Source organism: Lynx canadensis, chromosome E3 (assembly GCF_007474595.2).
Source record: "Lynx canadensis isolate LIC74 chromosome E3, mLynCan4.pri.v2, whole genome shotgun sequence".
Classification (NCBI taxonomy): Eukaryota; Metazoa; Chordata; class Mammalia; order Carnivora; family Felidae; genus Lynx; species Lynx canadensis.
Genome location: NC_044318.1, coordinates 33844551 through 34068110, shown reverse-complemented (window position 1 = coordinate 34068110; position 223560 = coordinate 33844551). Strand labels below are relative to the sequence as shown.

Genomic DNA, 223560 nt, shown 5'->3' with positions numbered 1-223560 from the left:
TAAAATTATTATTTTTTTTAATTTTTGAGAGCAGGAGCAGGGAGAGTGGGAGACAATTTGAAGCATGCTCCATGCTGTCAGAACAAAGCCCAGTGTGGGGCCTGAACCCACAAACCGTGAAATCATGACCTGAATCAAAGTCAGATGCCCAACTGACAGCCACTCAGGTGTCCATATTTTTTAAGTATCTTTTTTTTTTTTTTTTTAATGTTCATTTTTGAGAGAGAGAGAGACAGAACGTGAGCAGGGAAGGGGCACGGAGAGAGGGAGACAATCTGAAGCAGGCTCCAGGCTCTGAGCTGTCAGCACAGAGCCTGATGTGGGGCTGGAACTCACGAATCATGAGACCATAACCTGAGCTGAAGTCGGATGCTTAAAACCAACTGAGCCACCCAGATGCCCCTTTTTAAATATCTTTGAAGTTGCCATAACATTTTAGTCATCTGATTCTCCTGATTATCCCTATTTCCCATAATGATTCCTCTTTTCTCACTCCCTGAGTACTCAAAGGAATGTTTGGTCATCATGCCATTTTGTCTCTTCACCATTACCCTTGGAACCCACTTACTCCTGTGGTCTCAACTATTCCCTCTATGTGAATAAGTTTTAAGTTTGCACCTGTGATTCTAGTCCCTCCCAAGTTCCAGTCTTGGGTCTCCAGCAGACTGCAGGGCATTTATATTTGGACCTCTAAAAGTTTCACGTTGCAAGTTTCAAACCAGATACATCTTTCCCATAAACTGCCCCCTCTTAAGATTTCTGTAAACTCAGGGTTAGATCAGAGGTTTCTTTGGTTCTTCTCATCTTCCTACATCTGAATTGTATCAAGTCCTGGGCAGGTTCAGTAAGCATGGACTGGGGAAGGCTTCAGAATTGAGGTCGTGGGAGAGGTGGGATTTCCAAGTGATGGTAGTAATAGTAGCTGGCATATGGCATATACTCCGCCTGGCCCTTTTCCAGTGGTTTTCAGATGATTAAGCCAGGTCATCGTCACAGCCTGTGTGTGAAGCAGATGTTCATAGTAACCCCATTGTACAGATGAGGAAACCAGTGAACTTGCCGGGTGAGGTAGGACAAGGAGACCCAAGAATGGAAGACCCTGGGTTGCTCTACTTAGTGAGAAGCTGGACCACGTGTCCCGGACAGCTGTGTGGTGAGTGGGGGGGCGTGTGAAGAGGAAGCCTCCCTCACCCAAGTGATGGCCTTGTCTTGTCCCTTACAGTTCTACATCTCTTTCATAGTCGTCTTTGTTTCCATTGCTGCTAAGCTCAGGGTTCAGGTCCTTATTACTCCTCCCCTGGAGTATATGGTCTCCTAAAGGGATTATTATCTTTATTTGCTCTCAGTTTCCCTAAAACACTACACCTATCTTGTCACTCCTTTATCAAAAAGTTTCAGTATCTTCTCCCTTCTTAGTAAAATGTGAAATCCTTAGCCGCGTAGCCCAGGCTTTCCTTGAGCTGGTCTCTGCATGTCTTCTCTTCACACATCTAAAAACCAGATTTGTGAAAAAGTGCTGGTCAGTAGGGCAATAAAAATATTTTTTATTATTCAGTACTCTTGCAATAGGGGAACCAGAGGCCTCTCCATAGAACTGGGCTAATGTCTGAATACTGCTGGTCAGGTGGGAATTCATAACCAACCAAAGGATGGTGGGGAAGGAGGGTAGTCAGTGAATAGAAAATTCCTAAGAGAAAAAAATATACATAAGGGGGAGCAAGAGGGGTTTTGGATAAACTGACCCCTAACTGGATTCTTGCTGAAGATGGGTCCGGGTGAGTAGGTCCCCCACCCTGGGGTGACGGTGGAGGATGAGGGACTCATCCTGACTTCACAGGGTTCTTGCTAGAACTAGATTTTACAAGGAAATGCGCAGATGGGCCCAGGAGAAGGTTCAGGACCCTGAGTTTGCTTTGGTGAAGCAAAGAATTTTTGTCACATCAAATAGTGGTAATATAACAGGGCCCCCTCCACACCTTACATTTATGCCCATGGGTTTGCTCACACAGTGTTCCCCCTGTTCTGCTCTGGCTTCTCATAATCAATAAAAATCAGTCCAAGAGGGCCTTAGAAACCATCTTCAGGGGGGCCTGGGTGGCTTAGTCAGTTAAGCGGCCGACTGTTGATTCCGGCTCTGGTCATGATCTCGTGGTTGGTGGGATGGAGACCCACACAGGGCTCTGCACTGACAGTACGGAGCTTGGGACTCTCCCTTTCCCTCTGCCTTTTCCCTGCTCACTCTGTCTGCCTCTCAAAATAAATAAACTTTAAAAAGAAGCAACCATTTTCAACCTCCTGCCTTAGTGCCTGACTGACGACCATCCATTCTCTACTGTCTTCAGGATGAGGACTCACTGTAATACCCAGCAAAAGCAGGCAAGTTCTCCTGTTGAGCATTCTACTTGCTGGAAGTTAATTTGAGCTGAATTCTGCCTCCTTGTACGTTTCTGCCTTCCATGGTTAGCTTCTGGTTTTGCCTCTCATCTGTGAAATGAGAGGGATGGGCAAGATTTCCAAGGACATTATCTGCCATAGCAAAAGCATTTTCATTCCTAATGCCTCTCACCCATCCCAAGTCATATCTGTTCTTGAGATCCAACTCAAATAGTTCCGAGAAAGGGTATTACGTGGTAAGTTTCCAAGTAAGGGAAAACCCTGGTTTTACCTGAACATGCCGGCTGACAGAAGTATGAATCACAAAGCAGTGGTGGAGAAGAAAAATGTTTTGTACTTCAGAAAAAGAAAAATAGAGCCCAGTCAGCTGCATTGTTTTAAATATGCCAGTAATGAAGAACTGAAGATTTTCAAATGAATAAAAAATTATACAGACTAGGGGCAGTGTTAGAGCCAGCTCAGTAGTTAGAGCATGTGACTCTTGATCTCAGGTCATAGGTTCGACCCCACCTTGGGTGTAGCGCTTACTTACGAAAACTACATGGACGATTTTTTTACATACAAAGATAAAGCTGGTCACCAGAGTGGTTTCTCTCCACAAGCAAATTTTTCTTTGTGTGTTTCCTACTTTGGTTGCTGCCATCATCCACTTCCCAGTCAGCTAAGCCAGAAACCTAGGAATTGTTCTGGATGCAGTGTTTCTCTGCAACTCCTCACCCCTACAGTTGTCAGGCAATATCTAGCCCATCCTGTGTTGCTCACCCTTGACTCCTGTGTTGGCCTGGGCTGTCCTTAACTCGTTCTGGGACTCTGACCCTAGCATTACAGAAGTGTCTTTGCTTCCAAAGCCTTGCTCTCCGATCCATTCTTGGCACCTCTACATGAGCTCTCTAAAATGCTAAGTGTGTATATGACGCCCCCTCTGAACCTTTCAGCGGCCCCTTCTCATTCCTTAGGTCGACGTCCAAACTCTATTGAGGGGCAGGACTTTTCATTTCCTAGCCCTGCCTACTTCCCCACCCTGCCTCGTAGCACACCTCTTACTCTCCCAACCCCCACATACTGTACACTGGAGCCATGCAAAACCACAGTTACAGGAGCACACATGCTGTTTCATGCCTCCGTGCCTTTGCACATGCTGTTCCTTCCTCCTGAACGCCCTCCCCTCCTTGTCCACCTAACAAACTCTTGTTCATCTTTGAAAGCCTCCTCGTAAGCTTACCTTTTCTGTGGAGCTTTTCCAGAAATTATGCTTGTCCCCTTCTGCCCCCACCGAGTTCATTCCCTCTGAGCTGCCTCTGCATCATCTCGCGCTCACTTTCCTTATTGCACTTATTCCTCGTCTCTTATTATTTGCTCATATATCTGACTCCCTCACTGTGGTGAGTTTTTCCCTACCTTTTCACACTTTACCACAAATAAGCATTGCTTTCTTAATCAGAAAAAAATAAGTATGAAGAAAAAGAAAGTAGTAAGGAACGTCACTGAGCACTTACGCTGCGTCAGGCATATTGTTCTAAACGCTTTCTATGTTGCCTAATCTAACCCTCATCACAGTTCCATGAGGTAGGTACTATTATTGCCCCCATTTCTGTTCCCTTTCTTCAGGAAAGAAGGAAGGAAGGAGGAAGGGAGGGGAGCCCCTCAGGCACAGCGAGGTACAAAGGCGTCTGGAGCCCACAGCCGGGGCTTCATCTCCTCATCACTCCCCCCAGACCGCCGGAGGGAACCCCCAGCCCTCTTGCAAGGCCCCTCTCCTCCCACCAGTCCCTGGAGCTCTTCAGCAGCAGTTCTGTCATTACTGAAGGGGACACGATGGTGAAAGAAGCGTGGTTCCCACACTGAACGGGACTCGGGTCGCCTGGGAGACAGGAAGCCTGCATGGATAAAACAAAACAGAATCAGACGCCAGGAGAGGTACAGTGACCGTGTACCTCATCTTTACTGACCTCTGACCTCCATGCCCGTGTGTGTGGTCTTCGCAGCAATCATAGACGCTGCTAGGCTATTACTACCCCTATTTTGCAGATGACAAAACCAAGGTCCAGAGCGGTTAAGTAATTTGCCCGATGCTACAGAGCTAATAAGTAGTGGAGCAGGGATTTGGACCCCAGCAGTCTGGCTCCAGAGCTTGGGCTCTTAATTACACTGCTGTACTATCTCTACAAATGAAATGGAGGCATTCAAAGAACGATGGCTTGTGTTCTGCTTGGGGAGATGCGAGGCACAGAGCCGTCACAAAAGGCTTCATCAAGGAAATGGCATTAAAGCTAAATTAGGAACGTGGATAGGTGAAACAGAGAACCATTTCTCTTTCCCTCAAGACTCCATCATATTCCTTTAGAGTTCCTCTGCGTGGTGCAAGACTTAACACTGTGGGCAGGTAGGAATCGTTAGGACAGAACTATTTAGCCAGAAACAGGAAATACCATCGTCACCCCTCCCTGCACTCCTGTCTGCTTCATCACAGGGCAGACGCCGGGATGAAAAGTGCCAGTGAAAAGAAAGTTTAGGTTGTCTCTTCTGTGGGAAGAAGCTGATGTACCATCAGAATCAAAACAGATAAATAGTAACAAATGACCCAAACCGAACCAAAACAAAACACTTTTCAAGCTAGTTACATCACCTGTCTTGAAAATATAATTTAAAAAAGTTTTTTAAATTTATTTTTGAGGTGGGGGGAGGGGCAGAGAGAGAGGGAGACCCAGAATTCAAAGCAGGCTCCAGGCTCTGAGGTGTCAGCACAGAGCCTGACGCAGGGCTTGAAACTCACCAACTGTGAGATCACGACCTGAGCCGAAGTTGGACTGTTAACCGACTAAGCTACCCCCACGTGCCCCTGAAAATATAATTTCTTAATAATACTTATCTGCTCTAATTACACCACAGAGAGACCTTACCACGGCAGCTGCACGTGATTCTTCATGTCTCACGCCTGTTCAGGAACTGTCCTGGTGTCCCGTCATGGATTTCCATCACCTACTCCATGACCTGGCATTCAAAGCCAGTGACCTTCCCATCCTTCCATTCTTCCCAGGACCCACACAGCATCTTCTCTCTCAAGTGTGCCACTTACTCTCCAGCATCCTGCCTTTGCTGGTGCTGTTCCCTCTGTTTGCAATGTCCTTCCTTCCTTCCCTGACTGCTAAAATCCTAGTATGTTAATATGGAGCGAAAGCATTCTCAGTGGGAGGAACAGCTATTGCACTGGCTCCTTGGAGAGGAATGTTCTTGTCCCATTCCAGGAACAGCAAGGGCATTGCAATCTAGGAAGGGTTGCATTCTAAAAGCCAGATCATCAGGTGTGAAGGGGTTTTTTTTCGTACAGAATCCTTAATCCCTAGTCCAATTGAAATTCTGATAGAAAATTTCGCTACCCTTAATTATAGTTACAAGGATAACTGTTGGTGTGGATCTTTTCACGTCAAGCCACATCTGACCCCCACGTGCAGCCTCTACTAAGAAGCGGCTCATGTAGACACTCAGGGTGTTCCTTAGCGTGAGTCCTCGCCTGCTCCACCAACTCTGGCCTTTTGGCAAAGGCTCTGCATGCCTTACGTTCCCGAGGTAACTGCTTGCTTGGGTTTCTTTGTGTGTGTGTTTTTAAAATAACAACTGTATTATCATTCATACACCATACAGTTCACCCATGTGAAATACGCAATTCAGTGACTTTTAGTATTCAGAGCTGTGCAGCATTACCATAATCCATTTGAGAACACTTTCATCATCCCAAAAAGAGACCCCATACCCTTTGGCAGTCACCCCCATACCCCTCAGTCCCTCAGTCCCTGGCAACTTCCAGTCTGTGTGTCTCTCTGGATTTGCCTCTTTTGGACACATCACGTAAATGGAACTGTCATCACACAATGTATGGCCTTTTGTGTCTGGCTTCTTTCGCTGAGCATGGCGATGTCAGGTTTCATTCACGTATGTTGCAGCGCGAATCTGTACTTCATCCTTTTTAATAGCTGGGCAGCCTTCCACTGTACGCATGGACCACAGTGTGTTTATTCTTTCCTCCACTGGTGGCCATTTGGGTTGTTTCTACTTTGGGGCTATTAGGAATAACATTGCTGTGAACATCGTGTGCACATTTTTGTGTGGACATATGTTTTTGTTTCTCTTGGGTATATACTTAGGATGGGAATTTCTGGGTCAAATGCTTTATTTAATCTTTTGAGGGAATGCCAGACTGTCTTCCCAAGTGGTTGCCCCACTTTGCATTCTCACCAGCTGTGTATAGGCTTCTGATTTCTCTATCCCCAACACACTTGTTACTATCCTTTTTATTATGGCTGTTCTACTGGGTGTGAAGCGGCCTCACTGTGGTTGTGATTTGCATTTCTCTGACAGCCAGTGATGGCAAGCATCTTTCCATGTCCTTGTGGTCCATGTTTAGATCTTTTTTGGAGAAATGTTTGTTCAGACCCTTTGTCCATCTTTTAATTTGTTGTCTTTTTATTATTGAGTTGTATGATATATTCTAGATGTAAAACTGATCATCTATGCCTGATTTATAAAAATTTTCTACCATTATGTAGGCTCTCCTTTCACTTTATTTTTAATGTTTATTTATTTTTAAGAGCAAGAGAGAGAGAGCACAAGTGGGTGAGGGGAAGAGAGAGAGAGGGAGACACAGAATCCAAAGTAGGCTCCAGGCTCCAGGCTCCAAGCTGTCAGCACAGAGCCTGATGCAGAGCTGGATGTGGGGCCTGAACCCACCAACCGTGAGATCATGACCTAAGCTGAAGTTGGATGCTCACCCACTGAGCCTCCCAGGCTCCCCTCTCCTTTCACTTTCTTGATGGTGGCCTTTGAAGCACAAACGTTTTTAATTTTGGTGATGTCTCATTTATCCATCTTTCTTTTGGTTCCTTATGCTTTTGGTGTCTGTAGTAGTCAGGGCTCTCCAGAAAGACAGAAATAATAGGATATATAGAGAGAGACAGAAGAGGATATTTATGATGGAGATTGGCTCATGTGATCGTGGAGGCCCAGCTGTGCCATGATATTCTCCCCTAGAAGCTGGAGAACCAGGAAAGCTGGTGGCATAATTCAGTCTCAAAGGGCTGAGAACCCTGGTTGGCCTCCGGTGTAATCCCCAGAGTCTGAAGGCCTAAGAAGCAAAGACAGCCCCAATGTTGGAGGGCAGAGGATGGATGAGAAGAAGGGAGGAAGGGCGGGAGGGAGCGAGAATTTACCCATTCTCTGCATATTTTGCAGTCTCAAAAATAAAACGTTAAACAAATTTTTTTTAATTTTTTTAATGTTTTATTTATTTTTGACAGAGACAGAGCATGAGTGGGGAGGTGGCGGGGGGGCGGGGGGAAAGGGAGACACAGAATCCAAAGCAGGCTCCAGGCTCTGAGCTGTCAGCACAGAGCCCGACGCGGGGCTCGAACTCACAGACTGTGAGATCATGACCTAAGCCGAAGTCGGACGCTCAACCAACTGAGCCACCCAGGCGCCCCTAAAAAAATTTTTTTTAAGTTAAACACACACATACAATATGACCCACAGTCCCAATCCTAGGGATCTACCATAGAGAAATGAGTTATATTCACACAAAAATTTGTACACTGATGTTATAACAGCCTTATTCATCAACTCCAAAACTGGACCCAAATGTGGGAATAAAGAATGGATCACTGAGTTATTACCAAGTCGCAGTACATCGCACAGTGGAATACTGTAAAATGGAATATAGTCAATTGGAATGAGCTATGGACACTCACCAACGGCTTGGATGAATCTAAAAAACATTATGCTGAGTGAAAGAAGTCAATCTCAAAAAGTTGCATGCTGCGTTACCCCATTTATATGACATTCTTGAAAAGACAAAACTGTAATGATAGAGAACAGGTCAGTGGTTGCCAGGGGTTAGGAGTGTAGGGAGGTTGTGTCCTAAAGGGCTAGCAAGAGGGAGTCTTTTTTTTTTTTTTTAAGTTGATTTCATTATTTATTTTGAGACAAAGAGTGTGAGTGGGGAGGGACAGAGAGAGAGGAAGAGAAAGAGAATCCCAAGCAGGATCCCCACTGTCAGTGCAGAGCTGAGGCAGGGCTCCAACCCACAAACTATGAGATCATGACCTGAGCCAGTCAGATGCTAAAACTGACTGAGCCACCCAGGCACCCCAGGGAGTCTTTGATGGGACCTTTCCATAGGGGTTCCACGAATCTATATATGGGCTAAAATTCACAGAACTGGAAAAGAGGAGAAAAACTCACTTTGCCCTCTCATTTTAAACCATTAGAAAATTAAAAATAACTACCTCACGGATTGTGGAGTAAACAAAATAATCTATGTCCAGTGCGGGGAAACGGGCACTTGATGTGCACCTGATGTTCGCTGGCAGGTTGATTCGGTGAGACAGGAAGCACGTTGTATGTGAAAAGCTGGGCAGGCAGTCTGGACACCAGGAGAGAATCCACAGGAAAGATGGTTTGGGAAGCCCTGGGAGGGGCTGATCGCAAGGGCAAGCGCGTCCCGCCTGTCCCCAAGAGGGCCATCTGAGCCCTGCGCAGAGATGGTCAGTCTGGGAGGGCCCACAGCCCCCAGAAGGGAACATCCCTCCCCACACCCTCACCTACCCCAGGCCCTGTCTGCCCTAGGGCCCCTTCCCCCCCACTCCGCCCCCGCCACTTTCGACTCCGAGGTGCTGGGTGCTGCCGACTGTGGTGTGAAGCGGGGCTGGGCGGAGGACACCCCACCCTCGACACTGCCCAGGAAGGATTATGCGATTGAGGGCGGGGCCTGCACTGCTCAGGTTCCTTACACACCCCATCCCCACCCCCCACCAGAGGGTGATCTCCATGCAAAACCAAGTTTGGGAACCCTGACTTAAATCCTCTTTCAGCCACTAGGCAATCCACAAGGTGGGTGCTCTGATGGAAGTGGGAAAGAAACAGTGTGCCCTTTCCTGGTCTGTAAATCCACTCCTTTCCCTGACACTTGCACGTAAGAACATGCACCCCCTTTACAGACATTTCCAGACCCCCTGAATCCCAGTGGCCAGCAACTGGGAGCTCCCTCTCTAAACCGTCACCTCATGGCCAGACAAGCTGGTCTAAATGCTGGCACTGGGCCAGGTGAGGGGTCGTAGCCCCAGAGAAGAGAGGCCAGCCTAGGTTGAGAAGAGCAGTGTCCGGAACAGCAGGACTTCTGGGACCTCTAACCACCGAATTCACCAAAGCAGAAAGGATGGCTCTGTTGGCCAACTTGGAGTCCTCTCGGAGGAGATGAGCCTGCAGGGTGGAGAGAGGGGAATCTTCCATTGTGGAGAAGCCCAGGGGTGCACTGATCCCTGTTTGGAGAAGTTCTCCAGACCAGCTGTGTAGGGGGAAGGAGGGCAGGTGGCCTGGGAGGGGGTTCCCCCAGGAGAATGGAGGTTTACAAGCAAGGTGATTCTGGGAGAAACATGAGGTTGCTCAGCTGTAACTGAGTCCCACAATACGATGGGCCTGACAATAGGCCACTGGGGTCTGAGTCTGTGTGGATAGAATGTGGGAGGTGAGAGCCCTTTTCTTTACCTGAGGGATGTGTGGGGAGAACACGCTTGCTTTGGCCACCATGCAGAGGACATGGAGGCTGGGAGACAGCAGAGGCGTGCAGGTGCTTGTGGAAAGTTGGGAAGGGCTCTGCCAGGGAGAGGAGACGGAGGCTGGACAGGGTCTGGGGCCAGAGGGGAAGCTGCCAAGAGAGAGGTTTGGTCCAGTGTATGGAGGTAAAGGCATGAGCAGAGAGGAGGGTGCCAGTCACGGGGGCAGGAATGTTTGGAAAGGGGCTGGGTGTTACAGCAGAGGGTCAAGCATCACATGAAAGGTCGCACACGCGTTATTCAATTAATGTTTATTAAGCAGCTTCCCAGGCACTGTGGCAAGCCTGCGGGTGCAGGAGGGAACAAGGCAGTCCCTGGAGCCTCTGTTCAAGTGGCAACAGAAATAATAGGAAGCAAAGGGAGGGCAGGGGGTTAAGCAGCAGAAAGTAAGGTCAGAGAGGCAAGGAGATGGGATGCTTTCCTGTGTCAGCCTGCCCAGGCGCCAGTCCCCAGACTTTCAATCAAACAGTAATGTAGGTGTAGCCATGATGTGATCTGTCCATGTAATTGGTGTGATCATCCATAATAATCTGGGTGGGATGGATTCAGTTGAAAGGCCCAGAGCAGAGCTCCTTTCCCAGAAGAAAATTCGCCTGTGGGCAGCAGTTTCAGCTTGAGCTGGAGTTCAGCCTGCTGTTCCGATGGCCTGCCCTGTGGATTTCAGACCTGCCTAGCCAGCCCCACAATCAGCTAATCCACTCCATTGCAGGAAAGCTCTCAGTCTGTCTGTATCTTTCCTCTGACTGATGGAGGGGGCGTGTCATGTATGGCAATGGTAGCCGTGATTGGGGGTTTGACCTGATTCCTGAGCCATCTGGAACCACAGGAGGGCTTCAGCAGAGTGACCACGGTCTGACTCCCATTGACAAGGGCTCACTCTGGGCCAAGGAGTCCTGTTGGAGAGCAGCAAAGAAAAGTCAGATTAGGAATGAAATTGATGTGTCCTAACGATGGGGTGTTACCTTGTTACTTAGCTGTAATTGGAAAGGCAATGGGGACTCACTGTATTTATTTAGTTATTTATTTTGAATCCGTGACTAGCATAATGAAGTCAAAATGTGGTCAAGTCCTGGTGGAACTGAGACAAACTTTTTCTTTAAGTAAGCTCAACACCCAACCTGGGGCTCAAACCCACAACCTTGAGATCAAGAGTTGTATGCTCTACTGACTAAGCCAGCCAGGTGCCCTGGAACTGAGACAGACTTTAATCCCATCAGATCTTTGAGGTCATGGGCATTACCTATCAAGCCATTTTGTACTTGTTTTGAATTCAGTCTGTTTTCAGTATGTGATCTTGCCACAAACCTAAACAGATGTTGTGATGGTCTGCTTAACTGCCCCTGAGACTTGCTCATTCGGTCCGTATCTGTATGGAGCCAACACAGTGGGTTCTACAGTCAGATGTTCTTAGTTTTGTCCCTTGACTTGCTGTGAGTGACCCTTTGGCAAATGATGCACCTTCTCTAAGCCTCAGTGTTCACTTCTGTGAACAGCAGGTACTTGATAAGTAACTAGCTTAAATGCCAGCATGCTGGTGAAGCATTTGCCTAGAGGCTGCTTGGAGTATGTGCTCAGAACCCATTACTAATCATTCATATCAGGAGGAGTATCTGCCAGGAGCAATTCATGGCTTAGGGAGACGTCAGACAGTCCTGCAGTGTCTCTTTCCAGACAGAACGGATATACCTCAAACAATTTTTAAAAAGCATTTACAAACTCAGATTGATCTCATCTGTTGTGAGACGAATTTTGAGTTTGTTTCTTTTTAAGTAATTTTATTTTTATTTTTTAATGTTTATTTTTGAGAGGGAGACGAGCGCAAGAGATGGAGGGGCAGAAAGAGAAGGAGACACAGAATCTGAAGCAGGCTCCAGGCTCTGAGCTGTCAGCACAGAGCCCGATGTGGGACTCAAACTCAGGAACCGTGAGATCATGACCTGAGCCGAAGTCAGACGCTTCACAACTGAGCCACCTAGGTGCCCCAGGAATTTTGAGTTTTGATATACTTTTGAGCTACCATAAAACATCTACTGTCTCTAACATACTCTAAATTTCCTCAAAAGGTAGACTCCACAGTTGTAGAATATGAGTCAAAAGTCTGGTAGCCTTTTTTTTTTTTTTTTCAAGTAGTCTCCATGTCCAATGTAGGGCTTGAACTCACGATCCTGAGATCAAAAGTTGCATACTCTACTGACTGAGCCAGCCAGGCACCCCATTAGTCTTTTTTTTTTTTTTTTTTGGTAAAAAATGGGAGATATTGCATACACCAAGCACACTAAACTTCTTTGGCAATTTTTTTCTTTTTTGTTAAAATTTTTAAATATTTATTTCTTTTTGAGGGAGACAGAGAGTGAGAACAGGGGAAGGACAGAGAGAGGGAGACACAGAATCCAAAGCAGGGTCCAGGCTCTGAGCTGTCAGCACAGAGCCCAATGCGGGGCTCAAACTCACGAACTGTGAGATCGTGACCTGAGCTGAGGTCAGACACTTAACCGACTGAGCCACCCAGGTGCCCCACTTTTTTTGGCAATTTAAAAAAATTGTGGTAGGGGCGCGTGGGTGGCTCAGTCGGTTAAGCGTCCGACTTAGGCTCAGGTCACGATCTCACGTTTCATGGGTTCGAGCCCCGCGTTGGGCTCTGTGCGGACAGCTCAGAACCTGGAGCCTGTTTCAGATTCTGTGTCTCCCTCTCTCTGACCCTCCCCCGTTCATGCTCTGTCTCTCTCTGTCTCAAAAATAAACATTAAAAAAATTTTTTTTTTAATTGTGGTAAAATATATTTAACATAGGGGCACCTGGGTGGTTCAGTTGGTTAAGCCTCTGACTCTTTCTGACTCTTGATTTCAGCTCAGGTCATGATCTCACAGTTTGTGGGTTCAAGCCCCTCATTAGGCCCTGCACTGACAGTGTGGAGCCTGCTTGGGATTCTCTTTCTCTCTCTCTCTGCCCCTCCCCTGACTGTGCTAGCTCCCTCTGTCAAAAGTAAATAAATAAACCTAAATATATATATATATTTAACATAAATTTTACCATTTTTGTGTGTACAATTAAATGCCATTAAGTACATTCATGATGTTAGAGTCTTTTCAATACGGCAAATTCACAAGGTTTTCCTGAAGTATGAGTTTGGGCATTTCATGACAATTGCAGGGCCCCCCACTAGTGTGGAGGTCCTACATGATCATAACCTCGTACAACAGATTTACTGTATGTGAGATGAAATCCTAACTCTGCTTGTGAAGACCACCTCAGGCATTCCCTTTAGGTGAGCTCTCAGGTGCTTGGTAAGGTCCCTCTTAAGACAGAAGTTTCTCTGGCACTGACTCCCTGTGTAAAGGGCCTCTCTCTCGTGTGGATACTGATGATAAGACTCAAGCTCTGGCTGATAGCTGTCTCACATGTATGGCATATGTGAGGTTTCTCCTCAGCATGGTCCCCCTGGTCTGCTGAGACCCCCCTGTCAAGGCATAATGCTTTGTCACACCTGTCACAATTATAAGGTCCCTCTCCTGTGTGGACACACTGATGGGTGGGAAGATTGGACTTTTGACAGAAGCTTGTCTCACTGCTTTTATAAGGCTTCTCTGCAGTGTGAGCACCCTGATGTTTGGTGGGATCCCTACTCAAACAGAAGGTTTTCTCACACCAATCAGACACATAGGGCCTCTCTCTGCTGTGAATGGTTTGGTGTGTGATAAGGTTTGAACTCCACAACCACTGCATTTATAAGGTTTCTCTCCAGTGTGGATTCTGTGTTGTATGAGAAGGTTTGATTGCTGACAGTAAGTTTCCCCACAACGAAGGCACGTATGAGCTTTCTGCGCAGCGTGCGCCCCCTGTGTGTGATCAGACTTGGTTTTCTGATAGGTTTCCCCACAGTTGTTGCATTGATGAGGTTTCTCTCCAGTGTGGAATATCTGACTTGATAAAGCCATGAGCAATTCCTAAAGGCTCTTCCACACTCGCATTTATTTCTCTCTAGAACGAATTTTCTGATGGCCAATGAGGCGCGTTCTGCCTCAAGGGTTTTCTATGGTCACTGCACTTAAACGGCTTCTCCCCATGATGGATTTTCCAACGCTGAGTAAGGGTGGAGCGCCCAGTGAGCGCTTTCCCACATTCATCACACGCTGAAGGGCTGCTCTCTCCAGCATGTTTTCTCAGATGCTAGAAGGTGGGGCTTCTGACCTAGGTTTTCCTACAATCACTACATAATAGGATTTCTTTAGTTGGGGGATTTTCTGATGCTTACTGGTGGTTGAACAACCCAATACATTTCTTTAAAAAAATTTTTTTTAATGTTTATTTGAGAGAGAGACAGAGCATGAGCAGGGGAGAGGCAAAGAGAGAGGGAAACACGGAATCTGAAGTGGGCTCCAGGTGGTCAGCAACATGGAGCCCAACACAGGGCTTGAACTCACGAACCGTGAGATCATGACCTGAGCTGAAGTTGGATGCTTAACTGACTGTGCCATCCAGGCATCCCCCCGCCCAATACATTTCTTACAATATTTTAATATTATTTAATATTTAATATTTAGTATTAAAATTTTTTTTTTAATTTAAGTAGGCTCTGTGCCCAACCTGAGGCTTGAACTCACAACTTCGTGATCGAGAGCTGCATGCTCTACTGACTGAGTCAACCAGATGCCCCAGAAGATCTTTCTTCTTATGGGATGTTGACATCTCTATCAGCTTTCTTATGACTGAAGGCTTTTTCTCCAATGGGGGTTTTCTGGGGATAACTGCTGTTCTGCTAGAACACGACCTGGGGGAAGGAGATTCTTTTCTTTCTTTCGTGGAATTTTGCTGCTATTTCTAAATAGCTCATAGATTTAGAATACTCATCAAATCTTCCATTTATATCTGCTGCTTTACGACCACCCCCTCCTGGAGTACTCAGGTTATTTTTGGTTGTCAATTTTTGGTCTAAGATAATAAATAGAAAAAAAGGAAAATGACATTAATTTCTGTGGTAAAGAAAAGAAACATTCTATTAAAAGTCTGGAGTGATTTACATCACTCTGAGATAAATGCGCAGGCAGCCTAGGCATTAGAGGCAGACAGAGCCTCAGTGAGAATTCTAGCTGCACCACTGAATTGGTTGGAGTGCTGAGTCTGTTTCCTCATGTGAAACAAGCAATATAAACTACCTCCTAAGTCACAGATTCTTCTGAGTATAGAATGTATGTAAAAGCCTTAAGCACTGTACATGACATACTAAGTTACCATGTTTATTCAGTAAACAGTAGCTACTGTAATCAAAAAGCACAATGCTAGGGGCACCTGGGTGGCTCATTCAGTTAAGTGTCTTACTCTTAGTTTTGGCTCAGGTCATGATCTTACAGTTCATGAGATCGAGCCCCGCATCGGGTTCAGAGCTGACAGCTCAGAGGCTGCTTGGGATTCTCTCTCTCTCTCTCTCTCTCTCTCTGCCTCTTCCCCCTGCATGCTCTCTCTCGCTCTCGCTCTCAAAATAAATAGATAAAAACCAAAAAAACGAAAGCACATGCTAAATATATTCCCCTGACATTGGTCGGTGTGGGTCTCTGGCAGCGCCAAGAGGAGGCAGAGGAGAGCGTCGAATGCCCCTGCGTCAGAAACTCATCAATTTCACGTCTGTGTTCTGAATGCTTCAATCCTCTGCTAACTGCATCTCCCTTCTGAAGATACTTCACTTCCAGTCACTGTCTGCCTTACCCCTGCTGCCACATTCCTGCCCCAGCAACCAGCCTGGAACCCATGTTTTGTCACTACCTGTGGTCTCTGGGTGACAGAGGGATGCTGTCAACACATCGGAAGCAGTAACACATTTGGATTAGTGGAGATGGGCCCAATTTGATAGATGAAGGAAAAGACTTGCAGAATAAACTTCGTCTCCTACTTCCAATGAAATGTGATCGTGCCATTGGGGCGCCTGGGTGGCTCAGTAGGTTGAGAGTCTGACTCTTGATCTTAGCTCAGGTCTTGATCTCAAGGTCGTGAGTTCAGGACCCATGTTGGGCTCCATGCTGGGCATGAGGCCTACTTTGAATAAGTGAATGAATGAATGAATGAATGATCTTGCCATTATTCAAGACATACTACTGTAGTAGGTTGCATAATGGCCACCCAAAGGCTTTGTCAAGTCCTAATCCCTGGAACTTGTAAATGTTATTTTATTTGGGAAAAGGGTCTAATTAAGTTAAGGAATTTGAGATGAGATCAGCCTTTTATTTCTAACTATGGGGAAACAGAACCCAAAGCTCTTCTGCTTAATCTGACTGAGGTGTCACTGCTATATCACATTAACCAGGAAGATATTCACAGAAGAAAATGGCTCAGGAGGAAAATCCCCGTAATTAAGGTAAGATAAGGGGAATGGAGGGAGATCAGCTGGGACAAAGGTCTGGGGCAACCAGATCTCCCTCACATGTCTATACTTTCACCCTAATAGCAGAAATCAAAGACTTAAAAAGAACTCCCCCCCCCCCCTTTCAGAATAGGTATTATAAATTCTTTACTGGGAAAGGAGTCCAGTAAAGATGGATGATATGCCTGCGGTTAACATTCTGGTTGGCAGGCAGACAGTGCTGCTGGGACGTGAGGGAGAAAAGTTTACATCACAGGCAACCCTTTGCTGTGCAAAATGAGGCTCTGGAGTCGGCATTTTATACTTTAATGTCTTTTGCTGGATTCTTATACTTGACGACATTTGTAAATGCTTCTTCAAACAAATCAAGTTAATCCACTAACTTTTGCAGAAAATTTGGTTAATTTCCGGTGAATTGTTTTCTGGAGAACAAGGCCTGAGTTCTGTTCTTAGAGGCCCCATTCTCAGATGAGGCTCTTTTTGCACATGCCGGCCTGGCCACGACACAAACTGTGGTGCCATGGGCCACTCAACCACCACTGAAACGGACTCCAAATAAAAGATGAGAGGGGCGCCTGGGTGGCTCAGTCAGTTAAGCATCTGACTTCAGCTCAGGTCATGATCTCACAGCTCATGGGTTCGAGCCCCACATGGGGCTCTGTGCTGACAGCTCAGAGCCTGGAGCCTGCTTCAGATTCTGTGTCTCCCTCTCTCTCTGCCCCTCCCTCCCTGGCTTGCACTCTGCCCTCTCTCTCTCAAAAAAAAAAAAAAAAAAAAAAAAAAAGAGAGAAAGAAAAAGAAAAAAGTAAATAAATAAACACTAAAAAATTTTAATTAAAAAAAAAAAAAAGATGAGACCTGTCCTTGGATCAAGCCATGTGTGATATATTGTCATATAATACTGATTGACATTCCTCAAAAAACTTTAAAGGAAATATTGTTTGACTCAATTCTCCTATTTTTAAATTGGGAAAAGTCATTATTTAATCTAAAAACCGTACTTTGGTTTCTGCAGTTTTCCCCAATTTATTAGAAGTGTGTTCAATCAGTTGCATGTTGCTGCATTTCACCCTGCGGTCCATCCCACCTGGGCCTCCCCTGTGCCCAGCACCCCATCCTCATCGCCAGCCACTCTGGGCTGTATCAGGAACCAGGTAGTGCAGCTGGGTGGTGAGCCCAGCCCAGACGACACTCAGGCCACTGGCTCTCTGCAGCACTGGCCAAAGGCGACTGTCCAGATGCCCCTGCCTGCCTTGCACAGGGAGCCATGTCTCTCACAGAGCCACTCATGACTGCCCCCTCTGGGCCCATATTATTGAAAACAAGTGGCCTTGTTACCAGGCTGGGTTGGACAGGCCTCCTGAGTCAGTCACTTTCAGCAGTGCTCCATGTCGGCTGCAGGTCACAAAATCCCTGTCTCAGGAGCTGGCCTCCAGCCCATTCCTGTAACCCGCAGCCAGCTGGTCATCTGTGGGCAATTCCACATCGTGTAGGCACTTTCTCCACCCAAACCATCACAACCACGATCACACATGTACACACACGCACACGCACACATACGTCCCAATATCACACACACACACACACACACACACACACACAGCTCAGCTTGTCCGGGAGGATGGACTGAGAGAGGATAAGGTGTTCACTCTTCATTTAGTCCTGGAAGTGGCCAGAAGAGTGTAATCTGTAAAGAAAGCATCGTTAACTTTCTAATTGATTAAGGTTCCATGGAGTTACAAAGAGAAATTGGTCCATGAGCCTCCACCCTAGGAGTTACAGTCTGGAAAACAAAAGTGAGCAGTTCGGGAGTTGCAGGAACTAGTAGACTGAGCCCATCCCGTGCACTGAGAGGCAACTTATTCTCTCTTCTGATCCTCCGTGGCCCTCGTCCTGGGCATTTAATCGCTTGCCAGGTGCTCTTGCTTCTACCGCCATGAGATCTCCATAGCAACCTCCTCCTCCCATTGCTGCCTCCTCTCCCCTACAACCATGACGCCACTAGGCCCTCGGGTGCCAAGAGCGGCTCTGCTCACCACACCCCGTGCCAGGAGCCCAGGCCGGGCCCCTAATGGGAAGCCTGTCCTCTGCAACCCTGACCTTCACCGTCGTCGGGCCTCCTGCTTCACCGAAAATCAAGGCTCTCTGGTCTGACTTATCTCAACTTCCTGACCTCTCACCTAACTCAAAAGGTCTGCACATCCCCACCATCTCCTTACCTGCAGTTGTGGAGGAAGAAGCTTACCCCTAGTCCCTGAGAAGCGGCCTGCAGGAACCAGCCAAGACTGGACGGCACGCCTGGGGGGTAAGCAGCAGCAGCAGCAGCAGCGGAGACGTGGAAGGGCCACAGCCAGGGGCGGCCACTGGGAGGTGACCTGTGGGAGTAGGTGGGCCTCTCCGTCCACCGAAAAGCAGCAGCGAGGCTCTGGGCTCCAGCCTGGCCGCATCCGTACGCACAGACGCTCACGGGGCATGCCGGCACAGGGGCTGTGGCTGTTTCTCCAAAAGTGAATAACTTCATTTGCACAAAACCCACATGAATTTTTGCCACAGCTGAAAATACTATCTGTCAAGTGAGGTGACCTCACCTGCCAGCCGCCCCCACCCAGCCCCCCGTATCCCAGCTGAGGCCCCCCTGGCCTGTGGCCATCACCGAGAACTGCTCTTGGATATGAGTCTATCTCCTCTGTCCCTCCAGCCTTAGTGAAGCCCCCTTACAGACAAGATGTGGCTGAGCCCCTGACGGTGCCTCCAGAGGATCCTGGGTCCTGTGTGGGTGCTCATGAGTGAGCAGAGGGGGCTCGTGTTTGGACACACAGGAGAAAGTGGGGCCAGTTTCCACAGACAGCAGCCGTGTCTCTTGCAGTCCCATGAGCCCCGATGCTGACTTGGATCCTGCCTTTGGATTCTGCGATCTCTCTGTGCCCCGTATCACCCTCCCTTCCCCACTTTTCACTGGACTTAGTCTGGAGAGGCTAAGTGATAAGCACTTATGAAAGTTTGGATTATAGCACTAACCACTCTCCTGGACCAGGAACCTCTGACTACCGGCAGGAAGCACTTAACACCGTGACTCCCCAGAGCAGCTGTTGCCATGGGCATGTACATGGTAGAGCGATGATCCAAATGAATCAGCACAGCAGTTCCGACCAGAAGGTAAGGATTTAAGAGGCCTCCATCTGGGGTGCCTGGGTGGCTCAGTCAGTTAAGCATCCAACTTCAGATCAGGTCATGATTTCATGGTTCATGAGTTGGCTTGTGCTGTCTCTCTCCCTCCCCCACCCCCCACCAAATCAAAAATAAATAAAGATTAAAAAATTAAAAAAAAAAAAAAGATGCCTCCCTCTTATTCCACGACTTGCAGAGACCATCCCTGTGTAGTCTCAGGGCACTTGGTTTAAAGGTGACAGAGAACTATGGAATCATGTATCCATTTCCAATAACAACTACAAACTAGCTCGAGTATCACCCTCATTCAGTTCGGGATCCAGGTCCCCAGTCACAATGCTCACATCCATAGAGCCGTAGCAGAGAGATGTCCAGATGGCCCATCTGTCCCTCCCCATAGCTTCAGCCTGCTCCCTCTCTACGTGTCCAGGCTTCCCGAGTGTTTAGAGGCATCTCTTGGGTCCTGCACTGGGATGTTGGACAGGAGGGGCCGGGTGCTGGGAGGAGACTGGCCTCGTGGTGAGGGTTCCTGAGCACAAGGCTGGAGCAGAGGTCCCTTGCTCCCGGCCTGGCCTTGGGACAAGCACAGCGCCTTGCCCTCAGGACCCAGCTCTTACAGGCCAGCTACCCTCCCCACAGGGTGTCGCTCAGCGAAGGCAGCATCCAGCCAGATGGGTTAAAGCTCTGTTTTACCCTCTACACCCAGGGTGTAGATGGCCCTGAAGCCTAGAGATGGGACAGTTTCCGGGCCAGGTGTCCTGTAGGGCTGGGGCTGCAGGAACATGGTCGAATCTCTCCCAAAGGAAACACCAACTGCAGGAGAGATATTGTCCCCATAAGCCATGCTTGGAGTGTGGGTGTGCAGGCTGGTAACCGGCTCCAGCAGCTACTTCGAGAGCCAAGGTGCTTCCCAATCCTCCGCAGGTCTCTGAGGGAAGGCAGCTCTCCTAAACTAAGCTCAGGGACAGAGCTTTTCACAGAAAGCCAGGAGGTACCACCCCTCCCCAGGACGGTGGAGGCAGTACTGAATAGTGGCTGCTGACCTTGGAGTCTGATGCCGGGGGAAAAAAAGAAGGCTGAGGGTTCTGTTTCACCTGTTCTGCCTCCACCAGACCCTGCCCTCTCAGTCTGAAGGATTGGTGTGGTCTCCTGCTGATTGTCACTGGTTGGCTGGTTGTCGTTGTAGCCACTGAGAACGTGTTAGATTCCTCGGTCCTTGTTTCTGTAGGGGAAGACGAGCCTGAATTCAGCAGATGGGGTCTGGACAAGGTTTGCAATTGGAGAAATGTAGCTGCAGTGATCTTGTGTGGGGCCTGATGTCTTTGCTGCTTCTACACCTAAACATGTAAGTAGGAAGCGGTGGGTCATATGCTCGCAATTTTCCAGTCCCTTAAGTGTTAGAGGGGATTTTCCCATTCAGGGACTGCCGTAGGTAGACGTAGGTAGACGTAGGTAGACGGTGACAGTGGCACGTGCAGATCGCCAAGCGAAGGAGAAAGGGAAATCCCAGCTTTACTCAAAAAACGGGGCCAGTGTTCCCAGGGAAGCCATTTCTCAGGGTGACAGTGCCACCTGTGGGACACAGCCATCAGGCGCACCTGCTCCCGAAGAACTCCAGACTCCGGAGGCTTTGTAACTCTCCAGCCTCATACCCCCATTTTGGGGTGAATCAAGTCAAAGCTGATGATTAACAAGATGGGAGTAGCCTAAAATGTCTCCCTAGTAAGACAGAGATGGTATATTTAAGAGTCCGAGAGGTTTTACATGAAGAAATGGCACCACTGCTTTGGAAGCAAACACCTGAAAAAAAGACATGGGGCAGTGGGAACTTCAGGTCTCAGAGTTCCCCTAAACGCCTGGGTTTCGTTCACTGATGGCCCAGCCTAGATGAAACCTGATAGGGTCCACTGGGTGGCTGACGCTGCCCACCTTCAGGGCTGGCGACGCAAAACTGAAAGCCAATGTCACGGCTCTGCTCAGCAGGGAGAACTCGAAGCTGTTCTCATCATTAATCTGGCCAGCATTCCACTGAGCTTTTACTGACTTGGGCTGTTAGTCAATGGCCTGGCTGCTTGGTTTGCCACTTGAAGATGACAGAGACAATTAAAGGCATGCCCTTTGGGGCAATACACTTTGGAAACACACCTTGGCTCTGACAGCTGAGTCACTCATGTGCGTGCCCAAGGTTGGGACCTGGTCTCAAAGGCTGGCACTTTTAAGATGCTGATCAAGGGGCATCTGCATGGCTGTCAGTTGAGTATCTGATTCTTGGTTTCGGCTCAGGTCATGATCCCAGGGTCGTGGGATTGAGCCCTGCGTCCGGCTCCGTGCTGAGTGTGGAGCTTGCTTGGGATTCTCTCTCTCTCCCTCTTCCCCTCTCCCCTCCTTGTGTACTCTCTCTCTCTAAAAAAATAATAATAATAATAAAGAATACAAAAAGGAAGAAAGAAAGAAAGAAAGAAACAAAGAAAGAAAGATATATAAAATGCTGATCAAGCCTACACTGCCTAGAAGCTCCCTCCCACTCCTCCTAAATCGATTCCACCAAACTTTCAACACTTCTTAGGGGCTTTCTTGGTGCCAGTGTCCCTGGTCCATTCTGATGGAACTTAGACCACATCGTTATGGCCCTTGAAACTAAGCTGTGTCATGTTTTAGGCTTTGTAGACCATCTACAGTCTGACATTTGGTGCACCTTTTGTCCCCAGATCTAACCAACAATGGGCCAACAGTCAAGGTGTTGGATGGACATTCCACACTCCCTACCATCCACAGCATCTGAGTGCCAAGGGCTGGAATGGCCTCCTCCAAATTATCCCTACCTCCCTCACCTCCTCCCGATCCACAGACCCTAGTAAGGTGTCATGGTCGGTAAATGTGTCTGCCCCCTGAAAGTGTTCATCTCCTCTTGGTTGGCCACCATCTCTTGGGTAATGATCAGGATGAAAGGGAGCTTTGTAGACTTGTTTTAAAAATTAAAGATTCTGCCCTGACCATTCCTGAGTATGACAGTTCTTCCCCCGGCCTCCCATGGCTACCCCAGGCCATCCTGGTTGGTAGACCCTTTGGATACAGCCCAGCCAAAAGGGAGCCTAGGGAATTCCAACTTAATTCTGGTTCAGCCACCAGGATTCTCTTCATGGACTGACATAATTCTAGATCACAAAGACAATGACCATTCAACTGAGGGCATTGCTCTCCAGTTCCCCTACAGTGGCCCACATGTGCTGTGGCAGGCTGAACAATAGTCCCCAAAGACAGCCAGGTCCTAATGCTTGGAACCTGTGAATGTTACTTTACAGGGAAAAAGAGATTTTGAAGATCTGATTAAGTTAAGGATCTTCAGCAGAGAGATTATCATGGCTTTAGGATTAAGTTAAGGATCTTCAGATGGGGAGATTATCCTGGGTTATCCCAGTGGGCACTACGTGTAATCCCAGGTGTCTTTATAAGAGGGAAGCAGGGAGGGATTTGACTACAGAAGGCAATGTGACAGTGGAAACACAGAGACAAAGAAGGATTTAAGATGCTGCTAAAACCCTGGACTTGAAGATGAGGAAGGTGATAAACCAGAACACATTTCCTGGTACCACTGGTCATGGGCACTGGAGTGGGCTCTGCAGGGTCAAGGCAGTGGTCTCCACCTGCTTTCTGAGAGCTTGCACTTCGGGTGTGATACAGACACTTACCCCAGAGAGCCAGCCAGCCAGATTGTGGGGCAGCAAGAGGGGTAAATGCAGTGTACACACCTTGCTTGAGTGGAGGAGTGGGGACAGGCCTGGAAACGGCTAGGTTTGCCAGAGGTGAGTTTTGAAAGGCTGTTGGGAAGTGTTAGAAAATGCCGGGAATGGGGGCACCTGGTTGCCTCATTCCGAAGAGCGCAGGACTCTTGATCTCAGGGTCTTGTGAGTTCGAGCCCCATGTTGGGTGTAGAGATTACTTAAACACATAAAACTTTTAAAAAATGCTGGGAATGTTCCTAGCATGGTAGGTAATATGGTATGTGGAAAGAGAAAAGATTGGACATACAGATGAAGCCACTCGCAAACAGGCTCCACCTCAAATTATTCATTCACTGGAAAAACTGTTTAGGTGCCTGTGTCAGGCACTATGTTGGTCACAGAGGTTACAGTGAGGAATGCGACAGAGGTCCTTATGTAGGAATGTGTGGGCGAGTGAAGGGAACTGACGTGACAGCCAATGTGGCTGAAGCACGGGGCCCAAGTGGCAAAGTAGAGGACAGTGCCGTCTGGAAGGCAGGGACCGGATCATGCAGGGCCTTGCATGCAGTGGTTAGGGGCTTGGATTTTACTCTGAGGGCAGTAACATGATTTTTCATTCATTCTGCAACAGCCTTAGGAACTAGGACGTTTTATCCCAATTTTACTGACGAGGAAGGTAAGGTTGGAAGGGGACAGGTTTAGGTAATTTGCTCAAAACTCTGCCGCAGCTGCACGGGAGAGGCCAGACCAGGGTCATTGAAAGTCCCGTGGGCTCGGGTTTTTCCGGTCCCGAGGGCCGCCAGTCCCGCCCCGCCCCGCCCGTCGAGGCCCTGCGCCCACTGAGCATGCGCCGCTGGCCTACGGAAGCCGGGAGGGAGGGGGCGGGGCCGAGGCGGGCGGGCGCGGGGAAAATGGCGGCGGCGGCGAACGGGACTGGAGGGAGCAGCGGGATGGAGGTGGATGCAGCAGGTAACGGGCCTCGCTGGGGCGGCCTCTGGTGACGCCTCTCGGGGAGCGACAAGCCCCCCGCCCCCCGTACTCCATGGAGGAGTCAGGGGGCGGGACGGCGATACCTATCCCTGGGCTGCTAACCTGCGGGAGGGATGTATGGCTCCGGCTCTGCCGTCTCCCGCTCCCAGCTCTGAGGCAGAACGTGCGGCCCGGACTCTCATTTGCTCTCCTTTTCCAGTAGTCCCCAGCGTGATGGCCTCCGGCGTGACGGGGAGCGTCTCAGTCGCTCTTCATCCCCTCGTCATTCTCAACATTTCAGACCATTGGATTCGTATGCGCTCCCAGGAGGGGCGGCCTATGCAGGGTGCGTCTTGGACGTAATTCTCCAACCTCCTTTCCTTGGTCACCTCCCCCCAAATAGGGGTCTTTGCCCCTTCCTTTGCTGGGGCCGGTTCCCCCTCCCCCAAGTCACCGTGTCCCCAGCATCTGGCTTACACTGACCTCGACCCTTGGGCTGTAATGATTAGGGACGGATTCCTAACCCTCACCTCTTACGTGTCGTTCCCTCCCCCAGTGATTGGGGCTCTGATCGGGAAACAGGAGGGCCGAAATATCGAGGTGATGAACTCCTTTGAGCTGCTGTCCCACACCGTGGAAGAGAAGATTATCATTGACAAGGAGTATTACTACACCAAGGAGGAGCAGTGTGAGAGGGGAATAGACCTGGGGGAGAGCAGTGGGAGTAAGAGACGCAGGCGAGTGGGGAAGATAGAATGCGTTGGGAAGAAGTGGGGGGGGGGGGGGGGAAGGAGAGTAGCTGAAAAGATCTCAGAAGAACACATTTAGGTATTCCCCCAAAGTAAAGGATGAGAGAAGATAGAAGGGGTTAATTATTGTGAATTTTCTTGTGAATTGAGCCAGGATTTGAGCAGGGAGGGGAGAAGCTGATGAAGAATATACCAGGAGCTTCCAATTAGAAGGGTGGTTTAAAGAAATACACTGTGCCCTGGCTCTTCCCAGTCAAACAGGTGTTCAAGGAGCTGGAGTTTCTGGGTTGGTATACCACCGGGGGGCCGCCTGACCCCTCTGACATCCACGTCCATAAGCAGGTAACGTGCTCACGCGCGCGTGCTGGGGCAGAGCATGAGGGTGAGGGGAAGAAAGATGGGCGTTTAACACGTGTGTCCACTGCCCCCTCTTCCAGGTGTGCGAGATAATCGAGAGCCCTCTCTTTCTTAAGTTGAACCCTATGACCAAACACACAGATGTGAGTAATACTGATCCCGAGCTCCCGGTGTCGTGCGTGTCGATCACTGTGCCTATTTTTTTTTATCCTCCTCCCCTGTTCTCTGTACATCTGTTGGGTTAAGTCTTCACTTGGGGTGAACTCTCCCGCTTACCAGCTGTGTGACTTTGGGTTAGTCTTTTAACCGCAACTGTTTTTTTGCCTCACGTGGAAGATGAGGATAATCCCTACATCAGTGGGTCCTCGGGAAGATTAGATGAGAACATCTGTGGAAGAGCTCGGCCTGGCTTTTGGCATATAGTGGAAGCTCGGGTGTGCTTGATGTCGATAAGAGCTGTTCTCCATTGCTTCCTTACAGCTTCCCGTCAGTGTTTTTGAGTCTGTCATCGATATAATCAATGGAGAGGTAATGCCCGACCCTTTAACCCTCAAGACATTGCTCCTGGCCTTTTTCTGCTTCTCACTGTCCCTTGGCACTCCACAGGCCACAATGCTGTTTGCTGAGCTGACCTACACTCTGGCCACAGAGGAAGCTGAACGCATCGGTGTTGACCACGTAGCCCGAATGACAGCCACAGGCAGCGGGGAGAACTCCACTGGTAATGAAGGCTGGAGGAGCTCCTTCAGCAGTTGGGGTGGAAACTGCTGCCATGTGCTTTTTCAACCTTGGCCTCTCCCCGTCTCCCTGCAGTGGCTGAACACCTGATAGCGCAACACAGTGCCATCAAGATGCTGCACAGCCGGGTCAAGCTCATCTTGGAATACGTCAAGGCCTCTGAAGCAGGTAGGACAGGTGAACCGCTTTTCCTCTCCCTCTCGGGGAAGTGACCGCATCCACATTAATGCAGTCTTTCTGTGCTTTTAGGGGAGGTCCCCTTTAATCATGAGATCCTGCGGGAGGCCTATGCTCTGTGTCACTGCCTTCCAGTGCTCAGCACAGACAAGTTCAAGACAGACTTCTACGATGTGAGTATAAAACCGAGGGTGGGTGGGGAGGTGGGGCTGATGGATGTAACTTCTGCACGTGGGAAGTGAGCTCAGCCGTTCCCTGGGCAACCAGTTTTCTGTTCCTCCCAGCAATGTAACGACGTGGGGCTCATGGCCTACCTTGGCACCATCACCAAAACGTGCAACACCATGAACCAGTTTGTGAACAAGTTCAACGTCCTCTATGATCGACAAGGCATCGGCAGGCGGATGCGGGGGCTCTTCTTCTGAGGGTGCTTGAAGGGACGATGCACAGGTTGGACAGTGGTCCCACAGGGGAGGGGTGTTACACTCCCTTTAGAGAAACCTCTGTCAATAATAAAAGGGGAGCAGCCCCTCAGCACCCCTTCCGATGGCTCTGTCCTCTCTGTTGGGCCCCACGCTGGTTTCTCAACTTGGATCTTAAAAGGAGGCCCTTAGTTCCAGCCTTGCTCGGGCAGGACATCCTGCGGGGATTGGGAGCTCACTGCCACTTGAGGTGACCCCTCGTCCAGTCGGGTGGATCACATCTATACTGAGCCAAAGGCTGCCTGCTCCCACTTCAGCCATCTGTGTTCTCTTTAAGGTTTCTCTGGGACAGCAATGCATATAGACCAACCTCTAAACTTGACCAATGACTGCTCCCCAAAGCTAAGTGAATTTAAGTCTTTTTCACAAAGGAGCAGGGATATTGAGCAGGTTCTAGGAGGGACAACCTGAAAGCTTTGACCCCATGGACACAGTTTACTGCTGAGAGGGAGAGGTTTCTCACTGCCGTTTACTGAATGCTGATCACACAGATGTCTACACCTGACCTGTAGTACCTCAACCCTAAGAGGCAGAGGTTCCAGTGCCCATACTTCACACACTTTCTCAACCTTGGCACGTCCCTGTCTATAACCCCCAGAATTTACAGTCTGGGAAGCAGCAAGGAACATCAGTGTGGGCAGGTGTAATGGGTGCTTTACACAGTAAATTCAGAGTGAACAAGATAGGAATCTAGGAAACTCACGATACCTCGTATGAACAGAATACAGCAACCTACACATGCTTTATTAGCAAAAAGAATAAAACAAGTGCAGCTCAGGAGAAAAGAGCAGGTCCCTCCTCTCCCTGCAAAGGCATCATCAGACCGTTCCAGGAAGGGGTGGGTCGGCACACGGGACGCAGAGTGGACCCCAGGGTCTCAAGCTGGTTGGAATCAAACAAAAGTGATCCGTGTCCGGGCAGTATTAACCTGCCAGACGTTTAACTCCTCATACTCATCTAGAGCCGCCTGGAACTGGGCAGGTGTGAAGCCACGGGAGATGCAGCGCTGCTCCGCTTCTGAAAACCGGACACTTCGGCCCTCTGAGACCAACTCCCGGACCGTGGCAAATATCACATCTGCCGGTCTCTGGGTCCTGAAGGGAACAGCATGGCTGTGTAAGGTCAGAGTACAAACAACAGGCAGCACGTCGGGAACACAGGCCAGTGGTACAACTCCAAAGCCAACGTCACGTACGTGTGGATGCAGAAGCCATAAGGATGAGACGGTCAAGGTGACTCCTGATTTCGTTGTTTAAACCACTCACCTCGCCGTTTGCCCCTTGTCACCCAGAAGCGAGTCCTTGGACATCTCCATTAGCCGTATGGCTTCGTTCACATCTTCCTTCTCTACCATGTCCACCATCCGCAGCCGTGCCTGCGGGAAAGGGGGGGAGAGATGGAAACGGGAGGGGATGGAACTCGGGTCAGGGGACCCCCTCGCCCTAGCTTTCAGCAGGCAGCCCACAGGGCGCGAGCAGAGGCCCCCCACCACCACCCCCCCCCAGCGTCCGCAGCACGGGGCCGGCACTGTCAGACCGAGACAAGTGCAATGCGCGGGCAGCGTCCAGCAATTGCCCAAGTCTCCGCCTCTCAACGCTGGCCAGTCCCGGGTTCAGCTGTCCTGTGCGGGAGACCAGACCCCGCTGAGCGCCCCCGGGCTCCCTACCACGACAGTGCTGACAGAGCACGGGGAGCTCGGCCAAGAAGGCAATGGCAGAGAGGTTGCGTCCCCGGGGCTCGGGAAGTGCTAGCTCAGCAGTAGGTCGGGTAATCACGCTACCTGCACGAACAGCACTTTGGAGCCCCCAGGACTAAGGTCCAAGGTGTACGGACAGAAGTGCGGGTTTCTAGCAAGGATCCAGGACACAGGCAGTGAAGTGAACCCTGCCCGCCCTGCAGGGGGGCCGGAAGAGCGGGGAGAAGGCCTTTCCCTCCAGGGACGCCGTGCGTGCCCTGCTGGAGCAGCAAGTACCCACAGTGCGGTAGCACGCAGGACCGCTATCTGCACTGTCAGCACTTTAGCACCAGCAGGGCCTGAGTGGGAGGGAGGCGGCCGCGGGAGGAGCGTGCTGCACGGGGTGCCCGGGCAGCCCGAGCGGACCACCCGCTGGCGGAGTGGGACCGCGCACTCACCAGAGCAGTGGACAGCCGCAGGATCGCCAGTAGCGTCCGGGCGGAGGTGTAGGTGGCGTCCTTGCTGGCCCAAGCTTCCCGCCTCATCTCCACGTATGCGGCTGTGATGTAGTCCGCCAGAGACTCCGGCACTGTGGGCTGCTTCTCCCGGCACATGGCTATGTAGCGCCTACGGGAGAGAAGGTTCGCGGGAGAGGAGAGTTTGGCATTTAAGAAAATACTCTGGGGTGGGGAGCAGTTTTAAGCAGGAAGAACAAATTAACTTGAACGTCACGGATGGGTTTCTGTCAATGGCACGTTCCAAGTTATTTCTAATTTTCCGGGAAAAGGATCTTTATACCATAAGACAGATCCGCTTATAAAAGATGGTAAAGTACTTCCCCTGAACCTAAGACGTGACTAAAGGGAGCAGAGACACATTTCATTTGCTTCAAGAGAAAAAAAGTGACAGCGAAGGAGAGGTCGGGGGAGCACCAGGAGATCCACCCTGTGCAGAAAATGACAACATCAAGTCCACGGAGCAGCATCCAGCTCCGATCTGAACCTGCCTCAACCCCGAGACGGGCAGGTGGTGGGTGTGAAAGGTTCTGATGCTGGTTCTTCTTGTGAAGCCAGACCTGGGGTGCCTGGACCCCCTGCTCGCAGACCCCACAGAGCAGAGCGAGGGGCAGTGAAAAATGAGCCAGAATGGAAAGCTCTCCGGGAGCCACAGATCAGCCCAAGATGCTGCCACACATGGCTATGGGTCAAGCACACTGGCCTTTCCGCAGCTCTCCTACCTCATCAGCTTCATGTCCAGAGGTTCAAATTGGGCTGGCGGCTGGCGGCTGTGCTGGTGCACATACGTGATGTGCTGGGCCAACCTGGGAAGAGTGGAGGCAGCTAGAAACGTTCCTCTCGGGGCCACACATCCCACGCCCTGTCTCTTGACCTGTGTGCCTTAGCTCCGCCATCTTCACGGTGCAGGAGGGAGGCTCTCCCAGGAAATCACCAGTGTTTCAGTCCCACCCCTCCATTTTCCTAAAGAACTGTGGACTAGTTCCTGCAGTAAGAGAGGAAGGCTCTGGAGTTTCCACAAGCAGGGAACCGGAGGGGGTTTCCGATGTCTTCTCTCTCCCTTCAGCTCATTAGGGCATACGTGTCCTTGAATGTTGGATTCACTCACCGTAGGTCATTGTCTCGGTCAGGCCGGTCCTGGATCAGCCAGAGAAGGTCGAAGCGGGAGAGCAGTGCAGCAGGAAGCTGTATGTTCTGCTCCAGGCTGCGGCGAGGGTTGTAGCGCCCATAGGCAGGATTGGCGGCAGCCAGGATGGAACAGCGGGCATTGAGCGTGGTGAGAATGCCGGCTTTGGCAATGGAGATGGTCTGCTGCTCCATGACCTCGTGGATGGCCGTGCGGTCGGCCTCAGCCATTTTGTCAAACTCGTCGATACAGCACACCCCCTGGTCAGCCAGCACGAGGGCCCCCCCCTCCAAGGTCAGCTCTCCAGTCACGGAGTCCCTCAGCACGGCCGCCGTGAGCCCCACTCCTGAGGAGCCCCGGCCCGTTGTGTACTGGCCTAAGTGGCAGAAACAGGAAAAAAACAGACACAACGAAGCAGAGAAAAAGAACAACGAAAGCAGCAAGAACAGGGCAGAAACGAGGCCTGCGCCGGGACCGCTCCACCTACCTGCCGGGTCCAGACCTTCCCAAGGCGGCTGAAGATCCGTGCAGCACCAGCTCCACACCCACCCGCCTCCACCCCCCCTGCCCCCCCACCAAGGAGAAGCAGTGGGGTGGTCCCCCCTCCACCCCAGCTGGTACGGGTACTTCTCCTAGGGCCCAATACTCACTACGGGGCGCCAGGCGATCGATGTAAGACAGAAGCTGAGACTTGGCCACACCTGGATCCCCCATCAGGCAGATGTTGATGTTGCCTGGCAGGGAGGAAAGCCCCGGGTGAGGCTTGAGTGCAAGCTGCCCAACGACAGAGACCCGTACCTTTGAAATCTGCCCCGACACCCAGCATCCCTTCCCCTCCCTCCTCCCTCCCTGCGCCCAGGAGACCAAGCTACAGACTCTTACTCTGTGACACAGAGGTCACAGATCTGATCTGTGTCATGGGACAGCGGCTGACATCCTTCCTCCCTCCTGGCCGCCCCCCCCGTTTCCCCGCTTACCCCTGATCTTCATGCCCCGAGGAGACTGGTCCACCCCTCCCACCAGCAGGAGCAGCAGGGCCTTCTTCACGTCTTCATGCCCATAGATCTCCGGGGCGATGGAGGCGGCCAGCTTCTCGTAGAAATCTTCCTCTGCACAGAAGTTTATACAGAACGTTGGGAGCGGGATGGGGGTGCTGGGAAGGAACCTCTGTTCCCAGGCTTCGTCAGGCCCCTCACCTGCAATTCGCCTCAGCTCCTCCCTGCTCAGCTCTCCGGCCGCAGACTCGTCATCCTCACTCTTGCTCATCTTCACGACCCGATGAGCTTCCAGGTAAGTTTCTGAGAGGAGACCCTTGGGGAGGAGAATGCCAGGGTATGGATGAAGGCCCTTGAACTTGCCCGTCCACGTGACTCCCTCAGGAGTTCCTGACAAAACCCTGTGCTACTTTGCTGTTGACTGTTCTCCCTGCGGAGCAGTGAGGAGGGAGGGGACGAGAAGGAAAGAGGAAGTTTCCTCCTCCTTTCAAACCCCTCACTTACCTGCACCACCTGTCGGAACCCAGAGCGCAGGATCGGCAAGAAGATGCCAGTGACACTGACATGGTCCCCAGGCTGGGCGATCCTCGTGTTCTCTCCTTCTACCAGCACTGTGATGCTACGGGGAATGTTCCCCACAGGCACTTGGTCACTCTACAAGGGAGAAGGCGCACAGGCGGGAGAAAGGGACACAGTTGATGAGGACCTCACCTTCCCTGCCCAGGCCTCCCACCTCCTGCTTCTCAGCCTCAGATGCGCCAACAGGAAAGGAGAGCCAGAGATCGTCTTTACCCCTTCTTTACTCCACCAGAAAGTTCCAGTTAAACCTCCCTCCTGCCCTAAGGAACTTCTCGGTTTCAGCCTCTTTTGTTTTTCTTGCTTTCTTTCACTCTGTACGTGACTGCAGAATTCGAGTGGACACCCAGTCTCCACCTTCCCTGGGCCACATACCCCAAACTCACATGTTCCTGCATCTTTATCTCCTGGAATTTGATGAATTTGGAGCCACGTGTCTGCAGATACAGCCGTCCTCCTGAGCGGTTGGTCTGGCACTCCTGGCTGGGACACATGATCAGGGGCATGAAAGTAGGGGACTGGATCTGGGATATGAGAAAGGAAACACCAAAGGAAACCAGTCACATGAATCACACTTCCTCTTCGTGGCACGTACCACAAACTGCTCAGAGTGCCTTGACCTATCCCAAGCCAGTAACCATAGGCACCAAGAACACAAAACGGATGGAAAGACCACTGGGTACCAAAAAGAGAATGAAAGATGAATATGCAGTCGTGTCTCACAACCGACGCGATGACAGGTTAACACCGATAGACAAAATGAGTTCTTAGGGAAACCGCTAACAATAAGTGTGTTCCTATTCTTTTCTCCACACATACCGGCTGGTAGGTCTCTGCCCCACACTGGTCACAAGTATAAGTGGCCACCACCATTCTGGGTTTGACTTCGGAGACACGAGTGACGATTCCACGCACAGTTACCAATTTCCCCACAGAGTCAGCCCGTACTTCCCGTATCACGCGAGGCTTGTTACTGCTTGGCCCTTGAAAGTACAGCTCACTAGGAGAAGAAAACAGTAGTTATTCAAGTCCCAGAGAACAAATTCCCACACCCTTCCCCACCGAGACCACTCACAATCTGCGCATGAGCTCAGGAGGGTACTGGTTCTGCGGGCTTCGGGCTGCCCCAGGGTCCCGGCTCCGCTGCTCCATCATCAACCGATGTTCAATGTAAACATCCAGGACGTCTTTATTAGTCACCTAAGGACAGAAAAAAATGAATGGCAGAACGAGGAAAAGGAAAGATCGCGAAGGGCACCAGGCAGAAATTAATTGCCCTATTTCTGCCAGCTCAAAAAACACCAGTATCTGAGAAGCTTCCCAAAAGCAACCCCTGTTTCTCGCTTTGCATTTTCCTGCAACCACTCACCTCTCTCTCCTTGTACTGAGGAAGCAGCTCTTGCACAGCATCGGCAAAGAGCCTTGCGTAGCGCCTGGCATTCTCACAAATGGAGTCCACCAACTCAGGGTCGTCCTCTGCTACATCATCTAGGTCTATGTACATTGCCACTTGTTCCCGATGAGCCAGTCGAACCTGGGGTAAGGAAGAGACAACAGAGCCATGTTTACCATGCTCAGCAGTGCCCACCACCCACAGGAGAGAAGAACAAAGCAACACTTACTTCTTAGCCTCCAAACTTCTAAAACATCTTAATCATCGTGCACGTAGACTTAAATTCACTTACCAGACATTAGATAGAGTGCTAAATGTGTCACTCACATCTATGCTTGCTGAAACAAACCAGGCCCCCCTCTTAAAAGCTCCTTGAGCCACCACCCATTTCCTCCACTTCATCTTAGACTCACCAATTGGTTGCCGTACTTGAATTGCTTCTTGCCAAATTCATCATCCTGGTAAAACTCTTGCAGGAACTTTTTAACCTTTTCTGTAAGGAAAATGTAAAATCATGATAATCTGTCTCAGATACCTTACCCAAGCTCCCTTGATGTGGATCTAAAGAACTCACTCTCTTTACAAAATATATGAATTTGTCAGTTTACCTAAAAATCTAAGTAAGCCTACTTAATTCTTCCGGAGTAGGGCAGAACTCCTTTTAACAAGTCTGTTTTCACCTAGGGAAGAAGGGGCCCCTGGCAGTTAAGAACATTACCCAAAAACCTCCCCCGAGGGGAATTCCAGTTTCTGCCTTAAAAAAATCTCAGTACCCTTTTCCAAAAGCTTCCCACACACTCAGATCTCAAGTTTCCCCACTTCTCTTCCATGCGCACGATTCTCCCTTTCCTTTCGGCCTCCTAAATATCTCCACCAAGCCCGTCCTCCACCCCACCCCCTCTCCCGCCACTGCTTCCGCTCTTAGTAAACAAAGAAGCACATGGGCCCAGATGCAGCCGCCTCACAGCCCGGGATTCTTCCGCCAAGGCGGGATCCCGTCCGGCAATTGGCCTGCCTGTTCCGGGCCACTCCGTCCCACCCCACCACCTCCTCTCTTGGCCTCCCGCTAAACCCCCCGATTCCAGGCACGCCCCCACCCTGAGCAGCTCTCTCCAAGGCCGCCGCGCGGAAGGACACTGTTTACACACGACACTCCCTCCAGCAACGTCGCGCAACTTCCGCCCGCCTTCACTTCCGCTTGGAGGTTGGCCTGAAATGGCCAATAGCGGCGCTTAGCGGCTCGGGCCTGCCCGCCCTCGGGGCTTCGGCGCGTCTCCCGAGAACGCGGGCACTCCGAATGCCTGAGGACGCCGACGGAAGCGGACCCGGGTGTCCGTCCCTGCGGCGAAAGGCCCCTGCACAGAGTCTCCTGAGGTCCCGGTCTCTCCTGGGCGCGACTCTCCCCCTATGGAGCCCCGAGTCGGGCTGTCTGTCGCCCCCGGCCCCACGACCCCCACTCCTTCCCCAGACACGATAACCGGCTCTTCGAACTAGGAGGCTCGCGCGCCTCCCAGGCACCTTCTGCCTTGGCCCCGCCGCCTCCCGAACCTGCCTTTGGCCTCGCGCGCCAAGCCCAGCCCCCCAGGACTCCAGCCCACACAAACAGGTGTTGGCCAGGAGGCTCTCCGCGTAGGACGCTCCTCCCAGACTGGCATACCCTCACCTTTCTCGAGCACATAGTCCTTAACTGCCATCGCCCGTGCGGCAGCAGTTGGCAGGTTCAAAGATCTCACTCCCGGGACAGCAGAAAACGTACGCGCGGCGGGCTGCTGCGGACCAACCGAAATTGGCGCGAAACGTCGCCCCTCACGTGACCGGCGCCGCCGCGTGCGGGCCTATCAAAGAGGAGGCTCTTTGCCCCTCCCACTCACCGCCGGCCCCAGCCTCGGCCAATCACCCGGCGAGCCTGGGCTGAGTGACAGGGAAGAGGCTCCTGCACCGGGACGGAAAGGCGGGGCGGACGCCGGTTTCCCGCGGTCTGAGGTGGCGCGGGAGGAGAATTGCTCTTAAAGGGCCAGCGTACGCTCGTCCTTTTGTTCCGGGGCCGCAGGGCGGGGCAGGCCCAACTTTCGTTGTCTCCCTGCCTACTCTCCAGAGCCGCCATGATCTCTCAGTTCTTCATTCTTTCCTCCAAAGGGGACCCGCTCATCTACAAGGATTGTATCCTTGACCTACGGGGCAGGAGTGGGGGCCCTGGGTGGGAGTGGTGCCCCAGGGCCAGACTGTATCGCTGGCTCCTTAGCTGTTCTTCCACCCGGTCAGTCCGCGGGGACAGTGGTGGTCGGGATGTGGCCGAGCTCTTCTACCGGAAGCTGACGGGACTGCCCGGAGATGAGTCCCCGGTTGTCATGGTAACCAGTGGCGGGGAGTGGGGGATGCGCCTGGCGGGCAGGGGGCGGGTGGGGAGGGCGCCTCCTTCCTCCCAGGGCTGTTTCCCTGAGAGCTTCCGCTTGGGGGGTACGTTTCGCCAAATAATGTGAATTCAAGTTTATCAAGAGCTAACAATGCACCAGGCACAGGCTCCTCTCACGTCCCAATCCCCCCGCAACTCCGGGGTGGGTACTATTGGTTACCTCCCCAGACATGTCTGGAAGCTGGACCCCAGGGGGGATGCCCAGGGTTCTCAAGGCACACTGCTAGGAAGTCTCACGGGCCCTTAATCACAGCTCTCTTCCTAATGCTTCTTCCCCACCTCTGCCTCAGCACCACGATGACCGTCATTTTATTCACATCAGACACAGCGGCCTCTATTTGGTGGCCACGACTTCAGAGAACATTTCTCCCTTCAGCCTCCTAGAGCTGCTCTCCCGGTGAGGAGGGCAGGGCTGGGCACCTGGGCGCGGGGATCTGACAGGAGGGGCATATGCACACTCCGACTCGTTTTCTCAGGTTGGCCACTCTCCTGGGCGATTACTGTGGCTCCTTGGGCGAGGGGACCATCTCCCGCAACGTGGCTCTTGTCTATGAGCTCCTGGATGAAGTGCTGGTGAGGGCCAAGCATTTCCCTCACTGCACCCCATTCCTTGCAGATATGCACTGTGGGTGGGAGGCTAAGTCCATTCATTTCCACCCCTTCCCTCCACTGACCTCCCACAGGCTGTCCTTCCTCTGCCCACAGGACTATGGCTACGTGCAGACCACATCCACAGAGATGCTGAGAAACTTCATCCAGACAGAGGCTGTGGTCAGCAAGCCCTTCAGTCTCTTTGACCTCAGCAGTGTTGGCTTGGTCAGTTGAGGGAAAGAGGAGGAGGAGGGGTGGTGGGTAGTGTCAAACCTGAAGATTGCTCGCTTTGGGTGCTTTACAGTTTGGGGCTGAGACGCAGCAGAGCAAAGTGGCCCCCAGCAGTGCAGCCAGCCGCCCTGTCCTGTCCAGCCGCTCTGACCAGGTGAGATGCATCAGACCCTCTGAGTTTTTCCTGGAACACCAGAGAACGAGATCCTGGTGTTCCCAGACGTGGACGATCCCTTCCCTTCCCCATGTCCCCACCCCAGGGCCCTAGCTTCCACTGGCCTGTCCTTTCTGCCTGTGCACTTCACAACACAGGTCACTCAGCCTCCATTTAATCCCCTCTCTTCTTCAGAGCCAAAAGAATGAAGTGTTTTTGGATGTGGTCGAGAGGCTGTCTGTACTGATAGCATCTAACGTGAGTTTGGGCCCCCAGCCCTAGAGCAGAGGATAGACGGCTTTTGGGAAATGTATGGGGTCGGGGGCGGGGTGTCACCTCGGGACATTGATCTCTCCGCTCTTCTTAGGGCTCGCTGCTGAAGGTAGACGTGCAGGGAGAGATCCGGCTCAAGAGCTTTCTTCCCAGTGGCTCTGGTGAGAAGTCTGCAGGCTTAGCCCAGGGTCGGGTTTGGAACGGGCTTCTCGGTGGTATGTGAATGTTGGTATCTGGTGGCCTTTTCTGTTCTTTTCTGTGACAGAGATGCGCATTGGCCTGACAGAAGAGTTTTGTGTGGGGAAGTCAGAACTGAGAGGTGAGAAGAAAAGGGGTCCTTCTCTCCTAGGTACAGGTTGCCACCAAAAGTTTCATGGAACAGAGATGGGTTTTCCCCCAGCTACCACCTTGCTGCTCTTCTCACCCACAACGTGGGTTAGGAGAGGACACTTTCTTTCCCTCCAGGTTACGGCCCAGGAATCCGGGTGGATGAGGTCTCATTTCACAGCTCAGTGCTCCTTGAGGAGTTTGAGTCTCATCGAATCCTCCGCTTGCAGCCCCCTCAGGGCGAGGTCAGGATTGGGCTGGCCTAGCACTTTCCATCCTCCGTTGGGAAGGGAGGCAAGTTCAGGTGTGAGGAGACCAAACTGACCTCCATTCCTGTCTGGTCTCAGCTGACTGTGATGCGGTACCAACTCTCAGACGACCTCCCCTCCCCACTCCCCTTCCGGCTCTTTCCCTCTGTGCAGTGGGACCGAGGCTCAGGCAGGTAAGACCGTTTTTCTCTTCTAGAACTTTCCCGAAGTCCAAGCTACTGCATATATGTTCCCAAAGCGCATTGTGGAGGAGGGATGATAATAGGTACAAGAAAAAGGCACCCTCCCCCCTATGCAGACTCAGCCCTTAGTGGAGTTGGGCTGGATATCATCCCTTCTCTCTCCTGCTTGGGGCATGACCGACCTACGCAGCAGCCCTGCATGGGGGTCCCGGGTGGGGATGGTGAGAGGCCAGTGAGTAACAGAACCGTCCCTTTCACCCAGGCTCCAGGTTTACCTGAAGTTACGATGCGACCTGCCCCCGAAGAGGTACGAGTGGGGGGTTAGCCAGGCCTCGTTCAGTATCATGGGGCAGGACACAGGGCCCAAATACCTGTTGCTTCCCCCTTCGGATGCATCCGTCAGCTTCGGAATCCCATTCAGTTAGACAGGAAGGCTGGGAAGGGGGGTGGGTGTAACACCTGCGCTAGTGGCGTTAATGAAGAGGGGGGACGAGTCACTGCCTTCCCGGGACTGACTCTGTTCCTCTCTTCTTGGCAGCCAAGCTCTCAACGTCAGGCTGCACCTTCCCCTGCCGCGAGGGGTGATTAGGTTAGTGTTGCAGCCACGGGGCCCGGGAGGTTTTGCCAGCTTCCCCAGGGTAACAGGGTGGTGGCAGGGAGGGTGGGAACAGCCTGTCCCAGGAAGGTAGGCTGAGCGCAGCGCCTGTCATCCCCAAACTCCAGCCTGTCTCAGGAGCTGAGCGGCCCTGAACAGAAGGCAGAGCTCGGGGACGGAGCCCTCCACTGGGACCTGCCTCGGGTGCAAGGCGGCTCCCAGCTGTCAGGCCTTTTCCAGGTACGAGCTGCCGACTCCCTGAGACCCTCTCTTCCAGCTGCATGTTTAGCCCCAACCACCCCTCGTCATGCGCTGGACCTGAGCCCCATGCCCTCCCTCCTCTATGCCTTCAGCACCCTTCCCTGGCCTCTGTCCCTCACAGATGGATGTTCCAGGTCTCCCTGGGCCTTCTGGCCAAGGACCCTCCACCACGGCCCCTCCGCTGGGGCTGGGCCCCGCCAGCCTCTCTTTTGAACTTCCCCGGCACACGTGCTCTGGCCTCCAGGTGCGCTTCCTCAGGCTGGCGTTCAGACCCTGCGGCAATGCCAACCCCCACAAGTGGGTGCGACATCTGAGCCACAGTGATGCCTACGTCATTCGGATCTGAGGCTCCCCAGACGAGGATGCGGGCAGCAAAGGCAGTAGTCTGTGGAACCAGAGAAGGACGATACTGTCTTTTCCACCCTTCCAGACCATGGTCATGGACCTGGATGAAATGTCCTGAGTCCTGAGAGTCCAGGAGACGAGTCCTAGTTGACATATTTGACCTTCCTGTGGTACCTGACACAGGAAAGGCCGGGGTGGATCAGAATTTACAAATCAAACTTTTATTCTGAGGAACTGGCTGTACAATATCTAAAAGTAACATGGAAGAAGCAAACCATTACTTCCTTCCACCTAGCGTGTGTGTGTGTGTGTGTGTGTGTGTGTGTGTGTGTGTGTGTGAGAGAGAGAAAGAGAGGGAATCGGGGAGAGAAGAAGGTTGGCAGATGTGTGACAGCATTAAGGCGCAGGCTGAGGGGAGCCAGAGCCAGGGGGCTGGGAGCCATTAGTTTTTGGAGTCCCTGGAGCTGGAGGGGGGCTATCCCCAGCTTCCTGTTTCCCCCCACAAAGGGCACTGCCCCCAAGCGGGGAGGGGGCTGAGGATGGGGCAGGAGCTGGAGAAGGATGGGAGGTGGGGCCTCCTTTGCCCTCCCCTGTAGGAGGAAGAGAGACCACGATGTACTTCTGGACGCTGCCCGGACCAGAGGGAGCAGTGCTAGGGGGTGCGGTGGTGGCAGTAGAGACCAGCTTGACGATGGGCTGCACGCTGGGGACCGTGGTGGTGACGGGAGAGGTAGTGGTGGAGCCTGAGCCAGGGGCTGAGGTGCTGAGGGACAGGACCTGGGGGGAGAAAGGAGAGGCACTGCCTGGGGGAGAATTCACCTGTTCCGGCAGAAGAGCTGATGACTCATTCACCTGCTCAGGTGCCTGTAGGCCTGAGACCCGAGCTCAGGATGAGCAGCTATGCCTTATGGCCTCCGTGAAGTGCTCCTTCCTGCTCCTGTCTTTAGGCCCAGGGGGGACTGGGCTCTACTCTGGGGCCCCCAGGGTACTTGGAGGTAACCCTGGTCGTGCTCCGCACCTTCCCCAGTCCCACCTGGGTCCCAGTACCTGTTGAGTGGATGAGGCGCTGGAGGATGAGGACATGACAATAAACTTGGTTGGAGGAGGGGAAGGCTGAGGCGGGGCGGCAGCTCGCGCAGACACCAAGGTCTGCACAGGCAGTGCAATGGAGCCAGGGACCTTCAGCAAGCCAGGGGTCCGAGGGCCAGGCTGAGGGGCCTGGGAGAGGGTCAGCGTGGGCCGGGGCTGCACAAAGAAGAGGCAGGAAGGAAATGTGAAAAGGAGGGGCACTTATTGCTGCTCCTCAGAGGGTCTCCCTTGGGTTGAAGAATCATCCACTAAGGGGACTCAGACCCCCCAAGTCTCACTCAGAGGGCCCTGTGTTTTACAAAAGCAAGCGCGCGTCTGTGAGTCCCCCACCCTGAAGGGAACCATGGCCCTGTCCCCCCTGCTTGCCCCCTTCCCACGTGTTTCCTCATCAGACCCCTCTTCCCCCCAGTCCCTGACCTGAGTGATGGTCAGAGTGGTCCTGTTGACCTGCTGAGCCTGCAGAGCAGCCTGGGCCCGGGCCTTGACAACATGAGAGCAGAGGAGGGGCCCGAGGGACCCAAATTCTGCCCGATAGGCGTCTTGATTGTCAGGTGGTAGGCGCAGCTTTGCCAGAACAGGGGCACAGTGTTTCTGCAGAGAAAGCCAAGAAAAACAAGGTAGGTGGAGAGCTGGGACGCTCAGGAAGTGACAAGGAAGGGGTGAGAAAGGAAACTGCCCATTACTCCAGTGCGTTGTGTTGCAGGCCAGGCTGCTGGGCTGGCAGTGTGTGTGAGGAACCCCAGGCAGCACCAGTGTGGATGGGGAAACTTGCTGAAAACACTTGTGATTTCTAAGGGGTGGCTGGTCCACAGGGGGATGCCCTGCTTGGAATGCAGCACAGTGATGGGGAAGCCTCGGGGGCGGTCCAGTCTAGGCAGGGTCACAGGCTGACAGTTAAGGTCTCTTATTTCTTACTTAACCTCTTGCCTTTGTCTCTCCATCTGCACAACAGTATTGGGCTCAGAACACATGAGGCAAATGCGATGAGTGAATAAAAGACAACAGCTGTTTACTGATTGTCGTGCCTGTGTGTGTGTGGGGGGGAGTGGCGGGGGGAAGGATTGGGGGGAGGGCAGGGACAGGGGTTCTAGTCACCAGGAGGAGGCTCTGCACATGGTCAGCTCCAATGCGGTCAATGTTGCTCAGCACGGGGCCGTCCAGGACACCGCGGATCCGCTCCCCTTCCTGCTGCAGCCGTGGCAGAATCAGAGTCTTAATCACCTGTTGGAAAGGAAGGGGACAAGCCAGGGCCCTCGGGTCACCACAGGGCCTTGCAGGTGGGGCCCTTGCCCACTAGGACCCACGATGCCTCCTTTCTTGCAGTGTTCCCCGCGCCGGGGGCCTCACATCGTGTCCGAGCTCTGCCAGGCCTGCGATGGAGCCATACCGCGTAGTCCATGGAGTCTTCTCGTCCACCCAGCTCTGCAAGGGGAAGGAAGATATACTGGGGAAAGGGGCCCGAGAGGCTAATTGTTAAGGAATAAGTCTCGCGAACACACTTATGTTGTAGATTGTTACGACACTACAGATGTGGCCCAGGTGCCAGTCCCTGTCCGTCTCCCGCATCTTCCCACTGTCACTTCCCCTAGCCACGCTGAACCGCCTCTGGTGTGGGTGAAGCTCTTTGTCCTGGTCACCACCCTCGGGTGGAGATACAAGATCGTCTACACTCCTCATTTTTGCTCACCTTGGTGAAGGTCTTGGTGATCCGGGACTGGATGTTGTTGGTGGTCGTGCTGAAATGCTTGCAGATCTGGGCCACGAGGCGGGCAGCAAAGTCCCGGAGTGCCCAGTGATTGTCCACATCTGGCCGCAGGCACAGCTGTCTGCTTACGATGCACGTCATCACAGCTGGAATCAACTCATGGACCTAAGGGAGAAGTGGCAAGTTGGCCAATTCTGAGGATGGCTTCCTGTTGGTGGCAACCAGGTGCCCCGACCCCAGGCTGAAAGGTGGGTGGGCAGGGCCGCTCACGTATTTTTCTAGATACAGCGTGGGGTTGTCCATCAGCGCCTTCACCATGCGCATCAGGTAGATGAGCAGGGCCAGGTTGTTCTGCACCACATTCACACGGACCTGCGGGAAGGGGAAGTGACAGGGCAGTGAGACCCTCTGATGAGCTCCCCCCCGCTGCCTCCTCACCGCCCGGAACCTCATCCTGGGTCCTGGCCTTCTGCCTCTTCTCACCCCCTCTGAGATGAAGGTGCTGAATCTCGGCAGCATCTGATAGAGCCCTGGGTCCGTTGCAATGCTCTGCAGCGCCTCCTGCAGTGGGGAGGGAGCCAGTGACGCGGGGGGGCAGAGATGGGGAGGGATTCCTGAAACTCCAGAGAGAAGGAATGCCCCAGGCGGGGAGAAGCAGGTCGGCAGGGCCTCACCGCTCTCTTGGCCTCACAGGAGCCCACACACGCTTCAGTGATCTCCTTGTAGTACAGCTGCTGCTCCACGGACAGCTCGTGGATACTTCGGGGCTTCAGTCGCAAAGGGGCCCCCTCCAGCAGGGGTGGTGCCTTCTTCTCTTTCCCTGTGTGAATTGCCAAGACAGGTTTGAACATGAAGGCTCCAGAAGAGGCCTAGAGCCGGACAAACCTTCGCTCCCTGCCCGGTGAGACCCAGGACCTGGCCTCTCTCAGGTTTCCTGATCCTTTCCCGGGCTCTCCAGCCATAGGTGTCACCCCTTGTCCTGCCCTCAGCCACCTCACAAATCGCCATCTGGCAGGAGCACCGAGGAGCCCAGCCTAGCAATGCTGACCTTTGCCGTCGGCTGGAGCAGCCCCTTGACCTTTGCCTTTCAAGGGTCCATCTTCCTCCTGGCCTGGCTTTGCTGACTTCAGGGGTTCTGTGGCCTCAGCCTTCTGCTGCTCTTTGGGAGCTGGTGGGAAAGCCGTCACAGCAGGAGTGACGAGAGTGGCAGGGGATATAAAGGAAGGAGAGGGGACATGAGATAGAGAGGGGTGGGCCTTGGGCACAGATGAGGTTACCTGGGGGTGGGTTCTCAGGTATAGCTGGCTGGCAGCCTTCAATGCTCAGCCAATGAGCTGTGAGGAAAGAAGGTGTCAAGTTGAATGGCTGGACATGGACACTAGGGAGTCACTCCATACCAGGAATGTGCTTTCCGTCCTGTCCCCACTTCCTGCAACTCCCTAGCGATCTCACGCTGAGGGCTTCTTCACTTGTGAGCCTCCTCAACCCCTTTTCCTCCTCCCCGCCACCCTGCAATCCCCGCCCCAACCTTTGAGGCAGACATCCAGGGGCACCCGGGGCAGAGGGGTATTGATGATGTCGCTCAGATCAACCTCCTTCTCCTCGTAGAAGTAAAGCTCCCGGCCCCCACCAGAGGCGAAACGAAAAGGAATGAACTCCTGGGCGTGGAAGCCATAGAGTGGCTGGATCAGGAGAGAGAGAGAGAGAGAGAGAAAGAGACATTGAGATGAGAAGGGAGCCCAAGGAGGCATGACTGAAGGCGAATGCAGTGTCAGGGAGGATGGGTCTCACCATCTTGCCCCCCACCAACCCTGCCAACCTCAGTCCCACGTGTCCCAATCACCTCGACATTCTTTAGCTTCAGCGCGTAATCGATGTCACTGGTGGTTAGCTTCTGCCGCTTCCCCATGTGCATGAACTTCAAGGCATCCTGGGGGTGGGAGAACAAACATCAACTCAAGAGCCTGAGGAAGAAGGGGGCCTGGGCAGCATTCTTAACACAACGAAGGGCTGGGTGGAGCGGTTGCGGTACCTGTGCAATCTCCTTGATGCGGTAGCTGACCTCGTCTGTCAGCAGCTGGCAGGTCTCCTCCTGGATCTGAGCGATGCCCATGGACTCGGCCACCACTTTCATCGACTCCGAGGGCAGCACGGTATTGCTGAGCTTCAGCTTCTTCTCCTCAGCCATTCTGGAGCCTCTCTCTCCCTCCCCCAAAGAGTGATACCCCGGGGTGGAAAGATGGGAGACCTGGCAGGGGTATGGGGTGGGCAGAAAAGATAAAAAATAAACGTGTCTGTCTCCGTGTAATTAGTATTGGGTGTAAGAGAAGCAGGTAGTGATCTGACCCGGTTCAACAAAATGTACTGAGCTCTGATTCTGTGCCAGGTGCCATGCAAGTGAGATATACGAGAACAGACGTGTCTTCAATTTAAATCCTGGCCCTAGATTACTTAGCTGGGTTATTTGGGCAAGTTACTTACATCCTCCCAGCTTTGGGTTTCTTCCCAATGCAGGGCTTGAACTCACGGCCCTGAGATCAACACCTGAGATGAGGGGTGCCTGGGTGGCTAGTCAGTTGAGCATATGACTCTTGATTTCCACTCAGGTCATGATCTCTTAGTTTATGAGATTAAGCCCCGTGTCAGGCTCCATGCTGGGTGTGGAGCATGCTTAAAATTCTCTCTCTCCCTCTGCCTGTCCCACCTCTTTCTCTCTCTCTCAAAATGAATAATCAAAAAAAAAAAAAAAAAAGAAGAAGAAGAAGAAGAAGAAGAAGAAGAAGATGACGACCTGAGCTGAGATCAAGAGTCAGACACTTGGGGCGCCTGGGTGTCTTGGTCGGTAGTGTCTGACTCTTGATTTTGGCTCAGGTTATAACCTCATGGCTTGTGGGTTCAAGCCCTGTGTAGGGCTCTGTTCTGACAGTGTGGAGCCTGCTTGGGATTCTCTCTCTCCCTCTTTCAAAAAAAACAAAAACAAAAAAAGAGTCAGATGCTTAACCAACTGAGCCACCCAGCGCCCCAATGATCGCAAACTGCCTGACAATCATACCACACCTCAGTGCACTCAGTCCCCCTGTCCTACATACCACCTCTCCTCCGCACTTTACGCCATTAGAAGAGACCCCCATAGACTCCCACTGCATCCACCAACCTAACAGCACTGGCGCCCACATCTTCTGCCTTCCTGCCTGTTACCGTAGAGAAGCCATTCGTGCCCCTTGCCAACTCCAACACTGCTTCCATCTCCCTGCATCACCACCACGTTTTCAACCTACTTGGTCGATGGTTCCCATCAGCCTCCTAAATGCACTTATTTCTCCCTTCTCAAGAAAACAAGACAGTGGTCTATCCACACAACAGACTAGTATCGAGCCTGAAAAAGGAAGGTGATTCTGACACATGCTACGACATGGGTGAACCTTGAGGACACCATGCAGAGTGAAATAAGGGAGCCAGAAAAGGCCAAACAGTGTTATGATTCCACTCTTATGAGGTTCTTAGTGGAGTCAAATTCATAGACTCAGCAGAATGGGGTTGCTGTGGCTAGGGGAGGGAAGAATGGGGAGTTAGTGTATAATGACAGAGCTTCGGTTTTACAACATGAAGAGTTCTGGAGATGGATGGTGTGACGGTTGTAGAACATCATGAATGTATTTAATCCCGCTAAAGTGTACACTTGAAATGGTTTCAGATGGTGAGCTTTATGTTATGTGTATTTCACCACAATTAAAAATTTTAAATGTTAATTTGGGGTGCCTGGGTGGTGGTTAAGCATTCAACTTTGGCTCAGGTCATGACCTCACAGTTCTCAAGTTCGAGACCCCATCAGGCTCTGTGCTGACAGCTCAGAGCCTGGAGCCTGCTTTGGATTCTGTGTCTCCCTCTCTTTCTGCCCCTCTCCTGCTCACGCTCTCATTGTCTCTCAAAAACAAAAACATTTTAAAAATTTAAAAAAAAAAAAATGTTACTTTTCATTCCACTTTCTCTAGAAGAGCCCCATGTTTCGGCTCCTCCTTGCAACCAAACTCCCTGAAAGAATTATCCTGTTTCTACTTCCTTTCCTTTCTTGCACCTACTCCAATCAAGCTTTTGACCCCACCAGGTCCCTGAAACAGCTCATCAAGGTCGCCGATGACTCCACACTGTGGAATCCAAGGTCCACTCTCTGTCATCATCAGACTTGACCTGCTGGCAGCATCTAGTATAGCTAGACTACTCCCTCCTGAAGATACTCTTCATTGCACTGCACACTACCTTCTCCCGGCTTCCTCCTATCTCACTGGCCACCCCACCCCCCTTGGTTTCCTTGACAAGTTCTTCCTCTTCTCATCTTAAAAAAATACATAAATACAACTGCCTAATGCTGGAGTGTCCTGGGCTCAGTCTTTGGTCTTCTTCTGTAGCTACACTTAATTTCTTTGGTAATGTCAACTACCCTCAATTTTCAGTATTGCTTACAGGCGGATGATGGCCAAATTTCTATCCCCAGCCCAGGGCGGTCTTCCTAACCCCAGTGTTGTATAACAAACTGTCGACTTAAATCTCTTCTACAGCTGAACTCCTGATCTCTCGCCCCCCACCAGCTCCAGCCTGTTTTCTTCATCTTCATGGCAATGCCATCTATCCAGGCACTCACTCTTTATGTGAGCCCTCACATCAAATCAGTTGGGTGATCCAACCTGACTCCTCCACTCCCAACGGCATGCCCAAGTCACCACCATATCTCGCCTGGCTAATTCCAATAGTCTCCTGACAAGGTCTTCCTGCTTCCACCCTTGCTCCCCACATCTCTTCCTAACACAGCAGCCAGACTGATTCTGTCAAAACATAAATCAGACTGGGTCATTTTTTTGTTCAAAACCCTGGAATGGCTCCACATTTACCCTACAGTAAAATCCAAAATCCTAATTATAGTCTATAAGGCCCTTCATAATTTGCCCTCACTCCAATCACATCTCTGATCTGTTTTCCTTCCTTCTTCCATCTTGATCCAGCCTCATTCTCCTCCTGCTGTTCAAACCTCACAGGCAAGCTCTTGCTTTTTGGCCTTTGCTCTTTTCCTTCTGCCTTGAATGCTCTTCCCCAGATGTTAGCTTGGCTGCCTAGTCCCATCACCTTATTTAATACCACACTCCAACGCCACTCTGCTCTTTTTTCCCCCACGGAAAAATTTAACATCTGCTAATATACACTGTATCATTTCTAATTGTTTGTCACCACCACTACCTTCCCTTTGTGTTCACTGATGTATTCCAAGACCCCGGACTGATGCCCGAGACACTGTACTCAGTAAATACTTGCTGAATAAATTAATGAAGTGTAGGGCTTAGAGATGTAGGGGCTCAGTGAATTCATGGCACCACTATTCTCTTGACGAACAAGATATAGGTCCAAGTTTGGAACCTGCTTTGTGGCCAAAAGGAGAGTGGCTCGCTTGGAGTTAGCATTAGGAAGACTAAGGTCAAAGTGTTTAGGACTGACGGTGAGGCACTGATGGGGGCGTTCTGGAGGGGTGAGCACGGGGGCCAAAGAGAATTTGGTCTCCGCCTCCACTGTTTTAAGTCGTACGTTCACGGAAAACATTTATTCAACACATACTCTGTGCCCGGCACTGGGTAAACAAGACGCTGTCGTGTCCCAGGTCAATGGCGAACTCTTACTAATCCTTCAATACCCTCCGTACCCTCTGCCAGTAAACAGCTCACGAAACACGCTACGGCCTCAGGAGCCCCTCAGGTCAGTGGAGTCGGCAGGAAAGCTTCACAGAAGATGGTTAACATGAGCTAGACTTCGGTAGTGGCCTCCCCGGCAAGGAAGCGAGTCGAAGGTCCCCAGGCAACGGGTACAGCGCGAAAGAAGGCGCTGAGAGCCCACCTCATCCCCCCAACATCCCCCAATGCAAACATACACGTACGGAGTCCCCTCGCGCACGGACACACAACCCACCGCCCTCCTCCCGGTTCCCACATGGGCCCTTCAAAGGGCCTAGTCCCGGGTAGCACTCAGACCCTTCCCCGCCAGCCGAACGCCCCACGCATTAAAAGTCTCTCACCGCCGCCAAAGCACCGCTCACCCGGCGCTCGGCGCCATGTTCGCCCCGCCCCCTCCCGGGAGCAGGTCCTGGTAGAGACGGAGAGCAAGTCACTGCCCCTTCCCCGAGCCGGAATGAGTCTCCTAGGCTCACGGCCTGAAGTGGTATAAAAAACGGGTTTCTCTGTGTACGTGTAAGGAGCACATACTCCTGCTGCAATTAACTTCAGTTTATTCCTTCACTACCCGGCGGCCAGGACCCCAAGAGGCTCCACAAAACCGAGGCGGGACAGCCAGGAGCGCTATGAGGCTCCACCTCCTTTCCGGCCGGGACTGCGCGTGCGCCTCGCAAGCCAGGCTGGCTAGAAGTTCCCGCCGGCACCGCCTCGAAATTTAAAGGGCCCGCTGCCTTCACGAAGTTGGTTTGAAGGCAAGGGGTTGTTGGTTTGGAGAGCACTTTGTCATGGGACCTGTGCGGTTGGGAATGTTGCTTTTCATTTTGGCTGCGTACGGCGCTTGGGTTGGGACGTCGAAGGAAGACGATGACACAGAACGCTTGCCCAGCAAATGCGAAGGTATCTGAAGGGAGTAGCTAGCCCCTATTCGCATCCCTCTGCCCATCTCTTTAGTCTGGGCCGAACCAAATGGACCATGATGGGTGGGTCACTAGATCTCTTTGAAGACCTCAGGGAGACTCTGGCTGAATTTGAAGGGGGTCAAAGGAGGGAGCGTAGAGCGCTACCCCACAACTATGGCACTACAATTCCCATAGGACATCCAGAGGGAGCCCGCTTTTTCTTAGTAGCGTAGCCCCAGTGATTTGTGGGAATTGTAGTTCAGAGATCGTGCCCAGGATCGCCCACTTTACTGAGCATCTGAAGTGTGTGTTTCCCCCATGTCACTAAACCTAAGTCTGGGGAACTTGCAGGAGCTGGGTATGAGGCTCATACCTTTTGGCCATCCTCTGCTCCACCCTTTCAGAGACGCTCTCAAATTACAGGCCCCACGCTCTCCTGGGGCAGGTTTGGAGGTAAGGAAATAAGCCCTTGAAGCTCATAAAGGAGAGAGGAGGCCACGTAAGTGGAGGAGGTTCCCTGTAGGTGTAAGGGTTTGCAGAGGATGTATACTTATGGATTTTGCTGTGAACAGCATCTTATATGGCTGCACCACAGCGGTGGGGGACGTGTGCAGCTGAGAAGAGACACTTAAGAGCTGGGCCATTGAGTGCCGTGGTTCCCTAGTATGTTGCTTTCCTGACTTTAATTTCTTTCCTGGATTCTTTTTCCCTTCACCTCATTCCACAGTGAATTTCATTATCAGTATTCTGCATGACCTGGACCTAACCTCTCCTTCATTTGTGTCCCTGCTTTTCTCCCCACGCCTGTCATTTTTCTACACACAGACCTGGTCATGTCAGTCCTTGCTGTAACATCTCTGCAGGCCTCCTGCTGTGGTCGGAATACAGCCATTTTTGACACAGTCTCTGTTGTATGGTCCCCACCTCTCTTACATTTCGGTACCTCAACTCCCTTCCTCAAAGTGCCCATGCTTCAGCCTCGCTGAACTTCTCACCTGTCACCGAGCCTGCCTTATCCTCTTGCACCTCTGTGCCTTAGCACACTGTTTTTCCTTTTGCCTGGAATAACCCTCTCCCTTCTGCATTTGGTTCTTCAAGGCCCAATTCAGATGTCAATTCCTTTGGAAACCTTCTTCCTTTTGTCACCTCCCACTATATTGTTAAGCCCGTGGAGGAAAGGAGAGTACCTGTCTCTGAGGTCCTAGCGTAGTGTCTGGAACATTTTAGGCACTTTTGTTACCTGCCCTGTGTTTAGTTTGCGTGGCACTTCTGTATAGGCCACTCCCTTTTTTTGGGACCCACCTCATGCCAGGCCAGGTGCTATTTGCTGGAAGACAGTGGTGGAACATACACAACACTCATCCTTAAGGAAATCACAAGCCGGTAGGAAGTCAACACATGACAATTTCATGAATTTTGCATTTCCTAATGAGATTAAATCTGTTAACCTCTAGTGCAGGGCCCATCACAGCACACTGTCATCATTTTATTTGTCCCCAACTGCATCAGCAATGTCTTGTGGATGGGGTCATGGGTCTTATTGCTATGTTGCTGTTGTACATATAGGAGCTCAATAAATAACTGCAGAATAAAAGCAAACACATACAGTGCTCACTATATGCCAGGCACTATCCTAGGGGCTTTATGTAGATTGATCTATTTAATCCTCACAACCCCCCTCCACAGGAGGTCCTATTATATTATTATCTCCATTTTAGAGATGAAGAAGCCAGGGCACAGTGGAATTGTCACATAGCTATTAAGTGGCTGAGTCAGTATTCTAACCATGCCAGTCTGGCTCCACGGTCTGCACTTGTAACCGTCACGTTCTGCTGCTTTTGCTCATCTACAGAATGAGTTGCTGGTATGTTTGTTTGTCTTTCACATCCTTTTGGACATCTAGTGTGTAAGCTGCTAAGCCTGGAGCTACAGGAAGAGCTGAGTCGCACTGGCCGATCTCGAGAGGTGCTGGAGCTGGGGCAGGTGCTGGACACGGGCAAGAGGAAGAGACATGTCCCTTACAGTGTTTCGTGAGTTCTTTTTGGTGCTCCCTTACCTTCCAACCCCTGAGGGAGCCCTGGGAGTGCCTACAGCATCCAAGGAGTCTTTGTTTCCCCTCTTCCCACAGAGAGACAAGGCTGGAAGAGGCCTTGGAGAATTTGTGTGAGCGGATCCTGGATTACAGTGTTCATGCTGAGCGCAAGGGCTCACTGAGATATGCCAAGGTCAGACCCTTCCCTAGGGCAGCATTCCACTTTTCAGAAACAACAATGGATATCCCCTGGGACCCATCTCCCTCCAGCTCTGGAGAGTGTCACCACCCCATTGTTAGACTCCCTCATCTCACCCTCATGGAGCTCACCCCTGGGTCTCCAGTAATTGACAGTGCTGATATGGCAGAAAGGGGAAAAAAGAGGTGGGGCAGGGGGCTCGGCTGATTCTAGATTCCTATCTTTCAGGGTCACAGTCAGACCATGGCAACACTGAAAGGTCTGGTGCAGAAGGGGGTGAAGGTGGATCTGGGGATCCCTCTGGAGCTGTGGGACGAGCCCAGCGTGGAAGTCACATTCCTCAAGAAGCAGGTAGGATGGGGTAATGCACTGCCAGGGCAATGAGAAGGGAGCCTGAGGGGAGAGCTAGATCCTAGGGAGGTCTACCTCTGAGCAGAGAGAAGGGGGCAGAGTGAGGACTCTATCACTGATTGAAGTGGGCCCAGGAGCATATCAAGGAGTAATAGTAGAGGCTAATAATATCTACTACCACTTACTGAGCACCTACTATGTGTCAGATTCAGGCTCCCATACTTTCCAGCTGCTGCCTCATTTTCCTCTCAAAGCACCCTCACACGGTAGGTACTATTACCATTTCCCATTTTATAGGCAAGAAGCCTGAGACATAGAGTTTAATAGTCTACTTGGTAGAACAGGTACTAGTAAATGTTTGATGAATGAATGAGGACCACACAGCTAGTAAGCAGAGTTTAGCCTCCTGGCTACCTGCCTCTTCAAGGTAGGATGGGCAGAAAGGGAGTGAAGAGTAGAGAGGAGGGTTTCCAAAGCCCAGCAGAGCATAGTTCCTTCTGACCCTTCCATTTGATCAGTGTGAGACAATGCTGGAGGAGTTTGAAGATGTTGTGGGAGACTGGTACTTCCACCATCAGGAGCAGCCCCTACAGCATTTTCTCTGTGAAGGTCATGTGCTCCCTGCTGCTGAAACTGGTAAGTGTGTGGGACTGGCCCCCTTCCTGCCAGACCACAACCTCCCAGGACTAATACCTACATTGTTTTCTATCACCTAACCTAGCGTGTCTACAGGAAACTTGGACTGGAAAGGAAAAGATCACAGATGGGCAAGAGAAGACAGAAGAGGAGGAGGAGCAAGATGAGGAGGAGGAGCAAGATCAGGAGGAAGAGGAAGGGATGACTAACACACCAGGGCACCCCAAGCGTGACCCAGAGGATCTTTGACCCCTGCTTTTGTTTGAGTCCTCAGGAGGGGCAGGGGTCCTGGAGAAGAACCCTCTGAAGTCTGAGCAATCCCTTCCCTGCCCCACATAAGGGTTTGTGTGTATGTGCGAGGGATCCCACCCCAAGGCTTGTAACTGTTCTCTCCTATCTGGTCTCAGGCAGGATCCTGGTGGTGCAGCATGGCATGGCTACGGGGACAAAGGTGGGAGCAGTAGGTGGAGGGCCTGCCCCAACAGATCAGCCCTCTGCCTGCCATCTAGCCCCTTAACTGTCAGGTGTGTGGAGGGACAGTATTGAAGGCTTTCCCCTTTAAATATCTCTCCTACTCCCCACCCCACCCAGAGGTCAATGAAGGCATTGGAGCTGTGAGCCTTAGGAAAGTCACTTCGCCCCTCGGGGGTCTGTTTTTAGACCCTTCCGAGGAAGAAGCCAGCGCGGACATTCTCTACGACCTATACACACGCTGCCTGCATCTAGGAGGCTACAAGCCAACAAATTTAACACGACGGGGACACTGTAACAGGATGGGGTGATGTTCATAAGTGGGGTAGATATTTGGTCTACTTCATATTAATTTCACCGAGGGCCCACCATGGGATTTCACAGGTGCCAAATTTTCTATATCTCTAGTAAATTTTTTAAAAATACCAGCTGAGCCTATAGTTTCAAACAACTGACCTGCAAACATAGCTAGCCGATATGGCAGCGCCCACAGAATAAGCCGTTCGTTGGTCGCCGTCTGTTAGAAGCTAGTAGTGTTTTGTAATTTGCAGTTCAGGGAGACTAGCAGGGGTCCCCGGCTGATAACTACCTAGGCTAGGATCTGTGCGGCCCCTCTCGGCGCCTGCGGGAGAATACCCTGGAATTCAAAATCAGCGTGCGGGAGCGCGCGTCGGCCACCATACTCTGGGCTTACGGGAGCTCGCTGGGGACAAAATCCCTCACGCTTTTCCGAGGGCCGGTGTCCCCACGGAGAGGCAAGAATTAAGAGAAGCGGTGAAACTAAGTCCAAGACAGGGAACGGCTCCGGTTAGAATGAGGGGAATAAAGAGAATATCCTTAGGGGAGTGATGGGTGGGGACCTACCGCATACGAGCGTGGCGACGGCCGAAGACACTGAGGGACTGGCAGGCGAGCTCACCCTAAGGGATGATTGGACGATACCATCTACGGGAGGGGGTTGGGGCGATACCACCTTAAGGGTGCGGGGGGTGGTGGCAAAGAACTGAGACTTGGAAGGTGCCACGCGGCGGAGGCAGGCGCGTGTGGGAACCCGAAGGGACTGGGCAGTCCCCCATAGCCCCACTTTCCTTCCCCAGCCGTCCTTCTGCCATGAGCGGTCTAGTGCAGACCGAGCCGCTGCTCGGGGAGCCGCCTCTGCTGGTGCGCGGCGACCCCTACTCGGTGGTGGTCCTTCTGCAGGGCTATGCGGAGCCCGAGGGGGTGGGCGACGCGGTGCGCGCCGACGGCTCCGTGACGTTGGTGCTGCCTCAGGCCTGGGGCCCGGCTTCCAGACACCGAGAGTCCCCGCCCGAGGGCGGCGGGGCGAAGACCGCCCTGGAGGAGGCGGCCCGTGGTCCCATCCTCGTAGACACCGGGGGCCCTTGGGCCCGGGACACACTCCTGGGGGCCCTGGCGCGGCAGGGCGTGGCCCCCGGAGACGTGACTCTGGTGGTGGGCACCCATGGACACTCGGATCACATCGGGAACTTGGGGCTGTTTCCCGGGGCGGCTCTGCTGGTCTCTCACGACTTCTGCCTCCCCGGGGGCCGCTACTTCCCCCACGGGCTAGGTGAGGAGCGGCCCCTGCGGCTGGGGCCGGGGCTCGAGGTGTGGGCCACGCCGGGCCATGGGGGCCAGCGGGACGTGAGCGTAGTGGTGGCGGGCACGGTCTTGGGCACCGTGGTGGTGGCGGGCGATGTGTTTGAACGCAGTGGAGACGAAGACTCGTGGCAAGCGCTGAGCGAAGACCCGGTGGCCCAGGAGCGGAGCCGGAAGAGGGTCCTAGGCACAGCGGACGTGGTTGTGCCTGGTCACGGAGCCCCCTTTAGGGTGGTCAGGGAAGCCCCTCAACCACCGAACTGACGTCCAGGAGAACAGAGGACCCAGTCGGCTGAGTCGGAGGAATCAGGGGTGATGGCTTCCAGCTGTCGCAAGAAGCTGGTTTTCCAGCAAGGACAGTCCCCGATATCACTGCAACCAAACTAGGACCAAGCACTGACTCAGCCGTGTGCCACCTCTTTGGGCCTCCGTAAAATGGGAGAGTGTTCTTGGGAGAGTCGTCCAAAATAAAAATAGAAAACTGTATGGAAAATCGTACGGCCCTCATGTAAATGCGAATCATTAATAATGACAATCCTGAAATTTGGTAGTTAGCAGCTGCAGCAGGGGGACACTTTGGCCAATTGCTTATTTCTCATAAGATAGAGATTTGCTGTGAAGGTGCAGGGCATATAAGTAACACCTTAGTCATGTGATTATCATCCATCTGTTCAAGGAATATTTAACAACCTGCAATGTTTCAAACACTGCCCTAGGTCATGGGGATGCAACAGTGAGCAAGCTAGACAAACTCCCTGTCCCTTATGGAGATTACATTCTAGACACAAAGACAAGTAAACAACAATAATAGTAAACCAAATAATTACAGATTGTGAATAGTGACATGAAAGAAAAGGAGGGCAAAGGGGATGGAGTGCCAAGATGGGAAAATGACCTCTTTTATTTAAGGTCGTCAGGAAGAGCCTCTGAGGAGATGATGTTTGATCAGGGAACCAAATGAGAAGAAAGCCAACCATATGAGGATCTGGCAGTTGTGCATTCCAGGCACAGGAACAGCAGGTATAAAGGTCCTGAGGCAGGACAGCTTGACCTGCTTGAGTAGCAAGACTATGGGGTTAGAATGTAGAGTGCCAAGGAAGAGTGGCAACAAATGAGGACAAAGAATTAGGCCAGGCCATCATGGACCATGGTTAAGGGTTTGGATTTATACTGAGAGAGAAGCCTTTGGCTTTTGAGCAGGCTAATGACTTGGCCTCATTTATGTTTTAAAGTAACTACTCTTGTTCTACGAATTCTAAAGTTCTACTCTGAGTGGAGAAGTGGTCAGAGTAGGGCAAGAATAGAATCAGCTGGACTGGTTAGGAAACTACTGTAGTCTTTCGGGCAAGAGAAGTTAGTGGCACCTGCTCTTCTCCCAGAAATGCTGTTCTGGCTGTGGCCCTCTTTACAGCTGTGCCCCAGGCCCTCCATCCACACAGTGTCAGAACGCACAGAAACACTCGGGGTGGCGCAGATGAAGGAGAGGAGCAAGTCTACCTTGTTGCGGATGATGAGACACCCTGGGTGGATGCTGTGGCGGCAGGGCCAGACTGAGGGTTATTTTCCAGGCATCCACAAAGGCCAGGTGGAGGTCACCAAAGGCAGCTCAGAGGAGCTGGTTAACCTAGAGGGTGAACCAGTACCTGCCATACATAGACTCGTAGTTGGTGTTGACCAGTTTGATGACCACAAGAGTGCACAGTTCCCAGGCCAACGGTGCAGCCACAGCTGCCCAGATCCCTGCCAGTCATCAGATAAAGATAAATGAAGTGAAGATGGCGATGTGGGCACCCAGCCTCAGAACCATCATGGTGTGGGGGCCCCTGGCCAGGTTCCCCACCTTCTGGGCCACAGAGTGCGGGGAGGCCACTGGTGTGCGGAGGGAGTGTAGGGGCCAGCTGTGTGCTCACCAATGCAGCCCTGTGCCCTGAGTGATCTCCATGGCCCCATCTGATATGTGGAGTGTAGATCCAATAGCTTCAGGGCTATGAGGGGGATGAAAAGGAGGGGATGGGGGTTATAGAGAACTATGCACTTTCAACTTGTACAAATAAAAATTCCAATCCCGACTTACTTTCCATAACATGGTACTCTTGCCCATGATTCTGGTCTGGTCATCTAGAGCCAACACATCTCTTTGGCCACACTGACTGTCTCCACAATGGACAGGTCACCTAAGCTAGTCCAGGCTTGGTCATCTTAGGGGTTTTGCTGGAGCTAGTGGAAAAGAAAAGTCAAGTTCTTTCCTGAAAAACTGACATGGGAGATGTATGGAAGTGTGGAATCACTATATTTACATACATCACTATATGAAGTGATGCTACACTGAAGCTAATGCTACACTGTATGTTCACTAACTGGAATTTAAACAAAAACTTAAAAAACAAAAAACAAAAACACCACACTGACCTGAGAGGATAGGTCATTTGCCGCTCTGTGGGAACAGCCCATGGCTCTGGGGCCAAGTGGAGGCTGAGAATGAAGCTGAACTATAGGGGGCAGAAATGAGCAGTTATGAGAAATAGACCCCGGGGAGAAATCTGAGTGCTGAATTCAAGCCAGATCCGCTGCTGAACTCTTGAGTCACCAGGGCTAATCAACCCCTTTGCTGCCTGAAAGGCTTTGACTGTGTTTTCAGTCACAACAAGAGGAGTCCTGGGTGGATACAAACACAGGTGGAAATGACCCATTAGAGAGGCCTCGGAAATGGTGGGAAAGCAGCATTCGAGGTGGGGCCCAGAGTGACTGTACTCTTAGAAGTTTCTTTTAGCTTCCTTCTTGTGTAAATTCTTAGGAAAACTTGACCCATATGATTAGATACTTGTACTTGCAAATATTCAGTGACTCCACATCGCACACTTTCTCGTCCAGTCATCTCTGAGACAAACTTTCCCTGCTCCAGTTTGGCAGGACTGCCTGCTTCCTTCCAGACTCCTCTTCTCCTTCTCTCCTGCAGGCCTTTGATCCTGCTCTATTCCTGCTGGCCTCCCTCTGTTCTGTACCATCCATCGATCCAGGCTCAACTCAGCTCATCTACAGAAAAACCTCCCCTGATTTTTCCAGCTCTTCTTTAAACTCTTGCAGTGCATTCTCTGTATTATTCACTTAACATTAGATATACCCAGTGTTGATAATTTTCTCTGGAAATGTCCTCTCCTCATTGTGCCCTTTGAGAGCAGAAACTAAGGAAAAAACAAAAAAACTTCTCTGAATGCTCCAGAGCTTGTGTTATGTCTACAAATGCCATGTAATAGACACATGCTATTTTTCTCAGCTCTGACTCCTTGCCCAGGACTTCAGGGTCTGTCTCTGCCCATTCTCTGGAGAAGTTCCAGTATCCTGTGCACTCTGCGAACAAAGGGGTGCCACTCAGAGCCCTCCTGTTCACCTCTTCCTATATGAAGCTCCAGGTGTCTTGCCAGAGGGCTTTGGGGCCGGGATCCCAGGGTGGTATGGGAGTTGATGGATCAAAGCTGTAGGAGGGAGAAAAACAGAACAAACTAAATAACGGGAAGCTCCCCAAAGCAAGGCTGCAGGAACCAGCCTGTCTGAGGACAAATAAGCCAGGATGCAGCCAAAGGGCCTGCCCCCACCAGCCCATCTTGGGGTCTGTCCCATGGTGGGGAAAGAAGGCTCAAAGTGTTCTCAGGAGGCTGGAAGTGTCCCCCATGACGATGAAGCCTCCAGTGACCTGGACCTGGAGCAACTCCTGGAAGATGTTGGAGAAGACCCGGAGCAGCTGGAGGAGCCACAGTGTGGAGATGACCCTGGGGAGTTCACCACGACCTTCTTTGAGGAATAGCTGTGTGCTCCTGCCTCACCCGCTTCCACAGGAGCAGCAGAGAGAGCCCCTCAGAGGGTCCCTGAGAAGCTACTAAGTGTGGGGTTTGTTCCTCGGCTACAGGCCAATTGGCTAAAGTCACGGCTCTGCAGTTTATGTGTTAATAAAACAGGTTACCGGCTTAAGTGGTTCCATTCGTCTCTAACCACATGCTTCCCTTGGCTTCTCTCCCCGCCCCCCGGTCCCTGTGGCATGTCCCTGTTTCTGGTGGGAGGCCGGCACAGTACAGGGATCTGGGAAGGCAGTGAGACCCAAGTCCTGGGAGGAGGCCGTCGAGAAGGGCAGGTCTGGGTTCAGACCTGGCTCAGCCACTTACTAGGTGTGTGGCCTTGAGAAAAGCACTAACCATTCTGGGTCTTCTCTTCACGCCTCCGGTGAGTGCATCCAGGACTGTATAAGGTTGCTGGTGATGCTTACATGAGTGATGCACTTAACGCGGTACATGTTATGGTAGCAGAAGTAGAATGGTTAGATAAGGGGGCAGAGTCTGGGCTCTGGGCTGGCTGCCAGTGTTTGGTGTCCCCCACCTGGCCTGAAGGCAGTCACTGAACACCAGCCCTGGAGGAGGGATCTTGGGTGTGAGCTACTTTTACAGCTCATTTTTGGCGAGAAGGAAAAGACAGAAGATGCCATCAGTTTCTCCTTAGGTGCCTTCAGGCAAATTCTACTAGTACTTTTATTTTTGTGGGCAAGGGCTGGGCAGTTGAAGAGGGAATGGAAGCAGATGGCTCTGTTTCTCTCTGGTCCTTGGTGGCCTTCCACACCCACTGGCTTTTGTCTGTGTCTGGCCAGGGTTATTACTAGAAGCTGTGACCTTCTGTGCAGCTTAGTCTCAGGGAGTCCCCATTCAGTCCTGCTCACTGGGCCTTTCCGATAGAGTACAAGGTCTCCTGCGGGCTCTCCTTGGGAGGGGTGCAGGGAGGAGCTGGAGAGGGTGAAGGAGGCATAGAGGATGCTGCTGTCATCCTGCACTTCATCCTGGGGGAGAAAGAAGGAAAAGGCAGTAGACAGCGGAAGGGGAGTGGCGGCTGTTTCCCCTCCCTCCCTCCCCCTGCCGAACCTCAGGGCTGGAATCTGTGTCTGCGCTGCAGCCAGTTTCTCTCCACCCTCTGCCACTGAAACCTCTGCTGTCCCCCTGCCACCATCTCCCCTCCTGTCCTTCTGAGTCTGTCTACAGCGCTTCCCAAGGATCAGCCCCTGGTTCACAGACATCCCCTCCACCACCCAACACTATCCTGGGAGGTCCCATCATCAACAGGGACAGCCTTCTGAACACATGGGACTCCTATGTCCCCCCAACTCTAGTGACCTCCACTCCACTCAGCCATACCCTGGACTCCTTTTTATCCCTGGGATTGAGAACTCTGAAATATTCAGTGCCAGCATCATTTTTATGCTACAACTTTCTTTCCTTCCAGCTCTCTTTTATCATCAGCCTGTTTGGTATATCTGTGTTTTGACCCCCTGAACTCTTGTCCCTTAATAATCCACTTTCTTTTGGGCTGTCCAAGCTCCCTGATGATCCTCTACTCTCTACTCCTGCCCTTTCACTAGCTCCTTGACCGCCTGTGTTCCTCTGTCCTTATGCCACACTTAGCTGACACAGCTCTAATTCTGGATGTGGCTGATGGTAGAGAATGCTATTAGCTTACCTAATATCCACTCATTTCTTCTTACTCAGCTACAGAACCTTGATTTTATTTGGGGTGGCAGTGTGCTGCCCTACTGACAGATGTGGGACATAGTACATCCTAGCCAGTAAGATTCAAGGGGAAGTTGTGGGTAGGGTTTTCAGGAAGACTCTTTAAAATGAGGACAGACAGCTGTGGCATAGTCTTTTTTTTTTTTTTCCTTTCTTCCTTCCTCCTGTTTCCTGTCTGGATTCAGAAATAATGGCTGGAGTCTGAGCAGCCATCTTGGATCATGAGGCAACCTTCAGGATAAAAGCCAGTAGCCGTTAACAGTGAGCAGGAAGATAGAAGTCTGAGTGCCTAAGGACAGTGTCCTCTGCTATCTGCTTCCTCATCCTTTTATATGAGGGAAAACAATAAACTCAGTCTTATTTAAGCCCTGTTACTTTTGGTCTCTGGTGCCAGCAGGTGAACGTAACTCCTAATGAACAAGTCCCAGAGGGTTCTAACCTGCATGAGGAAAAACATGAGGCGATGCCTTTACAGAGTTTATGGCTTCTCATCTGAGTTGAATCCTTAAATACTGTCTTCTATATCCTCAGTGACTATGTCATGTTTTTCTTCATCTCCAACCCTCATCCTCACTCTAGAGACAACCACTGTGATTTTTCCTCTGCAGAATTAAAAACAATTTGTATATATTTGAGTTTATCAATATTTTTATTCATGGCTCTTAGGTTTTATGTTATATTTAGGGAGATCACCTCTACTCCATGGTTGTAAAATAGTCTCACGTGCTTTATTCTGATGCTAGGGTTCTTCCCCTCCCCCCCATGCCATCCACCCCCCATTTAACTCTTTGATTGATCTCCATGGAATTTATTTTGGTGCAAATTATGAGATAACATTTTCTCACATGGCTGCTCAATTGTTCCCTCACCATGTATTGAATTACTCATCTTTCCCCATTGATTAGAAATGCCAGTTTTTAACTTACTAAATTCCTGAATATATTTTGACCTATTTGTCCTGCCTATATTTGGGCTTTTCTCTTTTAATACATTGGTTTATCTGTATATGAATATGACAACATCGAATCATTTTAATTATTGCAGCTTAATAATTACAAGTGCTAGTGCTCACATAGTCCTTATTCTGTGCCAAGATCTGTTCTCAATGAATTACATTTAATTGTCATGACAACCCCCAGGGTGAGTACTATTATTATTCTCATTTTACTGATGAGTAAGTTGAGGCACAGAGTAATACAACCATTGCACTAGAGTTTCCCCAGCCAGGACTTGAGTGCAGGCAGTCTAGATTCTATGCTGCTCACCTCTGTGCTTTAATATCTGATAGGACTAATCTCCTCTCACTGAAATCTTTCTCTAGAGGAATTTCAAATCAGTATTGGAGGGTATTGGGGTGTAAATAATTAATGCCTCTAGCCCTGTCCTCTTTTTTTTTAATTAAAAGTTTTTTTATTTTAGGGGTGGGAGGGGCAGAGGGAGAGAGAGAGAAAGAGAGAGAGAAAGAGAGAGAGAGAGAGAGAGAGAGAGAGAGAGAGAGAGAGAGAATCTTAAGCAGCCTCCATGCTCAGTGCAGAACCCAACACAGGGCTTGAACCCACAACCCCGAGACCATGACCTAAGCTGAAACCAAGAGTGGGACGATCAGCTGATTGAGCCACCCAGGTACCCCTAGCCCTGTCCTTTTAGGTGTAAATGCATACACTCAAATTTCTGATGAACATCTCTGCTCAGATGCCACACAGGTATGTCTAACATGTCTCAAGCTAAAGAAGCACTGTTCTCCCCACAACATGGTCTTTGAACTCCTGTGTTCTCTAATTTGCTTGGTGGTTTCACCCAAGTTCTTCCCACTCCCTTGCCCCTACACCAGCCTGATCACCAAGTCTTACTGGTTTTCTCTCTTGAACTCTTCCAGGGTCTGGCTCTATCCCTCCACCCACACTGCCACTGCATTAGATTGGCTTGGCCCACCTCTGGCACCTCTACCCCATACTTATGTATCTGCATGGTGAACTGTTTCATGTTGCCTCTGGGAGCAGAGGCTCTTGGGTGTGATTTACGAGGTTCTCTTCTCCCATCTCCAGCCTCCTCCACAGCACGGAACTGCTTAGAGTTCCCCCACTGCTTTCCCGTACCTGCGTGGACAGTGATGTCTTCACCACCCTCACCACTTGCCTGGCTAATTCTCTTATACTCTTTGAGACTTATTGTTTTTGTTTTTGTTTTTGTTTTTTTTGTTTTTTTTTTCAACGTTTATTTATTTTTGGGACAGAGAGAGACAGAGCATGAACGGGGGAGGGGCAGAGAGAGAGGGAGACACAGAACCGGAAACAGGCTCCAGGCTCTGAGCCATCAGCCCAGAGCCCGACGCGGGGCTCGAACCCACGGACCGCGAGATCGTGACCTGGCTGAAGTCGGACGTTTAACCGACTGCGCCACCCAGGCGCCCCTCTTTGAGACTTTTTGTAGTGTCACTTCCTATGGGAAGCTCTCTGTGATTCCCCTCCAACGTCCTAGACTACCACAGTTCTTTCCAAATGAGGTAGTCACCCCCTTTCCTCTCCCTCTTCCACTGAGTTCCTTGAAAGCAGGACCTACCCTTTATTTACATTTGTGTCTCCAATTGTAAGCCAGACCCTGGGGGTGCCTGGGTGGCTCAGTTGGTTAAGCATCTGACTTTGGCTCAGGTTATGATCTCATGGTTTGTGAGTTCAAGCCCTGCATCGGCCTCTGTGCTGACAGCTTGGAGCCTGGAGCCTGCTTTGGATTCTGTGTCTCCCTCTCTCTCTGCCCCTTCCCCACTTGTGCTGTTTCTCTCTCAAAATTAAATGAGTATTAAAAAAAATTATAAGCCAGACCCTGGAAGATAGGCCTTCAACCAACGCTTGCTGAGCTGAACCAACTTCCTTTCCCTTCTGCTTTCTTCTTACTCTTCCCAAGGCTGACCCTCCCTTCCCCACGAACCAAAAGGTAAGAATTGATGGGAAATGATTAAGTTAAGAGACAAAAACTATAAAATGATCAGATTTGTGGGGAGGGATTGGTCTGGAGCAGTGGTTCTCAAACTGGATCACACATGGACACCACTTCATAAGACCTTGAGAAATGCAGATTCCCAAACCCAGACCTAGACATCTGCAGGGATCTGCATTTTCTAACCTGCACCTGCGGTCATTCTGAGGCGCGTGGGTTCTGAGAATCACTCCAGTTGGGAAGGTTGGTGGGGAGCATGGCCCAGAAAAACTTACCTTTGCTTCTCTTCCACCAGAGGTAGACAACCAGTCCCAAAATTGCAGTTTTGAACACAGCAATGGGCAGTGCGACCTTGACCATGGTTTCCATATTCATGTCCCTTGTGGTGGTGGTGACAGTGGTGGTAGGGCCCTTGGTGATTGTGGTCATCTGGGCAGCTAAGAAGACATGAGAATTTAGCAGATTCCCCCTCAGAGGCCTGGAGGTATCTGGATGAAACTTAAATCTTGTTCCCTAGTGTGGGGAATATTGGGGGTGGGGAGCAACTCTCTGAAGCTCTCACACAGGATGGGGGTGATGAATCCACATCACTCAGTTTAAATCCTGACTCTACCTCTGATCAGTGGTGTGACCTCAGAACCTCATTTCATCCCTGACAAACAGGGATCACTAAATCCACAGGAACAAAAAATACTTTTTATTGTAAAATATACATAACAAGACTTACCATTTTAGCCATATGTAAGTGTACACTTAAGGGGCATTAAATTTCTTCATGTTCTTGTACAACTATCACTGCTATCCTTCTCCAGAAGTTTTTAATTTTCCCAAAATGAAACTCTGTGTATCCGTTAGACACTCCTTACCCCCTGGCCCCACCACTGGCATCCACTGTTCTGTAGATGCTGCTTTTAGACAACAGGCTTGATAAATGGAAACCGATCAAGGCAAAATGACCCACATGGACTCCCTGGCTGAATCCAGACAGACCCATCAGGTGACCTCAAAACATCCATAGGCCCTAACTGACCAATGGGCTACATACAACCAGGCACAATGACCAAAAAAAGGGAAAATTCCATGTATCATCACACCTCCTCACCTTCCCCGCTTTTAAAACAGCTCCTACCTGTTGCCTTGCTGCAGACAACTTTTCTTCTTCTATCTTGCCTACTGCTCCCTTTCACTGTAGTCAATAAAACTTCTGTCACCTTTGTTCTGCCTTGGGTGAATCCTTTCACTTGCCTGGGCCACATACTTCCACTGATCACCCCCCCCCCCACATTTGGGAGCCCCCATCTGATCGAAGAGACACCATGTTTTAGTCTGTCTATGATTTTGACTGCTCTAGGGACCGACCTCTTACAAGTGAAATCAAACAGTATTTGTCCTTTTTCAGGATTGTTCTAATCAATGAGAAAACATCTGTAAAGCACCTCTAATTTATATTGGAATGTATTAAAATTTTTTTTAACGGTTTATTTATTTTTGAGGGAGAGAGAGAGAGACAGAGTACGAGCAGGGGAGGGTCAGAGAGAGGGAAAAACAGAATCCAAGGAAGTCTCCAGGCTCTGAGCTGTCAGCACAGAGCCCGACACGGGGCTGAAACTCACGAGCCATGAAATCATGACCTGCGCCAAAGTCAGACACTTAAGCGACTGAGCCACCCAGGCGCTCCTGGAATGTATTTTTAAGGCTAAATTAATATTTAAGACTTACAAACAGATTGTACCTTCTTTTAACGGACCATTAAAAAATTGATCAAATCCAAAGGAAAAAAATCCCATTTGAATAAAATCTTCAGGTTAGTGTGGACCAAATTCACTATTCACTCTTATTAGAAATGAAGAGTAAAAGGCTAAAATACCATTCCTCAGTTGAGAATTTAAAAATTTAAAAATTTCTTAATCAGGGGTGCCTGGGTGGCTCAGTTGGTTAAGCGTCTGACTTCAGCTCAGGTCATGATCTCACGGTTCGTGGGTTCGAGCCCGGCATTGGGCTTTGTGCTGACAGCTCAGAGCCTGGAGCCTGCTTCGGATTCTGTGTCTCCCTCTCCCTCTGTCCCTCCCCCACTCATTCTCTCTCTCTCTCTCTCTCTCTCAAAAATAAACATTAAAAAAATTAAAAATTACTTAATCAAAGAAACATATAGAAGATAACATAATTACTTAATCAAAGAAACGGCCATGCTAGATAATATAAAAACAATATTAATGCATATAAACACTAAAGCTACACTCAAAGTTAAATTTATAGCATTAAATACTTCCGTTATTTTATTAAAAAAAATTTTTTTTTAACATTTTATTTATTTTTGAGACAGAGAGAGACAGAGCATGAACGGGGGAGGGGCAGAGAGAGAGGGAGACACAGAATCGGAAGCAGGCTCCAGGCTCCGAGCCATCAGCCCAGAGCCCGACGCGAGGCTCAGACTCACGGACCGCAAGATCGTGACCTGAGCCGAAGTCTGACGCTCAACCGACTGCGCCACCCAGGCGCCCCTTCCGTTATTTTAAATATGGAGACATTTTTTAAATGAATGAAATAGGGGCGCCTGGGTGGCGCAGTCGGTTAAGCGTCCGACTTCAGCCAGGTCACGATCTCGCGGTCCGTGAGTTCGAGCCCCGCGTCAGGCTCTGGGCTGATGGCTCAGAGCCTGGAGCCTGTTTCCGATTCTGTGTCTCCCTCTCTCTCTGACCCTCCCCCGTTCATGCTCTGTCTCTCTCTGTCCCAAAAATAAAAATAAACGTTGAAAAAAAAATATTTTAAATGAATGAAATAGTTCCCAAAGAAAAAATACCAAAAACAGAGAGAAGCTTTCCTTCTCTGAGAAGGAAACAGAGGAAGAATGTAATGAGAAGCTATGTAGGAGTAAATTTATGGGAAACAGAACAGCATTAGGTGTAATAAATGTGGGCAGTGGTTATTTAGGGAAAAAACAAACAGGCAAACAGATGAAATTTTTCCAAACCTAACAACAAAAAAGTGTTGAAACTATGAGTTAGTGTATGCTCCACTATAGACTGATAAATCTAAAAACCTCTCGGAAGTGGATGATTTTATAAAACAAACAAAACATTTAAAAAATATGTTTAAGATGGGGGGGGTGCCTGGGTGACTTAGTTGGTTAAGCGTCTGACTTTGGCTCAGGTCATGATCTTGCGGTTTGTGAGTGTGAGTCCCATGTCGGGCTCTGTGCTGACAGCTCAGAGCCTGGAGCTGCTTCGGATCCTATATCTCCCTCTCTGTCTGCCCTCCCCTGCTCATGCTCTGTCTCTCAAAAATAAATAAATAAAATAAATAAATAAATGTTAAAAAGATATGTTTAAGAAATAGCATAAAAACTTTAACTCATGACTAGTCAGAGATGAAATTAAGAACACTATTAATTCCCTTTTATAAAGATTCTAAGCTCAGGAAGTTTTATGGGTAAACTCTTGGAAAAAGTCAAATAACAGATAATTCCTAAACAGAAGGTTTCAGAACACAGAGAAATAGAAAACTTTGAAACTCTTTTTAAAAATTTTTTAAATTAAAAAAAAATATTTTAAGTTTATTTATTTTGAGACAGACAAAGACAGAGTGAGTGGGGGAGGGGCAGAGGGAGAGGAAGAGAGAGAGAAAATCCCATGGAGGCTCCACACTGTCAGCACAGAGCCTGATGTGGGGCTTGAACTCAGGAAACCGTGAGATCATGACTTGAGCCGAAACCAAGAGTCAGATGCTTACCCCATTGAGCCACCCTGGCCCCCCACAAATTTTTTTATTTGAGAGAGAGAGAGAGAAAGAGAGAGAGAGAGAGAGAGAAACTCTTAAGCAGGTTCCACACTCAGCATGAAGCCTGATATGGGGCTCAACGCAGGGCTAGATCCCAAGACCCTGGGATCGTGACCTAAGTCCAAATCAAAATTTGGAAGCTCAACCAGCTGAGCCACCCTGGTGCCCCAAATTTTGCAATCCTATGTGACTTTGCAAATCTAAATCTTGTAATCTGAGAATGCTGAGGTTATTCTCAATAATTTTTTTTATTTATTTTTTTTTAACGTTTATTTATTTTTGAGACAGAGAGACAGAGCATGAATGGGGGAGGGGCAGAGAGAGAGGGAGACACAGAATCGGAAACAGGCTCCAGGCTCTGAGCCATCAGCCCAGAGCCCGACGCGGGGCTCGAACTCACAGACCGCGAGATCGTGACCTGAGCTGAAGCCGGCCGCTTAACCGACTGAGCCACCCAGGCGCCCCCAACCTAAATGTCTTTAAATAGGAAACTGAATAAGTACATTTTGATACATTACCGCAAGGGGACGCCCTGCAGCCTTTTTTAAAAAGGCATAACTGGGGGCATTGGGTGACTCAGTCACTTAAGCCTCACACTCTTAATTTCAGCTCAGGTCAGGATGTCATGGTCGGTCCTGAGATCAAGCGCCATGTCGGACTCCATCCTGAGTGTGGAACTTGCTCAGGGTTCTCTTTCTCCTTCTCTCTGCCCCTTCCCCACTCACACTCTTTATCTCAAAATAAATAAATAAACATTAAAAACACATTTCTTTTTATTACTTTCCTATATTTTTTAATATGAGCATGAATATCCAATTAATTGTATTAACTGAAAAATTAATTTATTGGGGTGCCTGGGTGGCTCAGTCGACTTTGGTTCAGGTCATGATCTCACGGTTCATGAGTTCGAGCCCCATATGAGGCTCTGTGCTGACAGCTCACAGCCTGCAGCCTGCTTCAGATTCTGTGTTTCCCTCTCTCTCTGCCCCTCCCCTGCTTACGCTCTCTCTCTCTCTCTCAAAACGAAATAAACATTAAAAAAAATTTTTTTTAAAGAAAAATTAATTTATTGATGAAAAATTCATAGTAAATGTGACCAAACTGAGAAATGAGGAAAGTTAGGAGGATCAGGGAAGGAGGACGAGGGGTCTGGGGAGAGGGAAACCTCTCAAAAAAGGCCATTTAAGGGAATATGGAGGAGGTGCCAGAAATAGAAATCCAACGCTGTCTTGCTAAATTCAGGTTGTGAGCCACTTTCTATTTGCTCTGAAACCAGCACGGTGGCCAGATGGGACAGTGGTTTACCAAGGGTGGGGGCATGGAGAGTGTCCTTCCTCCCAGGAGCAGTGATACGTTGTTAGAATTGTCAGTGCAAGTGATTATAAAGCGCAGACCTGGGGTTTTTAGTTTTTAAGGAATATTTCTACAGATAATATTCTACAGACAGTGCATCCCCTAGTGCCTGCTCCTGGGAAGGGCTCCCTCCCCAACTGCTCTGGAGACCGACAAACTAGGTTCAAGTTCCCAAGGCCTGCTGGGTAACATGGGAAGATCTGCTGCTGTAACACATCCTGTTCCTGGGTTAAAATAGGTGAAGACAACAATAGGATCAGGTCAGCTGTGAAGCTGCGCAGCTACTAGGTTAAGAGTGGAGGCTCTGGGGTGAAACGGGGTTCAAGTCCTGCCTGCGCCATGAGTGTGGCTCTGGGCAGGCGTTTAGGCTCTTTGAGCCTCAGTTTCCCTATCTGTAACAGGAAGATAAGAGCAGTGCCTACTGTTACTGTGGGGTCGCGGGGAAGGTTGTTAACCAGGGTGACGTACGCCTAGTTGTTCAACCTGACACAGTGCATGGTAAGCGGCAGCCGCCATATTTCTGCTGTAGATGGCATGTCTCAAAGGCCAGGATGGAGGAGCAAGATCGGAGTGGACAGTGGGGACGGTGCAGGCAGAGGTGGGGACCAGGGGTGGGGGGAGGCAAGGAGGGTAAAGAGGATGGAGGCAGGGGAAGAGGGGGATGGGAAAGGAGAGGAGGGAAGGGGCTGGGGCAGGGAGCATCGTGGGCCAGGTTCCGAGGAGCAGAGCAGGAGAAGGACGCAGGGGGGACTGGGAAAAGAGGTAATGGGGCGTGGCCAGGGGACAGGGGTCTTGGGTCATGATTGGGTACCTGCTGTGTGTGCTGGGTTGAGCCCGCGACTGTGGGGAGACACAAGACTGGGGGCTGGCAGGGGCTACTCACAGGGACACAGGACAAAGGGAACGCAGACCACGCCCTGAAGAAGTCAAGTCCACCTGGACAGCGTGGGGTGAGGGGAGGGAGGCAAGATTGGAGGCCCAGCTTGAAGCAAGAAGGGAGGATTCCTGGGCAGCCTGGAAGGTGCTGAGGCTGGGGGCGCGGGGTGGGGACTGGCTCCGGAGGGGGCAGTGAGGGGGATGGGCAAGGAAGGCAGCCCAGGTTTGGGGAGATCCAGGAGAAAGAGTAAAGTTGGCAGAGGCCTGGGGAGGGGAGAGGGGTGGGGAGAGGAGCTTGAGAGAAGGGGTAAGCAGGAAGATTGGGGCTTGGGCCAGGCCTGGGGGATGAGGGCACCATGCAGGGTGGGTGTGGTGGCTGCCGGGCAGCTGGACTCACCGTCGGTAATGGTGAGTTTGGTCCCTGGGATGGACTGCCACACCTGTTTGCCGTCTCTTAGCGTTTCCACTCGGACCTGGCAAAAGTACCTATTCTCATCTTCTTTCCGCAGGTTCCATATACACAGGGTGCCGGAGTTCTGACCCTCTCTCAAGTCCAGGGAGATCCGGTTCTTGTAATCCTTATGGATAAAACGCTGGGTACTGTTGTAGATGACCTCTCCATGGAAGTCTCTCCGTCTGACGGCTATACTCAGTCTGGGATCCTTGGCTAACTCCCAGCAGTGGAAGTAGGAGAAAGAGATGCAGGTGGAACCACCCTCGGGGGCTGAGAGAGACGCTGGTTGGTTGATCCCAAAGTCAGTGTTTGGATTGCATTCTTTTGAGCTGCCTGGAGCAGAGAGAGGAGAGACTTTGAGCCACTGGGAGAGATGAGGACGATAACCCCAGACCTTCTGGCACCCTCGCTCACAGAGCACACCAAGTGTGACAGATGGCAGGACTGGCCCTCTGGCCTGGGTGTCCCCCTTGCCGGGCTTGGGGTAGGGAGGAGGGTGAAGGGTTGGGGAGGACCTGGCACCATGGGACCAGCCCGCTGGAGCTGGGAGGCCTGGCCGGCTACCCCAGCAGACCCCTTCTCCAGCTGCCCAGCCACAGCCCTTCCTGGGGACTCCTGGCCCTCGGGGCAGAGCCAGGGTGTCCTGGACACTCACCAGCCTGCAGAGATGCCGGCAGCAGCAGCAGGGACAGCAGCAGGGACGGACCCATGGTCTCACTCTCCTCCCAGGAGAGGAGAAGCCAAGCAGCTCTGTCAAGGCCAGAGGGCAGGCCCTACAGAGGTGCCTCCTCGGGGAGTCCAGAGGAACGTGGAAAGCGTGGATCAGGTTCCTTCGGAAGAGCAAGGGAGGGTGAGCTTCCCCAAACTCGAGGGCCCCCGGAGTACCCAGCACTTCCTTTATCAATCTGGTTTCTTCTTTTTCTACATTGCAAAAGTGCCTCCTTTGTGGTCAGTGCACAGGAGCCGTGAGAAAGGCCCCCAACTTCTTTCTTCACATGGAGGGCCATGGTTCTGACCTTGGCCATCTGTGGCCTCTCCTCTTCCATCTCAGCTCCTGGCCACCTCTCCTCAGGAGTCAGTCTCTGTCTCTCCACCTCTCCTTCTCACTGGCTCTCTGGGCATCTCCTGGCTCTTGTCTGTCGTCCAGGTGAAGGGGCTGCAGCAGAACCAGCTTTGGCTTTTCCAGCCAGAGAACAGGCAGCCATGAGTCTCTGCCCAGGTAACACCTCCCCAGAGGAAGGAGGAGGGACCCACTGGTGATCAGATGGCCTCGACCCCAGCACCAGGCACCAAGGACACCCAACTTGCACCTGGCCGCTCTCCCTCCCAGCAGGGGCTCCCCTGCCCAGGACCCAGGCCTACCAGGCTCCTTCCCTCCCCTGGTCAGCTCCTTTTGTGCAGTCTCACACCATCCCTGGGGTTAAGAGGTGAGGGTGGGCCTTCTGGAGCCCATGCCTCGACCCACAGGAGGCAAGATTGGATCGGTAGGCCCCTCTGTCCTCCACTCCACAGATGAGGAGACCAAGGGCTCAGAGAAGCCCTGCCTCAGGTCATGTGACCCTTGAGGCAGGTCCAGGACTCAAACTCCAGTCTCGCTGAGTCCACAGAGCCTTCTGCTCCTTCTGGATGCTCCCACCAAGTTGCACCACACAACCTTGGGCCTCGGCTCCCTTCTGGAGGGTAAGCCCCAGGAGGCTGTATTTTTATAATGCTCCTTAGGTCATTCCCTCCACAGCTGTGAGAGCCCTGGCTAATTGGGAGCCTTCCTTGAGCAGGGGGGAAATAAGGCCCAGAACAGTAATGAGTCACCCTCCGGACGGTCCCTGGACCGTCTCCAATCGAGGGCACTGCCAGCCTGTGACTGCTGGTGGGTGGGGACGAGATACTGGGGCTGAGACCATTGGTGACTCTCCGTGCTGGTTTTAGGAGGCTCAGCTCCCTCCCTCCCCAGAATGAGGTTGGCATTGGCTTACTCAGTAGATGGTGGGGATTGGAGAACATGATTTCATCACAGGAAGTGGCCCCATCTTCTGGAGGCCGAAGCAAGAAGACCAGCTTCCTTTCTCAGTTGCTTATCAGTCCTAATTTCCCCCCACGCTTCTCCCAGGGCCTTCCAGGCAGCCCCTTCCCTGTCCCTGTGTCTGCATTTCTTATACCTCCTCCCAGGCCCCAGGAGACAGGTTCTGCATTTTCATGGAATCCCCTTCTCTGAGCCAGGCCCTAAACATCCATTGCCTTATTTTCAGCCCTACAACATTGGGTGGTGGATTTGTTGTCTTTCTATTTTCACCATCAGGAAACTGAGGCACCATCAGGAAGCAGCCTTAACGTCATGGAGTCCACTGGGCTGTGAAAGACGTTTAGGTGAATGGTGACAGCTGGAAAGGTGGACAGAAGAGAGGACAAAGGACCGACTGCCTTTTTGGCAGTTCCTCTAGAGGGTGGCCTGCCCTGTCTGAGGGGTGACACCTGAATTTTATCCCCACCTTACCTCCCTGGCTGTGGAACCTGGCTGGACAGTCTCTTCTTTGCCAGGTCACCCAAGGAGGGGGCTGGACCCCACTAGGGGGTGCCCCAGCCCCTTCTGTTGGGCAGCGTGGCATGTTTACTCAACAGGCTCTGGGTCACTTTGGCAGAGGACCTGTCGCCCGGGTGCCTCAGGCCCTGCCTCTCCCATATACGATCTCCCTAGATGCAAGCTGTACATTCCATGCCATGTTCAAGCCCCTGGCCCCAGTGGGATCCCTATGAGACTTGAAATTAGGAGACATGATTTCTGCTCACAGATGGTGTGTGGTCTTTGTGTTTGTTCATCCTCCCTGTCCAGGTAGCATCCTCCCTGTCCTGGATGGGCAGAGCCTAAATGCAGCTTTTTAGCCCAGGGGGTGGCTGTGGGGGAGGGGTCAGGAGTGTGATCAGAAGCAGGGACAGAGTGAGGACTATGAGCTGTGGATGACAATTTGAGAATACGGCCTTAGATCTTCCTCCAAGTTCTACTAAGTTTCTGTTCTCCCTTCTTCATTGGCCACATCTGTCACTGTTCCAGTCCCTTCCCCATCCATGGCACCTCACTCTGCTCCTCTTTTCCCCCCAAGATCAGGAGTAAGGCAAAGAGGTCTGCTCTCACTGCCCCCCATTCATTGTGATGGACATTCTAGCTCATGCAATAAGGCAAGACAAATAGGTAAAATTGTTCTGTGTTTTCTGAGAATCTGTATTTATGTATTTGGCATTCATTCATCACATGGCAATTGTATTAACTTTTTTTTTTTAAATTAAAAAAATTTTTTTTTTCAACGTTTATTTGTTTTTGGGACAGAGAGAGACAGAGCATGAATGGGGGAGGGGCAGAGAGAGAGGGAGACACAGAATCGGAAACAGGCTCCAGGCTCTGAGCCATCAGCCCAGAGCCTGACGCGGGGCTCGAACTCACGGACCGCAAGATCGTGACCTGGCTGAAGTCGGACGCTTAACCGACTGCGCCACCCAGGCGCCCCTAACTTTTTTTTTTTTAATTGTCTGCATTCTTGATGCTCTGGCACTTGTGGCCTTGCTGTCTGGGGAGAGATGGCCCCTCCCAAGGCTAGCCTATTCTTAGAACTTGCAAAGGGCTTTCCTAGGAGCATGTCTCTCACATACAAACTAACCCTTGGGGCCCATACTCTAAACCACTTCCTTTATCTAACTTTCACACACCAGGCCAATATTTCTTCTGCCCTGAGTCAACCCTGTGCTGGATTTCAGGCAACTAGCGATAGCAGTTGTAGCCCAAAGCCCACCAATCCTAAGCTGTTTCCCCTTCTTTGCCATGTCTTGCCTGGTGAAAACACGATTAAGTCTGTGGTCTATGCTTTCCGCTTGTTCTTGCCTCTACCTCCTCTAGTGTTTCCCCAGGTGGCCCTCTAATGACATGGTGTTTTCCCTTCTCTTAGGAAATAAAAATTATAGAAAATTTCCTTCAATGGCATTAGCTCTGTGTCATCACTCAGTCACCTCTACAATTAAAATCTTGCATGTACAACAATCAATACAAAATGCATCCAGATTGAAAAGGAAGAAGTAAGAACTGTCCTTATTTATAGACAACTTGACTGGTTATGTAGAAAATCCAGTGGAATCTACAAAAGAGCTAATAGAGGGCACCTGGGTGGCTCAGTCGGTTAAGCATCCGACTTCAGCTCAGGTTGTGATCTCACAGTCCATGAGTTCGAGCCCTGTGTCGGGCTCTGTGCTGACAGCTCAGAGCCTGGAGCCTGCCTGGGATTCTGTGTCTTCCTCTCTTTCTGCCCCTCCCCTGCTCATGCTCTGTCTCCCTCTGTCTCAAAAATAAATAAAAACATTAAAAAAAAAATCAAAAGAGCTAATAGAGTTACAAGTGATTTAAGCAAGTTTGCAGGATACAAGAGCAATATACAGAAATATTATTGTGTTTTATATGCTAATAACAAAGAATTGGAAATTGAAAAAAAAAACATTTATAATAACATCACCAGTATGAAATACTTAGGAGTAAATATGGCAAGATCTGTACATTGATAACCACAAAATTTGCTGAGAGAAATTGAAGAAGACTAATAAATTCTTCTATGAGAGGACTCAATACTATTAAGATGTCAAGTTTCCCCAAATTAATCTGTAGCTTTAACACAATCTTAACCAAAATCCCAGTAGGCTTTTTTGCCAAAACTAACAAGTCAATTCTGAAATTCCTAAAGTGGGGCGCCTGGGTGGCTCAGTCAGTTAAGCGTCTGACTCTTGATCTTGGCTTAGGTCATGCTCGCAGGCTTCATGGAATCAAGCCCTGCTTTGGGCTCTGCACTGACAGCGTGGAGCCTATTTAGGATTCTCTCTCTCCCTCCCTTTCTCTGCCTCTCCCTTGCTTGTGCACGCGCTCTCTCTTTTTCTCTCCCTCAATGAATAAATAGGCGTGCCTGGGTGGCTCAGTTGGTTAAGCATCCGACTTTTGGTTTCAGCTCAGGTCATGATCTCAGGGTTCACGAGTTCGAGCCCCACACAGGGCTCTGCACTGACGGTGCAGAGCCTGCTTGGGATTCTCTCTCTCCCCCCCTCTCTCTGCCCCTCCCACATCTCTCTCTCTCTCTCTCTCTCAAATTTAAAAAATAAAACAAACAAACAAACAAACATTAAAAAAAGTTTCCCAAAGCAGTTCAAGGACCGAGGCCAACCAAAACAACTTTGAAAATGAAAACAAAGTGGAAGATTTCTGCTATTCGACATCAGGACTTATTATAAAGCAATTGTAATCGAGATGGACTAGATAAATGGAAAGAACAGAATACAGAAATAGACGTAGACATATATGGTCAATTAATTCCCCACAAAGGTGCAAAGGTAATTCAGTGGAAATGTGATAGTCTTTAAAAAAATTTTTTTTAAACGTTTATTCATTTTTGAGAGACAGAGAGAGACCCAGCATGAGTGGGGAAGGGGCAGAGAGAGGGAGACACAGAATCCAAGGCAGGCTCTAGGCTCTGAGCCATCAGCACAGAGCCTGACGCGGGCCCGAACTCATGAACTGCAAGGTCATGACCTGAGCCGAAGTCAGTCACTCAACTGACTGAGCCACCCAGGCACCCCATGAAATGATAGTCTTTTAAACAAATGTACTAAAACTACTAGACCTCCATATGCAAAAACAAACCAAACAAAACAAACAGAAAAAAACCCACAAAAGCCCACAACAACACACAAAACACCATACCTTGATCCATTATACAAAAATTAACTGAAAACGAATGATAGGTTTAAATTTAAGACCTATGGGGTGCCTGGGTGGCACATTCCGTTAAGAGTCAGACTGTTGGGGCGCCTGGGTGGCGCAGTCGGTTAAGCGTCCGACTTCAGCCAGGTCACGATCTCGCGGTCCGTGAGTTCGAGCCCCGCGTCGGGCTCTGGGCTGATGGCTCAGAGCCTGGAGCCTGTTTCCGATTCTGTGTCTCCCTCTCTCTCTGCCCCTCCCCCGTTCATGCTCTGTCTCGCTCTGTCCCAAAAATAAATAAACGTTGAAAAAAAAATTTAAAAGAAAAAAAAAAAAAGAGTCAGACTGTTGATATTGGCTCAGGTCATGATCTCACAGTTCGTGAGATTGAGCCCCATGTTGGGCTCTGCACTGACAAAATTTACAAAAATAACTGAAATATAAAATATACAAAAATACAAATACAAAAAATTTACAAAAATAACTGAAATACAAAATATACAAAAATACAAATACAAAAAATACAAAAATTAACTGAAAACGAATGATAGGTTTAAATTTAAGACCTACGGGGTGCCTGGGTGGCACATTCTGTTAAGCATCAGACTGTTGATATTGGCTCAGGTCATGATCTCACAGTTCGTGAGACTGAGCCCCATGTTGGGCTCTGCACTGACAGCATGGAGCCTGCTTGGGATTCTTTCTCTCCCCCTCTCTCTCTGCCCCACCCCTGCTCATGCATGCATGCTCTCTCTCAAAATAAATAAATAAACTAAAAAATATAAGGCCTAAAATTATATAACTCTAGAAAAAACACAGGAGTAAATGTGACCTTGGGCTAGGCAAAGATTGCTTAGATTCAACACCAAAAGCATGATCCATAAAAGAATATACTAATAAATTGCAGTTTATCAAAACTAAAAATTCTGTTCTTCAAGAGATACTATCAAGAAAATGACAAATAAAAGCTATGGACTGGGACAAAATATTTTCAAATCACATAACTGACAGAAAACCTTCAATCTGATGAAACAAAATCTCAATTAAAAAAATTTTTTTAAGGTTTGTTCATTTCTCAGAGACAGAGAGACAGACCATGAGCAGGGGAGGGGCAGAGAGAGAGGGAGACACAGAATTTGAAACAGGCTCCAGGGTCTGAGCTGTCAGCACAGAGCCCAATGCGGGCCTCGAACTCACAGACTGCAATATCATGACCTGAGCTGAAGTCGGACGCTTAACTGACTGAGCCACCCAGATGCCCCCAAAATCTCGATTTTAAAGGTGAGCTGAAGACTGGATTAGATGGATTCTTCATTGAAGGAGATATACAGATAGCAGCACATGAAGAGATGTGTGACATCATTAGTCATTAGGGAAATGGAAATGAAAACCACAATGGCATACCATCATATATCCGCAAAATGGCCAAAATTGAAAGACCAACCATACTAGCGGTTGGCAAGGATGTGGAGCAGCTGGAACTCTCATACTACTGATGGGAATTTAAAACAGTACAACTATTTTGGCCATTCTTTAAAATGCTAACCATACGCCTACTGTATATCCGAGCCATACCCCTCATAGGTATCACAGTGTTGACCAGTTGCATCAGCCTCACCTAGGAACTTGTGGAAATGCTAATTCTCAGGCCCCACTCTACCTGCCGAAGTTTGAGAACTGCTGCCGTGGGGCAAGGACACTGACTTTGAGGACTCCCCCTGTGTGTTACTTTTACTTTTCATAGCAATCCTGTGAGACAGAGGAATTGTATTCTACCCGACAGAGGACGAAACTACAGCTCAGAGGGGTCACCTCACTCTAGTTCCCTCCACTGGGCAGGTCTGGAGTAGTTTGGACCACTCTCAGGTTTGTGCACCTTGTAAGCTTGGTGCTTCCCAAATTATTGCCTCCTTTCCTCCCACAGCCCTTCCTAGAGCTTCATTAGCGCTTCATTCATCAGGCCACTTGTCAAGGTCTGGGCAAACAAAGGCAACGGGATGTGAGCATGAGGTGAGGCAGGAAGATGACAATAGTTCTCTGAAGGAGAACAGGGCACAGTCTCTACCCTTCCCCATGAACTGCCTGGTGCCACTGCTGACAACAGCACTGTGTTTGTTTACTTCCTCCTGTTTTCTATCCAGAGGACAGGGCCCAGAGAGGGCTTCTCCTGCCCTGGTTGGGGGCAGGCATGCAGTGAGCCCTCCAGGAATTAGGACCCAGCTGGGAAGGGAAGACTCACCCGTGTGAAGCAAGGAGAGGGAGGCCACAAAGTCAATGCTGAAACAGGTGGGGATGACATCTCCCACTTACTGGGTGCTGGGTGTTTTGCTTATTTGCTGTGTTCTTGATGCTTTGACAGGTGGAGCCTCACTGACCAGGGAGAGACTGCCCCTCTCAGTGCTGGCCAGTTCCTAGAGATGGCAAAGACTTGCCCAGGAGCACACCTTTCATATGCAAACCAACCAGTCCAGAGCCCAGTCCAGAGCCCGTACTCCAAACCACCTCTTCCATCTGGCTCTTCTGCTCCAGGAGGGCAATATTCCTCTACCCCATTCTCCCCAGGGCAGCCCCTAATCTGCAGAATCCGCTGAAATTATTCCCACTGGCCAGTCTTAAACCAGCTTAACCTGCTTTGCCTTGTCTTTTCCACAGACACTAGATAAAGGCTCCTGCCCATGTTTTCCCTTCACTTCCTTTGCTTCCTGACCGACCTTGGTGTCTCCCGATGCAGCCCTGCATGAGATTCCATGCCTCTGGGATCTAGGGATCAGTGAGTATAAATTCTTACCTCATGACAGTAATTTCTGTGTCTTTGTGTCTTACCATATCTGATTCAAACAAATCCAAATAAAATTATATATATATATGTATATGTGTGTGTGTATGTATATATATATATATATGTTAAATGTTTATTTTTGAAAGAGAGAGAGAGAGGGCCAGCAGGGGAGGGGCAGAGAGAGAGGGAGACAAAGAATCTGAAGCAGGCTCCAGGCTCTGAGCTGTCAGCACAGAGCCGGAAGCAGGGCTCGAACTCAGGAACCGCGAGATCATGATCTGAGCTGAAGTTGGCAGCTTAACCATCTGAGCCACCCAGACGCCCCTAAAATTACATTTTATTTTTTTTTTTTATTTATTTATTTTTTTTCAATGTTTATTTATTTTTGGGACAGAGAGAGACAGAGCATGAACGGGGGAGGGGCAGAGAGAGAGGGAGACACAGAATCGGAAACAGGCTCCAGGCTCCGAGCCATCAGCCCGGAGCCTGACGCGGGGCTCGAACTCACGGACCGTGAGATCGTGACCTGGCTGAAGTCGGACGCTTAACCGACTGCGCCACCCAGGCGCCCCTAAAATTACATTTTAAAGTAGGAGTTAACTCTCCCCGTAGGCAGGGTCTGTTATGGTCCTCATTTTACAAGAGGAAACTGAGGTCCTGAGTAAGGTTGTGAACATCACTTAAGGTCACATTGCCACTGAATACCTGCTGTGGTGTTGGGTCTGTGCCTCTGCTCCCCCCACTTCCCCATGCAGTGACAACCGTCAACAGTCCTCTGGGCCACATCAGCACCCAAGGGTTCCCTTTTCTGTGTTGTCTTCCTGCTACACAGCGAGATGCTTGAGGACTGACCGGGGCATGGAGCTTTGGGTCCTTGGCACCTGGCATAGTGCACGGGGCAGTCAGTGCCGACTGGTGTGAATGGAAAGAACACAGAGGTGGGTGTCAGGTGATGACGATCCATGTAGCTTTCCAGTCAGTGTGCAGTGTTTTCTGTCTTACCTCATTCTGTCCTCTCTCAGACCCTCTAAGGGAGGTAGCTGTTATCCCCACTTTACAGATGAGAAGACTGAGGCTCGGGGAAGGGAAGGCATTTGCCCAGCAGTCTGACCCAGGGGCTGCCTTCTGTGGAGTCTGCCACTGTCACATTCACAAGTTTCATTTGTCATGTGACCGAGACTTCCTCACCTGTCAGCCTCCTCCTCATGGCCGCTGGCTGCATTCCAGCTCCTGATCAATGTGACAAATGCCAACAGAGCCTCTCAGAGGTGACAGCAGAGGGCTGAGGACTGGGAGGCACCGGCTGACTCCTGACCTTGCTGTGCTCCCAGCTTGAGGGAGGAGGAAGGATACTCTCAGAGGTGACCCTTGTCGCCCTTCCCCTCTGTGTCACAAACAGCTCTCCAGAAGCCCTGATTCATAGCATTTGCCAGTTTCCATGGTGCAAGAACTCCCACAGTATGGAGTTAGCTACCTCTGTGTGGACCAAATGTTTGCATCCCCACTGGACCCCCCAAATTCCCATGTTGAAGCCCTAAGCACCAGTAGAGCTGTATTCAGAGGTGGGGCCCCTAAGGAAATAACCAAGGTTAATGAGTCATGGGGGTGGAGGGCTGATCCTATAGGACTAGTGTCCTTACAGAAAGTGGCGTCAGAGTGCTGCTGTCTCTGTCTCCACACGCACCTGCTGAGGGAAGGCCTTGTGAACACATAGCAAGATGGCGCTGCCTACAAGCTACAGGCGGTGACCTCAGGACACAACCTACCCTGCCAAACCTTGATCTTGGACTTCCCGCACTCCGGAACTGAGAGAAATTCCTGCTATTTAAGTCACCCGGTCTGTGGCATTTCATCATGGCAGCCCGAGCAGACTAATACGACTCCCGATGTGAAGTCACTGAATTTGAGCCAAGAAGAAATGCACAGCGGCAGGTGCTTCTACGTTACTCCCACCATGCAGATGCAACAGCATAAATAACATCAAGAGCATAGATAATAGTAATACGTGGTAAACTATGTAGGCAGAGACGAGCTTTCTTCCTTTTTAATATAATTTATTGTAACGTTATATTTTTCTTTTTTTTTAGGTTTATGTATGTATGTATTTATTTATTTACAGTGCTGGGGGGAGGGGCAGAGAGAGAGGGAGAGAGAGAGAATCTCATTAGGCTCCACACAGTTAGCAGTGTGGAACCCCATACGGGGCTCAAACTCATGAATTTTGAGATCATGACCTGAGCAGAAACCATGAGTTGGAGGCATAACTGATTGAGCTACTCAGGTGCCCCAGGTTATATTTTTTTCTTGATTAAAAATTAAGGAAACATTTTTAAATGTTTATTTTTGAGAGAGAGAGCGAGCACGAGTGGAAGAGGGGCAGAGAGGGGGGGGGGGGGGGAACACAGAATCCGAAGCAGGCTCCAGGCTCTGAGCTGTTAGCACAGAGCCTGACTCAGGGCTCAAACTCATGAACCGTGAGATCATGACCTGGGCCAAAGTTGGCGGCTTAAGTGACTGAGCCACCCAGGCACCCCTTGATTAAAAATGTTTTATTGTGTTAATGCATACTTAACAAAAACTTACCATTTTAGCCATTTTTAAGTATACAGTTCAGTGGCATTAGGTACATTTATATTGTTGTACACATATTTAATATTTAATAGTGGCTGTGTTGAGAAAGGGCTCACAACATTCCCCCAAATTAACAATCAGCTCCAGTACGTTTCCCTCTGTGGGATCCCCTTTATCCATGGTCATCAGGCGGCTTAGCAAATTCAGAAGAAAAAGCCAGGAAATGCTTTTGTTGATGTGCATTTCACAGAATTCAAATTTAAGGTGAATTATGATGGACACATAGTCCTCCTCTTTTTTTTCCTTCCTTTATTTGAAATATGTTTTCAGTGGCCTGAGCTGAGCACATTCTTACAAGGCCTGAACTGGCCAACGGATCTCAGCTGAGGCGACACTTTGGTTCATGTCGGCCTCAAACTTCATGTCATTCACTGCGTGTCACTGGCCCCTGGTACTGATGTGGTTTTGGTTTGAAAGAGCAGACATTTATTCCCTCACAACTCTGGAGGCCAGAAGTCCAAAGTCAAGGTGTGGACGGGTTGTGCCCCCTCTGAAGGCTCTAGGGAAGGATCCTTCCCGCCTCTCCCAGTTTCTGGAGCTCAAAGCGGGCTTCGGGGTCCTGGGCCCGTTGAGGCACCACGCAGTCTCTCCCTCCCATGTCTGCCTTCCAGCGTGACGATTGGCTTCCCTATATTCCCTGTTCAGATGCAGAGTGGCTGCCGGCCCTGGTGGCCCTGGTCTTTCACTGGAGCATAATTACTGTGATAAAGTGGTTACCAGTGCATCTTGGACAACACAAGCTGGGATGAGGGTGAGACCCGGAAGACCCGAGAGAGGGAGTTTGCATCTGAGAAGAGTGAGTGTGGGTGGTGACCCCCATAAGGACCCCAGGTGGAAGAGGCTTCTTCAGAGTCCAGGGGTGACAGCTGCAATCTGGGTTTCCAGGCACACAGCCTGCCACCGGCCTTTATTAACCTGTGGTCTCTGTAGAAACATAATTATTCAGGGCCAGCAAGAGGCAATGTTTCTCCATACAAACTGGTGGATTTTGTTTCCAAAGGCAGAGAAGGGGGAGCATCTCTCTACTTGCTGGATAAGATGCTGTCTGATTCATGACTTGCTTCATAAAGCCAATTTTGGGCAGGGAAGACACCAAAATCAGGCAGTGTTACTTAGAGTTAGGCTTCCTGTAGCAAAGCCGGGCACAAGCCCTCCTGTAGGACCGAGGGGCCCGTCCCCCCTGCCCCCTGCCCTCCCTGGACGGAGCACTGGTCACTCCCTGCTCTCCCGGAGTGATGGATTGACATGGGAGCAGGGGCAGGATCCTGATCCGGGGAGGGAGGAGAGTGAGGTCACGTGGGTGTGGCTCCAGTCCTGGGGGGCATCAAGGGTGCACCCCACAGGGCTGTGGCCAGGTTCACTGTGAGCTGGCTTCCTTACTTTTGGATGGTGGGTTTGCTTCTATCACTTGTGAGACCCCGGCCAGAGCACAGCCAGAGCATTGTTCCTCATGTCCAAATATTTAAGTTATCATAATCTGCCAAATAATTGTCTCTCTGCCCTGAGAAGTATACCTTCATAATACAAAACTGAGAAATGTGTTTTTATACAGATGAAAGTTAGCAAAACAAAGACAACTGAATTGATCGTTATTACAGGAGCCTGCATGTTCTATTTTGGCTTGGCGATATTTGCAGAACTTTTAAAGACACGTGGAATTCTGTATTATATATATTTGTATTGTATATTTATTGAAATTTATTTTGTATATTGAAATTTATTGAAATTTATTTTTTCTTTCAGTAAAATCGCTAAATACGTTATAATCAATATTTCCAGATAATTTATTTTCTATCAGCAGCGATGCCAAATTAGACAACATATCTTTGTCTACGAACAGAAATGTCATTGGGGGGCGCCTGGGTGGCTCAGTCGGTTGAGCGGCCGACTTCGGCTCAGGTCATGATCTCGCGGTCCGTGAGTTCGAGTCCGCATTGGGCTCTGTGCTGACAGCTCAGAGCCTGAAGCCTGTTTCAGACTCTGTGTCTCCCTCTCTCTGACCCTCCCCCATTCATGCTCTGTCTCTCTCTGTCTCAAAAATAAATAAACGTTAAAAAAGAAATGTCATTGGGAAAGTCTATTAGACGACTAAACCAAGAAACACCCTTTTTAATTTTTTAATTGAAATATAACTGATGTTAGCATTGTATTAGCTTCAGGTATACAACATAATGATTTGATATTTGTATTATTGAAATGATTACCGCAATAGGTCTAGTTGACACCCGTCACCAACATAGCTACAAAATTTTGTTTCTTGCCATAAGAAGTTTTAAGAGCTACTCTTAGCAGCATTCATATATACAATACAGTATTATTAACTGTAGTCACCATGCTGTACATTATATCCCAGGATTTATTTATTTTCTAGCTGGAAGTTCGTGCCTTTTGACCCCCTTCACCCATTTTGCCCCCCTGCCCACCTCTGGCAACCACCACTCTGTTCTCCTTACCTAGGAGTTTCTTTGTTTATTTCAGATTCCATATATAAGGAAGATCATTTGGCATTTATCTTTCTCTATCTGACATATTTCACTAAGCATGATGCCTTCAAAATCCAACCATATTGTTGGATCCGCCCAAAGAAATGGCAGGATTTCTTTCTTTTTTTGGCTAATATTCCATTGTGTATATGGTGCCACACTTGGGTCCTTGGACCCAGGTATGGTAGAAATGAGGATGGACCCCCAAATTTAAAGGTACAGACAAGGCTTTATTCGGGCAATAGCTGCAGGAGAAGGGAGACAAAGTCATGACTAAGGTGTCATACTGGCTCTCCAGACAATAGCCAGGGAGTTTTAAAGGGGCTGAGGTGGGAAAAAGGAATGTTGCTTAAGCAAGTAGGGGTGGGGAAGCCCAGGAAAGTGGGGGCACAGGTACATTTGACAGAACATGCTTCTTCATGCACAGGACGTTTCATTTGCATGTTAAGTCTCTACCTCTGGGCATGTTTTTTAGCATTAAGATGAGAAAAGTTGGTGAAAGGTCAATTTTGGTGACCATCCCATCTGGGATCAGTTGGAACCAGTCTGGGTTTCCTCCTTGATTCTTGCTCTGCCCTTCAGGGAAAGGGATATGAGCCCAGAGGGAGTGCCCTGGGTGTCCAGGCGCTTGTTCCAATCCTTGACTGTTTCATAAATACCGCATTTTCTTTATCCATCCATCCATTGGTGGACACTTAGGTTGCTTCCATATCTTGGCTATTATAAATAATGCTGTACTCAGTGAACGTGGGGGTACAGATACATTTTTGAGTTAGTGCTTTCCTTTCCTTCAGATAAATATCCAGAAGTAGAATTGCTGGATCATATCAGTAATGTCTTCTTTGACTTAAGTTTGACTTTTGTCAATCTTTTAGAAAATCAACTGTATTTCCCGAATAATTGAAATGTTTGTTGACTTCCTAGTGGACTGCAGGGCTTGTACTTGACCAAGGGCCCCAGCTGTTATCCTCTGACATCCCTCACAGTGAGGCCACTCTTCCCATGGGGCTGCTGCCAGCCAACAGCTGAGCACGGCAGGGATACTGAGGCTGGCCCCTTCCTGGGAGATACAGGACTCCTCTGATGGTCAACTGTGATTCAAGAACTTCTCACTGGTCTTGCCAAAATTTCCTTAGACTGCACGATGGCCTAGCATGCTTCTACCCAACGTTCCTTCCCTCCATCCTTTACTCCAGGTCAACCTTGCATCAGGTCTGAAGGCTCTCCCAGCCTTACCTGGCTTCCTCCGCATTATCTCTCATAGGTGTTTCCACTAAACATATTTGCACTTCTAATCCTATCTTGACACCTGCTTCATGTAGGACCTGAACTGACCAAGGGGCACACACACCAAATTAATGTCCATTAGAATCTCAGAATAAACCCATCAGATATATCTTGAGTAAATAAAAATAATAATAAAAGGAAGAGGTATAGAATTTTGTTTTTATGCATTGAGAAATTGTTGGGAATATATGTATTTCAACAGTGATTTTCTCCCAGCCATGGGATTCTAGGTGATTTTTATTTTCATTGTTATTTTTTTGGTACCTTTTCAAGTTTTCTACAAAAAGCACTGCATTACTTTTACAATGAGGAGAAATACTTTATTTTACAAATCAACCCCGAAAAGTCTTTATATATATAGTTGGGCTCTCCACGAGGGTGGCTCTGATGAACTGAAATGGAATCCCTCTCTTATATCTTTTCAAGGCTCGCTGGCATTCTAAATGGAGACTCCAGCACATAAAATGACAATCCTTATATGCACAGATGTGATAGATGTTCCTGGCTGTGGCTCTGCCTCATCCCTTCAGCACTGCCAGGTTTCCCTCACCTGCCACTCCCACCCCCCACATCCCAATTCTCACTGGTGGATTTATTGCCTGCGCATTAGAAAAGTTAAGAGAAGAAAAACCATAAAATACCTAGGAATAAATCTAACCAAAGAGGTGAAAAATCTATACACTGGAAGCTATAGAAAGCTTGTGAAAGAAATTGAAGAAGACAGAGAAATGGAAAAAGATTCCATGTTCTTCCAAGGAAGAACAAATATTGTTAAAATGTCGATACTACCCAAAGCAATCTACATATTCAACGCAATCTCTATCAAAGTAACACCAGCATTCTTCACAGAGCTAGAACAAATAATCCTAAAATTTGTATGGAACCAGAAAAGACCCCAAATAGCCAAAGCAATCTTGAAAAAGAAAACCAAAGCAGGAGGCATCACAATCCCAGACTTCAAGCTATACTACAAAGCTGTAATCATCAAGACAGTATGGTACTGGCACAAGAACAGACACTCAGATCAATGAAACAGACTAGAGAACTCAGAAATGGACCCACAAACGTATGGCCAACTAATCTTTGACAAAGCAGGAAAGAATATCCAATGGAATCAAGACAGTCTCTTCAGCAAGTGGTCCTGGGAAAACTGGACAGCGACATGCAGAAGAATGAACCTGGACCACTTTCTTACACCAGACACAAAAATAAACTCAAAATGGATGAAAGACCTCAATGTAAGACAGGAAGCCATCAATATCCTCGAGGAGAAAGCAGGCAAAAACCTCTTTGATCTTGCCTGCAGCAATTTCTTGCTCAACACATCTCCGGAGGCAAGGGAAACAAAAGCAAAAATGAACTACTAGGACCTCATCAAAATAAACAGCTTCTGCACAGAGAAGGAAACAATCAGCAAAACTAAAAGGCAACTGGCAGAATGGGAGAAGATATTTGCAAATGACATATCAGATAAAGGGTTAATATCTAAAATCTACAAAGAACTTATCAAACTCAACACCCAAAGAACAAATAATCCAGTGAAGAAACGGGCAAAAGACATGAATAGACACTTCTCCAAAGAAGACATCCAAATGGACAACCGACACATGAAAAAATGCTCCACATCACTCATCATCAGGGAAATACAAATCAAAACCACAATGAGATACCACCTTACACCTGTCAGAATGGCTAACATTAACAACTCAGGCAACAACAGATGTTGGCGAGGATGCGGAGAAAGAGGATCTCTTTTGCATTGTTGGTGGGAATGCAAGCTGGTGCAGCCACTCTGGAAAACAGTATGGAGGTTCCTCAAAAAACTAAAAATAGAACTACCCCACGACCCAGCAATTGTACTACTAGGCATTTATCTAAAGGATACTGGTGTGTTGTTTCGAAGGGACACATGCACCCCCATGTTTATAGCAGCACTATCGACAATAGCCAAAGGATGGAAAGACCCCAAATGTCCATTGACAGATGAATGGATAAAGAAGATGTGGTCTATATACACAATGGAGTATTACTCGGCAATCAAAAAGAATGAAATCTTGCCATCTGCAACTACGTGGATAGAACTGGAGGGTATTACGCTAAGTGAAATTAGTCAATCAGAGAAAGACAAAAATCATATGACTTCACTCATATGAGGACTTTAAGAGACAAAACAGATGAACATAAGGGAAGGGAAATAAAAATAATATAAAAACAGGGAGGGGGACAAAACAGAAGAGACTCATAAATATGGAGAACAAACTGAGAGTTACTGGAGGGGGTGTGGGAGGGGGGATGGGCTAAATGGGTAAGGGGCATTAAGGAATCTACTCCTGAAATCATTGTTGCACTATATGCTAACTAATTTGGATGTAAATTTTTAAAAATAAAAAATAAAGTTAAATTATAAAAAAAACCCAAAACACTAAAGAACTAGGAGAAAAATAGTTAAATGAGATGAACAATTCATAGAACCAATGCTGAGAATTGGCTAATAAAGTATTTTAAATTTAAAACTCACCAGGAACCCAATAAGTTTGAATTAAAATACAATAAAAAATCTTTTTTTCCCTCATCCAAAACAAACAAACAAACAAACAAACAAACAAACAAACAAACAAAAAGTTAAGAGAAGAGGTACAGACAGCTGAGGGGAAGGGCTTCCAGGCTTGATCCTCACACCAGCGCCTCCATCCACACAGCCCAGGACCCGCAGAAGCGCTCAAATGGGGCAAATGAAGGACAGGAGGAAGTTGACCTCATTGCGGACAATAAGCCGCCCTGGGTGGATCCTGTCGGGCAGAGCCAGACTGGAGGTCATTTCCCAGGCGTCCACAAAGGCCACACGGAGGTCAGCAAAGGCGGCTCGGAGAAGCCGGTTCACCTGGAGGGTGAACCAGTCACTGCCATACACAGACTTGTAGCCGGTATTGGCCAGCTTGATGACCACGAGAGTGCGGGGCTCGCGGGCCAGCAGCGCAGCCACGGCTGCCCTGATCCCTGCGAGTCGTTGCACAAAGACAGATGGGGGAAAGGTGGTGAAGTGGGCGCCCAGGCCCAGCACCACCACTGTGTGGGGGCCCCCGGCCAGGCCCCCCAGTTCCCGGACCACAGAGTGCAGGGAGGCCACTGGTGTGTGCAGGGAGCGCAGGGGCCAGCTATGGGCCCGCCAGTGCAGCACTATGCCCCGAGCGGTCTCCACCGCCATCAGGGGCCCCGTCTGATATGTGGTGTGTAGATCCATAGGCTTCAGGGCTGTGGGGAGGACAAGAGGAAGCTTAGAGGCTAATATGGGACTGTACTTCCTCGTTTAATTACATAGAAGATCTAGCATCAGTTTCCCCTTAGGACACAAGCATCCTCTGGCCCAGGCACCTGGTTATGTTCTCCCTAATCTGTGATATCGCCAGTAGTTACCAAGCCCCAAAACCTATTCTCAGTCCTCAGCCTCCCTGGCCCCTGGAGCATTTTGTCTCATTGACGTTCCTTTGGATGCTCCTTCCTTTCTTAGCAGAAAGGATTCAACTTGGATTGATCCCTTGGCCCCCTCTGGCCACCCCTGGATGGAGACTTGCCCCAGGCTAGAGAGTGAAGGCTGTCCAGTGTGTCTTTGCACAATGGTGGCCAACCGAGGGAGCCAGAAGTTTCTGGAATCAGGTCTGGTGACTCAACTGTATGCCCTGATAGAGAGCTAGACGCATCTGCAATAAAAGGCCCCTCCTTTGCACGATGTCTCTGCCTGCTTGCCCTACCTTGTGCTTCAGGGCTCTGTGGGCACAGGGGGCGCCTTTTTCTATTTCACAGAAAGGTGCCAAATCAGCTAGCAGAGGATCTGGTTTTCCCAACATTCTGTCATGAACTTCTATTCATCTCTAGATACACCTCTTGCGTAGGAAAGTCACCTACTCCACTGCCACGGGCAGTGACCCTGGGAGGTCACCTCAGATTGCCTAAACACCAAATTAGAACTGGAGCTCTCTTTTTCCCTGAAGGAAGGGGCTGCACCGAGACTAACCCTCCTGGGAGGCAGCGGGCTTTGATACCTCAAGCAGGAGCGTACACAACAGCCCAGACCTCAAGATATCTAGGTGGGGGCAGCTGGTACTTTTAGAACTTCTGTAAACAAACGGCGGCCCACATCCCTCTGGTGCCGGGAAGCCCAACATGGCTGCTCTCATACTTGTAGGTGACAAGGGAGAGCCTGAGGGGGTTCTCTTCCAGGAGAGCACAGACCCACCCTGCACACTTCTCTTGGGGATCATAGGAGACAGGTAGGGGAGGCAGCTCAGTGCTGACGTTCCTTCTTTCCTTGGCCCTCACGTTGTCCCCGCTCCCTGATAAAGCATATTCCTTAACCCATGTTACATTATATTGTGGAATCTGTGCAACAAAAGTTGGAGGCTCAGATGGCACTCACCCTTCATGATGCTCTCACCTCTTTTAACTTTTATCCTCCAGGGAATGAATAAATATGAAACTCTGTCTGAAGCTTGGACATCTCAATTCACTTCCAGTCCCCTGTGTTCAAATGCCTCATGCAGACTCCCCAGAAGACCCGCCCACACAACCCGATATGAAGAATATAAAATAAGTACACCATCTTCTACCACTGCTGTCCCTTGCTCCCACACGCAGTCAGGCACCCCAGTGATTTCCATTTTGAGTCCGTTTTCTGTTATCTGTAGTTATCTGGTCATCTCCCTTCTTTCTAGAAGCAATCAGTCAACAAGCTGTCAGTTCCCCCAGTATAATGCTTCCTTTACTGCTGACCCCAATTTAGTCTCTCACCAGCCTGCATACTGACCTACCAGTGTCTTATAACTGGTTTTTGTAATGTGATTTTTCAGTCAATCAGTCAAACAAAATGAAAACATTCAGTGTTTTCCCAAAGTCACAAGAGAAACCCCTGATTTCCCTACAGCACTTTTCTTAAATTCCAACTCTATTCCTGCAATATCCCTTGGCAAATCCTCACTTCCAGGTAAGGTTATCTATTCATCGTTCTTCAAACACATCCACCCTACTGTTAGAGCCTCTGATCATCCACCTAATTGTTGAGATTATGCGCAATCTGGGCAACCTGTTCCCCATCCCTGCCTCTGCCCCAAACCCAGTATCTGGTCCTTCCACAGCACTCTCCTGAAATGTTTTCTGCCTTCTCAAAGCCCTGGATCTTCTCTTTTTGCCTTAGGAGCCCTGCCCTCTCCCCTCACGGCCACTCACAGGGCACAGTGTCGCGCAGGTACTCCCACCACTGCCGAAGTGTGGAGTCCCCCATCATGTGGACGACATGACCAGCCAGGCAGCCCAGGATGCTGTCAACAGTGGAGAAGGAGCGTCCGGAGCAGGACAGTGAGTGCCACACATCTTGGTGGTAGAAGCCAGAGGGCTTTGGGCCTGGGATCCCAGGGTGGCATGGTTGTCGAGGGGACAGAACTGTAAACAATTATTTGTGAGCAGAACAATCCGTGGGTGCAGAAGAGTCTAAAGCCACAGGCATGGAACATGTGCTGCCTTTTCTGCAAGCCCCAGTGTCACTTACCCAGACTCTTGTTGCTCTCCTTGGCCACCCAGATTGGAGAAATACCCTGAGGGAGGACCTTGTCTGTCACGTTCCTGAAGAGAAACCAATTTGCAAGAGGGAAGCCCTTAATGGAAATGCGTGATGGGAAGGCACCTGGGCTGAGGTGAGACTGGGGTTCTTGGAGGAAAGGAAGTTCTCAAAATCAAGGGCATCTGTCTAGTGTCAGGGCTCCTGGGAGATACTGAAGGCTTGGGGTCAGGAGAGGGATTGCAAGTTGGAGTTCAGGGATCCAGGTTCTTTGCTTCGGGGATTCCATCAGTGCAGGAAGCAGAGCTGTTTTAAAATGTACCCAGGCATGCGGCGCCTGGGTGGCCCAGTTGGTTAAGCGTCCGACTTTGGCTTAGGCCATGATCTCATGGTTTGTGAGTTCAAGCCTCACGTCGGGCTCTGTGCTAACAGCTCAGAGCCTGGATCCTGCTTTAGGTTCTGTGTCTCCCTCTCTCTCTGCCCTTCCCCCATTCACTCTGTGTCTCTCAAAAATGAATAAACATTAAAAAAAATTTTTTTTATGTACCCAGGCTTTTTGGGGAGGCCAACACATCAGGAGATGATGGCCATGAGAAAGACAGGGGGTTACTCAGAGTCCCTGAGAGGCAGGGGCACAGTGCACCACATGGGGCCACAGGGGGATGCACCAGGGTCAGTTGGGGGCAGAGGGAGTAAGAGCAAACAGAGGGCACAAACCTTTGTAGTGATTTTCACAGGAAGGAATAGGCAAGGAAGGGTAAGCAGCTGAGGAGGCTTGGGATTGGAGCATTTGAATGATTTCAGTGGCTCTGGGCTATAGAGGCAGATTCTGGTTGTCAGTAACTTGCTCTGGGGTGATTTCAGGCCCAGGACATTGGCCCAGACTGTAGGAGCCTGATAGAGGGAGGCAGGGTGGTGGGGTGCACTAAAATTGGGTGGTATGCTCAAGGCCTCTCTAAGAGCTAGCTAACCCTGGGAGGGGCTGGCCCTCCCTGGGTCCACATGGCCCCAAGGCATCAAAGCATCACAAAAATACAGGGAATTATAAACATGATTTATACAGGAAGGGGCTTGGAGCCTTTTGTAAGAAGTGCTAACTCTCTTCTTGGTCCTACTGGGCCCACTCCTGCTGGATTCTCCCCAATCACGATTAGACCAGCAGTTGTTCCCTGATCCCTGGGACTCGCTCTTCTCCTGGTTGCCAGGACTCCCCTACCAGGGCTCCCCTGGTAGCCCCTTGTGTGAGCCCCCTTCTTCCCATGCTCCAGGCTCAGCCTTCACTCCTCTATCCGGATCACACTCACTCCCTTGGTGGTCTCACTCGGCCAAGATCTTGAGCCTAGACTTCTCTGCCAGATTCCAGGTTTGTGAGTCTAGCCATGTGCTCAACATCTCCACTTGGTGTCTAACGCATGTGACCAAACTCCTGATCTCTACCCCCACCCTTCCCCCCACCTGCAACTGTCCTTCCAGGGAAGCGGGCCCCAAGCCCCACAGCCACATGTGAGTTCTCGCTTTTTAGCACATTCCGTGTTCTCTCAGGACATTTTATGGGCACTGCCTTCAGGATATACCCAGAAATGAATCACTGTGGACACCTCTACTACTGCAACCTGAAGCAGAGGCCTCCTACCTTTCAGTCTCCCTGATTTTCCCTTAACCTGCAGTCCATTCTCAATGCAACGGTCTGAGACCCTGTAAATGATGTGAATCATATCGTGTCCATCTTCTTCTCAAAATCCTGCAATGACTCCCTTTACACTTACAGCAAAAAATCAGTGTACTCACAGAGCCCTTCCTGTCATGCTGCATCCTTTGCTTAACACCGCTGGTCTTCACCTGCCCACCTCTCCGTCCCTCACCCCATCCCAGCTATTTGGCTTCCTTTGCTGTTTCAGGCACACTATGGCATTTCCTCTGCCTGGAACTCTCTCGTCTCCGGTACATCCTGGGCCAACTCTCTCATTCCCTTTAAGTCTTTGCATGAATGTCAGCTTCTTCTTCTTCTTTTTTTGTAAGTTTATTTATTTTGAGAGAGAAAAAGAGAGCGAGAGAGCACGAGAGTGAATGCACATGAGTGGGGGAGGGGCAAGAGGGAAAGGGGGAGAGAGAATTCCAAGCAGGCTCCACACTCAGCATGGAGCTTGGAATGCCAAATTCTTAATGAGGTCTATCCTGACCCCCTATTTAACACCGCAACCTGCCCCCATCGGACTTCTAATCCTTACCTCGTGTATGTTTTCAATTTCCCCTAGCACAAATCTCCTTCTAGCGTTTTTTTTTTTTTTTTAATTTTTAAAAGTTTATTTATTTTTGAGAGAGAGGGGGAGAGAGACAGGGAAAGTGAGGGAGGGAAAGAAAGGGAGAAGGAGAGAGAGAGAATCCCAATGAGGCCCTGAGCTGTCAGCATCAGAGCCTGACGCGGGCCTCGAACCCACAAACCTTGAGATCATGACCTGAGCTGAAATCATGAGTCGGACGTCTAACCATCTGAGCCACCCAGGTGCCCCATCTCCTCTAGCATTCTATACTATTTACTTATTGTTATGTTTATTGTTTATCATCCTCTCTCCTGTTGTAAATAAGCTTTACCAAGGCAAGGTCCTTGCTGTATCTTCACTGCTTTCATTCCCAGTTCCAGCAGGGCCATGCACGTAGAGTGTGGTCAGCATGCATTTGCTGAATGAAGGAATGGACTTACTGAAGGGGCTGTGTCTGAGGAGGAGAGGGGAACTTACTTCTGGAAGGGAGAAGGGATGAGAATATTCCTACAAGCTAGAAAAATGCAGGAGTATGGCCTGCCCTGAGACTGTCAGGGCCCTAGTGCCCCCTAGAGGTGACAGCCTCAGGAAGCAGGTAAAGGATGATCTTAAGGACTCTGGACCCAGGTGGAAGACGCCTGCCCTCCCAGCAGAGCCCAAGATTACACAAGCTTGAACAGCGGGCACTTTGGGGAGGACTACGGGAGGATCCCAGATGGCCAAGGCGTCAGTATCTTTGCAGGACCCTCGGTGAAGGGAGCTCTTCCCACCAGCCTGGCTGCAGAGGTCCTCAGATGGGATTAAAGTTGATATACAGAAAACACCTGACCTTGGAGCTGCAAATTCATGTCCGTTATACATTCCTCACATGTGTGGTTATCTGTTTAACACCAAACTTCTATCAATACACTGTTAGCTCCCACAGGATGGGGCCACGTCTGCCCTGCTCTCCCATCCCCAGGACCTCTACGACTTTGGACCACGTCTGACAGAGCAGGGGCCACTCGATAGCAGCAAAACACTTGGGCCAAGATTGTAACAGCCAAGAGAGCTGGGATATGCTGTCCCTGTTCTAAGCACTTTATACACATTAATATATTTTCTCTTCACCCCAAGTCTATGAGGGAAGTACTATTATTATCCCCCTCTATGAATGAGAGAACAGAGGTTCAGACAGGTTAAGTGACTTGCCAGAGATCACATGGATAGAAGCTGGCAAGTCGAGCAGGTAGAGCCAGGATCAGAACCCACGTACTCTCACTCCAGAGACTTCTGGGATGTACCCCAAGTGACATCCTGATATGGCTCCTGTTTTTACCCTTAGATTTATTTTTTAATGTTTATTTATTTATTTTGAGAGACAGAGCTAGAGCAAAAGACAGTGCAAGTGAGGGAGGGGCAGAAAGAGAGAATCCTAAGCAGGCTCCATGCTCAGCATGGAGCCTGACATGGGGCTTGATCTCATGACTGCGAGACCCTAACCTGAGCCGAAATCAGAGTCGGATGCCTAACTGACTGAGCCATCCAGGCACCCCATAATCTTATATGTATTTTTAAAATCTTTTTTTTTTCAACGTTTATTTATTTTTGGGACAGAGAGAGACAGAGCATGAACGGGGGAGGGGCAGAGAGAGAGAGGGAGACACAGAATCGGAAACAGGCTCCAGGCTCTGAGCCATCAGCCCAGGGCCTGACGCGGGGCTCGAACTCCCGGACCGCGAGATCGTGACCTGGCTGAAGTCGGACGCTTAACCGACTGCGCCACCCAGGCGCCCCTTATATGTATTTTTAATCGACCAATGCAAAAAGGATATGTGATTCTCCTTTTCTGACCAAAGGGAGCATAAGAATTGGTCTGGAAAGACCAAGGTTACCTGGTGCTAAATTCTCATGCCAGGAAGGAAATGTTAGTGGGAATTCCCCAGACACGAACTACCGAGAGCCTCCAGAGATGGGTACCTGGTGAGGCCAGCAGGCACCTCAGCACCGCCAGGGCCTCCGGCTCAGCTCACCTCCTCCAGTCCTCATGGCAGCCAGTGAGAACTTCTGTGCTCCTTGGGGTGGTGCAGCAGCAGCCAACCTGCTCTGTAAACACCTCTGGCTCTTCTCTTCCCCCACTCAGTGGGGGTGTCCCTCCACCCCTACTCTGCCTCCACCCTGCCACCTTCTGGGACCCCATTTTTACCTCCATCCCCTACTCTCCCTGCTGGAGACCAGATGCGCAGGTCTCCCACCTTAAAAATGCCTCCCTTCTCCCTTGGGTCTCTCTAACCCCCACCCTGCCACAGATCTCAGGGACAGTAGGCTGTTTGCCCATCTCCCCTCCATGACTCCCATCTTATGTCCACCCAGGGAGGCTTGCCCCCACCCCCGCCCTGAGACTGAGGACAGTTCTCAGCCTTTCTCAGCTTCCGGGCTGCAGGCTCTGCTCCCCTCTCACTCGGGGGTCACATCCACCCTCCATACTCTCCGACCACATATGCTGGTAATTTCTACCCTACATCTCTCCTTACAGGGGCAGTCAGAAGAGCAAAGATGCCTGCAATGCTTCTCTTCTGCCAGAGGTCCATGTTTCTCCTTCAAGCCTTAGCTAAACTGTCACCTGCCCGATCATCACAGGCAGGTGGGTTGCCCTTTCTCCATGTCCCCAAACCACTCAATGTATACTGCGCTTAGGCACTCATCACACTGTGTTTTCCAAAGTCATGGATCTCCATAGGGGCACCTGGGTGGCTCAGTCAGTTGAGTGTCTGACTCTTGATTTTGGCTCAGGTCATGATCCCAGGGTCGTGGGATTGAGTCCCGTGTCAGAATCGACACTGAGTGTGGAGCCTAAGATTCTCTCTCTCTCCCTCTCTCTCTCTCCCCCCCAAAACAAACAAACAAACAAACAAACAAACAAACAAAAATATAAGCAAACAAACAAACCCAAACAAAAGTCAGGAATCTCCTCATTGAAAACTTGTAGAGGGCAGGTATGCTACCATTACACAGAAGTAGTCAGTACTTAGTATGAGACCTGACACGCAGTAGGAAACACATCTAATAGAAGGGAATAGATGAACAAGGGTAGTTGTTCAGGCAGAATATCACAGGGACTGGGGTTCAAGGGTTAGGGCAGACATCCCAGATAATGCTGGGTTTCTTACCATGCCAGCAGGGCCTCCTCGTGTGGTGTCGTCACATTCCAGTAATGTCCACTTGAATGCCCTACCAGTGAGTTGCAGGGCAGGGTTGGGGGTCGAGCACAGAACCAGAGCTCACCAGAATCTTCATCCTTGTAGTGACAGGTAGACTCTTCCTCCCCAGTTAGCAGGGGGTTAACATTGCAAGTCACAATTTCTTCATATCCTGTGGGTCCTCGGAAATAGCCCATGAAATCAACTGTGGCCCATTGGTCTCTCCAGATTCCCCGCAGGACCCTAACTGCCTCGCTGGAGTGGATCAGCTGCACTCGCACCTGGGCCTGCCCAGCCCACAGCAGAGGGAAGGACAACAGGTAGGTGCCATTCTCCAGATCCTGGATATCCCCAGGGACTCCTGCCTTCAGGTGGGGACCCAGCAGCTGTGCCCGAAACAGATCTCCACCACAGGTCTTGGGCCTGCCCTGGTGGTCTCTGGCGACAAGGATGGCCTCTAGGGAGCCTCCCAGGGTGTAGCTGGCCTGGGAACGATCCCTCAGGTGGTAGGTGGAAGTCTGGGGACTGGTGGAGGCCAAAAGGTCCCCCGCATCTCCTGGGGTGGGAGGCCAGTGCAGAAGATGGGTCAGGTCCAAGAGCTCCTTGGGGAGAGAGCCAGAGGACTTGCAGGCGGGGCGGGGCTGTGGGGGCAGAGGGACCATGCTGTTAGGCCAGGAAACTCTGATGTACAAGATCTGTGGACAGAGAAAGAAGAAACTGTCAGTGGTTTGTGTCTCTTCACCTTTCTTCTGGGAAGGTATCAGTTCAACAGACATAGTCCTCCTCTGCCTGGTGGGTCTCAGGCAGGAATCCTACCAGCCCTATGTCATGCTGCTTCTGATCCAAAGCTGGTGTGTGAGCTACCACCACACACACGTGCAGATATCATCTCATGTTTAAAACCCTATGTCTCGGGGAGCCTTGGGTGGCTCAGTTGGTTAAGTGTCTGACTTTTGATTTCAACTCAGGTCATGATCTCACCATTCATGGGATTGAGCCCCGAGTCAGGCTCTGTACTGACAGCACAGAGTCTGCTTGGGATTCTCTCTCCCTCTCTCTCTGCCCCACCCCCGCTCATGTGCATACACACACACACTCACTCTCTAAATAAATAAACTTAAAAAAAAAAAACAACCCATATGTCTGTGGGTTTTGCTAAATCTCTCGGAGAATAAATACCATCTCTATCTCCCAGTCCCCACTGGCTTCTGCCCCATCACCTGCTCACTTGGGATGCATACACTCTAACTGCCAGCTGAGGGGGGGTCCAGGCTTGGACCTGGCCCCACCCCCCCACTTTCCAGCTCTCCTCACCCATTACACGTCCTTCTCTCTCTGGACTCCAAAACCCAGGATAAATTCTCCTTCCCCTTTGTATTTCCTCTTTCTACAACCCAACCTTTATAATCTCCATCCTGGATTTGAGAAGCAGGGTTTCCTTCACACACAGAGGAATGAGCTAGAGGTCCACCTTGGGGAGTAGTCAATGGAATCAGACTCATGGGGTCGTGGGGTTTCCCTGCATAGGAGGCAAAAAGGAGAGATGTGCAGATAGAAGGGAGCAGTGGGGAGGGAGTGGGCTGTGGCTCCAGCTATCTCTAGCCCCCAACCAAAATCCAAGTGTCAGGTAACCACAAGCCTAAATTGGCCTTGCCTCAGGGGGACATCCACATGGCTCAAAATCACAGTACAATGCTCAGCAATTCCTCCCAGGGAAGGAAGTAAATCCAGTTTGACGGCCCATCAGTATTTGGTAGTCTCTAGCATTTATTTACCCTGCTTCTGATTTGTTCTCTGACTACACTTTAGTGTCAGGGATCTGCACCCCTTCGCTCAGCCTTTCCTCAGCACATACACACTCTGGCCATGTGATATTCCCATGTTTCACCAGGGCCAGGGCACAGGGGATGCCCAAGGCCCCTCCTTATGTATCTCCTAGATAAAATCAACATGAGCAGGAAGAAAGATTTGGGGCCTACATCAGGAAGAAAGGACTGCAGCACACGGGGAGAGAAAGGAGGAGCTATTTCCTTCATGCAGATCACTGGGACCTGCCCCAGAGGCACTTACTTAAGCCCCTGGAATTCCAATTTTTCTGTATAGTATGAGTTGTTGGCATAGTTTGGGACTGAGAACTAGGGAGGCCACAGTCTTATCAGGCACCCATGCAACTGGGGAATGAGACCAGAGTCTGCCAGTGGCTCTGGGAGTGGCTTGACAGTGAGTCCTTTATCTTCAGGGCCTGTTGGAGCCACCACCCTGTCATCAAGCCAATAGTTAATGAGCTGGTCAGCAACTTTGATCAGTCAACAAGAAGGGATGGCCACTTTGTCAGGTTAGTGACAGGATGGAGGCTACTTCTCCTTCTCTTGGTTTCCCTTCCCATATCAGAGGAGAAATAGAGGGCGGAGGAATGAGGGAGATATGTGTGAGCAGAGCATGCCTCCCACAGACTCGTATCAGCCAGAACCTTGGCCGAACCTGGCAAGAGGGGACAGAGGGAGAAAGAATGGAGCAGAGGAGAATTTTGAACTGGATATGAAGGTGAAGTTTAAAATGAATAGAGCTGAGTCTTAGAGACACGAGATCGACTGAATTTCACAACTGAAATTGACTTAAAAGTTATGGAATTAGGGGTGCCTGGGTGGCTCAGTCGGTTAAATGTCCGACTTCAGCTCAGATCATGATCTCACGGTTCATGGATTGGAGCCCCGCATCGGGCTGTGTGCTCACAGCTTGGAGCCTGGAGCCTGCTTCAGATTCTGTCTCCCTCTCTCTCTGCCCCTCCCCCACTCACACTCTGTCTCTCTCAAAAATAAATAAACAATAAAAAAAAATTTTTTTTTTAAGTTATGGAATAAGACAGAGATGTGGTTAAGGGGAAGGATAGCACTGAACAGACACATTGCATAGCAACAACTGGAAGAATTAAAATTGTTTCAAATTTATATTCCAACGAGGTTCTCCCTAAACTGGTTGTAAACTCTCTAGTAAGCATGGGCCTTTGGTCTCTGCAGGCTGTGATGACCCACATTGCGGTTGATGGCTGTAGTCTTGCCCCTGGATTTTATTTTTTTATTTTTATTTATTTTTTTAGTGTTTATTTTTTGAGAGAGCATGAGCATGAAAGGGGCAGAGAGAGGGGGACAGAGGATTCGAAGCAGGCTCTGCACTGTCAGCTCAGGGCCCGATGTTGGGCTCGAGCTCATGAACTGTGAGATTGTGACTTGAGCCAAGGTCGGAGGCTAAACCAACTGAGGCATCCAAGCGCGGCTTGCCCCTGGATTTTAACTGCATGGACTTCAGTAGGCAAAAACTGGGTATCTGCTGTTGACTTTGATCTAAGAATCTGCTCCTAAAAAGGGGGTTAGATTATCAAGGAGAGAGAGCATATAGTTGTGGTGTTTGTTTGTTTGTTTGTTTGTTTGTTTAATTTTAAGTAGGCTCCACACACAATGTAGGGCTTGAACTCACGACCTTGAGATTAAGAATCACATGCTCAGGGTGCCTGGGTGGCTCAGTTGGTCAAGCGACCGACTTTGGCTCAGGTCATGATCTTGGAGTTCGTGGGTTCAAGCTCTGCATTGGGCTCTGTGCTGACAGCTCAGAGCTTGGAGCTTGCTTCAGGTTCTGTGTCTCCCTCTCTCTGCCCCTTCCCAACTTGTGCTCTCTCTCTCTCTTGCTCTCAAAAATAAATAAACATTAAAAAAAACTTTTTTTTAAAGAATCACATGCTCTACTGACTGAGCTAGCTAGGTGCCCCTAGTTTTGTTTGTTTTGTGTTTTGGAGTATATCATCTCCACCCAAGTCAGGGGGTTCATCTGTCTAGGGGGGATTAGGATTTGTTTAAAAGGATTGCAAAAGGGGGGTCTGGGTGGCTCAGTCAATTAATTGTCCAACTCTTCATTTTGGCTCAGGTCATGATCTTACAGTTCATGGGTTTGAGCCCCACATTGGGCTCTGCACTAACAGCTCAGAGGCTGCTTGGGATTCTCTCTCTCTCCCTCTTTCTGTATCTCCCCTGCTCTTTCTCTCTCTCAAACTAAATAAATAAACATTTTTAAAAAAAGGAATGCAAAGAAAAAGATGATACATAAAGGCCATAATGAAGGAGAGGAAAATGGACTAATTTTTAAAGCATGTTAAAATATTGGGGCAGCTGGATGGCTCAGTTGGTTGAGCATCCAACTTTGGCCCGGGTCATGATCTCATGGTTTGTGGGTTTGAGCTCACATTGGGCTTTTGGCTGACAGCCTGGACAGCGCAGAGCCTGCTTCGGATTCTCTGTTTCTTTCTCTTTCTGCTCCTCCCCTGCTCCTTCTCTCTCTCTCTCTCTCAAAAATAGGCATTAAATTAAAAAAAAATATTAAAAGCATAGTTGAAGCTTTCCAAAATGACGAGAGAATGAAGGAAAGAAATATATTACCAGAAACAAACCCTCCTCTACAAAGAAAGAGGTGACACACAAATATTTTTGCTGACATTAAAATAACAAGTTATTCACATACTGGAAAATTCAAAAGCAGAAATAAGGCAAATGTGTTAGTAAGGAATTACTTTTGGCTGGTAGTAACAGACATTAATTTCATTGGCATAAGCCAAGAAAATTAAATTTTCTCTCAATGAGTATCTGAAAGTAGACAATTGGTAGCTTTGGTCTTAAGGATGTCAGACCTAGGTCTCTCTTTGCATTTCTCTCATGGTCCCAATAAAGCTACTGGAGCTCCAGTCATCACATTCATTTTTGGGCAACACAAAGGAGGAAAATCAGGGCATCAAGATAGCTTTAGAAGTACCACCCAACAACTTTTTTTTATATTTCATTGACTACTCCTGCCTATGATGGAATCTGGACATAAAGTCTTCTCCCCTTTCCCTGCTGGGCTCATTACCCAGCTTTGAGTTAGTAGAGAAGAATGGAAGAATATTTCTAAAATGAGGCAAAAGCCTTGGAGTCACCAGATTTTGTTCAGGAACCTGTTGAGAGGGAAACCAACATGGGGCTAACAGGGAAACTGCCCTCGGGAGGCATGTTTCTTGGGGCAAAGCAATGGCTGTGCAAGAAGCTGTGGTCACAGCCTTTGGGCAAAGCATGGAAGATGCCAACACACTGATAGACAGATATATTTCTCAAGGTTGTGTCATTTACAGAACCCACACTTTATACAGCAACTGGATATCAGGACCATGGAACCTAAAAGGGAACAGGAAATTGAGATGTTTCAAACATACATGATGTGGGGAAGATGGGCCCTTTAAGTAAGATCTGATGAAGTTTTCCCTACTGCACACTTCCACAATTTTCAAAAAGAAGGGGATGTCCCACACCCCATTCTCTGGAAGAGGAGGAAGCACACAGAGGTGGATTTTTCCTACTGCTATAGTATGCACAGGACACAATCACCCTTAGTGGGGGAAATGTCCCAATAAAATTTAAGTTCATAGGCTGTGGACTTCAGACAACCACTGTAGACCAAATGGTGATCCTGAAACCAAGAAGCTTTTCTCTTCCTTGCCTATTGACTTGCCTTTGGTTACCTCTGAAGCTCAGCTTGTTTCTTTGGCAAAACCAGAGACTGGATTATATTGGGCTCTGGGAACATTGCTTCCTGGATTAACTGCTCAGAGGGGTGGGAATTTGCTACCATTTTCTAACTTGGGTGGGTATGGGTCTAGTGCTGTGATAGTCTGGGAGTCCTGTTGGCTTTGGAGGCCATTCTTCCTTGTTCTCTTTTTTCCTTCATTCTAAACTCTCAGGGCCTGTGTATGTGAGACAGTGATCCTGTATAAGTGTGTCTCTTGTGCAGATCTGGGCTGTCCTGCAGGCAGGTTTCCCTAGGTCTAGACTTGGGGAGGGTGTTTGTGACAGACACCGTTGGTTGTCCATCCATATTCCATTTTTGTATAGCCAAATGTGATACGATATTATCATGTAGAATATTATTATTGGTCTGAGCCAGTCATGACATCACATTCTACACCTTCTCAATCTTTTTGAGAGTTTCTCAGCTCTGGCTATTAAGATACAAGGAGAGGTCTGATAACAGATACCTGAGACAGCTGTTACTCACCAAACAAAAAGGACCAATAAAGCTGGGACTGCCCCTATTTTATTTCCACCTAAGATGTGGATTCAGTGTTTGGAGGTGTGTCAGCCATCTTGCAATAAGAAAGAAAAGGCCGTTTCAAATTTTGTTTCTTCTCCACTACCCACATACTTCTTTCTGGTGCTGGGTGTCACAGGAAGCACTGGTATCATGGTAGGGCCTCTGGCTGTTTCTTTGTGTGGTGATGCTGGGTTGGCACAGGGTGGGGGAGGAGTATTCCTGGAAGCCATTCCTATACTGAGACAACTAACTACAACTTAGCTATACACAAGAATGTCTGGAAACCACATCACATCAAAACTAAATGTTCCTCAACTCCAATTTCTCTTAATAGGCTTAAAAAAAAAAAAATGCCCGTGACCACTCTCACATCACCTGACATAGAGGAAGTTGTAATAGAAAGATACATGACCTTAACAGATTGAGGTTAAAATATTTTACTACTATAAAGTTTACAGAACCATATGACACTGCTAGTGCCCCTCCCGTGGCGTTGGTAGAGATCCAAGCTAGTTAGAGTCTGAACGTTTTTTTGTTTTTTTGTTTTTTTGTTTTTTAACTAGGCTCCATGCTCAATGTTCAGCTTGAACTCAGGACCCTGGGATCGAGAGTTGTATGCTCTACTGACTGAGCCAGCCAGACACCCCTACAATCTGAACTTTGAGCCTCATTGGCTTCTTGGCAAATATGCCTCAGGTTATGGCAACAGCAATGCCAACTCTGCCCCCTGCTGACTGCAATATGAAATACCATAATTTATATGACATCTCAATTTCAGAGATATTCAAATGTGAAAAAATGCACATCTTGGAATTGATGAAATATGATATTTACAATATGTATAAAAGATAAAGGACTAATACCCAGAATATAGGAAGAATGACCACAGTCAAAATGAATACAATAAATAGTACAGTGGGAAAATGGGGAAAATACATGAACAGGCATATTACAAAAGGGGAACTGTAAAAGAAAATAAACATCAGAAAAAGATGCTCAACTACACTGGTTATATGAGCTAGGAATGGTTACAGAAAAGCCAAAGCACAGTGGCTTAAGAATGATGGTCTTATTTTTCTCACAAAATGAGATGTCCAGGAATAGGGCATGAAAGGCTGGTTAGTGGCTCCAACAATGTCATCAAGGATCCAGCCTCCATATGCTGTCCTTATTATGTTGACTTGCTGTTCCATGGTGCAAGATGGCTGTATATCCAGTGCTTATGTCCATGTGTCAGCAAGTAAAATGGGAAATAGCAAACTGTGCTTGGATTTTCCCCTTTAAATTAGGAAAGAAAACATTTTCCAAAAGCCCCACCCAGAAGACTTTGGCTTTATATTTCATTGTCAAGTGTCAGTTGACCACCAGAGCTAGGAGAATGACATTATCATGATTGGTTGAGACCAATTACAATTCAGCCTGGAGGGCTTAGGCTTGGGTAAGGATTCATCTTCCCTGAAATTCAGGGATTTCTGAAGTAGCATGCTAGTAAACCAACTCTCCGGAAAGACAAAAAAGTCCTGGTTTAGAGGTTCTGTTTTTAGAGAAAGGTGTTTAACATATAATTGACAGTCCTTTGCTACACTCAGTATTACCTCTTTGGTGTCCACTTCAGATGTGACCAAGGTGGATAATGGATAAGGAGGAACTTCCCAGATGATGAAGCCAAGGACCATGGAAACCAATGTGTGGGGAGCCCTTCCCAGGGAGTAGAATGATTATATGCTGAATGCTTAGCTCTTCTCCTCCCTTCCCAAACCTCACCCCCAGCCTTCAATTCTCTTTTATTCCTGCTTTGCTAAGGCTTTTAATCATGAATAGATGTTGAATTTCATCAAATACTTTTTCTGCATCTATTGAGATGGTCATGTATTTTTCCCTTAGGCCATTAACATGGTGAATTATATTTAGTGATGTTTGAATATTGAGTCAGCTTCGTACACTTGGGATAAAATCCACTTGACAATGATGGTTCTCCTAGGAAGGTTTTTTTTAACTGCAAATTCAATTTCTATAATTGATATGAGGCTATTCAGGTTATATATTTCTTTCTGAGTCATCTTTTGTTGTTTGTATCTTTTAAGGAATTTGACAAACTTTTAAGGAGTTTGTCACCATCAAAGTTATCAAATTTACTTGCTTAAATCTATTCATCTTTTTAGTATCTGCAGAATATTTACTGACATACCTCTTGCATTCCTAATATTGAAAATTTTTGTCTTTACTCTTTTTTCCTGATTAGTTGCACTTCAGGCTTAAGTTTTATTGATGTTCTCATAGAACCAGCTTTCAATTTTTTCTTTTTTTCTTCTGAGAAAGAAATTGAGAGAAAGAGAGAGAGAGAGAGAGAGAGTGGGGGAAGGGGAGAGAGAGGGAGAGAGAGAATTCCAAGAAGGCTCCTTGCTGTCAGCCCAGAGCCCAACGTGCGCATGATCCCGTGAACCATGAGATCATGACCTGAGCCAAAATCAAGAGTTGGACACTCAACCAATTGCGCCAACCAGGTGCCCCTCAATTTATTTTCTATATTGTTTTTCTGTTTTCTATTTTATTTATTTCTGCTTTGATATATATATTTTTCTGCTTACATAGGACTTAATTGGTTCTTCTTTATCAGTTTCTCAGAACTCAGGTGGATACTGAGTTCATTGATTTGAGATCTTTTTTTTTTCTTTCTTTTTCCAAATTTTTATTTAAACTCTAGTTAGTTAACATGTAGTGTAATATTGTTTTCAGGAGTAGAAGAGTAGAATTTAGTGATTCATCACTTACATATAACACCCAGTGTTCAACACAAGTGCCTTCCTTAACACCCACAATCCATTTAGCCCAACCCCCCACCCACCTCCCTTCATCAACCCTCAGTTTGTTCTCTATCTTTAAGAGTCTCTTATGGTTCATTTCCTCCTCTTTCTTTTTTCCCCCCTTCCCATGTGTTCATCTGTTTTGTTTCTTAAATTCAACATGAGTGAAATCGTATATTTATCTTTCTCTGCCTGAATTATTTCATTTTAGCATAACACACTCTAGCTCCATCTGCATCATTGCAAATGGAAGATTTCATTCCTTTTGATGGCTGAGTAACATTCCATTTTATACACACACACACACACACACACACACACACACACACCCCACATCTTTATCCATTCATTGGTCAGTGGACATTTGGCTCTCTTCATAGTTTGGCTATCGTTGATAATGCTGCTATAAACATCAGGGTGATGTAACCCATCGAATCTGTATTTCTGTATCCTTAGGGTAAATATCTAGTAGTGCAATTGCTGAATTGTAGGGTAGTTCTCTTTTTAGTTTTTTGAGGAACCTCCATACTGTTTTCCAGAGTGGCTGCACCAGTTTGCATCCCCACCAACAGTGCAAGAGCGTTCCCCTTTCTCTGCATCCTTGCCAACACTTGTTTCTTGTGTTGTTAATTTTAGCCATTCTGACAGGTATGAGGTGGTATCTCATCATGGTTTTGATTTGTGTTTCCCTGATGATGAGTGGCGTTGAGCATCTTTTCATGTATCTGTCAGCCATCTGGATTTCTTCTTTGGAAAAATGTCTACTCATGTCTTCTGCCCAGTTCTTAACTAGATTATTTGTTTTTTGGGGGGTGTTGTTTGATAAATCCTTTATAGATTTTGTATACTAATCCTTTATCAGATATGTCATTTGCAAATATCTTTTCTCATTCTGTAGGCTGCCTTTTAGTTTTGTTGGTTGTTTCCTTCATTGTGCAGAAGATTTTATCTTGATGACGTCACAAATTTTGCTTTTGTTTCCCTTACCTATGGCAATGTGTCTAGTAAGAAGTTGCTATGGCCCATGTCAAAGAGGTGGCTGCTTGTGTTCTCTAGGATTTTGATAGTTTCCTGTCTCACATGTAGGTCTTTCATCCACTTTGAATTTATTTTGGGGTATGGTATAAGAAAGTGGTCCAGTTTCATTCTTTTGCATGTTGCTGTCCAGTTTTCCCAACACCATTTGTTGAAGAGACTTTCTTTTTTCTGTTGGATATCCTTTCCTACTTTGTCAAAGATTAGTTGACCATATAGTTGTAGGTCCATTCTGGGTTTTCTATTTTGTTCTATTGATCCCTGTGTCTGTTTTTGTGCCAGTAGTCTTGATGACTTGCTTTGTAGTCCAGAATCATGATGCCTCCAGCTTTGCTTTTCTTTTTCAGGATTGCTTTGACTATTCGGGATATTTTGTGGTTCCATAAAAATTTTAGGATTGTTTATTCTAGCTCTGTAAAAAATGCTGGCAGTATTTTGATTGGGTTGAATTAAATGTGTAGATTGCTTTGGGTAGTATAGACATTTCAACAATGTTTGTTCTTCCAATCCATGAGCATGGAATGTTTTTCCATTTTTTTGTGTCTTCTTCAATTTCTTTCATAAGTGTTCTATAGTTTTCAGAGTACAGATATTTTTACCTCTTTGGTTAGGTTTATTCCTTTTTACCTTATGGTTTTTGGTGCAGTTGTAAATGAGACTGATTCCTTGATTTCTTTTTCTGCTGCTTCATTATCGGTAAACAGAAATGCAACAGATTTTTGTACATTGATTTTATATCCTGAAACATTGCTTAATTTGTATATTAGTTCTAGCAATATTTTGGTGGAGTCTTTTAAGTTTTCTACATAGAGTATCATGTTGTCTGCAAATAGCAAAAGTTTGATTTCTTCCTTGCTGATCTGGATGCCTTTTATTTCTTTTTGTTGTCTGATTGCAGAGTCAAAGCTCTCAGTTTTTCCCCATTGAGGATAATATTAGGTGTGGGTCTTTCGTATATGGCCTTTATGATGTTGAGGTATGTATATCTATCCCTACTTTCTGGAGGGTTTTTATCAAGAATGGTTGCTGTATTTTGTCAAATGCTTTTTCTGCATCTATTGAGAGGATCATATGGTTCTTATCCTTCTTTTTTATTTATTTTTTTCAAATTTTATTTAAATCCAAGCTAGTTAACATATATATCTTTCCTTTTATTAATGTTGTGTATCACATTGATTGACTTGCGAATATTGAACCACCCCTGCAGCCCAGGAATAAATTCCCACTTGATCATGGTGAATAATTCTTTTAATGTACTCTTTATTTGATTTGCTAGTTTCTTGTTGAGGATTTTTGCATCTAGGTCATCAGGGATATTGACCTTTTAGTAATTTTCCTTTTAGTAGGGTCTTTGTCTGGTTTTGGAATCAAGGTAATGCTGGCCTCATAAAATGAGTTTGGAAGTTTTCCTTCCATTTCTATTTTTGGAACAGTTTGAGAAGAAGTATTAATTCTTCTTTAAATGTCTGGTAGAATTCCCTTGGGAAGCCATCTGGCCTTGGACTTTTGTTTGTTGGGAGTTTTTTTTTTTTTTTTTTTTTTTAGTGTTTATTCATTTTTGAGAGGGGGGAGGAGCAGAGACAGAGGGAGACAGAGGATTCAAAGCAGGCTCTGTGCTGACAGCAGACAGCCTGAGGCAGGGCTCCAACTCAAAAATCCTGAGATCAGGACCTCAGCTGAAGTTAGACGCTCAATCGTCTGAGCCACAGGCACCCCTGTTGGGAGATTTTTGATTACTAATTCAATTTCTTTGCTGGTTATGGGTCTGTTCAGATGATCTATTTCTTCCTGTTTCAGTTTTGGTAGTTTGTATATTTCTAAGAATTTGTCTGAGATCTTACTTCTTTTCTGACAAAGGCATTTAGTGCTATAAATTTCCCTGTGAGTATCCTACAAAAATTAATAGGTCTGTTTTCATTTTCCATTTGTTCAAAATACTTTACAATTTCCTTTAAGATTTTCCTTTGACCCATGAACTATTTAGATGTTGCCTAGTTTCCAAATATTTGGGAGTTTTCTCAAAATCTTTCCATTATTGATTTCTAATGTATTTTCAATGTGATCTGAGAACACAATTTTGTATGATTTGAAACATTTTAAATTTATTTAGACTTGTTTTATGATTCAGAATACAATCTATTTTGGTAAACATTCCATAAGCACTTGAAAAGAATGTGTATTCTTCTGTGTTGTGCGGAGTGTTCTATAAATGACATAATTGGGTCAAGTCAGTTGGTACTGTTGTTCACATCTTCTGTATGTTAACTTATTTTCTGTCAATTTATACTGTCAATTATAGATGAAGGGATATTGAAATCTCTAATTGTGAATTTGTCTATTTTTTATTTGAAGTCCTGTAAGTTTTTGCTTCATATATTTTGAAACTCTGTTATTAGATGCATAAACAGGTCTGTTATGTCCTCTTGACGGATTGCTGAATCGATCCTTTTAACGTTATGAAATATTTCCCTTTATAGCTTCAATTCCAGTCCAACACCTCAGGGTCTATTCCAGTCTTCCCTTTCCGTATTTGTAAGTCCTTCAATAATGGAAACTGGTTTCTCATTATCCTGAATGCATTTACTTACTTGCCTGATTTCCCTGTATGAAACCAATTTCCCAACATTTCCCTGCTCTTGTCCAGCTGCCACCTTTCTTGACTGCCTTCCTCCATAATTCCCAAGGGCTTATCACTCTAGAGTGGTATCAGGAAATGCCATCTCTTGAAGTAATCTTTTCCTCTGCTAGGATCATATCCCTAAGATACATACTCTATCTTGAGATAGCACTTTTCTACTAAATTCTCATTTCCTGTTCTCTGATAAAGAACTCAAAACAAGAAAATATGTTCAAGAAAAGATTCTCAGTTTCACCAGAACTAGTCAGAGCAACAACAAAAATAAACTTATCTCAGGCTAAATGGCAAAAAGTTTGAACTAACGCCCAGAAAACGGAGCTATAGAAGCAACTCAGTTTGAAGACAACTGCTATTTAGCTTAACATAAATGATTTGTCCTTTGTACATACATAGATTTCTATCTTTAAGGTTTCTTTTATTTTTTCCCTTAAATTTTTTAAATGTTTTCTTTTGTTAAATTTTTTTAATGTTTACTTATTTTTGAGAGAGAGAGACAGAACACAGCAGGGAGGGGCAGAGAGAGAAAGAAAAAGGGAGAGACATAGAATCCGAAGCAGGCTCCAGGCTCTGAGCTGTCAGCACAGAGCCCAATGTGGGGTTTGAACTCACAAACCATGAGATCATGACCTGAGCTGAGTTGGACGCTTAACCAACTGAGCTACCCAGGCGCCCCTATTCCTGATAGAGCTTCTTTTTGAACAGTTCAACTTTTTTTTTTTTTCTTAGTGGAACCAAGGGGAAAAGGGAACTCTTACATATATGCAGAGGTAGAGAGGGACAGCAGGGCATCCTTAGAGACAGGTATGAGGGCTATCTCAATTTTAAGATCTAGAAAGGAGCCAGGTGGGCTGGAGCAGAAATATAGCACCTTGGGGGAAAGAAAGCATGGAGAGCTCAGGTTTCCTTCTTCCCCTCAGTTTTTCAGGCTAGTGTTTTGGACTCCCTTACAGTTACCCCTACCTGCTAAAATTTGCTCATTCTTTTTCTAAGAGCTTGTCCCTCTTGGACACTTCTGTTTCTGGATTAGAAACAGGAAAATGGAATGATGAAATGGAGAGCCTCCTTCAGCCTCCTTCTCCTGGATGGAAGCAATTGGTTCAAGCTCTATGGATAGAGAGAGACAAGTGGAAAGAAATATACTTACACAAATTGCAATGACTGATCCCACAATCACAATCATGTGCCACCTGAACGGTCTGATGAATAGGTCTGTGGAAGCCTGGAGTTGTTTACTAGACATCTGGTGTGTGATCAAGACCCTAAATAGATAAAAGTGTCAAATCAGAAGCAGTGTCATTATAAACATGGTGCAATATGAGTTTTCTACTGTCTCCCCCATAAAGAAGATGGATAATGACAATCACCATGGATGAGATGACTTTTGTAGAAGTTCAAGTGTCCAGTGGAGAAGTTTCAACACACCCTTGGAGCAATTATGATCCAGCAATTCTATTCATGTACACAAAAAACTTATATGAGAATGTTTTATTCATAGTATACCCAAATTGAAAAAGAAAACACAAATATCCACCAATGGAAGAATAGATAAGCAAGTTTTGGTATGTTCATACAATTGAATAACAACTAGCAATAAAAAGAAAACAACTACAAATAAATGCAATAACATGAATGACTTTCAAAAAATATCAGGTTGAGTGAAAAAAGCAAAACCCAAAAGGTATATATTACATGATTCTTTTAATAAGAAGTTCTAGAAGAGGCAAACTAATCTATGGTGATAGAACTCAGAATAACAGTTGGCTCTGGTAGAAGGGGTTGACTAAAAGGGGGCATGAAGGAACCTTATGGGGTTCTGGAAATGTCCTTTATCTTGAATTGGGTGATGTTTTTTATATATTATATACATTTGTCCAAATTAGTTATAGACAGATCTGTGCATTTGACTATATGAAAACTGTATCTCAATAAAGAGAAGAAAAGATAAGCATGTATACTTATATAATTCATAACTAAATTTTACACACTATCAGCATGGTGGAGATGGTGCATGGGGTAAGATTAAGGGATATGAGAGTACACTAAGTATTTGTATCATTCAAGGGGGAATATACAGATGATGATATACTTCTTTTTGATACTATTATGAATGAAACTGTATTTTTTTTAAGTTTATTTATTTTGAGAGAGACAGAGAGAGACAGAGACCCAAGCAGGCTCCACACTGTCAGTGCAAAGCTCAGTGCAGGGCTTGAACTCAGGAACTGTGACAGCATGACCCAACCAAAATCGAGTCAGATGCTTAACCAACTGAGCCACTTAGGTACCCCAAATGAAATTTTTTTATTTTTGGATTGTTCACTCATAGTGTTTAGGAATATAATTTTTTTTTTGGCATATTAATCCTCGCAACCTTGCTGAACTTGTTTGTTAGCTCTAAAAGTTTTCAGCGCATTCCGTAGAATTTTATTTATACAAGATCATGTCATCTGGAAAATAGAGGGAATTTCACTTCTTCCTTTCAAATCTATATGCTTTTTTTTAAACACTTTTTTAATGTTTTTATTTAGTTTTGAGACAGAGAGAGACAGAGCATGAGCAGGGGAGGGGCAGAGAGAGAAGGAGACACAGAATCCAAAGCAGGCTCCAGGCTCTGAGCAGTCAGCACAGAGCCCAACGCGGGGCTCGAACTCACAGACTGTGAGATCATGACCTGAGCTGAAGTCAGATGCTTAACCTACTGAGCCACCCAGGCGCCCCCAAATCTATATGCTTTTTATTTCATTTTCATACTTGGTTTCTCTCACTACCTCTGGTACAATATTAAAATCAATAAGGAGTAAGTAAAATAAGAAATCAATAGAGGTGGGGTGCCTGGGTGGCTCAGTTGCTTAAGTGTGGGGCTTTGGCTCAGGTCATGATCTTGCAGTTCATGAGTTCAAGCCCCACGTTGGGCTCTGTGCTGACAGCTCAGAGTCTGGAGCCTGTTTCAGATTCTGTGTCTCTCTCTCTCTCTCTGTACCTACCCCACTCATATCTTGTCTCTCTCTGTCTCTCAAAAATAAATAAAAACATTAAAAATTTAAAAAATAGGGGCGCCTGGGTGGCGCAGTCGGTTAAGCGTCCGACTTCAGCCAGGTCACGATCTCGCGGTCCGTGAGTTCGAGCCCCGCGTCGGGCTCTGGGCTGATGGCTCAGAGCCTGGAGCATGTTTCCGATTCTGTGTCTCCCTGTCTCTCTGCCCCTCCCCCGTTCATGCTCTGTCTCTCTCTGTCCCAAAAAATAAATAAACGTTGAAAAAAAAAAAAAAAAATTTAAAAAAAAAAAAAAAAAAAAAGTAATCAATAGAGGTAAGTAAACATAAGCACAAGTAACAAATATAAGACTAAAAATAGAATGTACAATGTTTAAACCATCAGGAAAAATATTTGATTCATCCATTGAAAAGCAGGGAAGGACAGCGGCACCTGGGTGGCTCAGTCAGTTTAGCGGCTGACTTCAGTTCATGTCACAATCTTGTGGTTTGTGAATTTGAGCCCCGCATAGGGCTCTGTGCTGACAGTTCAGAGCCTGGAACCTGCTTTGGATTCTGTGTCCCCCTCTCTCTCTGCCCCTCCCCACTCGTGCTCTCTCTCTTTCTCTCAAAAATAAATATTTTTTTAAAAGGCTATTTCTTTAAAAAAAAAAAAGGAAAGTAGGGAAGGAGAAAAAAAGAAAGTACAATAAATGGGAAATTTGAAATACATTAGAAGAAACAAGTAATAATTTATACAGTCATTGAAATAAATGTAAATAGGTTAAACTCACCAATTAAAAGACAGTGGAGTGGGGCGCCTGGGTGGCGCAGTCGGTTGAGCCTCCGACTTCAGCCAGGTCACGATCTCGCGGTCCGTGAGTTCGAGCCCCGCGTCGGGCTCTGGGCTGATGGCTCGGAGCCTGGAGCCTGTTTCCGACGCTGTGTCTCCCTCTCTCTCTGCCCCTCCCCCGTTCATGCTCTGTCTCTCTCTGTCCCAAAAATAAATAAACGTTGAAAAAAAAAAAAAAAATTTAAAAAAAAAAAAAAAAAAAAAAAGACAGTGGAGTGCAATCAAGAACATACGCTCTTAGTAGACCTCTCACCACAAGAAAACACACAAAAAAAGGATATAGGCTTAACTACATTCCAACCTCTCCTCCCAAACTCACCAGATTCAATCTCTCTACCACAGAAAGGAAGTGAATGAAGAGTTCAAGAGCTGACAGAAACATTACATTAATGGCTGCCCCTGCTAGATGGAAACATCAGAAGTGAGGGATAAGTGTTTTCTCTACCACGACCTCTGTAATATACAAAGAACTCTTACCAATTGATTAGAAATAGATAATATCATGGACAAATGGGCAAATGTCACAAATAGTTAGGTTTGTCAAATAGCCAGCCTTAGGAATAGGTGCTCAAATTCACTAAAAGCCAGAAAACTATAAATGAAAACAACAATGAGATATAATTCCCTATTTCTGCCTAAAACGTGGAAGAAAAGAAAGGAGGAAAATAAATTATGCTCGTGAAACTTTGAAGTGTTTAAAGCTTTTTGTTGTTGTTGTTTTAAGTTTATTTATTTACTATGAGAGAGAAAGAGAGCTGGGGAGGGGCAGAGAGAGGGAGACAGAGAATCTCAAACAGGCTCCACATTCACAGCGTGGAACCCACTGCAGGGCTTGAACTCACGAACTGTGAGATTATGACCTGAGCCAAAATTCAGAGTCAATGCTTAACTGACTGAGTCGCCCAGGCATCCCTGTTCAAGCCTTTTTGGAAGGCAATCTGGCCACATATATGAATATTTAAAATGCAAATACTCTTTAAACCAGCAATTCTGGCTCTTAGATAGCTATCCTAGAGAAATAAAAGAACCTATTTGAAAGGAATGGGATATTTATTGCAGCACTGCTCACTGTGGTCCAGACTGGAAACCAAGCATATGTATATTAATAGGGGAATTCTACCATGTTATGCAATGAAATGTTGATATGGGATAGAGTTATACTAGGTAACTTGGAAGTGTGAACATAAGGTATTACTAAATAAGAAAAGCAAGGTGATAAAAGTATGGATTGAAGTATATCACATTTCAAAACCAAGAAAAAAATCTATCTATTTGCTTATAAAGTATATGTATATTATATAAGCATAGATACACAGACATACACATATCTCTGTATGACAGTAATTGAGTATGGAGAAAAATATAGAAGGGTATATAGCAGATAGTAACATATGTAGGACAGAAATAGGGAGATAAGTGTTCATTCAGGAAGAAGAGATAGGAAGAAAGAAAAAATTCATGATTTTAAAATACACACACACACACACACACACACACACACACACACACAGTATGTGTAATATCATCCCATTCATGTAAAACTATACACATGTGTGTCTGAATGCATAAAGGGGTTCTTGAAAGGATGGTCACCAAACTGTTATCTCAAGGTAATGAGATTTCAGGTGTCTTCTATTTTTCTCTTTATATTTCCATGTGTTATTCAAATTCAAATAAAAAGCGTGTGTTATTTATATGATCACACTTTAATTACGGAAATAAAAAGTGTACTTTTATGGAGGAATTCTCTTCCTCCTCCACTGAGGCTGGATTCCAATAAAGGACAGGATTAGGTGGGGCAAAGACAGGCATATCCCTAAGTACAACTGCCTTGGTGGCCGATGACATATTTAAGTAGGAGAGGACCATGTTTAAGTAGGAGTCCAAAGGACTACTTATAAAGGGCACGTGGGCATGGGGCCTCTTTCAAGTTGTCTAGAGCCAGAGAGAGAGATGCATCCACTGGAAACCTGGCCTGGAGCTTGAAAACCAGGCCTTCCACTATCCAGCGTGAATCCTGGGACTGGCAAAGAGCTAATGCTGCCAGACTCAGTGGCAACCTGGTTCTTGGGTAGGATGCGAGACCATCAAGCTGAGGATAAACTGAGACTCCTCTTGACCTTCTGCATTACTTTCTGCCTGTTCTCTAACCCAGAGCAGCAAAGAGCCCTGGGCCAAGCGAGTGGTATCACCAATGTCATTATAATTTTCTGTATTATTGTCTCCAACAGTGCCCATGTGGAGACTGAGTGAATATAAAATATCCAAATGCAATTAAAATTATGAGGCCCCATTAAAAACATGAAGCAATTAGCAGTAACACAGCCACCTGGGCAGATTTTTAGCTTCTGCCCAAATGAAGATGGAAGGCAGGAGAAGTGTATGAAAGAGATTCAGTCCCCCAGTAGCTATTAGCAAACTCCAGAAACATTCCCCTTCCATCTCTTTTCTTGAAATGTGAGGACTTGGCCCCCAATTCCACTCACCTAGTCACTTTTTCACTCTATCAAGCACCTAGAAACTCCACCCCTGCTTCTTTGTACTTGTAATATTGGACAGACTTCCTTAAAAGCTAAAAGCTACTGGCACTGCTCTAATAAATCCAGTCATCCTACACTGTCAGGCATCTGCTTCCAGATTATTACCACATCAGGTTTATTCAACATCTTATCAAATCTAAGGCAAATACTAATAAGAGAATTTCACTTGGGATAGAGCCAGGGATCTCTTCCCTGACTTCATAAAGCAGCTGCAACCTATTCTTTAATTCCTCTCCCTCCAGCTCCTCCTTTAAGAGGGAGGGCTTATGTCTTCCTCTGCGCTTCTTGTGGCTGTTGGAAGACCTGGGAATCCAGACCATCCTTCTTTAGAAATTCCAGACATCCTACCACTCAATTGCTCCTTTTCGCTCCTGAGACAAGGTTGCAGGCTCCATATTCTCCCCAACACAGCTCTGAGACCTAGGCAGACACATTCAGCTAGGGCAGACCAAGAAGAGGAACCAATCTACCTAATTAGAAGTGCCACCCAGGGCAGAGTCAAGTTGACATCATAACTCAAACACTAGAGGGACGACAGCAAAACCATCAGAGAGGCTTATTCAGCTAATGAATAAGTCACTACTGTAATATACACTTGAACATACTGTTGCAATTTGGGTGGCAATCAGCAGGTTCCCCAGCCAGCACTGTATTCAGGATCACCTAGACGACTGCTATGCATCAGGCAATGGTCAATAGGAGCAAAAAGGGAAGTAGGAACGAAGAAGACCCCTTTGCCACCACCCAATGCCACCTCCCTTTTCCTTTTCCTCCAGTTCTTGAGTGAGAATGAGCATGCAGGGAAACCATGAGGCAGGCTACAGAACCACAGGGTCAGCTCTGGGCTTACTTGTGTAGCACCACACTCTAAAATACCTTGGTCATCATCCTTGGCTCTGCACAGTTGGATGCTGGCTACTGCCTTGCAGGGGTGGACACCTAATATTCTAACCTAGAGATACTCCACATCTCACCCTCCTCCCAACCACGAACCTGCTCCCAGTTCTGCACAAGGTTGCCAGTGCTAACAAGGTTGCCATCTCTGAGGTCTTTTTCTCCATTAGCTTTCTCAAGTTCCCAGCAATATTTGACACTGTTGACCACTTTCTCCACCCTGAAGCTTTACCCAAGTCTCCTGTTTTCTTAATCACTTGGGCACTGCCTCATACCCCCTTCTGTGGACATTACCCAATGTTCTGTTTGTACATACCACTTTCCGAAAACCAGGTGCCATATCCTGTGCCCTTCTTTGTATTCCACACAACGATAAGGACAGTAATTTGCCCAGATGATGATTTTAATTCATGCTGGTTGCTTGACAAGTAGACCAAATACCCTGTTCCCCAACTTGAGTCTGCCCATGTGTCCACTTTCTCTGCTCACATTTCCTTTCTGAAGCCTCAGCCTGCTTACCTCATCTCAGGATACCTCTCAGCTCTTCTTGTTCTTTCTATCTTTCCTCTGTAAAGTCCCCAAAGTTTTGTTTCCTCTTTTCATAGCAACTCACAGGGTAACATCCTGCCAATGGCTCAAATATTGCCCAAGTATGGCATCTCCAAACGTGAGGATGACATGGCCAGTCACCACCCAGAATGAAGTCAAATGTGGAGAGAAGGCACCTGTAGTAGGAAAGAGAGCCACGCTTCTTAGCAGAATAAAGTTAGAGGCTGAAAACACAACAGCAAAGAAGAAATGTCTTCTTATTCCTTATTCCTTCTTATTCCCTGCAGGGGAATAAGTCTGCAGGCAAAAGGAGCTTAATCACTGTAAAACACTATGGTCCAAACCCCCAAAGAATAACGACTTCCTCTTCCCACTCACCAGAAAGCCTTTTCTACTGATTGTTGAACAAAGCAAATACTGGCAAGAGGGCCATGTACATCTCCTTTCTAAAAAGAAACTAGACCTGAAGCTAATACCTAGGAAGATGCAGGGAATGTGCAGGATGATATCCTTGCTTGAAGATTGAGTGCTTTTTTCCTGAGTCAGAATTTTCATTGTCTTCTGTGTAGCATTCAAGCACTAAGAAGTGAAAAGGGACCCAAGTTGGGGGCCGGGAGGATTCCCAGTGTCATGGCTGTAGGAAATGCATGAGAGGTTAGGGGAAAAAGACAAACTTTGAAATCCGAGTTTACACAGGAAAACATTATTTTGATTCTATTTCCAAAATAGATAATACAAATTATTTGATCAGACAAAATAAGAAAGACTGATTTACAAAAAGGAAAACTCAGAAAGCAGAGAGGGAAGTATTCTGGCCAGAGTCTGGTAAGGAGACAGAAATACCACTAGATTGAGCAGAGAGAATTTAATATCAAGAATCGTTAACCAGGTATAAAGAGCTGTGCATAGGTAACTGGAAAAGCAGAACACTATGGTGTTGGGTAGGTTCCAACTGCCGGAAGCAGCCACTACCCTTGGGACTGAGGGAGTCTAGCCAAGTTGTTAGAACGGTAAACACTTAGAAACGTAGGAGTCCATGGAGATAGTACTCAGACCTCTGCGGAGTGGCGCTGCCCAATTGGTTCTGAAAGTGTTGAAAAAACCACGAACTTGATCAGCTTCTGCTCCTGGAAGCAATAGGTGCCACCAGTGTGAGGAGGGTATCTGACTCGCTGGAAGGACACAAGCAGCAATCCCATAAGAAGCAGACAGGAATAGCAAATCCTGTCTCTTTGCAAGTCCTCTCTTTCCTGCAGCCTTGCCCTCTACTTCTGGCATCCTCTACTGGAAGAGCCTAACAGGCAACCAGCAGGTAGAGCAGCAATGTTTGCGGAGTCCCAGCCCCAGACTCACAAAGTAGAGCATAGAAGGGTAAGTTTGGAACTGAGAGACAATAGCATATCTAACAGCAGAGGCAGACAAAACAGTAATTAAACTTGTTGCCTAGAAGTTGTTCCATGTGAGAGGTGCCTGGGTGGCTCAGTCAGTTGAGCCTCTGACTTGATTTTGGCTCAGGTCATGAGCCCAGGGTCATGGGATAGAGCCCCCCATCAGGGTCCGGGCTGACTGTGGAGCCTGCTTAACATTCCCCCTCTCTCCCTCTGCCCCTCTCCCCTGCTCATGCATGCTCTCTCTAAAACAGAGGTAGTGGGGCGCCTGGGTGGCGCAGTCGGTTAAGCGTCCGACTTCAGCCAGGTCACGATCTCGCGGTCCGGGAGTTCGAGCCCCGCGTCGGGCTCCGGGCTGATGGCTCGGAGCCTGGAGCCTGTTTCCGATTCTGTGTCTCCCTCTCTCTCTGCCCCTCCCCCGTTCATGCTCTGTCTCTCTCTGTCCCAAAAATAAATAAAACATTGAAAAAAAAAATTTAAAACAGAGGTAGTAATAATTAAAAAAAAAAATAAGTTGCTCCACGTAAGCAATCAGCTTAGCTATAGGTTTTCTAGCAATAAGGCCAACACTAAAGTTTATAAAATTTTTTCTTTCCTAGTAAAGCAAGATACAGCTTTGGAGAAAAGCACTCTGTTAACTAAATTGTAGAAGACACAGTGGAGGGAGGAGGGTTGTCTGGGGGAGAACTTGAGATAACAAGGTCTCTAAGGGAATGGAGTTTGGCTGAGTTGGATCATAGTTACAAGGACTAAGGGAGAGGAGTCGTGCTCAGGGGTTTGCAATGTGAGGGTCCAGCATGCTGGTTTCTTTCTGGGTCAGAATTTCCATCATGGGCTACTGTCACTTTCAACTAGCTGTTTCCTGAGTTTTCAGGCCAGGCTGAGAGCTGAATACAAAATAAGTAATCACCTAAAACCATATCCAGGAAGTGTCAAGCATTTACCTTTTCCCTGGGATATACATTGCAAGGCAAGGGCTCAAGCCCTGCTACTAGTCCAGGAAACCACTTTGGGTATGATATACAAATCCTCAGAGATCTTCTCGCTTAATTCTGCTACCTCACCTCTTCCCTCACCCTGTTCCCATCTCAAAAAATGTTGCCATGTGATTTATATCCTTCCTGGGCATCTCTGTTTCCCAGCCTGGAATGTCCTTCTATCCACAATGTCCTAGAATGCTCTGTGTCTGGCTAATTCACAATCCTCTTTCAGAACTCAGCTCAGGTATCTCCCCTTTGTGAAATTCTTCCCTAGGCCCCAGAGGCTGGGTCACATGCCCATCCTGTTCCTCTCCATAGCTCACCTCTGTTATGAAATTGCAACTGCCAGTTACCAGGGGCAGCATAATAACTGACTCTGGTTAATCAGAATTCTTACTTTCCAGAGATGGAAGCTAATTCTGGCTGATTAAAGAATAAGAGGTATTAATAAGAGGATTCCGTGTACTCCCTGTACTGTTGGGAGACTGGAAAAGCAAGCTTGAATGCTAAGTAAGCTTGTAGGAACTAGAGGGTCTAAGAAACACTCAGACCTTAATTAAGGGTCTAAGGAACCCTTACACCATGCTCTGAACATGTCTGCTGAGGCGCCCACCACCAGTGCTGCTGCCTGACAATCACTGGGAGAAATATCTGCTGTTGTTTACACCAAGGATGCCATTTTTTGTGCCAGGAGCCTGACCTTGAAACTACCACCACTGATACCACCCTTACCAGCAAAATGGATTCTGTGTGGACCTCATTTTTCAGGTCACTCATGTCTGAATTGAAGGATGTGATATTATGGAAGCCAAGAATAGGAGAGTTTCATAAAGGAAGGTGTGGTCCATGATGTAGAAAAAAATCAAAAGGTAAGGACTGGATAGTGTTCATTGGATATACCCTAAAAGGGGTTTACCTTAATAAGAGCAGTTTTGGTTGACTGGAAGGGAAAGCAGGGTGAGATGTGAAAGGGTGGAAATGAAGTTGGGGAGACCCCTCTTTCAATAACAATAGCACTGCAGCTTGAAGGCGTTCTCACTGGCCAAATCTGGAGTAATTTAAGAATCAATTCAAAGGAAGTATGTCCTTGGTAGTATTATCTGTGGAAAATTCTGTGAGATCCGAAATAAATGTAGGTTTCTCCAGAAACCATATGTATTTTCTTCTGTAAGATGCCCGGAGGCAACATGAATCTAGAAGCACTTAAATTAATGTTGATCTAGAGATTTCTGAAGCCACCCAAGTGATGCCAATTTTGGTTGAAAATCAGCATGAGGACTGGCTTATGGCTATAAAGTATTAGTGGACACTTTCCCCTGCAGTTCTACTCATCAGATGTGCCCAAAGCAGTTTTCCTTGTGCTCCTTGGGTCTGGAGTTATATCTCTATATTACTCTTAGCCTAAGGGTAGAGTCCTTTGAGATCACAGTTTGTCTAGGGCTCTTCTATTAGACTGGGCACTTAGACCTTGTCTTTCCTTTCCAAGGCTACAAAACAGATGCTAAAGAATTAAAATTATCACCAATATTAGACATATCACCAATACACATGATGAAGTTGTGTAAAACTAAATACGTATGTGTGCAAATGACTATAATAAAAATAGGGAGATCTGAATAAGACTGGTAGATTGTATCAATGTTAATATCCCAGTTGTGATATTGTACTATCTATCCCAAATATATTAAGTAAGAAAAAAAGGTACAGAATAGTCTATGCTATATGTTACCTTTTGCTAATGGTGTGTTGTGGGATTTGGTCCAACTACCCTGATGAAGACAACTGAAAAAAAGTAATTAAAAGAAAGTTTTAAAAAATTATCAGGAGAGAAAAGGGAAAGGATTAGAGCTCAGAGGTAAAATAAGGCTGGTTCTAAACGAGGGGTATTTGTGAATAGAGAAAGCAGACATACAAAGCTCTGCTTCTGCCATTCTTAAGAGGTCAAGTGAACATAGGTCAAGTCCTTTGGCAATCAAGGAGGAAGACTTTAGTGAAATATGTTTTGCTTTTGGCTGAGACCCCCAAAACACCTGGGATTATTTACCAATCCATGAAAGTTCCCTGAAAGGTGGAGATGTATTTTTGGTGGAGCAGTGGGGGTTGGAACTTAGCACCTACCAAGGGAGAGCCCTAGTGTTATGTTCCCTGTACTGGGCTAGAAACTGAACTTTACTCTGGATGTTGGTGTGTACTATATTCTCAGAGACTATAAAGATGGCTCACAAAACTTCAAACTTTGTTCCTGAACTATAAACACTCTCAGATGTCTGCTGGAATGAAAAGTCTTCTTCAGAATATGATAACATTGCCTAAGGTCTTACATTATACATAAAAGTATCTTTTCAAATAAAATGTCCAGGAAACAATCAAGTATCACAAGACATATGGTGAAGCAAGACAAAACAAGCCAGGAGAATACAGTGCGAAAAATAGAACATAATTAATTTGCAGTCCTGGAGGAAAGAAGAAAAGAATGGAAAAAGTTAATATTTGAAGAGATAATGGCTGAGAATTTCCCCAATTAAAGATGTAATGAAGGGCATCAATCTACTGTTTCAAAGATCCCAACAAAGTCAAAGAATTTTTTGGAAAATCCACATTAAATAACATTTGACTGAAAATACAGAAAAATCCAATAAAAAATAAGAGAAGACAAAAAGTGATCAATGCTAAGAATGAAATAAAGACTATCACTAAAGACTCTGCAGACATCAGAAGTATAAGGGAATACTGCAAACAACTTTACACACATAAATTTGACATTGTAGATGAAATGGATCAATTCACTAAAAAGCACAAACTATTAAACTCACCTAATATGTAACAGTTACTTTGAATAGTGCTATAACTATTAAGAAAAATGTAAGCATATAACCAAACACAGTATGTGTACCTTGTCTGAATCCTGATTCAAACAAATGTAATAGAAAAAGATCCACCATATAAATAGCAACCAAAGAAAGTTGGTACAGACATTAAGACAAACATCATTTCTACAAATAGGAAAGGTTTTCTCATAATGATAAAAAGCTCAATTTGCCAGTAATATATAATAATTCTAAACAGCTATGCATCTAATAATATGGCATCAAGGGCACCTGGCTGCCTCAGTTGATGCAGTGTGCGACTCTTGATCTTGGGGTTGTGAATTCAGGCCCCATGTTGGGTGTAGAGATTACTTAAAAATAAAATCTTAAAAAAATGGCATCAAGTAAATAAAGGAGATTTTTTATACGTACCTATCAGTAATTGGTAAAATAACTACACAAAAGATTAGTAATGATGTAAAAGATTTGAACAACATGATTTAATTTTTGATTTTTTTTTAATGTTTATTTATTTTTGAGAGAGACAGAGACAGAATGCGAGTGGGTTCGGGGCAGAGAGAGAGGGAGACACAGAATCCAAAGCAGGCTCCAGGCTCTGAGCTGCCAGCACAGAGACCAACACGGGGCTTGAACTCAAGAGCTGTGAGATCATGACCTGAGCCAAAGCCGGACGCTCAACCGACTGAGCCACCCAGGCACCCCTGAGCAACATGATTTTAAAAAACAGTCCTATTTTGGGGCGCCTGGGTGGCGCAGTCGGTAAAGCGTCCGACTTCAGCCAGGTCATGATCTCGCGGTCCGTGAGTTCGAGCCCCGCGTCAGGCTCTGGGCTGATGGCTCGGAGCCTGGAGCCTGTTTCCGATTCTGTGTCTCCCTCTCTCTCTGTCCCTCCCCCGTTCATGCTCTGTCTCTCTCTGTCCCAAAAATTAAAAAAAAAAAACAAAAAAAAAACGTTGAAAAAAAATTAAAAAAAAAAAAACAGTCCTATTTAGTCAATAAATTAAGTATCAACTGTAGAATATGCATGCGAATATTTACAGAATTGATTGTATCCTGGACTAAAAAGCAAGGCTTATCAAATCTAAAAATATTTAAATCATGTGAAATATGTTTTCTGGTCACAATGCAATTATATTAGAAATCAATGACAAAGGGGCACCTAAGTGGCTCAGTCGGTTAAGCATCTGACTTCAGCCCAGGTCATGATCTTGTGGTTTGTGAGTTTGAGCTCCGCATCGGGCTCTGTGCTGACAGCTTGGAGTTTGGAGCCTGTTTCTGATTCTGTGCTCCCTCTCTCTCTGCTCCTCTCCCGCTCATGCTCTGTCCCTCTCTCGTTCTCAAAAAAATAAACATTAAAAAAAAAGAGAAATCAATGACAAAAATAGTATTAATGGAAAGATATTTATTATCTCTCAGTTGAAATCACACTGAACTAAAAATTCAGTATAACAACAGTTATTCAGTATAATCACAATTATGCAATATAATCATAAAAATTCCAACAGGAATTGTTTTCAATTTCACAAATTGGTGAAAGATTTCTATGGAAGCTCAAAAGGCCAAAAAAAAAAAAAAATCTGCCAAGGCCCTTTTATTTAAAAAAAATTTTTTTAATGTTTCTTTATTTCTGAGACAGAGAGAGACAGAGCACGAGTGGGGGAGGGGCAGAGAGAGACGGAGACACAGAATCCGAAGCAGGCTCAAGGCTGTGAGCTGCCAGCACAGAGCTCAACGCGGGGCTCGAACTCACAAACCGTGAGATCATGACCCAAGCCGAAGTTGGACGCTCAACTCACTGAGTCACCCAGCCGCCCCATGCCAAGGCCCTTTTAAAGAACAAAAATAGGGGCGCCTGGGTGGCGCAGTCGGTTAAGCATCCGACTTCGGCCAGGTCACGATCCCGCGGTCTGTGAGTTTGAGCCCCACATCAGGCTCTGGGCTGATGGCTCAGAGCCTGGAGCCTGTTTCCGATTCTGTGTCTCCCTCTCTCTCTGCCCCTTCCCCGTTCATGCTCTGTCTCTCTCTGTCCCAAAAATAAATAAACGTTGAAAAAAAAAAAAAAGAACAAAAATGTAGGTCTTGTCTACCAGAAATGCAGAATTATTACGGAACTTTAGTAATGAAGACTGGGTGGTACTGGTGCAGATATAGACAAATCGACTCACTGTACAGAATAGACAGCCCCAAACAAATCGATACATTGACACCTGATTTGCGATGGAAGATGTACTGCAGAGCTATGGGGGATGGATGGACTTCTCAGTCAACGTGTCAGGTCAATCAGGTATCCAAACATCCAAAACTTTTTTTCTTTTTATGTTTATTTTTGAGGGAGAGAGAGAGAGAGACAGAGTACGAGCAAGGGAGGGGCAGAAAGAGAGGGAGACACAAAAACTGAAGCAGGCTCCAGGGTCTGAGCTGTCGGCACAGAGCCTGATGTGGGGCTTGAACTCATGAACCATGAAATCATGACCCGAGCCGAAGTGGGACACTTAACCGACTGAGCCACCAGGCACCCCCCAAACTTTTTTTTTAAAATGCTGTTTCATAAGTAATCCAGAGAAATTCAAATTAAAACCACATGAGTCACTACTACACACCCACAAGTTTTGTCAAATATTTTTAAATGATAATATCAAATGCTGGCAAGAATGTGGAACAAGAAATGCTTGTGAAAGAGTAAACAGGTAAAACCACTTTTTAAATACTGGCAGAACCCAGTAAGTTGAAAGATAATCTACTCTCTGATCAGCAAAACCACCACCAGGTGACACCCTGCAAAAATGCCTATTTATGCAGGCTGTAGAGTTACATGCACAAGAACACAGCAGCATTTTTCATAATAGCCCATCAACAGTAGAATGTAAACATATAGGGTAATATAGTCATACAATGAAATATAAGTGAAAAAAGATGAACTGCAATTATATGAAAGAATATGGATGAATCTTAAATACTTCATTGAGCAAAAGAAGCTAGACAAAACAGATTCATACTGTATGTTGTCATTTATATGAAGTTGAAAATCGGGTAAAATGCACATATATTGTTTGGGAATGCCTTATAAGTTGGTAAAACCATAAAGAAAGACCAGGGCAAAAATATTATAAAAGTTAGAATAATGAGTACATCTAGAATAATAGGAGAAAGGGAGGGATATAACTTGGGAGGGACGTGGTATCAGGGGCTTCTGGAGTAAAGGTCTTTTTCTCTTATTTAGGGTGGGAGTTATATGAGTGATCATTTTATAACAATTTGTTGAACTGTTTCATGCATTTTCTGTTTTGGTATATAATAAAATTTTAAGTAAAATTACATACATCCATTATATATATGCATGAATACATATACATTTAATATAGTGACTCAACAATTCCTTACATCACCTAGTGCTCATCACAACATCCCTCTGCAAATGCTTAAGTTAAATCTATCAAGTCTTTAACTCTAAATTTGTTTTTATAGGGAATACAAGAAATAGAGGATGAACTAAATGTCACCGTCAGGGAGCAATCAGAAATGTCCAGAAGGTGGGACATTTATTTGACAGGACAACTGGCCCTGACTTTTCCATTAAAAAGGATAAGGGAAAGGAAGGGCTAGCCTGGAGTTAAAGAAATCAAGGAAGAAACCACCAGGTCCTGGAATGCATCTTGGCTTTGAGAAAACAGTTGCATGGATTTTTGAAGGACAATGGAGGAAATCTGATTATGAACTGGATATTAGATTTAAGGAATTATTACTCATTTTGTTCATAATAATCTTTTTTGGTTTTCTATATAAATATTGTTTTTAAAATATTTATACCAAATTACTTGGGAGTAGAACGTCATGATTCTGTAATTGCCTCAAATACTTAAAGCATATGAAAATAAAGTAAAAAGGGACAGGTATATGCCACCAGAATGTAATGGAAATAACACTGTTATTTAAGTTGCAATGTCCTTGAATAGGCAAGAGGGGATGAGAACCAGAGCTGAGTAGAAGGACCAGTGATAGATAAGAGCACGGAGTTTCCTTTACAAAAACAGGTGAGAAGATAGAAAATTCTAGTACAGATGCCAGAAGGTGAGGAAATATGGTAGTGGGAGTCTGTGTGATTTCACTTCCGGTTGCTTTGTTTGTTCAAGAAGGTATGTTAGGTCATCCGCCGAGGGTGAGGTTGAGGAGGGCTTCAGGAGAGAGGAGATGCTGGGAAGCAGTCACCCAGGAGCACCCAGTGGGACTAGGGCAGTGGCTCTTTGGCTTCGTGCACATCAGCAGCACCTACAAGGCTTGTTGAAACAAACACCGGGCTCCTCCCCAGAGTTAATGACTGGGTGGACCTGGGGCTGGGACTGAGAAGCTACATTTCTAACAAGCCCCTAGGTGAGTCAGCCCATCTGGGGACCACATTTTGAGAGCCACTGTGATTATTGTGCAGCATTAGGGCCCCCTTAAGGTGTGCGGGCCAGTGTTTCAAGTGAGAATTGTCGGCATGGTTGAACGTTCCTCTCCAGATGTGTTCTGCGGCACAGGTGTACTTGCAAAAGAGGCAGAGGGTTGAATGTACCAGAGCCAGAGATTATCACCAAGATCATCAAACAGCTGGTTCCTTCTTGTCATTCTGGACTCGGCTCAAATGAAAATGCTCAAAAGCACCATCATTGACCTTTTAATCCAACCATCTTCTTCTTCTTCACCATCTCAAAACTTTCACGTTGTTTTCTCTCACAGAACTTTCCACTTTCTGGAGCTTTACCTATATTTGTTTTGCTCCTTGTTTCTGAGCCTTTCCACTAGAGTTTATGCACAAGAAAACAGTAATCTTGATTTCTTGCTATGTTCCTAGAACCTGAAGAGTCCTTGGACATCAGAGGGGTCCAGAGGTCGGCTCAATAAATATTTATTGATGAAAAATAAGAAAGAAAAAGAAAGAAAGAAAGAAAGAAAGAAAGAAAGAAAGAAAGAAAGAAAGAAAGAAAGAAAAAGGAAGGGAAGGGGGAGAGCGAGACAAGGAAAAACAAATTACTACATAAGACACTAAGCCATAGTATTAGTTTTGAATATGAAGAAGGAAAAACTTACCTAATTACAAAAATATAAACACAGTTCATTGATATATCTAAAACTAATGTCAATCCACTGGGCAAATGGGAGTCTAGCTAGTTGCTCACTACCCTATTTTCTTTCCCGAAGACTTTGTTTCCCAAATTCCCTGTTTGGGCCACGAGTGGGTTGTGGATGTTGGAATTTGGGCAGCTAAGATGTATACCACTTCCATGCCTGGACATAAAACACCCCACATAATCCTCTATTCTCTCAATCTCTCAACCAATGGGCCAGATGCAGAGGATCCAGTAGTGACCCTGGGGAGGCCCTGAGGGACACTGGGGACTTAGGATAAAAGGGACCTTGATTCTGGAGTCAGAGCTTAAAGGACAGCAGTATGAAGGCTGTTCCCAATCGCTGACTGGACTTCAGGGGAGTTCAGAATAAACTTTGGTGTCAAGTCATTGAAATTCCAGGGCTGTTTTTATTTTGCAAAAGAAAAAGATGAAAGTAAAAAAATTTAAAAAAATTTTAACATGTATTTATTTTTGAGAGACAGAGTGTGAGCAGAGGAGGGGCAGAGAGAGAGGGAGACACAGAATCCGAAGCAGGCTCCAGGCTCTGAGCTGTCAGCACAGAGCCCAACATGGGGCTCAAACTCACGAACCGCAAGATCATGACCTAAGCTGAAGTCAGACGCTTAACTGACTGAGCCATCCAGGCGCCCCAGCTGCTGAGTGTTTTTAAAGAATATTTCCATTTGTAAGATATCCACTTGGTTCTTTGTAGTATGTAAAGAATTCAAAGTAACATATACATAGATTAAGATAAAATTGACTTCCAGGAGGGATCTGAGCTTCCACTCCCACCTGGAAGCAACATGACAGAACAAGGTGGGATGAAGAATGCTAGTCTGCACTGTGTCCACTGCCCCTGGTGTCAGTAAGGCAAAGTGTGGACCTGAACTTCCACCTTTGTCCAGTGGAAATGAGACAATGAGAGTTGGTGCTCCATTGTCACCAGGCTGGCATCAGCAGGCTCCCAAGAGAGCTAAACATACCTCCCATCTGGACCTGCTTGCTACACCTAAACAAGGTGACTGCCTTCTAAAAAGAAGAAAGGTCGGGGCGCCTGGGTGGCGCAGTCGGTAAAGCGTCCGACTTCAGCCAGGTCACGATCTCGCGGTCCGTGAGTTCGAGCCCCGCGTCAGGCTCTGGGCTGATGGCTCGGAGCCTGGAGCCTGTTTCCGATTCTGTGTCTCCCTCTCTCTCTGCCCCTCCCCCGTTCATGCTCTGTCTCTCTCTGTCCCAAAAATAAATAAAAAAAAAACGTTGAAAAAAAAAATTAAAAAAAAAAAAAAAAAAAAGAAAGGTCAAATAAGATGCACAGTCTCATGACATAACACCCAGAGCGTCCAGTAAACAATAGAAAATCATTAATCAATACCAACAACCAGGATAATCACAACTGGAATGAGAAAAGATCATCATCAGGTGCCAATATCAAGAGAACTCAGATATTGGGGTGCATGGGTCTGACTTTGGCTCAGGTCATGATCTGTCAGTTCGTGAGTTCGAGTCCTGCATCAGGCTCTGCATTGGCAGTGTGGAGCCTGCTTCAGATTCTCTCTCTCTCTCTCTCTCTCTCTCTCTCTCTCTCTCCCTGTCCCTCTCCCACTTGTGCTTTCTCTCTCTCAAAATAAATAAATAAACTTAAAAAAAAGAGCACTCAGATGTTGGAATTATCTGATAAGGATTTTTAAAACAGCCATCATAAAAAATGCTTGAATGGGCCATATGAACACTACATATCCATTAGTATAGATACAATTTAAAAGATTGACACTTCCAAGTGTTGACAAGGATATGGAGCAACTGGAATTCCTAACCAATGATGGTAGGAATACAAAATGGTACAACTAGTTTGGAGAACATTTTGTCAGTTTCTTAAAAAGTTAAGTCGCTCAGTCAATTGAGCACCAACTTTAGTTCAGGTCACAATCTCACGGTTTATGGGTCTGAGCCCCAAATCGGGTTTGCTGTTATCAGCCTGTCAACATGGAGCCCACTTCAGATCCTCTGTCCCTGTCTCTATCTGCCTCTCTCCCGCTTTCTCTCTCTCTCTCAAAAAAAATAAAACATTAAAAAAAAAAAAAGTTAAGCATATACCTACTATATGATCTAGCCATTGCACTTTAAGATATTTATTCAAGAGAAATGAAAGCATATCCCCATACAAAGACTTGTGCGCAAATATCCATAGCAGCTTTACTCGTGATAGCTAAAAATTGGAAAGAACCCAAACGTCCACTGACAGATGAATGGATAGTCAAGTAATGGTATATCCATACAGTGGAAAACTACACAGCAGTAAATGGGGAATGAGCTATTGTCACACGCAGAAATGTTGATGAATGTCAAAATAATTATGTTGAGTGAAAGAAGCCACACAGAAAAAAGAGTATGTATTGTATGGCCACATTTGTGTAAAGTTCTAGCAAATGCAAACTAAGATAAAAAGACAGAAAGAAGATGTGTGGTTTCCTGGGGAGGGAGTGGGAGGTGGGCATGAGAAGGATTAGGAAGGGCCATGAGGAAACTTTCCTGGGTGTTGAGTATGTTAATTATCTTCTTTGTGAAGATTGTTTTCCAGGTGTACATATATGTTATAACTTATGAAACTGCATACTTTAAATATGTGTTTATGGTTTGTCAATTACACCTCAATACACTGTTTAAAAATAAAGGGGAGCCTCGGGGAACCTGGTGGCTCAGTGGGCTAAGTGTCTGACTCTTGATTTCAGCTCAGGTCATGCTCTCACAGTTGTGAGTCTAGCCCTCCGTCAAGCTCTGTGCTGGGAGCCTACTTAAGATTCTCTCTCCCTTTCCTGCTGCCCTTCCTCCCCTCAAAAAAAAAAATTTAAAATTAAAATTAAAATAAAGGGGAACCTCAAATTAGTCTAGTAACTGAGGGTGACGATATGGCAAATTTCTAAACTTTGCAGCAAGATAGGAATGTATCTGAGTTTCCCATTTCAGATCAGAGAGGATATGCTTAGATGAACATTCCTCAAAAACATGGTACGCAAGAGCTACAATTAGCTTGTTGCTAACTTTACAACTGAGTTCACAGAGAGTGTGATCCATTGAACATATGGCTAGCTTTTCTATTCTACTTTCCTCCTCTCCAGAAGTCTTTGAGATTTGTAATATCTTTGCACAAGGCACTGTTTCTTGGGACATACTTTTATTCTATATAACCACTAGAGATGTTAAAATGTTTTTCTTTTCTAAATGGAAGGTAACTCGGGGCGCCTGGGTGGCGCAGTCGGTTAAGCGTCCGACTTCAGCCAGGTCACGATCTCGCGGTCCGGGAGTTCGAGCCCCACGTCGGGCTCTGGGCTGATGGCTCAGAGCCTGGAGCCTGTTTCCGATTCTGTGTCTCCCTCTCTCTCTGCCCCTCCCCCATTCATGCTCTGTCTCTCTCTGTCCCCAAAATAAATAAACGTTGAAAAAAAAAAAATTAAAAAAAAAAAAAATAAATGGAAGGTAACTCACAGGTCCTGTGACAGTTTTCTGTTTTCCATTAATCTTGACTATTAGAAACTGGCACACATGGAAGATATGGGGTTTGGATTAATTTAACTTTGGAGGAGCTGAGGAAACTACATGCATTGAGCAAGAAGTCATTCAGGATTTAGGTTCTAAAAGGACCACAGCCTACTCGCTGTTCAATAAGGGAAAGAAAGAAAAGAAAAGAAAAGAAAAGAAAAGAAAAGAAAAGAAAAGAAAAGAAAAGAAAGAAAAGAAAAGAAAAGAAAAAGAAAGCAAAAGAAATTGAGGTGGAATGTGGGACAAAAGTTTGAATTTTATGTCATTTACAAGTTAATTTTACTTAAGAGAATAAATGGGGATTTTATTTATTAACTAATTGGGGGGTGCTTTTGTATATCAGAAACTGTATTATTTGAAAGGTTTTTTTTTAATTCTGTCATTTGACTCATTACATAACATCTGGTTACCTAAACTGGAAAGGCAGCTCAATGGTACTAATTACATTCATGTAGCTCTGACTCTTTCACTTACATGCCCTTGGAAAAGTCCCAGCATCCTGCCCCACCTCTCTACTGAAAACACAGGAGTCTTGTTTCTCAAAGCCCTCTCCTTGTTCACCTTTCCTTCATGAAGCTCCAAGTGTCCTGCTCTCTCCCCGCATAGACACTCACAGCGCATGTTTTCTCTCAGGTACTCCCACCAATGCAGAAGTGTGGAGTCCCCATCATGTGGATATGGCCAGCCAGCAACCCAGGATGCTGTCAACAGTGGAGGAGTGGCCAGAGCAGGACAGGGACTGCCACACATCTCAGTGGTAGAAGCCAGAGGGGTTTGGGCCTGGAATCCCAGGGCAGAATGGGGACAGGGCTATAAGGAAAATGAAACACAGTACAGGGCTAACAGTTATAACTTAGAAAATGCCAGGCACTCTTTTATGTGCTTTATATATATTACTTCATTTACTTTTTACAAAATCTATGAAGTACTATTCTTATCTCCATTACAAAAGGGACACTGAGGTACTATACATATATAAACGTAATACAAAATGGATAAAAGACTTAAATGTAAGACCTTAAATCATGAAACTACTAGAAGAAAATTTAGGGAAATAACTTTTTAACATTGCTCTTGGCAATTATTTTTTTGGATATGACAACAAAAGCACAGGCAAAAACACAAATAGACATGTGTGACTGCATCAAACTAAAAAGTTTCTGTACAGCAAAGGAAACAATCAACAGAGTGAAAAGGCAACCTACAGAGTGTCTGCAAACCATATAACTGATATGGACTTAAGCTCCAAAATATATAGGTCCAACAATTCATTAACAAAAAAACCTAATACCCAGTTATAAATGGGCTAAGGACTTGAGCAGACCTTTCTCCAAAGAAGACACACAAATGGCCAACAGGTATATGAAAAGATGCTCAACATCACTAATCATCAGGAGAATGGAAATCACAGTATCACCTCACACTTGTCAGGATGACTATTATCAAACAACAACAACAATAACAACAACAAAACTGTCAAGGATGTGGGGCAATTGGAACCCTTGCACACTGTTGGTGAGAATGTAAAATGGTGCAGCTGCTATGGAATACAGAATGTATGTTCCCCCCTCCAAATTAAAAACAGGATCTAGTTGGGGCGCCTGGGTGGCTCGGTCGGTTAAGCATCCGACTTCGGCTCAGGTCACGATCTCGCGGTCCGTGAGTTCGAGCCCCGTGTCGGGCTCTGTGCTGACAGCTCAGAGCCTGGAGCGTGTTTCAGATTCTGTGTCTCCCTCTCTCTCTGCCCCTCCCCTGTTCATGCTCTGTCTCTCTCTGTCTCAAAAATAAATAAAATGTTAAAAAAAAAAAAAAAAAAAAAACCAGGATCTAGCAATCCTACTTCTGAGTATTTATCCGAAAGAATTGAAATCAAGATCTTGAAGAGATGTTAACATTCCCATGATCATTGTAGCACTAGTCACGATAGCCAAGATGTGAAAACATCCATCGGCAGACGAAAAGATAAAGCATGGTATGTACATACAATGGAATGGAAGGAAATTCTGTAACAAGAGACAGCATGGATGAGCCTTGAAGATATTATGCTAGGTGTGAGAAACCAGTCACAGAAAGACAAATATTGCATGATTCTGCTTATATGAAGTATCAAAAATAGTCAAATTTATAGACTTGAAAAATGGAAATGTGTTTGCTAAGAGCTAGGGATGGGGGAAATGGAGAGTTACTAATCAATGAGCATAAAGTTTTAGTTAAGCAAGATAAATAAGTTCTGAACATCTGCTGTACAACATTTTACCTATAATACCATGTTGTATATTTTAAAAATTGTTAAGCAGGTTCTTATCACAATAAAATTTTGAAATAAAAAAATTATTCATTTTCATCAAAAGACACAATTAGTGTGAAAGATAGTCATAACACAGGGCTGGAGAAGATATTTGTAACACACACACAACAAATGAAGGGGCTGTATCCAAAACCTATAAAGAATTCCTCCCAATTCATAGGAAAAAGACAGATGACCCAATTAGAAATGGACAGAAGATACCTTAACAGGCATTTCGCAGTAGAGGAAATTCAAATGACCAATAAATATATGAACAGATGCTCAACAGAATAAGTAAGAAAAGAACGAAAATGAAAACCACAATACATCCACATATTCAAAGAAAGGCTAAAACTAAGAAACAATACCAATGCTCGTGAGGATGTGAAGCGATTGAATCCCTCATACTGTTTTGGTGAGGGTATATATTGGGAAAGCCACTTTGGAAAACTGGCAGTAAGTACCAAAGTTGAACATACGTATACCTTGGGACCAAGCAATTTAGCTTGTTGGTATATACCCAACAGAAAGGCATGCATGTGCACACTAAAAGACATGGACAAGAAGATTTATAGTAGCAATACTTAAAATAGTCAAAAACTGAAACCAACCCAATTGTCTATCAACCACTGCAATGATAAAGAAAGTGTTGTATTTTCATATACTGGAGTACCGTGAGATGAACATGAATAATAGCTTTACGCTACAATGTAGATGAATCTCACCAAAAATATTGAATGAAGACACATCTTCTTAATGATAAAAAAAGAAGACACAAAAAAGTACACAGTGTATGATTACACTTCTATAAAATGTAAAATCAGGCAAAAATAAACTATAATGTTTACACCTGGAAAGAAGAGAGGGTGGTAGTGATGGGAATGAAGGCATGAGAGAAAGTTCCTAAGGATACTAGTAATGTCTACTTGACTTGAGTGATGATTCCACAGGTGTGTTATCTTTTATTTCATTGAGCACTTATGATTTATATATTTTCATGTATGTTACGGTTCAGCTTTTTTAAAAGGTGGAAAGTTTTATCTCCAAGAAGTCTCACTCTTTCTCACAGTGAAAGGTTACTCTGGAAATGAAATCAACACTTTCCTTGGAACAGATTATTAAGGAATTAGGGTTTCCCTGCCAAACTCTTTCATACTTTTAGAATAAAGACCAATCTTGCCAGATCAACCACTTAAGTGAAACCAGAAATCCGTATTTTCATTTGAAAGCCCCTACTGTTTAACTATCAACAACCCATTCAGCATTGTTTAAACAGTCCAAACAAAATGTATCTGTAGCTATATTAAGCCCCAGATCTCCACTTTTGACTTACGGGCAAACAGAGAAATGCCTTCTCTAGGAGATATTCTTAGCTTCTTACCATACTCATATTTCCAAAAGACACAGCAAAAGTCACTCCAGCCAATTACCCACTCTCTTTTCAGAAAGGGATTCCCACCCCCCCTGCCCCCACCGAATTCCTGCCTTCCCCCCCCCCGCCCCCGCTCTCCTAAAAAGCAGAGACAACACCATAGATTTCCATCTCTTTCTCTTACAGTGGGATAGAAAGTAAACACTTTTTTTTGAAAAAAATTTTAACATTTAGTTTATTTTTTGAGAGACAGAGAGAGGCTTAGCACGAGTTGGGAAGGGGCAGAGAGAGGGAGAGGGAGACACAGAATCTGAAGCAAGCTCCAGTCTCTGAGCTGTCAGCACAAAGCCCGACACGAGGCTTGAACTCACCAACTGCAAGATCGTGACCTGGGCAGAAGTCAGCCAGTTAACCGACTGAGCCACACAGGTGCCCCCAAGAAAGGAAACACTTTTGAAGGGTGAGGAGAGCTAAGAACCATGGGGAATTGCTTATTTTTGTTCTCCACAGGAATTTCCCTGAAATGATCTCTTCTGGGTTTGTGTTTTGGATTCCCTAATAGACCCTAACACCTAACAATTCACCCTCCTCCTAAGAATGATGTTTCACCCTGTAATGGCTGCCCCTGGAGTCACAGGAGGCACAGGTAAGGAGATGGAGAGCTTCCCTCAGTTGCACAGGAAGAAAACACAGGAGCCAGTGATGAGAGGCAGTGGAGGCAAGGGAGGTACTCCCCGGAGCCAGAAACACCAACCTGACAGTCAGAATCTTGCACTCCGTGAATGGATCCATGACAGCCTAGACGTTTCTCTTAAATACTCAGCATGAACCATGGACCCAGGTACAGCATAAAACAATAAAAGTTTAATAGGCCTTTGCAGCATTAAAGAGTGAGTTCACTCTGGTAACTTCCTGAGAGAAGGCATGGAAATTGTTATATGGCATATATGCATGTTCTGCCTGATACTGCCAATTCTTCCAAGCCCTGTGTCTCTCTTTTCTACCTTTCTAAGTCCTAGTTCCTCATCCACTCCCACCCCCCATCCCCTGAATCCTGGAGTCTCACTTTCTGTCCTTTGAAACCAATACAACTTCCTGTAAACAGGCAGATTTCATTCTGGTGTGCCAAAAACCAATCCCCCACTCCCACTCTGGGTCTTTGCACAAAGCTTGGCTTACACATCTGAGGAATTACCTTTTTCGCCACGGTTTTAGATAATAATTCATCATATCCGAAACAATCTCACCATCCGTGAGAGAATTTACATTTTGTCATTCATTTGTAAATTTTCACAAAATGTATTTGGTGTTCACTGTAGTTGTTTTATTGATATATTGTGATTCCATAATGGGAGGACTTTGGCATGACAAATTCCCACTATAGGAAGAGGGTATCTACCTGAGAGAGTCAGAGTGGATTCTTCCCAAGAACAACGATTCATAAGAATAGCAGAGATAAGAGGCAGCTACTTCTCCTAGGGCTGAGATCCAGATCTTTTGGAGATGACTCAAGTCACGGCCCACTGAATGGCAGAGAAGTCACTGTGGAGTCACAGCAGCAGAACTTGCTGTAAATCTACCCTCTGGAACCTGCTGGAAATAAATCAGTACTTTAGGGTGCTACTGAGAGACCTTCAGGGGGAACCCCACGTGAATGCAAAAAACTGCACCCAGCTCTGTAGGAAACCCACAGAGCACTCATCTAAAGCATTTGCCAGTTACCTCAGCAACCTGGATGTGTTAGGAGCCACACCCACCCAGATCTAGTGTTACACCTTGGACCAATTTTAGATTTCCTCCTTGGCCACTTCAAAATATTCTCAAGCTGCAACTTTTCCAGTGCCCACTTCCACAAGCAAATTTCAGGTCTTTTTCAATATATAAGGCCATGTTTATTGTAGTGTGCTACGGTTTTATTACATTCGTATCTTTTTTGAATGTGTCATTGACAAAGTTTTTGAAGATTATACCCCTAATCCCATTTTCCCCCTAAACCCTGTGGTTTTCACTGTGTGATTTTAGTAATTTTTAGGAATGCTTATGTTGTGTTATTGCAGAATTGACTGCTTATACAACTCTAGGCTAAAACATTTTAAAATATTGATGAAATGGGTGATTTTCTAGGAAATTTTCAAAATTGATATAAGAAGTTAAAATCCTGAACTTATCACAAATCACAAATGAGATTTTTTTAAGGTTTACAACAATATACTTCCAAGAAAGATGTCAGATCTAATTGGCTTTGAGGGTAAATTCTTTCAAATGTTCTAGAAATAAATCATTTCTATACTGTAAAAACTGCTGCAGAACATTGGGGAAAGTGGAGTATTTCCCAAGTCATTTTATGAAGCTAACAGAAACCTGGACACCAACTCCTGGCTAACACACACAACATAGAAAAAAATACAAAACCTTACATTAATCTCATTTAAAAGTATAGATATAATGATTATAAAAAAAATAAGCAAATCAGATTCAACATTTTAATGATACTGTGACCAATTTGGATTTATTATAGCATAGGACTAGCTAAACATTAGAAAATCTATTAATATAGTTTATTGTATAAAAAGGAGAAAGGACAATTCAAATAGATGCAAATCAGTATTCTGTGAAATTAAACAGACAACATTTATCTTAACAAACAAAAGCGCTAGAAAAGTAGAAGCAAATACTTCTATATCATGAAAAAATATTTTAAATCTATCTCAAACCAACAACTAATATCAAAGATAAAGGATAAAACACCAAACATTTTTTTTTAAGGTTTTTAAGTAATCTCTACACCCAACATGGGGCTCGAATTCACAATCCCAAAATCAAGAGTCACATGCTCTATCAACTGATGAGCCAGCCAGGTACCATCCCCCCCCCCAATTTTTCTGTTAGAGAATATGGTATCATTATTATAATACTAGGATTATAAAATGCTTACTGTGTACCAGCCAATATTGCAAGAATTTTACATTTGGTAGTTAAATCCTATGATGGAACTATGCCCAAGATTACACGGTAAGGCATAAACAAAATTTCTGTTATTCATGTATGATATCATTACCTAAAAACCCAAGGAAGCACCTGAAAATTGTTAGAGTCAATTATAACTCAGTAACATGGCTAGTTATAAAATATTTAAACAAAAACTAATAGCTTTCCCTTATACTTTCCTGCATACTACCAATGATCAGTCACCAAAGTTTCAACAGAAACAACTTTTAATTTTCTAGAAATGAAGTGATAAAAGTATAATATGTATATAAATTCAACTTCAAAACTTTACTAAATGACATGGAAGAAGAGTTAAATAAATAGACATATGTTCTTGGACAGGAATACACACTATTGTAAATGTGTTCAACTTAAATGCAATTATGATTAAAATTCAAAAGGGGTATTTTTTTTAAGATTTTATTGTTAAGTAATATCTATACCCAACATGGGGCTCGAACTCACAACCCCAAGATCAAGAGTCGCACACTCCACCAACTGAGCCAGCCAGGTGCCCCCAAAGGGGTAGTTTTAATCTAACAAAATAATCATTGGGTTCATCTGGGAGAAAAATGTTAAAAAATCACCAAGAAAATGCTTAAATAATGAGGTACTCTGATATTAAAATGTGTACTAAACTAAAATGTGCTCTAAACTACAATAGATAAAAAAACATGTTATACTGAAAACAGACTAGAGAGGCTAATAATACTGCAAAATCCAACCACATGCTGGAGAGAAAGCCTGGCCTCAGACCATATGATAAAGGCAGCATTTCACACCAGCGCAGAATAAAGACATTATTCAATAAATGGTATTGTGATAACTTGGGTAAAAAATTTTAATTAAAGAGTAAAAATTTTGATAGTAAAACAAAAAACCTATTATTTTTGGAAGTAAAAATTTACTTGATCTTGCATTGGAAAGGACTTTTTATTGTAGTACAAAATACATAACATGAAGTTCATCATTTTAACATTTTAAAGTGTACAATTCAGTGACATTAAGTACATTCACAATATTGTGCAACCATTCCCACTACTTCCAGATCTTTTAATCACGCCAAAGAAAACCCCATATCCATTAAGCATTCACTCCCCATTCCCCCCTCCTTCCCTCTGGCAACCACTAACTTTCTGTCTGTATGGATTTGCCCATTCTACACACTTCATATAAATAGAAACATATGATAAGTAGCCTTTTGTTTTTGGCTTCTTTCATTTCCAAACTCATTCATGTTTCAGCGTGAATCAGGACTTCATCACTTTTAACAGCTGAATGATATTCCGTTGTATATAGATATATTAGTTTTTGTTTGTCATTCATCAGTTGATGGACATTTGAGTTGTTTCCACCTTTCAGCTATTGTGGATAGTACTGCTACAACCATTTGTGTACGTTTTTCTGTGGTAGACATATGTTTTCAATTCTCTTGATTTATGGATTTTAGGAGTGATTTCCCTTTCTGCAAAAAGGCCATTGGGATTTTTATAAGGATTGCACTGAACCTGTAGATCACTTTGCAGTATGATAGACAGTATGGCCATCTTAACCATATTAAGTCTTTTAACAACCCATGAATATGGATGTCTTTCCATTTATTTAGATCTTCTTTAATTTCTTTCAGCAATTTTTTTTTTGTAATTTTCCTTATACAAGTCTCACACCTCCTTGGTTAACTTTATTTCTAAGTATATTATTCTTTTTATGTATTATAAATGGTATTGCTATTAATGTCCTTTTTAGATTAATTGCTAATGAATATAAATACAACTGATTTTTGTGTGTCGATTTTGTGTCCTGCAACTTTGCTGAATTGGTTTATTAGCTCTAATAGTGTTTTCATGGATTCTTTGGGATTTTATAAATACACACACACACACATACACACACACACACACACACACATATATATACAGAGAGAGAGAAAAATATATATACACACACACATAACCATATTATCTGCAAATAAATATAGTTTTATTTCATTTACAATTTAGATGTGTTTTATTTTTCTTGCCTAGTTGCTCTGGCTAGAACTTCTAATTCAACGCTGAATAGACGTGGTAAAAGCAGGCATCCTTTTCTTGTTATCATGAAAGTGTTGGATTTTGTCAAATGCTTTTTTTGCATCAATTGAGATCATCATGTGGGAATTTTTTTTTCCTTCTTTCTCCTATTGTGGTGTATTACAGTGATTGATTTTTGTAAGTTGAACCATCTTTGCATTCCTGGGTTAAATCCCACTTTATCACAGTATATAATCCTTTCAATATGTTGCTGGATTTAGTTCACTAATACTTTGTTGAAGATTTTTGCATCTATGTTCATAAAGAATATTGGTTTGCAGTTTTCTTTCCTTGCAATGTATTCTTATAGCTTTGTTATAAGGATAATGCTGGACTAACAGAATAAATTAGGAAGTGTTTCTTCCTCTCCTATTTTTTGAAGGAGGTTGAGAAGAATTGGTATTCATACTTCTTTTTTTTTTTTTTAATTTTTTTAACGTTTATTTATTTTTGAGACAGAGAGAGACAGAGCATGAACAGGGGAGGGTCAGAGAGAGGGAGACACAGAATCTGAAACAGGCTCTGGGCTCCGAGCTGTCAGCACAGAGCCTGACGCAGGGCTCGAACTCACGGACTGCGAGATCATGATCTGAGCCCAAGTCGGCCGCCTAACCGACTGAGCCACCCAGGCGCCCTGGTATTCATACTTCTTTAAATGTTTGGTAGAATTTTTCACTGGATAATACCAGTAAAGCCCTCTGGTCCTGGACTTTTCCTTTTGTGAAAGTCTTTGATTACTGATTCAATCTCCTAACTTGTTATAGGTCTATTCAGATTTTTTATTTCCTCTTGAATCAGTTTTGGTACATTGTGTGTTTCTAAGAATTTGTCCATTTCATCTAGATTATTTAATTTGTTGGCAACTATTCAGAATATTCTTACAATCTTTTTCTTTTTCCTGTAAGGTCAATAGTAATGTTATCTGAAACTCATTTCTGATTTTATTTGAGTCTTGTTTCATAGTCAGTTGGGCTAAAAATTTGTTGATTTTGTTGATCTTTTTAAGGAACCAACTTTTGGTTTAATGGATTTTCCCTATTATTTTGAATTCTCTACTACTTTATTTTGTATTCTCTATCTCCACTCTAATGTTTATTATATCCTTCCTTCTGTTCTCTTTAGGTTTAGTTTGCTCTTTTTCTAGTGTGTGTGTGTGGGGGGTGGTTGGGGGGGTACTTTCTAAGCCTGACACTGAAGGGCAAAATCATAAAACACTTGAAAGTTTAATAACAAGAAAAAAAACTTAACTTGTACGTCAAAAAACACAGGAATTGGGGCGCCTGGGTGGCTCAGTCGGTTAAGTTTCCGACTTCGGCTCAGGTCATGATCTCGTGGTTTGCGAGTTCAAGCCCCACATCAGGCTCTGTGCTGATAGCCTGGAACCTGGAACCTGCTTCAGATTCTGTGTCTCCCTCTCTCTCTGCCCCTTCCCTGCTCATGCTCTGTCTCACTCTGTCTCTCAAAAATAAATAAATGTTTAAAAAAATTAAAAAAAACCACAGGAATAAAAGACAAAAAGCAAACTGAAAAAAACATCTGAAACCCGAGTCAGACAAAGGTTAACATTCTAACAGCTCCTACAAACAGTAAAATGAACATCTTAGCAGAAAAGTGAGCAATAGACAGGCTTAAGAAAAAGAGTAAAAGAAAAATCATCCTAATGGTTACTAAACATATAATTAAACCCTCAATCATAATTGTAAAAGAAATTAAAATAGGGGCACCTGAGTCTCAATCAGTTAAGCGTTCAACTCCTGGTTTTGGTTCAGGTCACGATCTCACAGTTCATGGGATGGAGGCCCACATCAGGCGCTTTGGTGACAGCATGGAATCTGCTTGGGATTCTCTCTCCTCTCTCTCTCTATGCTCCTACCCCTACTCCGTCTCTGTCTCTGAAAATAAATAAACATTTAAAAAATTTTTAAAGGATATTAAAAAAAAGACATAATATTTTTCTGTTTTTTTATTGAAGTGAAATTCACATAACACAAAATTAATCATTTTAAAGTGAGCAATTCAGTGGCATTTAGTACTTTCACAGTGTTATGTAACTACCACATCCATCTAGTTCCAAAACATTTTCTTCACCCCAAAAGGAAAGCTAGTGCCCATTAAGCAGTTACTCCTCACCCCCCTCCTCCCAGCTGCTAGCACCATCAATATATATATTTTTCCACCAAAGAGAAAATAAAGCAGTGATAACTCACATATCGGTATATCAGAATCACCTGGGAAGCCTCAAAAATTCCAATGCTGAAGGTCACATCCCAGACCAATTAAATCAGAATATTTGGGAGTGGGACCAGGGTATCAGTATTTTTTAAGGTTCCCCACATGATTCCTATGTATAGTCAAAGTTGAGAATCACTAATTTAAAAGGGGGATAATATCTAACATTAATTCAAGTGAGAGTATATCCTAGTATAGGGTGCTGTGTAATTTGTGCAACTTTTTGAAAGAGCTGTCTGGCAGTAATAATAGCTCACATTTATTGAGTTCTTATCATGTTCCAGACACTAGGCTAAGTGTGTTATTAGTTCTTTCAATCCTCACAGCTGCCCATGAAGCAGTATGCTATCACCTTCATTTTATAGATGCAGAAAACAGAGTTACAGAGGGACTAAATGATATAACTAAATTACAGAGCATATAAGTGTTTTTAATACATGCTTTTGCCACTACTCTACACTGTGGACTGCCATCCTTTAAAATGCTCCTTCTAGAAAGTTATCCTATCTAGAAAGTGCATATCCTGGATATGCCAAGAATTTTCAGTCCATACTGTTTAAACATGAAAATTGAAAACAATTTAAATAACCAGGTGTACAATAGGAAATTATTAAATTACATAAATTAAATGACTGAATATTAGGTAGTTTTATTTTTTTATTCTATTCTATTCTACTCTATTTTATTATTTTAGTAAGCTTCATGCCCAGCATGGAGCCCAAACTCATGACCCTGAGATCAAGACCTGAGCTGAGATCAAGAGTCAGACAGCCAACCAACTAAGCCACCCAGGTACCCCCTAGGTAGCTCTTTTAAATGGGTAGTTGAATGTATGTATGTACGTAGTTGAATTATCGGTAGGCCAAAAAATCAAATAGTATGCACAATCTCTCTCTCTCTCCCTCTGTCTCCCTCTCTCTCTGTCTCCCTCTCTCTCTCTATATATATATACGTATATATACGTGGAGCCTGCTTTGGATTCTCTCTCTCCCTCTGCCCCTCTCCCTGACTTGTTCTCTTTCTCTCTCTCTAAAAAATAAAATAAGTTTAAAGGGGTCTCATCCCAAGCACTTCCCAACCCTCAGCTACTCGCCCTTTGCTTCTCTCTTCCTTTCATTTCCTACCCCCCCCCCCCCAGGCTCTCCTCCTCTCCATTCCTTCTCCTTCGATCTCCTTTCCCTTCTACCCTTTACCACTCTGGGCCCTCAGTGCATTTGGAGGCAGGAAGTTCAAAGACAGAAGCAGGAATTGTGCAGGAGTGCATGGCTGCCTGCCTGGTGGGGGCAAAAAGGGGCATGGGAGGTGGTGAACGGGGTCCCCACCAAGAACAACTCTTGGCTGTTTGCACCACGTACACACTTGGTTGGGAGGAAATGAAATAAAGCACAAGGAAACAAAAATGAAAGCAACAGGCACAGAATTTGTGGCAGGGTTTTCCAAATAAAGAGGCAAGAGGGAATCTGTGTCCATGTTTACAATTTTTTTTTTAAGTTTATTTAGAGAGGGGGAGAGAGAGAGAGAAAGAGAGAGACAGAGAGAGAGAGAGAGAGAGAGAGAGATTGAGCATGAGCAGGGAAGGGGCAGAGAGAGAGGGAAAGAGAGAGAATCCTAAGCCGGTTCTGACAGGGTCTGACAGGGGTTAGATCCCATGACCCTGCAATCGTGACCTGAGCTGAAATCAAGAGTTGGATGCTTAACTGACTGAGCCATGCAGGCACCCCTCATGTTTATAAAATTTTTTTTTTACTTAAAAAAATCCTTATTACAATAAAGTGACATTAGACATTTTATGATTTTTAGAAATATAGCCACAAATCTGTAAATGTAAATCTGTCCTTAAGCCATTCCGTGTCACTTTTTTTTTATAATTTAACTTTATTTTTTATTTTTTAAGATTTACATCCAAATTAGTTAGTATATAGTGAAGCAGTGATTTCATGTTTATAATTTTTTAACTCAAGGAAACAAAGCGGGTCTGAGATATGGATTGTGAGAAAGTGGAAGTCTCCCTCCCTCCTGCCAGAGTCTTGAGCAGCCTGTCAGAGTAATTCAGGGCTATGCCCCCAACCAGCCCCAGGACCTCTCCCAGTCGTGACTGGCAGGACCAACTACAACATGTGGGGGCCCTGTACAAAATGAAAATGTGGGGCCCTTTGTTCAAAAATTATTACAAATTTCAAGATGGGGACAGCACAGCATTAAACCCAGCACAGGCCCTTCTGAGCACGGGACCTTGTGTGACTGTACAGTTTGAGCACCCATGAAGTCAGCTCTGATGAAAAGCAATAGTAATATGGACAGGACTGACAACACACAGGAACCGACCCAGGCAGTAGAGTAAATGACAGTCACAAAGGAAATTAGGTAGTCGGGGTCCCACAGTGGGGTCTGTGAACTATCTGAAGTATTTAAAATACTTAGTAGAAGGGCACTTGGGTGGCTCAGTCGGTTAAGCAACTGATTTTGGCTCAGGTCATGATCTCATGGTTTGTGAGTTTGAGCCCCACGTCAGGCTCTGTGCTGACAGCTCGGAGCCTGGAGCCTGCTTCAGATTCTGTGTCTACCTCTCTCTCTGCCCTCCCCTTTTGCACTCCGTCTCTCTCTCTCTCTCTCTCAAAAAATAAATAAACATTAAAAAAAATTTTAATAAAATACTTAGTAGAAATGGATGTTGAAGGTATCCAATGATACTGGAAATAGAAATGAAAAATTTTAATAAATTTGAAACAAAAATGGGGGAAAGGTTACAACATATTATAATGTTGTAAAAAGAGACTAAAAATAGGGTGTCTCAGTCCTGGCTGCTGTACCAAAGTACCATAGCCTGGGTGGCTCAGATACAACAGAAATTTAGTTCTGGAGCCTGGAAGTCCAAGATCGGAGTGCCAGGATGGTCAGGTTCTGGTGAAAGCCCTCTTTTGACTTGAGACTGCTGACTTCTAGTTTTATCCTCATGTGGTAGAGAAAAGAGACAAGAAGGAAGCTCTCCCCAGTCTCTTCTTATTGTGGCCTTAATCCCACTCACAGGACTCCACCCTCAGGACCTCATCACCTCCCAAAGGCCCCACCTACTACCATCACATTTGGGGTTAGGATTGCAACATATAAAAGGGAGTGAGGGGAGACATTTAGTCCATAACAAAGGGGGTCATTGGTGATGAAAACGTTAAAGAATCATGAAATAATATTAACTCATACCTTCATTAGAATCTAATCAACTTGGGAAGAGTTTTCAAGGGAAAAGTCAGAATCAGAAAGGACTCTCTCCCATGTCCAACCCAGGAAAGTTCTCCTTGATGGGCCCAACCCCCTCTGTCCCTGAGATGATTCAGAACTTGGTTGAACCCCATGATCTAGCATACACCCCTCTGGGTTCATATTACCATCCCACCTCCATCTTAGCCCCTTTCTGGTCTCCCACCCTTCCTCTCTTTGGAGTATCTGCCAAGACTTGCCCAGGCCTTTATTCTTTCTGCAGTGGCTACATTGTCATTTATTTGAGGAGAGAAAAGAAAGGGTCACCAAATTTGGCTTCCTTACCTCTCATGGGTGGTTTTATGGTAAGGGAGGTGGGGATGATGGAGAGGGAGGGGTAATTGGGAAAGAGATGATACTGGATTTGTGGACCTGAATTTTATTTGATTTTGTTTTGCCCAATTTTGAGAAAATAAAGCCCCAGTTTATGAACATAATCTTAGTTTGCAAGGCAAGGGGCTAAATTCTAATGACAGCCCTGAGCTGAGGTTTGAGGGACTGAATAGAGAATGAGGATGAGCTGATATTTTCAAATACAAGTAATACAGGGCTGTAACTCCACAAATGCAAGAAATTGTTGTTTAACAAGTCCACAGTGGTGCCAACTGGACTCCCATCCATTCAGGCCCTATAGGATCATGTGCACCAGGAGCTCTGGGAATTTACACATCTCCATCTTACCATCAGGATCGTTTAAATACAGATGCTTGCCCCAATCACACTCACCTCTAATGAAGGCAGGAGAGCCCCTCCTTACTCTAGCTCCCAGTCGGCTTGGTCACTTGCTGCTGACTGGCTGGCCCTGGGCCTTGGCTTTCCAGCTCACTGTGCCATGCCTCTGAGGCCACATTTGCCCACCCTCACCTGCCACATTCCCAGCTCCACTGCCTTGACCTGGAAGGGACTCAAGCTCATAACTGCTCAGGGCCTTTCAGATCCTACCGCAAGTTGCTCCTGTTATCTGCCAACAACCCTCCTCCCTCATTTCTAAACAATGTCAGCTCCTGGCTCAGTGTCACTCTCTCCAATTCCCTATCTGTCTTAACACTCAGCAATTTCAAAATCCATGTGGGTGAATCTTTCAACACCACAGCCTTTCACTTCCGTGAGCTGCTCTCCACCGACGATGCTGTCATCCACCTTCCTTAGTCACTCTTTGTGGGATGACCATTTCACACCTGGGCCTGTGTCCTCAAACTCCAAATACATCATCTCCCCCTCTCTCCTAGGCAATGGCTGTAGTCCCCAATTCTGAAAATATTTCAGACTCCCCCACCCGCATTTCTATCCAGCTAGTATCAGCATCTGTGTCCATATAACCAGCCTGCCCATCAGTTGCCATGAATGAACCGTCCATATTCTTATCTAAAGACCATCCTTCACTAGACCCCATCCTCCCTCAATTTCACAAGGCTATTGCCCCAGAAATTTTCTTTGCTCTCTCCTACATCCCCCCCCCCCCCGCTTCTGAGTTATTCCTAACAGCATAGAACTCTGCTTTTATTCTCTCAATTTGACAAAACCTTCCCTTGACCCCGTTGATCACCAAGGTCTGTTCTGATCACTGATTAATCCAGTGATTAATCCACAGATTAATCCTTCTACCAGCTACTGCCCCTTTTCTTTGATTCCTTTGCAGTAAAACTCTTAAAAGTATATGACTTTACTCAATGCAATTGATGTCTCCACTCCCATTCTCTTAATCTTATATCAGACTCTGTTCTGACCATTCCACTGAAACTGTCCTTCTTGAAATTATCAATGATCTTCATAGCACATAATCCAACAATCAATCACCTACTGATGGTTCTCAGCACCTATCAGCAGTGTCTGCACCAGCCTGTCACTCACTCCCCCCTGATATATACTCTTCACTTGTTTTCCAGGACACCTCACTTTCCTGGTTTCCTCTAACCTAACAATTGGTAAATTGTTCCTTCCCAGACTCCTTCACTGATTCCTCCTCTTCTCACAATCTCTTGATGTTGGCATGCCCCAGGGATCAGACTTTGATTCTCTTCTCTATTTACATTCACTCCCTTGTTTAGCTTATCCAATATCATGGCCATCTATTAACCAATAGCTCCCAAATTTATATTTCTAGCACAGAACTCCTTCCTGATTTCCAGACTCTTCTATCTGCCTACTCAAAATCTCCACTTGGATACATACCAGATAGATATGGGCAAAAATGAACTGATTCCACCACCAACTGCCCTCTAAATTAACTACTCTATCCTTATCTTTTCCCACTAAGTTGATAATGCCATCCTTACAGTGGCTCAGGCCAAACACCTTAAAATCATTCTTATTGCTTTATTTTTTCTCACATCCTACACTCAATGCTTCAGGAAATCCTATTGGTTTCACCTTCAAGATATATTTATAATCTGACTACCTCTCAATACCTCCACTACTACTACCCTAGTCAACGTCACCATAATCTCTTACTTAATTGGTCTTCTTGCTTCAGCACTTACTTTCCTATAGCCTTTTCTCAACAGAACATCCAGAATGATCCTTTTAATAGTAAGATCATGTCATTCTTCTGTTTAAACTCCCTGGTGAGTCCCTATTTCACTCAGCATGCATTCTCAACAGGAACAATATCATCTCCAAGGGGATGAAAGTTGTTTTTGGGGGAGCAGGGGGTGAAAAAATCTTGGATATTATAATGGTTTCTAGCCCTCCAAAGGGCCACAGTACATAGATAAATAGAAGCTATATCTATGGTATTAAAATTTCATGAGAGGGTAGCAATTAGGAAAATAAAAATCTAAAAAGTCTCCTACAGGGCATAATAATGGGGGGGGGGGAAGTTGACAACAACTCAGAAGAAAAACCAAATTCCTATATAGCTATACATGTTCTGGCCTCCATTACCTCCCTGAACTTGTCTCCTACTACTCCTACTACTCTCCACTTGATCATTTAGTTTCAACCACATTGGCTTCTTTGCTAATTCTCAAGTATATCAGATAAGCGCATTCATATGCACACACACTGAGCCTTTGTATTCGTTACCTCTTCCATGGATACTCTTTCCCATTTCCTCCAGGCTGACTGCCTCACCTCCTTCCAGTCTTTGCCGGAGTCTTCTCAATGTCTCCTCAGTGAAACCTACCAGGACCACCCTATTTAATAGAGCAGCAGGTCCCCTCTTACCTCCACACTCTGGATCCCATTTACCCTGATGATTTTTTTCCTATACCACTTATCATCTTCTAACACGCTACTTAATTTTCCTTTTATATGTATTGCTTATTTTCTGTCTCCATCTACTAGAGTATCAGCTCCATGACGATAGACAGCTTTGTTCTACCCACAACCTCTAGAACAATGTCTAGTAGTAGCTCTGTAATGAATGAATTAATCCTTTCTAGCCTTAGGGGAAAAACTTACGTCCTAAAAGTAATTATAAATTCAGTTGAGGGTAAATCTATAACTGGAAAAAAAGTATGAAGCCAGGGCTGAGGATGTGACTCATGACCACATTATTAATTCTGTCTGGGACCCCCTCCTTAAGGCCATAAAAATAACAAGAAATTGAAGCATGTTAAAGCTGTCGGGAGCCTAGCCCAGGCTGAGAGGGACTTTTTGCCTGGGCTTCACATTCATGAAAGCCTCAAATGTAGGTTTTGAACATTCCTTCTAAAGGGTGTTGGTTATATATTCAGTCAGAGACATGCCCACAAGAAAGGAAGGAGACTTTCAGATTACAACTTAACTGGTGTCTTATAGCATTCTGCTTCTCAGATTAACTTTGTAAACCTGGCAATTGCATGACTGTCAAAATCATAAAGCTTTGTAATATCTCTGTGTTAAAAGCTTTCATTTGTCAAGTGCAACCGTTTCAGTCATAGCACAATTTTGGAACCCTGTTTTTGCTTCTTTTTGTTTTTTTCACATACTACTAAATTTGAGAAACAAAGTGGCTTGAGCCTGTGTATTATTAGATGGGCTTTGTTGTCTCTTGGCCACAGAAAGCCAAGGAAGTGGACTCTCCAACTTTATATGGGCTCCCAGCACTCATAGGCTGTAGTGCTCCAGACATTCAAGTGTCTCCTCCCCTTCTGGCTCACCAGTGCTTCCTCAAGATATCTACTTACAAAGCACATTCCTTCCCCTTTGCTCAGTTATCCCATAAGACTCCTGGGTGGAGACAAGGGAAAGCCAGTGGGAAAGGATTACCCACAACTGCAGTCCCAGGTATGAATGCTGCCACAGAGACCATCACAGCAAAGGGGCACCCACCCTCTTTGGCTTTTGTGGATGTGATGGTTCACTTTATGTGTCAACTTGCCTAGGCATCGGTTTGGTCAAACATCAGTCTAGATGTTGCTGTTGAAGGAAATTATAGTATGTCACCCCAAAATATGTCTCTGTGACATAAAAATTATTATGAGCTAAAGGTACATAAAACAGCAGGTACAAGAAAGGCACTCTGACTCTCCCCCTTTTCTTCTTGGAAACAGATGGTAAGACCCTTAGATGTCCTCCCTGTATCAGAGGGCAAGTAACATTCTTAATTATCAAGGACAGGAAATTGTGACTAGAGAATTCTGTAAAACAGACATTATTAAAATAATTCTTCTTACCTTCCTTTACCACCCACACACAGTTTAGTTTTCCACAACTGTCTTCCTTTGTTCAACCTAGTATAAAAGGTTTTGTCACTTCTTTCAGTCTCTGTTTCCTTATGAAGGCTTCCGAATCATGTAAAACTTGCATTAAATAAATGTGTATTTTCTCCTGTCTTATGTCAATTTAATCATCAGACCCAGCCAAAGACCCTAGGAGGGCAAAGGTAAAAATCTGCCTCCCCTACACTGTGAAAGCATTTTTTAAGATATGATGAATATTTAATTTTGAACAAAACAGATTAACTGCCACCATGCGGGTGGGCCTTAACCAATCAATTGAAGACCTTATAAGAAAAGATCAAGCTTTTTCAGAAAAGAAGGAATTCTCCAGAATTCCTGTAATAACATAAAACCCCCGAGTTCTAGCCTTGTGTCCTGCAGGTTTCAGACTCAAGGTGCAACATCAACTCTTCCTGCTGGCCCACCCTACAGATTTCCTACTTGCCAGTGTGATTTGCTTGAGATTCCTTAAAATAAATCTCTCTCTCTACAGAGAGAAGGGGAAGGGATTTTAAGAAATAAAATATTTTAAAATATGTTATGTATTATATATAACCATCAACAGACTTCCAAACCCCAACTTTATTCTTCCTGGATCTTAACCCTGGCACATCCATTCAACCAGCACTTTTTAAAGACTGCAGGGTAATAGTCATATGCTTTGGGAATAACATGTTGACCTGACCCAATGCTGCTCAGCTTGTAAGTGAGCTAGGCAGGTAAACAAAGACTAGCAGTGAAGTGTAGTAAGCATTAGACTAGAAATAGGAGCCACTTAGATCCTGGTGGGATAAAGTATGTGTGTTGGGAGGGGTCCAGTGGGGGGTAAATAAAGGAACATGTGGTTTCCAGGCAGAGAGAGGAAGGTCTGAGATTATTTGGAAACAGCTGGGTATAAACATTTTACATCTCAGGATTTGTTCCCTCCTTTCCAAAAGAAGAAAGTACCATGGAAGGGTACAGAGCAGAATTAAGAGACCGTGAGGCAAAAAAAAAAAAAAAAAAGTCTCTAAAACCAGAAGGAAGTGGGGCGCCTGGGTGGCTCAGTCAGTTAAGCATCCAACTTCAGCTCAGGTCATGATCTCACGGTTCGCGAGTTCAAGCCTCACATCAGGTTCTGTGCTGACAGCTTGGAGCCTGGAGCCTGCTTCAGATTCTGTGTCTCCCCCTCTCTCTCTACCCCTCCCCCACTCATGCTCTGTCTCTCTCTGTCTCAAAAATAAATAAACATTAAAAAAAATGAAAAAAAATTATAAAACCAGAAGGAAGTGCTAGAAGTGACTAGGACAATATACCAAAAACAAATTATTCAATTTGCAGGTTAGCAATGTGGTAGGTGCTGAGGTAAACACTGGAATTTCAAAGGTATACCAGGTGCTTATCTTCAAAGAACTCAGTCTAAGACAAGCTAGATGAGCACTCACCAGAATATTCTACCCCCAGGTATGTAGATACCCACATGGTTCACTCCCTTGGGTTTCTGCTCAGTTTTCTCCTCATGAGAGGCCAGTCCTGCCCACCTGGTGTAAAACAGCACACCCATCACCACCCTGACCTTCTCTATCTTCTCACTCAACTTTGTTTTGTAACTTTTTATTCAAATATATATACATGAAAAGTTCACATATCGTAAGTGTACAGCTCACCAATTTTTCACAAACTGAACACACACAGGACACTAACATCCAGACCAAGAAATACTATTACCAGCTACTGGAAGCATCCCTCTTGTCCAATCTCAACCCTTCCCCCATGGATAACTACCATCCTGATTTCTACAACATAGATTGCTTTGCCTGTTTTGGTACTTTACATAAATGAAATCACACAGAATTTACTCTTTTGTGATTCGTTTATTTCACTAGATATCAAGTTTGTGCAATTCATTTATGTTGTTGTGTATGGTTTAGTTCATTCCTTCTCATTGATCAATAGTGCTCCATTATGTGAATGTGACACAATCTACTTCTGTCTTTGGGCAGATATATGCACACATTTTCTGTTGGGTATATACCTTGGGGTAAAATTGTGGGGTCATAAGACCTATTTTTTTTTTTTAAAGTTTGTATCTTTATTTTTTTTTTATTTTTTTATTTTTTATTTAAAAAAATTTTTTTTTCCAACGTTTATTTATTTTTGGGACAGAGAGAGACAGAGCATGAACGGGGGAGGGGCAGAGAGAGAGGGAGACACAGAATCGGAAACAGGCTCCAGGCTCTGAGCCATCAGCCCAGAGCCTGACGCGGGGCTCGAACTCACGGACCACGAGATCGTGACCTGGTTGAAGTCGGACGCCTAACCGACTGCGCCACCCAGGCGCCCCTGTATCTTTATTTTGAGAGAGAAGGAGACAACACAAACAGGGAGAGGCAGACAGAGAGGCAGAGAGAGCATCTCAAGCAGGCTCTGTGCTGTCAGCATGGAGCCTCATGTGGGGCACGATCTCATGAATGGTGATCGTGACCTGAGCCAAAACCAAGAGTTGGACACTTAATTGACTGAGCCAAATCAGGTCAGGTGCCGTGACCTACTTTATTTTTTTACGATTTTTAAAACTATCAAATCTTTCATGTATTAAAAAGTGTGTATGGGGGCACCTGGGTGACTCAGTTGGTTGAGCGGCCAACTTTGGCTCAGGTCACGATCTTTTTTTTTTTTTTTTTTTTTTTTAACGTTTATTTTTTGAGACAGAGAGAGACAGAGCATGAACGGGGGAGAGGCAGAGAGAGAGGGAGACACAGAATCAGAAGCAGGCTCCAGGCTCTGAGCCATCAGCCCAGAGCCTGACGCGGGGCTCGAACTCACGGACCGTGAGATTGTGACCTGGGCTGAAGATGGATGCTTAACCGACTGAGCCACCCAGGCACCCCGGCTCAGGTCATGATCTTATGGTTTGCAGGTTCGGGGCCTGGCATCGGGCTCTGTGCTAACAGCTCAGAGCCTGGAGTCCACTTTGGATTCTGTATCTTCCTCTCTCTCTGCCCGTCCCCAACTTGTGCTCTCTCAAAAATAAACATTAAAAATTTTTAAAAAGTGTGCATATATGTACACACACACACACACACACACACACACACAGAGGACACAGAAACAGAGACTTAGAACCTAAGAAATAGAATATTACCGCCATAGTCCATTCTGGTTGCTATAGAGCTGAATATACAGAACTGGGTGGTTTATAAGCAACAACATTTATTTCTCACAGTTCTAGAGACTAGGAATCCAAGATCAAGGCACTAGCAGATCCTACAGTCTGGTGGAGGCCTGCTTCCTGCTTCATAGACTGCCATCTGTGCTGTGTGCTCACATAGCAAAAGGGGGGAGGGGTCTCTGGGGTATATCTTAAAAGGGCATTAATCCCATTCAAGAGGGTACCACTCTCATGACATAAGCACTTCCCAATATCCCTACCTCCAAATATCATCAAAATGGGATCAGGGTCAATATATTAATTTGGGGATCAATATATGAATTTGAAACCTTTTGTGTCTCTTTCTATCCCATCCCCTTCTCTATTCCAGAAGTAACCATTATTCCGGTTTTAAAAATCATTCCCTTGAGGGGTGCCTGGGTGGCTCAGCTGATTAAGCATCCGACTTTGGCTCAGGTCATGATCTCATGGTTCATGGGTTCGAGCCCCACATCAAGCTCTGTGCTAACAGCTCAGAACCTGGAGCCTGCTTCGTGGATTCTGTCTCCCTCCCTCTCTCTATCTGCCCCTTCCCTGCTCATACTCTATTTCTCTCTCTCAAAAATAAATAAAACATTAAAAACATTTTTTTAAATAAAAATAAAAATCATTCCCTTGATCTTTATCATTTTGAGATAGGTGGCTAGATAATAGATAAATCCCTAAATAATACATTATTTTGTTTTTCATGTTTTTTGAACTGAATGGAAATGGAAGCCTGCTTTATTTTTCCTCATAGCACTTCTTGATAACTTAACATCTTCTTACTCATTATCTGGCTCACCCTCTCCCTCACAGCTTCTTGAAAACAATACAAAATGTCTTTTTAATTTAATTTTTTAATGTTTATTTATTTTTGAGAGAAAGAGTACGAGCATAGGAGGGGTAGAGAAAGAGGGAGACACAGAATTTGAAGCAGGCTCCATCCAGGCTTGGAGCTGTCAGCACACAGCCCAAGGTGGGGCTTGAAGCCACAAACTGTGAGATCATGACCTGAGCCGAAGTCGGATGCCTGAGCCACCCAGGTGTCCCAAAAAAATCGTTTTTATTCACTGCCGTATCTCCAATTCCAAGAAGAGTGTCTAGTACACAGAAGGTGCTCAATAAACATTGGTTGAATGAAAGAACGAGAAACTTTGCTCTCTACATGGGTAGTACGATTTGTGAAAATGAAACAATTCTGATGATGGCTAATGAACATTGTTTTGCGAGGGGCTTCTCTGCATCAAGAAAAAGGAAAATAGGGAATTTCTGTGGTAAAGTTAAATGTAGCTTTAAAAAATAACAATAAACATAGTTGGCCAATGGAGTAATAGAAAAGCATCAGACTCAGTGTCAGCAAACTTAGACTGGAATCTGGCTCTGCCACTTGCCCACTTGGGTGCCTGTGAGCAGGGCTCAACCTCTCTTAAATTTGCACTTCCTCATCTGCAAAATAGAGACACTATTACGGGGTGGTTAATGAGAGGGAGAAGTAAGCGTATGGATGAAAATGCCCTGAACAGTAAGTTAAAGAAAATGACACTACGAAGTATTGTCAATATCTAAGGCCAAGGGAAGCCTTTGCAAATTAAGCATCTCCACATAACTTTGTCTCTCTACACCCTCCTCCCAATTTAAATTTTGTTATACATATTTTATTTTATTTTATTTTATTTTATTTTATTTTATTTTATTTTAGTGAGAGTAGGGGAGAGGGGCAGAGGGAGAATCTTAAGCAGGCTCCACATTCAGCACAGGGCTCAATTCCACAACCTTGGGATCCTGACCTGAGCTGAAATCAAGGGTTGGAAATTCAACTGAGCCACCAAGGCTCCTCTAAACATACCTCGTTTTAAATAAAATGCATCCATCTTCTCTAATTAACCTTCTCCTCAAGTAACAGTACTTAGTTTTTTTTTTATTGAGATGCAATTCACATACTCTAATATTCACCATTTTAAAGTGTACAAATCAGGGGCACCCGATCCAGCTCAGATCATGATCTCACAGTTCATGAGTTTGATCCCCACATCAGGCTCCGTGCTGACAGTGTGGATCCTGCTTGGGATTCTCTCTCTCTCTCTCTCTCTCTCTCTCTCTCTCTGTCCCTCCCCCACTTGCTCACTCTCTCAAAATAAATAAATATTTTAAAAAATAAAGTGCACAATTCAGTTTTATTACATTCAGACTGCGGAACCACCATCACTCTATCATTCCAGAACATTTCCATCACCAAGTAGCAGTCACCCCCCCCCCCCCCTTCTCTCCCCTCTGCCCCTGGCAACCTCTAATCTTCTTGTTTCTACGGATTTGCCTCGTCTAGACATTTCGCATAAACAGCAAAATACTCTATGTGGCCTCGTGTATCTGATTGCTTTCACTCAGGGTTCATGTTTCCAAAGTTTATCCATGCTGTAGGATTTACCAATACGTCATTCCTTTTTATGGCTGCATGAGAGTCCACTGCATGGATATGCCACATTTTATTTCTCTGTTGTTCAGTTTATGGATATTTGCGTGGTTTCCATCTTTAGGTTATTAAGAGTATTTGTGTGCAAGTTTTTGCGTGGACATGTTTTCAAGTCTCCTAGGTATCCATCTAGGAGTGGAACTGCTCATGGAACTAACTCTGTATTTGGCTTTTCCAGGAACCGTTGATGGGTTTTCCATAGAAGTGGCATCATTTCACAGCCCCATCAGCAACGCACCGAGGGCGCCAATTCCCCCATCTTATCACCAAAAAGTACTTATTTCTAGAATCATCCTTCATTTTACTTCACCAGCACTTTCTCGGTCACATTGGTATTGCGGGCCCAGAAACTATTTATATTAAAACAAAAACTTTCGATGTGACACTCATGTATTAAAAAGTGACTTCAAAGTACTGTTGCTAATGTTTCCTGGCACATACTAGACAAGACAGCACCACGACTGCTTTGCCTGAGGGGAGGAGGCGGGGGACTCGACTCACCATCACACCGTTCCTCACAGAATCCCAGGAGGAAAAGCCGCTTTGGGAACAAACCCCTGTCTTAAACAGAGAGCTGCCTGGAGTAGGTATAAAAATAGCATTTGAATAGCTCTTCACTCTGCATTTCACTTTATTCTCTCACTCGCTGTCACACTCTCAAGTGCAACCCCAGCTCATGGAAAACGCCGAGCCCTCTGCGCGCAGGCGCACACCCTCAGCCCGCCCTCCTCCCTCCGGCCCCGCCCCCACCCACCGACACGCCCCCCTGTCCTCGAACTCTGCGGCTGAGGGGCTGGGAGATGGGTATTTAAGGCGGACTTGCGACCAATCCGCTTGCGTCTCTCGGAAGCGGCGCTCCTCACTGGCAGATTAAGGCTGATGATGTAGTCATGTTCCAATCCGCGCTTTGGGGGCGGAGCTAAAGTCCGGAGGCGCAAGGCTGGAGGGGACCGCCTGGAGAAGGCACGTGACCTGGGTCTGGAGCCGGAAGCTACCTATCTGAAAGGGAGCGCCCCCAGCACCTAAGGCTGCGATGGTGAGTGAGAACGCATGCGCGGGAGTACGCGCCAGGGGTTCCGCATCCCTGTTCCCCAATCTCTTTGGTTGCCCCCTTTTGAGCCCGCACTCAGCCCTTACCTCCTGTCCACCCCGGGACGCAGAGAGAATGGAGATGGGAGGGGAGGCGACGTAGAGGGCTGAGGAGGGATCTGTGGGAGGGTGTACGGACGCTGGCGAGTAGTCGGCGGGGGAGGGGTGGGCCACTAGGAGAATTGGAGATGGGGCGGGCCGATGGGGCTGCTGAGGCCAAGGGAGCCCAGGATCAGAGGGTGAGGAAGATGGAAACCTCAGGCTCTGTGTTGAAGGCTCTGTAGAGGGGAGAGGGTCTGGAAGGACCCTGGCTGGGGAAAGATCTGGGGGGCACTGTTACGAGAGACATGGGTTTGCAAATGAAGGGCATCGAGGGCCATCCTTGGCATGCTTCTCACCAATTGCAACTTTACCCACTAGACTTCTGCACTGACCCAGGGGCTGGAGAGAATCCCAGACCAGCTCGGCTACCTGGTTTTGAGTGAAGGCGCAGTGCTGGCGGTGCGTTGTGGGCAAGGGCGGGGGTCCCCCAAGGACACAGGGCCCAGTGATCCCTTTTAACATCGCCCAGTTTAGCCTAATTTGTCTCCACTCTCACTGTTAGCTATCATGCCTGGCACGTAGTAAGCTTTTGGTAACTCATCAAATAAAATCTCTGGAATCATAGTCTGGGAACTTCTGAGGTAGAAGTTTACTATCTTTTCAGACAACTAGTTATAGGTTTGTTGATAACTGATATTACCCACGTTATTCTCGAATATGTTTTTATTTGGTATTTACTCAAGATCCTTTGTATTTTGTTTGTTCCGTAGTACAATACAGTGTTAGCTCTCTAGAAGTTTTTAATGTAGCTGGAGAGACAAGGCTTAAGGTTAAAAGCTGTTATAACTTACATTATGACAAGGAGACTTTCTTGGAGGAGGTGAGAATTCAGCTGGTCTTAAAAGGATGGATGGTGGTGAACAGGCAGAAAAGGAGAGTACTCAGGGTAGGAGTGGTAGGTTCGTGTTGAAGAGATTTGGAAAGGTTTGGAAGAAGAGAATATGGTAAGGAAAGATCTGACTGTGGAGGACTTTCAAGGCTGGATTAGCACATTTATGTTAATCTTGAGGGTGATAGGAGCTTTGAACAGAAACGTGAGCTGATGAAATAGTTAAGCAAGATTTTTCTATTAGGTGTGAAGATAGACGGGAAAGGGCGAGATTCAGAAGTGGTGAGGGCTGCTTTGAAAATCTAGGTCTGAGATGGGTCTGGTGGCAGTGAAGAGCAAGGAGAGAAGAAATTTTAAAGGAAGAATCAATATATCTTGGTAATGACTAGAGATGGGTAATAGAGATACTTTTCTGTCTAGTAAGACAGTGAACTCAAGTCTAGAATGATGGCACCATGGCAGCTAGGAAATTAAGAAAGGAAGTTGATTGGGGAGGGGGTGAACTAAGGGGAATTTTGGTGACTTGACTTTAGACATTGGTTAGAAACAGAGTAAGAGCAGTTAGTATATACTGCTAGGAGCTGTTCTAAGCCTCTCACCAGTGATATCTCAACATAATCCTCACCATGAGCCCATAAATAGGAACTTGTCCCAATTTACAGATGAGGATACTGAGGTACAGAATGTCACAGAGAGCAAAGGGCACTGAACTTAATCTAATTGGGAGGCCCATGTTGAGGACATTAGGAGAGGAAGTTGAGACAAGCACCAGAAAAGAGGAAGCCTGGGCCGCTGTCACATCATTACCCAAGGGCTAGGTAGTAGGGCAGGCCTCAGGGACAAAGAGGATGTGTATGTTTCAGATTCTACAGACAGGGCAACCAGAGGAAAGACTGAGGAAAAGACAGAGCCTTGAACCAGTCAGTAGTGGGCGGGCACAGATGTTTGAGAATGTGGGTTTATCAATAAGTGGGGACACAGGGAGAAATCAAGTTTCAGGGATTAGGAAAAAATGGTCAGTAAAGAAATGAATGAGAGTCCGTGCTCACTGGGGGAAGGCCCATGTTGTAAGAATGAGAAACAGGATGCCATCAAGAGGGGCAGCAAAATGGGGCATCAAGAGGGGCAGAGGAAAATTTCAGGTTTGTTTTTTTCCAAAAATGGGGGTATCCTTAGGAGTACCGTAAAGTTGAGAGGTAGAATTACAAGTGCGAGAGCCAAAGTGACTGTTCTTGGAATTCTTTCCCGGTTCTGTTTCCTAATTTCTGCCCTCCTTCCTCCATCTGCATGCAGTCATCTGGGGATCTAGAGAATGATGAGCAGGCAGCCAGTGCTATCTCTGAGCTGGTCAGCACGGCCTGTGGCTTCCGGTTGCACCACAGCACGAACATACCCTTCAAGCGCCTATCGGGTGAGCCTCAGCCCCTGCCCCTAATGGTGGTGATGGGAGGGGGTGGGGGTTGCTCCCAGAGGCTTCTTTTCTTGGGGAAAAAAAAATTTGTCTCCTGCCAATCTCTCACCATCTCTCTCTGAGATCCCTGGTTCTGGCCACTTTCTTCCATTTGGGATTCACTCCTGCAATCAGGAGAAACCAGGAGAAGGAAGGGGATTTAATGAAGCCCTCCTATCTTCAAATCTCTGAGCCTTGAACTATCACATGCCTTTGGCTTTTGATCCCACCGGTTTGCGTGACCCTGTAGAGGCCATTGTACCCCACTAACTCTGTGCTCCCTTCCCTCCCCCGGGTGGGGGAAGGTGTGTCTCCTCTCCAGTGGTCTTTGGAGAACACACGCTGCTGGTGACCGTGTCAGGACAGAGGGTATTTGTGGTGAAGAGGCAGAACCGAGGCCGGGAGCCTGTTGACGTCTGAGCCTGCCAGAGGGCAAGGGGCAGAGGTGGATTGGGTCCATGAGCCTCTGTGATGAGGAAGACGCAAACCTCCTCCACCTCTTTCTTGGCTTGCTGCTAGAACTAAGGCTTTCTGCTCACCCACTGCCCCACCCCTACCTGCAAGGGCAGAGGCTTGGGGACTTTGCACTGTGTCAAGGAGAGTGAGGGCAAGGGGATCTCCCTCTTCCCTCCCTCCCTCCTAATAAACATGAGTTTGATGCTCCCAGGCCTAGGGATGTGTGTACGATGGGGGGTGAGGGAGGTTACACCCTGAGTCAGTCTTCCATCTTCTAGGGAGACAGTCGTGTGTTGACACGGGGTGGGGTGGGGGGGGCGGCAAGGCACCTGGGCATATAAAACTGGCAGTCGGAGAATAGTACGATAGGAAGGGAGCTATTTGTGTGCCTACCGAAGGGAACCATTCTGAGCCCCTGGGATCTCTGCTCCTGCCACCAACACACAAATGCAGGTCATTCTTCTCCCTCCTGAACAGGCATTTAATAGTCTTATTTCAGTTGGAAGCAGTAGTTGGAGAATAAGTTACAGGAACAGAGAGATTAAAAAAAAAAAAAAAAAAAGAAGAAACAAAGAAAGAAAAAACCCCCACACAACTTAAAGTGCTTCAGGCCACAAACGTAAACATGAGGGGCAGGAGGAGGCCACCTGGCTATCCCCCCTCACCCCTGAGACAGGAGGGCCATTGTCAGGGTCCCTTTGCCATCACCACCCTCTAATCTCAGCCCTGCAGGTGGGTGGGAGGGAGGGTGTCAGAGTCAGGAGAGACAACTTAATAGGAACAAGGAATACACTTTGTAAACTTAGAACCAGGGTACTGGGCGGGAGGGGGGCAAGGGAGCTCTCGGAGCCCTTGCCCCTGGCCTTGGGGTGGGGCCAGCCCCCCCCAGGGAGCCGGGGAAATACTGTTGGCTTAGTGCTGCAGCCATACCCGCCCATTTCACAGCTTCTTCCCTGTCCCTCATCAGCAGACACAGACAGGCGGCCCTCTTGGGCCTCCTCATCCATGGTGGGAGGCATCCCAGGGGAGGCACAGTCTGGAGCAAGGGCCCCCTCCAGGGGGCTTTCGGTTTCTGGGAGCGTAAGAGGGAGGAGAGCCGGCAGGGTGCTACTTGACAGGCTCCACCACCAGGACCTTGCACTCGCGCTTGGCAATCTTGTCCAGAGAAAGCACAGCCTTGTCCGGAGGCAGGTAGAGGGGGCGGCCCACGGGGGAGGCCACAGGAGGTGTGATGGCCCTGCGCTCCATCACGCTGCCTGACCTGGGGGGGAAGGCAGAGGCTGTGGGCTCTGGTTGGGCCCCAGGACCCTTTCCTGTTCCCCCTCCAACTCTGGCCTCTCCACAGTCCGGTGCCCACCCCCCCCACACCGCTTCCATACCTCATGAGGTGGCTCCGGGAGGGCTGTTGGTGAGAAAAGGACTGAGAGCGGCCTAAGCTAGCCTGGTGTCTCTCTACCAGGTCCCGGACAGCAGGGCTGCTGGGGCTGCTCTTTCGAGACAGGGGCCGGGCCTCGGGCGGAGGGTGGGACACACTGGCGGTGAACTGCAGCTTCAGTTTCATGTGCTGGCTCAGCTGGGGCGGGGAGACACAGGTCAGCATTCCAGCTCAGCCTCCAGGCCCCGACGCTCCTTTCAAATCAAGTTCCCCACTTGCCCGGCCAACGTTGGATGGAAGTTCCCCCTTCCCTCTACCCGGCTGTTCAGTGCCATCCGTGGTGTTTCCTCCACAGAGGCTGGAGGCCTGGACTCCTCCCACCCTGACATTCCCATAACCCATAAGCCCAGCCCCTCCCCAGCCCACCTCAAAGAGCCCTGTCCTCAGAGCCTGGAAGGCCACACTGAAGGTGAGCGCACTGCCCTTCCGGGAAAAGCCTAGATTGTTGAGGGGCGTGTGGCAGACAATGGAGTCCAGGGCTGCCTGCATGGCCCGACGCTCCTCCTCACACAGCTGCTTTCCTGGGGCGGCGGGGGGGGGGGGGGGGGGGGGGAGCAGAAACAGCCACCAGTAAACACATATATACAGCACTTCTCAGTTCGCAAAGGGCTTTTCATGAGCACAGTCTTTATATATTCTCTTTTGTTGAACTTTATAAATAACAATAGCAAATCCTTACTGTGTGCTGAAGTCTATTCTGACCACTTCACTTATGCTACACTATTAGATCACCATTAACAATCCTAAGAGATGTTATTTCCCCCATTTTAGAGAAGAGGAATCTAAGTGAGGCTCGGAGATTAAGTAACCTACCTAAGGTCACACAGCTAGTGAAGGGGAGAGATAGAAATCAAATATACAAGGGAGCCCAGATCCAGGGTCAATGTCCTTAAAATCACTGCCCCACTGCTTCTCTGATCTCTCCGTTTGTAACACTGTGGAGACCACCTAGGTATAGAGCCAAAGGAGCCTGCCACAAGCCCCCCACCTCTATAACTTCCTTTCCCCTCCTCTTCTGGGACAAGTCCCCAGAGCCTGACAGCCCACCTACCAGCCTGTGCATGCTCCGGAGTCCACACAAGCCTCACAGCAAGGAAGTCTTGGAGATTGTTGAGCAGTGTGTAGGTGACAGTGAACCGCTCATAAGTTCGAACGGGGGACTCACAAGAAGCAGTCATCACAAAGCATGGGCGGTCCAGGCGGATGCTGGGCAGGCTAGAAGCAGTGAGAGAGGGAAGAAGGGTGTGTGTTGCCAAACAAAGGTGAACAGGATGGTGTCTAGCGGGGAGTCCCACAAACTCACCGGTAGTGGGTGTAGATGCTCTGGGTGAAGGGCAGCTTTGGGGTGGACCACTGAACCACAGCAATCAGGGGAACTTCTAGGCCCTGTGGGAGAGACAAAGGGAAACATTGTGTGTACCTGAGGTTCCCCTCTCATCTTCTGTGGCCCACTGGCCTTTCCCTCCCACTGCTTTTTGTTAACCTTTTCCTTGAGCATCCAGTCCCCTATACTCACCTCCTTGGCCCCTTGAGGGGGTTGCTCTCCCCCTCTCAGCTGAAACAGGAAGTTGTGTTCCTCCAGGGCACTAAGCGGGCAGGGGAAGCAGCCAGAGGTACCAGGGAGCCGGCAGAAGGAGCCCATGGAGACTTCCCCAGATTGGTGACTAGTTCAGAAGAAAGAGCGACACAGCTTGATCTTTTCCTGCCAGAGCTCTTGGCCCTGCCCCCATCCCCACTTTGCATCCCTGCCCCTCCTCAGGATCTCACCAGACATTATCCACCAGCAGCACAGAGCCATCAGGCATGACAGGTAGATAACTAGCGTTGAAGTTTGGGAGAATCCGGATATCCCAGATGGAAATTTCCTCCTGGGAGGAGCTGTTCAGCACTGTTGGAAGTAACCAGGTCAGCTCAGTTGAGAGTACCGGGACACCTCAAACCCCAACTTTACCCCTCCCAAATGGACCGATCCCCACCAGTGTGCCCAGAGTAACTGCCACCTAGTCAATGCCCCTATTGCTACCCAAGACCCAAGCCACAGATCTGCTCACCCTTGAGCACGGTCAAGTGTTTTCCAGCCACAGTGAACTGGCGGCATTTCAGAACCGGAGGGGGCAGCAGAGTCAGCAGGGTGCTCACTGCAGGAGGGCCAAGGCAAGAACTGATGAGCTGGGCAGAGACCTCATCCCCAACACAGTTCTAATCCGGCGCTTGCCAGTGTCACCCCTCCACTCTATCCCCTAAATTTCAGACTCGAGCATTTCCCCTCTACATTCTCCCCACCTTGGGCCTTGAAAGCGCTCTGCTCGCCCCGGAACGTCTCCCCAGGAGATCGGGTCTGCAACAAGCGCAAGTAGCCTTGATCTCTGACCTCTGGTGCCTCAACCTCCCGTTTCCACACAGTCACTACAATCTGAGAACAAGGGACACGGGGCCACAGTTAAGAGAGCCAGCCAGCCCTGCCTTAGAAAGGGAGTCTGAATTAGGACAACAGTTCCACCCCTTGTCAATCTTACCTTGGCCTTAGGTGTCCCGGGGGGCAGTCTATCCAGTGAAACGGTGAGTGGGAAGATGACCTCATCTGTGGACACAATTGGTTCCTCCACAGGCAGCTGGTGTTTGCGAAAGGGGTAAAAGGGCGGGAGAGTCAAAGAGGCAGCCTGCAGCGTCCCCTTTTAAGATGTGCTGTACACGGTTCTTCTTGGCTTCCTTCATCTGCCTCCTTCATGCCCCCAGCGTCCATCCCCCTCCTGTCTCTGGAGCCCAGCAAACCGCCCCTCCGCCCTGTGCCGTGTCACCCCAAGCTCCTCACCGTGGTCGCTCCCCCTGAGGTAGCAGGACCCGGGCCGTGGGTGAGGAGGGGGCTGCAGCCTCGAAACAACGGCCCACCGCCGGGATCCCCGCCCCCTGGGGGTTCGGGATCCTGGTCTGCGGAGCCACCACCCCCGGGCGCCCCGCCTCCGGCGCTGACCGAGGCCAGGGCAGCCAAGGCCGTTGCCAGTTCTGCCCAGGCCCCTCGAGAGCCCAAGCCCGCGCCACCCCCGGCGCCGGACCCTGCGCCTCCCCGGCAGCGCAGCACCAGCAGGAAGCGGACAGTCTCCCCCAAGTAGAGATGGTTGCGCCGGGGCAGCGCCCGGTACCGGCCCGGGTCCCCCGCCAGCTCCGCGCGCGGCGGCAGCGGCACGGCCGGGAAGTACATGGAGTAGTCACACTGGGACTCCATGGGGCGGCGAGGACGGCGCGGGCCGGGGGCGAGGTGGGCCGGGCCGGCGGAGGGCGAGGGGGCCGTTGGGGTGGGGCTGGGGAGTCCCGACACCCGACGGGTGCTGTGCGCGGCCGGGCCGGCCCGGGAGACCGGCCGGGGCCGGGAACCGGGGCAACGAACCCGGAACCGAGACCCCGCAGGGCCGGAACCGGGCTGCTGGGCCGATTGACTGGAGAGAAACCGGAAGCGGAAAGGAAGGGGCGTGGCCTCCGGGGCCCCGGAATTTGTGGGTGACCGGACCGCTGGGGAGAGAGGCGGGGTCCGGCTGGGGTTAGGCTGCAGTAAGAAGGCTTTAGGGGAGACAAGACAGGTTTCTTAGAGAAGAAATATTAAAAGGACCCCCTGCAACTCCGCTTCTCCCGGGAAGATGGAACATCCCGCCCCCTTTCCACCCTACATAATGCAAGTCAAAGGTTCAAATTATTTATTCATTCACAAACATTTCACAGTTAAATGAGCATAGTCTGGAACCAAATAATTCATAGAGAAATGGACGCATTATTCCAACCCACAAGTTCCAAGTTATTTCTGGCTTACTCCATGATTTGCTCCTCCAGGGGACTTTTGAGAGTGCAATGGGGACCTGCCAGGGGTTTGGAAACGGGAAGGGGCAAAGTTGGGGGGAGGGGTACTGCTGGAATTCCTCCACACAGGCCGGAGGACTTGGTGCCCACATCTGTGCAAAGTTCCACTCATCGTCTAGGGCACAAACATGCTTTCAGAGGGAAACAGAAACGGCATCTGGCTGCCCCATACTCATCATGTTTGCCCTTGTGGCTTAGCTGCTTTTAAGCTAAAACTTAGTAATCTAATGGCTACGGGGAGAGTAGCCTTGAAGTCTTAAGGGGCAGAGAGACTGTTGAGGGAAATTGCTTGGCATCTAGCTTGTCCTTGTACTGTAGCTCAGGGGTAGCCAGGCGCTCACACTCCTCCTGGTCTGGGAGGCTCAGTCCACTCCGAAGTACATAGCCCAAAACCTTACCGGACCCAAACTGGAAAGGGCGGAATCGACGGTCAGTGATATATTTGGGGTCTAAAGCCTCACCCCCCACTAGACAATGTTTAGCCAGGGCCTCTCGGCGAGCCCGGAGCTCGGCCACAGCACTCTCCAGCCGGCTCTGGCCGTATTGATTGATCCGTGCCCACAGACTGTGGTTGAAATGAACGTAGAGAGCCCAGTCCAGGTGGTTCCAGGCTCGGGCCCGTGCAGTCAGCTGCCTGTCCTCAGCAGTCAGTCCACCACTGCTGACCGCGCTTCTGCCCTGCTCACCTCCAGCCTGGGCATTGTGCATGAAGCCCACCACATCATCTAGACCCCAGCACAGGGCATCTGCCAGTAGAACCAGTGACTCATCAAAGTACTCGGCCACCAAGACCAGGTCAAAGACAGAGTCCAGCCAGGCCAGACTCCACTGGATGAAGGATGAAGACCCCAAATCCAAAGAGGCATGGCTGGATGTCTGGCTGTGACCACCAGCAACTGTAGGAGCAGGATGGAGGAGAGCACTGGGATCCAGGGTATAGTGGGCTCTCAGGCCAGCGCCAGAAGGCAAAACATTCAGCTGTGGGGATTTGGGGTCTCTAGGGGGATGAGGATTCCCTCTCTTGGTCTTCATCTCTGGGGGGAAGGGGAGGCCAAAGTCAAACCAGAGTAAGTTGCGTGCATAGTGGTCCCCACGGGCTCCAGGCCGGTAGAAGGCTCGAGGATTGGCCAGGAAGGCAGCCAATGATGGTGCCTTGCGGAAGGCTGATGAGGTGGATTTATAGTAGGAGAAAGCAGAGCGGGCCAGAGCTGCTGGGTCTCGGACAATGGAAAAGAAGAAGCTGTCAGAGGGCATGACCTGGAGTACCTGCGGAGGAGAGAAAACAGGCATAGGGAGAAAGAAGTGGACCAGGAAGAAACTAAGAGCATGCCCATTGCTGGCTGATTCCCTAGACTCCTCAAACCGCCTTCTTAAAGCTCTGCTGGGAACCCCTATCTTCCTTCACTAACTGACAAATCTTGGGCAAGTTACTTAACATTTCTAAGGCTCAATTTGCTCATCTGCAAAATGGGGATAATCATACCTTACCAAATGATTATGGAGTTACAGGAGATAAGGATATGAAGGAACCTGGAACGCGGGAAGCTCCTTGAGAACATTAATTTCCTTGGGATTTTTTGTGTGGCTTTGGTCAGAACCAAATCTCTAAGAATCAAACTTCGTGTTCACTTCTCCAACAAAAATATTAAGTGCCTACCCTGGGACTCTTGGTCACAGTTCCAAGAAAGGAACTGGCCTCAGGCCTCTTAACAGAGTACCAGTGGGTCACTGGCAGCAAAAAGGGAGGAAAGGGGCCAACCATAATGCTGTCTCAAGTATAGGCATCAGGTGGGCAGGCCAACCCCAGGATGGCCGAAAGACAGGGTATTTCTGGGGCTCCTAGGCATCTAGGAAAGTAAAGGACACCCCTGGACTGGGCACTGGGGAGCTATGGACACTTGGTAGGCTGCTACCCTGAAGCCTGGGACATGTGACTCAACTTCTCAGCAAGAAGGGAGGTGAGACTTGGGCTGAGCCACTCCCTAGCATGGTCCTACAGGCACATACACATCAGAACCCAGCTCCTGGGCTCCCTGAAGGGTTTCTGCCTCTGAATACGGCTTATCACTGAACCTAACACCCCTCACAACAACCTCCAATCTGCTCTGCTAATGTGGGCATGCCCACAGAGCACCGCCTGTGAACTGAGTGTCTCTTTGAAGGCAGAGGAGAGCAGTGCAAAGAACAGTCTGTGGCATCAGGTGAACCTGGAATAAATCCCAATTAGCCATTTACCAGTTGTGTAACTTTAGGCAGGTTATTGAGCTTCTCAGAGCCATCATTCCTGCATCTCAAATCTGGGTTAACGCTTACCTTGAATGTGGGAGCGCATGGTACTCAATGAATGGTAATGACAATGAAGGTCAAAAACCAGAGAAGCCTGCCTGAAAGCTCATTGTCATCATGTCACTCCCAGCAGTGACCCCCCCCCCCCACTGCCTTTTAGGTCCCACACATACTCCTCAGCTGCTTTCTCCAGCTCTGGCTTCATGGGAGCATCTGGGGTTCTGCCACCTACACACATTTTCCCTGTTATACACGTGCCACCACTACCACCACAGCTTTGCTGGTGTTCTGCTTCCTCTAAAATACCTGATATTCAAGGGGCACCTGGGTGGCTCAGTCAGTTAAGCGTCCGACTTTGGCTCAGGTTATGATTTCGCAGTTCATGAGTTTGAGCCCTGCGTCGGGTTCTGTTCTGAAAGCTCAGAGCCTGGAGCCTGCTTTGGGTTCTGTGTCTCCCTCTCTCCCTCTCCACTCCTCCCCTGCTCACACTCTGTCTCTCTCTCTCTCAAAAATGAATAAACTTAAAAAAAATTTTTTTTAAATACCTGATATTCTTACTACAGAGTTCTGTCAAACCTTTCCTTAAAACTCACTTCAACAGAAAGCTCCACCTCTTTTGCTGAATCTTCTCCCCATAGTTCCAAATACAAACACACATATGCATGCACACATGCCAGGGAAGGCACTTTGACTTTGGAGCAGACGGGCCCAAGTTCAGATCCTAGCTCTGCTGCTTTCTATGAAGGAGGCCAGTCACTTAGGCTCTCTGAAACTTGCCCTCTTCATCTGTGTAATGGGGACACTTATAATGCCTTTCTGGCGAGGTGATGGTGAGGTAAGAACCCAGCACTCAGTAAGTATTCAGTAAAAGTTCCTTCCCTGTATGTTGTCATTTGCACATTGATTTTGTGTGTCTGAGAGCTCTCGGGTTCCTGTGTATGTATGGATGAGCTCGTGAGTGCACGCACGTACCTTCCCCTTTAGAACTGGGGTCAGGACCGGGCTAGGGCTTGGCATGGAGCTGATTCTCAATATCTGGCAGAGGAAGGTAGTCAGAAGGCAGTGGCTGAGCAGGGGCCCTGGTAGTGTTAATAGAAAGGGCCAAGAAGACCAAGAAGCCCCTGGAGGGAGAGTCTGGGGGGTCAGAGTTGTCAGGGCACTGATACCAGTGGGGTAAACTGGCCAAGGAAAGAGACCAGAAAGCTCCAGATGTGAGAAAGCAAGACTTTGGCTACCAGAAACTACTAGGCAAGAGACAGCTGAGGAGAGGGGAATAGGAAACACTGTGACCCCCATGCCCAACTTTTGGGTGAGGACCAACTTTTGCCTGGGGCCTCCTCCCCTGGTGGTCTTGACCACAGGCCTGAGACCATCTCTCTCCAGTCCCACCCACCCCCTACTATGCCCCTCACCTCTTTCAGGTTGAACCTCATGTGATGACAGAGGATGTGGAAGGGGGACTTGGTGCCTCCACCCTGAGGGCGGTAGCCTTTGACCCGAGAGGCCTGGAAAAGCCTTGGGTAGCCGAACTGGTAGCGGGCAGGGAGGGCAAAGCGCAGCCCGTGTCGGTCCCCGTAGCGATGAAGCAGGTTCAGCACAGAGCTGCTCCCAGATTTGTGCGTCTTCAGGAACACAAGTCGCTGCCGGGGTGGGCAGGATGAAACAGCTGATCCCAGGGATGGGGCCAAGGGCTGTCGGAGTTGCAGGCCTGGTAGCCTGGGGAGAGATGGGAGGGGAATTTTCCTGTCCCTCACCAGCAGGTGAGTGGGCATCTTGTGGAGCAAAGACAGAGGACATGGAACCTCCTCTGAGTCACCAAGAGTCACAGCCCTAGGTGGCATGGGGAGGAGCAAATAGGGGACATCTATCAGGCATTGGGACAAGATGGGAACTCACCTCTTCTGGAAGGGGCCCCCCCAGAGCTGGAGGGCAAATCCGATGGTCATGAAGACTCCCAGAGCCAACCCCAGGCTCCGAGGCCCCCAGAGGCGCATGGTCCTGGTAGGAGACAGAGGGCCCATGTGGCAGGTAAGGGTGATGCTATCGAGGGACAGGGCAAGGGCCAGGCACAGAGGCAGAGACAGCTTGAGACAGCCGTGCAGCCGTGGAAGGCGCTGGTTGGAGATCGGGGGGTCATTCCCCAGGCCTGCTCGCAGCCCTGGTTGAGTCTGCCCCCTGAGTTAGCAGATTTTTGCCTCTGTCAGCGTCTAGAAGGGAAATGAGGGGGAAAGGAGGGGAGTCTAAGGAGAGGGTAAAGCTTTCTCTCCTGCTGCTACAGCTCATACCAGGAGTGGGAGCCTGCCGGGAGGGGCATGTGCTCTCTACACCCAGATCTTCCAGGTGGCCCACAAGTACTCCTCTGCCATCAGTCTCCAGTTTCCCCAGACCCCCACCTGCAGTTCTCCCTGAGCCTCAGGGATTCAGAGGGAAGGGGAGAAAGACCAATCTGCTCATGTGACAGTGAGATGGACATGGGCCGGACGCCCGGCTTCCTCGTGAGTTCCTCTGCCTGTGACAGATGGGGATGAAGAGCCCCATTCTGAGGCCAAGAAGGCAGCCATAAGGAGGGAATGAGGGTCAGACAGGTACAGGGTGCTGAACCCAGGGAGGTCAAACTATAGGAGCAACTTTGTCACGAGTAGGAGTTAAAACTCAGGCATTTCTTTTCTCTTCTGAAACGTTCTCAGCATAAGGCAGACCCCAGTGTATGAAAAGCTGGGGGAGACGGGTGACTTATGAAGCTCAGATCCCTGGACCCCCCCAACACCCCTGTGCCCGCTTTCCAATCCCCTCTGCACCTAGAGAAGATGGAGAGGGTGGAGCTGGAAAGAGAGAGAAAAAAACTCTGCGACATAAGGATACTGAAAGATACAAACATCGAGCTTCTGAGTTCCCCCCCGAAGGCCCCAGCTTCCTAATCAACTGGGAGTCTGGACCCACCCCTTCAGATTACAGCCACAACCAAGGGCCACAGCCCTTCCCGACAACCCCTTTCTGGGACAAGCTAGGAGTGACCCCAGGTAAGGAGAACCCACACTTGCTACCTAGAGACCCGCCCCCTCTGGCATCACCCCCTAATTCCCTCCCCCAACACAGCCCCCAGGATCCAGCACCGCACCGGACTCCCTCCAGTGTCCCGATTTCTTCTATTCCTTCCATCCATCTCTGTCTCCTCCCATTACCCCCATTTCAGCCCTGTGTCCCCTCCAGCTTTGGTGACCACTCAGTCGCCAGCCCTTTGTTGGCCCCCTCCGAGGTTCTCTCTGTGACTCCCCCAGGTCTCCCCCCATAAATTCGAGAGTCCCTCCACTGGCTGCGGCCTCGGCTTCACTTGCCCACTTACCAGGCCACCTGAAGAGCAGCAGGGAGATCGGGGTCTGGCCCTCCCGCACGCCCCAGCCACCGCCCGGCTCCTCGCTGTGCTCAACTTTCCCCACAAACTTGCTCCGCGCCCAGGCTCCTCCCCCTCCCTCCCTTTGTCCCGCCAGTCCCTGCAGCTGCTCGGTCTTTAATTGTGTCTCTGGCTCTCTCACGGCATCTTTCCTTCTTCGTCAGGGCACCCAGCCCGCCCTTGGAAGACAGCACTTCTACCCTCCTTTCACGCTTAGGAATCAATTCTACCTTTTCCTTTTTGCTTTCTTCAGAACAAAAGACTCATTCAGGCAACAGAAAGAAAGAAAGCAAAAGAAAATAACAGACGAGTTGAAAGCAGACATTGTCAAGGACATGACAAGGTAGCCCCAGGCTGACTCAGAGAATAGGGGCCCCCACCCTGAAGGCAAGGGGCAGTCTTGTGATATTAATGATGCCTCAGGTTCAGAAAGAATTTTGCCAGTCCCTATAATTCTCCCCATTTTACAGATGAAGGTGCTCAGACCCAGAGGGTAGACCACTTGCCCAAAGTGAATGACAGGGGGCAGGTTCCAAGAGAGGCCAGAAGCCTCTGCCAGGAGCCTGGGCTCAGGGAGGGATGTTAGAAGTACAAGGCAAACGCAGGGTCCAATAAATTAGCTGTTTATTTGCAGAATAAACACTGAATCAAACACTGAAACATGAAATGGTGAAGCTTGTGAAGGATGTGGATGGCAGAGGTCATGAGAACAGCCCTTTTTCAAAAAATTTTTGGTATTGTAGTTTAAGAAATTGATAACTGAGAAAACTCCATAGAAACCAGGCCCACAGATCCTGACATCCTATTCACACACCCCAGTCCCCTGCCCTGCACCCCACCAGCACCCAGCTTGGTCCCTTTGAGACAGAGTGCCCCACCCCTCCCCACTTCCAACTTCCTTCAAACCCCACCCCCAACTGCAACTCTAAAACTCCTCCCCTTTTCTTTGTTGGGGCTGACAACTTGCCCAACATAGAGGTGTGCTTGGAAAGCACACACCTTCTTCCTAAATAAATACCCCCAGCCCCTCCTCCCCAGATTGTAAATGAAAAAATAAATATTATGAACACCCACCCACCCCCAACCCACCAATGGTAATCTCCTGGATTTGGGGCCCCAGCCATTCACCCAAAAAGTCCCTTTCTTTACCTCTCTGCATCCCCCTTCGACTCCTTCCCAGACCCAGCTGAGGGAGAGGGGGAGGAGGGGAAGGGCCATGAACCCTTCTGATGCTAGGGCACCCTTCCCCTGTTATCTTGGTCCAAGCAGGGCCAGGACTGAGAGGAAGAGAATGAGGATGGGTTGGGTGTGAAAACCAACAGATGTCCCCCCAGTCCTGCTCCTGCCCTGGTTGTGGCGGACAAGGACACCTCCTCCTTTGCCCCCAGAAGTGTCCCTTCGAGGAGGGCGAGGCAGCCGGGCTGGGGGGGCCACAGCTGCTGCCCCAGCCATCCAGTCATCTGCATAGTGCTGTCCCTCTCCAGAACCGCTGGCGTCCTCCTCCTCCTCATCTGCAGGAGGGAGAGGATCAGAAACAGGGTTGGAAAAGACATAATGGGAGACAGAGGAGAGAGAGAGACATGTAAACGGGGAGGAAGAGAATTTGAGATTAAAAAAAAGAAAAGGGGTGCCTGGGTGGCTTAGTCAGTTAGGCATCTGACTTTGGTTCAGGTCATGATCTTGCAGTTCATGAGTTCAAGCCCTGCATGGGGCTCTGCACTGACAGCTTAGAGCCTGGACTCTCCTTCAGATTCTGTGTCTCCCTCTCTCTTTGCCCTCCCCTGCTCATGCTCTGTCTGTCTTTCAAAAACCAATAAACATTACCAAAAAAAACCACACACACACACACACACACACAGAAAGGAGAGACAGGGAAGAGAGAGACACAGATAGATGGAAGTTGGGAGGTGAGAGAAAGTTAGTGACAGGAAGGCAAGGAGAGAGATCAGACAGACTTGGGAATGAGAGACAATGAGACAGACACAGAACAGAGAGATGGAGAGAAGATAAACAGAAAAGACAAAATAGACACGCACAGAAGCAGCTGGCAGACAGAAAGACGGGTGTTGGAAGAGAGAAGATGAAAGACAGAGACAAACAGTAGTAGAGAAAAACATGAACGTCTGTCTGTGCGTTGCTTCTCTGGCAAACTCTACCTTGGGAGTCTGCTCAGTGGCTTCCCACCTGGCTTCCCTGCCCTCCCCAACGATCCACAGCCTTTTGCTTACTCTAAGACGTTTCCCGCTATTCTGTAGGAATGCTTTGGTATCTCCCCACTGGACCGTGAACTTAAGGATGGAGAGCCTGTCATCAGTCTTCTAACCCTTCACCTTTGAGGTAAGCGTTCAGTACACGCGTGTTCAAAGGAGGGAGAGAATGAGTAACTGAGTAGAGACTGGGGGGGGGGGGGGGGGGGGGGTTCAGAAAGCAGTGGGCGGGCCCAGACCCGAGCGCTGAAAGCCTGGAGCTTCGAGAGGCTCTCGGGGAACCCGGGGCTCTCACCCCAGTCCTCCAGTTCCATGTCACGTCCCAGGGCGGCCGCCCTCATCCTGGTCGTGGCTAACCGGAGCTGCAGCCGCCGCCTGCGTGTGTGGACGTCAGATCTCAAGGATTCACGGTCCAGCTCTGGGTTTTCGAGCTGCTCCAGGGAACTTGCGACCACAGGCGACAAATACCTGCCGGCAGAGCAGCCCCGAAGGCTCCCAGGCTCCCGCCAAGCCCGCCCCGCCCCGGAGTCGCGTCCCACCCGCCAGCTGCCGCCCGGTCTCACCGGCCCCGCCCAGCTCCTGTCCAGCAGGGCGCCGCCTCCTGCGAGATGTCCGCCGCCATGCGGGGGTTCGCGCACACCGTCAGGGCCAGCCCGGCCCAGAAGCCCCTCACCCGGCCCAGCCGATCGCGGAGTTCCCACACCTGGGCCAGCAGAGAGAGAGGCTGGGCTGGAGCGCACGCCCCCCACTACCCACCCAGCCTGGCTGCCCTGTCCCTCCCCCGCGCCCCACTCACCAGGCGGTTCAGGCTGGTGCCTGCGGCCGTCGTGGGCCTCTCCTCCTCCGTCCCCGCCGCCCCCGCCGCCGCCGGGGTCCAGAGGCGGCTCACCTCCTCCCGGGGGGCTGGGGCTCGGCGGGCGCGGGACGATGCCCTTTGGGGATTCCCACATTCCCGAAACACCTACCGCCCAGGGAAGAGACCCCCTCCCAGTCATCCTGCGGTGAAAGCCACACAGTGTCCCCACTCCCAACACCCTCAGTATCCCTGATACCCCACACTGTCCCCCCACTCCAGGCCCTCACCTCCTGTATTCTAGCTGACACACCCACACTGTCTTCCCCCTGTCCTCAGTTTGACACTCCCACCTTTCTCACGGCCCCTGTACCTGGGCTGACACCACTGCACTGTTTTCCTGCAGATACACCAAACCCTCTGAGATCTTCACCCCAATGGACTGGGCTGCCAGTTCAAAAGAAAAAGGGCCCTGGAGCTTCTCGGCCAGGAACAGGAGACCATCTTGAAGGAGGGGAAGACAGAGAAAGGGTGCTATGAGGGACTAGATGTCCCCACAAATCCTCCCGACCTGGGTCTTGGAGGGAAGCAGCAAGGTGTTGGAGAGGGCAAACTTACATGAAAGTTTCTTCACTCAATAGGGTTTAAAACTCCCTCCCCAGTCCACCCGGAAAGCATCCAGAACACAAACAGCCCTCCCAGACCCTCCTGAATCCCCTCACCCAGATAGGCCCCCCAGTCAGGATCCAGTCCCTGGCTGCTGAGACAGCCATGGGCCACGTTGAGGCAGAAGCCCCGGCAGGGTGGCAGCGAGGGGACACCCCGACAAAGAGGACAGCCGGTCAGACGCATCACAGCCTGCCTACAGCCTTCGGACAACGGCATCTGAGGGCAGACAGCAGGACTATGTCATTCACAAACACAGTAGCTGCACTTACACAAGTTCGGTGTTGGACAGAGCGAAATCAAATACATACTCCACCCCACCTTCCCTAGGCTCTCTGTGGAGAGCTGGATGTGAATGTCTAGGGTTGCTGACCCCATGTGGCAGCAGGTAAGACCTCAAAACTGCCAAAGATCTGATGAGAGAGGTTCCTAGGGGCCCAGGCTGTAGATACCGCTTCTTGAAGGGTATGGAATTAGAGAGACAGTGGGAAGAGGGGTCTGAGAAAAGGTTCAAAGAGAAAAGTGAGCCCATTGTGGCTGGGAAGAGAGGAGACTGGGGATGCAGGAGGTAAGGCTGGGAGGTCAGGGAGAGAATGGGTGGTGAAGAGAGGGCTTTAAAGGCCAAGGCAGGAATCTGGCCTTCAGTAGCAGGGGAATGGGGAGACACTGGGGGGGGGGGGGGGGGGAAGTGGTAGAGGCACTACTTCAATCTCAGGCTGCTATGGAGATAAACAGACCACCACAAGCTGGCAGGGGTGGGGTGGGGGGAGTCATCAGAGAGCAGAAGAGAGTCAGAGAATGGAAGGAGATCATGGATCATGACACAAGGGAGACTTCACTCTGGCCTCCCCCCCTCCTGATTTACCCTGGATCCCAGGGCCTTGGGGCTGATATGGGAAGGCCCCATACCTCTCCAGTCAAGCTGTCACTTGACTCTTTCTCATAGGGCCTCTCTTACTTCTGCCTCTCCCTCTCTAGGCCCTGCCCACACTCAGGTCCCCTCTAACCTTAAGTGTTTCGCTGACCACATCTCTTCCGGTTTCCAGGCCCTGGATAAAGGCCCGGGCAGCCACCAGGGCCCGGGTTATCTGGGTTAGGGGAAAGAAGGTGAGAGAAACCACAGGGTCAGTCATGATTCAGGCAAGACAGGGACCAAGAGACTGAACCAAGGGCACAAGCACTGGGGGGCCAGGTTTGTGGAGTTACGTTGGGGTAGTTAGGAGTGTCAGGTGGTACAGGGAAGCAGGTTCAAAGTAATTGCAGTCTAGAAGGATAAAGGGGAACTGGGCTTAGGAAAAGACAGAGAGATCGTGTTTTACAGGGCTTGGAAATAGAGAAACGATGTATCAGAGCAAACAATAAACTGAAAGCCAGAAGATCTGGGTATGAGACACAGCTCTACCACTGGCTCTGAGACCTTAACTTCCGGGAGGCTCAGTTTTCTTACCCATAAAATAGGGATAATACTTTTTACCTCCAAGGGTTATGACAATTAAATGAGATACTACAGATGAAAGTCTGTCTCAACTATTAAGTGCCTAATTCATGTTTAGTTGAACCAGAGAAAGTCAAGATATTAGGACTGGGGAGCGGTTGGCAGAAAGGTGGCTGGGGGCCAAGAGCAGGTGAAAGGGTCAGGGATTTGTGTGAAATTAGGGCACCAGATGAGAGTGAGGGAGTACCCAGTCAAAGGAGATCAGAGAGCATTGGGTCAGGCAGAGGGGACTGGGGCTCAAGCTAGGGGTCACCAGGTCAGAGACGTCTGCCATGCAGGATGAGGAGATCACCAGGTCAGGGGTGACTGGAGCATGAGGGGGGTGGTCACTGGGCTGGAGGTGAGTGGTGCACAGCTCAGAGGTCACCAGGTCAGAGGTGGCTGAAGCTCAAGCCTCGGGGCCTCTCACCTGCAGGCGGAGGCGGCGGGGTGCCTCCCCAAAAGGCTTCAGAGAGTCATCAGGAGAGGAGGCGAGGCGAGTGAGGCAAAACAGGTAGTCGGGGGAGAAGATGTAGTGTGGATGCAGCAGGGGGAACATTTTCTCCAGGAGCTGTGCCCAGAAATCCACCAAAGCGTCCTCTAACCCCTCACCGGACCTCTCATAGTAGTCCCGCAGCCGAGAGAACAAGCCAGTGAATACAGGGGCGTGCTGGGAATACAGGTGGCCGTAGGAGCGGTGGAAGAGCAGGGCCAGAGAGTGCTCAGATGACGAGAGCATCTCCCGAAAAACCTCTGTGGCAAATGCAGAGAAAGGGGTGTGAGTTGGGGTGAGGCCAGAGAAGGATGGAAAATTGGAAGGGCAGAGGCAGGAAGAGATGGGGATTGGAAGAAAAAAGACGAGTGCGTTAGAGCCTCAGGAACTCTCAAGAGACCTGGGCAGGCTGGGAAAGGGGTGGGGGACAGATCCTGGAGAGGAGGCTGAAGAGAGGCTAAGCCAGGGTTCGGATGCCTTAGGGATGAATTAGGGAGTGAAGACATGATGTTTGCTGGGGTCATGAGCACAGAGAGGAGGGGTGAGGCCAGGTGTGGGGACCACCAATTCCTCACCATCAAATTTTCTGTGCCGGGCAGCCAGTGTGTGAACCAGGAATGAGCCGCTCTCCTCCACCAGGCCTCTGAAGGTGGCCTCAGTCTCCCAAGTCAGCCTCTGCTCTATCTCACTGGAACAGCAGGTGTACTCCTGGGGACAGATCCGAAGGTGCTCACCTGGACAGAGGAGACATAGAAGAATGGGGTGGGGGAGAGTGCTAGCAAGAAATTCCTTCCTTCTTCCTCTGTCTGGGAGGTTTTCCTTTCTCTTCTACTTGTCTGGTCTCTTTTCTATTGTCTATCCCTCAATCCCACCTATCCCCTCCTTATTGTCCCATCACCCATCCCAAGTCGACTGCCATTAGTCATGGGATCAAATAGTGATGGGCGAAATGAATGATCAGAGCGTCCTCAGGTGACCCTCCCCAACACTGCACACTTCAGGCCTCTAAGGACCTACAGGGACAGCATCGATGGAAGAATGGGATTTGGAGGGGTGGGGTTACTAGGTAAGCAAGAAAGTATTATCATAGAAGGGGCTCTTAGAAACACCGAAGGGAACAAATTGAGATGTGAAGAAACAAACACGGTGGGGGGGGGGTGCCAATTATTAGAAAGGTATTCCTAGTGTGAGGGTGGAGTAAGAAAGCTATTATGTGAACAAGAGGATAACTGTGATCCTAGTAAGTAAGTTCAGGAGAAGAGACATTATTGTCATGACAATGGCATGAAAAGATTATTTTAACGGTCATTCTGAAAAGGAAGAGTTATTGTGAAGCGGGGGGGGGGGGGGGGCCGCCCCCGCCCCCTCCCTCGCCCCCAATTCTTTAGTCTTCCTCATTCTCCTCACCTGAGATCACTGCGGGAGGGAGTAGGCTTAAGCTATATCCCCGAGCCCCCAGCACCTGCCGGGTCTCAGTGCAACTCCGGGTGACCTTTGCCTCACTCCCGGGTCCAGGACCAGGACCGGGACACAGAGACAGCAGCAAAAGCAGAAGAGATGGCAGAGCGAACATAGCTGCTGCAGCCCTGGTTCTGCAAAGTGTGTCCTAAGAAGGAAAGAAGAACAGCCCGAACTCGGGAATCCGGTTCTCTGCCGCGCGACCGCTCCCCCGGCCAGAAAAAGAGCGCGACCTCAGAAAACTGAACACCGCGCACGATAGCAGGACCAAGCGGCATCTGCGGAGACAATGGGAGCTGGGAGCCGGACAGGGGGCGGGGTCCGAGGCGGGGTCCCGCCAATGACGGTAAGGAGCGGGCCTCAGGGGCGGGGTCGAGGGAGAAGTTAAGCCAATGTAGTGGGGAAGCTCGTCGAGGGGGGGGGGGGGGGGGGGACTCGGCGGAACTAAATAGGCTGGTGGGGGAGGGGCGTGGCCTTTCTTGGGGGCGTGGCTATCCTATTCGAAAGGCGGGGCCTGGGTGGAACCCAGCCTATGGCAGTTGAGAAGCCAGAGTGAAGGGGCTACAGCAAGTCTAGTGCGAAGCCCGACCAATGGAGGGGGAATTTGGGGGCAGCGGGGGCGGGACCGAGGTGGAGCAGGGCTAAAGCCAAGGATCAGCGCGCCTGAGTCCACGTGACGGGGCGGCACGCCAAAGAGCTCGAAGGGCTCGGGCTGCACGAGGCTGCTGGAGCAGCGTGACTGTAACGTGGTGAACACGAGCTCTCACACGCCCAAGCCTCGCGACAATTTCCAGACCTGGGACGTGCCGTTGAGCTCGCGTCTGCGCACAACGTGTCTCGCGCCTTCCCGCGTTTTTCTGGATTCTTCCACCACCGGAAGAGAAGCAGCCGGCGCCTGTTCTGGTCGCGGGGTGAAGAACGCAGAACCCCGAGGGAGCCAAAGCTGTGATCTTTCCTCATCCCTGATCAGCCAGACGTCGCTATTCCAGGCTCAGACAGTGAGGCTCCTCTTTGACCCAAGAATACGCCCTCTCCCCGCACTCCCGGCCCTGAGAGAGGAACCCACCCTCCCCCAAGCCTCAATGGCTTCCTCCACAGAAGCTAGGAACCCCAAGCCCCAGGCCCCAAGAGACTGACAGTCACTCCTGTCAGCGATTAGGAAGCTCCTCAGCCCACTTGCCCCAGGGTCAGTCAGAGATACCATCTGCTGGAAAAGTGGAGAACGAGAGTTTTCCTTCACTCCCTCAGTGTTTCTGCTCCAGTTCTAATGGTGACTGCACCCGTAAATCGTTAAGTGCTTCCCATTCCATTCTATGTGGAATCAGGTTCTAGCCTGAAAATGAAAGACTGGGGTTTTGTTTTGTTTTTTCAATTTGTACCGCTTGAGCTGGTCTCCTTTGCACCAGGCAGTCTACGTTTCCGACGCGTGCAGAGAGGGGTCTGCTTTAAGCGGCTCTGGTGTGCGCATCGTGGCGGCCTTGGAGAGGATTCCAAACGCACGGCCGTGGTGTCTCTAATCCCCAGATGCCTTAGGTCAAGACGGTCATTTTTTTGTGCGCATCCACACCCCACCCCCGAGTTGCAGAGCACTTCCCTTGGAAAGGAAGGGGATGGTCAGAGCTGAGGCTGGAGACGTGGTGGGCTAGAGCCCCTTTCCTCTCCTCCTTACTTCCGCAGCTCGACCATCATGCCTACACTGCGGTCCTCCTCCTCCCCAAGCAGTGTGTCCTCCCCACTGCGGAGAGCGTCGGGAGGCGGACAGAGGGTCTTGTCTGCGTCTTCTAGTTCGTCTGTCAATATGCCCTGTGGTGACAGGGACTCGGACCAGACTGCAGAGGGGTGAGTGGAGTCGATGAGAACTTGTTGCATTGCCTGGCCTTCTCCCACAGTGGGGGCAGCTTTCAGCTCTGTCTGCCCCTCTGTGTAAACATTAAGAGATGCACTCTCAGGGGCGCCTGGGTGGCGCAGTCGGTTAAGCGTCCGACTTCAGCCAGGTCACGATCTCGCGGTCCGGGAGTTCGAGCCCCGCGTCGGGCTCTGGGCTGATGGCTCAGAGTCTGGAGCCTGTTTCCGATTCTGTGTCTCCCTCTCTCTCTGCCCCTCCCCCGTTCATGCTCTGTCTCTCTGTCCCAAAAATAAATAAACGTTGAAAAAAAAAATTAAAAAAAAAAAAAAAAAAAAAGAGATGCACTCTCAGAGCAGTGACTCTCTCCTGCTTTGCTAGCTAATTGGGTTTTTCTCCCCCCTGCCGTACATGTTGTAGACATCAAAAATAATATATCCACTTCCAAATCTATCATCCATTTGTCCAAACTTTTCTTGCATATATTTGTATGCTCAGCATGTACAGCCTCTATTGGGAGTGGGGAGGTGGGGGAGGGAGAAGAGTTCTTTGTTTGCTCCTGACAAATAGTATATACTTGTTGGTTGGTGTGTGATCCTTTATTTGGGGATTTTATAAACAGGTTTGTCTATCCTTCTCTATTATCATTTACCAGCTTGTTTTGTGAAGGTTATAATAATATATCTTTTTTATCTTTCCAGGAATAAAATAACCTCATACAAGATCTGATTTATCTCCTGGTTATTTTTTTAATTGGCTTCCTCTGACTCATTTCTATCAGTGCCACTGTTGGAGAGAAGATTATATCTATGTTATAAACTTAACTCTAGTCAATACAACTTACAAACTTTTTTCAAGGGATGAAATTTAATTCTAGGCACATATTAACATCCAAGTTATATATGAGTAATATGCGACTTACCAGGCCATGCTGATTTTTCGCCACAGCAGTGATCCCTCTGCCTGTTTAAGCGAATATCACTTGATTTTCTTATTCAGAGAGAATATTAGGAAAAGGTTGTCCTTCACCCATCTCAGTTTCTCATTTTTCATCTTCACTGCTCTCTTCAAGTGAAAGCTTTCTTTTAAGATTTTTGTCTCTACTCCCTGTAACAGTAAACACATCTCTTATTTTTTTTAAAAAAAGACTTTATTTCACTTTGAGAGAAAGTACACATGTGCATGAGCAGAGGAGGGGCAGAGGGAGAGGGAGAGAGAGAATCTTAGCAGGCTCCACACCCAGCATGGAGCCTGATGCAGGGCTCGATCTCACAACTGTGAGATCGTGACCTGAGCTGAAATGAAGAGTCAGTCACTTAACTGACTGAGCTACCCAGATGCCCGCTAAAGATTTTATTTTTAAGTAATCTCTACACCCAACAGGGCTTGAACCCACAACCTCAAGATCCAGAGCCACACACTCCATTGACTGAGCCAGCCAGACACCCCAACACATCTTAAGAAAACATGAATATATTTTTCTCACAGAGAAAGGGCTACAGTCAGAGACAAAGAAATTCTAATTCATTTACCCTTGTATATAAAGACTGGGGTGTTGTATCTAAGGAGAACCACATTCCCTCATAGGGATAGTGATTCTTTGTCAGCTGATGAAGGCAGTGACTTTGAAGACAGCCTGAGACACAGTGTGAAGAAGAGAGCAGCAAAACGACCACTCAGGACAACCCCAGTGAGTCAGTCCATTTTATTTTGCTTTTGAATTTGGTCTGGGAAGCAGCAAAAGAAAACCTAGAAAAAGCCTCAGATGATATGTTTGATGAAAGGATAAAATTTAAAGAGCATTAAGGGACAGAAATAAGAAGAGGGCAAATTTTGAAGAGAGAAGATAAGAGAAAAGGGTAGTAAGGGCATAAAGAAATAGGAATGGGCCTAAGGGACTTTTTTAAAAGAGAAGAAAATAATAAAGTTCACAATATAAGAATTAGTTATTTCAGATCTCAGTAACTCAAACTCTGCTGTGAAATTGGCAGCTTAAGCCTACTTGTGTGACAACGATGAGACTAAGTGTTAATATCACTTCTACTTTTTAAGGATATTCATGATCTCTTTATACTTACTAGGTGGCCAAACATCCAAAGAAGGGGTCCCGAATGGTACGTGGTCATGGCCAGAAAGACTCAGAACCACCAACCAGTGATCTTTTTGATGCTGTGAAAGCTGCCAAAAGTGACATGCAGGTAAAACGGTGTCTCACCCTCTGTTTCTTGATACTATCTCACTCTTTGTAGGATAAAAAGATAAGGACAAATGTTTACAAAATTGATTTAATGTGGACATGTTAGGGAATATAACCTATATCAGGAAAGAGAGATAAGACCATGGTGTGCATCCTTGGAATGATGTAAGGGAGACCTTGGATGAGAGAGAATGTGCCTTTCCTAAAAGTGTCACAGAACACGGTGGATTTTGCTTTTATTGACTGACAGAGGAGGCAGGCAGAGGCATTGGATAGTCTAGAGAGGAAATGGTATGGGTGGCAACTTGTTCACCCTTGTGACTTTTTAGCTCCACTTTAACAGTTACACCTAATCCTTTTTTCTCTCTCCACATTTCTTTTTCCATAATTTTATTGTAATTCTATTATCATCTAAAAGTGTAGAAGGCTCATGTATAATTTAAAAATTTTGAATGATCACCCAGATCTCTAGTCCCACCTCAAGAAATGAAACATTAATAGGGCCACAGTAGATCTTCTCTCCACCTGGCTGGCCCCCACAGTCCCCTCACCACCCAGAGATAACCACTAGAGTAAATTTTATGTTAATCATCCCCTTGCCTTTCATTATACTTTTGTCACCAGTGAATGTGTTTTTTTTAAATAAGTGAGCAGTTCTTTATATGTATAGTCTTCTGTGACTTATTTCGATTGTTTGAGATTTAGTCATATTGATGTGTAGTATAGGTTTTTATAGTTTCTAGAACAGTTTTAGATTTTCAAATATAGGAAGTTTTTCTATTTATATTTTTGTTACTGATTTCTAACTTTATTGCATTATAGTCAGAAAATGTGGTCTTTGAAACTTACAGAGACTAGCTTTATGACTTAGCATTTAACCCATTTCCAAAACTATTTCACCTGTGCTCACAGAAGATGTGTATTCTCCAGTTGTTGGGTAGAGTGTTCTCTAGGGTGAGATCAAAACTCCCAAATGGTACAAATGTGATACTGTTTTGATCTTTCTACTAGGTGTTAGGGTTTCCTTGTTTTTGGTCTGGTATGTCAGTTACAGAGAGATGTATTAAAACCCACAAAGATGTTCTCTTTAGTTACTACTTTTGTATTCATACCTATCTTTGCCTTAAGTATTTTGAGCATTTGTTGCCTAGTAAATTGAACCTTTTATTGATATTTACTGTCATTTTTTATATTTTAAGATAAACAACTGTTCTGTTTTTTTATTAACATAATCTGTACTAGCTTTATTTTTAGTTACTATTTGTCTGATACCTTTTTTATCCTTTTCCCTTCAATCTATGTATGTTTGGAGTGTGTCTCCTGCATATAGCGTATATCTAGATTATGTTATTCAATCCATTCTGCCAATCTTTCCTTTAACAAGAGAGTTTGAGGGGCGCCCGGGTGGCGCAGTCGGTTAAGCGTCCGACTTCAGCCAGGTCACGATCTCGCGGTCCGTGAGTTCGAGCCCCGCGTCGGGCTCTGGGCTGATGGCTCGGAGCCTGGAGCCTGTTTCCGATTCTGTGTCTCCCTCTCTCTCTGCCCCTCCCTCGTTCATGCTCTGTCTCTCTCTGTCCCAAAAATAAATAAAAACATTGAAAAAAAAATTTAAAAAAAAAAACAAGAGAGTTTGATTCATTTATATTTATTGGCACTATTGATACATTTGAATTTGTTTCTCCCATTTTATGTGCTTCCATTTTGTCTTAGCTTTTCTGTTTCTTTTTCTCCTTTACTTCCTTGCTTTTGGATTCTGTCTTCTATAAGGACCTATGCACACTTTAATTCTAATTGCCCCTTCCAATTTACATGCTGTCTTGTAGTGTTTTACTTGTATCTATTTCCCTTTCCAACAAATTAAACATTGCTGTTTTATAAAATGTTTGTTTGTATTTACTTGAATTTCTATCATTTTATTTATCATTCCTTCTCAAATCTTCTGTAAAAATTCATTCTCTTGCTGTTCAAAGTTTCTCTCCTTTAAAATTTCTGTTAGGTAGAGTTTATTAACTCTTTGTTGTTGTTGTTGTTGTTGCTTGTATGAAATGTCTTTTACCCTTGTTCTTGAAAGGTTATTTTCTGGGTATAGAAGTCTAAGAGGACATTTTTCTGCTTCAGCACATTAAAAAGATTATTCCACTGCCTTCTAACTTCACTTATTGCTGGTGAAAGTCAGCTGTCAGTTTAAGTTAGCACTATCTACTACAACAATTTGTAATGATGGAAATGTTGTATATCGTCATTTAGTATAGTATTCACTAGCCACATGTGGCTGTTGAGTACTTGAAATGTGACTGGTGTGACTGTGGAACCGGATTTTAATTTTCATTTGATTTAATTTTAATAGCCACATATGGCTAGGGGCTTATGGATTAGTTCAAATCTAATTTATAAGTGGTTTTGTTTGTAAGTGTTATATGCAGATCCTTTGTAAGTGATCTCTTTTTGCCCTGTTTTTGAGATTTATTTTGCTTTTGTGTTCTGATGTTTTATATAATGTTTATAGGTGTAAATTTTCTTTTCATCTGTTATGTTTGAAATCTATTGGCTTCCAGGCTCTAAAGATTGGGGTCTTTCAACAACTATGGAAAATTCTTTTCAAATACTGCCTCTTCGTCATTCCATTATCTTGTTCTGAAATTCAATTAGATATTAATTAGAATTTCTCACTCTATTCTCCATATCTCTTAATAGCTCTGTCACTGTTTCTGTTAGTCTGTCCAGGCTGCATTTTGGATACTTTCTTTGATTTAATCTTCTAGTTCACTCATCTTTTGTTTTTCTGTGTCCAATCTGCTTTTAACCCATTCATTAAAATGGGTTTTAAATTTTTTTTTCATTTTTATAGATTTTTGGGGGGTCTTTTTTCAAAATTGATTGTTCTTTGCTTCTGGTTTAAAGCTTCACTTTTATTTTTTTATTCATAGCATAATTTATAATCTGTGATAACTTTAATGTTTGAAATCTATGAATATGATTCTGCTGTTTTTTCTGCTAATTCTTACTTTCAGTGCCTTATTTCTTTACTAAGTTTCACTTTGAGCTGCTCATTTCTCTTGGAGTTCTATACTTTGGACTCTATATTTTGGAGTTCTATATTTTGGAATTCTTTGGGTCCTGAATTAAAGGTGTGGTTGGTTGGTTGGTTGGTTGGTTGGTTGGTTGGTTTTTAAAGGTGTGTTTTTAAGAGAGGAACCTGCTTGGCTTGGCTGTAGTTGACTGGGGACCCTCCAGAATCACTTTGAATTAAATTCTCTAATTGAGAGTATTCTGATCGTATAGGGAGTATGGATCTAGACTGCAAATCTAGACCTGAGAGCTGACTTACGGTTATGAATTTTCAAGGGCGAGTTCTTTTTTTTCCCTCCACCCCACGTTAACGTCCTAACAAGCTGGTGTTCATGCTGTCCCCTTCTGACCTGTGGGTTTATTTTTCATTCCTGTTTTCATGCTAACATGACTTTTTTTTTTTAATTTTTTTTTTAACGTTTATTTATTTTTGAGACAGAGAGAGACAGAGCATGAACAGGGGAGGGGCAGAGAGAGAGGGAGACACAGAATCTGAAACAGGCTCCAGGCTCTGAGCGGTCAGCACAGAGCCCGACGCGGGGCTCGAACTCACGGACCGTGAGATCATGACCTGAGCCGAAGTCGGACGCTTAACCGACCGAGCCACCCAGGCACCCCCATGCTAACATGACTTTTTGCAGCACCTCGCTTTATCGCAGGAGCCTCCTTTTGGACCTCTCTTCTTGGAAAGCCCAAAAGCTCGATCTCCTATGCTCTGCATTCCATGCAGCTGTCTGGACAGAAAGTCATGGTTCCTGGGGTTCCATAGAACCCTCAGGGCAAGAATCAGCTTGCTTATCTCCCAGGATTGCTACCCTCACTTCATTTTGGGCCTATACGGAATTCTACCTTTCATTCCAGTTCAGCAATACGTTTTAAAAGATGTTTTTAACATTTTAATCAGAAGTTTAGCTGTTTCAGTTGGTACAATCATACAGGATTTCCATTCTGTCATATTGCCAGAAATAGAAATCATCCACCTTTTTTTTCCTAGTCTTTGGTGGATGAGTGGCTGGATAGCTACAAGCAAGACCAGGATGCAGGATTCCTGGAACTCATTAACTTTTTCATCCGATCTTGTGGATGTAAAGGTAAGGAAACTCCCTACCCCTTTCTAATCCCTAGCCCTTTGCTCCTATGTTATAGAACTTTTGCTACATTTAGATGAGTAGGACTAGGAATCGCCTAAATAAAGAGAGAAGGTTAAGCATATGAAAAGTTTCACTGATTTGACCACATTGTAGATTGGTAAGTAGGAAAGTGGTCCTGTTAGGGAACTATGTTGGTTTGGTTTGGAGATAAGACCCTTTGGGGAAAAGTAACTAATCACACTAATGTGAGGCCAATGATACTCACAAATTTGAAAATAGACCATTAGACATCTTTTAGTCTTCCTATCTTTAGATGAAATCATCCTTCATTATTCCCTATTTCTCAGATACTTCCTTCCATATTTCTCCACTGAAGCTGTGGATTCCCCAGATCCCCATAGGTCATGACCTAACTTATTGGGGTAAGATAATCTCAGGCAGGTTGTGTTATAAGAATCCATAATTGGTGTGATTTTTTTTGCTTTATTTATTTTTTATTTGGGTTTAAAGAAAAAAATTTTAATGTTTATTTGTTTTTGAGAGAGAGAGAGAAACAGAGTGTGAGCAGGGGAGAGGCAAAGAGAGCCAGAGACACAGAATCCCAAGCAGGCTCCAGGCTCTGAGTTGTGAGCACAGAGCCCGACATGGGGCCCAAACTCACGAGCCATGAGATCATGATCTGAACCAAAGTTGGACACCCAACTGACTGAGCCACCCAGGTGCCCCAGGATTTTTTTTTTAAACTATTCTTTTCCATTGCTTGATTCCTTTGGGTTTTCTAGAGAGGTTGCTTTAACAGCAGATACACAGTTTGATGGCAGCAGGTTTAGGACTGGGATTTAGGTTTTCTGATTCCCCACCTATGCTCTTTTCAATATATTTCCTAGCTCATCTTCAGGTGTATGTGCAAATGGTCACAGTGTCCTGTTATTTTTCTTGTAACTACTTCACCTCCTCCATTCCTCAGGCAATGTGACCTCCGAGATGTTCAAGAAGATGTCCAACTCAGAGATCATCCGGCACCTAACAGAACAGTTTAATGAGGTGGAGGAAGACAATCAGAATTCTCTTGCCACTCTTATTTCAAAACACAAGGCCCATTATCCCCTTCTTTCTGACTGTGGGAAATAGGATAGCTTTTGGAAGAAGGAGTTCAATCTCTTGGGGGCAAAAGGGACCCATAGATGTTATCTGAATATGCCTCTGAAGTTGAGAATAGCAGGAAATGAGGTATAACAGAGAAAGATTTTTACTATACTATTGGGTTTTGACATCCAAAGTCCCTATGGTTTCATAGACTTGGTAGTACTTTTTCTCATTCAGTTCATAAACCCTTCTATAGGATTCAGGAGAGTATCCCCTGACAGCACCGGGTCCATCCTGGAAGAAGTTCCAGGGCAGTTTCTGTGAATTTGTGAAAACATTGGTCTATCAGTGCCAGTATAGCCTCCTCTATGATGGCTTCCCTATGGACAACCTCATCTCCCTGCTCACTGGCCTCTCAGACTCCCAAGTCCGTGCCTTCCGTCACACTAGCACCCTGGCTGGTGAGCATTCATTTTTAGTCTATAAATGTTCTTTTGGGGATTTCCTGTGTTCTGGTCTCTGAATTCTTCTTAGCCTTTCAAGCCCTGGCTTCTTTTACCCTGAACTTCAACCAAGTTTCTCACTAGTAGTATTGCAAAAAAGGGTAGATTACAGTGACAGTTTCCAATCTTAACTTGTTTCTCATAGCTCAACAGATGGGAACATGCTGAGGATTAAAAGAAGCCCAAAAGGGGGAGAAAAAAAATGTCCAGAACAGTCTTAGGATTTTAGGGTCACCCTGCTCTAGCTTTTCATTTTGAGTCCCCTTCCTTTTTCTTTCCTTCTTTTCTTTCTTTCTGTGGCAGAGGTGGCAGCAGCCATGGTGGGTTACCCCCAAGTGCCCCACTCCCTGCTTCCTCCTCTTCTTCCCACTGGAACCACAAGATGCTTTTTTTTCTTCCTTTTTAAAATCTATCCTCCCTCCTCTGACCTAAGTAAAAATTCCCTTTTCTTGTTTTTCCTGGCTCAAAGCCATGAAGCTAATGACCTCCCTGGTAAAAGTTGCCCTCCAACTGAGTCTGCACAAAGACAATAATCAGCGGCAGTATGAGGCTGAACGAAATAAGGGACCAGGACATAGAGCTCCTGAGCGACTGGAGAGCCTGTTGGAGAAACGCAAAGAGGTAAAAAGTGTTCCCTGCCTCTTCCCTCTCTCTCTCTCTCTCTCTCTCTCTCAGCTTCATCCACTGTTGCTGAAGCCCGTTTTACCCCTGCCCACACACTTCTCTCTTGTAAGGCACAGGCCCCTAAGCAACCTTTTGGGTCATGAACAGTGGAGTCTGACAGTAGTCTAATAGACCCATCCTGTCAGAGGTCACTGCATGCTTATCTTGTTTCTGGGATGTGATCTCAATGAATTAGTTCTAACTCAGAGTAAATTTTAGAGTTCTTTATAATCCAACTTTTGCTTAGTTTCCATTATCTACATTCATTACCAGGAATGTTTTTAAGTGCTGTGCTTGCATCTCATGCAAGGAGTTAATTTTTGACTTTCTGGTCAACTATATAGTCTGCAGATCACCAGAGGAGTATTAAAGGCCAACCACTGATGAGGGAGGCCAACTGTTTGAGGACTGGAAAGTGACTGGCCTTTCAATCACTCCTGGACTGTCTGTTCCAATTAGCTACCAGTTCCATGGCCTTATATAACTTCCAAGCTTCCATTTCCTTTTCTTTAAAAAGGGGGATAATTCTACCTTTTTTTGAAGATTAAATAGATGGTGAGTGAATAGTCTGGCACATAGTGGATACTTGCTTTATTTCCTTTTATACTTAAAGACAACTGGAGGACATAAGCCCTAACAAAATCTTTTACACTGATTAAACCCTCAAACAGCTGTGCCTGTCATGAGACACTGATTTTCCCCCTACTCTCTCTTAGTAATCTCTCTTAATATCTGAGACTCCTCCAGCATGAGGTTGGCAGGACTCCCCATGCCTAACCACAACAATTGACTGTCTTCTCACCCCTCACCAAGATTTCTTCCATGGTAAACCTTTCCTTACTCTCTCTTACTATTTTCAATGTCAGTATGATCTTAAACCTCATGTGTATTAGGTCTGTCTCATATCCTATGTATAATACCGTGAATCTTTTTTTTTTTTTTTTTACTTGTCTAGGCTCTTGCTTTATCAGTCATTATTTCTCTTTTTGTTTTTAATCCCTCTCTCCCCACTGTTCTCTTCACTTAGAAATGTCTGTAGGCCTTTGAATCTTCCCTTTACTCTTCCTCTCTATGAACTACTCCATTTCTATCCTTCCTTTTTAGTATTTTCTTACTTCCTTAATATCCAACTGAATCCATTTTTTACTACCTAGCTTCTATCCCCATTTTTCTTTGAAATTATTCTTTCCAAACCAGTGACTTTTTAAAAAAAATTTTTTTTAACATTTATTTATTTTTGAGACAGAAAGAGACAGAGCATGAATGGGGGAGGGACAGAGAGAGAGGGAGACACAGAATCAGAAGCAGGCTCCAGGCTCTGAGTCATTAGCCCAGAGCCCGACGCAGGGTTCAAACTCACAGACCGCGAGATCGTGACCTGAGCTGAAGTCGGACGCTTAACCGACTGAGCCACCCACGCGCCCCAACCAGTGACTTTTTAATCCCTATAGTCAGTGGTCTTTTCTTAATTTCCTTTTTCCAAACTTCTATAGAAATTGGTACTGATGACAACTTTTCCTCCTTCTGTCCCTCTCTCTCTTTCCTTTTCTTTTCAATATGAAATTTCCCAAACATTCTGAGAGAGAGAGACATTGGCAGAGTGAACATCATATACAAATTATCTGGATTTAACAACTAATATTTCATTATATTTGTTTCTTCTAATTTTTTGTTATTTAAATTTTTTAAATGTTTATTTTTGAGAGAGAGAGAGCGAGAATGAGTGGGGGAGGGGCAAAGAGAGAGCGAGACACAGAATCCGAAGCAGGCTCCAGGCTCCGAGCTGTCAGCACGCAGCCTGAAGCAGAGCTCAAACCCATGAACCGCAAGTTCATGACCTGAGCTGAAGTCAGACACTTAACTGACTGAGCCACCCAGGTGCCCCAATTATTTTGTTATTTTATAGTAAATTATATATATACTGGTATTTCCACCTAAAGACTTAAATATGTTCTCTGAAAATTATTTTAAAACTTATCATCCAAGAAAATTATTCCTGCATTAACTCAATACCATTTTCACATTCAAAAATATTAATTATTCCTTAATATTTTGTAATTCCAATTCATATTTAAATTTCCCTGTGTATCCCCAAAATGGCTTTTATATCTGATTAATTCCAACCAGGATCTAATTAAGGATTATGATGCATTGCATTTGTTGTATTTCTTAAGCCTCTTTTAACCTCTGCCTCTCCCATCCCCCCCCCCAATATATTGATTTATTGAAGAGGTAGGGTCAGTTGTGTTCCCTTATAATTCTGCTTCCTTGATATCTATTCATCTAATCCAGGGTTTCTCAACAATGGCACTGTTGACCTGGGGCCTGTCTTGGCATTGCAGAATGTTTAACAGCATCCCTGGACTCTATCCACTAGATGGCAGTAGTACCCCCTCCCATTAGTGACCACCAAAAATGTTTTCAGAAGTTGCTAAATGTCCCTTGAGGGGCCCTGGTTGAGGACCATTGGTCTAATCTCTTCCTTTTCTTCTTCTGCTAGGTTTTCTATTTCTATCAAATAAACTGCATTTATTTAAAAATTCATGTTCTCAATTGTAAGTCAAAAAACCTGTGTAACTACCAGCTAGTGCCTCTGAATAGCCAAAAATAACCAGACCCAGAGGTGATATTATTTTTTCCAAACACAAAGAATCCTCTGAGTCGGTGGTTGACTCTACAGCTTCTTCCAGAATTAGAAGGTTGAAAAGAAACCTAAGATATCAGGGGGTCAGATTATGTCCTGTAATAAAAGGAAGTAAGTGGAAGTCATACTTTTCTATATACTTTTGGGGCACAAGAAAGATTGACCTGTTACTCCCTGTCTTCCAGCTCCAAGAACATCAAGAGGAGATTGAAGGGATGATGAATGCACTCTTCAGGGGGGTCTTTGTGCATCGGTACAGGTGAGTGAATGCGCTCCTCTCGTTGAAACAGCTGGTCCTTGGTTATGGAATCTGTAAACGTAGCAAGGTGTCCCTCCGTTATAACCCTGGTAATTTGGTTAGTCCTAGTGCAAATGCAGCTGGAGCAAAAACTTTGACAACAGATGTTTTAAATTAGTAAGGTTTAGTTCACCCCCGACTCCAGGGGCTCTTGTAAGCTCTTTTGGGAGAGAAAATAAGAGAATAAGGCACTGTTGAGTATTATTCTGCTCCAGCTTTGCCTAAGATCTTCCCTTCCCCATCTTCCTGGAGCTGGAGACTTGAGAAGACCGCAGCAGAGAGACAAAAGGCAGGGCTTTTCTGAGCATTTGCAACTTGGCAGGCCTTTTCCTAGCGCAGCCTGCTGTTTCACTGGGCTAAAGGCAGGGGAGTTTTACACTGTTTAAAAGAACTGGTGGAATTAAGTTAAAAATAGCATCCATATTTTTTTCTCACTGTTACCTAGATTTCAACCTCTGCCTTTCCAGAACTCTTCAGCTGATTTAATATTTTCTTCAAGTGGAAATTTGGCCAACAGTTAAACTGACTTCCGAAGTCAGTTTGAAAAGGGGCATGGAAAATAAGCTCAATTATTTTATGCAGTATTACCAAAAAAATGTTAATTTTTTATTTTTAAATATTTATTTGAGAGAGAGAGAGAGAGAGAGTGAGTGAGAGAGAGAGAATCCCAAGCAGGCTCTGTGCTGTCAGCACAGAGCCCATCATGGTGCTCAAACTCACGAACCATGAGATCATAATCTGAACCAAAATAAAGAGTCAGATGCTCAACCAAGCAAGCCACCCAGGTGCCCCTAGAAAATATTTATTGTTTATATATTTACATTGGGAGGGAGAAATGAAAGGTTTGGAGCATGTTGTTCAGTCAAGAAAGTAGATTCTTCTATGGCAGGGAGATGTCTGGGTGGATGGAAAGTGAATTTAGAGAAAGACGGTGATAGGGGTCAGTTTATCTCTCTGTGCCTAGGGACATCCTTCCTGAGATCCGTGCTATCTGCATTGAAGAGATTGGGTCTTGGATGCAAAGCTACAGCACATCTTTCCTCACTGACAGCTATTTGAAATATATTGGCTGGACCTTACATGATAAGGTCAGTGTTGAGTCAGCTTCTTTTCCTCTGTTACCCTCACCATCTTCCCTGTCTCAAGACACCACAGCTTTTCCTGGTCCTGCTGCTTAGGAGCTTCACTAGTGATCAGCCCATCAAGACAGTGAACCTCAAAACTCCGCAGTATTGGGGAGGGTAGGATGAGGTAGAAGAGAGAAAGATATATCCAGGAGATGAACACCTTAAAACCAGAGTAGAGAAAAACTTTCCCTAGAAAAAGGCAAGAAAGCTATTAATGGATTGGTGATACAGGTGCTAGGGTGGTGATAGCCAAAAGATCCTTTTCTTTTGGCTAATAAATAAATAATAAATCTAATAAATCTAATAAATAAACATTAAGTTTATTTATTTTTGAGAGAGAGACAGAGGGTGTAAGCAGGGGAGGGGCAGAGAGGGAGGAGAGAAAGAGAATCCCAAGCAGGCTCCACAATGCCAGTGCACAGCCCAACGCAGGTCTCGATCCCATGAACCATGAGATCATGACCTTAGCTGAAATCAAGAGTTGGACACTGAACCAACTCAGCCACCCGGGTGCCCCAAAGATCCTTTTCATTATGATTGCTAAATTCTGCTGTGATCTTTTCATTTTTTTATATAAGAAGACAGCTGTCTGTTGTCTCTGAGTCACCCCAAAGTCCTCAGCATAGAGGACACCAAAGCCCAGAAAGAGTAATCGGAGGGGCATGGAAGCCCAGTGGGGGTTGAGTAGAGGAATAGTTAGTCATATTCCATTTTCCTCAATAGCATCGAGAAGTCCGTCTGAAGTGTCTCAAGGCTCTAAAAGGGCTGTATGGCAGCCGGGATTTGACTGCCCGCCTGGAGCTCTTTACCAGCCGCTTTAAGGTAAAATTGGGACAGTATTCCTGTGCTTGGTTCTTTGTTTGGTTCCTGTTTCCCCCACCTCATCTTTCCATTCCTATTGCTCTTATGTGTCTACAGCTATCCCAGCCTCTGCCTACTCATTCTTTTTAGGAATCTCTCAAATTCTAAGAGAGCATAATGTTTTAGGATGGATACAATGAAGTACTGAGCAACGTTCTCTCTCCTTATAGGACCGGATGGTTTCCATGGTCATGGACCGAGAGTATGATGTGGCGGTGGAAGCTGTCAAGTTACTAATACTCATCCTTAAGTGAGTCCTGGGGAATGGGGAGGCACGCATCTCAGACTTCTACCTTTCCAGCATTAGGCAGGCCCTTCCAGAGTTCTGTCCCTCCGCTTGTCATAGGTTGACTCTTCTTTCTATAACAGGTTGAAAGACAGAGGTCATTCCTGAGTTGCAGGATCTCCAGGGGGGATATTTCTTATCTTCTCTAACTCTCCATACTCTTCTGTTTTCCACTCTTCATTTAAAAGTTCTTGGGCGCCTGGGTGGCTCTGTCGGTTAAGCGTCCGACTTCGGCTCAGGTCATGATCTCGCCGTTTGTGAGTTCGAGCCCTGCATCGGGCTCTGTGCTGACAGCTCGGAGCCTGGAGCCTGCTTTGGATTCTGTGTCTCCCCGTCTCTCAGCCCCTCCCCTGCTCATGCTCTGTCTCTCTGTCTCTCAGTAATAAATAAGCGTTAAAAAAATTAAATATTAAAAAAATAATAAAAATAATAATAAAAGTTCTTTGTCAGCTAATCCTCATTGATTTTTGTTGTTGTTCCTCTTTTGGATCGTTACAAATCCTTATTTGCCTCTTTGTGTTTCTAGCCCTAGTTGTGCTAGGGGACATCCTTCATATCCACCTGCTTTTTCTCCTTTTCTCTTGGCAGGAACATGGAAGGGGTGCTGACAGATGCAGACTGTGAGGGCATCTACCCAGTTGTATATGCCTCTAACCGAGCCCTGGCCTCTGCTGCAGGGGAGTTTCTCTACTGGAAGTGAGTAGGGTCCTCTCATTTGTTCCTTTAACATCCTCCTGTGTTGTTTTTTCTCCTGCATCTGCTGCTGCTCTTCCCAACGACCACCCCGCATACCTGTTAAAGTCTCTCTTTTGTTGCTTTCCCCCTCTTAACTCCTTGAGGCTTTCCTTGGCTCCGCACCTCTTTTCCTCACACGTCTCCTTGGACTCTTTCTTTCTTTCATGGAGATTATTCCACTCCTCATTTGCTCCCAGGTGTGCCCTTTCCCTGTGTTTGTTCTACCAGGCTCTTCTACCCTGAGTGTGAGACTAAAATGGTCAGTGGGAGAGAGCGACGCAGAAGTCCACGTGCCCAGAGAACTTTCTTCCACCTTCTGCTGTCCTTCTTTGTGGAAAGTGAGGTGACGTATGGGAAGGAACTATTTGGCTGTTGTGCATAAAGACCTGTGAGTAGAAAAGGATGGGACTGGCACTACAGGAAGGAGAGACATGGTTTGTCAGTAGCCACTTCCCAGAATTTTCTAACATAGCTTCAGTAACTTAACATGTACCTTCTTCCACAGCTCCATAACCATGCTGCTTATTTAGTAGACAGCCTGTGGGACTGTGCAGGGTCTCAGCTGAAGGACTGGGAGAGTCTGACAAGCCTGTTGCTGGAGAAGGACCAGAGTGCGTGCCACATGGTAGCTGGAGGAGGGGACATTTCCCCCATGAGGCATAGGTGTCCTGGGCAGTGGGGGAGTTGGGGTGACTTGGGAGATGGAGGGTGGCTAATTTGCTATTCTGGTTTTCATCCTCCTGCCAACCCAGACTTGGACGATGTGCAGGAGAGCACATTGATTGAGATCTTGGTGTCCAGTGTTCGGCAAGCTTCTGAAGGTCACCCACCTGTGGGGCGGATCACTGGGAGGAAGGTATGGTGTGAAGGGTGGGTGGGTTGGTTAGCAATAAAAGTCCAGACAGGTATGGTCTATCTTCACCCTCAAGCTTTGGGTTAGGGTGCCTCTTCTCTGCTCCTCAAGGAATTCCGTTTCTAGAAAAATAAATCTGAAGGAGGTGCCAAATGAATTATCTTTTCCTTCCTGGGCAGATGAGATTGTGGGGAGGAGGGATACACACGCACTCCCTATGGACCTAGTGTTTTTCCATATCTTTCCCTATACCCCCAAATGACTAATTCCAGGGCTTAACCCCGAAAGAACGTAAGATCCAAGCTGATGACAAGGTGAAGCTGACAGAGCACCTCATCCCCCTGCTACCCCAGCTCCTGGCCAAGGTAGAGCTGCCCTACCATTCAGTACCTGGGAATGAGAGGTGAAAGGAAATGGCCCCCAGTGAGGACTGGGAGTAAGACTTAGCATACATTAGCTAGTAATTAGGTCTCCCTCTCAACCCCTACAGTTCTCAGCTGATGCGGAGAAGGTTGCTCCCTTGCTCCAGCTTCTTAACTACTTTGACCTCAACATCTACTGCACAAGGCGCTTGGAGAAGGTGAGTAGAGAGGAAGGTAAAGTTCCTACACCTTGCTGCTTTCTTGGTAGGACCAAAGGTTCTACTGCCAATATCTGGTTCTCAAGAACCCAGGTTCCAGAAAAATCAATAAGCCTTCCCTTCCATAGGCATCTTCCCCTTGAAAGTTAATGCTTTCAATTGTACTTCTCATCTCCCCCAACCCCACTCCCCTCCAGAAGACTTGCCCCCTCTTTTCCTTGCCCAGAGCACTGTGTTCTCCCATCTCTTTTTCTGTCAGCACCTGGAGCTCTTCTTGCAGCAGCTCCAGGAGGTGGTGGTGAAGCACGCAGAACCCACGGTGCTTGAGGCAGGTGCTCATGCCCTCTATCTGCTCTGTAATCCTGAGTTCACGTTCTTCGGCCGGGTAGACTTTGCCCGCAGCCAGCTGATGGATCTGCTGAGCGACCGCTTCCAGCAAGAACTTGAAGAGCTGCTGCAGGTAGGAACTGGGGATGAAATATGGGAAGCCCCAAACTTGGGTCCGAGGGGCCGCTAGGTGGGGAATGTAGATCTATTCGTTATTGGGAAAATCCTGTTGTGGACCTTTTCTCTCCCTCAGTCGTCCTTCCTAGATGAGGATGAGGTGTACAGCCTGGCGGCCACTCTGAAGCGCCTGTCTGCCTTCTACAAGTGAGCAGCTCACCTCCCATTCCCTCTTCCTATTTCTACTGGTGTCTGTGGTGGTGATTCCTCTCATTCTGTTCCTGCATCATGTTTCCATCTCTTCCCCAAAGTGCTCACGACCTGACTCGCTGGGAGCTCTATGAGCCATGCTTCCGACTCCTCCGGAAGGCTGTGGACACAGGAGAAGTTCCTCACCAGGCAAGTAGATGAGTCGGAGATGTGGAGGCAGAGGGGAGTTTTTAAGGGCCCTGTGTCCCAGGTGGCCGACTATCCCAGGCAGTTCCAGTCCCAGGGGTGCAGAGGAGACACGAGAGGAAGAGCATGTGCATATCTTTCCTTCAGTTCCACTCTAGAAGGTGAACTGTACTTTCCAGTGCCTGAAAACAGCCATCCTCTCTGGTTCCCGGGCAGTCAAGGATAATGTTGAGGGATTCTAGGAGACATCAGATAAATAAAGAAGAGGTGGCATTCCTGTCCAAGACAGAATGCTCTGAAGATTGTCCAGAATCAGATCTTTTCCCCCCAGAGAAGGAATCAGGTCTCTTCTAATCTCATTTTCTCTCTTCACTCCTTTGTGTGTGTTGCTTGTCTGTCTTTTCCTTTCTCTCTTCCTCCCTCTTTCCCTTTCTGCCCTTCACTGCTGACTCCCCCATTTTTGTAACATTTGGTTGTTACAGGTGATGCTGCCAGCCTTGACTCTTGTCTATTTTTCCATTCTCTGGACACTAACCCACCTTTCTGGATCAGGTGCTTCCCAGGTGAATATGGGTCTGAGTAGGGAGAGTGGGAATGGAGGAGCCTGTGTCTCCATTCCTCCTCCTCAAGCCACTGTCTCCACAGAAGCAGCTGTTGAGTTTGAAGGACAGGATGGTGGCATTCTGCGAACTCTGCCAGAGCTGCCTCTCAGATGTGGCTTCTGAGATCCAGGAGCAGGTTAGCATTTCCTCAAGTGGGACCAAGGAGGCATGTCACTTCTCATGGTCTGAGGAAGCCTTGTTCTAAGGAGAAATTAGCTGTGTAATTTCTGTCTTGTGAATATCCTGTCCTCTTTAAGCATTCTTTTTTCTCCCCCCCCCCAACAGGCTTTTGTCTTATTAAGTGATCTACTTCTCATCTTCAGCCCTCAGATGATTGTAGGGGGTCGCGATTTTCTTAGACCCCTTGTCTTTTTTCCTGAAGCCACGCTCCAGTCTGAACTAGCCAGCTTCCTCATGGACCATGTCTTCATCCAGCCTGGAGAACTGGGCAGTGGTACAAGGACTCTATACCTGGGGCTCAGGAAGGGTCTGGGGCTTGGGCCTGCCTCAGGCATATAAGGGCAGGAGGCCTAGATCTGTGGTTCTGATCTTTCCATTCTGCTTTTGATGTGAGCCAGGTCATTCCCAGGAGGATCATTTACAGATAGAGCAGCTGCACCAGCGGCGCCGCCTCCTGGCTGGGTTCTGCAAGCTGCTGCTTTATGGGGTGCTGGAGATGGATGCAGCCTCAGATGTTTTCAAACACTACAACAAGGTACAGTGAGGCGTCAGGCTGAGTGAGCACAGCCACGACTTCAGATGCTGGAACACTGCAGGAAAGAACGTGGCGAGGATGACAGTATCAGGCTTGAAGAAAAGCAGGAGGAAAAAGGCAACAGGAGTTTAGAATAAGGGGACAAAGAGGAATTGGTAGTAAATAATTACAGAAAAAAAGCTGTTAGGAAATTCATTGGAGAGAAAGTAAGCTTATTCATCCTGTCCAGAATCTTTTTTTTTTTTCTGTGAACCCAGTCGCTGTAAACTGGGGTAATATAAGAAGAAAAAAAAAAAAAAGAATGGAAGATGTGTACCTCAGTTTCCTCAACTCACCATTGTATTGATTTCTGTTTGCTGTGAGCACTTCTTCCCCAAGAAATGGGCTCTGAGCAGAATTTCTTCCCATATTTATTTGCCTAAACTCTGAGGTCTTCGGGCTTTGACCTATTGGTCTAGTCTGAGTTGTTTTATACTGAGATTCATGTTTCCTGACTTAACTCACTTTAGGAAGGAGACATGATGAGAAATGTAAAGGAAGAAACAGCAGAACCGGTCTTGCCCTGTGGCCAAACGATATCTTCTTCATTTCCTGTCCCTCAGTTCTACGGTGACTATGGTGACATTATCAAGGAAACATTAACTAGAGCAAGGCAGATTGACCGAAGTCATTGTTCCCGAATCCTGCTGCTGAGCCTCAAGCAGGTACTCCCTTCTGCCTGGAATACCTCTGACCTGTGATATGCCTTCCCTGTAGCCCACAAATTCTCTGCTCACCCTCAGCCATTTAGAATGTGAGATCCTTAAGGAACTTTCTAGTTTATTTTGACTCTTAACTTTACTTGACTGTCTTCTTCATAACTAGTAGGTCTGTAGAAACTATTAGGTGATGGGCAGTTTCCCCAACTTCATAGAAAGTGAACTATCAAGACATAGGAGCACCAACAATAAAGTGATAAGAATACCTAATTTTTTTCTGCCCTGTTCTCTGTCAGTCTCTTCAGTTACTAGGGACATTTTTATTGTTACAGAGCAAGGGTGAAGTTTCTTTCTGTAGGGGTTCAGGAATAGGAACAGTGTCCTGGGAGGAAAGAAAGAGTAAAGGTAGCAGGTGGCATCCCAAGTCCTTTAGAATTTCTACGCGGAGAAAGGAATGCTGTACTTCTCTATTTCCGCTTTGTTCCTTCGTTTCCCAAATGTACCATGTCTCCTGGACACAGTTGTACACAGAACTGCTGCAAGAACAGGGGCCCCAAGGCCTGAATGAGCTTCCTGCCTTCAGTGAGATGAGGGACCTGGCCCGAAGGTTTGCGCTGAGCTTTGGGCCCCAGCAGCTACAGAACCGTGACCTTGTGGTCACGCTACACAAGTAAAGTACTGGTTAAAAGTCAGGGTACTTGATTGAAGAGGGGTGAGCCATAGGCTGTGTGCAGGGAGAGTAGGAGTGTGGTCTTGGAGGGAGGGATAAGCATGTTGAGGAGCAGCAGTCAGGTTGGCTGGTGGGTATTCTCTGGGAGACAGACTGGGAACAGGGGAAGGGTGCACTTGACAGGATGCTTCCCCGGGAGGAAAGTGAGGAGGGGCCATCTTCCTAAAATAATTCTGTTCAACCAAGGGAAGGCATCAAATTCTCCTTGTCTGAGTCTCCTCCAACTGGTTCCTCCGGTCAGCCCCCAAACCTAGCATTCCTGGAGCTCCTTGCCGAGTTTTCCCCCCGACTCCTCCATCAGGACAAGCAGCTGCTGTAAGTTAGTGGGTAATGGATAAAGATGAGGATTAGGGAGTAGTGAGGGCCAAGCAGACACGTCAGCCTCTTCATCTCACCCCTTCCTTAGACTGTCCTACCTGGAAAAGTGTCTGCAGCGTGTCTCCCAGGCACCTGATTGTCCCTGGGGTCCAGTCACCACCTACTGCCACTCCCTCAGCCCTGTAGAGAACACAGTGGAGGCCAACCCTCAGGGCTATCCCCGCTCTAAGAAGAGGCGCACTGAAGGTAAGTGTGTGTGGATATCAGGGTAGTGAGCACTACTTCCTTCCTCCATAGCCAATACCTAGATGTAGGGTCTTTTGCCTTCTTCACACTTTTGTCTTTAGTCAAATAAAAAACATTTCACTGAGCATCTGCTATCAGTAAGGGGTACTCATTTTCTTCAGAGTTTATCTAGGCAGCTAAAAATAGCAAACCTCTGTGAAAAATCAAATAGCGACTGATGATAAGACCAAAGATGAAAATAAGAAATCTGTACATTTAGGGGGCCCATCCTTGCATCTAGTATTCTATTATTTTCTAAATGTTAAAGATTTTCACACAATCTTTATGATTTTTTTTACTCTCAGATCATTACTTGTCTTCTAATCTAATGCTTTTTCTTTAATCTTCTTTTTTTTAATTCTTATTTATTATTTTTGTGAGAGTGTGCACACACACACATGTGAAGCGTGGGAGGGGCAGAGAGAGAGGCCAATTGTCAGCGGAGAGCTCAATGCGGGGCTTGAACTCACAAACCTCGAGATCATAACCTGAGCTGAAGTCGGATGCTTAGCTGACTGAGCCACCCAGGTGCCCTTCTTTAATTTTCTTTTTAAATATAATTTCATTTTAGGTGAAAAATATCCTAGAAATCACAAGCTTGATGTGTTCACACGTATGTGTTTTCTAGTGAACAACTGAAAATCTTGGTTCTCCCCACCCCACCCCCCAGGCAGTATCACTTATCTACTTTCTGTCTTTGGGTCTGCCTACTCTAGACATTCATATAAGTGAAATCATACCATATGTGGCCTTATGTGACTGCCTTTATTCACTTAGCATAATGTTTTTAAGGTTCATCCATGTTTTAGCATGTATCAGTACCTCATACCTTTTTATGGCCAAATAATATTCTATCGTATGGCTGTGCCACATTTTATTTATCCCTGTACTAGTTGATTGCCATCTGAGTGGTTTTCATTTTTTTTTTAATTGAAGTATAGTTGACATACATTACATTAGTTTCAGGTGTACAATGTAGCTGATTCTATAACTCTGTATAACTTGATAGGTTATGTTGTGCTCCCCCTAAGTATAGCTGCCATCTGTCACCGTACCACTGACTGTGTTCCCTGTGTTGTACCTTTCATCCCGTGACTTACTCATTTCATGACTGGAAAGCCTATGCCTCACTCGCCTTCATCCATTTTGCCCATCCTCCCACCCCTCTGCCAACCACCAGTTCTCTATATTTATGGGTCTGTTTCCACTTTTTTAGTTCATTTGTTTTGTTTTTTAGATTTCACATATGAGTAAAATCATATCATATTTGTCTGATATTTCTTGGCATGATACTGTCTAGGCCCATCCATTGTCCACAAAGCCCTTAAATGAGGGCTGAGTGATATTTCATTGTGTATGTCTACTGTATATTCTTTATCCATTATCTGTTGTGTGTCCTTTGGAACACAAAAGTTCCTAATTTTGATGAAATCCAGATTATTTGGTTTTTCTTTTGTTGTTTGTGCTTTGGTGTCATAGCTTGAGAAATCATTGTCTAATCCAAGATCATGAAGATTTTTTAGAAGATGGTTTTCTTCTAAAAGTTTTCTAGTCTTAGTTCTTTCTGCCATCCATTTGAGTTAATTTTTGTATACGGTGTGAGGTAGAATGTAACTCTTTAAAATGTCTCTAGGTATACTACTTAAAAGTATTTTTTTATACCACTAGGAAACTCTGTTTTAATCATTTAACTAATATCTGTTAAGGACCTATCATGTGCAGGACACTGTGCTAGGTGTTTTAGAGGCTGTGAAGGATCCTCAAGCAGCTTACCATCTAATAGAGAAAATACATTTATAGAATATCTAAATTATGAACCATCACCAGTAAATGATAACTTCCTGAGGGTTTTGAGAATTGACAGACTGAGGAGCTCCTGGGTGGCTCAGTTGGTTAGAGGTCTGACTCTTAGCTTCAGGTTAGATCATGATCTCACAGTTCATAAGATCAAGCCCTGCATTGGGCTGGTCACTGACAGCATGGAGCCTGCTTGGGATTTCTCTCTCCCTCTCTCTCTGCCCCTCCCCAGCTTGCTGTCTCTCTCTCTTTCTCAAAATAAATAAACATTAAAAAATTAAAAAAAAATTGACAGATTGAATGCTTTAGAATTCCAGGAAAGAAGGTATCACTTTGAGTTTAGTTGATCTAAAGCCTAGGAAGGCTTCACCAGGAAGATGGAGTTTAAGCTGGAGCTTGAAAAATGGACAAGATTGATGTAAGCTAAACAGAGGAAGAACGAGTATCATGAGCTACCAGAGTAGCACAAACAAAACATAGGAAGGTATGTATTAGCTGAGTATGCAGATGTTTAGGCTGGTTTGCCTAAAACAGAGGGTTTGTAAAGGTAGGAGAAAACTGAAAAGACTGGTTCCATTGTCCACTCAACAGATATTTACTGAGCACTATGTGCTGGGAATATAGCAGTGAACAAAAAAAGACAAGTCTCTTTTCTTTAGAGTGTGTGTGTGCTGTGGTGGAAAAGCAGGGAAGAGGACAGGGAAGCCTTGGTGAGGTGGGAATCGCAGTCTCTTCTCTTATTGCTGGGGGAAGGCTGGCAGAGCTTGTGAGTGTTGGGCCAGGACTGCGAGGAAGGAAGGGGTGCACAATGTCTGTAGAAGAGCATACAAGAAGGGGCGCCAGTGCACAGGGCCGTGATGGCATATGCCTGTCATGTTCTGGGAAGAGCCAAGAAGGCCAATGGCCGAATGGAGAGTATGTAGGGTATAAGACCAAAGAGATTGGAGGAACCCAGAGCATATGAGGCAGAGTAAAGACTCTGGCTTTTACTCAACAGTGAAATGGGAAAACATTACAGCATTTGAACCGGAGAGTGACAGGATCTGCCTTGTTTTTAAAGGATCCCTCTGGCTGCTGTGTGAGAATGGACTGTAGAGGGGCAAGGGTAGAAGCAAAGGAACCAGTAAGGAGGCTGTTGAGTGGGTAGACTGGGGGAAGGGATGGAGGTGGTGAGAAGTGGACAGATCCTGGATATATTTCTAAGGTATCACCCATAGGATTTCCTGACAAACTGGCTGTGGGATGTAAGATGGGAATTGAGGGTGAATTTGGCCTAAAAAAAAAAAAAAGATTTTGGTCTAACAACTAGGTAGGATGGAGTTGATACCAACAGAAATGGGGAAGGTAGTGAATGAGTAGATTAGGGCTTGAGTATTAGCCATGTTGCTACAGGTGGAAGTGTAAAACAGACAGCTGGAGATAGGAGTCTGGAGTTAAGGGTAGAGGCAAAAGCTTGAGATACATTTGGGAGTTGGTATTTGAAATGTGAACTTGTGAGGCTAAGGAAGCCAGTGAATATGGTAGGCAGGAGATGCTGAAAGGCTGAGCCCTCGGGCATCACACTGTGACTAGGTTGGGGAGTTGAGGAGGGGCCCGTCTGGTCCTCCCCTAGGGCACAAAATCATGTGTGTGGCTCTCACTGGCTTTCTCTAGTTCTCTGCTTAGATCAGTAGCAGCTCACTTTCCAGTTCTGGAAACTTGGGGCTGTGAACATTTACAGTGGACGAGTATTAATATCCCTTTGAAAGTACTATCGCCTGGGTTTTCTGAGATAACCTTGGATTCTTTCTGGTCCTCTACCTTTCTCAGGTCTCTGCAGAAGAGACTTTAACATTGTGAGCCCGAGGTCCTCCATTTCTTCATGTCAGAAGCATGCTGACAATGCAGCCACCTCCTGTTTTCCTGGCCTTTAGAAAATCCAGTCTGCCATTTGTCTTTTCTTGCCAGCCCTCCTGCTTCCACCCTAGCAGCTTCAGAGCTCAGGAACTCTGTTACCATTTTAAGGTTGTTTTTTTTTTTTTTTCATACAAATGTTGAGGGGTGCCTGGGTGGCTCTGTAGGTTTAGTGTCTGACCCTTGATTTCGGCTCAGGTCTTGATCTCATGGTTGTGAGTTCAGGCCCCACAATGGGCTCCATGCTGGGTGTACCTACAATGAATGAATGAATGAATGAATGAATGAATGAATGAAGTGATTGAGTAAGTGAATGAGTAAGTGAATAAATAAGTTTAAAAAAAAATGTTGAATGAATGAACAGGACCTCACACATCTTCATTGATTGAGACCTTGCAATCTTAAGGAATCTTATTCTCTCTCACATTCGTGTTCATGTTACTGTTTATCTGTGATTGATATATGTCTATCACATATCACATATATGTCTATTTTTTTTCTATTTTCTGAGCCGTGTTGTTTTCCTTGAACAAGTCCTAGATACTGTTGTGTAAGCCTTTACTTTTTAGTATGTAGGGTTATGCTTAATTTTTAGTCATAACCTAATGAGGCCATATAAGTTTTCCATTCTCTTCTTTCTTAACTTTCCTGAACCAAAATCTGGTCAGGTCTTGAAAATGTAGAAGATGGCCTGTGGCAGTACCTGGTCTGCAGTGAATATGTGCCTCTGTTGCCTTGCAGGCCCCTCCAGGCAGCAGAGAGAGGATATCTCTTCATCCCAGGAGGAAAGCCTCCAGCTGAACAGCATCCCACCCACACCCACCCTCACCTCTACAGCCATCAAGAGGAGGCAGCCTCTGGGGGGGTTGGAAGAGATGGAAGAAGGCAGCCCAGAACCGGAGCTTGTCCAAAGGTAAGGGCTGAGGAGAGCAGTTGGGTGTCCGATCTTGGTGTTTGCCATCTTCCTCCTGCCATTTCTGTTCTCTTGTTCCATCCTGTGGCACTCCATCATCATTCTCGGGTTCTTCTCCAGGCTTTTACCATTTTCTTAGCTTTAGATTTTCTTTCTCCCTATGAGCTTTTCTCCCCTGTAACATTGCCCACCTTACCCTTTTTACCCTTCACTTTTATCCCCATCACTGATCCTGCTTTATTACCAGCAGCCAGCCCCTTTCAGGCAACCAGAGGTCAAGATTGTCGAGTCCACAGCATTTCCGGACTCTACTCAACCGTTCCGGTCCTGGTCTGGGCAACCGGCTGACCAGGTGAGCTGCTCCTTGCTTTTCATCCTCACTTCACACTAGGCACCTGCTGTGAGGGATTCTCCCCTAACCTGGTGTTTCTGTGCCCATACTTTTTGGGCTTGTTTACATCACAGACCTCTTCCTTCCAGGGGTACGTGTGTCCTTAGCTCATAGAACTGATAGAAGTCAGCTGCTCTGTTTGAAGCAGCAGTGGGAGCCTGGAGCTCGCTCCACATCTGCCCATCCCACTCTCCTGGGTGCCTCCCAGATACTCTCAGGGGTCCTTAAATAGCAGTGTGAAAGCCTCTACTCTTTGCCACTGCCCTCAGACTCAGCCTTATGGAAGAGGATGAAGAGATCCAGAGTGAGTTAAGTGAAGAATGGCAAGATACAGACAAGGTGAGTGGACCCACCCTTCCCTTTTCCTGCTACAACCAGAGGGCTTTTTGAAAGTCCTCTAAGAATCACAGAGTAAAGAAGGGAGACCTGTAAGGTGCTTTGTACTTTTCCTGGACTTTTATTAAGGAGGGGAGGGAAAACAAATTCAAAATCCCAAAAAGGGCTTGGATAACACTCCCCCTCCCAATGTCCAAATAAGTATTTTTCCTCTGAGTCTAAGGGTTGAAAGCAGTGCCAGAGCTGGAGAAGGAAGGCGGCTCACTTTCCCCAGTTCTCCCCTCACTCCCTTTCCTACCCGGCCGCCAGGCCAGCAGGAGCACATGGAAGCTGTGAGGTGATGTGGGTCCGCCGCACCACCACTCTGTCAAGTTAGCTCCTCTTAACCCCTCAGCCTCTTCATCTTTCAAATGGAGTTTTCCCTCAAACTACAAAGTGAAGGCACCTTATAAACTGAAAAGGGTTACGTGTCTGCTGCTGATATTCTCCTCCCTTCTCTGCTCTTTGCAGAGGGAGGAAGGGAGGAATAGTGCAAGGGAATGGAGGTTTTGTGCTCAGAAGGAAAAAAACAATGACTTCTTCAACAGAGACTAGAAAACAAGGCCTCTATTAACATAGTCTTTCCTAAAGTCCCCTCAGAAAAAATGCCATTTTCTGGTTCTAAACTGAACGAATTTAAGGGACTCAACTGGCAGCCAGGAGAGGCCTGGGACTCTGGGAACTTTCTAGGTCTGAACTTTCTGCCCACCATCCCTTTGCTAGTCTCCCCTCCCTGGCTGCTGCAGGCACCCACCTGGGAAAGGGACCTTGGTTATTGTTTGCCCATGTGACAGGGGTGAGAAGGGCCAGTCTGACTGTCACCTGCTCTCTCTAGCACTCTTCCTCTAGTGAGCACGGGCTGGATCTCTTAGATTCCACAGAGATGAACCTTGAGGTGAGTGTCCCCAAAAATACTGTGGACAGCAGGTTAAGAGGACTTTGTGGGGCGCCTGGGTGGCGCAGTCGGTTAAGCGTCCGACTTCAGCCAGGTCACGATCTCGCGGTCCGTGAGTTCGAGCCCCGCGTCGGGCTCTGGGCTGATGGCTCGGAGCCTGGAGCCTGTTTCCGATTCTGTGTCTCCCTCTCTCTTTGCCCCTCCCCCGTTCATGCTCTGTCTCTCTCTGTCCCAAAAATAAATAAACGTTGAAAAAAAAAAATTAAAAAAAAAAAAAAGAGGACTTTGTGTCCTTGGGAGGTGCTGGCAGGTAACCTGTGTGCTATGCAGTAGGTGGAAATAGAGGCAGTAGCCCAAGGCCTGGCCTCTCTGCTGCTTCTGGAACCTTAGGAGTAGCTGTGGGGGGAGGGCAGGAGGAGAAGTAAACTGTCATGTGGAGGACCTTGCAGTCATCTCCTTGCCCTTTGGGCTGTTCTGTCTCTGTGTTTTCCTTTCATCTTTCCCGTTACAGGATCTCTGACATGACTCTGTGCCCCTCCCCGTCTCCACTCCCCATCTCAACTTGGAAAAGGCAAACAGGAGAACAGAGCAGAAGGAAGCACTACTCCCAGGCTCCACTCTGGTCTCTGAGGGGAAGGAGAGGTGGGCTGTGCCTTTCTAACCTGACCTTTCTCTGATGATGTTGGGATGGAGAAGCCTTAAGCCCCCAGTCCTTCTTACTGCTCCCTGGCTCTGTCCCTCTGTATTGAGAAGAGTGCCTTTTTCCTGCCATGTTTGGAGTGGGTGGGGGCTTCACCTCAGTATTGGAGAGGCACTGCCTCCCCGTGTTGAGTGGAAAGAGCCCAATAGTTTCCTGTATTTTTGGAGCATCTTTCCCAGCCTCTTTTGTATCCTTGTGATTAGCTCAATAAACTTGTTTGAATCAGCTGGTTCCCAGGGTGTGGCTTGAGATTGTTAAACTGATGGAAGTCAGGTTCTTTGCTAGTGTCTCAAGCGGCTCTCCTTCGCCCTATGGCCCAGTGTACAGACACACACCAGCCCTGCACGCGCCGCCAGGTGCCTTTGTGTACTGGCTCTCAAGGATGTAATGCTTTGTAACTGGGAGACGTGGTAGGGCAGAGGAGCTAGGAAGGCACTGGCTGCCTTTCAGTGGTTTATGTAGTGAGGACTATTCAGACTGAGGAGAGAGGGCAGAATCCTGATTGCCAGAGGGTGACCTATCTCACTACACTGAGAACAGGCCATACACCTTGGCAGCCTTCAGCCAAGGATTCTTTGCAGGGGGAGTTTCATGACTTCATCCCAGAGACACCTGTTATAATTTGAAATTGTGTAGACTCTCAGTTTCTGAGTTAGGAAGAAATTTAGAAGTTATTCTAAATGTCCAACCCCCAAATCCAAGATTTTGACACTGTCTTCTCCTTTATCCTTGCCTTCCCCAGCCAGTTCTTAGCCAAATCCTCTCAAGTCATTCTGCAAAATATCTCTGATCTGTTTCCTCTCTCATTGCCACCGTCAGTTCTCACTTAGGCCGCCTCTGGACACCTGCTTCCTTGAAATTCTAACTTTTTTGTTCTTGTTCTGCTTCTTGGAAGAGCACAGCACCTCTGTTCTCTCTTTCCCCCTGACAAGCACCCAAATATGTGAAGAGACTCTTGTCACTTTCTTCTTTGACTAAGTCCACCTCCTCCTCCCTTCTCCAGCGCCCTCTCTCCCAGATAGAAGCTAGAAATTGGGTTCAGGAGTCTCTGTTTGGAAAGGCAGCTGCCAGTGCCGGGCAGGGCAGCTGACCCATTCAGAGATGTTTAACCTGTATTCAGGGGGAACAGCTCCAGGGAGAGGAGCCTTTCCTATGGGATCTGGGAACAGAGTAGGAAAACCAATGTGAAGACATGGAGGTCACTAAGAATCCAGGAGGGGAAAGATTCCCAAGTTATTTAAATACCAGCCACGCTAAGGCTACTTCACAAGATCAAAAGACTTGGCAGTTCTGCAGATGTAGAGATCTGTACACATCCAGATAGCCCAGCGTGGGCAGTTGAGCCCCAACCTCAGAATACATGTGAGTTTTATATCCTGCTCCCCAAATTCTTTGACACTCTTTATTGAGAGGGTGAGTCTAGGTCCTCTCTCCTGGAATATGAGCTCTGTGATTGCTTGGCTAATAGAATATAGTGGAAATGATGCTGTGCCAGTTTCTGAACCCAAAATTAACTAGCAGCTCCCAACCTCCTGTTTCTTGACATGTTTGCTCTTGGAACCTAATTACCATGCTGTGAGACAGCCGCCAAGCAGCCACATGGAAAGGCCATGTTTTAGGTGTCCTGCCTAGCTGAAGTCCCAGCCTACATCCAGTATCAACCACCAGATGTGCTTCAGATGTGAATCAGATGATTGTAACACCCATCTTTTGAATCTTCCAGCTGAGGCCCCAGGCCTCATCTTTTCTCAGCCTTTTCCAAATTCCTGCCCCATAGAATCCATGGACACAATAAAATGTTTACACCAAGTTGGGGTGGTTTGTTACATAGCACTAGTAACTAAAACAGAAGCTTAGGGTCCTAAGACTCCAAAAGTTAGGGCACATTTATCAGTTAAAAAATTATGTAAACATTTACCACTTGTTTTATTACACACTTTAGAAATGTATGGCATGGGGTGCCTGGGTGGCTCAGTCGGTTAAGCGTCTGACTTCAGCTCAGGTCACGATCTCCCGGTTTGTGGGTTCGAGCCCCGTGTTGGGCTCTGTGCTGACAGCTCAGAGCCTGGAGCCTCCTTCAGATTCTGTATCTCCCTCTCTCTCTTTGCCCCTCCCCGACTCATGCTCTCTCTGTCTCTCTAATATAATAAATAAACATTAAAAAAATTTTAGAAATGTATGGTGAGTTAATAACAAAATAAATGTTTTGAAATATTTTATTTAGCAGTACAAAATACCTTTTTGCTCTAAAAAAGCAAAGTGATTTTTTTTTTAAAGAGTGTAAGCTGGGAGGGGGTACAGAGAGAGAGAGAGAGAGAGAGAGAGAGAGAGAGAGAGAGAGAGAATCTTAAGCAGGCTACATGCTTAGCACAGAGCCCGATGCGGGGCTTGATCCCACGACCCTGGGATCATGACCTGAGCCAAAATCAAGAGTCGGATGCTCAACTGACACTGATGTAGCCACCCAGGCGCCCCGAGAAAAAATTTTAAATGGTTTAATGTTTTCTGAGGTTCTTCTTGAAAGATCAGTTTATTTTGATAATTGTCTTTTATGGTCTACATAATTGAAAGGGGTACTTCTCAAAACCTTGTGAATCCAAATGGAATAGGTGCTGCTTTGACTGCATTTACTACTTTTTTAAATAGATGAGCCAACACCCACTGAAAGTTTTCATTTGGAAGACTTATAAACAGGTCAGGAGATGCTCTCCAAGTACAATAACAGTGTTCTTAGAGGGGATACACATTGTTCAGGACCACAAAACCACAGCATCGTATAGCATGTAAACTACAGTCCACCATCAATTGTGGGTTTCCCACTCTTACCTTAGGATGATGATCTTCTTAAGAGATGAACCGTGACATTTGGATCCTGGCGAGAGGATACTTCATTGTATTTTGGGGCGCCTGTAGCTCAGTCTGTTAAGCATCTGACTTGATTTTGGCTCAGGTCATGATTTCGAAGTTCATGAGATCAAGTCCTGCATCGGGCTCTGTGCTGACATTGCGGAGACTGCATGGGATTCTCTGTCTCTCCCTCTCAGCCCCTCCCTGCTTGCATGTACACACATGTGCTCTCTTGCTCTCACTCACAAACTAAACTATAATAAAATAAAATAATTAAAAAATTACTTCATTGTATTTTTATCTTTAAAAAAAAGAAAAATGTTAATCTTTTGTCCTGCATGACAGCAGTGGATATTTTGTGTAGCAGCTGAGGTGCAAACATGGCACCTTAAAAACCACAGCTTTGAAGGATGTCGTGCCAGTGAGCCCCTTGCCAACAGAAGTGGGGCTGTGGGCTTCAGAGCAGCAGCGCCAAGTGGTCAGGCCCTGGCCAGGCCGGAACCAGAGCTGAGGCCAGCTGGGGCAAGAGAGGTGGAGGCCTCTGCACAGGCTGACCTTACCTGGGTTGACAAGTGACACCAAACAGTGCTTTCCAGGGGACTGGCACTGCTGTGCATTGCCTGTTAGCTTACTATTGAATAATTGCTTTTGAATTATTTTAAGTAACCTTCAATCAAGCCTCTTTCTTTTTAACTCTTGTTGTGGCCATAAGCTCTGCAAGAAGGTGAATTGTTTGGTGTTCTCTCCTAAATTGTGAAGAGATTTTTTCCAGGTTACTGAGAAGAGTCTTCAGCTAATAGGTAAGTCATTCTGTGTTCTGAATTCCAGGCACACTGGGATGTTACAAGAAAAAAGAGTGTCTGTGCTTGGAAGGCATGAGAGGATAAGGTGGCAGGATGGTGGAAGGTTTATTTTCACACACATTTTGAAGTCTTCCTTGAGCTCTGTAGTTCCTTCCCCGGGGTTGGGTGGATCACAGGATCTGGAAAGTCTCCCTTGAGCACAGATTCCCTGAGAGCCCTGGGTGTTGAGTTGGGACAGCCAGAGAAATAGCACTGAAGAGGGGGGGGAGTGTCAGGTAGGAAAAGAGAACTAGAAGGGTGGCCAACCTGCCAGATGCAGCCCAGGACACTAGAGAAGCCATCTGGGTGGCCAAGGAGCCTAGAATCCTGGGTGAAACTTGAAGGCAAATATATCTAAGTTAATTCAGTAGGTGAGAGCAGCAAAGGAATCGAGTGGGGTAGCAGCAGCTGAAAAAGCCTCTCCTGTCGGCACTGAAGCGGCTCATGTCAGGGGGTAGGGGGCAGCCCAGCCTAGGAACTAAGCACAGGTTCTCTGCTGATGGGGCAGAGGACTGCTGGATTTTGACAAAAACCTTGTAATTTAAATTTTTTAAATGTGTGTGGGAGAGGCAGCTCAGCATGGTTGTTAATAGTGTGGGTTCTGAAGCTAAAATTTTTGTCAAATCCTGGCTTCAGAACCCACATATTAACAACTATGCTAAGCTGCTCTCCCACAGTGAGAGCCTTGTGACCCTGGGCAAGTTCCTTCCTCATAAGGTCATTGTAAGTACGGAGCTAAAATGTTTGACTTGTTCAGAACAAATTTAGCACAGAGTGTACACTCAGATATTACCTTTCATATTTATATTACTTTGATAGGGAAACAAAAATGGCCTTTTCACAACATTTAAAATATTTGTAAAATAAAATAAATGGATCAGGTATGAGTCTCAATCTACAAACTCAGGTGGGGAACTCATAAACTCATAAAAGGATGGTCACCAACATATGCTGAAGGCTTGAGCCAGGCACGAGCAGAGTGTTGCATGCCATGAAGCAGAGTATGATCCCTGTTGGGATGTTACTGCTTTGGGAGTTGAGGTTGCTTTGAGCTTGCAGAGCTATGAAATTGTGGCACCAGTTCAACCCTCATGGGCCTAATTCTAGAGACTGATGACAAGAGACCATCAGGACTTGAAGTGTGTGTGGCTGCAGGGATTTCACTAAGAAATGTCAGAGCTGGGGGCGCCTAGGTGGCTCAGTTGGTTAAGCGTCTGACTCCAACTCAGGTCATGACTCCCGGTTTGTGGGTTTGAGCCCCACATTGGGCTCTGTGCTGACAGCTTGGAGCCTGGAGCCTGCTTCAGATTTTGTGTCTCCGTCTCTCTCTCTGCCCCTCCCCCACTTGTGCGCGCGCTCTCTCTCGCTCTCTCAAAATAACATAAAAATTTTTTTTAAATGTCAGAGCTGGAGGTAGCCATTACCTGTGTCATCTAATGTGTACCTCTGGGCCAGAAAGGGAAGAGGCCCAACAATGCAGGCTTGGTGCTGCAGAGCTTTTGGTTGGTAAGTTCAATGACCTTTTGTGTCTCTGAAGCTGAAAATTCTGGAGACTGTTCAGGAGTAACCAAGAAAGTTCTGAGGGCAAGGGTCATCACATCAAAAGCATTCTAATAATTAGGACTGTGCAGTATTGAAACAGGAATAAGCAAATGAATCAACAGATTAGCAAAGAGAATCCAGAAGTAGATCATCTGTAAGAATTTATGATCAAGATGGCATTTCAAAACAGCAAGAGACCTTGAGGATGTTGGCTCTCCACCTAAAAGGTTATACTTTTTACACCATCCCCAAATTAAAATTCTTCAGGGGCAAAAAGAAACTCTTCCATAGTGTTAGGGATAAAAACAAAATTTACAATGTTATTTTTATAATTTGATCTTCCTAAGCAATGTACAAAATCCAGAAATGATAAAATATTGACAGTCATAACCTCCTGAAGATTAAAATGGGCAAGGACATGGGAATAAGTGGGATAGGGAAAGACAACTTTGATGTTTTCTATTCAGTGTTGTTTTAATTGTCTACAATGAGAACTTACCAAGGGGACCATGTGGCTTATGAGACTAAAAAAAAGATGGAATAGGTTGGTGAGTAGTTGTACCATTGCTTTTCTCCCATCAATCACCAAGTATCAAGCTCCCCGTCTGCTTGGCCCTCTAAAAGCTATACCTTCTTCCAGGGCTCAGAGTCCATCTGTGAGCACTGGCCCAGGGGCAGCCACCACCCAGGCCCAGCCTCTGTGCAGCAGTTGTCCAAGAAGGAAATGTTCCCTTGGGGGCAGCCTCCTGGAGGCGGTGGGATTTGAGCAGGGCCTTCCAAAGTGGGGAGGATCTCGGTGGGAGAGGGGCTACCAGGCTAGGGAGGCTGAGGCTGGTATGTGCCCCCCTGCTCTGCACCCACACTGGGCTGGGTTACCACACCGGTCAGCTGTGCACAGGTCTCCTACCCTGTCGCGAACAGCAGCGGAGGAAGTGGCGAGAGCAGGTCTGAGTCAGGTGTGGAGCCAGAGAGGAGGTCAAAGGGTCCAGAGGATGCTCACTGGGCTGAGAGTGGTGAAGTGATTGGCCTGGAGGCCCTGCTTCTCTCAGTGTGGTGGGATGACAGTTTGCCCAAGGGACCAACTGGTTTTTGGCTTGCTGTCCTGCTTGAGTGAAGCACAGCCATGGGTACAGGGAAAACAGTGCTGTTGCTTTAAGTCTCCCAAGGCAGAGGGTGCATTGCCCTGCATTCACGAAGCTGAGGCAGACAGAGAAGGAAATGGGGCAGGGCTGCAGAGCCCAGCTGCTCCCCGGGCTTGTTCACACATGAAAACTTCCTGTGATGAGAACGGAAACACAGGTGCTGTCCCTACCACAGCAGCTCCCATAGCTGGGGCCGGAGGGGAGCCATGGACAGGCCCCGGGCCCTGGTCCTGCTCTTGGCACTGCTGACACTCTGCATCACTGCTGGTGAGTGGGGGACTGGAGAGAAGCAGAAGATGGGGCAGGGTGGAGACCCAGCCCTGGGGCCCTCCTATGCCTGTATCCCACAGGGACCCCTGAAGTGTGGGTGCAAGTTCAGATGGAGGCCACCAAGTCCCCGTCCTTCACTGTCCGCTGTGGATTCCTGGGATCTGGTTCTGTCTCCCTGGTGACTGTGAGCTCTGGGGGGCCCGACGGTGCCGGAGGGACTAGACTGGCTGTTTTGCACCCAGAATTTGGCATCCAGCATTGGCCCCCCGCCTGCCAGGTCCACTGGGAAACCAAAACCAGCATCTCCCTCACCTTGGAAGAAGGGTCTGAGGGGATAAGCCCCAATCCCAACACCACCTTCTGCTGCAAATTTGTTTCCTTTCCTGAAGGCTCCCAGGAGGCCTGTGGGAACCTCTTCCTCAGCACAGACCAAGGTGGGGCCAATGAGAGGGGCCAGGGAGGGCAGGGAGGGACCCCAGGGCACTGGCTGCCCATCTGGTACACCTCTCTCTCTATACACAGGGCTCCCTGCCCCTACTCCATCCCCCATACTGCGGGCTGACCTGGCTGGGATCTTGGGGGTCTCAGGGGTCCTCATCTTTGGCTGTGTCTACCTTCTCTACCTGCTGCATCGGCAGAGGCACTGGTGAGACCCAACCCCTGCTGGGCCCAGTCCGAATTCCCACACCAGCGGGCTAGCCACATGCTTTGCTTCTAACCCTCCTCACTTTCCCAGGTCTGTCATGAAGCTTCAGCCACCCTTCACCAGCCCCCAGACACAGATGCGAGCAAGGGTGAGGACTGGGGGATTGTTTGCGAGTGGGGAACAGAGTGGGCTGGTACTGGGGGGCTATGAGGTAGGGCCTAACTCAGGCCTCCTTCCCCATCGTCCCAGCAGGTGGCCAGCCAAGCCTCCCTGGCCTCTCTCCACATCCCGTACACTACTGTCAACACCAACCGTTACCGCCTCACCACTCTAGACACGGTTCTTCAGCCCCGGCCACTGTCCCCATGGGCAGTGTTCCCCGCCCACACGGCGTGCCAACCTCGGCCTCCTGCCCCCTGGGTGCCCCTGCCAGCCTCTGCACGCAGCAGTTTCATCTCCATTGAGAATGGACTTTATGCTCAGGCGGGAGAACGGCCTCTCCCAGTTGGCCCCAACCTTGTCCATTTCCCTGACCCTGTGGGGCACAGAGCCATGGAGGAGCACTTAGGAGTTCGATGAGAGGGACCCCAAGTCCACTTGGGCTCCCTCTCTTCTCAGGCCTCTGGGATCCCCTTCTGTTGTGCACCTGTGTCCTGGGTGCCCATCATCTTTGCACATCTTATCTTATTCTCCGGCCTGCATAAGTGTCTCTAACATAAAGCTGGTCAAGGCCCACTCGCCACGGATGTGGTCAGCACGTGTGCACGTGTGGGTACGTGTGGGCACACATGTATCTATGCGAGGTGACAAAATTCCATCCCAGGTTGTTTCCTGTTTTCAAGTCCCCAGCCGTCACAGGTGATGTTGATAACTAAGTAAAAAAAAAAAGTGGTTTCTGACTGGGGCCTTGGCTGGACCTTTTCTTCTTTAGGGGTTAAGAGGTTAGAGGCAGTTTCAACCCCTGGGAGGCAAGAGCCAGGTTAGACTTGGACAGGGATGGGGCCTCAGCATAGGAGACCTCTCCCCTGCTCACCCTCCACTCTGGACCAAGGGGGATCCTGGCCCTGTAGACCTTGCTGAGTGGCACCAGGGGCTGGTAAGGTGAGATTGGGGGGTCTATACTCCCATCTTGCCATGTCCTAGGACAGCAGCAAGGGCTTCTGGGGCTTCAACCCAAGAAAAGCCCCTGTAGCCTGGCCCAGCATGCCTATGTCGGGCTCCCTGAGATGTTCTGGGGGGGAGGTCCTGATGCCTTCCTTCCACAGAATTGATATTCAGAGGCAGGAGGATCACCTCAGATCTGCCCACAGTAGCTTCCTCTGGCTCCTCTCTTATTACTAGGGCACCAGCACTACTCCCCACTGGGTACTCAGGGGGCAGGTAGAGGCGGGTCAACACAGGGACTGAACACACACTCCCCTACCCACTCATCTTCCCATCGGGGAATCAGCCTCCTGCGGTAAACAGGCCCAGCCACCAGGGCCTCATCACACCTTTGCCATGTGAGAACACGGAAGAGCTCTACAAGCTGCAAGGCTCTACAGGAGTGTGAAAGATTCTGGGTGGCAGCGACAGGATGGTCCTGGAGCCAGGCTCAGGCCGCACCCCCAACCAGGATGGATACTAGCCTGGGAGAGGAGCCACTAGGTCCTTTACTTGGTTCTGCTTGTGGGAAATCCCAGGCAGTGCTACCTGCCAAGCCAGGAACCACCCCCTCTGCCTGGTTCAGGAAGAGCCTGTCCAGAGCCTGTGTCCAACCACAGAACCTTCCAGAAACCCAGTTTACTATTCTAGGTATGCTCTGGTGTGGCTTTGCCAGGACCCAGCCCCACCCAGCCACCACCTCTATGAAGCATTGGGGAGAGGGTGGGGCAGGTAGGGTGAGGGGGTGGTTAAGGGGTCATAGGACCTGCCTTCCTCAGCCTGTGATCATCTTCCTCCTCTGAGGAGACCTCAGCATTGGCCTAATCAGCTCAGTGGTCCCTGCAGGGCTGGGGGCTCAAGGGAGAGGAGAGGGTGCCACAGAGGTCCCGGAGGCCGCTCAGGGAGATGTTAGGGAGGGAGTAGATCTGGGCCCAGCTGCCTTAGGACCATGTCAGGGGCAGGGGTGTGGGGGCAATGGGACTTGCAGGGTCTCAGAGGAGGTGTTGGGGTCTCCCCAGGAAGCCTCGCTTCTCTAGGAAGGGAATGTTTGTGGGACAAGGGAGGGAGCTCTGAGGAACCCCGGGGCCTGAACCTGGCTGCCTGCCCAGGCCACTTACACATTATGGAGTCAGGGAGAGCTCCCCCAACTGGAGCCTGTCTTCTACAAGCTCAGACAGCCACAGCCAGCCTGGTCCCCATGGTATGTGAAACCCAAAACTTCAGGAGCCAGGAAGTCTCCACAGCTGGCCTGCTCCCAGCAGTCCAGCCCCATGTCCCAGAACCAGCAGCGCTGAAGGGACCAGCTGGGTGAGCGCAGTTGTGGTGCCAGACGACTCAGCCCCAGAGATTCCAGGTACAGACCCCTTCTCAGACCCCAGCCTGGGAGCTCATGCTCTACTATTTGCTCATTCAGTGCACGTGGTAATCGACACCAGAGAGAGAAAGAGGTGCATTGCCCAAGAGGACAGAACTGAACTAGCCCCTTTACTTCCATGTCCAGGACATGCCTTCTGCCATAATGTGAGATAAGGTTTGGGCTTTGGACCCTCTTGACTTGGAGTTCCAGGGGCCACTCCCTGACTGTGAAACCTCCAGCAGCTTAACCTCTCTCTGAGGTTTACTTTGCTCATCGAGTACATAATAAGAGTCATAAGGCCTGAGGGGAGGGTGAAGATTGTAAACCGGGACCAAGTACTAAGCAACTTTGCACGGAATATGTTACTTAGGACTTACAACTCCAAGAGATAGGTGTTTTCAGTAAGTCCATTTAACAGATGTGGAGCCTGAGACTGGAAGGCGGAGGTACTTTCAGCAGGGAGCAAAGGAGGCACAGCGACAGCAACGAGGTCTGGACGTCTCCGTGCCTGTGCTTGGCTGGGGCAGCAGGGGAGGCTGCGGGCAGGCGGCGACCTTCGGGAGCCGGGAGCAGAACGAGGCCTGGGCCTGGGGCGGGAGGCCGGGCGTGCAGGAACCACCAGGTGGCGCCGCTGACACCTGCTGCGGAGCTGCCGGCGAGCGGGCTCCGGAGGTCGCTCCACAGGAGACACCAGTGCCGCCCGAGAGAAGAGCATCTTCCGAGGTGCCGCCGGGGTCTCGGGGAAAGGATAAGAGTTGTGACTCACCCGTGTCTGCGACCCTCACCCCTCCGTACCGGCTCCCTCAGCCCAGCCCTCGCCCACCGCAGCTGGCCCGACAGCCCCGGACAGCTCGCCCCTCCGCAAACAGCCCTGGGACGCCCCCACCCCGTGGCCGACTTCACTGGCGGTCAGTAGCTCCTTCTCCCCCCAGCAGCCCAGCGGTGGTCCCCGGGAACCCGCTCCCCGACCCCCCCCCCACCCCCGCTCGGGCTGCCCCTCGGGACCCCAGAGCGCTCCTTCCGCAGGCCTGCTCCCACCCACCCTCGCGCTCGCCCACCCGATTTGGCTCCGGAGATCGTTGCCGGGCCCCTGCCAGCGTGAGCCCTTCTCCCCACCCGGATTCCGCCACCTGTTCCCGGGACCTTTCCCAGCCCTTTCCCCAGCGGCTCTTCCTAGCGATGGGAGAAAAAGAACAAAGACCAGACTTTGCTGCGACTCCTGAGGCAGCAAAGGTTACAGATTGTAACACTCCTCTATTCCCGCAGGGACTTCCTTTAATGTTTTACCGCTGTAGCTTCATCACTGTGGTCAGTGTAACTTCCCTCTGATAACTGCACACCTCCTCCTGCCCAGGATATATGTTAACAGTCTTCTTTCAACATATGGCCGCTGATACACATCTGAGGGGTCTCAGGACTGTTCTACTAGACAATGAAATAACCTTACCCTAACAACAGGATAAGTGCAGCTCTTTCTGCCCACGGTCCGTCCCGTACTGTAATACAAACTCCTGTTTGGCACCCAAAACATCTCGAGAATTCTTTTTTGACTCTTTGCTGTGCAGCCCCATATCACTAGTACCCCCACCCTCCTTGTGGTCCACTGCCCGTATAGACCATCCCTGCTTCTCTCCACTCAGGACTTTCAGCAGCTACCACTCTGTACTGACCCCTAGGCCGTGGGTTCAAGGCACCTGGCAGCTGCTTCCCCATGCAGGCACCCTCTGGGGATCAGAGGGAGTGCCGGGATTTAGACAGCTTGACCTCCTGCTGGCTGGGTGACTTCTGCACCTGTAGGCCAGGAAGACTCCAACCCTTGCTGGGTTCACTGCCAGACACTGGATGATGTGATGACCTCACCCCTGGCCATTGTCAGGTGCTCATCTTGCTCATGCTGACCTCTACAGTGAATGGCAGGGGCCTGGGACCTAGAAAGAAATAGGACAGAGGCTCAGCCGGTGGACATGGGTAAAAGGCCACGTCCAGGATGAGCTGGGGGCTAAAAAGGGCTAGGGTTGAACTAGGAGAGCCTCCTGCCTCCCTCCTGTTTTCTGGGCCTCTCTCAGGTCCTATGGCAGAGTAACTCCCCCACGAGAAACTCCAGGCTGTGCCCCCACTGCAACACAGGGACACACATATGCATAAGATACCAGGTGTGCTGGCCCAGCCATGGGCAGGGGGAAGCTTTCCAACTTCAGATTCCAGGCAAACCTTGCTGAGGGGGACCGGTGACATCTGGAATCTCAACAACTGCTCTTCAAAAAATATTGTTAAGAAAATAAAGAACCAAACCACAGGAGTGCCTGGGTAGCTCAGTCGGTTAAGCATCTGACTCTTGATTTCGTCTCAGGTCACGATCTCAAGGTTCATGGGATTGATCCCCTCATCAGGCTCTGTGCTCATAGCACAGAGCCTGCTTGGGATTCTCTCTCTCTCTCTCTCTCTCTCTCTGCCCCTCCCCCCACTCATGCACTCTCTCTCAAAATAAATAAACAAACATTTTTTAAAAAAACTACAGACTGGGAAATACACTTGCAAAGCATGCATCTGATAAAGGACTTGTCACCACAATCTATAAAGAACTCTCAATACTCAATAACAAAAATCCCAATTTTTAAAAATCGGACAAAAGATTTGAAGCAATACTTCATCAAAGAAGAGATACACATGACAAATAATTGCATGAAATGAACTTCAAAATCACTAGTTATTCAGAAAATGCAGATTAAAACCACAACAAGATACAATACCAAGAGCTAGTGAGGATGCAGAGCAACTGAAACTCTCATACTTTGCTGATGGGGATTCAAAATAGTATAATCATAAATTGGAGCAAGAACATTCCAGAGGTCATCAGGCCCTGGGTGCTGAATGATATGGACCAAATAACAACAACAAAAGGTACAATCACTTTGAAAAACACTTTGGTGGGGGGGGCACCTCGGTGACTCAGTTGGTTAGCCTTCCAACTTTGGCTCAGGTCATGATCTCATGATTGGTGAGTTCAAGCCCCGAGTCAAGCTCTGTGCTGACAGCTTGGAGCCTGGAGCCTGATTCGGGTTCTGTGTCTCCCTCTCTATCTGTCCCCCACCCCCTCACACTCTGTCTCTCTCTGTCTCTCTCTCTCTCTCAAAAGTAAATAAACATTAAGAATTAAAAGAAAAATATTTTGGCAGATTCTTCTAAATATAAATACGTATGAACCATATGACCAAACCTCCCACTTCTAGGTATCTACCCCACAGAAAGGAAAACATGTTGTCACACAAATCTGTATGCTAATGTTCATAGCAGTTTTATTCATAATCACCCAAAACTGTGGGGAAAAAAACAATTGTCCATCACCTGATCAACTGGTGACTGGATATATGAGTAGTGAGACATCCATACAATGCAATATTACCAGTAGTAAAAAGGAATCAACTACCAATACACGTAATAATGTGAATAAATCTCAGAATTACTTTGCTAAGTGAAAGAAGCCAAACCCAAAAGGCTATGCTTCCATTTATATGACTGTGGAAAATTAATAAAGGAAATTTCACTAAAACCAAGCCGGGAAGTTAGGAAGATGGGTTCTCAAGCTTTGCTAGTAGTCATCAATTGCAAATGCAACAGAAAGAACTGAGCCTTTCAGGTGGATACTACTTTATTACCCTAACAAGAGGAAGAAAGGTTTTCATCCCCCACCCCCGCCCCCACAACAGCCCAGCCAATGAGAGACATACTCAGCCAATGAGAAGCCACTGTAGTTGAACTTCCCCAGGTGAGTCCAATGGACTTGCTTATAACAGACTTCCCACCTTCCCCGTTTCTTCTGTTAAAATACATTTCTCTTTGGGAGGCAGGTGGGAGAGGGGAAAATGGGTGATGGGCATTGAGGAGGGCACTTGTTGGTATGAGGACTGGGTATTGTATGTAAGCGATGAATCATGGGAATCTACCCCAAAACCAAGAGCACACTGTACACACTCTATGTTAGCCAACTTGACAATAAATTATATTAAAAAAAAACCCAAAAAACAAAAAACAAAACATTTCTCTCCTTTATGTGGCAGACATGCCTCTGATTTTGCCATAGCTGGTTTGTTCCATATTGTAATCCTCTGCTGTTCCTGAACAAACCCATTTTTGCTGGTGAAATAACCAGCAGTTTTATTTTTAAGATGAACACAACATTCTAGAAAAGGTAAAATTATAGGGACAGAATTCAGAGCAGTGACTGCCAGGGACTAGAGCCAGGGAGAGAGGATTGATTACAAAGGGGCATGAAGGAGTTCTTGGGGTAATGGAAAAATTCTCTATTTTGATGGCAACTGCATGACCTTATACCTTTAAAAACCTCACTGAACTACAATACCTGAAAAGGAAAAATATTGTAGGTAAATTATACCTCCATAGACCAGATTTAGTTTAAAAAGATACAATTATCTAAAACAGCAAACAATGAGGTAATAGGAATAAAATGAATAAATCTAACAAAACATATGTAAGATCTTTTTGGAAACAATTAACTGTAGAATCAGGCCATCAAAGACTGCTGATATTAGAATTATCTGACACATCATAAAATAAATTATCTAAAGGAAGAAAAGAAGATATTGGAAACATGATGAAACAAGAAAATGCAAAAGTAACCAGGTAAATTTTGGGGGGAAAAACACAAATAGAAACTCTAGAAATAGAGGCGCCCCGGGGGCTGTCAGTTAAGTGGCCAACTCTTGATTTCAGCTCATGTCATGATCCCAGGTTCATGGGATCATGCCCCCCATCAGGCTCCATGCTGAGCTTAAAGCCTGCTTAAGACTCTCTCTCCCTCTGCCCCTCCCCCAATCTTGCTCAGGCAAGTGCATGCTCTCTTTCTCTCTCTCTCTGTCTCAGAAATAAATAAACATAAAAAAAAAAAAAAGAAAAGAAACTCTAGAAATATAACATATAAAAATTAGGGGTGCCTGGGTGGCTCAGTCAGTTAAGCATCCGACTTCAGCTCAGGTCATGATCTTGCAGTTTGTGGGTTCGAGCTCCACATCAGGCTCTGTGCTGACAGCTCCCTCTCTCTCTGCCCCTCCCCCACTCATGCTGTGTCTCTCAAAAAAAAAAAAAAATATATATATATATATATATATATATACAAATTTAAAAAGTAAGTGGATAAATTAAACAGCAAATTAGATACAGCTAGAGATAAAATTACTGGACAGGCTTGAGACAGACCCAGAGATATTGTCAAAATGCAGCATGGAAATACAGAGATGAAAAATATGAAGAAAAAAAAACAAACATAAAAGACAGAGTAAGAAAGTTGGCTGCATCTAATAATATTAATTTCAGAAACAGAGACTGAAAAACTGGGAAGTAAGCATTGTCTCTTTGAAGAGATAATGGTTAAAACTTTTCCAGTATTGATTCAGGAAGCCCAATAAATTCCAAGAATAGTAAATATAAAAAAGTCCATAACCAGAAACATTCCAGTAAAACTACAAAATGCCAAAAACAAAGAGAGGATGTTAATAGACAAAATGATTTTAAAAAGCCACAAAAAACAATATCTATAGCATGGCCACAAGTATACAGCTAACTTCTCAATGGAACCCAAAAGGTAGTGCAATGTTATCTTTGAATTGTGAAGAAAAAGTAGTGTCCACCTAGAATTATACACTAGGATAAATTATTTTTTTAACGTTTATTTTTGAGAGAGAGAGAGCAGGGGAGGGGCAGAGAGAGGGGGACAGAGGATCTGAAGCAGGCTCTACACTGACAGCAGAGAGCTCGATGTGGGGTCGAACACATGAACCGTGACATCATGACCTGAGTCGAAGTCAGTTGCTCAAATGACTGAGCCACTTAGGCACTCCTAGGATAAATTATTTTTAAGAACACTGGAAAAATACATTTTCAGTCAAAAGTAACAGAAAGAAGTAAATTCTGAGATACAAAAGGGGATGGGGAGAAGAAAGAAGCATGTAGATAAATCAAAACAAATTGAGCCTGACAAACAATACCAGCAATGCCTAGTTTGTGGGATTCAAAGTATCAAGGTAGGAGTCCCAGCACTGGTTACGGTGGAATAAATAATACCCCACCCCATGTCTTCCACCCATTACAACTAAAACCCTGGACAGAGTCCACAAAGCAACTAATAGAGGACTGCAAAGTAGGTAATAACAGACTGGAGAGAGAAATCAAAACTCAGGGAAATAGGGGCACCTGGGTGGCTCAGTTGGTTAAGCGTCCGACTTTTGCTCAGGTCATGATCTCCCATTTCGTGAGTTCGAGCCCCATATGGGGCTCTGTGCTGACAGCTCTGAGCCTGGAGCCTACTTCAGATTCTGTGTCTCCCTCTCTCTGCCCCTCCCCTGCTTGTGCTCTGTCTCTCTCTCTCAAAAATAATAAACATTAAAAATTAAAAAAAAAAAAAACTCAGGGAAATATATGGCAGTGAGTTTATGGTTTTCTTTGGTTTTTCATCATCCCAAGTCTCCAGTTCACACTCAGAACATCCTGGATCCCAGAACTGCACAGCGGGCACAGGAAGAAAGAGCTCCAAGAGAAACTCTCTTGTTCTGGTCAGAAGACTAAGAGGGAGAGGGTAAGGGGAAACCCTGCTTTTATTTATTTATTTATTTTTTTAACATTTATTCATTTTTGAGAGATACAGTGTGAATGGGGGAGGGGCAGAGAGAGAGGGAGACACAGAATCCCATGCCGGCTACAGGCTCTGAGCTGTCAGCACAGAACACAACACAGGGCTTGAACTCAGGAACCGGGAGATCATGACCTGAGCCAAAGTCAGACGCTTAACCGACTGAGCCACCCAGGCGCCCCCCCTGCTTTATTTTTAATCCCACCCAAGCCTGCCCTGAGGCACTCTCATGGCAGTAATGGTGACATAGCAGCAGCAGACGCACCCACAATAACAGAGAAACCAGGAGACAGAGGGGAAAAAAAAAAAACCCAAAAACCTTTGCCTGATAGAAACTAGCAAAGGGAAAGAGTGTGGGGGGAATCCCCCTGTTTTTTTCTCTCTTCCTTTCCTCTAACTGCTTCCCCTAAGAGGTAGATGACCTCACAGGAAGTGCATGACAAGAAGTGCAAGGGGAAACTAAAATCTTGGCCTTCTTATCTTTATGAGGAGGAAGCTTGAAAAAGGAATTCCAGGGGCGCCTGGGTGGCTCAGTCGGTTGAGCGTCCGACTTCAGCTCAGGTCACGATCTCACGGTTCGTGAGTTCGAGCCCCGCATCAGGCTCTGGGCTGATGGCTCAGAGCCTGGAGCCTGCTTCCGATTCTGTGTCTCCCTCTCTCTCTCTGCCCCTCCCCCATTCATGCTCTGTCTCTCTCTGTCTCAAAAATAAATAAACATTAAAAAAAAAAAAATTTAAAAAAAAAATTTAAAAAAAAAGAAAAAGGAATTCCATAAGCTGTATATGAAGCCCCAAGCCCATCTCCAAGATAGACACACATGGAACGGATCACTGAAAGCATACCACAGGCTTTGAGAACCAAACTGTGGTGTAGATCCCCACCCTGGTCTCAGAATGGCCCATGGGCAGTGGAGGGTGGGTAGAGGGGAACAGGGGTGTGGGATGCACACACAGGACAGATCCAAACACCACAGCCAAGTTTTTAAATGGCACTGAAACCACAGCCCACAGAAGGTGTGTTGGGACTTGCGGTCTGAACGTAGCTCAACTGTCTGCCAAAACAGAGACGTCAACATTCTCCGTAGAACTTTAACAGGACCCAGCATCTCATAGCATAATAATACTTAAAATGTCCAGGATAATCCAAAATTACTTGGCATACAAGGAAACAGGAAAACTCAACAGCCCACAAGGTAAAAGACATGAATCCCAAGATGTTGGAATGATTAGACAAAGACTTTCGTGTAGCTGTTTTATCACTATGCCCCCATGAAATAAGTGTAAACAGTCTTGAAATGAATGGAAAGACAGACCTTCTCAGCAGAAAATAAAAGCCATAAAAAAAAGTCGAATGGAAAATTTAAAGCTGACAAATATGATAACTGAAACAAAAAGTTAATTGGAAGTCTTCAGTAGCAGAATGGAGATGAGACAGGAAAGAATCAGGAGACTTAAAAACAGATCAAAAGAAATGATCCAACCTGAACAGCCAGGAAAAAATAAGATTTTAAAAAATGAACAGAGCCTTAAAGACCCATGGGACAATATAAAAAGATCGAACACATATGTCATTGGAATTCTGGAGGAAGAGGAACTTGAGACCAATGAAGAAAGGAATATTTAAGGGGCGCCTGGGTGGCGCAGTCGGTTGAGCGTCCGACTTCGGCCAGGTCATGATCTCGCGGTCCGGGAGTTCGAGTCCCGCGTCGGGCTCTGGGCTGATGGCTCGGAGCCTGGAGCCTGTTTCCGATTCTGTGTCTCCCTCTCTCTCTGCCCCTCCCCCGTTCATGCTCTGTCTCTCTCTGTCCCAAAAATAAATAAACGTTGAAAAAAAATTAAAAAAAAAAAAAAAAAGAAAGGAATATTTAAACAAACACTGGCTGAAAACCTCTCAAATACAGTGAAAGACATAAAATTAAAGATTTAAGATCAGTGAGGGGCGCCTGGCTGGCTCAGTCGGTTGAATGTCTGACTTTGGCTCAGGTCATGATCTCACAGTTCAGTTCATGGGTTCAAGCCCTGCATCGGGCTCTGTGCTGACAGCTCAGAGCCTGGAGCCTGCTTCAGATCCTGTGTCCTGCTCTCTCTCTCTCTGCCCACCCCCTCTCAAAAATAGATAAACATTTTAAAATTTTTGAAAAGAAAGCAAAACAAAACAAAACAAAACAAAAAAACAAGTAGTGTTAAAAAAAAAAAAAAAAAAGAAAGATCAGGGGCGCCTGGGTGGCGCAGTCGGTTAAGCGTCCGACTTCAGCCAGGTCACGATCTCGCGGTCCGTGAGTTCGAGCCCCGCGTCGGGCTCTGGGCTGATGGCTCGGAGCCTGGTGCCTGTTTCCGATTCTGTGTCTCCCTCTCTCTCTGCCCCTCCTCCGTTCATGCTCTGTCTCTCTCTGTCCCAAAAATAAATAAAAACGTTGAAAAAAAAAATTAAAAAAAAAAAAAAAAAAGATCAGTGAACGGATCAACTCAAAGATAATCATGTCCAGACACATCATAATTAAACTAGTGAAAACCAAAGATAAATAAATAAATCGTCAGAGCAGCCAGAGAATAACAAAGCATTGCATTCAATCATTCAAACTACTACAGATTCCTCATCAGAAACCATGGAGGCCAGAAGAGAGAAAAACCATGCTTCAAGCACTCAAAGAAAGAGCCATCAACCCAGAATCCTCTATCCAGCAAAAATATCCTGTAGCAATGAAGGAGAAAGAAAGATATTCTCCCATTATGGAAAAGTTCACAGCCAACACACCACCTGCTAAAGGAAATTTCATAGGGAAGAGAAACAGCATCACAGGGAAGCTTCAAACTTCTATTATGTAGGATAAACAACAGAAATGATGATTATCCAAGAGAATATGACATTATTTTTCTCCTCTTAAATTCTTTAAAGTAACATGATTACTGAAAGCAAAAAATTATAACATTATCTGGTGAGGATTTTTCATGATTTTAGATTTAACACGTATGAAAATGACAACAAAAAGGACCTCTATGGTTTACCATTTCACTTGAAATGGTAAAATATTAATTTTAACTAGACTGTGAAAAGTTCAGTGTATCTGTTGTAATCCCTATAGTAACTACAAAAACACTACTTCAATAAATGGTGCCGGGATAACTGGATATCTAGACACAGCAGAAGGAAGTTTTTGTTTGGAATAATGGCAAAATTTTATAAATAGAGACTGGTGATGGTTGTACAACATTGTACAATATTGTGAGTATAGGTGACGTCACTGAATTGCACCTTAAAAATGTTTAAAATGGAAAATGTTATGTGTATTTTACCACAAGTT

General features: G+C 47.1%; 14 protein-coding genes and 3 long non-coding RNA genes across 29 annotated transcripts; 10 read left to right on the top strand and 7 right to left on the bottom strand.

The window, feature by feature from the left end:
- Nucleotides 1-24127: 24127 nt before the first annotated feature.
- On the top strand, nt 24128-26771 carry COPS6 (COP9 signalosome subunit 6). The gene is made up of 10 exons (XM_030300004.1): nt 24128-24206; nt 24427-24552; nt 24763-24894; nt 25209-25297; nt 25393-25455; nt 25793-25840; nt 25919-26033; nt 26126-26218; nt 26300-26400; nt 26512-26771. The coding sequence occupies exons 1-10, from the start codon at nt 24149-24151 to the stop codon at nt 26650-26652; spliced, it is 966 nt and encodes a 321-aa protein (XP_030155864.1). The 5' UTR covers nt 24128-24148; the 3' UTR covers nt 26653-26771.
- Nucleotides 26772-27425: 654 nt separating this feature from the next.
- Nucleotides 27426-34795, bottom strand: MCM7 (minichromosome maintenance complex component 7). Of its 4 annotated transcripts, none has more exons than XM_030299953.2 (15): nt 34653-34795; nt 33403-33482; nt 32966-33130; nt 32672-32796; nt 32416-32596; nt 31983-32120; nt 31525-31674; nt 31222-31336; nt 31003-31134; nt 30676-30759; nt 30008-30401; nt 29622-29705; nt 28843-29011; nt 27975-28084; nt 27426-27803 (listed from the first exon to the last, which is right to left on the bottom strand). In XM_030299953.2, exons 1-15 carry the CDS (start codon nt 34681-34683, stop codon nt 27602-27604), a joined length of 2160 nt encoding a protein of 719 aa, XP_030155813.1. In that variant the 5' UTR covers nt 34684-34795; the 3' UTR covers nt 27426-27601. The 4 variants fall into 4 exon arrangements, with proteins under 4 accessions (XP_030155813.1, XP_030155815.1, XP_030155814.1 ...); XM_030299955.2 differs by lacking the exon at nt 34653-34795 and adding an exon at nt 34087-34168; XM_030299954.1 differs by lacking the exon at nt 34653-34795 and adding an exon at nt 33598-34025.
- A 139-nt stretch (nt 34796-34934) lies between these two features.
- On the top strand, nt 34935-40731 carry AP4M1 (adaptor related protein complex 4 subunit mu 1). The gene is made up of 15 exons (XM_030299994.2): nt 34935-35149; nt 35252-35340; nt 35693-35799; nt 35879-35975; nt 36108-36218; nt 36298-36378; nt 36574-36636; nt 36746-36812; nt 36917-36970; nt 37117-37223; nt 37326-37420; nt 37692-37736; nt 37968-38018; nt 38153-38264; nt 38407-40731. Exons 1-15 carry the CDS (start codon nt 35092-35094, stop codon nt 38629-38631), a joined length of 1362 nt encoding a protein of 453 aa, XP_030155854.1. The 5' UTR covers nt 34935-35091; the 3' UTR covers nt 38632-40731.
- Nucleotides 38836-47766, bottom strand: TAF6 (TATA-box binding protein associated factor 6). 2 transcript variants are annotated; one of them, XM_030299964.2, is made up of 15 exons: nt 47501-47766; nt 43457-43672; nt 43268-43354; nt 42953-43106; nt 42702-42758; nt 42473-42592; nt 42099-42244; nt 41908-41985; nt 41695-41796; nt 41407-41589; nt 41067-41141; nt 40815-40940; nt 40137-40310; nt 39678-39875; nt 38836-39407 (listed from the first exon to the last, which is right to left on the bottom strand). In XM_030299964.2, exons 2-15 carry the CDS (start codon nt 43610-43612, stop codon nt 39027-39029), a joined length of 2037 nt encoding a protein of 678 aa, XP_030155824.1. In that variant the 5' UTR covers nt 43613-43672; nt 47501-47766; the 3' UTR covers nt 38836-39026. The 2 variants fall into 2 exon arrangements, with proteins under 2 accessions (XP_030155824.1, XP_030155825.1); XM_030299965.2 differs by having other exon boundaries at nt 47480-47745.
- A 60-nt stretch (nt 47767-47826) lies between these two features.
- Nucleotides 47827-52148, top strand: CNPY4 (canopy FGF signaling regulator 4). 2 transcript variants are annotated; one of them, XM_030300012.1, is made up of 6 exons: nt 47827-48032; nt 49938-50064; nt 50163-50259; nt 50494-50616; nt 51135-51252; nt 51338-52148. In XM_030300012.1, the coding sequence occupies exons 1-6, from the start codon at nt 47921-47923 to the stop codon at nt 51499-51501; spliced, it is 741 nt and encodes a 246-aa protein (XP_030155872.1). In that variant the 5' UTR covers nt 47827-47920; the 3' UTR covers nt 51502-52148. The 2 variants fall into 2 exon arrangements, with proteins under 2 accessions (XP_030155872.1, XP_030155873.1); XM_030300013.1 differs by having other exon boundaries at nt 47946-48032; nt 49887-50064.
- A 99-nt stretch (nt 52149-52247) lies between these two features.
- On the top strand, nt 52248-53820 carry MBLAC1 (metallo-beta-lactamase domain containing 1). The gene has a single exon (XM_030300011.1). It carries the CDS (start codon nt 52834-52836, stop codon nt 53584-53586), a length of 753 nt encoding a protein of 250 aa, XP_030155871.1. The 5' UTR covers nt 52248-52833; the 3' UTR covers nt 53587-53820.
- Nucleotides 53821-57799: 3979 nt separating this feature from the next.
- On the bottom strand, nt 57800-69188 carry LOC115503701 (paired immunoglobulin-like type 2 receptor beta). The gene is made up of 4 exons (XM_030300018.1): nt 68915-69188; nt 68203-68592; nt 62075-62236; nt 57800-58141 (listed from the first exon to the last, which is right to left on the bottom strand). The coding sequence occupies exons 1-4, from the start codon at nt 68967-68969 to the stop codon at nt 58137-58139; spliced, it is 612 nt and encodes a 203-aa protein (XP_030155878.1). The 5' UTR covers nt 68970-69188; the 3' UTR covers nt 57800-58136.
- A 6834-nt stretch (nt 69189-76022) lies between these two features.
- On the top strand, nt 76023-76843 carry LOC115503706. The gene is made up of 2 exons (XR_003965481.1): nt 76023-76264; nt 76631-76843. It is a non-coding gene; the product is annotated as an uncharacterized LOC115503706 (long non-coding RNA).
- Nucleotides 76844-85553: 8710 nt separating this feature from the next.
- On the bottom strand, nt 85554-153546 carry LOC115503683 (NXPE family member 3-like). Of its 3 annotated transcripts, none has more exons than XM_032591529.1 (8): nt 153363-153546; nt 138817-138984; nt 133435-133628; nt 107876-107990; nt 94117-94841; nt 88698-88771; nt 88379-88591; nt 85554-86410 (listed from the first exon to the last, which is right to left on the bottom strand). In XM_032591529.1, the coding sequence occupies exons 4-8, from the start codon at nt 107969-107971 to the stop codon at nt 85878-85880; spliced, it is 1641 nt and encodes a 546-aa protein (XP_032447420.1). In that variant the 5' UTR covers nt 107972-107990; nt 133435-133628; nt 138817-138984; nt 153363-153546; the 3' UTR covers nt 85554-85877. The 3 variants fall into 3 exon arrangements, with proteins under 3 accessions (XP_032447420.1, XP_030155845.1, XP_032447421.1); XM_030299985.1 differs by having other exon boundaries at nt 133435-133625; XM_032591530.1 differs by lacking the exons at nt 133435-133628; nt 138817-138984; nt 153363-153546 and having other exon boundaries at nt 107876-108008.
- LOC115503711 lies at nt 88662-94461 on the top strand. Its single transcript, XR_003965487.1, has 3 exons — nt 88662-88842; nt 93483-93590; nt 94375-94461. It is a non-coding gene; the product is annotated as an uncharacterized LOC115503711 (long non-coding RNA).
- A 246-nt stretch (nt 153547-153792) lies between the features above and the next one.
- On the top strand, nt 153793-156997 carry LAMTOR4 (late endosomal/lysosomal adaptor, MAPK and MTOR activator 4). 4 transcript variants are annotated; one of them, XM_030300022.1, is made up of 4 exons: nt 153793-153897; nt 154371-154451; nt 156175-156292; nt 156654-156997. In XM_030300022.1, the coding sequence occupies exons 1-4, from the start codon at nt 153895-153897 to the stop codon at nt 156749-156751; spliced, it is 300 nt and encodes a 99-aa protein (XP_030155882.1). In that variant the 5' UTR covers nt 153793-153894; the 3' UTR covers nt 156752-156997. The 4 variants fall into 4 exon arrangements, with proteins under 4 accessions (XP_030155882.1, XP_030155884.1, XP_030155883.1 ...); XM_030300023.1 differs by lacking the exon at nt 153793-153897 and adding an exon at nt 153922-154189 and having other exon boundaries at nt 156637-156997; XM_030300021.1 differs by lacking the exon at nt 153793-153897 and adding an exon at nt 154096-154189.
- A 247-nt stretch (nt 156998-157244) lies between these two features.
- On the bottom strand, nt 157245-161672 carry MAP11 (microtubule associated protein 11). Its single transcript, XM_030299975.1, has 11 exons — nt 161035-161672; nt 160739-160834; nt 160506-160635; nt 160274-160360; nt 159990-160110; nt 159739-159886; nt 159526-159608; nt 159274-159437; nt 158589-158743; nt 158167-158360; nt 157245-158048 (listed from the first exon to the last, which is right to left on the bottom strand). Exons 1-11 carry the CDS (start codon nt 161443-161445, stop codon nt 157895-157897), a joined length of 1743 nt encoding a protein of 580 aa, XP_030155835.1. The 5' UTR covers nt 161446-161672; the 3' UTR covers nt 157245-157894.
- A 224-nt stretch (nt 161673-161896) lies between these two features.
- GAL3ST4 (galactose-3-O-sulfotransferase 4) lies at nt 161897-168616 on the bottom strand. Its single transcript, XM_030299991.2, has 4 exons — nt 167701-168616; nt 166254-166564; nt 165770-166073; nt 161897-163337 (listed from the first exon to the last, which is right to left on the bottom strand). Exons 2-4 carry the CDS (start codon nt 166376-166378, stop codon nt 162303-162305), a joined length of 1464 nt encoding a protein of 487 aa, XP_030155851.1. The 5' UTR covers nt 166379-166564; nt 167701-168616; the 3' UTR covers nt 161897-162302.
- Nucleotides 168617-168836: 220 nt separating this feature from the next.
- Nucleotides 168837-174973, bottom strand: GPC2 (glypican 2). The gene is made up of 10 exons (XM_032591531.1): nt 174789-174973; nt 173957-174115; nt 173319-173641; nt 172422-172502; nt 171471-171633; nt 171122-171252; nt 170752-170916; nt 170519-170658; nt 170251-170423; nt 168837-169259 (listed from the first exon to the last, which is right to left on the bottom strand). Exons 1-10 carry the CDS (start codon nt 174952-174954, stop codon nt 169000-169002), a joined length of 1761 nt encoding a protein of 586 aa, XP_032447422.1. The 5' UTR covers nt 174955-174973; the 3' UTR covers nt 168837-168999.
- Nucleotides 174974-175487: 514 nt separating this feature from the next.
- On the top strand, nt 175488-177652 carry LOC115503707. The gene is made up of 3 exons (XR_003965482.1): nt 175488-175837; nt 176517-176678; nt 177384-177652. It is a non-coding gene; the product is annotated as an uncharacterized LOC115503707 (long non-coding RNA).
- A 635-nt stretch (nt 177653-178287) lies between these two features.
- STAG3 (stromal antigen 3) lies at nt 178288-204051 on the top strand. Its single transcript, XM_030299942.1, has 32 exons — nt 178288-178372; nt 178764-178880; nt 182943-183039; nt 184007-184083; nt 184382-184586; nt 185098-185249; nt 188121-188194; nt 189198-189321; nt 190084-190182; nt 190392-190471; nt 191096-191203; nt 191471-191585; nt 191748-191853; nt 191995-192098; nt 192368-192460; nt 192586-192675; nt 192935-193135; nt 193256-193326; nt 193431-193518; nt 193998-194078; nt 194161-194253; nt 194403-194571; nt 194696-194832; nt 195435-195536; nt 196052-196200; nt 196447-196575; nt 196667-196824; nt 201295-201466; nt 201714-201818; nt 202127-202196; nt 203068-203127; nt 203639-204051. Exons 2-32 carry the CDS (start codon nt 178794-178796, stop codon nt 203645-203647), a joined length of 3405 nt encoding a protein of 1134 aa, XP_030155802.1. The 5' UTR covers nt 178288-178372; nt 178764-178793; the 3' UTR covers nt 203648-204051.
- Nucleotides 204052-210249: 6198 nt separating this feature from the next.
- PVRIG (PVR related immunoglobulin domain containing) lies at nt 210250-212020 on the top strand. Of its 3 annotated transcripts, none has more exons than XM_030300007.1 (5): nt 210250-210467; nt 210713-210904; nt 210993-211116; nt 211207-211264; nt 211366-212020. In XM_030300007.1, exons 1-5 carry the CDS (start codon nt 210407-210409, stop codon nt 211693-211695), a joined length of 765 nt encoding a protein of 254 aa, XP_030155867.1. In that variant the 5' UTR covers nt 210250-210406; the 3' UTR covers nt 211696-212020. The 3 variants fall into 3 exon arrangements, with proteins under 3 accessions (XP_030155867.1, XP_030155866.1, XP_030155865.1); XM_030300006.1 differs by having other exon boundaries at nt 210551-210904; nt 211369-212020; XM_030300005.1 differs by having other exon boundaries at nt 210551-210904.
- The last annotated feature ends 11540 nt before the right edge of the window (nt 212021-223560 follow it).

Bases quoted from the DNA above. Each gene is read 5' to 3' on its own strand.
- COPS6 (XM_030300004.1), top strand. From the start codon at position 24,149: ATGGCGGCGGCGGCGAACGGGACTGGAGGGAGCAGCGGGATGGAGGTG. The intron at 24,207-24,426 runs GTAACGGGCCTC...CTCCTTTTCCAG, and splicing joins GATGGAGGTGGATGCAGCAG to TAGTCCCCAGCGTGATGGCC. The intron at 26,034-26,125 runs GTAATGAAGGCT...GTCTCCCTGCAG, and splicing joins CAGCGGGGAGAACTCCACTG to TGGCTGAACACCTGATAGCG.
- MCM7 (XM_030299953.2), bottom strand. From the start codon at position 34,683: ATGGCAGTTAAGGACTATGTGCTCGAGAAAG. The intron at 33,483-34,652 runs GTGAGGGTATGC...TTTTCCTTACAG, and splicing joins GGACTATGTGCTCGAGAAAG to AAAAGGTTAAAAAGTTCCTG. The intron at 31,337-31,524 runs GTAAGTGAGGGG...CTCCTCCCCAAG, and splicing joins GGTTCCGACAGGTGGTGCAG to GGTCTCCTCTCAGAAACTTA.
- AP4M1 (XM_030299994.2), top strand. From the start codon at position 35,092: ATGATCTCTCAGTTCTTCATTCTTTCCTCCAAAGGGGACCCGCTCATC. The intron at 36,379-36,573 runs GTGAGATGCATC...TCTCTTCTTCAG, and splicing joins TGTCCAGCCGCTCTGACCAG to AGCCAAAAGAATGAAGTGTT. The intron at 36,813-36,916 runs GTGAGAAGTCTG...TTTCTGTGACAG, and splicing joins CTTTCTTCCCAGTGGCTCTG to AGATGCGCATTGGCCTGACA.
- TAF6 (XM_030299964.2), bottom strand. From the start codon at position 43,612: ATGGCTGAGGAGAAGAAGCTGAAGCTCAGCAATACCGTGCTGCCCTCG. The intron at 42,759-42,952 runs GTTGGGGCGGGG...CTTTCCTCACAG, and splicing joins CCTGGATGTCTGCCTCAAAG to CTCATTGGCTGAGCATTGAA. The intron at 41,590-41,694 runs GTGAGCGGCCCT...CTTCTCCCTTAG, and splicing joins CGCTGTATCTAGAAAAATAC to GTCCATGAGTTGATTCCAGC.
- CNPY4 (XM_030300012.1), top strand. From the start codon at position 47,921: ATGGGACCTGTGCGGTTGGGAATGTTGCTTTTCATTTTGGCTGCGTAC. The intron at 48,033-49,937 runs GTATCTGAAGGG...TTGGACATCTAG, and splicing joins CTTGCCCAGCAAATGCGAAG to TGTGTAAGCTGCTAAGCCTG. The intron at 50,260-50,493 runs GTCAGACCCTTC...CCTATCTTTCAG, and splicing joins GCTCACTGAGATATGCCAAG to GGTCACAGTCAGACCATGGC.
- MBLAC1 (XM_030300011.1), top strand. From the start codon at position 52,834: ATGAGCGGTCTAGTGCAGACCGAGCCGCTGCTCGGGGAGCCGCCTCTG.
- LOC115503701 (XM_030300018.1), bottom strand. From the start codon at position 68,969: ATGGGTCCGTCCCTGCTGCTGTCCCTGCTGCTGCTGCCGGCATCTCTG. The intron at 68,593-68,914 runs GTGAGTGTCCAG...TCTCTGCTCCAG, and splicing joins GCCGGCATCTCTGCAGGCTG to GCAGCTCAAAAGAATGCAAT. The intron at 62,237-68,202 runs GTGAGTCCAGCT...ATGTCTTCTTAG, and splicing joins CAAACTCACCATTACCGACG to CTGCCCAGATGACCACAATC.
- LOC115503683 (XM_032591529.1), bottom strand. From the start codon at position 107,971: ATGTCTAGTAAACAACTCCAGGCTTCCACAGACCTATTCATCAGACCG. The intron at 94,842-107,875 runs GTAAGTATATTT...CTCTGTCCACAG, and splicing joins GATCAGTCATTGCAATTTGT to ATCTTGTACATCAGAGTTTC. The intron at 86,411-88,378 runs GTGAGTGGCCGT...TCCTCCCCACAG, and splicing joins CCTGCGCGACACTGTGCCCT to CCCTGAAGCCTATGGATCTA.
- LAMTOR4 (XM_030300021.1), top strand. From the start codon at position 154,139: ATGGGGCGGGCCGATGGGGCTGCTGAGGCCAAGGGAGCCCAGGATCAG. The intron at 154,190-154,370 runs GTGAGGAAGATG...TTTACCCACTAG, and splicing joins AGGGAGCCCAGGATCAGAGG to ACTTCTGCACTGACCCAGGG. The intron at 156,293-156,653 runs GTGAGCCTCAGC...TCTCCTCTCCAG, and splicing joins ACCCTTCAAGCGCCTATCGG to TGGTCTTTGGAGAACACACG.
- MAP11 (XM_030299975.1), bottom strand. From the start codon at position 161,445: ATGGAGTCCCAGTGTGACTACTCCATGTACTTCCCGGCCGTGCCGCTG. The intron at 160,111-160,273 runs GTGAGCAGATCT...TACTTCCAACAG, and splicing joins ACACTTGACCGTGCTCAAGG to TGCTGAACAGCTCCTCCCAG. The intron at 158,361-158,588 runs GTGGGCTGGGGA...TCCCCGCCCCAG, and splicing joins TGAGGACAGGGCTCTTTGAG to CTGAGCCAGCACATGAAACT.
- GAL3ST4 (XM_030299991.2), bottom strand. From the start codon at position 166,378: ATGGGCCCTCTGTCTCCTACCAGGACCATGCGCCTCTGGGGGCCTCGG. The intron at 166,074-166,253 runs GTGAGTTCCCAT...ATCTCTCCCCAG, and splicing joins GGGGGCCCCTTCCAGAAGAG to GCTACCAGGCCTGCAACTCC. The intron at 163,338-165,769 runs GTGAGGGGCATA...TCTCCTCCGCAG, and splicing joins TGAGGTTCAACCTGAAAGAG to GTACTCCAGGTCATGCCCTC.
- GPC2 (XM_032591531.1), bottom strand. From the start codon at position 174,954: ATGTTCGCTCTGCCATCTCTTCTGCTTTTGCTGCTGTCTCTGTGTCCC. The intron at 171,253-171,470 runs GTGAGGGGATTC...CCCTCCTTCAAG, and splicing joins TGACTGGGGGGCCTATCTGG to ATGGTCTCCTGTTCCTGGCC. The intron at 170,424-170,518 runs GTGAGACCGGGC...CTCTGCCGGCAG, and splicing joins ACAGGAGCTGGGCGGGGCCG to GTATTTGTCGCCTGTGGTCG.
- STAG3 (XM_030299942.1), top strand. From the start codon at position 178,794: ATGGTACGTGGTCATGGCCAGAAAGACTCAGAACCACCAACCAGTGAT. The intron at 188,195-189,197 runs GTGAGTGAATGC...CTCTGTGCCTAG, and splicing joins GTCTTTGTGCATCGGTACAG to GGACATCCTTCCTGAGATCC. The intron at 191,586-191,747 runs GTGACGTATGGG...CTTCTTCCACAG, and splicing joins CCTTCTTTGTGGAAAGTGAG to CTCCATAACCATGCTGCTTA.
- PVRIG (XM_030300005.1), top strand. From the start codon at position 210,407: ATGGACAGGCCCCGGGCCCTGGTCCTGCTCTTGGCACTGCTGACACTC. The intron at 211,117-211,206 runs GTGAGACCCAAC...TCACTTTCCCAG, and splicing joins CTGCATCGGCAGAGGCACTG to GTCTGTCATGAAGCTTCAGC. The intron at 211,265-211,365 runs GTGAGGACTGGG...CCATCGTCCCAG, and splicing joins AGACACAGATGCGAGCAAGG to CAGGTGGCCAGCCAAGCCTC.